The sequence below is a fragment of the Harpegnathos saltator genome, unplaced genomic scaffold (assembly GCF_003227715.2).
Source record: "Harpegnathos saltator strain DR-91 unplaced genomic scaffold, Hsal_v8.6 scaffold140, whole genome shotgun sequence".
NCBI lineage: Eukaryota > Metazoa > Arthropoda > Insecta > Hymenoptera > Formicidae > Harpegnathos > Harpegnathos saltator.
Window position 1 is genome coordinate 92,879 of NW_020229918.1, and position 264,595 is coordinate 357,473.

General features: G+C 47.2%; 10 protein-coding genes across 20 annotated transcripts; 8 read left to right on the forward strand and 2 right to left on the reverse strand.

The window, feature by feature from the left end:
* The first annotated feature begins 28,820 nt into the window (after positions 1-28,820).
* LOC105189135 (cyclic nucleotide-gated cation channel alpha-3) lies at positions 28,821-172,376 on the forward strand. Of its 9 annotated transcripts, none has more exons than XM_025308166.1 (15): positions 28,821-29,366; positions 30,644-31,058; positions 78,652-78,935; positions 80,308-80,546; positions 81,220-81,434; positions 82,586-82,841; positions 84,021-84,275; positions 86,172-86,302; positions 145,013-145,153; positions 150,806-150,958; positions 154,741-154,890; positions 159,828-159,995; positions 168,076-168,399; positions 171,528-171,888; positions 172,187-172,376. In XM_025308166.1, exons 2-14 carry the CDS (start codon positions 30,728-30,730, stop codon positions 171,806-171,808), a joined length of 2,928 nt encoding a protein of 975 aa, XP_025163951.1. In that variant the 5' UTR covers positions 28,821-29,366; positions 30,644-30,727; the 3' UTR covers positions 171,809-171,888; positions 172,187-172,376. The 9 variants fall into 9 exon arrangements, with proteins under 9 accessions (XP_025163951.1, XP_025163953.1, XP_025163954.1 ...); XM_025308168.1 differs by having other exon boundaries at positions 171,540-171,888; XM_025308169.1 differs by having other exon boundaries at positions 159,843-159,995.
* Positions 99,773-103,931, forward strand: LOC112590744 (uncharacterized). The gene is made up of 4 exons (XM_025308175.1): positions 99,773-102,111; positions 102,568-102,747; positions 103,574-103,684; positions 103,750-103,931. The coding sequence occupies exons 1-4, from the start codon at positions 101,848-101,850 to the stop codon at positions 103,777-103,779; spliced, it is 585 nt and encodes a 194-aa protein (XP_025163960.1). The 5' UTR covers positions 99,773-101,847; the 3' UTR covers positions 103,780-103,931.
* On the forward strand, positions 103,846-104,912 carry LOC112590745 (uncharacterized). Its single transcript, XM_025308176.1, has 2 exons — positions 103,846-104,017; positions 104,143-104,912. Exons 1-2 carry the CDS (start codon positions 103,927-103,929, stop codon positions 104,538-104,540), a joined length of 489 nt encoding a protein of 162 aa, XP_025163961.1. The 5' UTR covers positions 103,846-103,926; the 3' UTR covers positions 104,541-104,912.
* On the forward strand, positions 171,818-175,272 carry LOC105189134 (uncharacterized). The gene is made up of 5 exons (XM_025308211.1): positions 171,818-171,888; positions 172,187-172,677; positions 172,732-172,818; positions 173,332-173,778; positions 175,060-175,272. Exons 1-5 carry the CDS (start codon positions 171,818-171,820, stop codon positions 175,164-175,166), a joined length of 1,203 nt encoding a protein of 400 aa, XP_025163996.1. The 3' UTR covers positions 175,167-175,272.
* Positions 175,273-186,133: 10,861 nt separating this feature from the next.
* Positions 186,134-191,635, forward strand: EF1a-F2 (elongation factor 1-alpha F2). Its single transcript, XM_011151055.3, has 5 exons — positions 186,134-186,279; positions 188,360-188,533; positions 188,806-189,414; positions 189,603-189,878; positions 190,143-191,635. The coding sequence occupies exons 2-5, from the start codon at positions 188,390-188,392 to the stop codon at positions 190,497-190,499; spliced, it is 1,386 nt and encodes a 461-aa protein (XP_011149357.1). The 5' UTR covers positions 186,134-186,279; positions 188,360-188,389; the 3' UTR covers positions 190,500-191,635.
* Positions 191,636-192,828: 1,193 nt separating this feature from the next.
* mRpS14 (mitochondrial ribosomal protein S14) lies at positions 192,829-193,734 on the forward strand. The gene is made up of 3 exons (XM_011151056.3): positions 192,829-192,968; positions 193,166-193,303; positions 193,431-193,734. Exons 1-3 carry the CDS (start codon positions 192,894-192,896, stop codon positions 193,614-193,616), a joined length of 399 nt encoding a protein of 132 aa, XP_011149358.1. The 5' UTR covers positions 192,829-192,893; the 3' UTR covers positions 193,617-193,734.
* A 2,116-nt stretch (positions 193,735-195,850) lies between these two features.
* Positions 195,851-201,652, forward strand: LOC105189141 (gustatory receptor for sugar taste 64f). The gene is made up of 9 exons (XM_025308180.1): positions 195,851-196,186; positions 196,524-196,755; positions 198,505-198,640; positions 199,665-199,864; positions 200,126-200,217; positions 200,348-200,565; positions 200,981-201,149; positions 201,316-201,405; positions 201,571-201,652. Exons 1-9 carry the CDS (start codon positions 195,983-195,985, stop codon positions 201,634-201,636), a joined length of 1,407 nt encoding a protein of 468 aa, XP_025163965.1. The 5' UTR covers positions 195,851-195,982; the 3' UTR covers positions 201,637-201,652.
* A 1,064-nt stretch (positions 201,653-202,716) lies between these two features.
* LOC105189138 (gustatory receptor for sugar taste 64f) lies at positions 202,717-212,959 on the reverse strand. Of its 3 annotated transcripts, none has more exons than XM_025308177.1 (12): positions 212,214-212,959; positions 209,670-209,731; positions 209,444-209,591; positions 208,664-208,782; positions 208,390-208,584; positions 207,593-207,702; positions 206,464-206,634; positions 205,852-206,027; positions 205,191-205,353; positions 204,814-204,903; positions 204,372-204,464; positions 202,717-203,172 (listed from the first exon to the last, which is right to left on the reverse strand). In XM_025308177.1, exons 1-12 carry the CDS (start codon positions 212,300-212,302, stop codon positions 203,161-203,163), a joined length of 1,428 nt encoding a protein of 475 aa, XP_025163962.1. In that variant the 5' UTR covers positions 212,303-212,959; the 3' UTR covers positions 202,717-203,160. The 3 variants fall into 3 exon arrangements, with proteins under 3 accessions (XP_025163962.1, XP_025163963.1, XP_011149359.2); XM_025308178.1 differs by lacking the exon at positions 212,214-212,959 and adding an exon at positions 209,994-211,165 and having other exon boundaries at positions 202,719-203,172; XM_011151057.3 differs by lacking the exon at positions 202,717-203,172 and having other exon boundaries at positions 204,363-204,464; positions 205,873-206,027; positions 212,214-212,302.
* Positions 212,960-219,681: 6,722 nt separating this feature from the next.
* Positions 219,682-223,019, reverse strand: LOC105189140 (cAMP-dependent protein kinase inhibitor beta). The gene is made up of 3 exons (XM_011151059.3): positions 222,667-223,019; positions 220,878-221,141; positions 219,682-220,217 (listed from the first exon to the last, which is right to left on the reverse strand). The coding sequence occupies exons 1-3, from the start codon at positions 222,746-222,748 to the stop codon at positions 220,156-220,158; spliced, it is 408 nt and encodes a 135-aa protein (XP_011149361.1). The 5' UTR covers positions 222,749-223,019; the 3' UTR covers positions 219,682-220,155.
* Positions 223,020-245,219: 22,200 nt separating this feature from the next.
* On the forward strand, positions 245,220-263,310 carry LOC105180508 (O-acyltransferase like protein). Its single transcript, XM_011136599.3, has 12 exons — positions 245,220-245,484; positions 254,533-254,688; positions 255,679-255,899; positions 257,582-257,790; positions 259,290-259,545; positions 259,727-259,887; positions 259,975-260,143; positions 260,350-260,543; positions 260,837-260,966; positions 261,044-261,236; positions 261,326-261,471; positions 261,588-263,310. Exons 1-12 carry the CDS (start codon positions 245,220-245,222, stop codon positions 261,732-261,734), a joined length of 2,247 nt encoding a protein of 748 aa, XP_011134901.1. The 3' UTR covers positions 261,735-263,310.
* Positions 263,311-264,595: the final 1,285 nt, after the last annotated feature.

Sequence of the window (264,595 nt, forward strand, 5' to 3'; positions counted from 1 at the left end):
GCTACTCGCGAAGTAGTAATCGCGACTGTACTCGCGAATTCTGCGGGCTATGCCGCAATTCTTATGCATATTGTACACTGCACAAAACAATAAGACGCTCGTTCTTGAGCGAATAATTTCATTGAATTATTCTATAGCTCACGTCAAAATTGCGAGTAAATGACTAAAGCATTAAACTTGCAGAAATATGTATGTACTAAAGATTAAAATCAAATGTTCCCAAATTCTTTGATTGCTTTGAGCAGTGTATTTTGTTTAATGACACACACACACACACACACACAAAGATCTACTAACAAAGTAAGTCGCACAGATTCCAACGGAATTTTTTAAACGCCCATCACCACAGAGATATAATAAATCACTCACTTTTTCTCTTCGAATACCGCCAGGGCCGGCCACGTTCGGCTGATCAGATCTGAAAAAATATAATTTCGCCGGTTAAATTAAACAGCTACAGAACTCAATAGGGAATGTCTACATTCAACCGGATTAGCCCTTCGCGGTTGTAATCCGAGTCATTTTGACAGCTGCATCTTCCTGGCTCTCGTCCGCGAACCGCGAAGGACGGAGAAGTGCAATGAACACGCGAGCTTACCTTCGAGCCGACCCTGCTCGGCTTGAACCGGATCCTCCGGTGCTGCGTCCGCATCCGCCGGAACCGCGTCCGTCCTGCGGCACCGCAACTCTGCCAAATCTGGAACAACATGCAATTTTCTTAATTAGTTTTAACAATAGAGACCGTTATTAATCAATATTGACACGTTAAATATACAAAACTAGCGCGATCGTATTTCTTTTCTGAACGCAAGTCAAACATGGTGCAGTTACCTTTTAATCAAGTCACACATCGAACTCGACAAACGCAGCACGAATATCGCAAGTCCATATTTCACACAGCGTATAATACCAATTAATTTCGGAGAATAAAAATGTCGGACACGTGTCTACGATTCTCTTACGATTCTGCACGCCTCGAATAATCTTCGTCACAAAACAAGACCGCATTTTCGCACTTTAACACGAAATGTCCGAAAACTATCGTTCGACATTTCGAATCTCCCAATACAGAGATGCCAGGATTGATTTTGCAAAATTAGATTTCTTTGTTTTTCTTAAGTGGTGTGTATGTGCGATCAATTAATTGCTCATTTTGTTAAATGGAAGGATCAAATAATGTGCGCGTAACGATTAAAATGTATCACGGACAATCGACTTTGGTCGTAGTCAGCCGATCGCTGCAGCGTAGCGGCGTTTGCACATAAGAGAGTTTGCACGAAAGATCATTTTTACGGCTGAGCCGTAAAAATGAACAACAGTAGACAGGTACACCGGTATTCGGACTTAAGCGGGTGGAATCAACAATAATATCATTAACCAGCTCTGGCTAATCGCGCATAACTCGAGAAGTACAGCGAGCACGGCGCACTTTCGCACTGAAGAAATCTCAGGTAAAAAGAGTCCGTTGCCTAACCGCGCGCCGACACTGACGAATCAGTAGCGAAGGCAGCGAAACCGCCGCGGAAGCGGACGAGCGCCTTTGAAAAACGGAAATAATCTCGAGAGAAGGATCCGCGTACGGTGTATTTTATCTTCCCTCATTATCTAGGCGAGGCCGGATAAGCCGTTGCTGTTTTGCGGATAATACCGTTGTTTATTACTGGCCGAGTAAAAAGCAACGAAGGGAGGGAGGGAGGGAGGGAGGGAGGGAGCCCTATCTGCATTTCGCAGTGGCAGCGAGGAAGCGATAAACGATGCTGTAAATTATAAATCCGCCAGGTGGTAGGAGCAAGTGTTTACCGTAACGGCATGACGTACTAAATGTACCCGCCGCATTTATGGGGGATTCAGAGCGCATTCGGCGGCGATCGCTGATGCGGAGCACTCAGGCTGATTAAAAGGACGTATTCCGAACATTACATTCATAGTGAACTCGGTTCGATTCGAGCGATCTTCCGCGCGGACGTCGAAAACTGGACTCGCGCGATCAAAATTCACGAAATCCGATTCTGCCGCACGTGCGTGCGCGAACAAACGGTGGACCATCCTGCGACCGTTCGGTGGTTTCCATAATTTCCATAATTTATATATCTAGCATCATGCGAATAATATTCGTACTCTGTACGGTGAAACGTCATGAAAGGAGCGCATCGTTGCGACTCGCTGTGCTGCATGTAATGAAATGTTTACCGTGCAACGAAAATTTCGCTCGCAACAATCGTCCGATCGGGTCGAAACGGCGATGTGCGCGCATTGTTCGTCAAGCTCGACAAAACCGACGCGCAATTTTCAATCTCATAATTTTGGAGACTGTCGTGCGCGCGCGGACGACAAAATTCAACGCGCGAGCGAAGTGTAACGCAAATCAGATAATTCGCATTGTCATTAATGATATGAGTTTTATACGGCGCATGGAAGTGAATAATTTCGCGGTTATGAAAAATTGCCGAGGCAGGATATCCGTTAAATAATTAACGAGACTCGTGAAAAATGCATTGGCGACTTCTTCTCGCTCGCGGCTGAAAACACACCAACGAGAGATTGACTCCATTCAATTCGACCGTTCCCTGCGACTCGCTCGCGCGATCCGTTTTAATAATTTGCAACGCGCGTCCGTCTCTTCCTTCTTTCGCCAATTGAAACAGCCGTCGCGACAACTACTGTTTATCCGGGACATCCAATTAAAACGCCGTCCGGACGCCGTTCGAGACGCAGTTTGTTTGTTTGCGCATGCGACTCACGATATATACGGACAATCTTTTTTTTTTACAGTGATAATAGCGTAGAGTTGGAACAAAATGTCGAAAAGAGCGGAAACGCGGAGGCGCCGACGCGGGAGGAATTTAAGCAAACACTTTGCGGATTCTTCTAAAACGAGTCTCGCGTTTTCGCGAGAGCCGTCGAGCTCTCCTCCAGCCGCCTCTCTCGTCCCTCTTTTTGTTTCTCTATTAAACTTTAGCATCTTCTCCGTAAGTAAGGTTGCGAACAGAATATTCAGATATCGCTCTCTACCGCGAGTTCCTCGAGCCGTTAAAAATAATTCGAAATAAGGAGGGCATAGTTCCGTTCTCGCGAGCGAAGCTCGAACATTGAATCCGCCTTTCTTCCTTCTGCTACCATCGCGCTTATCCTTTTGATCAAACATCATTATATGGGACTTTGTTACTGAGAGTGATATTAGAGGACAGGTGTGGGAATAAAAAGTGCATTTCCAGAAACGCGTCATCTTCACGCAGCCTGATAGGCTCTCGCCTTCTCTCGTAAAGTTCTCGGGCGAAATAACGATACGCACTGTGCGCTGTGCAAGTATCGTTTTAGACGACATAATGGGAAATTTATAATGCAATTTTCTTTGTGATGAAGTATAAAAAAGCTTTCATGTTAATCACGTTTCACGGATAAAGTACAGTTGTGAGGATATGCTCGCGCGCGATCGCGCGTTCCGTAACGAATTACTTTAATATTTCCCCATCCGTGTGATGTACTTTTATCATTAAAGTAAATTGTCCATTAAACAATCGACTGCGAAGCAGATGGACTTTGATGCGATAGAGCCTCGTGCAGATATATCGCTTTGCGATAGTCGCGCGAATAGAATGAAAAAAGAAGAAAAAGAAGAAAACGCGGCAAGCGTATGTCATGTTTTTTTACCACGAACAGATATATTCCTCTCTCTCTCTGACGCACGCGTGCATATTCCCCCGAAATTATTCGCTGCGCGCTACTAAATTGTAAAACCTGGCGATTATTTCCAAATCTAGTTTACGCGCTGCGAAATCCGCTTCAATCTGCTGCGCGCACGCGCGAAACAGTCGATGCGTAAGACGCGCGAAATTATGCAGAATGTGGCATTGCACGCTCGTTAGAAGCGCACAACGAAGAACGCGAGGAATCCCTTTGGAAAATATCTCCCGGCCTGGAAATGCTAATTCGTTACGATCGTGTAGTCGACGGTAAATTCCGACTGATTTAACCCCGCTTTGACGGCTCGGCAGGTGGAAATTTCGCAAGTGTTTCTCGCAAACCGCAGAGAGCGCACTTTATCGACCCCCGCTTGATTGGTAAACATCCTCTTAGAATAAAGTGTACCGTCCTCTGTATCGTCGATGTATATATTGGACGAGTGCAAAAGTTCTGATGGGTTTCTCCGAGATGTCGTGACTGATCCATTCTTGCGGCAAAACTCGCAAACACGTGGGTGTAAGATACACATCGTCAGAAAGGTGATACTCTGAAGAATAATTAAAGAACGAATAAATCGATTCGCGATTGTTCGAAGTTCACCTTTCCACCACGAGATCTACCCGAACCCTTGCACACTCGCTCAATATAAATTTACCAATCCATAAAGATCCAAACTACCTATATGATACATACGCGAGACTCGTTCGGCGACATCGCCGAACGCCTCTCTGATTGGCCGTAGATCACACAATCCACAATCCGTCGTGTTATATTTAATTGACTCTCCTAATTGGCCGGCGTTTCGCGCGGTCGCGCTGAAAATGGACCTTCACGTTAACTCATGCTCCACGTGTCTCGGATCCTCGCTGCATGGAATTTTAGACCGGCGCGAGTCGACAGCCCGATTGGCTGGAATTTAAAGAGCTTAACCGGCTGCCTCGACCGAGGAGGACTCGCGCAGTTTAACCTTTCATGCACGACCTATGAAAAATCTGATATCTGCCCACATGATGGAATTTAAATAGCTGTCCCTTTAATAATCTCGCTTGTCGATTGATTGGAGGAGGAGGAGATTCATACGGTTCTCGCATCGCGTACGTTCTCTCGCGATTTAGCCGACCGACTGTCCTGCGCTAAAGATTCCTCATTACGCGCTCGTCGCGTGATTCGAGCGTGAAATCTCCGGGGCAATTGCGCGGGAAGTGGCAAACGGCGTCTTCCGCCGCTAAAACAAACCCGCGACGAGCGGCTTCTCATTCAACAGCGCAGGTCGACACAAGCATCGTCCTATCCCCCCCCCCATCACGCACCGGACACGCAGCGCGAAGACCGAGAGCGACGCTTGCGCCGACTTGCGCCACCGAACAAAAAACCCTCAATAAATCCCAAACATCCGCCGCAGTGGCGAGAGAATCAGGCGAAAGTAGCGAACGCGTCGCGCGATTATTACCAAGCGTACACACGCGAGTCTTCCCGCGGATCGCCCCGAGTCACGACGGCTCAAGTAGTAGCGATCGACGTCCCGCCACAAGTTGGAGCTGTCGAAGGGCTGTACTACGAGCTGTCGTTTCTCCTTCCGCCGTCGACCGTACTGAATGTCTTCGCCGTTCGAGCGCGGAGAGACACTTGCAAAGTGCAGCCACGTCAATCGCGATCGACGGCTGCGGAGGCGCGAAGATCGACTCGAATCGACTGCCAGCCCGCGGCGCCGCACGAACGCACCCCCGCAAGAGCACCCCGCAAGAGCACCCCGGCTGTTATGCAAATTCCGCGATAATTCCGGACATTTTTCGTCCTCTCTCGTCGCGTCTTCGCGCTCTCCTCCTCCTCCTCGTCCTCCTCCTCCTCCTCCTCCTCGCATTCTAGCTTCGACTTCGATTTACCCTCTCCACGTGAAACGACGTCCCGAGAAGAATGGAAGAGACTTCGGCAGTTTTCTCGATAATTTTCTCGAAAACTAACACGACGAGCAACGTGCTGCTCCGTGCCGCGTCGATTTTACGTGACCTCAAATTTGCGTTCCTTTAATTGTCAGATTTGAAGTTGCAACCTCTTCGTTTCACGTTACGCGTTTATGTTTGTGTATTATCTTGTCTCACCCCCTCCCCTCCCCCCCTCCGACTGGTGAGGGCTTTGTTTCTTTTGGCGCTTCTGAGTCCCTTGTTGTAAAATCAATCAACTGTGACCGTCACACAACTGAATTCGGTAATTCGTGGGTCGTCGGTAATCCAAGAGATGCACGGCGGGCGCGGTGTTTGTTAAACCAACGAGATTTTTCGTGTGTCCACACACGTTAATTACACTTCACATTAATTTCTTCCCCGTTAGCGTAGAGCGGACAAATCCAGCCCTGTCGTTCCACGCCTCGCCTGGTCCGTCCGGTAATATAACACGACACGACGAAATGTGAGCTTACACGCGACGCGATAGTAATGTATTCCTGTCTTATACAAGAAGCGACATCGAGAGACACGTCAAACTAGGAGCGAGAACTTTCAGCGAAAACGACGAGAGAACGGTGGCGGCGCATTGGCTCGGCTGAAGGGAGGTTAAAAAGGGCACGGACTCGCCGCTGCTGAGAGAGAGAGAGAGAGAGAGAGAGAGAGAGAGAGAGAGAGAGAGAGAGAGAGAGAGAGAGAGAGAGACGCCGAGAGAGCTCTCGAAATATATGAATATTTACCGGGACGAAGGAAAAATGTACTCGCTGCTTCCCTCGATTCGCTCTTCTCCTCTGTCCGTCCCCATCGCGCTTCGATCTCCTAATGTCGCGACGGTTCTCCATTTATGCGGTGACCTCGGCAAACGGAAAGAGGAACTGCGAGCGAGAGCGGGGTCCCACGACTGCGTAATGACAGTTTCACACGAGACGCGCTATCAGTCTGATGTCACCTCGCGATGTCAACTACTCGTTTGCGCCCGCCAAGAATCAGCCGGCTGATTCCTCGCCGCTTGAACAACGAGCGAGTCGCGAGGGGACCCGGAACACGAGGACGAGCTGAGGAGGAAGGAAAACTCGATCGAGGTCCCCGGGCTGTCGCTTCGAAACATTAATACGCGAATGTTGCCTCGTCACAACATGCAGAATTTCGGCTGCGCGGCGGTTACGTTAAATTAAAGTCCCAGAGTTAGGCCGGTCTGAGTGCTCCGCGCGCGAGCTAGGACGGGAATAACGAGAACTTGCAGCATATACGTTAGAGTTCCTCACGAGCTGCCGCTAACTTTAATTGGTTTTCTGAGAAACGAGATCCTCCTATTGCGACGTCCATTTAGAAGCAAAGAGCGCCTCAGTAGCGATTTGCCGGTCTCTCCTCCCAAACGGAGATAGATGGATAAACGGCGAGAGATCTTTCCGCGAGATCTCCTCTCTTCCTCGCTTATGTATCTTTCATGAAAAAAGAGAACAGAGAACGGGAAAAGGGGAGGAACTCGCAAGGAACTGTGATTCCCATCCAGTAACGGGAGTTCGTTCAGTCCGATAAACCGAAGAGCATTTTCGCGTGTCTGTAATAACGAAATTTCGTCCGAACAAAACGACGCCGTACGAATGTGAATTCGATTAGCCAAGAATGGGGGGGAGGAGTTGCGATAACACTCTTGCCTTTTATTCGTCAGATGTGGAAAGGGGGGAGAAATCGGTGGCAGGACGAACGACCGCACCTGTAAAGGGACTTTAGACTCGCCCCATTTTGGATTCGCATTGTCGATTGTGCGACGAATCAGCATCGCGTATATACGTAACGCACGCGATCGCCTAAGACCGCGTCCGGCTAAGACATCTCGACAGCGAGAGTTTCTTAGTCAGCAGGTATCGCGAATAATCGAGTTCGATCGACATGATGGATTGTCTTTCGATTAGACACGGACGTGTAGGAGATGCTCGCGAGACGAAGCAGCCCCGCTCGAGCATATTCGACGCATATATGAATAGGAATCGCTACTTATGAGGGGCCAACTTTCACAGACTCGAGAAGAGAGAACACTGCTTCTCACTCCTCCCGGGGGTGAAGAATAATCAATGCGCCGAGGCCGCGTCTCCCGTTGATATCTTTTCAGCTTATTATTGCTCGCGAGTATCGCGGCCGACAGCCGACTTCACTCGAACCAGACTCGAGATCTTAATTTCGCATTTCTGCTCCGCAGATTCTGCTCAGTTTGAAGGAGCAATGGAAACTCTTGTCGTCTTTCTTTTTTCCTAATCAATATATTACTCGTGAAAATTTAAGATTAATGGAGATTGAATATTGCTACCATAGATTATCAAGGAGATCGGATATTATACAGCACCTTCTTTATTACCTTCCTCAATGAAACGGCAGCAAGAAACTATTTCTAACATCAAAGAGCAATAGTCTGTTCAACGCTGTACAGTCTGTAAAGTAAGAGCGTGTACGGGTTAATGTGTAAAAGAATTTATTTTTAATGATTTTCAAGTACATGGATTTGTTGTACTCCATGAGAAGAAAAATGCTATACCATTAATAATGAGTCCAGTCACACCACCGGCATTGATAATTGCCTGGCATCTCCGAGGCATACTTTTCACTAAGTTGACTGCGTATTCGTTCGGTAAAGACCTCCAAATGAGACGGATTTGTCGTGTCAGCTGCTTCAAAGTGCACACTCTTTTTCCTCGAAGCTTGTGCTTGAGATATGCCCACCCATATTTTCAATGGGATTTGCATCTGGCGACTGCGATGGCCAATCAAGTGTGACGATGCCAGACTGCTCTTTCCACTCGGTGCAAAGCTTGCTCCGGTGTTTTGGGTCGTTGTCTTCCTGTAAGATCCAGTCCTCGTTTTTTTTTTATGAAGCATCGTTTCTCATAAATTTGAAGCATTAAGGTCGGGTTCCGCTTAAACAAATTCTCAATTTTTTTTTCCATATTCGGCTATTTTATAGGCACTTTGCCCACGTTCTGGCAAGTCATCGACATTTTTGATCTTCTTATATCGCTGAACCTACTTAGCGACGAACGATTTTGACTTTCCCATGTATTTAGCAGCCACTGCATATGACATTTTTGGTCCTTTGGGGTGAGAACAAAGGAACACAGCCTCGTAGCGCGATGCGTATGCGGCACTCATGGCGGTTAACGTGTTTCTCAGGTTAGAGTTCTACGCCAACTGAATCTTTTGTGTGACAAAGCATTCACGACAAAGATTTCATCTATCGGCTCACAAAAAAACTAGGACGATATTTGAAGCCAACTGCCATTTATGCCGTGCACGCTCTTACTTTACAGACTGTACCTCGGGATTCTTTGTTCAAGAATGACTTCAAGCTCTGTGGTATTCGCAGGATTAATGCAGGACTAACAATTTAGCCTCGACAATCGTATACAAATAAAAGTGGAGCCACTCGCGGGGAATGCACGCTGTTGCTTCGCAAACGCGGGGAATTCCGACGTGAGCTTTATTACATACGACTTGAATTAAGATTATAACGAGCCTCGCCCTTTTGCGTTTCGCACTCCACTTCATTCGATAAATAAACGTTGCGGCGTGCGGTGCGGTGTTTTTACTATTATCTTCGTTCATACATTTCCGCCGGAAGATGCACTTACGGCCGGCACTCTGTATGTAAATTTCGGCGTGATTTGTGCAACGATTCAGCGGTTACAATGTACACCAGGAAAAAGTGGCTCAGCGAAAATGTAAACGCGCACCCCCGTCAGCCGTTTTAACGTCGGTCTGTGTAACATGCCGCGCGTGCGTCGGCAGTCTCTATAATTCCTCGAATCTTTTTTACGTCCACATTGCGGGCTTTTCTTCCCGCGTGCACGTATATGTGTGTGTGTGTGCATGTCTACAGGATCGCGCCGAATATTAATATTCAGTAACGCGCGCTCACGTCGCACATAATCCGTCGCAAACGGAGCCTCATGCGCGCGCGCTCGTGCTTCGCGACTTCACGTCGCGCCGTGATTATAAAACACGATTGACGACGCGCGTCCCTCGCATTAGAATCATTGAATCCTGTCGCGACATCGCGTCGAAATCAAAGCCGCGCGCACGTGCGTCTTGTTGTGCCGTCGGAGCAAACGCGATTCGTCGCGATAGCGAATGCGACTCGCGACGGCGGCGAGCAGCCGAAGCCGAGATATCGCGCGGAAATCAGTGTAATAAAGTTTGCGCGCGTCGCGAGAAAGCAAGAAAGAGAGAGGGAGAGAGAGAGAAAGAGAGAGAGAGAGAGAGAAAACCTCCGCACTGAATACAATATCCTATCCGATAGCCCAAGTCGCGGATGCCTCGCGTCGACCGAGATCCTGACGCGACGCGACGCGCTTCGTATTTTCGAGCCTGCGACTTATCGCGATGCTGAGCTCGCGATCCGATCAAAAATATCCGACAGCGACGGCGACGACGAATGGAATTATGTCGAACATATCGTAACTAGGACAACCGCCCTAAACTGATATCGCATTTCGGATTTCGTATAAATAATTCGGCTTTTCTATATGTTCGCGATATTTCCCCTTTTTCCGCTCTGGACGAGAGAGAGAGAGAGAGAGAGAGAGAGAGAGAGAGAGAGAGAGAGAGAGAGAGAGAGAGGGCGCGGGAGAAAGAGGACCACGATTTGCGATCGAAATAAAATATTCTTTGAAAATCGTTAGCGATAAAAGCCGACTTATAAAGCTGACGAGGTACGACGAAGCGCATCTCTGCGTTATAAACGGCCGATCGATTTTCTGCTAAAACGGATCTCCAGGATCGGAAGGGAGATATTTCGGTGTTCTCCGGGCGGAATGGCGATTCTGCCAGGAGCGACGCGACGTCGCGCTAACGTTGATAGCAATTTAAAGTCATGGTGATCTTATAAAGTTCGATGGGGCGCGAGGAGCGATCTCACCGCGTCCGCGGTAATATCTCGCAACCTTTTGCGATAATTATAAATTTCAGCCCACAGTGAACCTCTTATTAACCCGCTCGCTATCTGCATACCGGTAATATTTTTCAAGCCGCAGCCACATTTTTATCGGGGGTTAATGAGCGACATAAAAAGAAAACATCAGACATTAAAGGTTGAATCGACGCGGGAAAAATGGAAATATCTCTCTCTTTCTCATTTTGTAGAACAGAAAGGATGTAAAAGGTCAACGAACGAACCCTTCGTCGGTGTAACAGCGGATATCACTGAGAAAGAAAGCAGGATATTACTAGAAAGAGAGGAAAAACGTGCTAATCAAGCGATAAAATACTCGAATGACAATACTCGTAAGAAATATAGGAATAAAATATTTAAACGACGATATCGATTGCCGACGTCGAATTTCCTACTGGCGAGGAATATCCGCTTTTTCACGCTTTTTTCTCGATTCTCACAGCGTGTCCGCCGAGAGCCGGTCCTACGCGAGGATACGTCATTCAACTTTCGTCTACGCGGCCCGCTTAATCCGATAAGGGAAATCAGACGGTGCGGAAGGTTGCGAACCAGCTCAGAAGCAACTCGAAACAACGTCGGACAGCATCGGTCCTACGTCGTCCCGAGAGACGCGGCGCGCGAAAGGCGAGAGAATTCAGAGTCGAGCCGCGCTGTTGCATCCTTCGGTTAGACGCGGTCTGCGCGCTCGCAGGCAACGGATACTCGCGGGTATCACATTAGACCCGGGAGCGCACCACCGTGGGTCGCATGTCTCCGCTACGTTGGGTGACCGGGCCGCGGTAATGACGTCGGCGAGTATTTCAGATACGGTATCGAGCCGGATACGGGGCCGCGATGCGGCGTTTCCAATAACGGTTTTATTATTGCGAGAGAGCGTTCGCGGTGTTCTACAATCGCCTCCGATCGTATTCGCGGCGAGTGAGCTCCTCTCGTGAATGAGAACGACGAGTCCCATCGCTCGAACGCAGTGAACTGCTCGCGCGAAATTGCCGTCGCCTCTAATTTTATTTCGTTCTTTGTTTCTCCGGGCGTTCCGCTTCTTTCTAATCCTGCTGGCACGGACAGACTGACTTAAGAGATCACACATGGAAGTAATTGTTTGATCTTAACACGTTAAGCGCGGAGCCGATTTTGTCTTCACTTTCCGTTTAGGCTATGGTAATGACGCCGCTAATACAGAAGTATAAACAAAAGTATAAACAAAAGATAATCGGGTAGAGAACGGTAAGAAAGCGAGCTTCAAAAGACGATCAGTTAGAAAAAGCCCACGGAAGTGTAAAGGCTCTTTGAGCAGAGAGAATTTTAGTTCGTTGTGTTTTATAAAGTAATTTTCACAGTCATTATTTTCAAGAGAATTTATTGCCCATAATACCGAAAATGTTGAGAGGAGGAGGTGGCGCGAGATTCATCGAGTGAGTTATTTTTAAGCTTGATACTGTCGGTCCCAGGGACCGACACCGCCCGAACGAAAAGTTCACTGTCAGTCCCCAGGGACCGACGCCACGCTTAACGTGTTAATCGCGTGATTGAGCGATTTTTCTCGAGCTGCAGGAAATTCCTCGCAAACTCGTGCGTTCTCTCATAGACTACGGTGAGTTTGTTTAAAATCTGCTCCTCCTCGCGCACACTCGGCCGTCGTAACGACGCTGTATCGCGCGACAGCGACCCACGATTTTATACACATGTACATAATGTATGTATGTATGTATCAATCCTTAATGAGATCGAGAATACATTTTCACACGTTTGCAAAGACGTACGAGTACATCCGCCCGTACGGCTACTGTCGCGTGTCAATGGAACGGCCCACGTTGCGCTTCAGCAGAAATTGAATTCTCGTATCGACAGTGGCGAAGAAAGCGAGCGAGCGTTCTTCTCTTCCACCTCAGGTGTCCACCTCATCCCGCCGTCCGATAACGATCCGTTCCCGATAGTTAAACACCTCGGCGACCTCCATTAACTTTTCTTACCCGTTTAATTCGCGTATGCACACGCAGTTGGCGCGTTCCGTTCCGTTCATTTGCGCGCTCGTTGCAAAACGAACTTTCGGTTTACTCATTGCAGCTAGTTTCCGCATGCGAATGAACCAATCGTATCGATCGTAGCCGAGTATATGTGTGCGTGCGCACGTGTGTGTGTACGTGCGTGTACGTGTACGCGAGCTCGCGTATAAAGTGATCAACGGTGTTGACGTATGCATCCTACCAAAGGCAGATTATAGCCGAGGTAGAGAGGAAAACCCCCGAGGCCCACGGACGTATTTTCCGAGTCGCTTTATTGAAATTATCTGAACAAAATCTGTTTCGCTCTTGTCTGTGAAAACATATCGAGTCCGAGTTGATTGAAAAGTCCGCGCTGCAAAGAAACGTCAGTGGGCGGCGAGTGCTTCGCGCTAACTCGACTCGGCACATCGCGAATCTTCGCGATCGATGTGCGACGGCTTGCGAAGAGCGAACGTCAATGTTGTCAGAAAGTTATACAAATTTCGATCCGTTGCAGCGTTGAACGTATGTTCGTTGTTAGATTCGGCCGCGTCTGATTGGATTGTTAACTCCCCTGTTATACCGTCAAAATTGTTAAGCTCATGAATGATGCGCGGCCGACGAGGCCCGGATAATCCCGATACGCTCGATGCGGCGCTTACATCTCAACGTCGCGGAAGTTTGTTAAACTGCCCGTCGAAAAAGCGCTTAAACCGATAACGCGAATCAAATTGAATTTATGATACCGATCAAACTCGATTTGCGATATTTACCGGGTGGATGGGGAGGGGGGTGGGGAACGGTCCCGTCTGAAAATAAATCTCCGGATACCCGCGCAAACATTAGCCGTTGGAAATTTTTCCCTTCGGCCGATAAAAAAGAGGAGAGGAAAAGAGGGAGAAAGATCGAGTTTGCGTTGCGTTTGCCGACTCGTAAAATACACATTTTTACTTCGCATCGATAATAACAAAGAAAAAGCATCGCGGATCGTAATAACGTGTTATTACTCGCAATTTAGTCATCGGGGACAAATATTAAGGGACAAGTTCAAACGCGAGAGCTATTTGTACGAACATTGGCGGGCGGGTGGGAAAAACGAAGGAAAAAAAAGCTAATTCGCTTTCAGCAGCTGCGGATCTGCAATTGCAGCCGGAACGCTCTCGGCCGGGGCTGCAATCGCGAAATGTTAAAAGCATGATTACCCTCGCATTTTAATTCGTCAAACTCGCGCGTCATATGCCGTGTGGCGAGAGAATTTTTGCACCGATCGATCGCACCTCACACGCTCACGTTAATGCGTGAGCATGATCAACGCGATCTCTCTCTCTTTCTCCTCCTCCCGTCTCTCTCTCTTTCTCCTCCTCCCGTCTCTCTCTCTTTCTCCTCCTCCCGTCTCTCTCTCTTTCTCCTCCTCCCGTCTCTCTCTCTCTCCCTCTCTCTCTCTCTTTCTCTCTCTCTCTCTCTCTCTCTCTCCCCCTCTCTCTCTCTCTCTCTCTCTCTCTCTCTCTCTCTCTCTCTCTCTCTCTCTCTCTCTCTCTCTCTCTCTCTCCTTTCATCTCTCTCTCTCTCTCTCTCTCTCTCTCTCTCTCTCTCTCTCTCTCTCTCCCTCCTTTCATCTCTCCTGCCTCTTCTCTTGCGGCGAGTGTCTCGTGACCCCGATGAAATTTCGTGATTTATCGCCCGCGCGACGAAATCTCCCTAGAAGAGTGTTCGCATTTTCATAATACTACATTGCGCGGATCGATACAGATATTCTATCTTTGGCACGGCTACGCTTCGCCTTCGGGGGTACGGTACATCGAATGCAAATGAGACGCCGACGAAAAATAATTTATCTCCGCGCGATATGTACTAGAAGCTCGACGAGCGACATCAAGCTTGGAAAATCGTTTCTAGCGGACGCGAGTGTTCCATTGAACGTTTCGCTCCGTCCGATCAATTGCTATTAATTCAAACAAGTTTTTTTTTTCAATCCTGCGCTACGTAATTGTTGCTCTAAATAACGTATCCGGCTTTTCGGGTCGGATGAATGATGAGTGGTGCAGACAGAGGAAGAATTATTTAAAATATAATATGCAAAAAAATGAAAACGCTTAAACGGATGATTTATTAGAACAATAAACGTTTACTTAAGCGAGAATATGGCGGCGAGATGTGCTGCGGCACGAGTACGCTGTGCGCCAGATAATAATTCACGATGAAGTTTAACGCGATTTGCTACGCATCAAGGAGCAACACGATTGAAATTTGAATCAATACAGGAGAGATGTAGAGACAAGAGGAAGAGAGGCAGATGTAAGAGGGGTGAGAACGTGCGTATAGAGAGCCGAGGTTATTAAATTAAAAACTAAATTTCCGTGCCGAAGACTCTCGTAAATCGTGTAAAAATGAGTCCACCGAGTGCACCCAGCAAAATTCAGATGGATGGCGGTTTGCGTAAGTACCTGCGAGATGCATTTTGAAACATGTTTCTTGCACTGCGCCGGCAATTTCGCACATTTGGCGCGAGCATGGTTATTGCCGTTCTTGCGAGCGCGATATTTCAAGCGAGCAACACGACCTTTCCTAACTTTTCTTGCCATTACGGAAAAATTACGTTACTGTTACAGCCGTGCACGTGTGTATATATATATATATATATATATATGATATATATATATATATATATTAGGTTGTTCGAAAAGTTCGTTTCAAATTTTTGAAATAAATTAAGAGCGCAATATTTTACACAAAGTGGAACTTTATTGAAGCAAATATGTACCGTTTTGTTCAACGACCTTGGCCCATCTTTCAGGAAGCTGCATGATGCCTTTGCTCCAAAATAAAGGTTTCTTATTGGCGAAGAATTTATCAAGATGACTTTGGAGGACTTTCAAAGACTCGAATTTCTTGTCCCAAAGAAAATTTTTTAAAGAAAGAAATAGACAGTAGTCAGATGGGGCAAGGTCGGGAGAATATGGAGGATGAGGAAGAACGTCTCATTCGAAGTTTAACAGCTTCCTACGGATAGACATTGCGACGTGAGGTCTGGCGTTATCATGATGGAAAACAATTCCACGCCTGTTGGCCAATTCAGGGCGCTTCCGTGCGATGGCAGTCTTCAGTTGATCCAGTTGAAGGCTGTACTTCACCGCGTTGATGGTTTCGTTTGATTGAAGAAGCTCATAATATACCACGCCCTTAAAATCCCACCAGATACTCAGAAGAACCTTTTTCGCGTGAAGCCCCGGCTTGGCCACTGTTTGCGTAGACGCGTCGCTGGTTCCCCACGACCTCTTGCGGCTAACATAATTGTATAGGATCCAACTTTCATCGCCTGTTATGATCCTCTTCAAGAACGGTTTTTTTTGGTGCCGTCTGCCGAAGCAGCATATCGCAGACGTTCACACGTTCCAGCAACTGCCGTTCATTCATTTCGTGTAGCACCCACACATCCAGTCGACTTGAGAATCCTAGCTTCTTCAGATGGTCATGCACGGTGGAAACAGACTTGTGCAGAGTGTCGGCGAGTTCTCTAACTGTCACTCGAGGATTTTCGTGCACGAGATCCAGAAGAAGCGAAGAATACATATATACGTCACGTCATTTCGGCAGCGAGAGGCCACATTTCCGCTCGTAAACTCGTCTCTGATTAAAATGTAGAGAAGCATCCTATAAAACGTGGAGTTATCGCGCCATCGTTATTTAATTTGGATTTACTGAAGCGTACACAAAGTGAAGATAACACGGGGCTCCGCATTGCCTATTTATGAGATGAAATATGAAACTTTTGATTCCAAGTCAAGAACCTTAGACGCGAAATTCGTTATTCCCATACGATTTTACTCCTTTTTATTTATTCCTTACACGCACGCGTACATATTTGCCTCTCTTGCGGAACTTGTTTCATGTAACCCAGTTTGAAATTCAATTTTCCTGAATCGCATAGATTCATTGCATAAACATATCGTATCCTACGTTTGCTTGTTTTCGTACAGTGGCAGATCATAATATTTCATCGAATTTGCTCTGTTTTACGGCGTCTCACAACAACACGACGCGGCGGCGGATGCTTCTTCCAATAAAGAGGAATTAGAAAACGCTATCTGCGCCGTCGTCAACGCCTCGCGCCTGTTAAGTACATACTTGCTGTGACTTTAATTCATTCCGTTGCCCGTTGCCAATAGTTAATGAGAGTGCCCTTAATAAGAGTGTTATAATGTAATTTATTTTCTTTTGCTCATGGTTCTCTCTGCGCCTCCGTCTCTACCGCACTGCTATTGGGATCAATGAAATATAGTGTTGCTCATCGATAAAAGATATTAGAAACTAGTGAAGACATACTGTTATCGTTATTATGGTATCGTTATTATATCGTTATTATATCGTTATTACTGAGCCAAAAACTTGACGCAAAATCCAAATCGTTGTAAATAGATTTTGTCTATAAATTCCGAATAAAAAGACAGTGATTTCCCCTTTCTCTCGTATCGTACAATTATATTTCACATTAACGAGGTTGGTAATATGTACACAACGTGAAGATGTGCGGTATCTGAATATCGCACAGCAAAATTCTGAGACGCTTGATATTTGCCTGAATTTTCGAGTTGAGATTCTTCCACTTTCGCGAAGAGTCGGCCGAATAATCCGACGAATATTGTCTGAAATTTCGGCGACGACCTTTATGCGGACGTCGATGATGTCTCTTGTGTCGCCATAGTAACTTCTGATTGCAAAGCGAGTCCCCTGCCGAAGCGGCATGAGCGTGATAACTGAACCTGGGTCGTTACTAAATATCTTCAGCAACGAGATCATTTTCTCGATCCACTCGCAAATTGCGAGCGAGAGAAAGAGACAGAGAGAGACAAAGAGAGAGAGGGGGGAGAGAGAGAGAGAGAGAGAGAGAGAGAGAGAGAGAGAGAGAGAGAGAGAGAGAGAGAGAGAGAGAGCAAGAAAGCTAAGGACATCGTTTCAATTTCAATCTAAGCGCGGAGAAACAGATCCACGCTAAGGAAATATAATTCTATTCGTGGTCGTCTAACGTTCTCCGCCGTCAACTTTGTGCGTCTGTTGTGCGATCAGAGGTATATTTACCAAGATAATATCCCTCCGCATTATTGAAAGTTACAAAGTTTTGACGATTATGAGTCTTATCATTCACATTTCGGTAATACCCGCTCGAGAAGTTTCCGCGTCAAAGACTGTATCGATCGCACGATTCATGCTGTTTAAACCACCACCTATTATTGACTCGTTAATTTCCAAAACTTGAGACTGAAAGTACACGAGAGAGAGAGAGAGAGAGAGAGAGAGAGAGAGAGAGAGAGAGAGAGAGAGAGAGAGAGAGAGAGAGAGAGAGAGAGAGAGAGAAGGAGAAGGGAGGGAGGAAGAGAGGATTGGTAACGGAATCAACGGAGCTTCGTCCGCAGGACACAGTTTCGGCGAGTTGCGAAGCATCTTGGAACAGTCCCTGAGGATTGCTAAATACTCTAAACTGCATAACTCGCTCACTACTATGGTATATACATCCGCGCTGACTTTGAATTGAAGCCACCTATTTCTCCACCGGCATTTCCAGAAATCACGTTAGTTTTTTTCGAAACATTTACGTTGATAAACGTTGATAGAACATATTGTCGAAACGAAAATACGTTCGACGTATTTTCGTTTCGACGTACATGTGGTGTTTGCTTCGCGACGACCTGCGAAAGCGACGTGGTACGACCGTCTGCGTCTAGTGCCGGTTGTGAAATCGTTATCAGTTCTGTCGGATTGCCCCGTGGAACGCGGGTGTCGCACAAACATTTTCCATCGGTCGCGTTATTAGCCGAGTTATCGAACACGACTCCCTCGCACACGTCCTTTCCTCGAGGGAAACCTCTACCCCTTCCTTTTTAGCATAAAGGACCGCTTTAAATGCGCGAAGTTATACGAGACAGATAGCCATCACTAATCCACCAGCTAACATAGTTACAGTGCCGAGTCGACTTAATACGCTAAACAGGCAATATAACTTGCGCGTGAATATACGTATGCCACCTTATATCCGCGCAATCTTCGCGGAATCGGGATATTATCGGCTAACTATTTATTTGTATTTGGCAATCGCGTTGGGATTGGCGGTTTATATGCAACCAAGACGCCACTGCACTTCCATGTTTGACTGAAGGTTTAATTGCTACCACTAGTAATGAGAGTTTGTTACACCTCGACATTTCAAAATTCCGGGATGAGAAAACGACATCCGGCGAAGGATGAACGACGACTTGTCTCTTTAATTCAGACTAATTTGTTGACCGAACTGTGTCACTAAAATGACGCCCGTCTTAAAAAACACCTAATAGATATGACAAACTTACATTGCTTATAAAATTGTTGTTTATAAAATTATTTACTAACTTTATAAAATATATTATTTATTAATTTATATTAAATTATTAATATTAAATAATATTGATTAACTAATATCAAATAAGAAAAATTATTTATTAATTTTATAAAATTAATTATTAACTGGGTACAAGAGTCTTAATGAGTTTCTCAAAGATGAAATTGATGCAGTTTTAAGTCAACGCTTACAAATATACATATATAATATACCGAAGATAATAAGAAACAATGGCAATTACTTGGCAGAAGGAAGAAATCGTTTTTAATAAAATTAATCATGGTTCTCTTTCTTTCTTTTTCCTACCACAAAATCCATCAAAAACTTTTACATTCACCTAATATTTTCACGACGCGATATGTAACTGGAAATTGCCTCGAAACGTAAATACATATACTCGGTCGCAAAACGGTTTAAACACCATGAACTTCACGATGCAGCAAATGATCCAATGAGAGAACTTATTTTTGACTAATTCGTTTTCTTATTGGACCATCGGTTGCATTCAAAAGTTCATTGTGTCTAAACCGTTTCGCAACCGAATGTGTCATAAAGAATACCTATATGGTACATTCAAGAAAAAGATACGAAAGTTTCAATAACCGCAATGTGTATACACCGATGTATATGTGGGTGTAGGTGTGTGCAGTGACCATAATAGCCTTAACATTTTATATAACTAGGTTATTATTGGAATGTAATTATTCAAACGCAATATTGATTCATTATTTATTGACTATTCAAAATATAGTAGGAATAAATATAATAGGAATAGGATCCTGTACCTTCATCGCACCGGTAGCTTCATATTAATGTCTAGAAAGGAATTCGCATGATTGGAAAATATTAATAACTTTGTATCGAGTGTTAGAGCCATATACTTTGCCGGTCTATGTATCGATAACAAAGTTACCGAGAGTTTGTGCCGCCGCTGTAGGGCACATTAACATTAACACACGAGAGCAGCGTATATTAATTAGACTCGTCGCTGGCGCAGAGTTGAAGGAGGACAACATCAAGGGTTTGCGTAACGACGACGAATCGCGTTTCCGTCCTGCTCATCAGTGTAAGTGAAAAAATGTGTAATTACGCGCCGACCAGCCGTCTCTCGGCACAACGTCGCGGCTCTTGCGCGTCAAAGGGCGTCCTCGCAAAATATACGAGCGCGCTCGGCCTCGCGCTTCACGCAATGTATTATCGTATTTCACTTACGGCGGCGCGCGAATTTATACCATCGCGAACAAAAGTGCGCGAAAATGTAGCGGTGACCCGCGCCGCGGCCGATGATTATCAGGTCGCCTGCAACGGAGGCAGTAAAATCCCGGCCATCGGCGCGCACTTTCCGCCGCGGCGGCCGGCGTCGCTCCGATGCGGTTTTGCGCTGCCATTGCGCTGCCATGGGCGAACGCGCGTGCGACACTTTATTTTCCCGTTTAACGACCGGAGCCACGTCGCGGAATTAACCGCCGACGCCAGACGGGGCGACAATTTGGAGCGCCAGCCGGGCGTCCGGAACGATCCTACTTTCGGATCGGATCGGCATCCGTTTTGTTCGAGCCCGCCTCGTGCGCCGCCGTCTGCGTACGTGCTCTGTTAGCCGTTTCCTCGCTTTTGCAGGTAGCTGCTCGCGGCTCGAAGTTCGATTCACGCTGCGATTTCGCGGGGCGCGTAACGAAGCTCGTCGTAGGTCGTAGCCCTTGACGAGCGCGGTTCGTAAGAGCTTCGATTGACTTGACTGCGGGAAACGCGGTCGTCGCCAAGCTCCGACTTGTTTCTCCGGCTTGTTCACTACGTGCACCCTGCGACATAGCGCTCGCTCCCTCTTTCTTTCCCCTACCCCGCCTCCCTCTCTTTCTCTCGTTTCCTCTCCTAAATTTTTTCTTTTTAATTTTTGTCCTCGCTATGAGAAAAAAGTGCTGACGCTAGATCGGAAACTTCGACCGCGATCCTTGAACGTGAAGATGAGAGCCGGAAACGGCTGGGAATGGAGGGTGGAGGAGAGTGAATCTCTGTTATCTCTGTGTAATTAGTACGCCCATTGTCTGCGGATCGTCTCGACTTTTACAGAACGAAGGGCTTGCGAGGGGCTCGCGGATACGTTGCTAACGCGTCTTTAAACGTCATAGCTTCATCTCAGTCGCATAAACTCAGCGCTCCGAAGCTTTACAGGCTAATCCGTTAAGCTGGCCAACGGTTGGCTACTTAGAACGCGACCCACATGACCAGTAATCTACTTGGAAAGCCTTCACGCAAATCTGAGTGCGAATATAAGGGCCTATGTATATGTGTGTGTATGTATATATTCACATGTATACATATAGCGTTAGGGCTGTGTGAGCATTATCGTTAGCACGCTCCCGTTGTCTTGAACCTAATCGCATTAGTTTATCTTTTCTCCTCGCTTCCTATCTCGAATAAACCAAATCGTTGCGGATTGTCAGCCCGTCCATCAGCGAGTTAATGTAATTGCGTTAATGGCGGTCTGAGACTCTCTGTATCTAATCTTAGGTGAAAAATACCGGCCGCCGAGACGTCGATCGGACGTACCGGTGTTTCATCCCATCAACAAGCGTCGTGCAAGTTTCATTAAGTATCCGCCGACGGAAATAAATATCGAAAAGCGACGAAGGGTTGGGAGAATGAAGACCGATCGTCCGATACACGAGACGAGATTAGATATTCACGTTTTCCTTCTCCTACTTTAATTCTGGATTCTCGAAGTCGGGCGAGGAAACGTACTCCACGATTTAGTCCCGAGAGCGCACAAGTCAAGGGAACGAAGAAGTGGAAACGCTAATTACGCTCAATAAGCGAAACCATTTCTTCGTCGAAGAAAAGCAACTTCGCTAACGTGGCAAGTTGAAGGCAGGCGCCTTCGATATTGGCGCGCGCGGTGCGGAAGGGGGAGGGGCACGAGGGCCAATAAAATAAATTAGAGGAACATACTTAACATTCTACGCAGCGCGCGCGCGAGCGGTGCGCTATTAATAATTACGCTTCTTCGTTCCGGCAGGACGAATTATGCGCCGCGCGAATTACGCTTCGCCGGCGCGGCGGGAAGTTTTCGCGAATAATTCGGTGAACCCCCCCGGCCTTCCTAGCCTTCGAAGTCGGCTGATAAGTTCGTCTCGAGTCTCGAGGTAGTTGGATGACGCCAACGTACGGCACGTAAGCAGCGATAATCCCATTACATCGTGTAAAGCCTCGCGTACTACGCCCGGGACGATCCATTGGACTTAGCGAATCTTCTAAATAATGCAACACGAGCCGAGCGCGCCCCGTTAGGTTGCTCCGTTTCCGACACCGGCCTCGGAATCCTTTCCCGCAAAATTTCACCCAGGAAGACGTGAATTATCGATGTTCGATCTCGCTTAATCCCCTCGCCCTCTCCTTCAGCCGGAATTTCGAGATTCGCCGTCCCTCTCGTCCTCGTGAAAGACGCGGAAAACGACTGCTCGGCAAAATCTCGGACGTATCGCTCTCGCTCGCGATAAGGATAATTATTTATACACCTCCGCCGGATATTCCGTGCGCCACGATCAGCTGCGATACTCTTCTTGTCTCGGCCGGCTCGACGCGCGAAACTGCCGGTCGAACTTTCGGCGGGCCATAAATCTCACGTGTCGTCGGGCTTGACTTGCATTTTGTCTACTTCGCGCCATGTAACGGCCCGGCCTATTCAAGCTCCGCCCGAGCGAAATCGATGTCGGGCGACATTAAGGGCGGCCCGCGGCGAACGAGTTTGACGGGGCGCGAGCGGATGTCGTACTTACATAATGCTTAAACCTTGTACACAGCGCGACACCGAAGTATACTTTTCTACATCATTAGACGCGTCGGTCGTGCGCGCTCCATCCAGTCGCCCCCTCGCGTTCTCCGGCTTCATTTAACGGGCCTCCGCCGCCGAGCCTCGGGTTAATCATTCTCCCGCGCTTTTCCTTACGAAAGCCTCGCGCTCACGAGCGAACGAGCGGGCGAAAAAGTCAGCTCAAGAGCTTTCGCTCTTTACCGAGATTTTCCTATCCCGCGCAATGCCTGACAAAGAGCCAACCAACAGGTATCAGCGGAGATCGTCGAATCTAGTTTCGCAAATATGTTTTTATTGAGGAGAGAGGAAAATAGCCGGAGAATAACCGTGGATGAACTTCAACTCTTTAGCGGCGGCGCGTCCCGTAACTCGCCGACAAAGAGAGAACGAATGAAGACACGATCGTGCGGTGAAATGAGCGTATCGTAACCGTGCAAATTACGACGACGTGTCCTCTCCCGCTCTCCTCCATTCCGTTTTTTAACCGGCCCCAGTGCGTGTTGCACTTTAAGGGATTATATTTTTTCCGATCCTCTTCTGGGTACACGGCGTTCGCGCGGCTAAAGGGTTAAAGTCCCTCTTTTGACCGACATTCAACGGAATTCTACATCGACGCTACGCGTCGCGCCGCGCCGGCGAGTAGTAGTCGACGCTCTCTTTTCACTCGGTCCATTGGCCGTTTCCATTTGATGTTCGCGGAATTCTATTCGCGCGGCTCCCTAGCTTTCCTCCCCTTGCCTCCCTCCCTTCCTCCCTCTCACTCTCTCTCTCTCGCGCGCGCGCGCGCGCGCGCGCTTTCGCTCTCCCTCTCTCCAACAGTCTACCCACCGTCCCTCCGTCCGCTCTTTTTCCGCTTTTTCTCACTCGTTTTGCAATCTGCGCCGTTGAAAAATGCGACTTTTGACATGAGAGCTACTGTTCGGTCGGATGCGTAAAAAACCGGCCCGCGTGAGAAGTTTCGACCAGAATATCGAGTTTAATTTAAACTCGATAAACCCGACAAACGAAGTGAGCATGCAGAATGTGTCGTTAACGTTTGTAATCCATATACGTGTTTTTGCGTTCTTTTCTCCTCATCCCTCCTCTCTCTCTCTCTCTCTCTCTCTCTCTCTCTCTCTCTCTCTCGCTCTCACCCCCTGTCTCTTTTTTTTTATAGGTATCATAGAAGCCATCAGTGCATGAAACATTCGCGATTTCATCGTCGCTTGTTTCCGATTGCCTAACGGGCATGTTGCTTTTTGCAGCTTCAAATTGCAGCGCGATTTTTAAAATAATATGGCTGGTGAACATAACGCACATACTCGAGTTCGACGAATAATGAGGGAGCGATCTTTCCGCGCGACCCGAATTATTTCTCGCACGGACCTTTTATTCGGTTTTCGGCGCCCTCGTCTTTCTTTCTCCGCCAAATAATGCAGAAATCCCGTGCATGACTTTCATCCGAGCCGCATTTTTATTACGGCGCTAGTGATTCAGCGCAGTTTATTTTCAGCCGAACGTGCGCGAATGTCGCCGCGGACTTGGGGAGATTAATTCGCGAGTTGTTTTCGTTTTAATCGAGTACGTTATCAGCCTTGAATAATCGAATGTGCGCGATTTTCGCGCGATATAACGCGCGCGACTCGCGCGGAAATATCATTTACATGATGACGCGCACGTCGCGGCCAGCGTCCCTTCGCGTATCGATGAATCCGCAAAGATTGGAGCTTCCATTAGCGGTGAAATCGATAGGTCGTAAAAAATTCGCTATGCCCCCCGCGCGCGCGCGCGCGCGCGCGAGTTCGTGCTCGCGCGTGTTCCCGGTTGTTCGCGATCCCGCCGCTTTCCGTCCACCGAGAGATTCGCTTTTAATTCGTCGACGCGCGCTCGCGTGCAGTTCTATCCGCCGGATAGAATCGCGTCGAGCCGAGTCGTTATTCTCGTCTATCCATCGCAACGCGCCCGTATTTCGTCGCAATCAAGCGACACCGCGCGGCGCAACGGGCGCGACATAACGCGCTAACGTCAACGCATCGACCGTAAAGTGAGAAACTGTAGTTGTCTGCATTTATTGCCGGCGACGAGACAGCACACGGGGCTGCTATTCGGAGTCGCCGACTGTGCACGTCGCGCACCCGTGGCGCAGAGTAATTCAGTCGATGCACCTTCGAGACGCGAGCTAAACTGCCGCTAAAACTTGCGGTAATCCGGCGCGACGCGGCGCTGCGCGGCGAAACTGCGAGGCTACGTTAAATTCGCGAAATGAAATTTCCGCGGCTTAATAGGTCGACGCGTTTGATCTGAGAAATTGACGAGGCGAGAGAACCTCGTCGCGTTCCCGTGACATTGACTTATGTCGCCGCGAAGCGCCGGGGCGAATTTTCGCCTTAATTCCCATCGCGCTTTTCCCGCGAAATTTCCAACACGGCCCGTGATCGTCGGTGAAATTCATCCGCGTCTTTGCAGTTTTACAACGCGACTAGTAGCAAACTTGCCTCAAGCGTTCTCCGACGTACACGCTCGCGCATCGATCACATCCATCGCGCCTCGCGCCGATCGCGTACACGTGAACGCAATTGAAAAAAAACACCAGGGATACGGCGGAACACAATCGCACTTTATGACGGTCGTTGTAAACAAATACCCTGCTTTTATTGTGGAATATTTTCAGCGGGAATATGCATCACGCGCTCACGCGTGCGCGCGTGATTTATCGCGCGGCGAATTTTCGGCCGAAAAGTCCGAACAGATTTTGGCCGGACGTTGCCGTGTTGCATCGATAAACAGACTAAATCCGCGAGAGTAAATTAAGCGACGTGATGCTACAATAAAATAATCTATTTGGATCGTTATTTTTAATTTACGTATAAATCATCCCTCGCTACAGCTACTGCGCGCTGTTGTAAGCCCTTTGTTTGTTTTTATTTATCGCCGGGACACAGCAACGCAACATTGTGCGACACGATTTAATAAGGGCTCCTGCGTCGACAATCCCCTTTCTGACGATATCCTTCGGGATATTCTGCAATTTGTACCGCGACGGGTGTGTCATATAAATTGCGCAGCATCGTCGCGCCTGTGACAGATGAGTCTCGTAAGCGTCGTTATGAAGCTACGTACACGAAAACGTTTCCGAGCGATACACCCTGCGATACGCACGCGCACTCTGATTAAGCAACGGCACGGCCCTACGCACCGCGCGCGCGAGACGTTGAAGTGATTTAAGATTAAGCGCTAATGAGATTGCTCCGCGAACGTCGCTGTGATATTTATGGCGAGTAAACGAGCGGCCCGAGCGCGCGTCTGTGTGTGTCTGTGTCTACATGTGTACGCTTTCTCTCTTGCGTATATATCTCAGATACATTTGTATATGTATGTATTCTTAACGGTTTCTAACCTGTTAAGTCGTGTCGCGTCGCGCGCTAATTTCGCCTGAAATTCTCTCAATTTTAGCGGACGGAAACATCCTTTTGCGTGTCTAACTTGACAATCGGATTTGCCGCTCGTTTTGTTCTGTGAAATGTAAAGTCAGCCGATTGAAAAACGTAGATCATGAAACGCTCGACGTTTAGACGGCTGATTCATGCGATTCCCATCGCGATCCTTAAGAAGCGAATTCTTCAGACGCGGAGATTCGTCGAGAATGTCGTGCGTCTTAACGTCGTAAACTTTCAGCGACGTTTCACCCTCTCTCTCTCTCTCTCTCTCTCTCTCTCCCTCCCCCTCTCTCGCCCGAGATAAATACATTTTTCGATTCACCTCGGGATTTTTATAAGCTAAAACAAACGGACTCTGGTAGCGTAGACCACCGGCGGATATTTTTTCCATATTATACTTTCAAGTTACGATTTCCATATGAGAGAGCCGCCGAGTTTACGCCCGGATTGCAGCGGCACGACGACCCCCCCCCTCCCCCCGCTGGCAATAAAACGAGACTCTCGTTGCCTACATAATTTATCCGATGCTGTGCAAGGGCTCCTAATATTCATTCCGTGTACGACAGCCATTGTTCTTCGTTATGCGGAATCAATTCGAACGCGTGCCGTTCCCGTAGATTCGCGTTCCGCTAATTACTTTCCCAATCGATCTTTCGGCCAGCGCGCGCAAAATATCCCGCGTGTATGCGCACGCGAAAAGCGCATATCGCCTTGATGCGACGATAATATAACACTCGACCTCATTGTTTATCGGGAAATCATCGAGAAATGGAATATTCCCCGATCAAGCGAGTCGATACTCGAATGAGCCACGAATGAACCGGGACGTGATAATCCACCGTCTGAAAAGTAACACGCAGTATCGGCGCAGTGTCCTTCCCTGGTCGAACTTTCCCCGCTTAATCCCGCGGGAAAAGAGCGCCCGTAGCGATATCGGCCCGGCAAAACCTATGATTGATAGAACAGAAAAGGGACGGCCGACGGGTCGGTTTTTTTCCGACGAGAACGGAGCCTTCTCCTTTCCGCATTGTTAACATGAAATATCGCGGGCGCATTCTCTCGCGTCGCAACGTCAAACGATCGAACGCCAACTGTCAATATGTCCTTTTTGCGCGCGTGCGAGAAAATAATACGGCAAAATAATACGTCAAACCGAGCAGACGCGACAGCACGGTGTCTCCGAATTACTCAGACTCGGCCCGAGGTCGTCTCTGCGCTTTGACCCCATCTTCTCTCTCTCTCTCTCTCTCTCTCCCCCTCTCTCTCTCTCTCTCTCTCTCTCTCCCTCTCTCTCTCTCTCTCTCTCTCTCTCTCTCGCCGAACACCTTCCACGTGTCCGCCCTTTATGTGTACTCCCTGTCTCGCGTTCGCGCGACACCCGTGCAGCTAATGCGACGACGCATCCATCATCCTCGCGACCGACAGCGCGCGGTGGACACGTGCATGTATCGATGAGGGAAGAAGGCTGTTTGAGAAGTGAATAAGAAAAACGGGGACAGGAGGAATTCCATTCTGCAGCCTTGTTGTTACTTGCTTTATCGCGCGAGACGGATAAATCCGCGCAGTCACTTCGCGATCACGCAGGCAGACACGCGCGTACATTTAAAGCGTACCTACTCTGCGAGGCTGTATGGATTTCGTCGGAATTCTCAGCGGAGGGTTGCGAAGCGTCCGATCGATCGATGGCGCTCTCGAGACGCTGATGAGTCTCATCGCGTCGACTATTGAGACAGCTTGTCAGCGATTATTCGGCATTCGCGCGGAGACGAGCCGCGTGTAGAAGGCATCGGCGAGCGCACGAGCGAGGGTGTCCGTTTGAGATATGTCGGGCCATTACGGCCCATTTGCTATTCTAATTCCCTTGAGATTAACCTGAGCGTAACGAACATATGAACCCGGCCGGCACACTTGAGGTTTGGCATAATCGATATTAGCAATTTCGACGGGCCGCGTCCTAATCTCCAACCCATTACTTCTCCATCAGCGTCGAGTGTTTCGCCTTGTTTAAAGAGGCGTCACCGAGCCCTCGCACGCGCTCGAACGCGACGGCCTTAAGCTCGCGGGAGAACGAGGGTGACGATCTCTCCCTCCCTCCCTCCCGTACCTTCTCATTGTCTCTCTGTCGCTCCCTGACTCTCCCTCGCTTTCTCGACGAGCGCGAGATCTGCCGGCCGCTTCTCGCCCAGCTCGAAAGCACCAAATAACCGACGTTTCTCTCTCTCTCTCTCTCTCTCTCTCTCTCTCTCTCTCTCTCTCTCTCTCTCTCTCTCTCTCTCTCTCTCTCTCTCTCTCTCTCTCTGTCTGTTCTCCCCCAGATACCGTCTCGCGTTGTACATCGTTCGAGGGCGAGTCTCCAGCCGTCGACTGATCGGACCAAGAATATCGAGAGTGTGTCGCCGAGTGGCTGAACGTGGAGTAGGCGAGAGAGCGCAGTAACACACACGTGAGACGAGTGCCGTCGCTCGAGACACTTGTTGCATGTCGGCCGTCCCTTAAAGAGGGTCTCCGGGCGCGTCAATCGGGCATCTCCTCCGGCCGCAAGGGCGACGAACGGACCCAAGCAACCCCGGCGGACGGTTTCAGCGGTGGCGACGGCGGCGGTGGCGACGGCGGCGGCGACGGCGGCGGCGGCGGCGGCGGCGGCGACGACGGCAGCGGCGGCAGCGGCAGCGGCGGCGGCGGCGGCAGCGGCGGCGGCGGCGGCGCACGTGGGAGCGCTGCTCCGCGCGGACGTCACAGCATGTCGCTCGACGGGACGGTCGCGGACGAGCGCGGGCCGAGCGACGAGTGTCTCGTACCGTGCCTGTCGAGCACATTTGTCCGCAAAAAGCGCGAGTCGCGCGCACTCGCAATCGCGACGTTCGCTCGTTAGCGCGTCGGACAGACGCGGCATGCCGTCGGTCGTCGCGCGATCGACCGCCCCCCCCTCGGTCGGTCTTGGTCGTCGTCCGAGTCGCTCTCCGCGCGGTTGGCGCGCGCGAACGCTCGGCCGGCTCGATTGACAATCACGCTAGCGGCTTCGGCGGCCGGCCGAAGCGCGAGTGCCGCGAGTGCGTGCCTGCGATCGGGGTGTCCTGCCGAGAGGAGCGATCAGGAGAGAGCGATCATGTGCTGCGACGCTCGGTGACACCGGTCGCGGTCGTGCTATGCGGCGCTACCGTTAGTGGTATACGTAGCCGAGGCAGAGAGCAGAGCCACCACCGCGGGCCGGCTATCACCACGTGGTAAGTGCGGCTGGTGTCCGTCGGACGGGTGTCGCCCTCCCCCAACCCCTTAGTATCGCCCAGTTACCGCTCTCCCTGCTCCCTTATTCCGGACATCCGATTTATCGTTTATTCTTGTTGGCGAGACGCGATCGCGATCACGTTAACGCGGAACACGTTAACATCGTTAACGTGTGCTTTTTAAACTTGTCGGGAGATTGCGTGAGAGTTTAAACCCTGGACGCTTAAAGGTCGTCGCGCTCTACCTCACCCCGCCGTCGCCGCCGCCCCGAGTACGTGCCGTGCGCACAGGGTGCAAAGTCAGTGATCTCTTCATGCGCGCTGGAATGCGCTCGGCGAGTTCCTTCCCGTGAATTTCGTCGCGAAACACGCCCGCGAGAAACGCCACGCGAATTTTCCTCTCGCCGGCTCGCCCGCGAGAACGTGACGTGCGTACGCGCGCGCGCGCGCAGGAACGGTCCGTCCATCATGCGTTATCAGACAGTATCATCCTTCGAAGCGCACCGCTTCGCGGTCGAAATCGATAAGGCGAAAGGGCGGACTAAAGGGAGATGCATGCGTCGGCCTGACTATTTATCACGTACGTCCGCCGGGAATAGCAACAGCCAAATTTTTATCTCGCGCCAGCCGAGTTATTACACAGCCCCGGGCGAGCGGCTTTCAATTTTACGGCTGATTCGTCCGTCAGAAGCGCCATTCGTGCCTTCCGCTCAGCCAAGTAGTTACGGATCGTGCATAGTCAGCCGCGCGGCCGTCGCGTCGGAACTGTCACAGCCGCCGCCGCTTTCCCCAGCTCTCATCGCCCGCGCGCATCCATCGAGCGCACGGTTATTTAGTTCGAGGCGCTCAGTCCGAGGCCAGAGCTCACCCCATTTTCGACCTCAACTTCGTCCAGCAACGTCCTATAGATCCCGGAAGATCGATGAAGATTTCACTCACGTAGGAACTCAAATCCTACTCGGCGCCTCCAAATGCGGCGGGGAAAACGCGCAATTTACCACTCGGCAGGTTCTTGAGATTATCTATCGGCGAGAAGCTAACTGAATAGAATAGAGAAAGATAGGCAGAGACACACAGACGCACAGGCGCATCTCAGAGCATGAAATCAGAGCGTTAAAGTCGAGCATTGAGGTCGAAAGTAGGATCCGGATTTCGACTCGGGACGTAGGCACTTGCTCATTTCTTTCCACTCGTCCTATCGTTCGCGAGTCGGCTCATACTTCAGCCAGAGCAACTGACGACTCGAGCAAATAAGGAAACGCGCGCGCAACTTACAGGTGGACATCCCCGAGCGTGTACTCGGGCGGTTTTGGCAAGAACAAGAGGAAACAAAGACCGGAAGGCTGGATCACCTCCGTGGAATGTCTTCGGGCGCCAAGCGACTGGTGCAGTCGCTTAGGGGCCGAACCGGCGGTAGAGGCGCCGGCGGCGGTCGATCCGATGCCGGGGACGACAGCGGCGTCGGCGGCGGCGGGGCCAGCACCAGTGCGACCCGGTTGTGCCACTACGACAGCGGACACGAACTCGACGAGATCTCGGTGATCGGGGCTGCCGTGAGGAACGAAGGCCTGACGACGCCCACCACCCCGTGCCACTGCAGGTCTCTCAAGTACGGCAGCGGACAGACGCTTTGCAGCATCACCGGATTGGTCCCGCCCGCACCCGCCGCACCCGCGCACAGGACACAGTCCGGTGAGTGTGCGATTATTGTCCTCTCTCTCTGCGAGCGCTACCAGGCGCTGATTATTTTATACGAGACCGACGGGGCGACCGCCCACGCCGTGCGGGGTGTCTGCGCGCCCTTCGCGCACACCTTCGCTCGACCGCGAATCTCGACTTGACTCTTTGGACTCTTCGGAAGGATAAAAGAACGGATAGATTCCGATCGATTACGGAGTCATGGAGTCGGGACTCGTTCGAGTGAAGAAGTCGAGTTGGCCTCGGTATCCGCTCCTGTCAGATCGAACGGTAAATGTATCTTTCATTCCGTTTCCTCCTTCCCCCTGCTTCTCCTCTTCGCCCCCGCTCCTCAGAGAAATCGGTTAAAAAATAAACCTAATAAAATCCGTCTTGTTTGTCTTTCTTGGAAATGCTGCGGAGATACACGCTGAGTTACAGAACGACCTCGTATTTCGCATGTATTCGATCGGGAGTATAGAGTCTGCAGTCATGCCTGCGGAATAATATCGCGAGCAGACTATAATATGACGCTGTCTATTTTCCATTCAGTGGCTTGGCCGATCCTTCGTCGCGAGTCAACGCTATGGTCGCCGACTGCGGCAATGCGGAATTATGTAATGGTACGCGCACAGCGAATGTAAGCGGCCAGGGGGAAAAAGAAAATGTGCAAATAAACCCGACCGCGAGAGTCATTAATTTTTATTATTGCGTGGACTTTCCTCTCTCTCTCTCTCTCTCTCTCTCTCTCTCTCTCTCTCTTTCGCTGCGACGATTGCAAACATGGTGACGGAGTCGCGCACAACACGGCCGTTTCGCGCAACTCTCGACAATCGGATGCACAATGCACGTTGTCGTGGCGTGCGCGTCATTTATTGTCGCTATCACTATTCGCGGTGCCTTCGTCAAACTCGCTCGAGCCGTAAAGCAAAACCGAAATGTATAGCCCAGCGCTTCCACGCACGCGTCCGTACTCTCTCTCTCTCTCTCTCTCTCTCTCTCTCTCTCTCTCTCTATCTCTCTCTCTCTCTCTCTATCTCTCTCTTTCTCTCTCCTTTCCAATCTCCGCACGTAACTTATTACACTCCATAAACAGCCGTAAATTCTCGTTCGCGTCTCTAAGAAGCGAGGTTTTCACTTAGAAAAGCGCCTCCGTACTGCTTTATACCTATCCTCGAGCGCGAGTGAGCGCTTTTTTAATCTCTCCGCTTTACGAAAAGCAGCGCGCCGCTCATCCGCGACCAGCCCGTGCTTCTTTCTCTCTCTCTCTCTCTCTCTCTCTCTCCTCCCTCCCCTCCTTTTTTTTTCGAGCTTCCCTCGACCGAGTACAATCTTTCGCCCCCGCTGTTCCCCGACCATCTTTATCGCGACCTCACGTCTATAATTCCAACGGCAGAATATCGTACTGGTGCGCTCGCACACGGACGCTGTCTGCTACGTCTATGAATATGCAGATATTCTTTTTGTCTCGTGACATCCATTGCACGAAGAAGGCCCGCGTTTCTGTGTCGCGCGGCGACCCTCCATCTCCCCTCTACGGCGAAATCACGTCTCTTGATCAGAAGGCGTACTAAAGTATTAAACGACAGATGTACGACTCTTTCGCTCTCGCTTTCACCCTCTCTCCTTCTATGGCTGTTCTACCGTCATGACGTCGCGGGGTCCCAGTTCAAGGCAAACGAGATATTTATCAAAGCGCGTCGCAGGTGCGATGATAAAACACGTCTCAGCGACTCCGTTTCAACTATATTCATCTTTTCCACTCGCTACGCGTCCTTAGCCTCAGCCCTAAAGCGCGCACCGTGTTAATAATTACCAGCTGATAATACCCAGCGAGTAATCAAGCTAAATATAGAGATGGGGGAGAGGGTAAAATTATCGATTGTTTATTTACCCTCCAACTTTACGTACAACACTTCGAAATCGAGCGGAAAAACTAAAGATGTGACGATCCAATAAGAGAATATGCGCCCTCGGAAGAGAGCGAGAGAATGAAGGAGAGAGAGAGAGAGAGAGAGAGAGAGAGAGAGAGAGAGAGGGGGGGGGAGAGATAGAGAGGGAGAGAAAAACGGGAGTTTCTCCGCGAGCGGGCGACAAGTTGAGAATTCTTAGTCGCGAAGCGACACTAAAAGTTACTCAGAGCAGAAATCAATTGAGAAAGAGAAGGGGGATGTACACGACGCTGTTTATTTCATCCGCCAACGGGTCATAAAAGGGAGAGAACATTCTTCGTTAATTATATCCTTAAAACCTTAAAGTTTTATAATAAGGTCCCGAGACCTAATAGGACGGAAAAGCAGTGTTCCAGGGCTTTACGACGCAGCCAGTGGGGAGGGGGGAAGGGCGAACTGCGAGCCCCTGGTGAACTTCGACGTCATTAGCGGGAATAGCGGCTAGTATCGTTCGGGGCAGCATAAAGCGCGCTTTGGCTCATCTTCGGGAGCAGCCAAGAACACGGAAAACGTAGTTTGGAATTTGTTAGCGGACTCTCGAGCCGTAAAATCAACGTTCAAATTTCATTACACCCTTGCTACCTGCAAGTAAGTGCACTTGCGCAAGTGTTAACGCGCTGCCGACTGTTCCGCTGCCATCCGGGAGATACCAATGATACATCGCGGAAGAAGGGAATACACCCGCGAGATATTGCGGGCGAGACCGACGTAAAATTAAGTTGATCGTTAAACGCTCGCGCGACGTAACCGTCGACAATGTTGGACGATCGTTGCGAACTTGAACGCAATATCTTCGGCCGTAAAGCGCGCGAGAAGCCTTACTTTTACCTCCGAGCTCCGCTACAGCGACCAACGGCGATGATGTAAGCGATCAACAGCCCGGCCGTCGCGGCACAGGCGGGGGCCCCAAGTGTCGATGGTATCGTTGGAAATTTACGAGCACCGGATTTCGATAATGGCCGAGCCGATTGGTAGGCATCCCCTCATTCTCTTGACCTAATTACAGGCGCGCAGTAGCAACGCAGTGGGAGGGGGGGAGGGGGATTGATAAAAACCTCCAACGAGAGCGAGAAGAGTGCTTCGCCGAGTCCTTTGCGCCCTTTATTAAGCGGAATACTCACGGGCGAATCGCACGCGATTCGCGGCTCGAGCTGACATAAACGTGTGATTTAAATAATGGCGGGAAAGACGTCGAGAGCGAAGACGCGTCTCCAGAGACTTTAAATATATCCACACGTCGATACTGTAATATTTTCACCCAGAGACTAGTCGCTGGGGAGAATAGGCGCTCAGGCAAGGTAGAAAGGAAAGCTAAGAAGCCCGCGAGGCGACGATTTCGAAATATCCATACGTTTCGGTCACGCGTGCATAAAAAGCGCGCCTCGCGCCAAAGCTTGCACGCTAATCGTGAAACTTGTGAATTTCGTCGAATGCGACTCAGATCGAGCAGTAATCTCGGAATCTCGCCGCTTCAGGATCGCGAACACCTCGCGCCGAGGTTTTAGCCGAGCTTCGCTTTATTCCGCCAACGGGCAGAAGTAACGTTATCTCGCGGAAAGACACGAGCCCGTGGCAGGCACATACAAGCGAAACGTCAGACATAATAGACAACTTAATGCGCCGACTGTAATCTTCCCCTCGCTATGAGACCGCTATGAGGAAGAGGGAGCTAACGCGGGGGGTTGATCAAGCTAAACCCTAAACAACCCGCGCAAGTACGTCCTCCAGCGCGACGGCTCTTTTTCCGGCCCCATCCGTCTGTCCGCCAAAACTTTCCCCGCTCCGAGAGTCTGCAGGATGACGTCGTTCGGAACAAACTGCACGTTCCGCGCGATACGCGCAACCTGCTCGTGCCCGGAAATTTCCGGCGCTCGGCAAGAAATTGCGAGCGCGCCGAGCAACTCTCCGCGATCGCGGAAGTTCGCGTGGACGAACGTCGTCTACGGGAAAAGACGTTCCTTCCGTTCGTCCCGTCCGTCTGCTCGCTCGCTCGCTCGCTCGCTCGTTCGCTCGAACTCCCGAATCGCATCGAGGTGCACATACGCTCGCGCGACGATCGCACACCGGTAACTCTCGGCGGAGCGGAGTTATGTGTTTGTTACGTGTCTACCGGCAAATAGGCAAGCGAGTTCGGACTCGCCGCTCCCGGCGCAGTTGGAGAAACACGAACGGTATTGTGTGTCGGCGACGTTAAGCCGACCCACCTACGGATAGCGTCTCTCGCTTGGTGGTTGGCCGCCTCGCTGCCCACCGCCGCGCCGGGACGGCGGGACGGCTGTCGTTTCGGCGGACGTGCTCACCCTCAGGAGAACGCTGAACTCGATCGAGTCATTTCCGCCGAGATAGCAGGGATTCCCGCGACTAGTAACGCGACCGCTCCCGCAACGCCTCGCGCAGGGTCTCCGTGGAACGGTTTAATCGCTCGCGGCGCGCACGCGCGCGCGCGCGCGATATCATATTCGCGAATGCCAGAGTGCGAGAGGTAGGATTTTTTATTCGGCTGCGCCGATTCGTGCACACCTTTTACTTACACCCGATAGAATGAATCCCGACGAAGCGAAAGCTAACCACGGTGAAGTATAACAACGCGCGACGGAACCGCTGTTATCATACATCGGACTCACTCTCCACGCCGGTGCTCTATCGGAGAAAAGGCGCAGTTTACGGACGCACGACGCGACGGTCTGAATGTGTATGCATAATACGAGCGGCGATGCGCCTCGCGAGAGTCACGGGTAACGAGCCTGATAAGAGCGAGAAGAGCACTTTTCTCTGCAATTTGCTCCCAGATGCCAGTCTCGCCTGTTTACTCAGCTACCCATTCGCCGAGGGAGTCGCGAGCTACGAGACTTTATTAATAATATACTCGCTAACAATGCAACGTTACATGCGTATTCATTATCAACACCATTAATATCGTGTGGGATGAAGTTAAATCAGCTTAGTTTGCGTGAGTGAACGGCATGACGCCTATGTGCATCGTCCTCTGATAAACCTCTCTCGTTGGGGTGCGTTACGCGCCATCTTGCCGCCTTCATGATATCTTTTTTACCGCGAAGCAGCAGAATGGGAATCGGTTTCGGGGAACGAAACGGACGAAAGGGTGTATTCGACCCTTGATATCTAACGCTACGTGCTTTACTCGAAACTCGTCATTCGAAGCGCACCGCGCAAGGCGCAATTCGCATTATTTGCACAAAGTACGACAAAATGACGAGATTCGGGAGAAATTACGCGCTACCGCGTATGCAAATACCCGCGTCCGATAACGTCGTGCCGCATTACGCGAGATCTATAATTGCACAGGGCCCGTAGCGTCGCGGGGGAGCCGGTGGGCGAGGCGCAAACTGGCGGAGGCGGATTAGGGCGCGCGTTCGAGCAACGAGGATAAGAGTGTCGAAGAAACTTACGACAACTTTCGTTCGCGGCACTTGCGTTGCTCTTTGCACAATACAGTCAACGTCGCTGTTTTTATTCGGCGGTGAAAAGTTCAGAGCGTGCGGGCGAGACGAAAGTTGCTCGAGGGATAGGCAGACAGAGATAAAGATAGAGGTAGAGCGAGAGAGGGAGAGAAAGAGAGAGAGAGAGACAGAGAGAGACAGAGAGAGAGAGAGAGAGAGAGAGAGAGAGAGAGAGAGAGAGAGAGAGAGAGAGAGATAGGATGAGAAAAGTTGTGAGAGAACGACCACCCCTTTGGCGCGAGAGTAAAATCGAAACGAGTGTACGATCGCACGGCGCGGCGTGCGGCAAAACTCAGCGGGACTTAGCGCTAAACGGAAAGTCTCGCGATACGACAAGTCGGCAGAAAGTTCGGTTCACCGCCATGGCGTTTCGTACATCGAGCGATACTCGAGTCTTTTCATCGAGACGATTTAATCTCCGACGCTGCCGGTGACGATTACAAAGACGATGCTACCTCAGGAAACGCGACCGAGGGTCTCGTTGCCTCCAGATTCGACCGAAAAGGAAAACCGCGTTATATAGAAAATCATTTCGTGTGTGGCTCATCGGATAAGAGAGTCAAGGAAATAAAGAGAGAGAGAGAGAGAGGAGCGTTGTCAATTTCAGACGAGAATGAACTGGCGAAGGTGTTCCCTACTTTCTTAAATAACGTTATTTTGTCGAATACGGACTCTGCGACATTTGCCGGATAACTCTGAGATTGCAACTATATCGCGGATAATCGCGCGTACTCGGCGAAAGGATTATCCGCGCGAGGATCAATTTGAGCACCGCTACATACGACGCTGCGTACGCGATTCTTTTCTTTTTCTTTTCTCCTTCTTTTTTTATCACCGCCACAAAGTCCGCCGCTCGAATCTTTCAACCGGTAGCTTACGGTAGTGGTGGTTTAATGCCGGTAATACCCCTAATTGAAGGTCGCGCCCAAACTTCGGATCACGAACTCCCAAACAAGTATTTAATGGCCAGTAAACTTTTGAAACGATTAAACGCGTCCGAAAACTAAAACGATTAACTTGTGACGATATTGCGGATTTAATCCGCGCTGCTGCACGATGCTCTTAGCGGAAAACTCGATCTTGTAACTTTATACGACTTTCCGCCTTGGCGGCCGTCGGTCGCGATGCGCTCCGTCGGCGGGAAATGGGAAAGTCGTGTATCTAGAAGATTACAGGGGACGATAACGTATTTGGAGAAAAAATAAGAGCCGGAGGCCTACCGGTCGGACCTGTGACTTCGACTTTCCTCGACGTAAATAACAGTCTCGGTTATCCTCCTTCCATCTTCTTCAATTCCCCCTCTCGCTCTCACCTCCCCCCCTCTCTCTCTCTCTCTCTCTCTCTCTCTCTCTTTATCTATCTATCTCGCATGCACTCCTTCGCTCCAAAATAGCTTTCTCACTCGATGCTATTGATATCGCGCCAGTGTTATACAGATCGGGGAGGGATCAATACTTCGGTACTGCCAATACCTTGGGAGGCTGAATGCAACCGTGAAGATTCCTTTGTAATAACGGCGCGAGACCTTTGATGGGGGCTGGCTCTGTTATCATCAAGCTCTACTTCCTTCGCTTCCACTGCCGGGAGGAGCGGATTGATTTCCTGCGGTGCGACGGCGTCTGCGATTGAGGCAATTACAGCGTGGAACGTTCTAAATGGGCTCGGACTTATTTTCGAGATATTACGTGCGCTTTTCGGGACTCGGTCGTGCGCCTCTTCGAGCTCTTCGTCATTAGTTTGTATACGTTGCGGAGCCGGCCGGCCGGCGTGACGGGCGCGTTCTCATTGTGCCGCGCCGGCGCGGGTGTAACGGCATTATCGGAATCGCTTGGAATCTGACTCGACGACCTTTTATCTATCGGCGTCTCTGGACCGGTTTTTAGAAGAGCTCGGCGAGTGTAACATACCGCGCCAGTGGCGGTATTCGGCGTGGTATCAGCGGGGTGTTAGTCGATAATTCAAATTATTGCGAAATATCACCCGCGCGAGAGTTCCGCAGCTCCGGCCGGCTTGATGTGTTCGATACGCGAATAATTGGAATGCATGACATAACGTGTGACATTAATATTTACTATTGTTGTCCCAAACAACGCGTTCCCTGCAACAATTTGAATATCGATCGGCATCGTTGACTACGAAATATCACTTCGCGTGTATTTCTCTCGTTTTCACCGAGATTCTCTTCCTCGTACACTTCCTCGTACACTTTAGCAGCGGCTTTTATTCTACAAAAACAAACCGTATCAAACTAATGATATAATTACTCTCGTGTTTCTCGCGCGGCGTATAAATGAGATCTCTGCAACACTTTTTATTTTAATAAACTCTGATGAAATACACGCGCCCCATGGAGCGTTAGCGTGGCATCGCTTCCTCCCTTCCTCCCATCCAACCGCTGTGACAATCCCGCATGCTACCAGCAGTTGAATTCGTGTCCCTGTGTCATGGCCAATGACATCAACAACGACCGACTGTGTGTCAACAGAGAAGGCGGACAACAAATCGACGTTAATTAGATAGGCGTACGCGGCAACAAGATGACGGTCCGTATACGCGCGAAAATTCCGGGTTTACGCTAGCCCGGAGAAGCCCGTTACGCGACATTTGATAGCGCTAACAGATACGATAGAGACACCGCGCTGTGATTGGCTTCCGGCCAAAATCCCCCTGCGGTTCATACGTGTTAGAGGTTTAGGGGCGCGCATTGTGCGCGCGACGGCCGTGTTCATAAATCGTCACACGTTAAGGTGCGCGCTGTTGGAGGATGCTGCGCAAAGATGGTTCCGCGCCATCGCCGCGGTGTAATCGGCGCAAGCGAAATCCGGAGTAATACAAATATTTCGAATATTTCTCGAACACGAGGAAGAGGGGAGGATAAATTGATACACATTGGTTGTCATTACGACTCACTCCCGTCGGTCGTGCTGAGCAGCTTATTTAAAAATCACCGATGGTCGCAACGAAACCCTCTCACAATATATGGATTTTTTGTTACATTGTTAGATCGGCTTTCTATCGATTTATCATATGCAATTAATTATGTTCGGTATACATATAAATGTAACGAGAGACGTGCCAGTGGCATGGTGCCGGTCTCATCTCGATGATCGCAGTGCTGCGTGTGTTAAAAATAATAATTTTTTGATTTCTCCCGATATACAAATATCGCCCTGCACGGAGAGAGAGAGAGAGAGAGAGAGAGAGGGGGAGAGAAAAGAAGAGAAAAAGAGAGAACCCCGAAACTATTTTTCATCGAAGCTTCTAAACACCGCGCGCGTGATCCGCCCGTTGCTATATAATTTCTTTTTTTCTTTTTTCTGTTTTTATTCCCATCGCGGTGCGTTGTACAGCGTAAATGCCGGGTATTACGAAAATTTACATTCGCAGTCTGCTTTCATATTAAATGTGTATAGAAAATTCCGCGCGACAAAAGAACGCGATGCGCTAATCTCTCCGGAGATTACAGAACCTGTATACGTGTATAAAGCAGTGGTTATTTTAGCCCTCCTCTGCCTCTTCCCTTATCCTCCGACCGACGAAGTGGTCAGACTTTTTCAAGTCTGACTATGTCAAGTCAAGACTAGACTAGTTCAGGTAGCGGACGAACCGGCGTTGAAATGTGAACGTTTCCGCTTATGTGACTCTTCTCGCGCGTGTCAAGTGCAAGAATGTAAAACCGCGAAGGACGAATGCATGCGGCTAGCGAGTCTCGTCGTGCGTTTCGCATTTGTGAAAGCCACACGCAGAGACGACCGTCTCTGCCTTCCGGTATTGACTGAGAAATGTTCAAGTCGAACGCATCGTGTTTACATATCCGTATACATCGTTAAACGCAGGTCTGCACCTGACAATCCCACGGTGGCGGATGTTCAAAGGCGCATGACAAGTCGGGTGATGTCAACTAGCAAAACGTCAAGTTAACATCGCCGAGGAAAAAAAATAGCCTTGGACTACTTTCGAGTAACAATGACGATTTATCGATTCCCGGGTGCGATGCGTTGGACTTGAGACTCCTTGAATCAAGATTGGAAGATACTACCGAGACGTCCTCCGTAACGTCTCACGAGAAGCAAAGAGTGATGTCGCATGTTCACTAGCGATTGTAGCGAATACAAATCTGTATTTCACCGCTGGAAAACTCGCAGAAGCTCGTCACGGCCGTCCGACACAAAAGCAATTCTTCATTCGGATTGACATTATTGCCCGCTGAAAGGACGACAATGCGGAATTCCGGAAACTCACGTGCCCGCCCGGCGCGGAGTTGTTCAGAGAGACAACGGGAGAGATCAAAGGGCGACATCAAAAAATTCGCGAGTTCTTTCATAAGCCGTTTTGTTAATTCTCATGTTACACACGGAGAGGGAGGGAGGGGGGCAGGTGGCGGAGCGTGCTCGGAAGCCCGTGTAATAGAATATTCGAAACGCGTTTTTGTAAGGTGTCCTTTGTGTCGGGGGTCTCTTGTGCGATTTCGATAACGTCGCGAAATTCCGAGGAGCGGCGATGCGAAACGCGATGCGTCGCACGCGCGCACGCTCCGAGCCGCGGATCGATGTGGCCGATAACTAAGCGCATTCCGAATGTTCCGACGCGTTGAAATTTTCAACACGGGGTGGCCCGACGCGGCGTCTCCGAGAGAAAACATACCTCGCGGCGGCGGCGGCGGTGGCGGCGGCGGCGGCGGCGCAATCGCGGTTAGTGAACGATAACACAACTGCACCGGTAACTTTGATGTTACTCCTCACATAATCCCGCCGCGGCTCCGAGACTTTTGTTGACGAGTTATCAACACCGTCGCACACAGCTTGATTTCCACCCTCCCCTGGCTTCCATCGCGCATAATGAACCTCCCCATTCTCTCCCGACGCGACCGTCATTTCCACAATTTCAGATATCGAGATTCCCCGGCGCGTATAACAGTTCAGGTGGAAATGATTTCGCCCGGATTCGCGAGCGTTAATTTATAACGGAGTGCCAGGGCAAACACTCGCGCGAGCGCATAATTGTTAGTCAGCGGCAGTGAAAGCAGCGGTTCAGGACTCGCCGCTCGCCGCGAGCGGTTATTTGTGACGCTTATTACACTTTGACGACGCGTGAGAAACAGGCGATATTGGTCTGTGCAGCTGGTCTTTTCTTGAAGGAAATTTCAAGCCGCGAAATCACTTAGGGATACAACGATTTCTCAAAATATGGATAACGATAATATCGATAATTTTGAAAAATATTGATATTTATATAAAAAAAGTATACATATAAAAAAGTATGCATATAAAGAGTGTGGACGAAAAATTTGAAAAGATCTTTTAAAAATTTTTATCCTTATATAATTTATTGTCGTATTCTTATTAGAAAATATATAATGAACCGCAATCATTCGCCGGAGATCGACATCACATACATAGAGCAGGAGATATATTACGGTTCAACGATTGAGGTGGAAATTATAAAAGTGAGCGAATTTACTAGACATCGAGCAATTACATAATATATATTCTAGTGAATTCACTCACTTTTGTCTCATTTTCATCTCGGTCGTAGAACCGTAATAGGCCCCCCCCCCAGAGCTGTAACTGAAAAATACGAAAATTAGTAAAATTCATATCGATATGTCGATTTTATCGGAGACAAAAAATATCGATAAATATTCGGTATTCGTCTCTCGTTATATCGAGAGATTTCGATATTATCGATTTATCGATTGCATCCCTAGAAATGACATCGGCTGCACCGACGTGAACGGAGAATCGATGCACTTGCATCGATATTTTTACATTCTCATGCTTAATTTGACGTTCACCCTCGCGCCCCATAGCGCCCCGCACACGCGTGCGATTCAAACGTCCTAAAAATATATCTCCTATAAAAGTTGTCCCGATAATCAAACATTAAATGTAGGGAGCGAGTTGTAATGAGCAAACACGATATATTAAGCAGAGGTGTCCCTTCGCATGTCCCACGCTACCCGATGAAGTCTCTATTCCCGCCCTACGCTGTATCGTTAGCATGACGCTAACGACCGGAAAGATTTGCATACAAAAGAGCCAAGATGCCTGAATCGTTATGGGGTCGGAGAAGAGGGCGGCTTGAATAATTCGAGTGTAGTCAATGTGCATAATTCCGAGGAGCGTCTTTATGCCTGGAATCTAAATCTTAAGTAAGAGAAACGCAATCGAGGACGAAGAGGAGGCGCGACCGCTCCTCCTTTCAGAAAACTCCAGCACCGTCTGGCCATAACACGAACCACGCTTGGTCGCGATGTGCCCGCTGAAGTAAACCGTCGTCGCGCTCGCTCATTTTCATATTTAATTGTGAGGAACGAGATTATCCCAATTTTTGCGCGATTCTGATTGCGCTCGACGATCGTTACGGCATCCGAGCATTTTTAATGTGCGCTAATAATAATGTTCTGCATGTTCTCCGGAAAATATGCCGTGAGAGAAAGAGAAAAAAAGGGGAGGTGGGGAAAGGGCAAAGGCAGACTCGCGTAATACGCCGCGGCGATCTCGCGCGGATTATAAAATAGTCGACGGAATCGCAGAGCGTCGGCGGACTTAAAATATCCCGGACGCATAAGCCGTTCTCGCGTATGGTGCTTGCGTAATGGTGAAAGACAGAAGAATATAAAGGAGAACGAGAGAGAGAGAGAGAGAGAGAGAGAGAGAGAGAGGAACGAAAATGCACGGGCCGACCGGATAATCCGTAACGAAAGCTCTCCAGAGGTCGTCCAGAGGCGACCCTCGCGTGAAATCCTCGAGAAAATGCGTGCACGGGGATGAAGGTGTTACGACGGTTGAGGCGAGACGAGACGCGCCGTTCTTGGTCGGCAAACGAGCTCCATGTTACTTTCCTTGTATCTTTTCTAGCCGGAGAAGCCGCGATCGCGCTGTGATTCGCTCGCAAGGATAACCGTCCTACGCTAAGCTGACCGACCGACTTTTCCAACACTTCCAGAAACGAAGTGGCGTGTCTCGTAAGCATCGCGAGTTACATCCTTTTCCCGCGCGATTACCGAAATCCACTTTTAAAGGGAGTAAAAGGGGATAAGCCTCACAAATAAATTTTCGACAAATTGAGTGAGATCTTTTCCGCAACGCGCGCAACGTCCGCTTCATTCCGCGCGCGCGCGCTTCGCGAAACGATGGCAAACGAATATCGCCCGCGTTCTTACACGTTGAATACCGGACGAATTTTACATGACCGGCCCAAGACGCCGGAATGAGTTTTTCGTTATACGATACGTACTAGTGCAAAATACGTATTGTTTACGGCAGATAATGTGAACTATATTATCATGCAGTATGCATTTATCTTACTGGGGGGGTCTTTATGTTGTTGTGATAACGATGGTAATATTGAATATCTTTTAAGTATTGTCATCTGCTCGAATTACGCGTTTTTATTAAGCTCGGCATCGCCGGCCACCGATGACCCTCACGGCGCCATTGGCAAATCGAGCGCCGGTCATCGGTGCCGGCTCCGCGGCATTCAACGTGTTAATATCTTAATAATATGCGCGACGCGCTGCGTTAATTCGCTGTTAATCTGTAGATTCAGCCGATCGATTGAGATAAAAGAAAAATGCGACCCCCCTCCCCTCCCCCGCAAAGGAAGCGACGCGTCGTTTTAGGTGATTAAATCGAATTCATCCGACAATGATCGCGACAGCGATCCGACACGGACGGCCGGGATATTTCAGCCGGACGGGCAGTTTTATCGAGATATACGAGTCACCTCTAACGGCATTGCCCTGCTGTGTCACGGTGAGCTGGCTGGCGAGGATCTCGGGTTAAACGTCACTGCGCCGTATCTCTTCGCGCTTTAAGTATCGCCTTACTGGTCAAACCGTTGCGTCGCGAGCGCGGATCCGCCGGCGCAGCCCTGTCTCGCGATTGTTTCGCGAGTCAGGAAGCCGAGTGTCGCGTTCCATCGGTTTACCCTTCCTGTGTTACGCGCGCGACCCGACGGCAGTTGCCGGTATTGCCGTTTACCGGCGATACGTTCGAGTAATACGCGCCATGACGGGGCTGCCCATGTCCGGAAGATCGATGTTATTCCCGACGACGCGAGAAGGATTTCCAATTACAAGGTGCGCGCACAGGGGGGGGGACACATACTTTCGGCCACGAGCAGGTGTTACACGGGCGAGCACGCGTAGGTTCTGCGCGTTCGCCCGCGAAATAACACCGCCGAGCGGTCTCGTTGGCTGAATAAACAGTACGACCGCTCGGACCCGCCGCCGTTGCCGTATCTTTCCTCACGCGCAAATCGATTGAAGACGATTGAGATTTCGCGAAGGAAGAAGGCTGCAGCGAAAGAGGGAGGGAGTGTGCTTTCGAATGTTGAAACCGCGTTGTTACGCTCGCGCGCGTTAACTCGGCCGCGGGGGGATAAACCGCGCTCAGATATTAATCCGCTACGTTTCTCTCCCAACTCTTCTCCCAGCGTCGCATTCCATTTCCACGGCTCGCGAAACTTTTAAGCGATTGCGAAAACGGAACGAGTCCCATGAGCTTTACGATTTAGCGGCCGATCGAAAGTAGCGTTTCGTAAAACGCGGCTTTTCGGACGCGCGCTCGAGGTTCATTCACGACGGAATCGTCGATTCCCCGACGTATTTTATATCCGAGTGATTTGGCCCTTTAAAGAAAAGAAGATAGGAAAGAGAGAAAGAGGAAGAAAGACGGAACTCGCTAATGTGCACTCGCAACATCACTTCGTTATCGTGATCGTGAAATCGAATCGACACGCTGCAGGTGTCTACTTGACGAAGCTCCGGGCAATTTTCTCTCCCAAATGGCCTAAGTAGCGCCTACAAAGTGCAGCCTAAAGTCTCCTCACGAATTCACGCCTATGTCTTCCGAAATGAGACAGCAGGCACGCGCATTCATTTACCTGCGCGATTCATTACGGCGAATATGTAAAGGGAGATGCGCGCGATTCATTCAGCAAGTAATCCCTGCCAACGAGATTCCGAAGATTCCGCGCTCCTGGCGCTATCTCTAAAATGAGCGACACAATCGCCGAGTTCAAGAACAAGTTGTTCGTCCTGCCTGTTCGTACTGCCTTTCCGAAAGGTTCGCGAAATTTCCGACGCGATACAAGCATACTGCTACTATCTCAGTATGCGGACAGCGCATTTATCATGGCGAGTTTCGACACACAGTCGACAGACTCGAGTTGTATCGTGAGCTTAAACGGGACAGGAGCGATCGCGTCAGCAGAACGAAGTGCAGCGCCTATATGTTGTGTAAGTAGCTTCGCGATAGACGTAGCCTCGGAGATTGACTCACAAAAGCTGAAGAAAATTGAGTGTCAATCACCGCTCTACAAAAGAGGCATTTTGTCACGCGTCAATCGCTCGAAGACGTCTATTTATGAGACGGAAGAAAATTATGTGCACCGGCGATCGAACGAACGCGCTTCCTCTCTCGTGCGTGGCACGCACACACATACACACATTTTCTCTCTCTCTCTCTCTCTCTCTCTCTCTCTCTGTCTGTTCCTCCCGAGCACCGCATTTGATCGTGTTTTATTGTCCTCCATTAAGATTTTCACGGTGTATTTTATACGTTGAAATAAAAAATTCCATCGGATGCGTGCGATCAAATGCTTTTGCGAATCGATGTTAACGCGCGCGTAGAATATGTTGCGTTTATTTTACATTTAACTAGATACGATTATACATGCAACCGGATCTCCCGAGAGAAACGTAATCAAATACGCCTGTGTTTCAATCAGCAAGGGTTTAATTATTGGTGCAATTAAAACGTCGGGTAATATTAGAAACAAAAGCTGCGTTCTACCCTCCTCCCCGCCCGTCCCCACCTGCCGATCGGTGTAATGACACGTATGCATTCTATAAATAGGACTGCGCGGACTTTAACTACGTCATTTCATTTTTCCATTATTTCCAGCCGGACCGCGTATACGTCTAATTTGAAACTAAATTAGTCCGGGATCCAGTCGCTCCGGTGTGTTTCATTATTCAAAGAACCCAAAAAGTTACATTAAGCGGGGACCGATTTAAATAATAACGAAGTTACCTCGACGACCGATTTTCGCCGCTACGCGCGCGCGCGCGCGTTGTGTAGCGCAACACGCCTGCACCATTAATCACAAATGCATACATACGGTACGCATTATTTTTTCCTCGCGCCTCTTAGACCGCCGGATATTCAATTTCCGACGATATTTTTACGAGCGTGCTTATAACGCGAACGACGATACAAATTGCAACGGTCGCCCAGCCACGTCGCCAAAGTGCCCAGTTATAGCGAGCCGGTCGGATCAGATGGATCTCTCTCGGTCTGAGCCGACTTTCCTCCAAGATATCGCGGGAGATACAGCCGGATTATACAAGTTTTCAACTCCACTCCCCCGCTCTCTTTACGACCGGGTACTTCGGCGGCGTCGGTGGCGTCGCTATACACGGATGGAAGCACTCTCAGATTTTAGAGCTTCCTTACCCGCGATCCCTGCATTCCGCGAACATCCGCCGATCGAGAGCGAAATAAAGCAGCGTATTAGTTACCTTCTCCCTCTCCCTCTCCCTCTCCCTCTCCCTCTCTCTCTCTCTCGTTCTACGACGTTATTATCTACTCTCTACGAGACGCGAGGGCAACTTGACTTCTGTTCAACAGCGAAGACGCGCGAGGATAAATTCCGCCGCGTGCTGGTGAGGGTGCTGCTCTTGATCGAAAGGGTAAATGTAATTTTACACAGCGCGAATCAAACTCTATTATAGGAACTGCTCGCGGGGCGGAGAACGCCGCGGCATACGAGCGAGCGAGCGAACTCTTGGCGAGGATGATTTTGACAGCGATTTAACCACGCCTAGTGATTAATGGATGCGGTTTAATCCTTTCGCGCGCGGACATTATTTCCGTCGAGGTGCTTATTCGCTCGCTCGCTCTCGAGGGAGCATTCGCAAACGAACGAACCGCAGTTGTGCCTTTGTATTTAAAACCGAGGGCTTCCCCTACCTCACCCCTTCTCTCTCTCTCTCTCTCTCTCTCTCAGATAGGCAAGACAGGTAAAAAGCAGTTCACGCACGATTAAGCGCTGCCCAGTAAGTGTTCGCCGGGCGTTCGCCGAGCGCGCAGCCGAGATCGCATTCCGCACTCGTATGATTAACGCGCGAGCGGCTGCCTCGCTTATCCCGTGCTAACAAATGCCCATATTTCTCCGTAACGTCACCGTCCTTCGTGATTAATGCGGGCTATTAATTGCGACCGCGCCTTGAAAGTCGGACGGATTTATATTTCGCGAGGGACATCTCTCTCTTCCCTCTTCTCTCTCTCTCTCTCTCTCTCTCTCTCTCTCTCTCTCTCTCTCTCTCTCTCTCTCTCTCCCTCTCTCTCTGTCTATCTCTCTCGCGGGCGAAACGCGCCCACGAGATACGGAAACAACATACCGAGCCTGGAGTTTACGCGCGCGTATGCGATCAGACGAATGACTGGAATGAATCTTCGTTAGGGACTAACGAATGAATGCCGGTCGAAATAGCGCGCGATGCCGTTTGCACAAAGTAATGCTGAACTTTCTGAATGATTTCCGAGGAATTGATAAAGATGAATGCAAAACTCTCGCAATTAATTCCACGTTAACGCGAAGTTGTCGGTTTTTCGGTCGGAATCGATGCAATAATATTTATAGTACATCGAGTATCGGAGATGGAAAATGAGGGTTGTTCTCCGCCGCGTACTCGTGGTGGAGTGTTAAAATTTTGCCTGTAAAATCGGGCAAAGTTACAACAAAATCGTGCGAACGTGTCGGAGACTAGCCATTTAAGTGTAAGAAGTTTTAGCCGACAGCTCTGGATGAATCTCATTTCGCCCAAGTACTCGTACCGCGCTTCTAACTTTCCTACGTAGGATGAAAAATTCGCGGCTCGTCGATGAATATCGACGAGCGAGAGACGTCATCAAGGCGCCTATCGAAGCTTTAGGCATGAAAAATGTACACGCGAATACGATCGCTAGAATATTTGTACGAAGATTCTCGAAGAATCTATAAAACGGTATGGATAATAAATCAATCGTGCTCGATAACGCGGACTCAATCTCACGCGTTACACGCGCGAGTTTACTCGGAACAAACAGGCGTGTGACGCGCGCGCATATCCATCGGTAATCACGACGGAAATTCCAATTCGCGGTTCGTTATTAATAAGAAAACACCGGCCAGTGATGAAATGTCAACCGCGATCATCTCGACGAAAATAACGCACTCGAGCGAAAATTACGCGAGAATGATAAAGCCGAGCCTACGGTTATCCGAGCCTCCTGCAACAGCCTCGCGCCTGTTCGAGCTCGACATTAACCGATATTATATTGTATATTCATCCAGTCGCGGTGAACCGCGAAGCCTGTTACCGTACTTTGCGCGCTGCACGTCAAATGCGGCGGATTTACAACTGCCGGGCTATTCAGCGGAGATAGTCCGAAGCGGGGACGGGCTAAGAGAGGACTCGAGGTCGCGATAGTTTGACGGAGGTTAGATTGCGGCATGTGGCACAAACAGGAATTAACCTCAACAATTATGCGGCCCTTTGTGGCCGGCAAGGTCAATATCAGTTCACCCCCTCCCCCGGGCTCTGCTCATCCATAAGCTAGCATTATCGTTCGGTTGATCCACCAAAGTACATGGACCGCAGAGTGTGTTAAGATGATCGATCCCGCATACCCTAGTAGTAACATAATCCCGTTTGCTCGCATATATTAGCATATATTTCCAGACGGCGCAGTCGGTTTCGGCGATCCCGGTTGCCGTTTAACGAGGAAAATAGACGATGATTTACACCGCACCGCGCGACGAGCACCAACTGATTCATTAGCATACACACATGGGAAACGGTCATTTAGCTCTCATGGTTAAATACGGCGTGTCTAACAGGTTTAGTTTGTGCTCTCGATAAATTGATAATAATTATGTGCACGATGACAGAGAGAGAGAGAGAGAGAGGAGAGAGAGAGAGAGAGAGAGAGAGAGAGAGAGAGAGAGAGAGAGAGAGAGAGAGAGAGAGAGAGAGAGAGAGAGAGAGAGAGAGAGAGAGAGAGAGAGAGAGAGAACGGTGAACGACAGCTTCGACATTAAACAAAATCGTATCCTCTCACGTCGGATGAGGACGTCGTCCTGCCGGTGTCTTGCAGCAATATACGCGCGATTAGTCGCGCTTTGAGGCAACGCTAATTTATCAAGTGTTACGTTTCACGAAGCGCCCCTACCTGGCGCTTCCGCGTCCGTCGCGATTGTCGAGAATTAACGCGCAGCGCTCTCGCTGCGCATTCCCTTTAATTTTACACTCGCTCGACGTAATGCGCAAAATAACATTATGCGCGTGCTGACGCTCGACTGGTGCGAGTGACGCGCGTAGCCGCGCTGAAGCAGACGCAACAGTGCGTCGCGACATTCTGCTTATTGTGCAGCGTATATTTCTTCCGACCCCTGGGTACCACAAATGTTTGTCTCCATCAGCCAAGCCAAGGATCGTTTATACAGCTGTGTACATGTTATGTCAGATAACGTCGTGGAAATAAATGTCAGCGGCGAATCTGCGTTGTGGTGTGAACATTTCAAGTGAACTCTGTTACCGCACTCGCATATGGCCTGTCGCGTCTGCCGCTCATTTATCTTTCATCTCGCGACATTAACAACTCTATCTCCCTCTCCTTCTCTGGCTCGGTCTCTGTCTGAGAAGTACGCATATTGCGTAGTCTAGCCCGATAGCCCTCTCGATTGCGTCTTGTGCTTCTCCCCTTTCCCTCCCCGTTCGCAGATTCTCCGGCAAATTCGAAGCCGACCTGCTTTCGACAAAGAGACTCGGCCGTTGGCCGCTATTCTTTTTCTTCCCGCAGTTTTCCCTACTCGATATTAAGTATCGCGCAATATCCGATATTGGGGCAGAGAGACGCGGTTTAATCTAGAATATAAAAGTTAGTTACGATCGATTTTGACGGGAAAGCGGGACGGAAGAGCCGCGTGTTGTTTCATCTCTCTCCCCGTTTCCATTTAACTAAGAACGTGGATTTTATTACAGCGTTAAGCACGTATCAGAAGTGGATCATCTTAAAGTTTATGCCTCATAAGATTTCGCGATAGCCCTCGAGGATCGCAGGATCTTACGAGCAATCGTACGCGATATGTGCTCCCGCAGATCTATCCCGCAACAATGTCACGGGATAGATTTATAGTTATCCTCGTGTGCACACACACACACACACACACACACACGTATACACCACATACACACATGCGTGCATGCATGCTCGCTTACTTGATATTTAATAATCATAGTATCATAGCAAGTTTATACCATTTTCTGTTTTCAAAGATGTAAATATATATAGCTTTCGCGAAAGGGTTAAACGGTGATATCCGTGTCGGAATTTGAAACATCATGCGCGACCAATTAACCCACCAAAGTTTTAGCTCACACGGGATGAAATTGAACCGACGCTTTAATCTCTAGCTAACCCCGTCGCTAACGCATTAATTGCTCGCCTCATAACATAAATATTCTCACGCTCATCGGTTTACATTCACAACATTCGTTACAGCTTAAATAAGAGATCGTAGCCTCGCGGCTACGGCGGCCGGCAGCCAACGGCGTGATTATTAAACGGTTCACGTTGCTCAAGATTAATTGCCGCAATCCGGCAGCGGCGATTAATCGTCACAATTTGCTTGAAATTTTCGAGAGCGCAGCGTCGAGGCGACTCGTGCAAACGACCGTAGCTCTCGAATACTGAGTATCGAATTGCCATCGTCGTTATTCATCCGCGATTCTGCCTTTCCTATTTGATTGGCAATCTATTATGCCGCGATTGCCTAACTGTTCGTGCCAGCGTCTGTGCGAACGAAAGTGCTGTAAATCTAAATTCACGAACTGCGACACGGATAGCTTGTATTTTCGTTCCGAGGTGAAACGGATTGAAATTAATTATTTTTTCTTTCTTCTTTCATTTTTGTAACACGGATAAACGGTATATATTCCTTGCCGCGCTTTAATTAACTGAAATCAATTAGTCAGGCAAATATCGGTCAGCGATATTTTCAGCAAACTCGTTTGAATTTGTGTCTTCTCTCGTGTATATACGAATATTTTCGGATTTATTATAAATCGTACAACGACCAACGCCACTTGGTCGTAAAGCGCTATGAGCTTTAACCACGTTATCTGTGATGATACTAAAGGGTTAATAATTACTCAGCGAACATGTGATGTGCCGTCCGTTAGAAACTGCAGGATAATTAAATTCGAACAGTATTGATCACCAGACGCGCCCTGTATTAATATCCCGTATTATAATATATAAAATTATATGTGTATATAATTCTGGAATTACGTAGCGAAATTACGTAACATGGAATTATGCTTTAGCGTGAGGAATTTTCGTTTCGTTCAGCTTTAGCGCATTGCAACGTGCTCGGCGGCGAGAGCACATTTAACAAAAAGAACGATATCCCTTCGTTTTCTCTCGCAATGTGACGTGACTGTGTTTTGCGTGAAAGAAGCTTCGATATCTCGCACAATCGTCGTGCGCGTTGTAACGGTTAACGTCTCTTTATTTCAGTCAACTTGACACTTTTACGATGTCATTCGATATATTCAGCAACGAAAAAAAAGAAAGAAAGAAAGAACGAAAATAAAAAACATCAAGCACACTAGCGCGCGAGAAATCTACCATCGGAGGCACACTAGCGCGCAAGTGCCTCGTGCCGGTTAATGTTGCTCTAAGATATCGGCAAAATTTCCTTGACAAGTTACTCAGGAGCTCGCGATCGGCCGACAACGAGAGGTTAAATAGATCGTCGAGGAGATACATCGAACACGATGTCGCGGATGTCGCAGAACGAGTCTACGGTTGAAACGAGCACGAAGAACCGTGCCTTCCGGCCGTTTTAATATTCTCTCGCGCTCGCGCATTCTCCGGCAATGCATATATTTTATGCTCGGGCACGGCACGAATCACGTTTCGTCTTTCAACGTTGAGCGTATCCATCTTACGATAACGTATTCCGGCGATATGGAGATTCTCATGTAAAACATCCCCCTCCCGAGCGTTCGTTACACGTTTTCACGCATTCGTCTTCGAGGGCGGCGTCGCGACGCCGGAGAGACGCAGAGGAACGCGGACAAGAAGCGACACGCAAATGAGATGAGCTACCGCGGGATGCAGCGCCGCTGATAATATGCGCTTTAGGAGTCATTCTCGCCCGCCTCGTACCCGCCGCGACATGAAAGATACGGTCAATTACATGCGCGTTACGAAATCGGGGTTAGCTGCTGGAGACGAAGGAGTCTCGCTCTGTGAAAACTCTCGGAGTAGTAAGGGGAAAAATGACGCGATATTATGTCGATATCCAGTGTCTCTGCGAGCGCATCGATGTCTTTACGGTAGCTTTTAAGTGTTCTATTACTGAGTACTTTGTCGAGAAAATTTTATCGATATCGCTTCGCGATGCTTGTGTTCTATTGACATACGATGTTCATCTCCTCGCGCTTCTATATACAACGACGAGTTATTATCGACTGTTACATTATATAATTTCAAAAATGTATTCTGATGTTGAATATGCGTGCTATATAATTATTTATATAATGACAATTATTTATACTAAATATATATATTTGCATGTTGATTTATATTGCAATTTATTTCTATTGAAAATATACGAAAACAACATCAATATATCACAACGTTATGAACATTTCGTGTCACACACAGTGCATGCGTCACGATTGTCAATAATTCATCGTTCCATCGAATGACTGCGTCGAGAAAGCGATTAACGTGGAATATTTTAAGACTCCTAGTCAATATTAATCGATATTTCTCGAGCGGATATACAGCAAACATAATCGGGGACTAATCGTGTGGAATAAATCATTTCTCGTCGAAACGACGAGAAATTTTACCATTCCGACATTTTGCATTGAAAACTACCAATTCTCCTTGGCGCACACACGACGCCGTGTCCGTCGGTACGGATTTTTCCGATCAAGCGAAATTTTATGATGCGCTCAAACCTCGAAAGCCGTATCTCCGCGCGTTGCATTCGTAATGCACGCTATACGTATCCGAAACGTCGCTCGAGGTGCAAGTCAGTAGTAAAAGCATTTATGCCGGCAATATCGCGGCAGTCGGGCGGACCAAACTCCGACCGATGTTCCTTGCCATTGAGTGACGACAGTTGCATCTCGTACGGCATCTCGATCATGTCTCGAGAGCATCGTGAGTTTCTTCATCCGGCAGGTCGGAAGTAGCTGTCGTACTATACGAACCGTCGAAGATAAAAAGCGACCGTGACTTAATTTTTGAAAACTTCCAAGTATACAGCGAGCTTTTACTTTTACTTTTCAATCCGCTTCAACATGGAATTAGGAGAATCTCGACACGACTTTAAGTCAACTTACGCAATAAGCTTCGCTAACGAAGGATTCGCGTTGCACATTATACGAAAAAAAAACGTATATTTCTCGAGAGATAAAAGGCTTGAGTTTTTACCTCCAGTGAGAGAGAGAGAGAGAGAGAGAGAGAGAGAGAGAGAGAGAAGCATAAAGCTGCGAATGAAACGGAGATATGTCGAACGCGTATCGTTGTTTCCGTAGTGCGCGCGTGCACGCACAAAAATCATAAAATGCGTTTATTAACAGAGGTCGGTTTCATGGGTTGAGCGAGTTGCGGCTTCGCTTCGTTACATAGACGGAATATGATGCGCGGGGTGGCGAGAGGGTTGAATGCAGCAGGATGGTGTAGTTTACTGCATGGGCGGAGGAATTCGAAACTACGTCATTGTTCGCGAGGGTTCTCAACTTGGTCACGCTTCACCGTAAAATTCTGGACCATCATACAGTTGCTCGTACGACTGATTATAATTTTGGGCGCACGATGCGCATAAAATGTCCGGCACGAGATACCGCGGCGAATGCGAAGGGTGTAATCTTGTGCAATCGGATCGAGCACGATTGACGTTCAACGCAACTGATGCATCCAACGGAAGCTGCTTCGTGTTTTCGCAAAAGGGCCACGCGATGCTTATTAATTGTGATTACATTTCCACGGCTATTGTGTTTCCGCGGGCTAATTAATAGGACGGCTTTTTATGTGGGAGCAATTAATTTATGTCGCTTATATTTGTATTATATTATTTCAAAATTTCATCCCAGAGCTAACTGATGAATCTGCTGCTTTGTCGTAAAAGCGCCGACAACGGCTGCAAATGTTTGACCGCCCGCACGCGGACTTCGTTTTGTCATACAATATCGGCGGACACTGCGATATTTTATTTTAAATGCGAGCGCGACGTTTTGAAGTCGGATTTATTTTTATATCCTAAATATCCAGCGTTGCATTTGTATATAAGATTTACACGCGACGGCCCGTCGAAAGGTGACTAATAATATTGAATAGTTGTGCGCGACAACGTCGGTTGTTGTGGCGTTATCGTTATCGATGTAGGCCACGCGCATGCCAACATACAATTTGATTGCAGTTTCGTGCTTCGTCTGCGAACTTTACGGTGAACATAGAAATGAAATTGTATACTCTGTCGATGTCCTAGTTACTTCATCGTCGCCTTGTTAAAATTTAGAAGTTAATAGAGCTGTTACATATCACGCAAAAGTGTTGAGAATTAAGTGTTGCTAATGATGGATTAAGTAAATAAGAAAGAAAAGTGCACTCCCGAGTTCGTTGCTCAAGTTTTCCTCTTCTTTACCCAGTTATCCTGCGACTTCTCGTAATTCAATTATACTTAATTACTGTTGTATTACTGATTCTTTGTGTATTGTGTACGTCCGCCTTTGTCTCCATCAAATCCCTTCCAACCCAATTCTGCCGCGGCTCTTTGGAGCTGCGCCATTATCCTCAGTGATTCTCAGTTCGCGTTACATCAGTAGCAGACGTCTCCTAGTTCCCGTATATTGTTATTTTAATGTCTTCGTACATTATGCCCGACTAAAGCACCGTCGTACGCCGCGCCGGCACGTGTGCTCCGTGATTTTAAGTGACTGCCTCTATACATATACGCTTTGCCATTTGTTACCAGGAGTAAAAAATTCCCTACTATTTGTCACTATCTGTCAAGCTACTCTCGGCAGAGAAAGGCTTTTAAATGTAATTAATCGCACCGCGAGATTCGCCGAGGATTATTGTCACAAGTAACTTTGACTCTTTCTGGAACACTTCGCGTTTCCACTTGGCGATTAATAATAGGCAGCTTACTGCATACACTCAATCATTCTTTCTACAAGTGTCTGGAAAAATTCAATATTCGCCTCCTTCGTCGTTATTTTCTGGCTCGACCCCGATATCTGATAAGCGACGAGGGAAAATTTGTCCTCTGTTCGCCGGTGTCGTCTGTCTAGCGAGGAGGAACTATCGCGGCGCACACGTACGTCCGTGAGCGCGCCACGTGGACGCGTGAGCGCGTACGTGTATAAATGGCGACCTGCGAAGGACACCTTCCTCGGAAATGCTGGGACGCAGCGGCTTAAAGCCATTATCGCGGCGCACCTCGTCGTTCGTACGGCGACCATAACCGTCAACGGCAAACCCGGCGTATAACGGATGCATGTACGCAGCGGGAGCGCATATATCTGCACATATTTGCAACTATTCGGGGCGATGTTACGCGAATTTCATTACGCAGACGCACGAATTGCTCAGGCAGGTGTCAGATTGAAATGCACTGGTTGACCGAGTTGACCGACCGGCGAATCGCAACGATGATTGCTCCGGTTGATCGTAATCCCGCTAGTGTAAGGCGAGTTCATTGCGCGATACCAACGACCCCCGTTTCTGAGACTGGGAAATTCGAGTTGGTCGAGTATGAGGAACATGTTTTTCAATTACCACTTTCCGCGTAATTGAAACTTTCCAATGATACTAAAATGAGATGAATTTGAGAAACGACAAGATCCGTCGTTGCTATTCGCAGGATTCGTCGGGGCTTTTGTATTCAAAATATTCATAGGTTCCTCTCGGCACAGAGTCCTACTTCCTATTACCCTAGCCTTAATTACGCAGTCCTGGCTCGCGGCGAGCGAGAGACAACTCCGTCGTCGTCGAAGGAACTGATTTCACCATCTCCCTAAAAATTGCATTCCACAGCCAAAGTCGCCGAGAATTTCTACTCGTGATCACGACGTCGCGTTCTCCAATTTATTTGTTCCGGTAGCGGATATTATTCCGACGTGACTCCGAATTCCCGAAACCTTCGAGGAGAGAGACAGACGGCGGAATCTCACGAATTTCCTTAACAGGAGGCAGCCGAAAAACGTGCGGCGCCATTATGAGAGTGTGCCAGACGCGTACGCGACAACTTCAGCGTTTCCCTCCTCTGTATCTCTCTCTCTCTCTCTCTCTCTCTCTCTCTCTTGTCAACATTCTTGGTCCTCTCTTGGACGCGGAAATTGAGTCGAGTTTGCAATGTCGCGTTGTTTCCAAAGACAACATGTCGTCATCTGGGTATTCGCATAAAAGTATTCGAATAAAAGTACAAACGGCTCGAATAGTAATACAAAGTTGGTAACTCAAAGTGTGTCCGCTACTTTCCAACCAAGTTCAACGTTATTACATCATGCGATTTGAGAGAAAGTAAGGATCTGTCAAAAGTTTCCAATCAGAGTTAAATCGTGCCAACAGTTAGGAGACTACCTACGTTAGTCGCGTTCTAAAGACCTATCTGAGGTCTTCACTGTTTCTAAAGACACTATTTTTAACACAACGTACGAGACAAAGGAAAAGTGGGCTGTTAATAGGCTGTATTCATGACACAAGACTAACAAAGAGCCTACCTTCGCGAAGTATTCACGGGCATATATCTACGACGTGGAAGGCGTGCAGGAGAAACAAGCCATGCGTAATGTGGTTGAACGGGGGACGCGCTTGCCCCGAAAAATCTGTTCGCTGAGCTTTAAGTGAAAGCTCAAGCGCGCGCTCTCTTTCTCCATTGCGACACTCGGCGAGAAATTTCAACGAGCCTCGACGGGCACGACGGTAAGGCGCCGTGAATAATCTAGCCTGGGTTCGCGCGCTGACTATTTTTCCTCTCTCCTATAAACGAGAGACACAGAGAGAGAGAGAGAGAGAGAGAGAGAGAGAGAGAGAGAGAGAGAGAGAGAGAGAGAGAGAGAGAGAGAGAGAGAGGGAGAGAGAGAGAGAGAGGGAGTGGAGATACCAGGCTTGGAATTTATTCAGCAGTGAAGGCCGGAAATGCCGCGTTCGAATGCCAAGAAAGCGGGACACGCTGATGGCGAGCATCATGAAACGCGCTCTGTCACCAGGGACGAGTCAGTGTGTATATGCACGTATATATTTACGTATGAAAACTAATGAAACTTAAGGTTCACGATCTCTTTTCCTGTCCACATGTCCCGGCTGAGTATCTCTATGAATACCTGTTAACTTTTTCATGTTATACATTACGTAGGAGGCGCGGACGCGTTCCTTTTAGCTTTTGTTTACTCACGCCTCTCGTGGGATGCCTCAAAAATGATTAGCTTCAACCCCAGGAAGTTATCTCTCGTCCCTGGATAACGCACGTCTGAGGAGGTTTAAAGCGCAGGGGAGAACGCGGGGAGAAAGAATCTCTCGTAACGGGATAAGTTGTTTCGTTCTTTCCCGGCGGAAGCAAGCGCGAAACCGGATATCGCGGTGGGCGTTGCATAATTCACGCATTGGCTTCGCTCCAACGAGTTGACTTGCCTAAGCCTCGAGAGCGGGTTATAGTAATGGAGAGCAAGGTGTGGTATACGTTGGCTGTTTAATATGCTGGATAGAATAAAAAGAAGCCGCGGTTTGAGCACAAGCGTAGGCGAGATTTTTCTCGAAGGCCTAAGATCCCGAACAGATTTATTGCATTATAAAATTTGCATTTGACGTTAACGCTCCTGATTGTAGAACGAGATTACGAAATTGCATCAATTTTTTCATGATACTTTGATCATGATCAAGTCGGTCAATAATTTGAACTGACAGCGCTGATTAAAGGATTTCGTACATTTATATAGTATAAGTATAGTATTCACAAGTATAAGAATAATAGATAAGACGATGACAAAAAATATTATTTGCTCTAATATTATAAGCAATAAGCAGATATTATAAGCGAATTACAGCGCCAAAATTATCGTGCTGCGTTTTCACTAATCTCCCAAGATTACAATGATAAATTATTTCATAACATTTTTCCCCCGGAATATTTAATTTAATCTTTTGAAAGCCCGATGAGTTGCTTTGTATTCTCCTTGAAGCACATCAAGGACGGTATATATACATATATGTATATATGTAAGGATCCCTCTTCTCAGCTTTTTATTAAATATTCAACGAGATATTGGTACGGTTTCATGGGCGATAAAAGTCGGAGGAATGAGGAAAAGAGATTTATTCATTTTAATTTCATAGCATTTTGCGAAAGACGGCTGACAGATGAGCTCCAGATATCATCATGATCAGTGATGTTGGGGCGCTCTTATTTGCTTAATCAATAGTCATTAGAATAACAATGCTGCTATTGTAATCCCCGGACAGGTTAGTTGAGCGCAATTTAAATATCATCTGCTCGTGAGCTCCGAAGCTCAAACTGCCTCCGATTCTCTCCCGAAAATTCCCCCAACAATCCAAGTCGAAACTTTGACTACTCGCATTTATGTTGTAAATGTCATCGATTTTAAAGAATTAGTCTCAAAATATGTGGCACTACACGGATTACTTTCGTAGCCTGATATTACGAGTGTTTATTTTTCTCCGTATTGAGATTTGAAAAAATACTGTTTCAAAAATTATATAACATTCGTTATTTCAATATTCGATCTATATTTAATATTTATCACATTCCGTCCATATATACGAGTTAACGTAGAACTAAAATTTTGATTCGAGGAGAAATTATCGTATTATATAAGCTCACGCCTCTTCTTATCAACGCTACCGCTCGATCAACTTAATCTTTTCAGCATCAAGACCTTCGGAATTATATTATCTGTATACTCTCTTTTAATATCGGTTTAAACGTCTATTTTGCGATTATGTCGGATTTCTTCGGTCGATGCCCCAAGCTGGTGGATAAAGAATTCAATCAAGATCTAATCTAGCCTCCAGCGCACCATGCCACTGAGCTAATGCATTCGCTAATTCGATAAAAGCTGTGACAATCAACGAGGAATACGCGGCAAGGTGAAAATCAAGCCTGCACTGTAGTAAGCTATCTAACCGCGCATCGTTGTCGATATCGATCGTGCTGATGGTTAATGCTGTTGATATGCAACGGCTCAAACCTCAAACGTGTTCTACGTGGGTCATATCGACGAAGAGTCCGCGTAACAACCGTTCGGAAAAAACAGAAACAGAAAAACGTAGATCTCATTCGCGCTAAGGCAAAACCGCTATCGAAAAATCGCTCTCGAAATCGGCAAAGCCGAAAAAGGTACGAGAACCAACGGTAATATCAAATAATATTTTTTTGCGTTGTTGTCGAGGGGAAAACGCTATGGAAATAAAAAAGAGAGGGAACCGTAAATCAAACTCGTTTACCAATTGATTTATACCTGTTATCGCCGACAGATACCTCCACCATAGGGAGGTTTTTGTTATTCATGTTGATCATGTATCGACTATAACAAATAACGCGCGGTTCCGTCGCTATCGACGATCCCGTGCGATTTGACGAAAGGCTAATAAATAGAAGAGCGATTATGTGTGACTGCACAGTCATTAGTCTACTACGCGAGTCCGATTAATGAAAATAATGAACATCCAAATGTTCGGGGCTTATTATCGGTACAACTCACTTTCATAATATCAAACGGTTATTTATTTTGAAATTGTCGATATATTAAAATTCTCGTATTATTTTTCAGAGAGCTTTTGTGAATGGTTAAGCGTAGCTTTTATGTGATCAAATTTATACTTATTTAATGTATAAGCGCGTAAATTACGCATGCATATGTGTATGTGTGTATATATTAAGTAATTTTTACGATGCCATTTTTTCCGCGCGTTTCATAAGTCGAAGTACAAGACAAATATGCGAGACACTTAATTACCCATTTTTTTTCGGGTACAAGTGCAGATGGCAATGTTATTATTTAGCCGATATAAAACTACAATATCACGTCAGAAGTTCGAGATTTCTCTGCAACTCGAGAGGAAATCGCGATATAATTCAAAAGAGAAAAATGACACCCCGCGGATAACTTTTATTCGAAACTTTTTCCGCTAACGCATGATTTAAAGATTACGGCGCCACGGCAAATACTTGAAAAAGTTTTAGGGCAAAAGAGAAGTTCATAAATGTATCAATGTCACTTAGCGTTTCGTACACCACCGTTCGCACGTTATTTTTCTACACGACGAAATATATCGCGAAGACACGAGAGATAAGTTACAAGTCGGAAAAGTCTGGAAAAATTACAACTTAAGAGATGTGTCCGCACGCGGGTTGTGTTCTGCATTCTGTTTTACACGGAAGTATCCTCATTCAGAGGAACACAGTTCCTCATGAGGGAATAAACAGCGGACGAGTAGGAATTAACGCGTCATTAAACGCGCAAATGGCGAAGCTACAGCTCACAACTCGAAAGTGTAGCTCGCGAAATTGACTTGGACGATTAACTGCAAACGCAATACCGGGAGATCAAAAGAGGCTCGAGTGTCATGGAGATGTCCATGGAAACATCTCTGAACAGAGATTGCCGCGATGCGAGACGAGCAAATATTTGTTTGCATTCGGATGCTACGAAGCTCGAATTTTCAGGGCGCGAATACATTTGTGGGGTCGACTTGGTTACGTATCTATCGGGCACGCGTCCGTGTTGTGTGCGCGTCAGCAGCTTACAGACTTTCAACGTGCCCGGTTGACAGGATGAACCGGTGGTGTGATATCGTCACTACATTCGTCTCTACCACCATTCCCAACCGACAAAAAGTATTTTTGTCCGCCGAGTCCGATCAATTTCGCCGCGAATTGATGTACGCGCTCGCGAGCGATACGATCGTTTCGCGATGGCGCGCCAACTATTTGCCGAGTCGAAGGATTCGCACACGCAAAACCGAATTAATTGCTCAAATACAAATTTAACCACGTCCATGAAAGGAAATATCCCGTAGAAAATATCCTCCAGAATGTCTGTCCATTAGTTTTATCACGTCATTTGTGCACATTTTACGTCACTTTCGCTTGCCACTCTAAGATATTTGCTATTATTGTGTGTAATATTTGATAATGCGGTGATCTAAGATAATAGTTTATATTGATGTAATCATCGAGTACACGGGTGATATGAGAAAGAGAGAAAAGTTCGATGAATTACAATTATGATGAAATGTAATTATCGATTTCGTGCTATTCATCTGCAGAAACTTATGAATAATTAACTAAGCCATGTGCAATTATCGATTTCGTGCTACTCATCTACGGAAACTTATGAATAATTACTGAGCCGTAGTATGCTAAATCGAAACTAACTAAAAGCAAAATTTTGGCATTAATCCAAATGAATCCTCTGTTTTATAGAAACTATTTCAGAAATTCATATAATCGGCTGTGCCGCGATGTAAAATTATTAGCTCGTACTAGTTATTGTTGCGGTTAAGGCATTAGCTAAATTGACTGTTAAACTTTCGGGAAAGTCTATTCATTTTTAACAACCGTCTCTGTCTTTGATAACGATATTTTAACAATATCACTGTTATATCAGTAGTGTTATCAGAACATTTGAATATTTTTGCATAAATTACGAGCTACGTGAAAACAAGTGATTCGCACAGAAAAATTTGGACAAAATAATTCTCCACTTTTTTTCCTTTTTTCTTCCATTATCGTTAACCGACGCAGGTGCGTTTATAAAGAAGTAATGTACTTTCCAGGATACACGAGCGGAAACAAAGTTCCGTGGAGTTTCAGCAGTCTCAAAGGCGACGCGCCAACATAACATGGCTGGAAGTTTCTACGGAAATTCAGTGGAAGCTTCCATCGCAAAATGTCTTACATTCGCTGTCAGCGATCTAAAAGCACGCGACATGGCAATTTATGAGTAATTTTTATTCGACATACTCTTCCGAACGAGAGCAGGGAAGAAGTAAAATAAGCTCCACTTAAAAAATAAGGGTAGATCCCTCAACAGTCGAATGCGATATGCTTGATCTTACGATATAAAAGGAGTGGTATGATTTAACGTTTTCAAGAAGGGAAAGCGCAGTAAGAAAGTACATCTGCGATATTGAACGGAATAATTTATGAATGTAATGCGCCAAGTGCGATTGTACAACGCCGACTCGCCGAACGATTCGGCGAACGCGCCGTTGGAACTAGTTCGCGATTTCCTCTTATTTTTGCGTTAGCTCGAATTTTGCAGATACGACCCGCCGACCCGATTTATACGTCGACGAATATTGTGGCGCATGGAAACTCATCTCTCTCCTTCTCTCTCTCCTTCTCTCTCTCTCTCTCTCTCTCTCTCTCTCCTCCTCCACTCCTCCCCCCTCTCTCTCTCTCTCTTTCTCGAATAAACGAATGGAATTGAAAATACGTCCGCGTTATTTGAGCGAGAAAGATCGAACGACTCGCGCGAGTACACTTCTGCTGCTTACGAGCGCTTTTAAGGAATTCGAAGGAAGTATAGCGCACAGATCCGCAGGCTATATTTACCCGACGCGGGAACATTTATTGACCATTTCTTCCTTCCGTTTGTATGCATGGGACGCCGCTGCTTAACAGGACGATCGCGTAAGCCACTGAAAAGATTTCAAAAGCAACTTCTCGTGCCATTCACGACTTGCCATAAGAAAACCACGTCAAATTCTCACGGGGGAACACTTCGACGCTAACTTTCAGAAACCCGAGATACCTTTGAAAGTGCATCATCTTTGGGGAAGATGCGCTTCCCCCACCCTCCTGAAACGAACTCTACCGCGACACGCCGTTAATAATATCCAAGTTCCAAAGATCGAATAGTTTTGCGTCACTTGCTTGGGTGCTAAAATTTGCTTGGTATGATAGCGAGTTTCCGCGCGATCGTCGAGTCTACAGATGACCTGGTAGAAATTGATATGTACATCTTTTTGCTCACCGTCGCGGAATTCGAACGCGTTACCGCTCAGTTGCTCCATCCACGTGCGTCAAGTACTGACCGCGGAATTTCGAGTAAATCACTGACGAAAATATAATTCACCGAGTTATCGGAGAGAGCGCAAATGACTGCTGCCTACCATATACGCATCGTCATGCGTTTAAGTGATGCGGTATTCAAATTAATGGCTTGTAAGTGCGAACGCGCGTAATGAAAACCAATGGCACGTGCCGGTCGCGATACAATTCTATTGTAATCCTGCGCGCCGCGTGCCGCGCGCGCCTCTACAAAGCTTCCTCGCACAGGTGGTATAGAAAACACTCGTCGGGGCTTTTGTTTTTCATAGTAATAGCGTATCCTACCTTCAACCGTTATAGAATTTTTTCCCATCCCGAAAACCGGCTAACGACGCGACTGCATATTTCTGCGTCGCGCAGTTTTCAAATAATACCGAGCGCGGTAACGATGATACAAACGGATGGGGTGGTTCATCGCGCGTCAAAATAAATTGAAATTGTGAAAAGAACTTTTTTCTCGAGCGCAGCTTCGTTTTCGGGAAGGTGAATTTGCGCTTTTTTAGCCCCCACCACTTTTTTTTTATTTCCCACCACCACGCATAAAGATACTTTACTTTGAATGTATTTTTCTCGAAAGGAATCGTTTTCGCCGCGCTTTCTCTACAATGTAATGAACGTCTTGCATTTTCGCGCAAAGTTTCCGATCAAATTTAACCGTTCTGCAGTAGTCGCGTGAATTTTACAATGTTTTATACATGAAGTTGCACATGAACGCACAAATTTTTTTCAAAGCCCGGACTGCCGAATGTCAGAATGTCAAGATTCAGAGAATATAACGGATTCATAGTATAAAAAGGTGGAACTTTTCGCTTCTCAATTCAGTACGAGTAATGTATCGCTTCGATTATTCGAAACAGACGCGCGCACACACATGTTTCGACAGATCGATTCTATCTTCTGTTTACGATGGGTTGCGAGTGATTGTCACGTTTCTACGGTGCCGGGAAGCAAGATCGGGTTTCAGCACGGTAATGACGTAATTAGTCCTGAGATAGTTCGCATTAATTATCGATAATAGTGTCATCGTTCAACAGAACGACATGTCTTTATTAGATGAATAATGTCCTTTTTCTAGGACACTGACTGTATATATTAGTACATTAACCAGCTTACGGTTAGACGGAGTCTGACTCGGGGTAAGATTTACTATACTACTTTCAGGTCCGCCATTTTGAATTTTGCAGCAACAACCTCAAATTCGAAATCAGCACGTTCGAAAACTATATTATAAAACATGAAAGTGAATATTTTCCTCTGTAGAAAAAATTTAACCGTTTTGATACTAATTTCTAACAATAAATAGAATCGCAAGAGGATTAAAAACAAGGAACTACTGACTTCCAAGAAATCGACTACTCTCGTATTTAAAATTATTTTTAACACGCCGGTAAATAATTGAAATTCTTGCTTTACAAATTTATCTCGACACGATAAAGTAACATACATACGTTTCCTCTGATATCATTTGAAGAAACAGAAATATAATGAAGACAAATATATTCCCGTGATACTTTACCGCTTTACTAATTACGCAAATACATATATTACAATAATTACATGAATTTCAATAGTTAAGAAGCAGCAGTTTTTCAAAAGTTTCTCAAGAGATAGTAACAGCTTTTTTTATGTTTCATTCCGTACTAAAGCTTTGTTATACGAAGTTAAAAACTCTCGAGTCTGGCGCTGATTTATCAAGAAGAGACTAATTGGAGCGGCTGCCGTTTGTACCGAGAGCAATACGGACAAATACTTTTCTGCAAGTCCATCGATATAGTCGAGACAAAAAGGATGAAATTTCATGGCGCAAGAACGCGGTTCGTTCTGCTGCCTCGGCGACGTCATTAAAGCCAGTGGCATTCCGTCGTTCTACGGAACGATTCGAGTGCATGTCTCGAAAAATCGTAACAAGAATACAGCAGATAAATGGAAATCCGCCTTTGCCTTCTGCGCGCGGATCCGAAATAAGAAACGCGATCGATGTTACGGTCCATCGTGGCTGCATAAATATTCCGAGAGCCACGCGAAGGATTGACTTTGGAATATCTACCGTCAGATTCGTTCGAGACCATCGTAAAATGCCAACCGGTCGAAAGTACGGTATTTCGCGATCGTTGCAGCGTGCAATCCTCGAACGCGACGGTAAGACTGTATGCAGGACGATTGCGAATTCGTGCTATGTGTAACGAGACCCTTTCACCGATTTGGGACCAACTTTTCTTTGACAATGTTAAAACGTTAATTATTTTTTAATCATAATCGACGGATTCATAATCGACGGATTTCCGTAAAACTTTTTGGAGTTGAGGTGTGTGAAAGTGTGAATGAGATATTGAAATGATGCGAATGAAATCTTATTTTCCCGTATTAATTTCTCGATTAACTTCACGTATGAATTTTTCTTAAATTACGTATATTTCAGTCTGATGTTTTACCAGCGAAATATATACTTAACGTGGAATCTTAAAAGTTACGACAGAAACGACGCGCGAGTAAAATATTGTTGAAAATCGTCCCCTCGAATTAATAAAAAGATTTCAGGAAAGTACATGCGCGAATTTACGGTCATCCTTTATATTCGTGGGAATCGAAGTGTATAAAGATTTCCGAGTGTGAATTGAAAAGTCGCCTAGAAGCACGAAACATACTTCGCAACTGCGAGTAGCGTGCGAACAGTATCGGATCCGTTTATGGACATATATGTATGGGTGAAATGCACTTCAGCGTCTTCGTGCATCTTCGACAACAACAGCGTAGAGAATTATATAAAGCGCGTGTCAGAGCTCGCAACGTCAAACGTATTGTCAAATCACCACGAATGAGATAAATGCGCGAGTAATCGCGCGATGATCGCGTGATAAATAAATGTACTCACCGGTCGATGCCGACGAATGGTTGTCCTCTCGCTGGCTTCGATCATCGTCCGGTCGTTCACGCAGGCACCAATAAGTGATCTGCTTGCTCGACGACGACGACGACGACGACGACGACTGGAAAATTACAAACAAATTTATTACAAGTAGATAATTACAAGTAGAAATTTATTATAAGTAGATACGAGAGCAGAGCATGTATGTCTCTGAAAAATAATCTCAGTTTCAACACTAGCCTCGACCAGATATATGGAAGCAGGCCGTATTTAAAAAATGATTACCCGATGCAGTCGCAAATCTAATTATCGACGAAAGCAAATGACAGAGATATACATGTAACGAGATCGTGATTCTATTCAACGGTCGACTGCGTCTCGTCACTCGGAATGCGTATTAACATCATATTATGATATGTAAAATAGCTAAATGTACTCACCAGTCGTGACACGTCGTCATCTCGTCGTTGGCTGCTGCGAATATCCTGGAAACTCACTCACGAGAGCACAAGGCGATCGCGAAAGTACGGCCGATCTGCGATCTGCGGGCGCTAATTAACGCGGCACGACGATCGCCCGTTACTTTGTACGGCACTCCCGGCGTTCACTGTGCGAGCCGCGCACTTGAAACAAGCAAAAAAACGCGCGCAAGTCACGACAATCGTTCCTTTGTACGGCATTCGCGACGCAATAATGGACGAATTTTATACACGGCAAATTCAAAGCTCACAGCGGCAACTTCAGGTCGAACGAGCGATCGCGCGGCGCGGCGCGGCGGAGCTCGCGGCTTGTATAATCGCAAGATTGAGAATAACGCGAAGGAATAGAAAACCACTGATCGAGGCGTCCGACTAATCAATTTGAGAAGCTTCCGCCGATACGCGATAACGCCCATCGTTCCAATTACGACACTCCCGATACACGCATTCGTGTACGAAACAAAGCGACTTCGGCAAAGACGCGTCCGCCCGGCATGGCGGTGAGGCGTGTTTTGACTCGCGCAATCACCTTCAATTTATCTCTCGACGTGTTTAGGCTGTTTTATTCAGTGGAGCGAGGTAAACATAAGGTGACCGATTCGGTGAAACCAAGACTCGCCGTCCCGCGCGCGTAGCGGGTATATTATTCCAACAGACAACAACACACTCCGTATACAGTACCGAATTTCACGACTGACTATCGCGAACCTCGATAATGGCCTCTCGCATTAATTAATCCGCCAATGCGTACCTGCTCGTTCACGCTGCGCCCGCCATTGATATGCGTGTGTTTCGCGACCACCACGCCACCGCGAACCCCATCGGCGTGAAGTTACCACTTACCACCGCTCTGAAACTGCCGTATCTCGAGTTCGTCACTCGTCTATTTCCGCGTCGGCGTCGGGAGGAGCGTCGTGAGAAGAAGTGTGATCGTCGTGTGTCGAGTTCTTTATTCGGAGTTTCACGCGCTTCTCAAGTGTGCTACAACCGGAGCACGGACCACCACCGATGAGAGGACGACGATGCGGCGGCTTTGATGAATATGCAATTATTTGTTTAGAGTGCTAACACTCGGAGAAATGAGGTAATCGACTTTCGTAGAGCGTTGATCTCTATGGCTTACATAACCTATATTGCTCCAGCGAACGTATTTAGCTTCACGTATGCCCGTATCTCTTGATACGCTTCACAAATGGAAATATCTACGATATTCACATCTACAAGCAATCACAGAGTCGTAATTGCGACTAACAGTTATTTCTGAAATAAGCTCCGCTTCTATGTTCATACGCGAAGTTCACTCGATTCAGTCTCTCAGTAATCATTAGCGAGTTGATTACATCATCCGTCTGACTCTACAGGTTGGCATCTAAAATATTTGAAAAGCATATTTATTTATATTAAAAATGCCATCTCTCTCTCCCTCTCTCTCTCTCTCTCTCTCTCTCTCTCTCTCTCTCTCTCTCTCTCTCTCTCGTTTCGGACATTATGATCTTGTGCGTCGAGTTGTCGCGTCGCCGACATCACCCACAGCCTGGAACTTGCCCTGACCGGAATTTAATCTCGTAAAAAGGGGGCTCCTGGGAAATGGAGCGACGCGAGACGAGCGATGAAATCTGCGGGATATGACGTTGATTATTTCTGCGAGTCGAAAGCGCCGTCAAAAGCGTCTCCGCTATCAGTCATATTCAATCCGTCGTCGTACATGACGCGTATTTAATTAGCAAATTTTAATACGGAAAGTCGTTCTCGAAAAAAAAAAGAGAGAGAGAGAAGAGAATGCTTTAGCGCCGTCTGTCATCTCGCATAACATCGATCATGTTTGATTTTTTCGCGAATAAATGCGAGGAGGCGACGACGCGATTGACGAAAACGACAAGTCGGAGCGCGGAAAAAATGTTTTCTCCTTTTAACAGAGCGAGATGCGGTATTTACTTAGTGGTAAAAGCTCCACTATTTATCATTTATCGTGCTTTACATCAGTTTAACAAATAAAATTGTTAGCTCAAAAGTTGCACGGATGTGCAAATTATTTTATCTACGATAAATAACGACAGCGATTGAAGTATGTGTCGACGGCGGTATTAATTCGATTGCATCCAGATGGTAAACTTCATAATGGGAATGTTCCGTCGACGTATGTAAATATGGGGACGTAAACATAAATGTGAATTATGAATTTATCGAGTAATAAAATATGATGTTATTGATATGTATTGAGGTCGTTTGTACCCGCTTATAGAGATTATCGTGAAAAAGATGAAATATCAAAAAATTCATTGTAACAGTATTTACGACACGTCAATTAATTGTGAAAAACACACATATTTTCTACTTCGATTCGTTGCTTTGTAGTTATTTTAACAAATTGTACGATTTTACGTCAACAAATCATACGTCGGAATCTTATAAAATAAAAAAAGGAGAAAATTAAAACTTTTGAGCTAACGCATATTCTGTCAGTTGCGTTCGTCGATATTTCTACCGCTTTATTAATCGCTTCATATTGAAATTTGACGAAACAAAGGACGAATGTCCTAGCTGCGTTGGAGCATTGCTAGAAAACTGGACGGGTTAACTTCGTGAAAATCTGTAACTTGAGACATAAACATGTCTAATTCGTAAATAGACGTATCAAGGGTATGACTTGAACATCTCAGTATTGCCGATAACCATATATATTCAGACTTGTGGATATTTTACGTGTATGAATATCGTTGTTGCCGTTGCGTTACTAACAGCTTTCTCGTTTTCATATCTCGATATATTAATTCGCAAATATCTAAACAGTGCCCCTCGAAAGAGAGAGGGAGAGAGGCATGCAAATAAGAGCGTAAAAAGACCTGTTTAGTTGTGTTTTGGAATTATATACAGTTTTACGAAAAAAGAGAAGAAGAGAGAGAGAGAGAGAGAGAGAGAGAGAGAGAGAGAGGGAGGGAGGAAGAGGCATCATCTTTTTGCGGTATTCCGGAATTGCGGGGAAGGATAATTGGACTAAAAGCAGGGCGCGTACCGCAACTAGCCTCTCTATATGCTAAAAAAGTCGTTACGATGACTGTGCGCAGTTCAATTATGAACAATTACAATGAAATTGCATTTAGTAATTATGCGCAATATGCGATTAACTTGTTTTCGATTAGCCCGCGCGAGTGGGCGCAAGTTCAAGTTACCAAACGATGCGTGGCGCGACCTCCCCATTTGAATTTCTAACGCGGAGTACGAGGAGCATCCTAAAAAAAGCATTCAGCTATATGAAAGAGGATAATATTCATGAATTCTCATGACTGCGGAGCGTCTGCATATTAACTAATTAAAGAGCGAGCGAGCGAGCTTCCATGTGACGTCACTTCATTATTATCAAAATTTGCACAACACGGAGCCCGATAGTACCGATAACTAGCTTAACTTAACGAGGTGCGCTGTTATCGTGTTTCTAAAGTTAATTTGCTGAAAAATTTCAAAGCTCATGCGTAAATTCATATATACGTAAATTTTGACGCCACACAGATTCCATCGAATCCTCTGTCCTTCCTATCTCAATGTAATTACAAAATACTGAAATGTCGAACGTCGAAATGTAATTCTTCAATTGCGACGAAACGTACGAAAGACGATCCCTCTCGATCGATTCGTCGGGAAAAAAGGTCCAGTCTTATACACGTATTTGTATTCCACTTTCGACGGAGCAAAGTGCCTTCGACTTTGATTTCATTTCGCGGACTTTCGCATAATGCAAAATCTCGCTGTAGAAATGTGGATATATATATATTTTTTTTCTTTTTCTTTTTTTTTTAAGGAAGAGCTTCGCCGTCTCTTACTCAAGTACTAATTCTACTCGCACACAACTCATCCTTATTAAATGTTACTTCAGACCTTTTCCGCGATATTTCCATACCACGTCTTGTCGTCTCCGTATACTTCTCTTCGTTGCGTTATTTGCTTGCAAAATAAAAAATAAAACGCTCGTACATTCAAAGCGAATTTACTACCGCTCTATCATACAGTCTGTAAAGTAAGAGCGTGCACGGGTTAATGTGTAGAAACATTTATTTTTAATGATTTTTAAGTACATGGATTTGTTGTACTCCATGGGAAGAAAAATGTTGTACCATTAATAATGAGTCCAGTCACCACCGGCATTGATAATTGCCTGGCATCTCCGAAGCATACTTTCCACTAAGTTGACTGCGTATTCGTTCGGTAAAGATCTCCAAATGAGACGAATTTGTCATGTCAGCTGCTTCAAAGTGCACACTCTTTTTCCTCGAAGCTTGTGCTTGAGATATGCCCACACATTTTCAATGGGATTTGCATCTGGCGACTGCGATGGCCAATCAAGTGTGACGGTGCCAGACTGCTCTTTCCACTCGGTGCAAAGCTTGCTCCGGTGTTTTGGGTCGTTGTCTTCCTGTAAGATCCAGTCCTCGTTTTTTTTTATGAAGCATCGTTTCTTATAAATTTTAAGCATTAATGTCGGGTTCTGCCTAAACAAATTCACAATTTTTTTTCCATATTCGGCTATTTTATAGGCACTTTGCCTATCGAGCCACGTTCTGGCAAGTCATCGACGACATTTTTTATCTTCTTATATTGCTGAACCCACTTAGCGACGAACGATTTTGACTTTCCCATGTATTTAGCAGCCACTGCATATGACATTTTTGGTTCTTTGGGGTGGGAACAAAGGAACACAGCCTCGTAGCGCGGCTGCGTATGCGGCACTCATGGCGGTTAACGTGTTTCTCAGGTTAGAGTTCGACGCCAATTGAATCTTTTGTGACAAAGCATTCACGACAAAGATTTCATCTATCGGCTCACAAAAAAACTAGGACGATATTTGAAGCCAACTGCCATTTATGCTGTGCACACTCTTACTTTACAGACTGTACTTCTCGAGCTATGTTCGTTACTGCGTGGTCGTAGCTTGTTTCGCAAGTCGATCCGATTGAGAGCGATTTGACGCAAAAATTCAAACTCAGTAAACTGTAAAATTTCCTCTCTCTCTCTCTCTCTCTCTCTCTCTCTCTCTCTCTATTTCTCTTGCGTGTGCGCATGTTATGTGCTAGCGTGTCGATAGATCGGCGCTGTGGAAATTTTGTATAACGCAGGTTCAACCATATACCACTACTACTACTACTACTACTACTACTACTGTATTATGTCGGGTCATGCGCTGGCCTGTACCACTACCTTTGGTGTGCAGATTCCGCTGCAAACGATTAGTAGAATGGCTCTTGTACGATGCGAACTGTTATCGGTGCGTAGCATATTGATTCTATCGCCGCTGCAAGGCACATTGTATTAATGTTAGTAGCGATAACAGTGCTACGTCGTCGAGTGCACGTTGCAAATTGCGACATTAATCTAAAGTACTAGGATTAACTTTAATCAGTAAGTTTTGATGGGGCTTTCTAATCCTCGGCTAATGGTTACGTGATTGATAACGCAACGGTGCACTTGCAAATTTCAATGGCGGTTGCGTGTATGTGTACTCGTAATCGGCGCAAGATACACGCGCGCTGTATCAGGTTTCGATCGTCGTAATTGAATTTCAAGGGATGTTGCTGCTAAGATTAACGGAAAAAATCCGTAAAAATTCTGTTGTCGCGAGAAAAAAGGAAAAGAACGAACATCCCGGCCCTTCCAGCGTTCCTCTTTTCACATTCCCGTCACGTTGCTTAATAAATTGGAATCATTCGCTCGGAAATGATTCGTTATTTTCCCAGTATTGTTTTTCGCCTCTCTCGCGCGTTTGCTCACGTTTGTCGCGTTTTACGCACGACTAATGCACCGACACTTTCGCTGGCGAAGTTTATGCGGTCGGACGGATACGTACGCGTCCCATATATACAATAACGGTATTTCAGACGGGAACGTCCCGTGCATCGTGTCGTTGGCGCAAATGCAACGTACCGCACTCGCTCTGCCTTCCAATTGGCCCGTCGCACACGGATTCATCTTTGCATATTCATATCGACTATCGACTATATGCGCGTTTCGCGCGCGGTCGCGGCGTTTCTTCTCATCGAATGTTCTCGGACGCGGAATCGCATGGTTTCCGAAAAAAGCCGATATTTTTTGAAGCAGCTCTGAAAGCTTGCCCGATTCTATATATCGGTAAGCTGGACGCATCGCCTATATACCTGCAATATTGTTGTTGTTCCGCTCGCCGGACTCCTTTTTTCGGCTTCCATTTGTGTCCGTCACGCAGTGTCAAAAACACGCCGGAATGAAATTTCTGCCGCACGTTCTTCGCCCCGTCGAGAGCGAACATCCGGTTTAATTTCATCTCGAGTCTTTGATTCCTCTTTTTTTCTCATTTCCTCGATCCCAATGTCGGAACGAAGCCGGGAGCGAAAACTGTTTGTTGCTCTTTCGACACACGTGCGGTCCTCTCGAAAAACGAGGGAGGGAGGGAGGGAGGGAAATAAGCGCGTGAATCATCGTCGCGAAGATAATCGGTCTCAAATTCGCAATCACGATGGAGCCATTCTCTCGAGCGTCGTCGCGATCGTTATGCGAAAATTTTCCAATTTTCGTCGCACAATGTGCGACGACAAGATCGTCGGCGGCTATTTAATGAAAATAGACAGTTGCACGCGCGGACACTGTACGCGTATTGTCCGGAAATGAGTGTTACCGCCGGATTTGCAGCGTATATCCGGCGCGACGCGATATGTAATTTCGTGACAATTTCTCATTTTCCCCTAGAACGAGCATCACGATCGATGTAACCTCCATGTCCTCTACGCCCCAGTGGTCGCGTCGTATACGAAATTGTCTCCACGACAATATATGGTATTAGGCCTTATCCGCTTCCGTGGCCTGACATTTTCGTTACGGGTCAGCAGTTCGATCGCGGTAGCGTTCGATGACGAGATCCTCTTGGAGGTATTTTTACGTGATCCGTCGTATTACGGCAAATCTTCAATTTTTTTCACGTGTCAGTAACAAAAGAGAAAGACAAAAATATTCTTCCCGCGTATATTCACACAGTTGACGATAAATCAAATGATATTCTTTATTTAAGAAAACGTTCATGATATTTTCCAATCTTGGTTGACGAGACATTTTCGAGTCAAAAATACCTCGTGCCTGAATATTCACGCGTCGCGTGCATCACACGAATGTTTACTATAAATAATTTGTAAAATCATTATTTTGTTAATTAATTTGATATACTCAACTCCTTTTGTACACTCTGAAATATTTGCTGCCGCCAAACACCGTCAGACACAGCTCAGTGTCAAACAATATGTTTGATCAGGAAATACGTAGGATGAAATTGAGAAACGACACCCTGGCGCACATTGTATAAAATATTTCAACGGGAAGGAACAAATGCTCGAGTTGGCGCGCGCTCAATTGTATGATATCATCGGGAGCAACGATGATCTCCACGCAAGGTCTCGCGCAATATTCTTTCAATTTCACTTATGTCACTGCTATATTTGTCGCCGGATCGTCACGGCGAAGGGCAATTAACTTTACCTCGCTTTTCGTCGACATTGCACTTTCTCGATTTCCCCGTCACGAAGATTTCTGCGTAACCGCTTGGCGCGGCGTCACCATTAAACTTACTCTTCTTCTGTGCAGAGCGCGACGTCGTCGGCTCTGCAACCGAGACGAGAGCAAACGGATATTGGAATCGCGATATTTTCGTTCGGAAAAGTTCGGAAAAGCGAATATATCTTTCACGGGGAAAAGTCGTCCGCCCGTGAGACTCCGGTTTCCGGAAATGACGTGGCTTGGTATTCTGACGAACTTGGAATTCTCGGATTAGCGAAATCGCGCGGCTAATATTCCGAAAAGACCTTCGCACACGTTCGAGGCAAGCTCAAATTCGAGTGCTCGCGAACGTGCGCATTCACATCGGTGCGTATGTTGCCGGATGCGCCGCCTCCTCTTTTGCCGTTTGTTTTAGTTTTCCTGTTTTTATTTACGCGAAAACGCAAACGTAGTGAGTAACGTGCGCGGCCATAAAACATTTTCACTACGCCAATGAAATCCGTGCTCGAAGTAAAAATTTCCGCGCTGCACAATTTCTATTTCGCGATAAATCACGATTAAGAGCGTGACGTATGTCGAAACGATCCCTTCCTCTGCAATACTGAGCGACGTACTGTGCCGTGCACAACGCCAAGAGATTCATAAAAGATTCGAAAGTTGAGAAGAAAGAATGAGAAAAAAAAAAGGGAGAGAGAAAGAGAGAACTGAAAGAGCTCGCGGAGCGGCGCATAATGGTCGTAAATTACGGTTTATGGGGTCGTCTCGGCGTTTTCCCTTTGTTTTTGATTAACGTTTTAAAATGCACAACGCGCAAATCGCCGCCAACGTCGGAAGGATCGAGTGCTACCTGGGAGGGCCAGCAGCGAAAGGGTCGCGGACATTCGCCGAATCGGATCGATGAAATGCGAAATAAAAAACGTGCGCAGCAGGACAATGTCTAAATTCGCTCGGGCGAGTGACGCGAACCCTCATTGTCGACACGGTCTTATCGCGTCGGCTGTACGTATGCCGTGTACGTATGTACGTTTACCCGAACACAATATTTGCGTTCCGTTGGTCTTTGAGAGAGAACGACACAATGGCCCTTGTCCAAAGCATCGGCCACGCGACCTCGTGCCCAGAGCGAATAAACCTCTCGCGACGCAGCTTCCGGCTAGAATTAATTCGTCCTTTGCTATAATGACCGCCAGGCGTGCTGCGCATAATTCATCGGAAACCTCCCACCCGGTCGATCTAAAATCATTTCAGTCGCATATATTTCGAGCGAGGCGAATCCCGTTGCGGGAGCTTGCGACTTTCAATGAGATCTCCGCGCGAGCGCGCGTCCAAGTTAAATTCAATTTTGATGACGATTTATCTTTGCCTCTCTCGATGAGAGAGAATTATCTGTCGGTGGGAAATTTTAGGAGCGTCTGGAAAAAGGAGCCGAGATCGTAGACGACGTGGCCACTACAAAGATGTTCGAGTAAATTGACGTTCAGCGTCGTTTTCCTAATTTTTTGCATTGCGCACCTTTCGCGTTACCAAGTAGTTAAATTTATCTTGGTTCTCTCACTTTGAAACTTATGCTATTAATTCTCCCGGGTGCCAGGAAGCAATTACTTTTATGTCCACTGTACTGTCGCTCGAGCGTGTGATCTTTTTAACAAGACTTGGAACGTAATTGGAATCGTCTGCCACTCATATTCACCAATTCTTATTATAGTGCATTGGCAAAATATTGTTTCTATATTCAAAATTAGCGCGACGAGATTACGGCACGGTCATTATGTCATAAAGCGAGATTCTGGAGTGTCCTTGAATCGGTCCGCCGAAGAAACGGTATATATGTATACAGTATAAGTAATCGGTTAAACATCGGTGTTATATATATAAAGTAGCAATAAATATGTTTCAATTAACAAAATTATCTCGCAACCACTTCTCACTCGAGAATAGACCAGAGCCAAATGTAGTAAGGGTAAATCCGTCGAAGCCATCTCAACCGTTATTGAGCGTAAATTTGCGAGTTCCTTCTCCTCGGGGTTCGTATTCAACCAAAATTCTCTTGTTGCTTGTTTTGCGCAGTGTCGTTTTACATCACATTAACGAGAGAATAACAGAGATGGAGAGAGGGAGGGAGGGAGGGAGGAAGGAAGGGAGGGAGGGAGAAGTAATGAAGAGAACGTCGGCGCAGATTTTCTTGCGATCGTTTTTCCCGACCGTTTTAATGGAGGACGTCGCAGCGGGTGAGATTATTTGTGAAACAGCTAGAGAAGAGCAGAAATCTCGTTATGACGCTTCTAGAGTAACACTTGGTTACTCTTACGTGGGCAGCTCTCGGTCACGTATTTTCATTCGTCTTTCATGTAATTATCCTTCTCTCTGTTCTCCTCGTTTCTACCACCCAGCTCTCTCTCTCTCTCTCTCTCTCTTTCTTTTCTCGGCGGTACACAAGTCCTTATCTCTCTCTTTCTTTCCCTCTCGTGCCTTCCTCCCTTTCTGTCTCTTTCTGTCGCAAAGTTATACACCTCCATCGTGCTGACGAATTTGCGAGATCATTATCTAAAACCAAGTCTGTAAATATAATGCGTAAACGGGCAATCTCGAAACTTGAGCGAAATTAATAAATTTTCGTACTCGCAGGGAGAAAGTATTTCGCGGTACGCGTCTCGTTCGCTCGCAACTTCCACGTTTCTGCGATCGTCGCAAGAATAAAAATACGAGAGACCACGTTCTATTTCGAACGGGAGAGTAATCCGTGATACGTACTAATACAGCGGATGGGCGATGATGACCTTCTCCAAAAACTTATTCCCGGTTAAGCAGATTCAAAACGGTAACGGAGACGATGAGCTTTCTCCTGTGCGAATTTTGCGTTCTTATTATGTCACACCTCGTTACTATCTAGCAAAAGTGGATGAGCCGTAATCTCGTGCTGCAAGAAAGCGAGACTCGCTCCGTTGCAGTCTCTTTGACATTGCAGGTGTCATCGCGCACGAAGATAATGTAAGGACGCTTCACCTTCGCAAAACTTGCTTATTCCTCTTCACATTTCCGCGCGCGCGCGTGCGACGCGATCCTCGCAGTACTTAGCCTCGGGTTTTCCGTGTGCGCCGAGTCGGCGTTACTTTTGACGTAAATTCACGCACATCATTCGTTTAACAAGGAATAAATAATATAATATAATAAATAGAAAGTATGCATTAAGAAACCCAAGAGGAGTTTCGCAAGAAATCTTTTTTCCTTTCCTTTAGATTTCCGACATTTTTCCTTTCATAAAAACTGTAATCTTCACCGAAGTTCACTCTAAGTTTTCCTTTTCTTCCTCTCTTCCTTTTTTCTTCTTTTCTTTTTTCTGCTGAAACCGAATCACCGGGACCGAGTCTTGAAAAAAAAGGAATTAATCACTTTCCACTTTTTATGTTTCGCGTCGGTCTCTACGCCATTCTTGTGCGCGTTGCGCTTTACTCCTCGTTACGCCTCGTTACGCAGGAAATTCTACACTCATGAGACGCGAAAAAGGGATCACCCGTCTCACGCCGGAGTCCCTCTCACGTTGTGGGCGTCATCACATCCACAGGTGGTACCGACGCGAAGCTTCATTACGCCATTTTTCAGGGTAGTCAGGAGTGTCACTTTGTATCCCAGTAGACAATCGCGACATTGGTGCCGGAGTATCTTGCCTTTTGTTAATCTTATTACGTTCCTCGTGGAGATATGAAATTGTCAAAGTCGGATGTAAAATGTAGAGTATGAAAGTTTGCGACTGTCTCGTGAAACGAGCGTCGTACATTGCATTAACCTCGGAAATGAATACTTTTCGAAACTCGCTACGTGATCAAGAAGAATTTGCATGGATAATGATACGAGATTAGGCACATGTGGTAATTAATATACTTAAAACTTTGCTACAAGAGATGCGCAAGAGATGACGCGTACGGAAAAGAGTAACGTGTCATGCGTAACGAAGGTAAAATCATTTCAAGATATCACACGCTAACGAGATGAGGAAAGAAACGTAACTACGAGCTGAAGCAGACACCAAATTCTGTACCAAGTGGAGGGAACTTGAAAGTGGAGATCGACTCAGAGAGAGAAAGAAAGGAAGAAAAAAGTAGGGGGAGAAAAAGAGATAGATAGAAGAGATAAAAGCAGAAGGTTTAAGAAGAAATCGCCATTTACAGTCATCTCCGTTTGATGTTGCAGGCGTCATCACATCGGCCGGCGGTGGCGGTGTGAGGCATCGTCTGAGCGGCGGCTCCGCGTCCGCCCTGAGCTGCGGGGGTGAGAAGCACCGGGACGGCAGGACCGGAAGGACCGGCGATGGCAGAACCGGTGGCGGTAGGGAAAAGGAGGATGACACCAAGAGCGCGGAGAACGTGTCCAGGGGGGTTATACCCTCGAGGCAGAGTCTCTTGGATCTCGTCAGCGGTAAATTCATGGGCCGACACACACCCACGCATCACTACTACCAGCAACATCAGCAGCAGGTTGGTCCCCACGCGAGCGAGCGTGCGCTAAAATATTCCTTTCACCGCCACTCGCCACTCGGAAAATATCCTGGCGAGGACACTCGGTGCCTGCGCGCGTGAGCGATCTCGCCACGCCATTGTCACTCGATACCTGATCCCCGAGCGTTTCCTCCCGCGAAAATCCTCTTTCCGGCGAGTAATTTCGCGCTTCTGCGGACGGAGAATCGCACGGTCCGATCGAGAGTGGGTGCGCGGAAAATATTAATGTTACGTCCGCTCTACCCGCTCCTCACCCATCATGTGTCGCGAGTCTCTCTTCTTCTCGAACAATGCAAGTACCCACATGCAAGCACATTTTAATTACTGGTTTTTCTTTTCATAAAACAGCGTCGTTGCGCTATTTAACGTATTTTTCAAGTATACACTCTCGCATCGCAAAGTCGATATTAAAAAGTAGCTTTGATTAAAACTGGAAAATGAAGGAGCAATAGAGAAAAGGCAGAGAAGAGCGAATGAGTTTCTGTAATTATGCCGCGTAAGTTAAATATTCCAGTCAGCGTTTATAAAAACGGGATAATAATCAAATTATATGTACCCTTATGAAAAACGTTCTACGCGTGCACGAGCACGCCGCGACAGACGCGCTTAATACCGAACTATCCGCGATGCGAAAAGAAAAACTGAAAAAAAAAAGAATTTGCAGCAACAGTCCCGCGAACGAAGCGGCTCCGATACCACATGGAAGCCATACTCCGGTGGCTCAGATATTGCACGAGGGAGTTGGAATAAACCAGCGCGAAAAATATATATGTAGGATTTGACGAATACCCGACAGGTTGGGAAGTAAGCGTGAACCTTTTGAAGCGATAGAATAGTATATTAGGATACAATCAAAGAATGAGGTTATACACGTTAGCTTCTTGTATATCTTAACTCGAGCGACGATTTCTCTTGCTCTTATTCTAGCCTCTAGCCCATGCCCCCACGCGCTAGCTTCCGCGGGGCCCTCTCTCGACTACACGACTACACTTCTCAGTGCGAGTCGAGGAGAAGCGCGAATCCTACACACATATATATATATATACGAGAAGGATTCCTGGGAAAATAAAAAAACAGCCGACTCGTGCGCGGCACAATTGGGCAAAATACGACGAATATATTAATTAATCGCGTCATTGTTATAAGCCGTGCCTGCGAACGTGCGCGCGCGTGCCCGAGAAACGGCTATTCGTGGCTGAACGGATTGCGGTAAGTGTGCGTATTAGCACGTATGAATAGCCGGAAGCAGGAGCAGAACGGGGTGAAAGGGACGGAAGAGAAGGGGCGAGGATGATTTTCGCGCAGTGTCAACGTCGCTCCGGGGAAACCTCATGCATCCTAATTGGTGCAGGTGTATTCTGTTTCGCAGCGTTACTTCAGCTCGTCGCGCGATTCGCTTCACGATACGTACGTGAATCGGAGAGCGAGCGAGCTTGATCTGTGCCGCAAGCCGAAGAGGAGGGATCACCTTAGGGGCAGATTCAAGCTGCCGTATGCAGTTGCGCTTACGCCGTCGCGCGAGCAGTCGCACCTGCACACACCGGCGTCGGTCAATCATCTCAGCAACAGCAGCTGCAACGGCACCGAGACGTGAGTACTCTCGATTGGCAATCGAGCGCGAAGTGTTTCAATTAGCGGCGAATATCAAAATGCTCCGACGGCCGACTTCGGTCTATCTCTCTCGAAATATCTCGATAACTCTCGTTATCGAGATATTTCGAGATCGAGGAAAAGACGGATATTCGTGGAAAAATTCAATTTGATGCTAATTTCGTTTTTCACGGCGGAGGAGGCGGAAAGGGAAGGGAATAAAATCCGCGGTGAAAATCCAGGAGGATGAATATAACGAAGAAATCCGCGTAGCGATGGGATCATAAATATTCAAGCGACTTCTTGGATGCTCTGAGTTAATGCCGCGCGGTACGACGTTTCTTGCGCTTCTAAAGACCGTTCAATCGCTGCCGCGCGGGCTCCGCTCAACCGGCGGTATCTTCGCGAGGGCATTGGTTCCCGTAGCGAAAGCAACGTGGGATTACGTGAAAACGAGCGCTTCCTAACTAAGCGACGGCAGCTTTATCTTGATCTCGGCGAAAACTCGGTGAGGCTGCGCGCGCGCGAATCCTTTCCACGGCCGCCTTCCGTGCGCTCGATACTTTGAAGGCCGTAGCGGGAGCAGTAACGAAAAATGATCGGCCACGTCGCGTAACCGCTGCTAGACACGGCAGCAATTAATCAACGCACGTTCGTTGAATTACTGTCTCAGGAGGTATACGGCGCAGCAGCAACAGCAGCAACGCGGTAGTAGAGGCTATCCCGGACAACCAGGATCGAGGGGTTTCCGCACGGGCGCGCCGAACTGGTCCTTCATCTTCGATCCTGCGGGACGTCTCTGTTACTATTGGTCAATGGTGGTTTCCCTTGCCTTTCTTTATAACTTCTGGGTGATCATCTATAGGTTTGCCTTCCAGGAGATCAACGGTAAGTTCGCGACGCGCTTATGACTTTTCCTCCTCGCCGAGGGCGCGATGGGGCCGTTTTATGTGCGGCTTTGAGGCCGAGATCCGCGGATCGGAAATTTATAAGAGCTCCAACTTCGCAAAATCCGTTAATCTGTTTTCCTAAAAAAAAAATTAATTAAATCGCTGAAGCAGAGGCCGGCGAATCTTTGGAGGTTGGGTCTTATATTGATTAATCCGTGAGCGTATTCTAGTAAATATCTTCGTTCTAAGATTGGGAAGATGTATATATATATATATATATATATATATATATATATATAGATATAATTAATTAATTAAAATATACTCTTTCCATCCGCGCAATTCGACTTATTTTCATGTGATTATTCTGTATTATTTTTAACGTTTTAAAATCCCGCGATTGTCATTTTTTCATTTGCAAACAGATGCTCGTATAACATAAAAAAAAGAATGTTTTTAATTAAAAGTATACTAAATATACGGATTTGAGCTCGAATTGTACAGAACGGAACGGCGGGGCAATATTTTATAAAGTAAATTAAAACTCTCCTAATATAAAATATGAGAGGACCGTTATATTGCGGCCCTGTTTACATTCTTTAGTTTATCGATGTGAAAGCATTCCAAAACTGTGAATTGCACTTGATGACATTCCATATCCAAGAGTTTCAAACGTTATTGAGTGAATTAAATTTTGGTTAAAACGCTCTACTTTAACATCTGCTTAACATCAGCTTTAATTAAATGTTAAAGCGAGCGCCGACATGGTGGACAATAATTTGCAAAATAATTCGTGAATTAAATAGGAAATAACGATATCAACAATATTATATATTTCGCGTCCGCGTCGAGTGTCGGAAAAATCGCTTTATCGCTCTTGCAACTCGCAAATACAAAAAATAGAACTAAATATAATGGCGATCGATAACCAAGCATCAATGACTTTCGAGTTACAATCGAATGGCAATGGGAAAAATGCTAACGAATCAAATCCCGAGAGTTCGTGCGATTTTCGCAAAAGTCAAAACGCGTTCCGCGGCATTTCTCTCTTTCGTAATAAATCGTTACAAAGATCGACTATGATCATACATTACGGTATACATTGAGATGAAAGTGCTTGAGATGAAATGTATCTGTTTTCAAACACAGGAGAGACCCGTTGGGTGTGGTTCTGCCTGGACTACTTCTCGGATTTTTTATACGTGCTCGACATAATATTTCACATTCGAACGGGATACTTGGAAGACGGCGTGCTGCAAACCGACGCCACAAAACTGAGAAATCATTACACAAACAGCACCACGTTTTACATAGACATCCTGTGCCTGCTGCCCCTCGACTTTTTATACTTATCTATAGGATTTAACAGTATGCTGCGAAGTTTTAGACTCGTAAAAATTTACCGGTAACTATCATTCAATATTTATATATTATTTCTCTTTGCGATTTCTCTGGCTTACGTGAAATCAACTGCACAGAGTTCTGCGCAGTCTTGAAATTTCACGAAAACTTGAGAAAACTTGAGTTTTTTTCACGTAGCATGAAAATTATTCGCTTACGATGCACGATGTACGCACTCGAGGAACATTGATTCCCCTCGCGCGGAATTGAGCGCGCGGAGCACAACGAACCGGAGCGCTTTTTACACTCGTTCAGCAAGAACACGCGCAGAAATTTTATTTCGATCTCAACAAGTCAAATACACGTTCGGAGTTCGGAGCGATCGAGATCGGGCGAATTTCTTCTCTTCTCGTCCCGGCTCGCCGCGCCATGATTGGTACCGGGAAATGTGCAAGTGCGAAAAGTTCGGATTTCTTTCCGTGGAGCACCACCGAGCGGGACTTGTTTGGGCTGAGCCGAGATTGAAAGGGATTGCAAAAGTTTGAGTGTAGAGCCACGGTAATGCGACGCTGATCTTTCACGCACGAACATTTACATTCCGCTGGATACATCGACAATCTGATAGTAGCGAATATGATTGTAGTGGAAAAGAAGCGAAACAAAAGACGAAAGAAACTAAAGAGAAACCACGTCGAACAGATAACCGCGCGCGCGATTCGTCTATGTTGTTGTTCCTCAATATTATTCTTTAACGGGAGCACATACAACACGGATCGCGCTTTCTCCTACGAACGTGAAGATGCGTGCCGCATCAACGATCGTCGTTTCGCATTACATCATCTCCACGGCCAATCGTGGGCGGAATCGGGGGGAACGGAGGGGGCACGACGTATCTATCGGAACGGAATTTCGGGGAAGAAGGGTGTATGCTCGTAAATAATAAATAAAACAAGAAGGCCGAACGGAAAGCGTATTTTAACCTGTTGAAGGCACGCGACCTGGATTCTTCTTCTTCATCGTCGTCGTCGTCGTCGTCGTCGTCGCCGTCGTCGCTGTCGCGCTCAATGTGCGCGTTCGCTCGCACGAAAATTAGAAGAAACGCTCGTCCCCAAAAACGTTCGTTGTACTTCGCGCGAAGCTTCCCGCTGCGATGTTCCGCGAGGAATTTCGAAATTTATCACCGCGACCGCCGGAATTTCCGCCAATTTTCTCAACCCGCCTTTTCTCTCCGCCTCTGACGTAGGTTTTGGGCGTTCATGGACAGGACCGAGCGACACACAAACTACCCGAATTTGTTTCGCTCCACCTCCTTGATACATTATTTACTGGTGATCTTTCACTGGAACGGGTGCCTCTATCACATTATTTATAAGAACAATGGCTTCGGCAGTAAGAACTGGGTGTTCAGCGACTCCGAGACGGCGGACGTGGTGAAGCAGTACCTGCAGAGCTACTACTGGTGTACTCTCGCTCTAACGACCATCGGTGATCTGCCCAGGTATTTCCTTCTCTCCCTTTAGCCTTCTACAAATTTCGTAAGGCGTTATCATTGCGGAAATTCGAGAGCGATCCCCAGATCCCAGATGCGTGCGCGATCATCGCTTGCTCCCTGCGTGTTTACGGTCCGAAGGACTGTAAAAAAGTAACAGCAACACAAAAGAGGGAGAAAGAGAGGATCGCTGCGCTCGCATGGGCGCAAATTCTGGCCGTTCGTTCAAACGTTTAAATCCCGCACGTGCCGCGTTCCGCTCGTTGAAATTTTCATGCCGCGCGGATTTTTTTCATTCATTTACGTGAATTACGCACAAGATAAAAACGTGTAACGCGCGTATTTGCGCGCGTTCGCTATTTAGTCGGACAGCGGTGGAAAATAAAAGAGAGAAGAAAATTTCGTAAACGCCAACCGCAATTATGCGGCAATTGGATATGATAGTGTCCCATCCGCGGTCGCGCGTAATTCCTTGGGTATTCTCCTATTTTTCTTTTTTCTTTTTTTTTTAACGTCGCGACAGCCCCTTCGAGAATAGCTTTTTACGCCGTTATAAAGCGCATTATTTTCGAATCGATATACATGCGGTGCGGTAAAAGCGTATCAAACGCACGCGTCGTCATCACGGGATTGTTAGAACGACGGTCCCTCCCACTCCCCACTGTTTTTCTTTCCTCCTCTCTTTTTAATTTCACATCCACGCTCCAACATCGCGATCCCCGCGGGATCTCGACATCATTAACCGCATATAACGTTCCGCGTGTAATTCTACGCATTCCCGCACGCGCGCGCGCGCGCACGTACACGTAATGACGTAATGACGTCCCAGAGCGATCAATTTTTAATAAAACATACCGGGGCATACATCGTCACCACCACTCGCGGTTGTGCAGCACGCGCGAAATGTAACTCTCGCGAAATGTAAAATCCGAGAGGGGGGGGACAGGGGACGCGTGCGAAATATGCGCTAATCGACAAAAAGCGCCTGTGGTGCGATTCTTTACTCGTTATTGGAGTTAACGACAGTTTCGTTGTCGTTGCGCAGCTTTTCTACGATATACAAAAGCTGCGCAACGATAACGAAAGTGTCGTTAACTCCAATAACGAGTTAAAGAATCGCACCACTGGACGGATGTGGTGGGGACGGTCGGAATCCGACGTCTCGGAATCGACGGTGAGATCTTTCTTTTCGCCGTTTTTTCGCCGTTTTTTTTTCGGTATTTTAATGCCGCGATACACGCTGCTCGCGAGGAATGCACTCGCGATTATAACGATCTTGCTCAATAGCGTTTATTTTAGCCGCACGTACACGCGCGTGCCGTACGCACCGAAATCCGTCGTGTTTTACGCTGGAAACTCGCGGATCATATCAATTACTCGCCGATATTTTGCCGAGCCAAACGAAAACTCGAAGTCATTATTTCGCGCACAGCCCACTCGACCGCCGCGCCGGCGGCCATGCAATCGGCTGGGCGAAAAAAGCATGAGTGAGTGGATCGGTATTTTCGTTGGCGCACCTAAAATAGAGAGAGATCCGCGCGAAAGGACGGTGGTGAGAAAACGTTTTCGCTTCGGCCGATTTACTCGTCGGACAGAGAATTTCCATTCGAGAGTGGTCTTTATGCTTCTTATTTAGTGTGAAAGAGAGCGCGACGCCCGCGGTGAATAATTACTTAATAAAGGAACGAGCGAAGGAGCTTTGTATCCCCGCTCTCTGTTCATTTGTGTTTTCATAGAAAGGCATTCGTGAATTGAATCCTCCCTCGCGTGAAAGCCGATCGATTTTCGCGATTAAAAATGTTGAGTGCGTTTTGAGACGAGCATACGTTGGCCGAAAGACGCGATTGCCGATGCACTCATTTTCTTCTCTGTTTTTCTACTTATTTCTCTTCCTTTCTGTCGCAGGCCGAGAAGCAAGGGCGAGTACCTCTTTGTGATTGGTCAGCTGTTCTTCGGTTTGCTGCTGTTCGCAACGGTGCTGGGGCATGTCGCGAACATCGTCACTTCCGTCAGCGCAGCGCGAAAGGAGTTTCAGGGTGAGTCAGATTCAAATTCCACGCATGCACGCATTTTTGCATCCGCACTTGCCGGCGGTACTTAAACTTCCCGCAGAACGGCGAGAGTGGAGAGCGGGATCCACCGGCGATTTCGTTTGTACGTCACGAGCAGCGCGAATTTCCATCGGCCAACGCCCGCGAATTCTAATCGCATATTTTGCGAAAGTTCATTTCGAGCCGCTCGTACCCGCGGCGGAAAAGCGCAGAAGCAAGCACACTCGGAAGAGGAGAGATTCACGAAGATATTCATCTCTTGGCTCGTGACTGTAAACGCAAACAATTCGACGCGCGTCATGCCTCACGGCGCGAAACGAAATTTACGATTTTCATCCGAAACACCCGTGAAACGAGTTACGCGGAAGTTCGCAAAGTTCGTACGAACGTTTAAAATGACGGCAATTGTTCATCTAAAGTGCTCGAATCAGGTGAATCAGAGCGCGAATTGTGGCTGGCATTATAACGCGAACGTCTTAATCCAGATTCAACTTCCGAAGTTTAAGAGCTAATTTGATGCAACACACACGACAAGGGGGGAATCTCGTAGATGCAGGGAGCGAATGAAAGAGCGAGAAAGAGAGAGAGAGAGAGAGAGAGAGAGAGAGAGAGGAGGCAACAATCGCGCCGCTGAGTGAGACAAAAGACACCTATATCAGGTGGATACAGAGAGACGAGTTCGCGACGCGACGTGGCGAAAGGGCAAAGCTCAAATTCACAGACATCATTTCCCTAATGTTCCATCACGAGAAAAAAAAGGAAAGAAAGGGATGGAAGAATACGCTTACGTACGTTACGAGCGAGCTGAAACTCGAATGATCGCGCGGCCGAATGAATTTTTACGACCAAACTTTTTCTACATCTGCCGAAAAACGCGCGAAAACGGACCTTATCCTTCCGCTGTGTCCTAAGTCAGTCGCTCGAGTAGCAGCTTGGCAGATCGCCATAAGGCAGTGTCCCTGAAGCCTCTCCGGCCCTCTCGAGCCGTTCCGTCGCGCCGAGGGGATGATACATAACTGCATTTTCAATTAACGCTGAGCAGGAAATGGACACTTCGTTTCGCGCCGGAGTCCCGTTTTAATTGCGCCGCGCGTCGCAGTTTCACCGCCATCCGCATTTCCACCCTTACACCTTCGGTATTTCACGACTCGTCGGGCTGTTACGCGGTTCTCTCTCTCTCTCTCTCTCTCTCTCTCTCTCTTTTTCCCCGCGAAATGATTCTCTCGCGATTCGGCGTCGAGACTCTGGCGTGAGAAGGAAGGAGCAAGATACGACACAACGGTCGTTTTAACACGACCTTCTCTTACGCCGAGCGCTACGCGCTCCATTACGACAATAACCGCCGATGAGTTTCCGGCCGCATTGTATCGCGCAATGCGCCAGAGAACCATGGAAGATATAACCGAGAGGTGGAAGACCTCGCCATTGTGCAAGTAAGCTTCTTGCGCGACGTCGTCCGATCACGATGGAGTCCCAAGATATATTTCGCAGCGGTCGGACTGCCAGCGAACGAACGTCTCTCTCCCTCATCTCGGAAGCAGAGTTCAGTGCAATCGAATTCGACATTAGCCACAGTCCAGCTGTGGCGCAATTAAGATAGGAAATGTGAAAACAGCATTTGTCCCAATTGCGATTTTCCAGCTCACCGATTAAGATCCTTTAAGAAGCTCTGTAAATCCCTCGATTCTCGTATAACAAGGAAAGCCGACACGATCAATGTTTAATGACGGTCTTTGGGGATCGTTGAAAAGCTGGAACGAGTTCTCTCGTTATCTCCATTATGTTGGTGAGAGATTTCTTTGACGTAACGACGCGAGAGCTGGACAAGGGAACTCGCGGCGCTTGCGGAGAAAATCGAAGACGCTCGCGTTTCACTCATTTCGCCCTTAACATCCGCGATCGATATGGTTATGCAACAAAAGAAGTGACCGCAGAGTTGCCAATTATAGCATGTAAACGAGCCTTTCATGCCGCATGGTTCTCCGTCTTTGAATTTTACCGAAGCTTAATCGAAATGTCAATCGTCAGTGTGCCAAGAACAAATTAATATTTCTCTTTATAATGACAAGAAGCTCAGTTGCACTTTGATTGCAACTTTGTGGAATCTCGGCGACGGCAAAGCGGACAAAATACCGCGAGGTAAGAAGAGAGACACTCGATAACTCGCACGCATGTCAAAGAAGAAATGCGCGTCCGATAATTACCTCCCTGGAATAAACCGCGATCGCGATGCGCAGGATACGTATTCTAATTTTTATTTAACGACGAATTTGCCTATTTCGATTTAATCCCGTACAGACTCGCAAGCTGTATATTAATTCGCCCATTCGGCTCATGTCCTCAGTTTTCCACCGACGCGAAATTATTACCTACCTCGCTCCTCCGATATACGTCTCGTTCTTTACGGATATCAAGCTGTCTTGGTGTTTCCGTCGGCTGCTTTGCCCAGACAACTTTTCGTCTGTGCAAGCGTCTCGTGCAAAGTTGCATACATAGTTTGTTGCGCAACGAAAAGCGGAGTGTTGACATTACGAAAGAGAGAAAAAGACAGAAAGAGAGAGAGAGAGAGAGAGAGAGAGAGAGAGAGAGAGAGAGGGAGGGAGGAAGAAAGAGCGGTGTGGACGTTGACACAACAAGAATTCAATATCGCGGAAATTTCAAATTTATTTACCGTGTGAAAGTCGAGTAGACTCAACGTCGCAGAATAAATTCTGCATAATCGACGTCGAGCTCGTCGGAGCTTCGTTAGTTCGTCGGTGAGTTCTTTCGCGATACGAAGCCGGTTAGTCCGAGGGGGAGGGGGAGCAAGCGATGGCTGTGCGATAAGAAATCACGAGAACAGGGCGCGTAGGAAAACACGTCACACAAAGAAATAACGGAATAACGGAAATATTACGATAACGGTTTAAGAAAGTTCACTTTCGTTCGCGCGGGATCGATCGGCCGTAGCACAAGTCTTCTTGAAGAAGACGAGCGCGATCGCGACTCTGTGGAGTAAGATGTGATACGGCGAATAAAATTCGCTGTGAAGAATCGCCGGGGATGCAAGCACAAATGCGCTATTTAACGTTATCAAATCTTCCGCGCGTTTACTCCCGCCTCGCGCCCTTCTTCCTGCCCTCTTCCTGCCTTTTGCCTCCGTCATGATAAACCGATTTAAATTCGATGCGGCCCCAGGGGCGGAATTTTATTTGCGACGCGGAACGGAGAATTGCGCCGAGATTAATACTATAAACGTAATTCCGCAGGATCCGCGGAAATATAAAATACTGCGCGACGGTGCGGTAATGACCGCGCGCGCTCTTTACTTTTGCAATTTTCCCCGGGGAATTAAACTGCTTCCGGCGGCACAGCGTCGGTGATTAAATATGGAACGCAATAGAATTTCTTCTAATTCCGTATTCGCCCGCCTTCAGCTACGCGAAATCTCGTTACGAGATCCGCCGCGCGGTATCGTTATTGCTCTAGCGCGCGCAGTTGCTACGTGACAATCGTGGATTTATTGGATTGCCGTGAATTATCCACCCCGCGCGGGACAAACAAACGTTCGCACGGAAGAATATAAAGAAGAGAAAAATGCGCACACGCGTGCGCGTGCGTGCGCGAAACGGGCGAAACAAAAGTCTTAATGCGTCCCTTTTAGCCAAATATGCTACAGTGTGCGGCGGAATTTGAATATATATTATATATATATATATATACCATATATATATATAGACGGAAGTAAAAGAAAATATTTGTACGGTGCGAAACGGAGGATCGAAATGGCGTCCGCAGTAGCACGCTGCAGGCGTGCGAATTTTCGTTCGAAAGGCGACGTGCCTGAAGTGCGGGAAGAAGATCGCACGCGAGAGTAATTCGTCAAACTCATAATTTTCTACGCTCCTCGTGTCGTCGCTCGCGTAACAATTTACGGCGCAAACGTCGTCATAGTCGCTCAAAAAGTTTTCCAATTTGCCATAATTACGACAGCGAGTGTTCGTTAGACTCCCTCCTTCCCTCCCTTCCTCCCTCGCACAATTGGCTATCATTAAACGGCTATAGCCGTTGACGAGTTCGCCGTGAGTTTACACGTCTGGTGTATCCGCTGACGATTTAGATACTGCTTCTCGCGCGGAATATTGTCCGCGATTGGTGCAAAACTCCCGTGATTTTGCCACCACGTCGCCGTCGCGTCCGCAAAGTTCACTTTTAATTGGCCGTCGTTAAATAGTTTATTGGCGCGTTACGCCCGCGGTAAAGGCTAATTGGAAATAACCATGCATGACGAACCCTCGTTAAATCGAGTGTGCCGCGGCCGAAAGGGACGTGTTTAAAACTTGCGCCGTGACCGTAGCTCGAACGACCTCTTGCGATCCTTCCGAAACGAGGCAGAGACGTCGAGGATGTGACAGGATACGAGGAGAGGATTGAACTTGCACCGCTCGAAACAAGGCGGTGAAAAGCAGCGTTATCTCGAACATACAGGTTGCGTGAAAAGTTCGCGGAGCGGCATCTATCTAGTAAACGGTACAATTATATATTGTAGTCGGTTATATAGAATCACTCTTCACATGAACCTAGGTTCGGTTTCATTTCCATCTGTCAATTCTTTCTGTGTTTACAAGCCAATTGAAGTTGACGTGTCAGTATATTTGTTTGCAATGGAAAATTTGAAACAGCGTGCAGTGATTGAGTTCTTTGTTAAAAAAGATTTAAAGGCAATGGAAATTCATTCCGAGATGGTAAATGTGTTAGGGGAATCTGCTCCTTCAAAAACAATGGTTTGTAAATGGGCACTTGAGTTTCAACGTGGTCGTACAAGCATTGAAGATGATCCACGCAGTGGACGTCCTAAAAGCGCATCAACACCAGAAATTGAGCAAATACATGTTATTGTTTCTGAGGATCCAAGTGTGACTACGCGTGAAATTGCTCATATCATAGGCATTTCAGATGAACGGCTACGGCATATTTTGCATAAAGAATTACAAATGAAAAAGGTGTTTGGAAAAGTGGTGCCGCATACGTTAACGATTCAACAAAAACTCGCTCGAAAGCAAATTTCTCAGCGTCATTTGGATCGTTTTAAGAAGAATAAAACCGATTTTGTGCGTCGTTTTATAACTATGGATGAGACTTGGATCTATCACCATGATCCTAAATTGAAACAGGAACGTTTACAGTGGACTGAAGCTGGATGTTCAGCAGCTCCAAAGCGAACAAAGCATGAAAGATCGACAAAAAAGGTTTCGGCATCAGTTTTTTGGGATGCTAAAGGGATTTTGTTAATTAACTATCTGGAAAAAGGTAAAACAATTAACTCTGAATATTATTGTAACCTTTTGGATCAATTGGACGCAAAAATTCGTGAGAAAAGACCTGGTTTGCAGCACAAACAAATCATTTTTCACCAAGACAACGCACCTGCTCACACAAGTGTTTTGTCAGTGTCTAAATTCAATGAATTGAAGTACAAATTGCTTGATCATCCACCGTATTCGCCAGATTTGGCACCCAGCGACTTCTATCTGTTCTGAAACCTGAAACAATTCCTCCTCGTGGAAAGCATTTTTTGTCGAATGAAGAAGCTATAGCAGCCGTAGAGGCATATTTCGCAGACCTTCCAGAAACACACTTCCGCGATGGAGTAAAATTATTTGAGAGCCATTGGGCCAAGTGTATTGAAGTTAATGGAGACTATATTGAAGAATAAAATCATTTTTAGAATTTGGTATTCTTTATTTCAGTTTCGCTCCGCGAACTTTTCACGCAACCTGTAGCAGTTGCAATTAACTCTCGCGTTTACCGTTTCTCCATTTATTTTCCTTCATACGTAGAAATATTTCACGACCTGGTCTGTCTGACCTGATCTAACATGTGTATTTTTTTATCAGTAATTTTTTATCGAGGACTGACTCGTCTTTTCCACAGACACACAACTTGTCCACTCCTGTATTGGAGCTGACATGTATACTGCGCGAGATACACGTTTGCTCACGTTAAGCCCTCCCTTCTGAGCTTGTTCTTCAGCGTCTGCATCTCAAAAGTGTCATTTACGCTTTGTCTGCTTGTTTGCGGATGACGTTGTATGCTCGACGTTGCGTTACTTCGAGTAGAAATCACGGCTAACCGTGGCCAGGATGTGTTACTTCTGTACACACGCGTACTCAATTCTCTTTGCAACTGCTGATCATCCGATTCCTTTTGCACGAAACTGCACATGCATCAGTAACGAGTTGTAACGATTGACTGCGCAAAACCAGAGCTTGCGCTTTAAACCGCGATGGAGAGGAGCAAAGGCCTGACTACGTTATAATTGCGCAAAGTATCGAGAAGGGAAAAGCTACGGGGATTTCGCTTTTACGTATATCAAGAAGCTCTCCTGGTCAAACATTCATCGCTAAGAATTGTTGATTTTATCGCACGCTGTGTCGCAGACGTTCGCAAAACCGCCGTGTTGGGATCAAATCCCGTGAAACGCGCACCCGTTCCGTCACATCACAGGTCGGTCCATAACTTCATGCATATTCATCGCGTATGTTTGTCGTGATCAATTTCCGGCGCGGACAGAATGAAAAACAAAAAGCACAAAAAGGAGGGAAAAGACCGCCTCCGGTAAGATAACGCGAAATGAAAATGAAGAGATATATATATATATATATTTTTCGTCGATTAAAAAAATAATCCGCGCTCTATCCAAGCAGCGTCGAGATCCCCAGAAAATACGCGCCAGCTCGTGGAGTGAACCGTGGAGCGTACCGGACGCGCGGCGACGTTCCGTCGAAATACGCGTCTCGTATTTTGAGCGTATTTCGCAGCAGCATACCAGCGACTCTCGCTAGTTGAAGGGAGGAACAGGAGAGGAGAAGCTCTCCGTTCCCTGAGCGTCCGGAAGCAGGTTCTGTTTCACAGATCGTCGCGTGCGTATCGCAGTAGGAGCGAAGTAGCATCATTGTAAATTACTCAGCCCTTCCCGAGATTAGTCAAGATAATTGGATGGTACGTACCGCTGCTACCCGAGAGCGAAGCTACACCCGCCTGCAGAATCTAAGCGGAAAACGAGGGGCGGACCCGCGTTGATTTTATGAAATTAGCCGGACAAGGTAAATCGAGAAGCGGTGAACCCACCGTTAACGCGGACTTTGACGGTACGTTGACCCACGCTCGTCCGCGCACGGCTGACCGCGAGGATGGGGTCAATATTAATTTTGCTAATTATATCTCATCCTATTACGGGCTAGTAATATTGACGTACCGAGAAATAGCTCTCATTTCTGCCGCGGACCGACGCACCTTGCGCGCTTTAATTGATTGAGCCACGGCCACGTTGGAACCTTTCCGTACGTTCACGTAGCGCTGTCGGCTCCGTAAGTAGTAATATCCCCTGTACGACACGGCGCGTGGGCGAGGCATCGCGCTCCTTCGATCAAACGCCGCTAACCGAGTGTACCGTTCTGCGAACATCCGAGCGAACTGTATACACGAGCCAAAGTTTGGGTTCTACATTAATCCTGCAGTCACCATCGAACTTGACGCGCCAATGAAGGATCTTGTGATACAACGCCGTACAAGCTATGAAATGCCTTTCGATGTTGGGGATAGTTACTGTCGTTTCGTCGAGGCTTCCATGAAGACGAATTTACTCGACGATTATTTTATATTTTATATTTTATATTTTATCTCTCTCTCTCTCTCTCTCTCCCTTTCTCTCTCTCTCTCTCTCTCTCTCCCTCTCTCTATAGTTCTCTATAGTACGCATTTAAGCTTTATTTTCAATTTCAAGAAGCGATGTACTTAAGAATTATATAACTCACTCGACTGAAGATCGAGTGCATATGCGATGGACGAATTTGGAATAATCTAACGAATCAATCTTCCGCCAGAGAAAATCTTAGACTTAAAAGAAAGACTCACGCCTGAAGGAATATATCGCACCGATCGAGTTCAGCGACTCGAGTCCAAGCAGACTCTGATCATTCGGAATGAAGACTATAATCGAGACGCGAGATATTAATGATCGAGATGCCCGAAGCCCGTTAGTCTGAGCGTGAAACTTAAAGTTGATCCGATGCGCCGTAGCTAGCGGCGTCATAATTTAGCCCATATATTTTGCAAGCCACTAAGGGCGGAGCAACATCAATTTCCTTAATTACGTCAGTCGTGTCCTGATATATTAGGATAGTAATTTTGACGTTGTAATTTCGGGAACGGTCGTTACTCAGTTTTATTGCCTAAGGACGGGCGCAGGCCGTTTAGGCCAAAATATAAGCTCCATAATATAGGCTAAATTCCGCGTGCTTCGAAGGGGGAACCGCCGCGTCGCGCACTCGTACACACCAGCGGGAGCGAAGAAAGCTTGCCATTCGAGCGAATCGAGTCTCGAATACTCGCCGCAAGCTCGGAACCGTAATTCCTCTCGATTACGGCACATTTGACGACAATAGATGAGATAGAGAACGTGCGGACTTGCCGCATTCGGCCTTATCACTTCAACACCGCTCCGCGACACTTTTCGCTCGAGAGCCACTTTGATCACAAACTGTGGCCTGCCATTCATTTTGTCAATTGCGCCGCAATATACGACGCAAAATTGGCAAGTGACTTTTTCTTGAATTTTCAACGGTAGACGCTGGAAATATATCCGATCGCCATTTCCCAAGTGCTTCGTCTATTTGACACTCCGCTCGTAAATTGCTGAAACGTCATTCTAAAAAACCCAAGTCCAAAGCGGAAAGTATATTCTCTGCTTCTTTCCTTTTCTTCTGCTTTTCAAACTCTATCGACAACTATCGTGAACGCAGCAGGATATGTTTCATGAAACGGCTACAAGCGTCGTGAACGTTATGGTATAAGCCACTTGCAGATTCGCCAGATTCACCATTGTATGATTTATCAAAGAAGCAACGCGGCTGAGAGAGCAGGTTGCACGACGTTCGTACGGCGGCGGCGGCGGCCGTCGCGCGAAAGATTTCGCGAGATTTTCAAGAAAAATATTCCGCGGCACAGCGAACATGCTTTCGCCGACCGCAAACGCTTTCGTCGCCGCCTTTGTCAACAACTCGTGCTCGCGTGGCGAATTGACGGCGCGACGCCGTCGCGATCGCGACGGCGATCGATTTATGCGTATTACGTCGCACGGACGTCGCGACTCGGAAATATGACGGTTACGGGCGCTTTACAGGCGAATGCCAAATTCGACACGCGCGCAATTATGGTTGCGGTTATTCGATATAGGTGAGCACACTGCGCGGAGTACTCTCTCTCTCTCTCTCTCTCTCTCTCTCTCTCTCTCTCTCTCTCTCTCTCTCTCTCTCTCTCTCTCTCTCTCTCTCTCTCTCTCTCTCTCTCTCTCTCTCTCTCTCTCTCTCTCTCTCTCTCTCTCCCCCTCTCTCTCCCCCTCTCTCTCTCTCTCTCTCTCTCTCTCTCTATCTCTCTCTCTCTCTCTCTCTCTCTGTTTCGTCGGGTATGAATACAGCTTGCGAATTTGCGCTATAAACTTTGAAACATTACACTTGCGGGCACTCGTGGATGCGCGTTGCGGAGGAAAACTCCGCGGCGATATGTTGGATTCGATTTCAAAGCTCTAGAGCAAAATGCAATTGCTGTTCGCGGAAACTACTCTGCCGGTATCGCGGCACGCGCGGACACTTTATACTCCCCGGCTGACATTGTAACGCGCCAGGATAATGGGTTGCGGTATCGCACGAATCAAGAATGAAACGGCGAGGACGTGCGCTCGGCGAAACGTAATTATATCGTTCATGTTCAAAGGAAGGAGGGATAAAGTGTGTGTATCTGTGTCCTACACATATATATATTCATACACATAATGGCATTTTTTCGCTTCTTTATAACAACTTGTATCACCAAAATCAAGCATGATTGCAACTCTGAAAATGTGAATTTTTCGATCTATATTTACCAAACATTTGTTTCGCAGTATAACGAGTACCATCTACCCTGCATGTCTGGAAGTCTTTTTTTGAACACCCTGTATATATATATATATATATATATGTATGTATATATATATATATATATATGTGTGTATATATATGTATGTATGTATGTATGTATGTATGTATGTATATATGTATATATATGTACACACACACACACACACACACACACACACACACTGTTGGTCGGAGCTTAAAATAACAGCTCCAATCGATTTTATTTCACTACCATTTTATCTTCCCGCGTAGAAAGCTCCTCTCGGTTCAACGAGCCGACGGCCGACATTCGCGACGTATATGTGAACGACGCAGATGACGTAGGATTTTTCTCGGGAGTGCGAGTCGAGCTCGGTTTCAGCGCGAAACGTCTTACACGGACGCGGAGAGCTGTAATTAACGCGTCGTTGAATGCCCGTTCCGCAAGGAGAGTAATTAATGGTGCTACAGTCCCTAACCCCTTTTAGGCCGAAGCGAGGCTACGGAAGCTCGGTAATTGTGCCGCCGGACCACCCTGCCGTGAGTAATTAATATGTATTGAACGGAAGACTGAGATCCCCGTCGCTTAACGGCACCCAAAGCTGACGTAAAAGTCCGAGCTTTAATGCAAGAACGTAAAGTTCTTGCGTGAAGCGCGCGAAAGCCTTGAAAGCTGGTCGCATGGGATGTAAGAGTTCTCGAACCAAGGACGCGAGAGATGTGAAAGAGGCCGGAATAAAGATTAAATGAGACCGTACGTGCGAAGCAAGGAAGAAAGAGAGAGAGAGAGAGAGAGAGAGAGAGAGAAAAGTGCGCGAAGAATTTCACCGTTCAACGCCAATGCTCGATTCCATTCATAATCAATTTGATATTTTATTTTATTTGAGGCAAATAATCAGTTTTTCTCTCTTTTTCTCCTTCCCCCTCCCCTCCTCTCTTTCTTTCTCTCATGACACATTCATGAAGAAACATCTCACACGAATGATTCGCCCGAATTTTTGGATTTTTTAATCATCCAGAACGATGCCTCGCAACGATACGCGACGAAACCGGCTTTTCGCCCAACGAGCGAGCGGCGAGTGCAACGCGAACGTTTCAAATTGCACCGCGTTTGCTAACCCATGATTCGGTGGCCCGCGAGCTTTTTCGAAAAAGAAAAATAAACGAACCGGAGAAACAAGCAAGGGCGGCGGGAAAGGGAGTTTTAGAAAGTATTACGCTTCCGCTGAAACTTTCATTCCGCTAAATTACATTTTCATCTCTCGCTGATAACAAGGTTCCCCGCTTTTTTCCCGCCTGAAAGAAACGAGTTACACACGTGTGCGCGCGCGCGCGTTACGGCGCACACGAAAAAAAAGAAAGAGAAATCAATTATACGGCGGCAGACGTCGGATGAAGACGTGACTCGGTTCGATCCGTCCCGGCTCTTGCTCGACTCCGCAGTCGCCCGGCTCGGAAGTCGCATCTCGCGACGTGTGTCTCCCCGGTCGCCGTATTTTCCCCTCGAGTTAAATCGCACCGCTGCCGACAATGGCCACTCGCGAAAACCCGGTTGGTACGTCGGCGGAGAAATCGGAAAATCGCGAGCGGTCTCTCTCTCTCTCTCTCTCTCTCTCTCTCTCTCTCTCTCTCTCGCGGTGCACACCGCTGAATAATACACGACTGGTCGCGCGGCGTGCGGGCGGCGCTCTGCGACACTCCGCGATGTCGCAGCGTCATTACACGGCGGCTTAGGAGCACGTAGCCGATACTTCGCAATCGTTAAGCCACCGATGCGACGGTCTACCTAGCCAGCAGCGGCGGCTTTATTGGATTCGCGGCGTACTTTAGCAGCGACCGTGCGCCGCTGTCGCTATTACTAAGCACGCTTGCGTTACCGCGTTAAGGTACCGGGCCGGTATGCCGCGGCCGCGGAATGAAAATGCCTCTCAAACCCCGAGGGAGGGCGGGGGAATCGTAATGGAAACTCTCTAATGAAACCGGCCAATGTGTTAGCGCGGTTAGGAAACAGCCTGCGGAGCCGAGCGCTCCGCTCGGACCGATCATCCGTCGAAAATTACACGCACGTGCATTGGCACTGAGTAGCTTCTCGCGCAGCCTCCTGACGCGCGTATCCTGACGGAACGACGCGCTCCATCAGTGTGCAAGGCTGCGAGCGGTGTCTGTGGTATACGCAAACGGCGAAATGTAAAAAGGCAAATATAGGGCGCGAGGCCCTGTTCCCGATGACGCTCGCGTCCGTTGCCGTTGTCGTTGCCGTTGCCGACGGTGAGTCGCGGTCGAGCGGTGGCATATGGAGAATTATGCGGGAGTTACCTCATCTACGTTAATGGAGGAGGAGAGGAGCCTTGAGATGCGGCAGCGGGACGTCATGTTACGAACGGCGTATCTCTCCGCATTTGTGGCACGTCCTAAACACCGCGCCGCGGACATAGAGAGAGAGAGAGAGAGAGAGAGAGAGGGGGAGAGAGAGAGAGAGAGAGAGAGAGAGAGAGGGGGGGAGAGAGAGAGAGAGAGAGAGAGAGAGAGAACTCTGGCCTCCCAGCCGACGTCACGTCGCTCGATAATTCAGCATTTATTACGCTATCGTGATACAACGTTCTGCTTATGAATATTCCTTTGTGCGGCAGCCACGGCTCTGTGTATGTTCTCATTAACTCCTTCGATGTGCGTACAGGTATACTACGTGGCCGCATCATACGTAGTGCCACGTTAGCTACTCCTCCCCGTCGGGAGTGTGATTATCATTTTTATTGTATCGGGCCGCGTCGCTCTCGCTCGTTCTTTTTTTCAAATTTGTTTTCGCATTGGACAGCTCCCACGGTGCAGCGTTTCTCAATCTAGTTCGTCATCGTTGATTCCTCGAATTTTGGCGTGCATAATGACCGGTGTGTGTAATTGGTGGCACTTGCGTGTCCATCGACCGATTTCACCGAGGAAATTATACGTCGCAGCTCACGCTTTTTGCACACAGTCTCGTGGGATTTTTGGGTGGTCTCTTGATCGCGTGAAGTTAAATCAAGTCTGCGATCAATAACGTCTGCGGAGATTAGTCATTCCGACGTAAGTCGTTAATAGTACAACACAGACAGACGCGAGATAAGAGACGTTTAGGGACTGCAGTTTAGATTTGCAACAGTCGGGAAAGATAACCGACAAGCGAAATTGCACCGAAAAGTACATTTCCGAGTAAACACTCAGCATTTAAGCGTCCCCGTACGGGGACGTTTGCCGCTCACGCGTAAAGGCGCACTGGAGCTACGGGCACTCGAAATATCGTCACCGGGAGACAAGTGCCGCTTAAATGAAGGAGCATCCCGTTCGTCGCACGTACAATCCGACTGCAGCAATTGAGCGTTAATTTCGTAAAATCGCGCAATCGTCGTCGAGAGAGGAATAGAGAGAGAAAGAGAGAGGGGGAGAGAGAGAGAGAGAGAGAGAGAGAGAGAGAGAGAGAGTAATAAAAAACGAGAGTAGAGTGAGGAAGAGCAACAAAAGAAGAAAGGGAGAAAGAGAGAGAGAGAGAGAGAGAGAGAGAGAGAGAGAAAGAGAGAGAGAGAGAGAGTGTATGTGTTCCGCGGGCGCATACTTAAGGATAATGCATCGCTCGAAATTGCGAGGTACGTTAATCGCGGCCGTTGACGCGGCCGGCTGGAAAACGATGTTAAAACTCGTGGCGCGCGCTCGTTAATTGTATCGAATTTTAGTTCTCGCCCGCTCCGGCGTTTCGTTTCACGGCGGGCGCACTTCGTGCTCGGACCACGAGAGTGATTATAAGCGCGGCGATGTTTCCTGTCGGGTCAAAAGCGCCGGGGCCGTTGACGATGAAATTTCGATCGACGTGACCGATATTGTTCTCGTTACGCGGCGCGGGAGGATCGCAAATAGACGTATGGAAAGCTCGGTCGAATTAACGGGTGAAAATTAGTCAAGCGTTCCCTTTGACCGACCTTTTTGTCCCTTTTGCTCCGTGACGACACACGTTTCCCGTAATTTCTCACGTTATCGTTTTGTGCATCCGTCGAGAGTGGTCCTTCGGGCGCAATTTTTTTGCATTTAATTTATATTTTCGCAGAGACCCGAGAGATTCGCCGATTATGTAAATTGAGTTTTGTAATGCAGTTACACCGGGATGTGGCCCGGACGTTGGTTATTTTATTTACTTTTTGCCAATAACGTTAACGAGCCCATAAAGTATCGGCAAAGCTTCTGACTAAGTGCATGGACATATTAAGTTTTTCTTTCTGACGCGGCATACAAACGAAAAAATGATGTGCATATTTCATTAAAAAAAAAAAAAAAAAAAAACAAAAACCGAGGCAGGAGAAGAAAGAGGAGTAAGCGAACAACACGGTATAATTACCACTACAGAATGATTTCCGAGAAGTAGATTTATAAATGAGATAGCGTGCACTAACTACTCTGCTTAATTAAAATTAAAATAAAAGATCGTATATAGCGTACAATTTCATCAACGGCAGTTAGGAATATTCTGTGTGACCTCTCCTTACGAGAACGATCATGCGACCCGCTGCCATTATCCCTGAAACAAGATATGATTTCTCCCGGGTGTAATTCACTAATTATGCCAGTAACGAAGCCAGTAATTATTAATATTTTGTTAAACGTAGCTTTCATAGTTCAGCGCGCACGCTCGCGCAGGCGAGTGACACCTGCCCGGCTTTCACCCAGAACGGTATTATTATGATTAGCGTCATTGATGTAAGTATATAAGTAAAATGAAACACATTAATTCCCGTGTACTCGCGTCAGCGAATCGTCCGTCGCGTCGTTGCGATATTCTCGTAATAATGGTCCGTCGCTTCGTTTTTCAAAGTTACGCACACACATACACATACACATACACAAACACCCATGTATATATATTATATTATTATCGAAACGCGAACCGCGCGTAACCACGATAAAAGTGTTCTCTTTGTCGAATCGACGTCGCCGGCAGCAATTGTAACGTTACATTCGAGCGGAAACTTGCTGATCGCCGCCGATCGAATCGTTCCGGGCGCAAAGCCGTGACGGTTATCTCGCGCATTATTCCGTCCGAGTGGCCGAAATGGTAATAGTTAATTAATTAACGATTAATCGGTTGCGGTCGCGCGACCGCGCCGCGTTAGAGTGTTTTACAACGAGACGGATAGTAGTTTCGATCACGCGATGAAACGTCCCGGCGTGCCGCCGCGAACGTTCCCGATTACATTCCGCCGCGCACAAAGCTGCAAATCGCTAACTTTGAACGGCCCGCGAAATCAAATTGCATTAATTAACGAATGTAATGAGATTACGGCGAACGCGCCTACCATTATACGACGCGAAAGCGGAAAGTAGCTCGCGGCTCGTTCATTATACGAACTGCAGCAATGTTATGCTTTCGATGGAACTTCCACTACGGTCTATGCCCGTGTCCGCGCAATTAGCGCTAAATGTCGCGGTCTAATTTCCATCTCATGTTTAAATTGGGCGTAACTGAGAGGTCGCCGGGTGAGGGACGAGCGGCGAGGCGGCTTGCGTACATTCATATTAGATTAATAATAAAATCCGAAATGGAGGAGAGAATTATAGTTCGCGCACGTGCGTCGCACTGCGTACGCGCACATGTGCGGCACAACGATGTCTCGAGTGAAATTCGCTCCAAATGAAAACAGAAAAAAGTTATCGGGCGACAGAAGAGCGGCGGCGGCGGCGGCGACGGCGGCGACGGCGGCAGCGAATCGTGTTACTCGCAATGTGAAGTCTCTGGGGTCTCGCGTCTCCAAATTTCCGGCCTTCTCCGGCCTGCGATTCCAAATTGTCCGGTTCGAAGAAGCAAAGATTATCGATCGTAATCACGCGGACTGCTCGATGAATAAAATTTCGGCTGTAAGTGAGTATGCAATCGTCGTACACGGACGTTCGCGCAAATGTTGACAGGAAGATCCCCCGTGTCTCGCCGTGTCCGCGGCAGTTGATGAAATTATCTGGAAAATTATCTCACGCATACAATGCTCTCAACGAACAATACGCGAATATCGCATGATGTGCAGCGCGCTTTCTCTCTCTCTCTCTCTCTCTCTCTCTCTCTCTCTCTCTCTCTCTCTCTCTCTCTCTCTCTCTCTCTCTCTCTCTCTCTCTCTCTCTCTCTCTCTCTCTCTCTCTCTCTCTCTCTCTCTCTCTCTCTCTCCCTCTCTCTCTCTCTCTCTCTCGGAATCTCTCCGGGATGCGTTTAGCGCCGAAGCGAACGAAACGTGAAATGCTCGCGATCCACGCACACTCGAAATTCCTCGATCGTTCCGCAAAAGAGGTCGCCGAGCCTGAAGGCACCGGAAACGCTTTCAGGACGAAACTCGCGCATTCGGAATGACGGAACGGAAAGAGGCGATCCGTGAAACGACCGGAGGACCCTCACCTGCGCCGGAACTCGTTCCGTCCGGAGTACACGCTAAGGGCGTACTCGAGAGTTTGGCTTGCCGTCCCGACTGCCGCGGTTCCGACTTGACTGAGGATCCGACATTAATCGTGCGTAACGACCGAAATTTTTCCCCGGCAGCGTCCCTTTGGCGAGAAAAAAAGGCGCGACAGATCTCCTCTCGCGTTTGACCGAAACCCCTGGAGAGACCTTGCTTCGACGAATCGAGTCGATGTTTTACGGGTTTGTTTCGTTGCGAGCGAGATCGTGGCTCGCTAAATCTTGACTCACAAATCGCCTCGGTTTTCTCAAAGCCTCGGGGATGTGACTCGTAATTGAGAGCGAGTGTTCGAGTGTACGTACACTCGAGTCGTCTAAATTCCGTCAACGTCAAAAGAGTACTTTCCATCAGTTTCGTGAGTCTCGGCTGTGTGTATCGTATAATCTTCGCGCGTTCACTGCAAACCCGAGTGTGTTATTTTGACACGTATAAGCTGAAGCTTTCTCCACGCGTTTTTTGTCGTCCGACGTCACGCCGTTTGATGCTGATTTCGATATCACTTAATGCATTTAAACGCATTAAACGACGTGATTTAAGACGACGAAGATACGCGTAAAGGAAGCTTCAGCTTATACGCGTCAAGATAACACACTCGGGTTTGCAGTGTTATAACGAATACGGAGAAGTTTCTCTATTGAATTTAGATGATATCGTATAATATTAACTAGCTAGACGTAAACTCGGAACAAAATGCAAGCAGCAAGTTTGACAAATCGGCTTTATCATCGGCGCGGATCACAAAGTTCCATTAATCTCTGTTGCCGTGAGCGCGGCTAAATCTCGAGTACGCGCGGCTTAACTTATGTATATATTTATCGAAGAGATACACACGACGGGAATACTTTACGACGCTCTTCCTTCTATCCTCGTGTTAGACGGTCGAGAAACGTCCGAAAGGTTGCCGTCGTCGCAAGTGTTGGACGAAGATTGACGAACCGGCAACGTTAGAAAAGACCGCGGACGAGAAGTGTTACAAAAGCACACAGGTTTAAAAATTGACCCTTTATCGGCCAACGTCTAACAGCGTCTAATCGACGTGAATTTTTCCCAGAAGCGCACGTCGCCGCAGAGCAAGCAGTAGCCGTTATCTTTCGTTCTTCAATGTTCTGAGTTGAGAAATTGCAGTTTCACGAAACAGCAAACGAAAATCCGGTGTCTCCCCTCGCACAGTCTCGCATCTCGACATCTCGATCCCCCGGACGCTTTTGTATACGCGATCAAATAAACGATGCCCATTATTGGATGCACCAAGGAGGACAACTGCAGGAGAGACGCATTTCTGAGATCTAGATTGGCGAATTCCGAACAACGCGCCGCAGGTCTGTCTGGTCGCGCGACTCAGCTTCGCGAAATTCGAGGCAGAGGCATTAATTTTACACGCCGGATATGTAAACGTGACAATGATCTAACAATTATTCCAATACGGGGGGTTGGGGGGAGTTAGGGAAACCACATGAAGAAGGGAGTAAGGGGAGTAATTCGAAAAAGCTCGAGAAGGAGAAGAAGATGAACGAGAAGGAAGAGGAGGTAGCGGCGGTTTTATCCGGCGTCCCCGTGAACCCGGATTCGCCTGGAAATCCCAACGCGCGTCACGCAACCGGAGGTAAACACCTGGGCGAGCGAGCAGCTGCTGCGGAGCCGTCCGCAGTTGCGCAGAAGGATCGCGTCGAGATCCCGCGAACGGCGACGAGCGTTCCCGAGACACTTGTCCAGGCTGGCGGACAAGCCGATGTCCCAGAACCGTCGGTCGGCGGTCGGGAAACGGGATTCGAGAATCAACGGGCACCTCGGGAAATCCCGGACAACGGAGCTCCGTGGGAGCCGAGAGACGATGCGGTCTGAAGGCAGCCCGCCGTCGAGCAGGGCAAAAAGCCGAAAGGAAAATTAACGCTTTAACGCTAACTCGGTATTCTCTCTGCCGCTTCGACGACCTCAGGCGAGCTGAGGCGAGCCGAGGCGAGCGGGACTCCTTAACTCGCCGGATGATCGAGGTTCCCACTTGAGTTTCAAATAACTTACCTTCCTTTTAACCCTTCTCTCCGTTTGCTTATTTGTTTCCCTTCTCTTGTAGCGAGCCACGGAATTACGAGGCGCTCGCGTAATACGGCAAATCCCAACGTAACGATTCGGTCCGCGGCCCCGTACATGCTAATCTCCTAATTAAAACGTGAAGTTAGATTAGACCCCCGGTCTCCTTGTTTTTACTTTTGCTACTCTCCCCCTCCCCCCTCCCCTCCCCACCCCCTCTCTCTCTCTCTCTCTCTCTCTCTCTGTGTGTGTGTGTGTCTGTCTCTCTGTCTCTCTGTCTCTGTTTACTTCGCCATCAGCTCGCGAAAGCCTCTCCTTCGTCTCGCATCAGTGTCGCCTTCGATACTTCCCGGAGGCTGCCGGGGCGTCGTTTTGCTTGCAGCGTGGCCCTAATTACATTCTCGTCGAAAGTCGATTTGATGTACGCAGAGTCGATCCCGGGCGGCCGAGCCCTCGCGAAAACAAGCAGATACGAAAGAAATACCCTCTCCACTTAACGGCGAATTAAAGAAGGAGAAGCGGCGAGTCGCTCGGGTAAATTTGCCAACTACTCGAGTAATTAAGGGCGTCCCAATTGGCGATTCTGGGTCGCTCTCCGTTCCGCTCGAAACGAGCAAGGAGCAGAAAGAAACGATGAGGAACGCATCGACCAAAGTCGCCCTCGCGCCAAAGTCGTCCCGAGTAAACTTCCTCCTCCTGTCTACCGTGCCATTATATCGCGATGAGGAGATCGGAAGCGAGATTCAGTCGAGAGGCGACACGAGACGCTTCGATCGATGCGAGCGTCGCCGGCGAACGGCCCTCGCCGGGAAAAAAGCGCTCGCGCTCTCGGGATGACATCGCGTCCCGCGATTGCCGTCATTGCCGACGACGACGAGGACGACAACGATGACGACGGAGGTAAATCCGAGGCGAGATAACGGCGACAGATCGAAATCTCTTCGTGCTTTTGCGGCTCGTGATCGCGGTCTGTCCGTCGATTGCCTGTCAGATGACTCTGGAAACGCTGCTCGCACAGGCTGCGATCAGGCGCCGAATTCCCAAGCGGGAAACGAGATTCTCCGTGAGGAGTGCCGGCGCGTATCGATCGAATAGATTGCGAAATTTCCCTTTCGAATTAAACACGGGACATATCCCGGGTCGATCGGTGGCAAATAACGAAACTTCGGGAACTGAATGGTGGTCGTGCGTCATCGAGCTACCGAGTCAACGAGAGGATCGACTCGAGGACCATCAGGCTCGGCAATCCGGCGTCGGCGACCGATGGAGTGTCGTCGTAAATTGTCGCGATAACTGGCGACTAGCTAGATTTACGCTGATATTAGAATTGGAGGCGGTAAGAGGGAACGTAGGGAAAGATTCGTCGCTCGAAACGTTCCGTACGTTTCTGCCGACTCGGTCGAGTATCCAGACTGTCGATTCCGAGACGATAAAATCAGAAGTGCCAGATGGCGCGGAAAACTACTCGTTACAAACTGGCGACCATCGAAGAAACTCGAAAGGACGGCACGGCGGAATCAGCCGTCGATGAGAGATCCGAGCGAAGAGACGAAAGTGCGATTCAATTCGCAAACGTCCATTTCGAGAGACTTTGCCGCGATTAAATGTTCTAACGAATCTGACCGTATTTTTCGTGCCCCCTCTTCCTTCCCCCCCTCTCTCTCTCTCTCTCTCTCTCTCTCTCTCTCTCTCTCTCTCTCTCTCTCTCTCTCTCTCTCTCTCTCTCTCTCTCTCTCTCTCTCTCACTCTCTCACTCTCTCTCACGCGGAGAGTGACATTCTCTTTTTTCCAGCGTATAACGCGGACGAAATGCAAACTCAACGTAAATTCTATATTTATAATGCCAAAAGACTCGTGTCGGATCGGTACGATTTACCTGTAAAGTTACATCGAAACGTTAAATACAGAGACCGCGATGCCACCCCTTTCGACGAGGGGTATTTTCTGTTCGCTCGCAGGATACCAAACGGCTGTACGAGTTTACATTGGGGCTACGTTCGCCGCAGTTTTCGCGCTCTACGTTTACACGGTATGCAGCTTGAACGGCCCGCTCGTCCATTTGTACCGTTGTTAACATGCGCTTAATTAACTAATACCGAAATTACGTGTTACATATCTTATGATTCATAGAATTACGTGAATCGAGCATCAAATTATTTAAACGATCTCGAAATGTATAAATTAAACGATGAATCACAAAAGTGGGTAATTAAGTATTATGTCAAAGATTAAATATTCATAATAACATACAAATAAAACTCAAAACGGAGCGCCTCCTTCCCCTCCCCTCCGTAAAATTTGAAATTTCGTTTCTCACGTCGTCGAAACGCCGTGTTTGCATGTACTCTCATCTCGACACTCGCGAAATTTTCATGGCCGCGTTTAGACGTTCGAGAGGTCTATCGTGCTCGAGTATGTAATGTTTGAAGCAGCACCGGCGTGTCTATCGATCTCTCTCGGCGCGTCCCTCCGCGAATCTCTGAATAAAAATGATTTAGTCGAATCGTCGGCCGACATGGCCCACTTCTCAGGAATTAATTAAATTTCTGGGATCCTTTGGCAGTGAGCAACGGCCCCTTAACTCACTCGCTGATATTGTACGCGTATAAAGCATTGAAAGATATTATGTCGCATAAATCTTGCCCGCGCGACATCTGAGCCCGTACGAAATTATGCGCTGGAACGCATCGTGAGCGTTTACGACGGACTTAATGATCGGAATAGTCGCAATGGACGTAATCGCGTTTCCTCGCGGCGAAGATTTATATAGTGCGACGAAATATTAACACAGCGTGTTTGAATAAGGCTGTCAACCTGTCGCTCGATATCATATTCGACATGGGCTGAGTCTCTTCCGCTTTGATGACAAGTGTTAAGATATCTTTACAACCTTTCGCGAAGAGCATCGCCGTAAAACCTGCGTGTAAAAAGCAAGAGGAAAAGGAAAGAGAGAGAGAGAGAGAGAGAGAGAGAGGGAGGAGGAGAGAGAGAGAAGGATCAGCTTCTCGAAGGGTCGTGGGATCGTCCTCTCGCAGATAAAGGATTACTTTACCCGTGTAATACGGAGTGAAGTGATGCGCAGACGTCGGCAGCTCTTTGATTAAAAAGAGCACTGACCTTGCGTCCTCCATTTGCATTTCCATTTGGCAAGATTGCCAGACGAGTACGAGAGAACTGGCGGTTGCCTCGTGTCCTCGCGGTATGTTTATTTTTTACTCACCATATATATATAATATATATAATATTACAGTATATTACGGAATAAAACGACGACGTTGCGAGAGCTTGGCGGAAGTGCGCGTTTTGGGACCCTCCGATCTCATGTCGACCCAATTCGCATTCCTCGCGCAATTTCTGTATGCGCAATATGCGTTTCACATATTGCGCGCCCATACGCCGATAGAAGATCGCAGATTCCTAACGCTTAGGCGAAAGCAAAGGGTGAAAAACAATCAAGAGGGCGGATATCACACGGGATAATTTTTCGCGCGTCGATCGCATAACAGGACAACGCGAACACGTTGCGTCGGATTTATTCCCGATTTTTCTATTTTAATTAGCGAAGGTATATAAAAATCGTGAATGCAGACCGGCTTGAATTCTCGTTCGCCGATATTCGATGCTTTTTTTTTTTTTTATTTTCCTGATCGAACGAATGTCGGGGGATTGAAAAACTATCGCGCTCCGTCGGCGTACGCGCGTTTCACCACGGCCTCGCGGCGAACTAGCGATGCGGCGAAATAGATGGCACATTTGGATTTGAAATTACCACTTAGGCTCTCGGCGGATTCGGTTAAATTGCAATTTCTGCCGGGACCTGCTTTCCTGAGTTATTAGATTACAGCGTCTACGACGTCGTATTCGTGTAAATATACGTTCGCCGGTTTCTCAATACCTGATCAAGTTCCTCGACTCGCGAGAAATAACGCAGGTTCGCTTGCTTCTCTCTTCTCTTGCACGTATCTCTTGCGTGAGTTGTTATTCGCTGCGAATAATCGAAACATTCCGCAAACTTTCGATCTTGATAATTGGCGAAGCGTTATTATTCTCTCGCGTATGTTTCTCTCTTGAATGAGGCAGAGTTGAAATCTCAGTAAATTTAGTCCAACTCGAAGGATCGAATGAAGAACTCGGAGATACAACACGATACAGGCTATTGTCTTTTAGCGTTACAGATTGTCACTTTTATCGCCGTTTTACTGAGACTTAAAGCAGAACTCGTTTAAGAATTATTTCATATTTTATCGTTCCAATAATCCAGGATTAACCTCTCTGCTTCTTTCTTCCTCTTTCTCCTTCTCTCTCTCTCTCTCTCTCTCTCTCTCTCTCTCTCTCTCTCTCTCTCTCTCTGAATCGTTTGAATTTTTAACCGTGTTTGCCGTGCTTTAGCGGCGAAATTCGTACACCCTTCGGCTACAATTAATTCAAATTGTGCGTAAGGTTATACCGAATTATTGCAAATAAAGGGCTTATCGGTTTGCCGGATAAACTGCACGTTCCACGTAATGACGCGCGGGCCGAACAATGAAAAGCATTCAGATGAAATTCGAACGGGGGACTTTTTACGAGCAGATAAACGCTTTACGTCCCGCCATAAGCAGAATTCAGGACGAAATGTGTGCGCTAAGCGCGCTGATATTTTATTACGCTGCATCGATCGATACTCGCATTACGCAGCCTCGATGTGATCCTATCTTTATGTCGCATCGGTTGTTTCGAACTAAATCGTTTCAAAGAGATACCTCCCGCCGTCGTAATCGAGCGCTTCCCGGATATAGTTCGCCGTCGACGTGCGACATCGTGCTTGAACAAGATCAATGCATAAACAATACGTACAGACGTGTGTATAGATCGCAGGAAATCTTGCGTCTCTAATTTTCCGTCTTTAATCGCGAGACTACATCCGTCGATGTATCCTCGCTCGAGGTGCATTTTGATCCGCTAATCCACCACGGCATCTGTCATTAAAACGGCAACATTTCAAATTCACTTTGGTCCAATATTTTTCGATTGTCCATGTAAATATTCATCACGACCACGCGCGCAGACGTGCGCGTAAAAATCTCTATTTACATTTCCACGTTCCTACACGTGTGTGTACTTGACTCGTGAGTAGGGTGACTATATCCCAGTCATAAAAAAAGAGTAAAAGGCGGGTAAAAAAAAAGAGAGTATAAAAGAGTACTAATTACGGTCCCAAAAGAGTACAGTAAGTAGAACACAAAATCATATAAAAGTCAAGGTAACGTCAAATAATATAAAAATTATATCATTTTGACGTCAAAATGATTTTATGTTTTATCTGGGACAGTGATTAATGGATTACTAGGTATAATATTTAAAATCAAAACATAGTGGGTACTAAATAAACCGAGAAATATTAGTCGAACACATATATTTTATTATATCTTATTAAGATATTTTATAATTATATTTTGCACTCCGTACATCGCCTGACAATTTCGGTTTTCACTGTGTCGTTATCAAAGAGCGGACATCAGCGCCGTTTTCCGCACTCACGACGCCAGAGCGCTACGCGCCAGTGTCGATTGTGCTGCACGATTTATACGAGGGCAGTCTGAAAAGTTCTCGGCCTAACAATGAAAGAAATTTTTTTGCCGTGAAATATGTTTTATTTTTCAATATAATCTCCTGAAACTTCAATACATTTATTCCAACGTTTTTCCAATAATTCAATATCATTAAAGTGTGATTCCGGAAGGTTTTTCTTCGCTCTGGTGTATAGTGATGGATCCAAGTTTCATCAACAGTTATGAAACGACGCTTGAAATCCATTTTATTATGCTTAAAACGATCCAAACACGTTTGAGAAATATGCATTCGAATTGCGTTTTTGGTCAATTGTTAGCAAATGCGGCACCCATCTTGCACAAAGCTTTCTCTACTGGTGCTACTACTCGAATGACTCGACAGATCGAATAAAATTTTACATGGGTTTATATCAGTTTATATCAGAGATGCCACTTTCCAATACAATTATAGTTTGGCAGTTTCTAATGCCATGTATGTGTCAGGTGGAGAACTTTTCAGACTACCCACGTAGTAACTAGCGGTGCACCGTTGCGCAGAATCTCTACGCATAATCGGTATTGGCGCTCGCGGCGCACAAATGCTGTGAGTGAGATGAAAACGTCACCGAAGTCTGCTCTTTGGTCATTATCGTCAAAGTATAATTAACAAAGTATAATTACGAGAAAAGAGTGCATACAAGAGTACGATACGTCAAAAGTAAAGAGTGCTCTTTTTACCACCTTAAAAAGAGTACATATACTCTTAAAAGAGTACATATGGTCACCCTACTCGTGAGTAAAGTACACGCGAAATCCGCTTACCCGCTCGTTGATTATACTCAGGGGGTATCTGTATTCAAACACAGCAGCGAGTTCGAGTTACTTCGATGCGCAAAGTGAACACTGCATCCGAGTGTTGCGCGCGCTGTGGCCGCGATAATATGTAAAACGTAATGCTGTCCCTTTATTCGGTTCTTCGAGCGCGTTCAGAACGCGATGTTCGGCGAGGCAGATGCATCCGGCGAGCATCGCGCTGTGCGCGATCGGGCACATTAAGAAGTATTCGCGTTTAATTCCATAAATACCGGGTGGCGGGTTGAAAACAATAACGCGGGCGAGAGCCGCGCTGTGAATCGCCGGCGAGCGGATCAGTCGGAAGAATGATGGGCGGATCAAGCGGTCGCAGCGCGCTGAAACGCGGCTCCTGCTCGGCACGCACGCGTATTTGTATATACAATATCTACTCGTGTGCGCAATGCGCCGCTATTTGTACATGACAAATCGGTGAGCCGGCAGTTCCGCCCGATGGAGATTTAGCGAGACGACTCGGACGGACCGGCGTGTCCAGCGCGAAAAGTAGGGGTTCTCTCGCGCATTGGTCAGACAGCGGTATGCATCAGCGCTGCATAGCGGCGGTCGATCGGGCTCGGGCTCGGGGTCGAGTATCCGCTCTCATGCAAATACTGCGCTGCGAATCCAGAATTTAGCGGCTTGCCATCTCGCGAAGCGCATATGCGGTCCTTTTAAATCGCGCCGCGGCGCGACGCGACGGAGCGTCGCGCGCACTCTCCGAATACGCGCGGCTCGATGAATTTTTTAACACACGACCTTTGCGTCGACGCGCGTCGCGCGGTTCCTTGGAGGATTCCACATTCGGTTCCGCGGGAACGACGAAATCCCGCTTACGTGAGCTCCTTGTCGAGACCATCGGACCATCAGCGGAATGAGAATTTCGTCGGCGCGGCGACGAAGCGACGTGACTACCGCCGCGGGAAGCCGGGTTGCTTGAGGATTTACCTCGATGCATCGTTTATCACGGCGCGCCGGCCGCGATTTACGGCCGAACGGCGACTCCAAGCGCAGCCCGATTCGGGGCGAGAAACTGACGAGGACGAGTAGACGCTTTTTACTTTCGCGTAAACGACGTGCGATCCTGGCCGTCAGTTCGGTAACCCCGCCGTGATGATCGCGAGCGATTTCTCCGTGAACGCCATTCGAGAACGCCTACCGAACGTCTCGAGACGCTTTTCTGAAGCTGCGTCGACGTAAATATGTGAGATCCATTATGCGACGTTTTCTTGCGACGTAACGCGCCGATTCTCAGCGCGTCTCGCGAATAATGAGCGTGGTCACGAGGGTGGTCACAATTTTCTGCTCCGACCGGTCAGAGGACGCCATGAAATTTCGCCCGTCGTCGCGCTCGCGTAAAAATGTCAAATTACGTCGAGGACGTCGCAACGTCCTCGTCGCGACCTTTTCGCCGCGCGACAGCTGCGATCTGGTGAAACGCGCGCTTCCGCGCCGTGTCGCGTGTGTCAAAAGTTACAAACGGACGAGTCTCCATTGAAAACAACTCGGAGGGTTACGCGGGCCCCGGGTAAGCAGACTCGATCGACAAGCGAATAACGCTGAGATATAGTTCTCTCCCCGGGGATCAAAGATCAGCTGCGATAATATCGTGACACGAGCTACCATGTCGGGATTTCCGGAAACTCCCGTCGCCTCCTTCCCCTTCCGTTCGCCGAACTCGAGAAGCGACGTTCGTGTCATGTTCGTGTCTGGTATACATGACAAAAATCGCGCGGTGAACGACTGTTGGATATTCCCGCGTAATAACTGTGTCATGCTGAATCGCGCGGAGTGCATCGTAATATCAGTGATATCCAAATTATATAGATTATATGAACAATAGCTTTTATATATATACATATATATACATATATATATATATATATGTATATATATATATATATATAAAATGTTATATATATATATATATATATATTGTGACGGTAGTCAATAGGAACATATCGGCCGTGCGAGTCGCACATATGCGCACACGTGAAACGGAATAGCTGATTATTAAAGCGACTGACTGAAAATCGTTGTAATCGCATTACACGACTGCGGCTCATTATGATTACACCCGCCTTCGATAACGGGACACGCAGCAATGCTCTGTTGTTTTTATCGCCGACATAATGGCCGTAATTACGGGCGATCCGCGATTTTATCCGCGAGACGAACGGACAAATCCTCGGATTACGATTATCCCGCGCTCGTGCGTCAAATGTAGGACAACGGCTCTCCGGCCGCACGCTCTGCCAAATCACGGAGTGGAGCGCGGACAGGCGGAGATTAAACGGATTTTTCGCCGAAATCTCGCTTAATTTGTGAACTTGTAAAATTCGCGAGCCCGCCCATTAGAGGCCGCCCACACCACCTGTGCGATGAATATTTTATTTGAAAATCTTTAAAAACGGAAGGATTATATTCAAGGTAACGAGTCGCGTCGAGCTTTTCAGCCCGGGAAAAAGCCCGGGCTCTGTTTAAACATTTCGAAAACTGCTGATTTGTCATAACAGGACTTGACGTTTGCTCATCTCGACGGTGCACACGGAGCGTTCCAATTCTTTGTCCCATTGCACCGACAATAATGTGTTCTCTCTCTCTCTCTCTCTCTCTCTCTCTCTCTCTCTCTCTCTCTCTCTCTCTCTCTCTCTCTCTCTCTCTCTCTCTCTCTCTCTCTCTCTCTCTCTCTCTCTCTCTCTCTCTCTCTCTCACTCTCACTATCTTTCTCTCTTTCTCTCTTTCTATCTTTTTCCCCTTTCTGCTATATATACAGTGTGTCAGGAAAGTTCCGGGCTTGACAACGTTACAATAAAACGTAAAAGTTTAAAAAAAGGAAAAAAAGAAAAGAGAAACCTCAAAGTATACTCTCCTATGAAACTTTGTGGTAACATTTTTGAGGGAAATACTGTGTGAAGAACGCCATTCCCGTATCCTCCCTCTCGCCGCAGAGTCATTTTTACAGTGTATTACGCTTCTCTCACTAACACAGACAATTGTCTTATGACTTGTGTGACCAAAGACGAGTCCTTCGATTCGATTAGTGTCGGTTTCGATCGATCGTTCGCTTGCAATCGCGCAGATCGTCTCTTATATTGTTTCACGCAACGACGCGTCCTTGTAATTTCGATAACGTCGTGAAATCGTGAAATCTTGAACGGGTGAGTGTCTTCGAGTGTCGACGTGATAATTTCGTACAAAGTTGCATACCTCTTCGAGAATGTTGGACGAGAAAATCCGTACGGCGAACAGTCCGACTATAACCATATAACCATAATAAATATAAGAGTGGTCGTCTGCAATTGGGGCAGGTCCGCCTCTACACTTGCGAAACAATTTCCATTTATGAGGGATAATTCACCGAGACGCTCGCGAAAGAACGTTCAGCATTCGGCCTCTCAGCGACGTTTTCCAAAAATTCGCGTCCGATACGAAACTGCCAACGAAGACGCGCGCGCGAGCTCGAATCTTCGCCGAGATTCCGAGTCTCGGGGACGTCGAAAGAGCGTTCCGCGATATATCTCCCCGTGGGCCGACCGTGAATTCCCGCCGATGCAGTCATCGGTGTGCAGATCTGGGAAGAATCCGCGGATCGCACATTTTCTCTTTTCCTCGCGACTTCGAAAAGCAAATGCTTGCGAGAATGCGGGCTCCACTTAAAGGAATGTTTATTCTCGCGAGTGTCTCTTGTATACGCTAGCTCTACGTCTCTCTCTTTCTCTCTCTCTCTCTCTCTCTCTCTCTCTCTCTCTCTCTCTCTCTCTCTCTCTCTCTCTCTCTCTCTCTCTCTCTCTCTCTCTCTCTCTCTCTCTCTCTCTCTCTTTCTCTCTCTCTCTCTCTCTGTTATTCACCTTTCGTACGCGTTAGCGTAATCTCGTTGCGCGTTGAAAAATAGCTCGGTCGATTTCGTTACGGTGTGTGAATCGTGACTTTCGCGTCCTATTACGCGCACACATACGTGGGATATAAAATTGTCGTCGAAGGATAATATTTCTCTCTCTCTCTCTCTCTCTCTCTCTCTCCCGTAATTTCTTTTCTTCTCTAAATCCCTCCCTCCTCTCCCACTCTCTCACCCTTCCTCGGAAGCCGAAATAATTGCAAGAGCCATGACTGACGCGACACCGCAATTCAAGCATCGATAATCGACGCCTCCGCGATTGTCTGCGTGTCCCGCCCCGGTATATGACGTGCATAAATCTCAGAAGCATATACTACGACTCGGTTCTCGATTTCCATGGATGCGGCGAAGGGACGCGCGTCACGTAGCGCGCCACTCGATCAAGCTCCGTTCCGCGATATTTCCTTTCAAAGAAATTGCTTTTGCATTATCCCTCCTCCGCGGCCGTATGGAAAAGTCGCAATATGGCTAGCCGGCTAGCCAATCGTGGCGAAGGACGCGCCGGTGAGGTCCTCTCTCCGACGCACATACTCGACCGCATTACTCTTCGTCTCGTGCCCCTTTTACCCTTTCCCTCGAGCCGCACATTTCCGCACGCAAAGGCGATGCGGAAAATCCCGAAAAATTTGTTTCAGGCGAGATCATCGCGGCCGATCGAATCGCGCGCACGCTCGGACGCTTTCCGATCCTCGCGTTTTTCCACGGCTTTGATCGCGCGCTATCCCGTCGCATCGTCGATGTGGGTCGATGTGGGAAATTCTACGTAATCCCACGGGAATTACACTTAAATGCGTCTGCATAAGTAAGACGGAAACAGGAGTCGCGCACCGTCCTCGTTTTCTCTATCACCGTGTCTCCTCTCCCTCTCTGTGTTCGTTCGTTCGATCTCTTGTTCCCTTTTGAGGCTCGATTAAGATTTCTGTGACCTTGCGGTTAACGAGGAGGAAATTGTCGACAGCGATGTTCCGCCCGTGCCAAAGTCGCGGTTAGTTCGATGCCGCCGGAAGGAGGCCGGGGACTCGTTCTACCAGCGATTAAACTTGCAGCGCAATATCGATTCTCGATTTTTCACTCGGCTCCTCCTATTCGCGTTCGCGAGAGTTCGCGCGCACTCACTGCGGCAAAATGCGAAGCGTCAGCGAGAGAGAGAGAGAAAGAGAGAGAGAGAGAGAGAGAGAGAACTTGGAAATTTCAGAGATCGTTGAGTCTGTCGAACTTATTTTCCGCCGAAAACGACACTCCCCGTCGTCCGTTCCACAAATCCGACCGACCACTGAGCGCGCGCTCGGTAACTTTGCGTTCCCGCGTTTTATCAATGCATACTTGCCCTGTAGCTACCGGGCCACTATCTCTCGGCCGGCGATAACTCGGTATTTAACGCGCCACCGAGAGGTCGACGAGCCACATACCGACGCGAAGCGGCGAGCAAGCGGCAAGTTCGAGGGAGTCGAACGGGCGAAAGCGACGTGGCGTGTCCGCAAAAAGCCGACTACGTTAACCTGTGCAAATGCGGACTCGATCGTTTACAGTGCGGTGCATTATGTACTGTGTCGTAACAGCGTCTGCTTCATACCCGCAACCGCTGCGATGCGGACTGATGGACCTATCGCGCGTTACAGGTCGGCTGCAACGGCCATGCTGATAGAATTGCTCTATTTTACGACCGCGTCATCTCGCGAGGAACTCGCCGCCGTCAAGTAGATGAATCAGCGAGGCCACAATACGCTCTCTCTCTCTCTCTCTCTCTCTCTCTTTCTCCCAGCAAGCGGCTGAACTATAACAACAAGCCGACGTTTACGTTTCCGTTCCGCCGGTTTCCTCGTCGAGTTTGAGTTCGAGTTCGCGTTTGCACGCTGCCATCCCGACCGCTTCCGCAGACACATGTGCGGATTTATCGAGGAGCGTCGCAAGTCGGGCTGAACATTAACGTTTCTCCCGGTCTCGGTCTTTCCTGCCCCGCCCGCCCCGACGCTGAGGTGCTTTAAAGCGACCTGACGTGACTCTGGGTCGCGCCACACACACGTTCGTTTAATTATTAATCTATATAGCGCGGCGAGGCGCGGCGGCGGGAAAGAAGGTTGCGTGATACAGCCTATGAATATTAATCGCGATGTGTCCGCAGGCATGTTTTCCCATTTTCGTAAATGCCTGCTTAGCGTACGTTCTTAGATGAGTGACGCGTTACCCCTGCGAGCCATCTCCCCGGCTGGGGTTGATCCAGTGCGCGGGTGTTATGTCGCTCGTCATTTAGCGCGAGGGCGCGATCTTCATCGCGTGGCAGAGAGCTAGCGCCGATCGCGTGCGGTAATTGAGTTGCGCGCGCGCGCACGGCAATTCCAATGAGAATTTATCATCCGCGCGATTGAATCGGTAAGCGCGGCGCCGTATGCGAATCCACCCCCGAGATATTGTGTTTCCAGACGTCGCGCCAGCCTTTCTCTCAAGCGCGCCGTTTGCCGTTTTCTAAATTATTGCTCGCAATCTCCTCGGCCATTCTCTTCATGAATGCGCGCCGCTTCAGCTTCTCCCTTCGCCCACTTCTTCTCCTCCCTCTCTCTCTCTCTCTCTCTCTCTCTCTCTCTCTCTCTCTCTCTCTCTCTCTCTCTCTCTCTCTCTCTCTCTCTCTCTCTCTCTCTCTCTCTCTCTCTCTCTCTCTCTCTCTCTCTCTCTCTCTCTCTCTCTCTCTCTGTCTCTGTCTCCGTCCACACCCTCGCCCCGTATTGAATCACAAACAATGATTTTCCTCACGTAGCTGCATCTCCGGGCATACAATGCGGGAAATTGCAATGATTGCCAGCTTTGTATTTTGAACGCTTTTCCGCCCGCCGTCGCTTAACGAGAAGGCCACCGGGAGAAGAAGAGAGATTTCTGCGGACACACGCGACGGTCCGCATTAAAGCGCCGCTACGCGACCGGAAAGAAGTATTCAACCTATCCTCAACGAAGCGCTCGCCATTTCGCTGGGATGATGGCCCACGTAGCTCGTAATTAAAGTGACGGTATACGTACTGATTTAATCAGTGAGGAGCTCTGCACCTTGCGGAAACTCTTAATATAACGGGACTTTTTCCCCTTCTTCTCCCCCTTGGCGAGAAACGCTTTTTATCCTGCTCATCCCCTCTTCTCATCCTTCTCCTCCGGTAGATATACATAGATATCGGAAATATTAAGTAATTCCCCGCTCTCTCTCTCTCTCTTTGTCAGGGATGTCAGGCATTCTCGTTTATATTTACACCCGATGCCCAATACCGATAATTCAATAATCAGATCGATAATTGAGTGAACAACAGCGCGGACGACGGTTTCCTCTTCCCGAGAGGAATTGCTGATTTCAACGTCTGCTTATTCGAATGAGCAGGGAATTACCGGGGCGGGTTGTTCTAATTAAAAAAAAAAAATAAAAACCCGCGCACGCAGGTTTTAATCTATTTTTTTTTCGATAAACGGATTATTTACCAGTTAGTTCGGTGAATAGTGGCTCGTCGATTGATATGCGAAAACCCGGAATACCCGGATAACGTACACAGTGGAAAAAAGTGGATTCGCCGGGGTACCAATTTTCGACCGCAGTAACCAATAATATTGAGTATATTGAGTATAGGATCAATAACTATGAGATCGTAGCGGAAACAAATGCGACGCATCTGCATAATTCGATCGTGTGTACCGCATAGAAAGTTGATCGAAGCCCTAAGGGGCTGTTCGTCGTGCAGTTCTCCGATTACGCGGTTATCCGGCAGCAATTACCAAACCTCGCTTGCTCGCTCGCTCCTCGCGTCCGCATCTTTAATTAGTGTGAACCTGAAAGGTCCACTTCTCTCTCTCTCTCTCTCTCTCTCTCTCTCTCTCTCTCTCTCTCTCTCTCTCCCCCCCTTTCTCTTTCGTCGTAGACGTCTGTAATCGCTGAAAGTCCTTTCCGCATGTCGAAACTTGGCGTGGATCGGGTAACGAGGAACAACGAGTCCGGGTCAAAGGCAGTCTCGAGCGGCGTCTGTTGGAAGTAGGACGTTAATAATCGACTCGCGACACCGTTCGATTTTTGCAAAGGCGCTTGATTGAACGCCACCGCGACTCGGCGCGATGATACGAAATTCATGTTCGACGTCGCAGCTGTTCGATCACGGAGAGACGGACCGGATAAAAATCATTTATGAGATATCGAAGGACGAGAGCGAGAGAGTGAGAGAGAGAGAGAGAAAGAGAGAGAGAGAGAGAGAGAGAGAGAAAGAGAAAGAGAGACGCTGTACGACCGGCGGCCAGCATCACACCTTGCTCCGGGTCCCGAGTGGGTGTTCTGGGAATTACATGACCGGTTCGTGGGCGGCTGTCATTGCTGGCGAGGTCACACACATCGCCGGTACGTCCATCAAGCAGAAGCGGTTGACCGCCGAAAGCAAACCATTTCGGACTATCCGGCGATCCGGGGGAGATCCGCGGTGTCACGGGCTTCGATCGGCCGTCAACATCGTTCAATTTTCCGTAATGGGTCCTCGCGTCAAACGCTCCCTTGCCGTTGCCCGATTACGTACCACTCGGGACTGCCCTTCGATTTTGCGCCTCCTCCTCGTCGATGGCGCTTTTCGACGACTCCCGGCGCGGCTGATCGCCCCGTCGCGCCGCGACCGCGAGCGACGTGGACGTTAGCGATTGACCGCCGATCGATCGCGCGTGGAATTTCAAGACAACTCGGACAGTCTGTCCGCAAATTAATGGGCGCGAAATAATTGCCGTGGCTGCTCGGTGAGGACTCGCGTCGGATGTTGCGACCGGTGTACGACAATTTTTCCTCTCTTTTTCTTTTCTTTTCTGTTGTTGCCCTCTCTTCCTCTTCGCTTCTCGCTCATACAGCGTCGCCGCGCTTCCGCGCTTTCGATCGCTACGACGGATACGCTACGTGTTTGACGGAGAGTTACACACGATAGGGAATGACGTTTCAATTCGAACGGGGTAATAGCGGTGCTTTGCGCGCAAGTATTCGAGATTGCCTGTCTCCTTGGCGTATAATGAACGGCTGCGATTAAAGTGCGGAATGCGATTGTGTGTGTGTTGATCGTATTTGTAGAGGTATGTGTAGAGGTGCGCGCGCTCGATAAAAACGGCTATCATGTTCCCTTCATGTAAGTTGGCCCGGACAAATGACAATATTCTTCTCCTTCGCGGGCTCGCGCGAGTCTACATTGTCGTAAGAAGTTCTATTACGGCAAAAAGCACGCTCGGTTTTGAAGCCGAGCTTCCGACCATTGTCTCGTGTACTTCTTACGTCTTGGAAGTATCATTAATTTGACCCACCCAATCCGTGCGCTTTCTCTCGCGCTATTGTCACACGATAATTGTACCGAACACGGCATGCACGTGTCGAATGGCTTTCCTCTTGAGCGAATTTAGCCTGACGCTGCAACAGTCAAGTTCAAAACGTGTCCACCGAAGCGTCGCCAGATGTATTCTAGGTAAAAATGGCCGTTGTTGTTGTTGTTGTTGTTATTATTATTATTATTATGCGCGGAGGAATAAATATGGTTCAATTAACGTGACAATCTCCACCAAGCGTCAAATGCTTCGCCAAGCTTCAGTCGAAGGAAATGAAGTTTCTGATTCTCAGGATTCATTCTATTTCATTCGTAAGAAGCAGAAACTCTGTTTCCTGCCTGCCGAAGATGCATTTCGGCTCGTTCATCATTACTTCAATTAGACCAAACTTTTCTCCGTGTATTGCTTCACTAGTATCAAAAACACTCGACACTTCATATTTATAATTTACTTTATTCCAACTTTCACTTTATTCCAACTTTATTTACTCTAATTACTTTACTTGATTTACTTTATTCCAACTTTATTCCGACCATTACTATATTTTCTACCACGATTAATCCGTCAACCACAGGATTGATAACTCGCTAAGCATGTCGTTAATCGCAACGGAGCGAGTCGTCACGCGACAAATCGCATCTAAACATCACATGCGACTTCGCGCGCGCGCGCGCGACCTTTCCTGAACTCGCATGGCACAGCGAAAACTACGGGTAGATTCCGCTTCATAGGCGTATCCGCCAGTCGGTCCATTTGGCAAAGTCTCCATAAAGCCATCCATCCTATCTCCCTGCCACGATTTCGGGATAAACGATCCGATTTCGGAGTCTGAAACGTAGCAGAACAAACAGGCCAGAACTTCCCTCGATTATCGCGGAATTTCAATAGCCAGTTTCCGCCGTCGCGGCGGCCGACACCTATCCCTATTCCAACACCGGAGACCACCCTAATGCATTTGATCGGCGAACAATCCCGGCGGAACGGCGCGTCACAGCCCGCGTTCCCCGCACCGCCGCGCGATTTATAGGATCGAGAATCGGCGGTGGCGGCTACGGCGGCGACGGCGGCGACGGCGACGTCGCCTGCACTCGACGCGCCGGCAACTTTTCCCTCGCGACTTCTCCCCCATCGACGAACGCGCGAAAGTCGCGACGCGCGTATCACGCCTTCCCTCCGCCCAACTCTTCGTCAAAGTGCTGGCGACGGCACCGGTAAGACGAATGTGTGCCAGGTGCGCGTCATCGGCATCCATCGCGAAATTCATCCCGTGATTTCCCGCGGGGCACTCCGCCAAATTATCGGGATTCCTTATCCGGCGGCCCGCTCGGGCCGAAAGTCTGCAGGAAATAATTCCGTCCGGACGAACGACCAGACGGCTATTGCTCGCCGTCGGCCGATTTCAGCGGCCAGCGAGGATCTATCGAATTCGCGTGGTCCGTCGCGCGAACGAATGCGGAGGTGAAGATCGCAGCGCTGATTCTCGCCGGCAGTCGGCTCCGTCTTGCCGCAGTCGAGTCGCGGAAACAGACATGGCGACGTCGTGCTTTCACGTTGGCCGAGACTGTGGAATCCTGCCACCGCCGCCGCTCATCAGGTCGTTCGTCGATGATCGTTTCGGCTCCCGCTCGAGAGGAGCCTCGCTGTCGCGCGTGGAACGCGAGCATACGTATTTTTATCTGCCGATAAAAGCGAAAGCCTTTGGAGGAAAACGGAGGAATTCTCGAGGTATGTCAGAAATCTTGCGTCTCCCTCCGCTAGCCCTTCCCGCTCTCGCTCCCGTGGATTCTCGTTTCACGGGAACGGCCGGGAACTTTCCTAGCGATTTATGGCAGCGCCTTCGCACATATCGCACGAAGCTGTGTTCCCTCATCGTTCCGCAACACCCATGGTATTTACTCGACGTACGATTTCGCCAGTCAACGACCTAAACCGTAATACAGTATCAATACCAATATCAATAACTCCCACCAGCGCGTCGCTAATCGCGGCCAGTCTATTTATAGCTATTCACCCTCTCGATAAATCGATCGCCCCGCGAGCAACCACACCTGCACCACCGCTTGCTCTCTTCTCTCCCTCTCTCTCTCTCTCGCTCTCTCGCGCTCACGCTCTTTCCTTCGTCGTTCCACCATCCGAGCTTCGCTCGGAGAAACCGAATTTCTCTGGAATCTAATGGTCCATCGGGCTTAAGTGCCGGCCAAGTCCACGTAGGCGTCCCTCCCGCCAACCCCTCGCCCACTCCGCCGTCGCGTACGGAGAGGGGTAACCTCCGCCGACTATCCTCTTCATTCTTTGGGTCAGGAGGATGAATGAGTCGAGCGGAGCACACTCCGAGGATGTCACCAGCTTTCTACCCCTCCGCTTACCGCCGCCCCATCCGTTCGCCCACCCCCGGCCGCGCAGACTGTTCGCGCCGCTCCTCCCTCGGCTAAAAATAGCCGGATCCGCTGACGTCATCGATCTGTCCTCGCCGGCGGACTAAACTATCCCCGGGAGTAACGGCGCCCGGCAGCGAGCCAGCGTGCCCGACGACCGGCCAAGTATTGACACGGCCGCGGGGCTGAGAATGCCTCGTTGCATTAATAACACGTGGTACGGCGAGCGAGCGTCTTCGCGGGCTGATTTTTGCCGGAGCCGAGCCGAGCCGAGCCGACGCCGCCGCACGGCGCGACGCGGCGGCGGCGCAAGCTGCGTTAAATGGACGGAAGCGCGTGGTCGTTCGTTGTTTCGAGCAGCGACAGTTCCGCGAGATCGTTGCGCGACAAACCGACGATTGCTCTCTTCCTCAACCCCGAGGATGGATGGCAGGCTGGGAGAGAGGGAGGGAAAGAGGGATCCGATGGAATTTTGATACATTCGTAAATTCAGCTGCGACCGTGGCGGCCAAGGCTCACTGCCGGCTCTCGCAAGGACACGATTTCGTTTGCTCGAGCTTATAAATGTGATCCCGAAACCCGTCGAATATTCCCTCACGAGCGGGGAATCCCGCGGCGAGCACTGCGCGTCGCGAATTACGGCCCGTGCGAAATAGCCTCGACGTCGCCCCGGGGTCTCGAGGTCCTCTCGTCGAGTGAAAGTTTCAGCGCGAACGACGCGAGAAACGTACCCGGAATTCATTTAGGGGTTTATCATTCCCCCCCCCCCCCGTGCGAGGGCCGTTCTTTACGAGCTGAGCATCGATCTCGATGGCGTCGTTTGGCACGCTGCTTCTCGCGCTTGTCTCTTTGCGTTGAGGGACGAGATTGCACGCCGCCCTGTTTTATGAATGACCGCGGCGGTGCCGGTTGTCGAGTTACTTCCGGGTTCTTCCTGCTGCTTTCGTTCGTCGCCATCGCGCCGCGACTAGCTCGTACGCGCATATAATTAAGTCTCTCGTTCATATTTTATACGAAGACTACTACCTTCGCGATCTCAATGTCTCGGCCGGATCGAGCTTTGTTTGTTTCTACGTATTTCCCGTTTTTGCCGTCGTTTTGCCTCCCTCCCTCCCTCTCTCTCCCTCACTGTCTCTCGCTTTTTTTCTTTACCGAGTCGCGTTGCGTTGCGCGTATTATTCATTAACCTCTTCCGTGGCAGAGCAAAATTCAGTAAAATGCATTGAAACCGCCCCAGAAAAATGACGGGGCGGATTTTTTCAATAATTTGTATACTTCAGTTTTTTTGGTCGCTGAAACCGAATTTGAGGTCAAAATATAGAAATTCAAAATGGCGGATCGAATATGGCGACTAAAATGTTTAGAAATGCTTAATATTGTAAATAAAAGTAATTGGTCATTTCTCAAGTCACTAAATTAACTTCTCAAGTCACTAATTGTTGCTCGCTCTTCGTCGTACATCCTCTGTTTTTTGGTGCTACCGAACACTCGGATTCCTTTAGGCGCTGCGGCCGAACGACGCCGATCCCTCCATCGGACGCCGCGGTCTCTCCTCAGTTTCTCCCTCTCACCCTTTCTCACTCTCACACATCCCGTGTGTGAAAAAAAATATTTACAATTCTCCGACATTTTAATTTGATTATAATTTTTTTTATTAACAAATTATAAAAAACTAAGTTGAAATTCGTAATCAGCGACCCAAGAAATACTTGATAAAAATTCTACAACAATAGTTATTACACTTAAAATTCAATACAACACGAAAATGATCTGGACGCACCGGTGCGTCCGTGCCACGGAAGGGGTTAAAAAGCAAGCCCACCGCAAATCGCGCGGATTTACCGCGCTCATGGTTAAACTCGCGCCAAGTGCGCCTCCGTAAATTCATCGAATAAATCGCGCCAGAGAGCGCGACGCGCGTACGAGCGCGCGCGCCCTCCTGGACAATCCAAATATGTAGAGTATGTTGAATAAACCAGGCGAGATTCCGCGCGCAGCCGCTTGAAAAGTGCGCGCGTATATAAGCGGAGAGATACAGCTAGCGCGCTCGCGCTTCGCCCGCCGCAGTCTCGGCTCTGATGAATCTTGCAAAATGTTCGGCTCGAGCAATTTTTCATCGGGCCTCGCTCGAAAGCCGAAACACGCGGATCGATATGCAGAGCGTCGCAGCGCGCCGAGCTGGCTGCTTTCTCGCGGGACGCGACCGCGACTGCGCGGCGACTCCATTGACCGCGGATTTCGCCGACTTCTCCGGCTGCCGATGTACAACTTGCTAAATAGCAGACGTGGCGCAAGTTCCACGCGCGATTAAAGGCCACCGTAAACGAGCGCGTGTCCGCGTCACGTGTCCGCGTTCTCTGTGGTTTGCGGATTGCACGCTTTGTTGAGCGCGTGTACGTGTGTGTGTGTGTGCGCGCGCGTGTGTATGTATGCGAGTAAGTGCATAGCACGCGCAAATCCGACTCGGCGATGGATCTCCGATTCGTCGTCTGAGCCCGGCAGTTTCGGCCGGACGGTCGATAACGAGGCGAGTACAACGCGATTCGGCGAGATTAAACAGAGTCGCGGCGAGTGCGCGCGACACTAATCGGCGGAGAGAGGCCCTAAACTATTCCCTATTGCGCGTAGCTGGAAATGTACGTATGTAATTGCCGGCGGTGTGTGCTCCTGCGATACCATCGACGGTGTTATCGGGATCCGGAGCAAACATCATGCACGGGCTGCTTGATTGCGAACTGCTTATTGCGCCCGAACGTGCGCGCGCGTAAAGTCAAGATACTCGCGCGCTTTCGTTTGCGCGATGTTTCTCGTGCCTCGAATGTGTACTCGGTATCCTCACGGTGGCCTTTCTCTCCCTCTCTCTCTCTCTCTTTCTCTCGCTCGCTCGCTCGCTCGCTTGAGTCACTGTAACATGGAATTGCATCAAGTTTCCAGACGCGAGTCCGACGAATTATCTCCTCCGACGCTGCAATCGCCCGCAACTATGCGCGCGCGCGATGCTCGAGAATTTCTCGGTGAATTTCTCGACCTTCGACGTTCTGATGAAGCAAATCTCTCTCAGGGTGAAAGAGAAGCTGTATTCTGTACCGTAAACGTTACCAACGGTCACATAGGAGGGAGGATATATTTACATGAAACGCGATAGCGCCGCTTTATCGCAAACGACGAGTCGCCGCGAAGATTCGAGATCTTTCGTCATTCATCGGCCGTGCGCCGAACTCAGGCGAAGGCTCGAAAAGATGGCAAGGAAGGCAACAAGCTGAGTGGAAATCGCGCGAACTCGCACGACAACGGACTCGTCGCGCAGCCAAATCAGAGGCAGTTGCCGTCGAAGTGGCGCGGAACAAAGTAGCGCCGTGTTTAAGCGAATCTGGCGCGTCCCCTTCGCCGCCCCGCCGCCGCGCTCTTTGCAGCCCTCGTGGCAAAAGTCAGTTCCTAACTCTTAGGACCCGCAGTTAATTCGCAACTGGAGAATCTTCCGGCAAATTGTACCTCCCCGACGCCGCCTCGCCGCAGCTCCCACCTTCCTACGACGATATTCGGCGTCAACTCGTCTCGCTCCGTGTCTCGTCCGCCGGCCGCTTTCTTCGTTCCAAAGTGCATCGCTGAATTATTCACGGCGCGTTTCCTGCCGCCACGTGCTGCCGTTGGTCATCGTCGAATGGCGCCCGTAAGGCAAGATTCCCGAGGAATGCGAGAATTCGACGCGATGTCCCGTCGATGTGCGTCAATTATGACAGCAAATACCGGCGTGACGGTTCCTCGTCTTCCTCGTCGGGCACAACGTCGCTGCGCGTCAACATCGAGACAAATAGCTGGGAAGGCTCCTCACGTGCTTCCCCCCCCCCTTCATTCGTCGTTACGTCCAGCTCAAACCGTGTGACACACATCGGTCGCGGCGATTCACGAGAAACAGAGCTCGCGACCGCGAGACGACTGAAAGGCGAAAATGATTCTGACGGATTTCTCCACAAATTTCGGCACAGCGCGCCGAACATATCTCGGTGGATTCGGAAGGGTAAAGGGGAAGGGGCGCGCTAATGACCATTCTGACCGCAGCCAGACATATTTTTTCGATCACGACTAAGTAAACCCTCACATCTCTGCACGAAGTTCACGCCATCGCGCGTGAGTCTCCGTCCTCTTTTTCTATCCGATAATCAAAGGCTTTCCACCCCCGCGGTTCCGTGGACAAAGCAAGCACGTACTCTGCAGGGGCGCCCTCTTCCTCTTCCAGACTCCTTCCGCGAGCTCCTTTTACGATTTCTCCGGCCTAGGATCGAATCTGGAAGTAAGGAGGAAAGACGCGGCGAAAGAAAGCTGGGGGAAATTCCAAAAAATTTATTGGCCTGACGCGCTGGCGAACATATCAATGGAACGACCGAGATGTGTGAAAAATGTATGACGTGCGTTCGCGGATGCTGAAAACATTGAACTCGTGGATAATCGCGTCTAGAAGTTACTCGTCGCAAAATTTCGTTCGCTCGCGCGCGCGCGCGCGCGCCTGCTTCATTGATTGAAACAATTATCTGATGAAATATAAACGACATGGACATTCCGCTTGGAGTTGTCAGAATTCAGTCTAAATGACCAAGATTTCTGGTCGACTGAAACGTTAACATTTCATACACAATATCAATGTGTATATGTGTAATATCATGTATTATTCGCCGATCATTTAACGCAAAAGATACAATCCTGTCAAAATAGTATTTTCGTGTCGCAACGGTAGCTTGCTGTTAAACATTCGGGAAAGAATCCGTACGATTGGAAAATATCAACAACCTTGTACTAAATGTCACGGCTATCACGTCGCTGAATGTACAAGTGGAATAAACGACAACAAGCCCGACGAGTTTCGCGCCCGGAGCGAGCGCGGCTGAGATTCATGCTAGTTCGGTTGACAAGAGTGAAATTGAAAATTCATACAGTTTCACTGAAAGAATCGGATTAAGGTACGAATCGCGCTCGATGCGATCGTACTTACGATGCACCTGCCACGTAGATTATTTCACAGGAGCGCACGTAACTCCCGGATCTACGCCGGAAATGAGTCAACGAGCCCGCGAATTCTTGGCCCGTCGCGAGAAATCCCCGCGAAGAAGATTTATACGCGCGGATTCCGCGACCAGCAGCCGGATAACGCGGAGCGCGCGCGCGCGCTCGCGGCAATTAACGAGCGCACATGTATCTCGCGAAATGTCTATTAAGGTCCGTATCGGCGAATAGGATCAGGCGCGTAATAGCGCGTGATACAACGGTGCGCAAACGAGATTGCGCGAAACGGTCATTTTTCATCCTTTCAACGTCTGCGGGGCGAAGAATTACCGAGGGATGCATCAGTCGCGGTATTTCGCAGGATATCTCGAGCGCGGAATTGATCAGCTGTTATAACGCGTGCCGCTCTGCGGTTTCACCTGCGCTCGTGTTTAATTAATTCCCGTCATTTCCGGCGTGATCCCCGAGATCATGGAGCAGTGCGAGCGTAATATTTGCGCTCGAAGACCCGTAGAAATCAGCCGATGCATAATTGAAGTTGATCGTCGAAATTGTAAGGCCCGTGTGAGAGCGTTGCGGGGACATGTCGGGAGCTAATAATTTCACATGAATGATTAATCATGAGAGATTAATATAATGTCGACAATGTGAGATATTTTCTCAGTCTTAAACGTACATGGAGCATCGGCTGTTTTTCCATCACCACGAACCACGATATCCCGCTACGTTCTGCTTATATTATATTTTTTTAATTACTCCCATCTCTCTCTCTCTCTCTCTCTCTCTCTCTCCCTCCCAATCTGTACGTACATTGTTAGCCAGCCGCAGAAAAATCGTTCGTTAAAGCTATTGCGTACTGCTCTCAGAAGCCTTGTAATAAATTTACAGACGATTGAATATCACGCGAGCTGCGGTACAGCTTCGCATGAACGATAATAAAATTCAGTGAATCCTAAAAGATTTTTCGAAAACGTATCGCGTAATGTGAGACTAGTATTCTTTTTCCTCTTTCTCTTTGCTTGTTCGTCCCTTTTCCCTTTTCTCCTCCCCTCCCCTCCCCCCATTTTTCTAAAGAGTGCCATCGATCTGTTGTTGTGAATAGCTTGAGAGCATATAATTGTAATAAAAATATTGAATCGGTTCTTGCTTTTAATACCTGACCTAACCATTCACATCGTACGAGGTGTGAGTGTTGCGTATGAAAATCCGAAATGGACGTTCGGAGCGTTGAAAAAAAAAATAACGATCACAGTGAGGTCAATGATGGGGAGAACGATGTGTTTACGTTTGGAAGATAGAGACGCGGTTTATAAAAACGATGTCGCGGTAGAGTTGGTTAGTCAGTCGTTGTTGGACGCCCGAGGTAGACGTGCCATCACCACTCGTGCAGAAGGTTGGTGAGAATTAATCGAATCATTATTTTCTAATATTCCACCGTGGGTAACCGGGATCGAGCATTGTTCCCTTATACAGTCCCTTATATCAGTTGATTTCTCTTAATTCCGAATACCGGTGTCGTCGTGCGTTTCCCCTTCGACACCGGTCCGATTCAGATGTTTTCTTGATCGCTAGATCGGGCTCGCCATGCGCTTTCCCGGGGGGGCCCGGCATGACCTGAGTGATCTGAGTCAGCAGCTGAGAGGGACATCTCGTGCGCCTTCCCTTGATGTCTGTTGTACCTCTTGGTGCCTGGATGGTGAGCTTTAGGTTGGGATACGCTACCGGTGTCTTCGTGCGCTTTCCCGTTGGAGATCTCCGACCAACCCGCCAGCGGTTCGAATGTGCGCATTCCTACTCGAACCGCCGTTTTTGATCAATTGTTGCGTGAGGTAATTGCGCGAGAGCCTGACTCGCGAAGGTGCTCTAGCCTTCGGTGCGTCTCCGTATCCCCCTCAACCTCCGCCGACAGGCGTCTGAATTATATTATCGTTGCGCTATCTATTGTTTTTTTTGTGTTTACTATCTCGAGCTGCTCGACTATTCATTCGGCTCTACGTATAAAGTAAATAAACAAAAGAAGAAAGATCATATCTCTAGGGACCATAGACATAGGAAATAGGAATATAGGGACAGAGCATAAGCCCGTAAGATAGGCGAGAGAAGTTGTGCTGAAATGCGGGGGGCGACTGTGCCTAAGTTTCATTGGCTACAATAGTGCGCATATTCAAATACGTGCGCTATTTGGAATATGTGATGGAAGATTTTAAATATCGGTCCACAAATTGTGGCTGGTATTATTTTTTGGAACGCTAAACATAAATATTTATATTATATTAAAAAACTTTTTTAAAAATTGAATACTATTATTTTACAGTACAGTATGCAATTTTATACCTGTGAAATGTAATTTTTCAATTTTTGTCCGCATTGCTGGTTTTTTTTTCCAATTTTGGCTATCGGACCTGTTCTTGCACTTTGGAACACAACACCATTCTATTATTTATATTTATATCTTTTCTTACACGACACCGACAGTTACACTGACAGTATTATTTTGCAGAGGTTATGCATGTCTCTTTTTTTTCATAATTTCACTCACACACAACTTCATACACATCTATGTACATATCAAATACTTACACACGGCACAACCAATTAGATTTAGGCACAGTTTACCTCGTCGCACCGTTCCGCAATGATTATCCCCCCCCAACTCTATGCTCTGTCCCTATATTCCTATGCCTATGTCAGGGACTCGCTCTCATGTTGTTGATACATCCTATACCTTACTCTTAGGCCTGGTCTACAATATGTGTTGTAAGCTGTAAGCCGTAAGAACTGACCAATTATAACCGATTATTTTTGTAATAATCGACTGTGATTCGCCACCAATTCTTACGGCTTACAACTTACGACGTCCAGTATCGTAGACCAGGCCTTACAGTAATGTAAGCGATCTTGCGATCCCCGAGTCGCAGCAGTGCGTGCGGCAATTGAAGCTATTAGCGTGTTGCTTGGATAGCGGCGCAAAGGGACGGCAATTACGGCTTTCTCGAGCGATCGCAACCGCTCAGTCCATCGACATTGTTATCGCCGAACGCCAGAGGAGGCAAAGGGCTCTCCCGCTAATCCCACCGCGATTCGGTATACCTTGCTGCTGACTGCTTTAATGCCTGATTACGTATGCGTGCGCCCATGCACGGCGCATACTGGTCCGACGGGATTAGATTTTGTTCAGGCAAATCGCGCCACTCCGGCCCGAACTGCTACGGCACTGATCCGCTAATCTATACGTTATAACCCCCCCTTATCGGCGCGCCCGCATCCGATCGGGCCACACGAAAATTCACGGTGGCCAATTCATTACGGATTATTCCGCGAGACGTGCATGCTCGTACCTAACACGCGCGGCCGCGCCTGCGCGCGTCCGGCTACACTCGACTGTAACCACTGCGACGGCGGCGGCGGCCGAGGTCGCGCGTACACGAGCAACTTTCAACTGGCACGCCGGCAACGAGAGAGAAGCTGCCCTTCCTGAATATACGTATATAATAAGCGAGCGCACAAATTCCGGTGTGTGTGTGTGTATGTGTGGATTTGATGGATGGACCGAGTGATTTTTTCTTGGAAACGATTTGCTCGTTCTGCCGAGTAAAATCGCCCTTGTTCTCTGTCATCATCGATACATTATGTATCGTCTACGCGTTTGCGATGATGTTACCCGATCGAATCGAATCGGTCACGACATTTTTAAGAGGCCCGTCGAAACGTTTGCACTGGCCCCAGTATGTAAAGTTTCGAAAAAAACGAAAGTTCTTCTCTCCCTCTCTTAATCTCTCTCGGGATTAAGAGAGAAGAATCTTCTCAGCGAAACTTGCCGACGTCCGACTTTGCACATATATAATCGTCGAACGAGAATCCCGGCCCGACAGGAAAGCCGGCTCGAGACGATACGCGAACGGGACGAGGCTTTAATGAATCCTTGAAAATCCACCGGCGGACTTCCGGCGGAGCTATCCGGCGTCTCGCGCGCGCGCGCGCGAGAGAGAGAGAGAGAGAGAGGGACTTTTGTTGAGGAAATCAATTTTATTTAAATCGACCGAGCACACAGGTGTGCCGAGCAAGGGGCGGCTGCTAGAGATGTAGGGGGACGCAGATGTAGACGCAGGGAACTATGGCGGGTCTCGCGTGAGGGTCTCGAAGAAATCCAATTCCGTCGTGCGGGGCGTGCGAAGGTGCAGCGTAGTTTCAGGTTAAAGGCCACCTGGCGCTGCTATAATTGGCTCGTCGCGCGGATCAAACGATTTAAATAATTACCGGTTCGTTAGCTTGACCATGGTTAATTGGCACGGTAGTTACGTAGATTGTCAAGCCGTTTAGACAGCTGAGCGATCAAATAATTGCCTTGGCTATTTGCACTCGCGCGGCGAGACTCTCCCGTTATTTTGCCGCGCGGCTAACGTTCGGTCGGCGGACAGGGAGAGAGGAAATAATGGCAAACGGAGAGGCGGGGAGGGGCAGGTCGTTACGAATCAATTTTCCGAAACCGATCCCGCCGCCGCCGCCGCCGAGGCTTCCGCGCTTTCTCGTTTAAAGCGCGCCCCGCGATATTTCTTTTTCTTTTCGTTAAAAAACACACGTTGCCGGGCGGAGTCGCAAATAACCGCCGATCAAGACGAACTGCTGCTTCCTTTCGGCGATTTACGGGATCGATAAGCCGCACACCAGGCGAGAGAGAACGCGATTCGTCGCGTTGTTGATTTAAGAACGCGCACTCGCGCGAAATATCCAACGCGTGACGATAGACTTAAGTGCGGTCTACAATGACAGCAAGAGTAATGGGTGAAAAGAGTGGTCTTTAGACACAGGCTGTAGAATTAAGTTAAGGTAACATCTGAGTGAACGCCTAAAAACACAGAGTAAGTTTGGGAATTTTTTGTAGTTAAATAACAACATGGATGGAAAATTGATTTGAAGGCCTCTAACGTGCATACCTTAAACTACACAAAACAATTTTTTCTTATTATTTTGCCTCAAGGCATGGCGGCGCTGAAGCTCTCCAAGTAAAATCACGGTTTTTGAATTGGCTTGCAGCAGAACTTTAACAAATTTCATCCGATCCACTCGAAATTTTTACAGTAGCTGCTAAACTAAATTCTCTAGAGAAGTACACATAATTTTTACAATCGGTTTAAAACTTTTGTTATTATAAATATTTTTTCACTGAATTTCATGGATAAAACTAAAACTTTTTTCCTGATGTTCAGCATTTCTACAAAAATCAATATTTTAACATATACGTATGTACTTCTCTAGCAAATTTATTGTAGATTAATAAAAATTTTGCCTTTTTGTCCTTTTTGAAAGTGTACGGCATTTCTCCGCTGCAAGCCGCGGGGACCCATGAGAAAAATACGGTTTTACTTGGAGAGCTTCAGCGCCGCCATCCTGAGGCAAAATAATAAGAAAACATTGTTTTGTGCAGTTTAAGGTATGCATGTTAGAGGCCTTCAAACCAATTTTCCATCTATGTTGTTAACTACAAAAAATTCCCAAACTTACTCTGTATTTTCAGGCGTTCACTCAGATGTTACCGTCCTTAAGACCCCCTTACGCTCGAATGTCTATAATGCCGTGTAGTAAAAATCACAATAAGCCAATCAGCGTACTTCCTATCGCGTATGTTTACGTGTTGCTGCTGAACTCTCATTGGCTGAGAGCAAGGGAGCAGACCGTAGGAAATGGAATTGAACCATTTCGCATACGGTTTTACTCTACGCCCGGAAATCCCCGGAAAAACAGCCTGCTCCAACGTCTTACAGCCTTAATCTATTACTTCTGCTGCCATTGTAGACGACGCTTTACAGAACAAGAGGGCTAAGGGCTAAGTCACTCACGAGCCGACGCGTGACATGCGTCCGTCAGCCGCGATATTCGGAGTGACGGAGCCCGCGTTAGCCTAGACATAATGACGGAGGGCGGCACGCAGGAGGAGGTGGGTGGGGGGGGGACACGCTCGAGGGCTCGTGAAATGGAGAATATCCAGTCGATCGCGCTGCTCGACGAGCGAAATCCCTTCGATTCCGACGTCAATCATCGACGCAGCCTCTCGGACGCGGGCCGCGAGGCTGCGTTTAACGCGGTCGCGGTGCTTTTTCGTTTTAACGTGTGCACGCGGCGGCTGCGAACGAAAAACGACGACGGTTTCACCGTGATGCACAGCGCCAGCGAAATTTTCAAACGAGCCCCATCCTCCGCTGCTCCTCCACCCTTCCTCCTTCTCCACAGCCTTCGCTGAACGTCACATTCTCCGGCCGACGCGCCGGAATGTGCCGATGCAGATGCGTGAAACATCGCGGGATCCGATATCCGGCCTTTCTTTCGGCTTTCGCGCCTCTACCGATCCATGCGTCTGCATAAATGAGAGAACGGCTGTTACGGAACATCGAGCGGGCGCGCGCGCGCGCGCGCGCGTTAAAGTAAGTTAAGGTAAGCGACGTGGCGCGCCGCTGAATCACCTCACGTCGCTCTCCAATTCGTCGTATTCATAAATAAAGCCGCAGTATCGCGCCGCGCCGACTCGCTTTTGACATGCTCTGCGCGAGAAAGGAGGGAGAAAGGATCGAGGCCATTCGCTCGCATGGCCCTCGAGAGACATCCGTCGGATGTCTGTCATCCCGGACAGCGGCTCTGCGCGAATCGTGCATGCGTAATTCGATTACATCGTTGTGTGCGCACGAGGACACTGTCGGCGTTTCCTGAAAAGAGAAAAAGGAAGCGGAGACAGCCTGCGCCGACGACTTGTGTTGCGCGAGACGCGCAGACGGGACTTCGACCTGGAGAGAACTCGCTCGCGTTAAAATTTAACATCGACTAGTCCAGCCCCCGCTGGAAGGAAGCTGCGGAGCTTCGTTAGAGCGAGCGAGGCGTCTGACTGTCGTCGGCCCGGGGCGACGAGGCGAGTTACCAGCGGAATCAATGGAGCTTCTGAAATATCGACGAGTATTTAGCATGCGCACGCGGCTAACTAAAAAGCGCACTCGCGAAAGCCCCGGAAGAGCTTCTGAAGTCATAGGGGTTTCCCTATGTGTTGTTGAATCCGCCTTGTCGTGCGTCGCTGCGACTCCTTCTCCTCCCCCTCGTCGTCATCATCATCGTCATGCACCCAGCCAGCTAGCTCGACGCTCGAGCAATCACGATGCAAAGGGAGAAAGTGATGCGACCTCGAAAGCAAGAGAGAGCGAGCGACGCCGCTAACGAAGCGAGGTGATTTAAATACTAATTTCCGCGACGGAGCTCGCGTCTCAACGTTAGACCGGGTTAATAAAAAGGCCGTTCCATCCGGGCGCGGCAGGAATCGCGGGAAGTTTCGGCGAAACTTGAAATTACGAGCCTGCGGATCCGAACAAATACAAGCCGCCACTCTCAATGAGGAGCGCCGTGTAACAGAGCGAGAACAGCAAGAACAGGGCGGCCACCCCCGTGTGCTTACGCACACATGACCAGCGGGGGTGGGAGTGAAGTTTGCGCAAAGGAATAAGCCATTTAATCCCGCTCGATGGATCCGGCGGATTATCCCTGGACGAAACGCGGAGGAACACACAGCGTGAGCGATCTCCTTTTTTCCCCCGCACGCGCGCGTGCTCGCCGACCGCTCTGCTTTCGCCCTTCTCGAGCTCGAGGACGCGTCTCACCCCCGACACGCCCGGCCGCGCGCCCTACGCGCGCCCTTCCCACCTCCCTCGCTCCCGACGGTATAGGAAACTCGCGGTGGAGTCGTCACGGGGAACAAATGGCGGTGGCAATCCGCGAGATCCAAATCGCGAAAGAATCGTTCGCACGTGCCGTGAGTAAGCTCGCCGCGAATGTAGTCCATCGAAGCGCGGGATATCGCATTTCTCCGATAACAATGAATACCGAGTTTACTAATGGGGTAACGCTCGCTCGCGGGACACGTCGGCGCGGCGTTTAGAATTCCGGATAATTAACGGGGCTGCGTTTCCCGATTAATTGGCCCGGGAGACTTTCACGTTAGCATTAGCCCGCTCCGGGGCGCGTGAGCCTGCCGGCGCGGCGCGCGATGAATTATCCGAAGCGAGAGAGCGTTCGTTCGGCGCGAGGCTATCGCCGCGTGTCATCGGTGGTGACCACCGCGAGTGATCGCTCCGAGCAGTCCAGGCGTGCTGTCGAAGTAAAGCCGAAGCGGAATGGGACAGCAGAGTGGACGGACCGCCGCACAGTCCCAGGGCCAGATAACATTCTTTGCTTCGAAATTCTCTAGAGACCTGAATTTCCAAGCGATCATCGACACCAATGGATGAGGTTGATCCTGAATAAATTTCAGAGAGATCTGTCTAGCCGAAATTTTGAAAAAATTATCGGTTCAGGGCTCATGGGTTTTTAGGGTTTGTCTTAAAAGACAAGTTTCGAAGCTCGAACTTCATGTTTTATAGCTGAATATTGAACGTCGAGTGTTATTAGGTTCTCGATGGCTATGGCTAGATTGGGTTCTTGGACTATTTGGGGCTCTTAATATACACGGCATTCATGCGGCATGCATGAGCTAAAAAGTTCTCGGATTGATAGATTCCTAGGTTGATGGGCTTAAGACTCAAAATCCCTCGGTTTTGTGCTTACCGCGGGTCTATATCTGATGTTTTTGTATTTTGGGCATATGAGTTTTGGGTTAATGGGTTTCTGGCTCAAGATCGATAAATCTCGAGGTGTCTGTTGATTGGTTTCATAGTTTCAATCCGCCGAATATCCGTTATTAGATAGAAATAAGTGTTGAATAATGAGTATTTCACAAGTTTCTTGCGTTTAACGATAACTTTTTCTCTTTTGGGGCTGGTAATTGGAGAGAAAGAAAATGTTCTTTTTTTTATTTTGGCAAGACAGATCTCTTCGGAATTTATTCAGGATCAACCTCATCCACTGGTGTCAATGATCGGTTGGAAATTCAGGTCTCTAGAGAACCAAAGAATGTCATCCGGCCCCACTGTGCCGCCGTCGCTCGTTCGCACGCGTCGCGAGGACACGAGCTGAAATTTGCGAGCAAAGGACTCGCGTTTCCGCAGCACGCGGTCAGCGTCCGTCGCCGTGCCGAACGGAACGAAGCAGAAGCGCTGTCGCGCGAGCGTAACAGCTGAATAGAATTTTGTTGCTCCGCGCGAAAGCGCGTCGCGGATATTTTTCCAACGTCGCCGTCGCCGTCGCCGTCGTCGTCGTCGTCATCGTCGGGCGATGATTTATAGCCCGCAGCGCGGGCAGCCTGACGGTGTATCTACTTTTATTACGCGCAAACCATTTACAGACGCCGTTCATTAGAACGTGCGCCTTGATCGAGTGGACTGAAAGGAAAGTAATGACGTTCCGGCAGAGGCTATCGGTAACGTGGAACAAGGTCGTTAAGACCGCGTCTCGGCGATCCATCGATCTTCTGGAGCTCGTCCCTGACTGTCAGTTTCAGCTTGCGTTCTCCGACAACGGGGGAGGCTACCGCGGCGGCCGCCGCGGTTGTCCGCCGCTCAGGAATCAACCGGGCGCCCACGAGGAGAAAAACAGTCATTTTTCAGGTTAAAAACCCCGCGAATCGCTCGGAGACGGCGAGCAGAGAGAATCGCTCTCACGTGTCGGTCCCGTAGGCAGGCACCTAGGCGAGTTCCCGTCATGCGAAGTCGTTCACGGCGAGCGCGCTTCTGCATGGCTCGGTACTCGGGCATTTTCACTTCAGCGGAGAGATCGGAATCCGATTTCTCAGGGACGACCCGGCGATCGCGAGTCGATGAGGCGACTCGGGTGATCACGCGCGGCCTGACGACGCGGTGTATCCTCTCTTGGTGTATACCTTTTGTCCTCTCTTCTTCGTCGGTAGAATTCGACAGATGGAGAAAATAGTCGCCGCGCTCGTGGTGAAAAGATGCGCGTCGGGGACTAGCCTCTCCGCAGCGAACGTGACTTAGCTGCCGTCGGCGGGCCGTTTGGAAACGAGCCAGAAATGATCGGCGACGCTTTGATCTCGCGTCGGCACGGAGTCGCGCGCGAGTGCTCCGTTAACTTTTAACACATTCGAAAGTTCCATCGTCCAAGCGGACGGCGAAAGAGTTTCACGTTCGTTGCCCGGCCTTCACGCACGTACGTCTCGTTTTCCGTGTTTCTGTCTCCCTCCCTTCCGGGGACCTCCCCTCCGGGGAAACACGACTACTGTACTGGACGCGCTTGGGCTCGTAAACGTTCAACTTCTCTCTTTAATACTCGTGGTCCTCCCGGTAGCCGAAAACGGACGGCCGCGCTGCTAAAGCTGGGCAGTGTGGAGTGCGCATTTGCGGCGCTCCTCCAAACGTACACGACTCGCACGAACGAAAGCGTCAATTATCAATTCCCAGCGTGGAATTTATATCGTCTGCTCCCAATTCCTCCCGAAGCAACGAGCGGCGCGAGAACAACGAGGGGGAATTCCGCGGGGAAATTTCCTTCGCATCTGTTTTTCTTTCACAACTTTCGTCGCCGCGAATCATCTCGGCGGACAGGTGTATTCTCCGCACTCGCAACATCGCCGACGGTCCACGTGTCCGCATCCCCGAAGAACACACAACATCCCCCCCCCCGACATCGCTGCACGCGCGGAAACGCCGCCGCGAAGGAGAACATCGTCCTCGTACGTAACTTTACCCCCGCCGCTCCTCGCAATCCTGACATCCGCATTCGGGCATAGTTCGACGAACTCACTGGGAAAGCGAGCCAGGGGTTTACCCGGGGTAAGCAGGGGTGAGCGCACCCCGGCTGGATCGCGGCCAAGAGTCTCTTCGCTCCTTTGATCGCTCCATCGGTCGAATCGGGCCGCTGTATATATATTATCAATACCGGTCCGGCTGATTCTCTCCAGGTTACCGTTCGACGGCGAATCCCGTCAACGAGTACCGTCGACGAGGCCAACGGCGAGAGGGGGAGAGGGAGGGAGGGAAATGGGGAGAGGCGCGTGAGAGCGTGAAGAGCGGGAGTAAGTTAAATTGCGAGCGCGCGTCCTGGACCCACGACTGTCGCTTACTCGGTCGGTCGGCTGGAAGCCCATTTCCGATAGAAACCAACCCTTCTTCCTTGTCAGTCAGCCGAGGCGGAGTCCCTATATCCCGCTCCCGATACCCCATTTTCGGCCAATTCCGGATTGCGCCTGGCGATCCGCTTTCGCGGATCCTGGATCGCCGCCCGGCCGTACCCGAGGAATACTTGGGATTGATTACTCGCGCAGGTACACACACACACACACACACACGCACACGCACAAACACACACCGAAGACAGTCGAGCTACCCTCACCGCGGCCGCCGGTGCATCCGTACCAAAAAATTAGATCGCTGCAACGGCAGTCGCACTGCGGACCGGCCGGATGTGCGCATCGCGCGTGAACATCCGCGCGGCCAAGACGGCTGCGGCTGCGAATAAACGAGGCGGTCTCTCTCGGCCGGACGCGAGGGAGAGAGAATATCTTCTATCTTGCTGAAAGTTTTTTATATACCGTCGAGGATACACACACACACACACACACACAGACACACGGTGGCGTCGACGCGCGGCGTGTCGGTAAATCGTCGGCGCATTTAAAATGCAAAGCTGCCGATGTACGTTACGGGGAAGTATATAGCGCGGCTTTAAAATGAGATTACCCGATAATCTGATTGACGGAATACACGGGGGAAAAATAACTCTCGTTCTTTCTCTCTTCCCCCTCCCCCGCCCCTCCCTCATCCTCTCGCTCTCTAAAATATCATCTGTAGGGTCAAGTGGGGTAAAAATGATCAGTGTAAAAAAGTGGGGTAAAAATGATCGATGGAAAAATAAAATATACATACTAACATATTTTTATCACTTGAACTGGACTCTTTTCTTTGATAAATAATAGTTATTTAACTTAACTTATGCTTATGTTAGTAATAATTTTTAATTTTTGTTACCTCTTGCATAACATGTTTGATTAAAATTGATTGCGCATTGTTATAATTTTCTTTAAAACTCTTAACAAGAAATAAAATCGTAAGAACTATTAAAAATATGGAAAATACAGTAAAAAGAATACTGTATGCTGAATGTATAACAGAATATTTTTTTATTGCGTCATATTTTGTAAATTACGTGTTAAAATTGTGGGGTAAAAATGATCACCAGTAAAGCGTCGAGTATTCAGATTGTGAGGTTAATTAAATTCATCAAACGTTTAGCGTCGTTAGGCGAGAAAAGATGTAAACAGTGGGATTGCACTTTTTGGGGTAAGAAAAATATTTGTTAATATGTATAATTAGTTTTATTAAATATTTTATATCATAATTAATTTATTTTTAAATGTTTTACTAAAAATTATCCAAATATACAGCATATAGCAGAAACTGAGTGAATTAACGTATGTTTTTTATAGATTGTATTTCAATCAATTGCATAAGTAAATATCATCAAAAATTCGAAAATGGGCAGAATATATATAAAAAAAACCTCAAAAGTACGATGACGATGCATTATCAAATGCATTAAAAAGTATTAGAGAAAAAAGACTGAGTATTTCTAAAGCTGCTAAAGAATATAACATTGACAGAAGTCTGTTGAGTCGACGTTTGCATGAAAAAGGAATCAAAAAACGAGAAAAAAAGACTGAATTTCAATCACACGAAGAAGAAAAGTTAGCAACGTGTTTACGAAAGCTCGGTCGATGGGGTTTTGGACTAATGAAAGAAGAAGTATTAAATATTGTCCAAGAATATATTAAGAAAAACGATATAAAGACTAAATTCCATAATGGGCGACCTGGAAAAGATTGGTTGAACAATTTTATGAAGCGACAAAATTTATCTCTCAAAAAGCCTGAACAGTTACAGAGTATTCGACGAAATGCTACAAGTGATCCTTTCATTATCTACGACTTTTATGATGTGTTGGAAGCTACGCTAAAACAACTCGTTTTATTCGATAAGCCTACACATATTTTTAATTTGGATGAAACATCAGTTTCCTATGACCCCAATAGACTCAAAGTCGTCGGAGAAAGAGGCAAAAGTGTGCACCGTACAATTCAGAGCAGTGGCAAGTAAAATACTAGTGTACTGGCTTGCGTGAAGCAAGCTGCAGGGAGATTACTTCCTCCTTTGATCACTCATCAAGGTAATAATACTAATTAGTAATATTTAAGTGATATTTTATATTTTTAATGTTTAACATTTTTTAATGGATAATATCGTTTATTGATTTGTAGGTAAACATCTGTGGACAACGTGGAAAGGTCAGAACGATATTCAAGGAACTTTTTATGCAACATCGGAAAAAGGATGGATGACCGCCGAGATATTTTTCAATTATTTCGAATCATTTTGTCATTTTGTAAAAGAACGTCCTCTTGTTCTTATCTTAGATGGACATCTATCCCATTTAAGTTATGCAACAGTCGATCTTGCAATTAAAGAAAACGTGGTAATTATTAAATTGCCACCTGATACAACCGATTTATTACAACCACTTGACAAAACCTGCTTTCGACCTTTAAAGTTGGCCTGAGATAACCAGTTTATTCAGTGGCAGCGGCAGAATCAGAGGCCGTTGACTAAAAAGTGGACTTTTGCGATCTTTTGGCTTCTATTTGGCATAAAGGCATCCGATGTAAATCAATTGCGTCTGGATTTTTATTACCACCGGTATATATCCGGTTAACCGATCTAAATATCCGATTGCAAGATTGAATTCTCAAAAACTTGAATTATATCGCCAATTCAAGGAAAGTGATAGAGTAACGACTACTGTTGAAATGACTGACCCATCACCAAAGATTTTAGCTTCAGCTAATAATAACGAAACTGTTGAGGCGGGATCAACGCTCGAGGCACTGCGTGCCTCGAGCGTTGACACCTCTTTTGAAAGTCTTTTACTTGCAAAAATCGGCAAAACTACTACTACTGCAAAGCCACGCCGCAAAGTTGACTCGAAGGGTAAGATTGTTACAACTGAAGAATTTTTAAAGTCTATTGAAAATATTGAAACTAAGAAAGTTGTCAAAAAAAATAAAACAAGAACCAGAAAAAAATTTATGAAAAAATGAATATAGTACAATAACGGATATGATACGCGAGATTATAAAATTGTATAGTAAAAAATTCTATTTTATTGTATTTTATATATTTCGTTTTAATCTATTTAAATATATCAAGTTATTCTCACACTTATTATTAATATTGTGCAGTGCTCATTTTTCCCCGCAACATGCTTATTATTTTTACCCCAACTCGTGGATAAAAGTGATAAAAGTATAAAATTTATTATAACAGAACAATAAAGTTTATTTTTTAGTTTTAATGAGTGAAATATTATTCATTACATCTCTTTTTATAATTATGATACAAAAACGCTTGAATTTAATTATCAATTTTATTATATATTTATGGAAGTTTAAAAAAACTGATCATTTTTACCCCGCTTGACCCTACGAAAAAAGAGAACTAAATGTATTCATGAACGCGCAGTCACTGCCATTCACGTAATTCAACAAAGAAACGCGTCACCCTTTATCGCTGCCATTGCTCCTTGTCGTTGCTCGATTGCGAATATCGAGTGTTGAATATTTAACGCGAACGGCAATTTGCGTTGCGGAGACGGAGGCAGTTTGACGTTTCATTTCTTGATGCGCGATTTCGCGCATTTCGCTCACCGCGCGATCCCCGTGATCCGCATTTATAGAGTCTCGAAATGAGGTTTGGGAGAAGAGGAGGGGGGACAGAGAGAGAGAGAGAGAGAGAGAGAGAGAGAGAGAGAGAGAGAGAGAGAGAGAGAGAGAGAGAGAAGAACGTCTCACGAGTGCAATAAAAATATCCCTTCGTCGCAGCTTCGACTGATCTCGAGTCCTTATCAGCGAGCCGCAATTATTCCGCCTCCGTTTTGCATACGTATTTACGAACGTCCGTATTACGCGTCGCCGTCGATGTCGAATCTCCACGCAATATCCAGGACACGGGCGCATCACCGGCGTGTCTTTCTTCTCGCGCGTTCGGCGAGATTGTCAAAACTTTGGAATAGACACGCTCGCGATGGCGCTCGCTGTATCGGCAGAGTTTAACCGAGGCCGGCGATTGTATACAGGCGCTGCGCGTTTGCGAAACTGCGTCCTATCACCGCAACCGCTCAGCAGGACGCGGGCACGTATCGGTCGTTACTTTCTGAATTGCGCGAATTTTTATTTCGCACGCGCGCTCGCGTCGGGACGCGCATATCGCGCGCGTGGCGAATGACGGTGTAATTCAGATTGCAGCCGTGCGCTCCAATTATGATTCCTAAGTGATGCGCCTTATAAATCGGTTCACAGATTTTGGAATATCTCGCACGCTTGCGCGCACGCGCGCGTGTGTGTGTGTGTGTGTGTGTGTATGTGTATCTGCATGATCGGTGGCGTCGAGCAAAATCCTCAGGCGAATCGCAACGGCCGTTAATGGAACAATTTGCAAATCGAAGGTTATCCATCATTCTTTCAGTTTTCGAGATTTCGGATATACGCGCGGATACACTGCGATTGCATTCGACGAGCGGTATTAGCTTCAACGACTGTATCCAGCTCTGTCTCCGCGATTGAAACGTCCCGCTCGCGCGCGAACGTGTGAGAGCAAAAGGCAGAAAATACCGTCTCCCGACTCGTGTCATTTCTCGCCACTTCGTTTGTACTGACTTATACTTGTACCGTGCAATGATGCACACTTGTACACTTTTGATGTACGAGTTGATGCATACGAGCTACGTTAATGTATACTCGAACATTATTTGTCAACTTCGCGCTTAGACAACGGTCCCAACAGAAAGAACGAAACTATTCTTCAACATGGCCGCCCTCTCTGTCGGGGCACTTGTCCAAGCGAGAAATCCATGAATCAGAAGCCCCTCGGCGAAAGGTGCGAGCCTGTTCATTGCAAACCCGAGTGTGTTATTTTGACACGTATAAGCTGAAGCTTCCTTTACGCGTATCTTCGTTGTCTTAAATCACGTCGTTTAACGCGTTTAAACGCGTCAAGTGATATCGAAATCAGCATCAAATGACGCGATTTCAGACGACACGAAACGCGTGAAGAAAGCTTCAGCTTATACGTGTCAAAATAACACACTCGGGTTTGCAGTGTTCACGCGGCCACTTTTGCACCTCGACGTCATCATCCTGTGATTGAAATCGCCTGCCAGGAAGGTGCTTTCTTCATTCTTGGCAAGCAAGCGATCCCGATCAGACGACAGACATAAAGTGCAAAAGTAATTGCGTGAACAGGTTCTGCCGACGGGGTTTTGACTCCGATTTCCCCTCGTAGATATATATATATATATATATAACGCACGCAGCGCCAGGAATATACGTTCCCATAAAATCGCGACCGTATCTTAGTTTTCCGCTTCACCGCACTACTATTGATCCACGACCCGTGCAACGATTGCACGCCTGATACACCGGAATAACGCTGTATTAACAGATCCCATCGGCGTTCTCGTCGCCCGCCGGCGACAGACGGAGCGAGGACGGCGATCGGGGATTTCCCGTTGTCTCCGTTCTTTTTAATTAACTGATAATGGCAAAACGTCTCGGTTCACTCGGGAAATCGCCCGGCAGGGAGACGTGACGAATAACGTTTGCCTCTCCTCTGCTCCTCGGTTTCTTTTTTTCTCTTGCGATGAAAAACTCGTTAATTCACGCAAAGTTGCATCAACTAGGCTAGGGATAATGAGCGAAGTAATTGAGGGATTCGTTAGCGAGAGCAGAAAAGGACCAGGAGATTCGTCGGGCGATTTATGACGGGCTGCCCCGCGGTAGCACGCAATCGATGATAAAGCGATATCCTCGAGTCGCGAAGTTATGTAATTCAATAGTGAAATATTCGATTCCTCAATTTTGTCAAGCTCCACGTCAGTGTAGCGCATTTATTCTCGAATTTATCGGTCAGAGAGAGAGAGAGGAAGAGAGAGAGAGAGAGAGAGAGAGAGAGAGAGGAGGGAGAGAGAGAGAGAGAGCCGCTGTGTGCGCGACCGGCCGGCGTGTTTGATTTTATCAACTTTAATCGCCGAAATATCGTCCGCGAAGATTAATGCCTGTTCGAGCATTTCGGCGATACACCACGACGTGTCAGGCCACGAATTGGAAAACGATGTGATAGGTCCCGCGAGAGAGAGGCTTCCGATGCTTAAATGATAATTAGTTGTTATCGGAAACATTATACGGCATCATATAATGCTTGATTAGCCGATGGACAATTAATAACTTCCTCGGGGCAGCGCGAGAGCGACAGACGTTACGCGCGATGACGCGCTTGAAAACGCACCGACAATCAATCGCGCAGGCAATGTCGAGCATCATCCGTGTGACTAACGAAAACGATCATATGTTGGTTGCAGCGAAGCTGGATGGCGTGAAGACGTACATGAGGATGAGGAGAGTGCCGACGCATCTGCAGGTGAAGGTCATCAAGTGGTTCGACTACCTGTGGTTGACGCAGAAGTGCTCCGACGAGGAGAAGGCAGTGAGTTGTCTTCCAGGTGAGGACCTCTCTCTCATTCTCTCTCTCTTTCTCTCTCTCTCTCTCTCTCTCTCTCTCTCTTTCTCTCTCTCTCTCTGTCTGTTTCCCTATCTCCATTTTTCCTGACTCTCAACTTATTTATTTCATATCTTCCGACTTGTAATATGTAACACTGATAACTGACGGAGGGCGATTAATTTTATCGCGGCGCGACGAAAAGAAACACGAAATACGCGAGAGTGAGAAATTAACGGTAACGTCCGCGTGAGAAATCGCCTCACGCAAGTGTCACGGCAAGATTCCGCCGGAAAAAAAGAGGAACAAGGAGGAAAAAAGCATGACCGGCTTATCGTTGGCGCGCGCGCACGAGAGAGAGAGAGAGAGAGAGAGAGAGAGAGAGAGAGAGAGAGAAAGGGAGAAGAAGAGAACGAGAAGAGTTCGTGAAATTACCGCGGTGCGATTAAAATGGCGTGCAATTCTTTATCTTCATATTAATTATTTATTAACTCTTCAGCGTCTAGTTATCGTGTATAGTCTAGTTAATGCGTAACGCCGGATGGATGTCGGAACGCGGATTTATACTCCTGTTAAACAGCACGAGAGATGTATGAAAATGCGGCGACACGGCGAGAGGTCGTAACTTTATAATATTTATATAAGTCTGAAACGCGTCCTCTCTCCCCCTCTCCCGTGCGCGCAACCAGCGGCTGAGCAAATCGCGTTAAGCTTCGTGCTGTTTTATAAGCACGCAACTTAACGAACGTGTAATTAACACAATCTCGTTCCCATCACGGGCTCCCTCTTCCACTTTCTCTCTCTCTCTCTCTCTCTCTCTCTCTCTCTCTCTCTCTCTCTCTCTCTCTCTCTCTCTCTCTCTCTCTCTCTCTCTCACCTCGAGTGCGAGGTTCTCCATTTTTAACAGCAATTTATTAGTCAAATAACGGCAATTTCTCGGTTACGCGGAACGAGGTGTTTACGAGAGTTACGAGAGACGATACCGTCGCCTTTCGCCGGGGCCTTAGCGTATATAATTTCACGGAAAACATTTGATCTTGTAGCTGTTGGCAGGATCTGCAAACTAAAATGCGAGCAAACCAAGACGCGTAAGCAGACTGTATGTACGGCTGCCAACATCTCGTCGCCCTTTAATGCAAACGCGTCGGGAACCAACGGTTGCACGTGTGTTTACGTGTCGGTGTATGCATACGTGTGTCTATCGCGCGAATTTTCGCCAGAGTGTCGCGAGAAACCGAGATGAAAATGCACGCTGCGTGCATTTTGCAGCGTGTGCAATTCGCGAATTGAAGTTTATTAATTTTCCGCGCCCGCTAAATCGCTTTGTAACTCAATCGGGAATAAATAAACGAGCGTAAACACGCGACGACGATGACGCTTGGCGAACCGCGCCAATATGAATACATCGCGAAGGAAAGGAGCACACGCGGCGATGATTCACTGGCGCGTATCGTCCGATAATTAATCTCGCGTGGCAATTCTCCCCGACAGCACTCGCCGGTGCTCGACTTTATAGACTTGTAGACTTGCGCCCGCGAGAGAAATAAGAAACACATATCTGAGACGTTTGTTAAAGGGAGCCGGCGTCGATCGCTGAGAGCGGGACAGCATCGCCGCCGCCACTACGAATTCGCCAGTAAAACGCCAGTAAAGCCACGCAATAATGATTCTATTGCTCACGGTGCGCTATAAAACAGACTGCATGTAACATAAAATACACCGTATACACGTGCAGAATCCGGCGGCGGGCACAGCCGAGGGAACGGCGAGCGGCGAGCGGCGAGCCGCAACGTAGTCGGTCTACGTCGGGCTACGTTACGGGGGTCTTACCGCTGGAATTTATTGCGGCAGACACGCAAGAGTGCTTAACACGAAGTCAAGCTCCCGCTAAGAAGAAAATTGTCAACCCTTCTCTGTAAGCCTTCTCTCCTCGGCGCGTCGCGCCGCTCAACGCCGGGAAACATTTCCGGCGTCGTTCGCATCCGCCGCGAAAAACATCGGCTAATCTCACACGCGTTTTTCCGAGGTGCGAAATTCCCGCGGCTCCTTTCTTCGCGATTGTTCCGCCCGCGCGGCGCGACGCAAAGGGCCAAAGGAGCGTCATGACAAAGTGACTGGCTTGTACTCGCAGCGTTTTCGCGCGCGCGCGGATTCCTTTGTCTTGCGGAACGGAAAATGTATACCTTCCATCCGCTCTCTTTTTCAGCGATTACGCGACTGTAATCGCGCAGCGGCCTCGCCGTGCAAAATTTCACGCTCTTTCCCTCGACTCGACTGACTTCACTTCCGGCTGGTTGCCGGATTCTCGTTATCGGTCGAATACCGCCAACTAATACCGACTCGACTCGACGTCGAATCACAATTGGATGATATACGACTCCTCGGTCCCAAACAACGCGGTCTGATAGTTCTCGGCCGAGCCTTTGGGGACGTCACAGCCGAGATGGAATTCTTCGCGCCCTCACATCGGCATAACGTCGAGAAATCGTTTATACGATGTGGAAAAGAGGGATTTGATCAAACGGAAGACATAGCGCGAAATTTTTCGAAGTGCGCGCGAAACTTCATGCTTTGCGCGATAACAAGTTACGACACTTTGTCTCCTGGTCCGAATAGATTCTCGCGTCTCTACATAACGATGTATCGCGCACACCGCGTGTCGTAATCGCGCACATGGATGGGCGTGTCATGACAAGAGCGCATGTAGCGCTTGCACGAACGTGCGCGGTGCGAAATGCCGAGGAGAACGGCGTTCGTCTCGCCTTCGTACGTCGATTTTTGCCCGAGCTACGGCCGCTCGCAACTTCAAAGTCCCGTGAGAGCGGCGCGCGGCCCTTTGCCGCCGCGCCGGCATGCGCGGTCGCGCGTCGAACTTCGCACCTCGCGCGGCGGCGCGCGGCGGCCTCGGTCCCCGTCAGACGATTTCGCCGCTCGTCGTCGATATCTCCATGCAGAAAAGTCGCAGCGACCTGGGACAAATTGCATTCAGGAGCTGAAGTCGCGCCCTGCTTCCGACGAGAGAGCAAACGTTTCTCCACGTTAGTAATTGTTGACAGTTATTGATTAATTTGGTAATTTTCGGGAATACGAAAGAATCTATCGAGCCGCTTTCTCTCTCGAGACATAACTGGAAGGAATTATCGTATTTAATTCGTTTGTTATTAAATCTAAGAGCATGATTCTTATGATGAGTTTTATTCGAGAGTGAAAAGGCGTAAGGAGTAAGGTCGCATAGCGCGTGAAACGAGTTAAAATTTAATACTTTTTTTTAATAAAACTTTCGAATTTTAAAATTAAAATTTTTAATAAAATTTAATCATTTCCACAAGATATATCCGGTTCCTGGATCCGCGCATTTTCGTCACATTTTGCACAAGGTGCAAGGAAGGACCTTTTGCGACTCGGACTCTTGATACTCCCGGAAAAAATGCATCCGATTTACTCGATCGTCGCGCTACGCTGCAGCTGTGTATCACAATTATCGAGTGTAGCAGATTGCGCGGCACAACAGACGATGCATCGAATTTTGCGGCGATCGTAACCGGATTACACCGACGTAGGATTACATGAGCCTAATTAGACTGCATTACGCGCTAAAATTTTGACGCGTGCGCGTGTGCGCGCGACTGCCGATAAAGTTACGCTTTGTAGAAAATATTACGTAACGGCGACGCGTCGATGTTCACTTATGCAGGGCGCACGCACGCACTCGTAATATTCGGTAATATAATAGTAAATTCGCGGAGCATAGTGCTAATTACGCGGCGATATTATACCGCGATAATAATAGAAACGTCGGGAGGCGATTGCGGGTCAACTGCCAATTTTGAGTCACGCGCGTTTCCTACAATTATGAAGGCGACAATAGCAACGATATTACGCTTCATCTTGTTATAATGAAGGTTTTATGCGCGAAATAATATCGCCGGCTGCCGGCGACCAATACACCTTATTTCACGGCGCTGTCATCAGTGCGAATGAATAATTGTTAATTATGCGATATTTACTACAATAGGCAATTAATTACGCGTATTACCTTATTAATGGCGTTTCCAGCCGGGACAACATTTGCGAACGAGCGCCGGACAATCACGACCGGCTGATTCATCAGCGCTGATTTCATTTAGCCATAAAAATAATCAAGCTCGTATGATGGACAATCAACGGACGCAATTTATGCTAATCGAACCTTTTGCGCGGGGAACGCTCTAAAGAGAAAAGAGAATCGCGTTGAAATCGGGAAAAATCTCCCAGGCCAGGATTGTTCCACGTTGTTGTAATTCTCCATGCTGAGATAAGTAACGATAATAAGAAAAGTAAGACCTCTCTCTCTCTCTCTCTCTCTCTCTCTCTCTCTCTCTCTCTCTCTCTCTCTCTCTCTCTCTCTCTCTCTCTCTCTCTCTCTCTCTCTCTCTCTCTCTCTCTCTCTCTCTCTCTCTCTCTCTATCTCTCTCTCTATCTATCGACCTATCTATCTTTATCTATTTATCTATCTCTCTCTCGGTCTGACGTGACGATCGAAAGCAATGCAAGTGTACATCGACCAGCCGCGAAAGAGCATTCCCTTCAACGAACGTTCCGCGATTTCGCAAACCCGTTCACGCGAACCCATCAAGTGTCCTTTCAAAGGGTCACTCGTCGGATTAGAGCCTCGGCGATGCTATCGATGTGCGAATCGAAGCCGGTACTTTCCGAGCGACCCGTGATCTCGCGCCGCAAACGATTTACGGTGCGGATAATCGCGATTCTCTCTCTTATCTTTATCGGCCGCCCTTTTGCCGGCGATATCGCTTAAAAACATCTTCGCGCATGCCCGTTTTTCCCGTAACACGTGCACGCGGCCGTGGAAATGTACATGTAGCCGCTCCTAATTACCTGGGTAGCCTCTTCGAGCGCTTAACCCGCGCGACGAATTCAGCCAGACGTTTCCGGCTAATGAGACGTCGCTTTTAGAAAAACAGAGCGCGGAGAATCTCCTCGCGGAACGGCTCGAAAGTTGAAGTCGCTCAAGTTGTAGTAGCGTGCAACAAAAACAGTCCTTCGCAACTCGCGCCGATGTCGCGCGACCGTGTAAATTGCCGCGTGCGAAAATTGCCGCGAAGCCGCCGCGCCACAAAAGAAGTTCCAAGTGCCGCAAAAATATCTAGTAATGGCGGACGAAAGTTATGTAATGTTGCGAGGTTTGAAGAGTATAAATATGCTGATTGAATACGCAAATATCGAGCGTCGCTCGCAGATTTTGAGGAACTCGTCGATTCGAACGTCGCGACACTACAAATCCGAGTGCGCCATTTTCCCACGTATAAGCGTGTAATTTTGACTAAAGCTTTCTTCACGTGCTCTTCTCAAAGTATCGCCTTCAACCGCGTCATTTGATTCGTTTAGGTATTGCCTAACACGTTCAAATGTATTAAGAAATGACTTGCTTGACGTGCTTGAAGGTGACAAGAAACGCGCAAAGAAAGCTTCAGCCATAATTTCACGCTTATGCGTGTCAAGATAACGCACTCGAATTCGCGGTGCAAGTTGGCAGCTTGCAAGCTTTTGCACGTTAACTTCGTATCTCTTCGGGATTCCTAACTAGCGATTATCCGGTCGCCCGACACCACCTTCCCATGCCGCGTGTTAATCCTCATTTCTTCTCTGCGCGTTGCAGATAAGCTGAAGGCGGAGATCGCGATAAACGTGCACCTGGACACGCTGAAGAGGGTCGAGATCTTCCAGAACACGGAGGCCGGCTTCCTGTGCGAACTGGTGCTGCGACTACGGCCCGTTCTTTTCTCACCTGGCGACTACATCTGTCGCAAAGGTAAGGCGCCGGCTCATTTCTGCTCGCCCGCGGAGGCGATCCTATGCGCTCCACGCGCCGAAAGTGTGTGCGCTCGAAAGAACTCCCGCCGAGCTTCCTCGTTTCCTATGGCGGCCGGGAGAGAACGGTAAGAAAAATTGACGCTATAAGCGCTCCGTGGAATTTGGTTGAGAAATGCTCGGCGCGCCGCACGCGCCTCATTGCCGGCGATATCGATTTTTCGCCCGTCTCCCATTGTCACTTACGGGCCACTCTTTCTCTCTCTTTCTCTCTCTCTCTCTCTCTCCCCCTTCCTCCCTCTCTCCCTCCCCCCTCCCCTCTCTCTCTCTCTCTCTCTCTCTCACACTCACTCGTCCGAGCCTCGCCTAGACACTTGCCTTCTTCTCCTGCGCGCGATTTTTCCCCTGGATTCAGCGTGTCCCGCTTACGGGAACGTGGCTGTTGGAAGTCGGCCAAACGATGTACCGCGGCTGTGAAAAATGATTGTCCGTTCTCTCTCTCTCTCTCTCCTTCTCTGCGCCAGTCCCCGTCACCAGTAGCGTAAGCGGAAACCAGCGGGCGGCAGGCGAATATTTTTGCTTTATGGCCGAAAAAAGGGGCAAAACGGGAGAGCTCGTCGCGCGCGTTCGTTATCAGCGCGAAGGAAAGAAGCGCGCGAACCTGTGTAACTGCTTCGAAGTCCGCACTCGCGCAGGAGACGAGCGGCTCATAAATCGTCACGCGGCCCCCGCGACGCTCCGCGCTGTACGCTCGGCGATGGGCATCGAAATTCCGTTCGCATTACAGACTCGCAGCGAGATCGAGTGTCGTTACATGGCGAATCGGCCATCCGCCGCTCATTTGCCTCGTCTTACACGTGTTTGCGTAAAACAAGTGAACGCCGCGATATGCGCGTAGAATTCTTTCTCCCAACTGCAAGAACGAGACCCTCTTCGTGCAGCTTCGCTCGAGTATCAACGATCTCCTATGCGAGCGGCGCATAGGGAAATTCACTCGAAAGGATTCCTCTTCGTCGGGGAGTAGATGGAGCCTATTCCTTCCTCGCTATTGTCTATGACGTCTGAATCATAGGCTTATGTGCATAGACTGAGCGCTCTGCAAGACACTGCGAAGACGAAGAAGGAAGTCTGAGAAAGATGGCGCGTGCCACAGAAGTGTTCGATCTTTGTCCGGCTTGACTCTCATTGCACTTGGAAAAATGTATTGTTGCGTGAACCAAAATTTTGTTGTGACAACAAAATAATTTGGTTAAAATATGCCCAACAAAACAGTTTAGTTCCTGTAAACAAATATCTTGTTTGATTACGGTTTGTTCGTATAACGTAATATTTTTGTTATAGCAACCAAAAAGCTTTAACTATATGAATTTTGTTAAAAATACTATAATTTTTTCTTAATATACAGGTTAGGTTAATATACAGGGTGTCCAAACCCACCCCTTCTAAACTCTAGAAAATTCTTTAATCTTTTTGGGGATCTGAAAAATTTTTATAACTATGTCGGGTACCCTCTTTTGATTGGTGATATTATCAACTTCCGCCTCTGACCAGAAGTGGGTTCTCCAGACCGGAAAATCGTTTTTTTTAAATGGAACATGCATATTTTTATTGCAGACTCCAATTCTACGCGTCGAGAAAATAACACGACAACGATGAATGTTGACAAACAGCAAAGATAGTACTGTTATTTTCTCGACAATTCAGTCCCTGAAGTTTGAAAGGGGTTTCGTGCGGACCGGACCCAAGCTCAAATGTAAAGGTCATTTAGAGGTCAAAAATGACGTTTTCGAAAAAAATTTTTCAAACCAAAATTACGTTTTTTTATGCGTAGAATTGGAATCCACAATAAAAATATGCATGTTCCATTTAAAAAAACGATATTCCGGTCTGGATAACCCATTTCCAGTCGGAGCTGGAAGTTGATAATATCACCAATCGAAAGAGCGCACCCGACATAGTTATAAAAACTTTTCAGATCCCCAAAAAAATTAATTTTCTAGATTTTAGAAGGGGCGGGCGGGTGGTTTTGTATAAAATCTAAATTTTAGTGCACAGAAAAACAAAATAGTATCCATTGGGCATTATTTTAGTTTATGTAAAATAATATTTCGTTATTATGTAATTTTTATGGATAAAATAACTAAAATCCTTAATTTTTATATATGAAGTCTAAGAACAAAATCATTTGGTCCAGAGAACAAAGCAGAAAAATATATTTAGTTGAGGCAACTAAACATTTTGTTATATAAAACAAGATATTTGGTTGCTATTAAAAAATGCCTCAACTAAACAGTTCTGTTAGAGATACTAAATTTTTTTTCCTAGTGTGAAGAAAGCTGAATGAAGACGGTCATGTCCGTGGGCAGCTGGAAGCTGCGAATAAAGTTGTCCCTCATATCGTTTTCAAAGCTCTCATAGGTCGTCCCTCCTATCGTTTTCAAAGCTCTTATAAGAAGGCGCAGTCTATGTGTGATAAGTCCAGAAAAAAGTTCGTGTGCGCGCGCGCGCGCGCACTGGATTACCTCGCGTAAGCGAAGCTCCAGCTTACGCCATTGCCGAGGTGGCATTTGCCGGGCGTGTTGTGCTCGCGTCCGATATCTGTTCCCGAACAAATAGTAAGCAACCGGGTGAATAATTCCGGCTCGCCGGGTAGCCGAAGGCCATGAAGCCGAGCGCGTCGGCCGCCCGTTCCGCCCTGCCGCCGGTGGTTTCTTTTCATTAACGGCGGAACGAGCGCAAAAATGAGTACAGGAATGCGGGGACGCGGTCGTTTCGGGGCCGCCATGGACCGCGTGACGCCTGGCTTTTGACGGGCGAGAGCATTTCCTCGCGCGATTACGGCCGCAATTATGACTTGGCCTTACTACTTGCACGCGACAAACGATGTCGCGCTGCTCGCGCGTCCGATACTCGACGCGCCTGCGTCTTTTATTAAGGCCGCTTTAGACGGCCTATAATTCACGACGGGACTCGAGACGGAATTCTGCCTGTAAGAATTACGTTTATGGGCGCTCTGTTTGCTAGTGTATGTATCGCAGACGACGCATAAAATCACGACGGAAATCTCGCGCCGAATCGTTCGCGGTTTATTATACATCGCCTAAAGTGGATGTTACGGTCGATTTCTCCGAGCTTGATTAACATGATCTGCGGTTTATTTATATCTCGCTTTTCTCTCCCCGTAACCGAGGGAGGAGACCGAAAAGGACCGGCGGATTATGGTTAGAGTTAATCAGCTTTCACCCCTATTCCATTTTTCCTCCCTTCCTCCGTGCGCGCCGCGTAGATGCGTCATGGTTAATAACGCCGGGAGTCACGTCGGCGGGATGATACGAGACACCGTTAGTACGTAACACAGAGAGAGACACCAGCTCAGGTTGTATACCACCAAGTGCGACGACTTGCATTCCGACCGTGGCGCCGACGGCTGATTATTTTTATAGACTCGTAAACGGATACTGCGAGAGATAGAGAAAGAGAGAGAGAGAGACAGAGAGAGAGAGAGAGAGAGAGAGAGAGGGGGGGGGAGGGAAGAGGGAAAAAGCTGCATTTTTACATTAAGCGCACTGGCGAGACTCTCTGCGGACCAGAGAAATACAGCTTCGCGTGTTACGGCTTTATTACCGAGAATATTAGTACGACTTTATTATGCGAAGCGCCGAGATATGAAATATCTTAGCGAGACTGGGAAGCAACGGCTAGGAGAAAAAATTAGAGAGAGAGAGAGAGAGAGAGAGAGAGAGAGAGAGAGAGAATTTAGACGCGACTTTGGTGTGATTGCAGGTGAGGTGGGAAAGGAGATGTACATAGTGAATAGGGGCCGACTGCAAGTGGTGGCCGACAACGGGAAGACGGTGCTCGCCACCCTAAAGGCGGGTTCCTACTTCGGGGAGATCAGCATTCTCAATATGGGGACCGCAGGTAAAGAGTGCGGTAAATATTCCAAACGGACCAGGGGCCCGTGAGCTGTCCCCCTCGTTTTTCACGATCACGTTTTCACGTTTCACGTTCTTACCACTCTGTGAGAGGGCGAGCCGTCGAGCCGGTATGAGCCGATCTGAAAACGATCTCTCTAGCAATTTTTCCACTATTCTCTCTCCTTTTCTCGCAGACATCCCACTTGTCGATCTTCACCCTTCAATTGTGCAGCCGACGTTCGCACAACGACACACGTGCACGTCTCGTAACCGCAAACGAGAAACGACCGAGGCGCGAGAGACAGAGAAAGAGAGAGAGAGAGAGAGAGAGAGAGAGAGAGAGAGAGAGAGAGAGAGAGAGAGAGAGTAAGAGAGAAAAACAAGGCGAAAGAGAGAAAGACAGAGAAAGAGACGTCCGCGGTCATCGATCTGCTTGTCGTCGGGGATCAGCCCTAGTTATCAGCCTCGTTTCGTTAATTAATCGATCCACGCTGTCAGTTGTGCCTCTTCGGCGAGCTTCCCGACGAGGGCATGAAATGTGCACGGATCGCCGATGCAAAGTATCGCGCCAATTTCTCCGCTTCGACAGCCCTATTGGTGGTTCCGTATATCGAAACGACGTCCACGCGTATCGTCGCGGGATCGATAGCGAGCTCTCGTTCTTGTTTTCGAACATCGTCTCTCTTTCAGTTATCGGCGAAACGAGGAAAAAAATACGCGCATTCAAAGGCCGACGCGTATAAAGAGACGGGCGCGACTTTACTATTCCCCCCTGTTCTCTCTCTCTCTCTCTCTCTCTCTCTCTCGCTCTTTCTCTCTTCCTTTTCTCACTTTCTCTATATCTCTCTACCTCTCATTTCCTCTCTGACTCCTCGTCGAACTCTTTTCCAAGAGAACGTCGTCGCGGAAACTTCAGGCTCACAACGTTTCTGTGGCCATCCGAATGATTTTAATCCCGTTTAAATTGAATTTTCCTCGCGAGTATTTTCATAGCGATCGCACGATCTCGCCGCGCGCGATCTCTTATTAAATTAGAAGAAAATTTAATCCCCCCTGATATTACTTCTTTTCTCTTCTGTCAGCCGGCTAATAAAGAATTCCCCCTTACTTATCGCTCGATGAGAGAGATATGGCGGCCATGCGAGCTTATTTTCTCGGTATAAACTCGCTGAACTCTATTACCTCCTCCGCATATCATACCCGTCCGTGTCCGTGGAAACCAGACGAAATTAACCAACGTGGAAGGCGCGAAAAGTTTTGTTTTGTTTCATTTTATTTTTTATTTTCCATTTTTTGTTTTTCTTTTTTTTTTTGTTTTTTTTTTCGTAGCATCGCGCCGCTCGTAGAAAACTAGTCCACCCGGCTCCCCTCTCCATCGCCCCCCCCAATATATCGGAGGCGCGAATTACGAGACCGTACGAACAAACGAGCGAACAAGCGAATTAATCGCGTTCCAATTCCGCGTTATGGTCGCATCGCGCCGAAGATTTTATAATATTCTCTGTTTTCCGGCGGTAAACAACGACAATTATTTCGATTCCGGCAGGCACACGCGACAGCGTCGTTGCGCGATCGTCGAAGCACCTCGAATAAGACCCGTGACATATATTGCCCTTTAGTTTCCGCTCTTTTCCGATTCGTTTTGTCCTTTTTTACTCTCTCTCTCTCTCTCTCTCTCTCTCTCTCTCTCTCTCTCTCTCTCTCTCTCTCTCTTTCTCTCTCTCTCTCTCTCTTTGTTCTCTTTCACGGCTACTGTATACTGTTTTTGTGTTTTACGATCGACCGGGACGACCGACCGGACGATGACGCACGCCGTAAAAATATTAAATCGCGTTTTCTTCCTCTTTTCTTTATTTCTGTTTTCTTTTCCTCTCTCTCTCTCTCTCTCTCTCTTTTTCTCTGTTTCTCTATCTTTCTCTCTCTCTCTCTCTCTCTCTCTTCTTTTTTAACTTACGACGCGCCAGGGTCATCGCCGGCTTCCGGCCCGTGACCCGTGCGTTCCCCGTGAGAAAAGTAATAAAGAGATCGTCGACGTTACACGTCGATGTACGTATCGACATTTGACACTTTGGCGACGCGTCCGAGTGTTATTTTCGTTAGTATGTTTTCTTTATCGCTAAACACGCATGCGGAGCTTCCTCGATCGCAACACGAGAGAACGATACAGCGAACGACGCGAGTCTGCTTCTCGCGAGACGTGCCGGTCAATGAGATCGGGAAGGAAACACTTTTGGCCACTCGCGCTGAATTTCTCTATCTCGCTTTCGTAGCACTGTTAGAAGGGATGGCTTAAAACTGGACCGACTCAGGTGTTAGTCGTGCCCGTTTCGCATTTGTATGATTTTTCCCATCTTGATTCTCATAACGAGATTGGTGCTGTCACGTCACGCTAAGGGACTGTTTACATCTCTTTTCTTTCGTTCTTTGTCACACCGTCCTCTTGCATACCTATATTGATTGTTACGTATTTATTATCGTCGGACGGTGGCATTTGTAAAACTTGCACTCTCGCGTCCGATCGATATAGCGGCTGCCGCCTTCACCGCCACCACCTCCACCGCCACCGCCGCTACCGCCGCCGCCGCCGCCGCCGCCGCCGCCGCCGCCGCCGCCTCGAGACATCGATCGCATCCGCGCCGGTTATTTATAGCGCTAAGACGAATAATTCGATTGTCGATCGGAATTATCGTCCTGCCCGATCGCCCGCTTACAAATGCCACCGTGCGCGATAGCATCTCCATTTTCATGCGATATTATCATATTATTATTCATTGCACTATTCATGTACCTTTCTCACGATCTGCCACTATCACTATCCCTGGTACTTACGCTCTTATTGATTATTGATTGAATTGTAATTTACTGCTTACTATGATGCGTGCTGATTTCGTACGGATGTATTGACCTGCATTCGAATCTGCCAATTATATATTACCCCATTTATATTTATACATATATATGTATATATATACATATATATATATATATGTATATATATACACATAAATTGATTACATGGTAGTTTCTAGCATCCTTTGTCTTTTAGCTAACTCTTGAAATATCTAATTTAACTCTGGTTACGTTAATTTACCCGCGAAGGCAGGCAGTCGATTTGGCCGTCTTTATCTTTACCGATAGGATACGTACAAAGTCACCGGCACAGAGAACTGGAGAGAGAGAGAGAGAGAGAGAGAGAGAGAGAGAGAGAGAGAGAGAGAGAGAGAAAGAGAAAGAGAAAGAGAGACGACGCAAAATGGACTGTCTTCCTTCGGAAGTACGTATCCACTATCGACACGTATTGTCCGCTGCAACTTATTAACACTATATGACACTGTATAATCACGTAATTCGAGCCTCGACGCGCGAACAATGGCGAAAGTCTCGCTCTGCCGAAAGAAACTACAGCAAACGTCTCGGTGCACATTATTACGAGGATGCACCGTGGCGAAGAGGGTGCGAAACTCGCACGTCACCGTCCGTTCACGCGCGTTCTCGCGCGTGGGAAACTACTTTCGTACCTCGATCTGGCCGAGAACGACAATATCGAGATCTTGCGTTCAAAAACGCACAGCGAGGGCCGATTCATTGCGCGAGATTGCGAAGCTCCATTATCTCGGTATCCGTTTTGAAAAGACCGGTTTAGGGGTCGAGAAGGGCGCGTAAGTCCAAGAAGAGTCGCGCGATTTCGTCCGAGCGCGACGATTCTCAGACGCGAGAGCAAACCGCTGCAAAGTTGTCATAAGCGTTCGCCCGTAATGAGCTGCGCGGGGAAACGTCGCCGGCGATTATTCGACTTCCTCGGCGGCGATATATATAACGCGAGTTTCGCGCGATGGGGCGAGAGAGAGAGAGAGAGAGAGAGAGAGAGAAAGAGAAAGAAAGAGTGTAGCGTGTAGCAATTACAGTAAAGTAACGCAGACGCGGCGGGCGGCGGGAGCAGTATAATTTTCAATCCGGTACAAAGAGTTTCTGTGTCGCTCTCAACTTAATTATTACAATTTGTATTACGACTCACGCGCATTCACGGCATACTAATGAAGCAAAACTTCCGAACGTGGTATTTATCTTACGGCTCCCGGAAACACCCTTGGAAATACATAAAGTCCTCGCGTGCGCGCTCGACAGCCACATCGCCGACTCCTCGGACTGCGCACGCGCGTCTGAAACAATTATACGCTACTCGTTAGCTCGTTAATTACGCGGACCCGTTTACGACGACGTGTGAAATCGTCGCGGGCGCCAATTCAAGTCGCGGGACAATGGCTGGCACTCGCGTCATCGCCGCATCAGGCACAAGCCACTTTATTAGTGCCGGATTTATCAAGTACCGGGTGCGTTTAATTGTTTCGCTTTCTTTTTTTTTTTTACATCGAAGATGTAAAAAACGCGGCCGCGCCACCGGCTTTCCTATCCTGAAAGATCGAAACCAAACGGGAAGAAACAAAAATCGCGCTCCCTCGCCGCGCAAACAAACACGCGTAAATGAGAGTCGCAGCGGCGGCGGCGGCGGCTATTAATTGGCGCTCGCGCCATTATCGTCCATCAATTCATTAACGAACGCAAACGCCGGCCGGCCGAAGAAAAACGAGTCCGGTGTGCGACTTGGAGCGAACAATTAACATCGAATCACCGAGTCGTGAACGGAGGCGATTAATCAAAATTACACTCTGCTCTTAATTAATCAACATTAGTCTCGCACTGCCCCGCGACGAAATTACGCGCTCTCGCGAGTGCGAGGGGTCGTGAGGGGGGAGGGGGGAGAGCGATCGCGCGCGTAAACGCGACGGTCGAGCTTCCGTACCGGAACCACAGGTGCATCTGAATGGGCGAGCGGCACGAGACGTAAGGCGAGGCTGTCGTATGTAGTACGATCGACCGTTGGATCGATCGCGTGCGGTTACATAAGAAAGCTTGATGCATCCCGATAACCAATAAATGGCTACATCGACGCAGGTAACCGGCGAACAGCCAGCGTGCGCTCGGTCGGCTACTCGGACCTCTTCGTGCTCAGCAAGAAGGACATGTGGGACGTGCTCAAGGAGTATCCGGCTGCCAGAGTACGCCTGGAAGCCATCGCGGTCAAGAGGCTGGAGAAGTACAAGAGAACTCCTCTGGAGAAAGGTGGGTCGCGCCTGCTGTTCTGCCTTCGCTCGCTCGCTCGCTCGCTCGCTCGCTCGCTTGCTTTGCGCGCGTCGAACATATACAAACAGTATTTATGCTATGTTTCTGTGTCCGCCGGCGCCGGATCGGGGGCGAACCATTCTCCGGCACGGGGGTGACCTTTGCCCCGAGGTCGGTGTGTGTGTGAGGAACGCTGCCGGGAATGCGAAGTCGCGCGAGTCTCGACGAAGTTATTTTACTCGTACGAAGTAATTTCGTAATTCTCACGAATATTCGTCTTCAATCATTGGTTCGAAAGCGCACGGTTGAGAGCGGTTAGAGTGAAATCTTTCCGTGGATTTTATGCACGTGCGAAAGATCGTCCCGCGGCGATGAAACCAGGCAGGTTCACTGTTCGTTAGCTCAACTCACCGAGTCTGCGGAAACAACGGATTAGCATAAAAAGTAGATTGCGAGATGTCTGAATTTTTGAAATTTTCGTTTCTCGCACAATCCCTTGAATTAGTTGACTGCAACGATATTTCGCCTTATATTTTAATGAATGACGTAACGAGAACGGACAGGAAGATTAAGCGAGGATAAGCTGTTGCTCTTGACATATCAACGCGTCCGTGAGACTGCTGCAACGTCGTTTTACAATCCCCCCGGCTGCTTTTCTCGCGCTTTTCTCAGACGTGTTTGACGCGACTGACTCGAGGCTCATCGGTGCGGATTACGACGCATCCGTCAGAGACATATCAGAGTGGAAGCGCGCCCTCGGAACCCCTTTTCAATCCACTTTTCCGCGAGCGCGCGCAAAGAAGAAGGAGAGCGAGAGAGACAGACTCGAATTCGACTGTAAACGGGTCGCGTCTCGCGGTCGCTTTGGCGCGCAGCCGACGCGCCGCGAATACCTGGAACTTTCCTCGTTACCCGTTGTTAAAATAGCTAAACGCGGAAGTTTACGCGCCCTCAGCGAGGTAAGTTCTTCGGGACACGCGGATGCCATCCCGGGCAACTTCTAGCCGGCACCAAGGACGCGATTCCATCGAGATATGCTGCTGGCAGTCCCGCGGCGCATTAACGAATTAACCGGTACAGAAAGGCTCGAGTGGAGTTTCGATGAGCATAATGATACTTAAGACATCGCCGAAGCGGACACGCGGTGTCGCATACTCGCGTGATGCCTCTTGCTGAGACGAGCTACAAATTTTACACCTGCAGGCCCGTAAACGTCACTTCGTCCCGGCCGCATTAGCGGGAAGGAGGGCGTATTTATTGCAAAAATTTCATCTTTCAAATAACGAAACATTTCCGACCTTTCAGTAAGGATGAAACTTTAATTTGACAAACTCGAGCGAGCTTCCTGTCCTTCCATTAATTTTTACTAGATTTCCTCGATACTCTCCGCCAATATCGTCCGTTATCGTGTTCGCTCGACATTAATTTTCCCATTTCTCGGGATTCTCCTGATTTTATTATGTGACTGAAAATATGTATAACGTCCTGCACGTACATATATCCGAACGTATAAAGATTAATGAAACGACAGCTTTCCTTCCTCTCTCTCTCTCTCTCTCTCTCTCTTTCTCTCTCTCTCTCTCTCTCTCTCTCTCTCTCTCTCTCTCTCTCTCTCTCTCTCTCTCTCTCTCTCTCTCTCTCTCTTTAATATTTCTGCGGTTGTGCGACTACTGCGGCAAAATACGCGCACGCGCTTAAAAAAGAACGCGTCGTATATGGCGAATCGACTGCCTGGAGAGCCGTACGCTATCAAAATCTTTTTCCCTCGCTCTTCGCGTTCGCGCGCGCGCGTCTTTTATTTCCGAAAAACCGTGACTCAAAACATTCTTTCCGACCTTAATTTTTGCTGCAGAGTAAAAAAAAACGAAACAGTCGCGCTGCTCTCGCTTTCCCGTCCGCGTAATCCTCTCTCTCGTCTATTCCGCGAGCGTAACGAAAGAGCGTGTAATGCAAGTGGGTTGTCGCGCATAGAAAGGTCGTATCTGGAAAATTCTCGCAAGACGTCTCCGTAATGCCAACGATGCACCACATATATATTAAAAAAAAATTAGGAAAGAAAAAGTAAGAAAAAGAAAAAGAGATAAGACCGTATTAACGGAAGGAAGCATAGGTATCGTCGCGCGACGTTCGCGGACGCCGCGCCGATGCGAAAACGATCCCTCATCGGCCGCAGCCGCTGAATTTCTCTTATCGGAGCCGACATTTGTCCGTAATCGCCGACTAGCGAGAGACCGAAGCGACGCGATGAAAGCGACTCGAAAATCAAATACGCCTCGTTTCTTTCCTCCGGCGCCGCTCGGCGCGGATCCCGCGTGCGAAATCGACCTGACGAATACGGTAACTCGGACGAGGCCATCGCGAGCTGCCATTTGCGGCTCTTCCACGCGATCGCACGATGGGGAACGATTTCAATTTTTCTTACGCGGCCGGAAATTCCAGGCTGCCAGGGATAAGCGACTATATTATGTTTGCCGCGGTTTCATGACGATACCGTGTTCTTGGGAAGTTTCGTGCGTAACACGGCGAACTTTGCCACCTCGCACCGCAGGGGCAGAGTGAGAGAGAGAGGGCTGGCTGCTTTGCCCGCGCGCCGTAGTTCCGGATTAATTAATTAAACTCCTCGACTATCTCGCCCCCCCTCTCGTCCCTCTCTCCTCCTCTGGTTCGTTCACTCGCTTGCTCGCTCGCTCGCTCGCTCCTGCTATTAGAAGCGCGAGCTGGAGAATCACTTTGGAGGCAGGCGCGGCAACGAAACCGCGTCTTCACCTTGTCGAGTTCTTTCAGTTACCGTGGCTACGCTATGCACGGAAGATCGTCAATATTCCCACGTTAATACCTCCGAAGATATTCGGTCGTTGAACTTCGGCCACTCGCTGACGAGAGACGTGTCCGCGTGCAGACCCACCAAACGCAAAATGTGACCTCCGGCAAGAGCGGGCCCGAACGCCGTAAAGCGGCGGATTTTAGTACGATAGTAAAAAGACGCCGCGCGCGGTGGAATATCGCGCTTTATTATCGCTCGTAATAAGTTGCGGTGGAGAGGCCGTGATAACGCGATGCGCCCCGATCGGATTTATTTTAAACGTTACGACTCTTGTACTTTCACGGCGGCTGCGGATGAATACCCATCACGAGCTTTCAAGACACATCGGGTTGTCTGCCTGCAGGGCACCGGGGCGTTGTGTGGATGTTTCAGTTTTTCAGCTGGTAAAGGCCGCTGAAAGCGCCGACCTCTGCGTCTGCGTGCGATCGGAATCGCTTGCAAGATGTGGCACGGGAAAGCAACCGTTTCCGTTTTCGTTTTCTCGGACACTCCCGTTTCTTCATAAGAAATTGATCGGATACGAGCCCTCTACGTGCGCCGAAATGGAATTTGTAATGGAAAATTCGTAAGGTATTCATCCTGCACATATATATTTCCGCGTGTCCTCCGAAACTCCTCGGACGAAGGCCGTAAGTGGAGCGTCTTCGTCGCGGTCTTCTCACCCTCACGTAGACTCCATTCGCCGAAATGCGGAGGGTGCGCGCATACTAACAAGTAACACTACCCAACTGTCACTCACCGATTCGAATGAAATTTCGCATGCACGTAGAACATTGAAAAATATTGAACACGTGTTTTTTTTTTATCGGCTGACAACGCATTTTAAGGGTGGAAATCACCGCTTGATCCCTGAACATGAAAGCACTATTTCAACCCTTTGTATATGTTACATGTGATTTTCGTCAAACTTGTCTTCCATTGAACTAGTTGATAAGGAGTTTTAGGGTCGCTGATTACGCTGAATCTGGAGATAAAATTACAAAATTCAAGATGGCAGACCCAATATGGCGGACCGAAATTATAAAAAGGTGGCTGATTCAAACCAACTTTGGTATCTGGAGGTTTCCGGGGCCACTAATTACGAATCTGGAGATAAAATTACAAAATTCAAGATGGCGGAATATGACAGATGGCGGAATATGACGCGATATGACAGATCGAAATTGTACCAGTGAAGGAGGATATTGCTTCAGGCAATTACATTTACTGAATTTAACAATGAATCGGTATTCAAAATTGACCTCTCGCGTCAGTTTTTTTCAGATTAGGAAGTTGGTCTTCCAAAAGATTATTATCCGTCAGTATTCGAGCGGAATATGTAATGATATTCTAACATATCTTGATAAGATATAGATATATATATGATCTTGATCTCTTATGCCTTATATTTATTCATTTATTTATATTCTATTTATTTATATATTTATTCATATTCATTCATATTATTTATTTAAATTCTAGGCTTGTACAGCAAAAAATCTATTAATGTTCAAAACATTAATCTTAACGTTCAGAAAATTTATATAATTAATATCCTTGAAAGTTTACAATAATAAAACCGTTATTAAGTTAGAAAGTTTACAAAAATAAACCTTATTAAAAATCTTACAAGTAAAACGCATTACAATAATAATAATAATAATAATAATAATAATAATAATAATAATAATAATAATAAAGTACTACAAACGAATTATATTTTGACTTCCAACTTCAGATTCGTAATTAGAGACCCCAAAAACCTTCAAATACCAAAATTGGTTTGAATCAGCCACCTTTTTACAATTTCGATCCGCTATATTGGGTCCACCGTCTTGAATTTTGTAATTTTATCTCCAGATTCGTAATCAGCGACCCTAAAACTCTTTACCAACTAGTTCAATGGAAGACAAGTTTGACGAAAATCACATGTAACATGTGCAAAGGGTTGAAATAGTGCTTTCATGTTCAGGGATCAAAGGGTGATTTCCACCCTTAAAATGCGTTGTCAGCCGATATAAAAGAACACGTGTTCAATATTTTTCAATGTTCTACATGCATGCCAAATTTCATTGGAATCGGTGAGCGACAGTGTTACTTGTAAGTGGACGGCCCACAAAACGAGAGTCCGACGACCGGCACGTTTGACGGTTTCCGCGACGGATCGCGAACGACGTCGTCTTGAGATTTGCCGGCTCGCGCGCGGAGTGTTTTCGCGACCCAATTCCTCGCGCGGTTACGTAAAAGCGCGAGGAATGAAACCGCGCGCGCGAGTCGCGGCGGCGGTGTTTTTCAAGCAGCGGGAATCCGACACCGCGTTGATGGAGATGAATGGCCGCGGGAGTTCCCGGCGATTCTCCGCTTGCCGAGCCGTCCTATTGAGGTCTGAAACAGGCGGAAACGATAGCCGGAGCACTGGCGATATAGGGCGGATCTCGACTTTGGCCCTGTTGGGTCAGCGGTGCCCGAGGGTCGACGAGGAACTCTCCTCGCTCGCTTCCCGACGAAAAACACCCCGTGCGAATACATACGAGGTGTCCCGGCACCGCTAAATGTGCGTCTTTTCGCGCACAAATACCGGAGGACAAACCAAGAAAAATGTAAGAAAATATCCAACCGGGCATGCTCAACGAGAAGTTAGAGGAAAAGAAGTCAAGAAAAAGAGACCATATATATATATATATATCTGTCCTTACGATGCGCGGTGGGAGAAGCACGGGAGTGTAGAAGAGGATTAGACGAGAAAGAGAGAGAGAGAGAGAGAGAAAGAGAGAGAGAGAGAGAGAGAAAGAGAGAGAGAGAGAGAGAGAGAGGGAGAGAGAAGAAGCGAGAGAATCGGGAAAAAAGTGATTGATACGTTAAAGCGTTAAAATGATTTGTCAGGAAGCTGGAAGATCGATGATTTTAAACAGTTATTTCTCGTACGTGCACGCGCGCGAAAGAATTTTCCCTTCGTTTATCCGCTCTCGCTCGCTCTCCTCTTTCTCCTTCTCTCCTTTCTTCACTCGTTTCCTTTTACCTCTTTTAAATTGATTCAACGGAGAGAAAGAGAGAGAGAAAGAGAGAGAGAGAGAGAGAGAGAGAGAGAAAGAGAAAGAGAGAGAGAGAGAGGCTTCCGATATATAATCTCGACGCGCTGGATCTTAGGAAGCTATAAGGACGCCGCTGAATAGAACACCGTATTATTCGACGGCGCGTATATTTCCTCGAGGGAGCTTCTCTCCTCGCGAGAAGCACGCGAACGAGCCTCCACTCGCGAATGGCCTGCCCGCGCGCGCGCCTTCCCTTCCCCCTTCCTCCTGCCCCGATAATCCGCTTACGCCGTGCCGGAACTTATTTCGTTTGTACACTTCTCGAGTCGTTCATCTCCATCGGAACGATAGACGGTCATTTTCTCGCGAAGCTCGTCACCCGCTCGCTCACGCTTGCGCTCGCGCTCGGCCAACATACTTTCGCGTCGCCGACCGCCGACCGGGACACGACGGGATACAAAATTAGGTCGCCGCGGTAATAAGTGTAATGCGTAACGCGCGCGTGAGCTCCGCGACGTTGAGTTATGGAGTAGTAAATCGCGCGTACGCGCGATGCCAAGTATCGATCCTTGTCGACGCTGTATCAAAGGGCACGGGGCAACGGATGAGGGGGAGGAGGGCGGTTGTCATTTTAACTCGAAATGCCTAATTAATTCGAAAATGAAGGAAAAAGGGCAAGAGGGTGTCTATCGTGCGGCGCGTTTGCGACTTTGAGATGGGATAGGCGGCGCGATCTCTCTCGCATCGGATGAACGCACAAAGCATCGACTCACTGCAGGTGGAGGCTGTCGGCAAAAAATCACGACGCGTCGGGTGTAACTTATACTCGGATTTCTAATTTAAGTGACAAGAGACGAAGAATTGCGGGGAGGCGGCGCGTTGTGAAAATAACGTCTCGTCCCTCGTTCTTTTGGCTTCCACGTTGCCGCCGCCGCCGCGTTTGGATCCGCGCGCTGTCTTGCGTAACGTCGTGGTATTTAAAGGTCACTTTAATTACGAAGATGATTTTAACTGACCCGAGCCTACACGTCCTACATGACGATCTCTCGGATAGAATCTCGTTCTCGCTCGTTACCCTAGCCGCTCGGCATTGTTAACGCGCGCATCAATCGCGCATCAGTCGTCGCATTATTAGATCCCAATTGACTAGAAATAAATATATTATATATATATATATATACTGTTGATTCATGTTTAAATCAGCGTGTTGATTCTAAACAACGCGCGCATACACACTGCAGGCTTCGTCATTAATTCATCGTTCACGAGCGATTTATCACTGTGCGCTTCGCGCAATCTCCGCCGCTGCGCTTTCGACTCCGCTTTCGGATCAGCGAGCGGGTCAGAACGTGACTTCGGTTTTACCCGAAGTTCCTTTAGTTCCGCTGAACATGGTTGAGCACGCGCGTTCATGCGGCGCAAAGCGACGCGAGGCGAGACGAAGAGCGCGTAACGAGCCGAAGGATCAAACATTTCGCACGAAGGCGATCGAGAGATCCGCGTCAAAGCGAAACGGCATACTATTGATGCCGGCGAATACTATCGACGTCGGTTAAATGTCAGCGCGTACCAAAAGCGGAAATTCGAGAGCACGTATACGGGTCGTTTCAAGCGCGCGCGGGGCGCGTAAACAGGACACCGATGCATGGCGATAACTCGCATCGCGAATGAGCGATACTCTAAATAAATGACCGACCCGAGCCTTGTCTCGTGTGTCCCGTGAAAATTCCGGTACGACTGTGGTTGAGCTTTTCGTACGGGTTTCCGGTTTCGTTTTCGAGCGGGATGAAAAGCGACGGCGATACCGAGAGAGAGAGAGAGAGAGAGAGAGAGAGAGAGAGAGAGAGAGAGAGAGAGAGAGAGGGAAAGAGCCCGCCTCTACTCTGTGCCTCTCTCTCTCTCTCTCTCTCTCCCCCCCTCTCCCTCTTTCCTTCTCTCCCATTCTCTCTGCGAGCTATCTCGCCGACGGGGCTTTTTTTCAAATAAACGACCACGCGCGAAACGACGTTAATAACTTTTAGCCTGGAAGTACCTTCGGAAAGAACTCCGGAGCAAAGTCGTGCGTCACGATTTGCGACGTTACGGAGATGACGATCATTCTTAGCGCCCTCGGTGTGCTTTTCTTTCTTATTATTTTGCAACGGTCGTGCTCCGCTATCTCCCGTATCGGCCGCTCTTCGGCCGTATCGGCGAATACCGAACTGCCGTACAGTCTGAAGCGCTTGAAAGGTCGTTCTGTTTTCAGTGATGAGCAGGTGTCAGAGCACCCCCGGCCTGGTGGAGTCGCAGGGTCGCGTGCCGCTGGAGGAGATGTGGGTATCGCCGATCGACCTCAAGTCCACCCAGGTATATTCGACGGCCCACTCGTTGTTCTCGCCGAGCCCGAGCCCCATAACGTCGCGCGGCCTGACGGGCGCCGGGGCCGTGACCGACGGGAACAACGTGCCCAGGGGTGCGGAGAGCCCGATCAGCGCGACCAGTAGCGGACCCAGCAGCGAGGATCAGACGGCCAGGGCGCCGCAGTCGGCCGCTACGCAACCATCCACCGGCAGGCAGTCCACCCACTCTGGTAAGCCCGTTTTGCTCGTTTCTCCTCGTTTGTGCCATCTCTCCTTTCCCCTCTCCTCCTCCCTGCCCCCGCTTGTATCATTGCCAAAAACGATCATGACCAGGCGCGCGCACGAACGTCGGGCGCGATGATATCGCGCGGAAATGCGCTTTCGTCCGAATTAACGGCTGATCAATCAATCTTCCGGCAGTCGGGTGCCAAGGTGTCAAGTGAAATTCGCGCACGCTCGAGTAGGGAGGCTTTCACATTGTATATCTGTCACGCTGTATATTAGTACCGTGGAAAAGGCCATTTCGCAAAGAAATGATGATGTAACCGAATGAAGAGTGAGATAAAAATCGCATGTTCGTCTTGATCCTTTCGGGGCTGACGCGAAATTTTACGAGCGATAGAGGAAACACGCGAAAAAGAGAGGCGGCTTTTTTTTCTTTTTTCTTTTTTCTTATCGAACCTTTTATCGCGCGAAAATTTATCAGACGAAGGCACATTGTTGCTCCTCTCGATGCTCCGTGGTAGTTCTCGTGGAGCGTCGAGAAGTTAATGCTCGGTGAATTATTCGACTCTAGGCGCGGATCATTATCCGCGTGGCGTATCCTACACGGGATTTTTATACGTCTACGGCTCACGGTGGTCTTTAGACACACCGTAACCTAGGCGCTATCCTAGATCACACTTAATATATCGTGGATCTATTTTCGGCCCGTGTAAGACGCGTCTCATGGTTGGATTTATTTTCGAAGTAACGTCGCTACACGCTCCCGTGTCTTTCTTATGTGACAGTATGTGATAATATTGCACGAGAGAAAGAGAGAGAGAGAGAGAGAGAGAGAGAGAGAGAGAGAGAGAGAGAGAGAGAGTGTATATAAATTATTGCTGATAGCGGCTGATGCTATTCGCGCAAACTGCTGACGCACAACCATAGTTTCTTATAGACTATGAGACTTCGCGATTAAGTGAAGCGCGAGTACGAAGAGAATAGGAAGACCTTTGTAGCCTCTCGCTTTCTAGTCATCAATATTTCACGTTCATCAATATCACACGTAAAAGCTTTTTAGAAAGGCCATGTAATGTTTGAACCATAAACCAGCAATGTCATCACATTCGATTGAACGTTTCGTAATAACCACTATCCCCGCGGGTATTTTCGGAACAAAAGCCTCCACGCGGGGGAGGGGCAGAGGATGGAGTCGTCGATTGCTTGCGACGCTTTGCAAAAATTACTGCAACCGCTCGTAATGTCCCTCGCGTGTTTTGCCGTACTTACTCGCGGCGTACTTACTCATTATTCTTCCGCTATCGATTGCGTCGCCCGCGCGTCACGCTCGTTTATTCCGACAGATTTAATCACCCCGTATTTGAATAGCGAGCCTCTCTCGATAGCGCGAGTCGTCCTCTCCCTCCCACGCCCCCCCCTCCCACCTCCGCTCCCTCCGTTAATGAAGCGACAGACCGACGAACCGTAATAGCTACGTGTGTGTATTTCCGGAGGAAATTTCATCGCGCTTTTCCGTGAACGGGAACAAAACTCGACGAAACTCACTCTACACGCGACCGCGGCCGGTCGCATCGGAATGGCGCCGGATAAAAGGAAAAAAGAGGAACATATGAAAAGGGATACGATCTCTCTCTCTCTCCCTCTCTCTCTCTCTCTCTCTCTCTCTCTCTCTCTCTCTCTCTCTCTCTCTCTCTCTCTCTTTCTCTCTCTCTCTCTCTCTCTCTCTCTCTCTCTCATTGCAAATCAAATTTAACCGGAACGCGAATAAACGCAAACGGTCGCGTTTATCGGCGCTATAAAACGGCAAACGGGTAAATTCAGAAATATCGCGCGGATAATGAATGACGAGAGCGACGCTCGGCGCCACTCGTAAAATAGCGCACCGGCCATTAACCCCGATAGATACGTTAAGTAGTAACGATTTAACGCTGTTCCCAGCGACGTTTATACGTCGCCTGGGAAATAAAATCCCGCCTTCGTGCGCAGGAAACGCCATGGTAATCGTGCGCTTCCGTTTCGAGCGCGAGTATTCCGGGAGTCCCGGCTCAGTCTCTCCCGCTGCCGATTAAACCGACAGATTTTGCCGGCCGCGCGATAACAAAACCGGAAACGAATCGATTTGGTCGAATGGTGTGATTTAAGTGACAAATATAGCGCGACGCCTGATTCATGGCTGCAAAAGCGTATATATTCTCTTAAATAGCTCGCCCAAACATCGCGTCTCGCGATTCTCTCCCTTCCCCACCCCCCTTCTCTCTCTCTCTCTCTCTCTCTCTCTCTCTCTCTCTCTCTCTCTCTCTCTCTCTCTCTCTCTCTCTCTCTCTCTCTCTCTTTCTCTCTCTCTCTCTCTCTCTCTCACTCACTCACTCACTCACTCACTCACTCACTTTTTCTCTCTTCTTCTCTCTCTCTCTCGGCTTCCCCCGTGTTCTCTCTCCGTCTCTCCGTCGGACGTTGGAGTGTTAACACGAGATGTGACGCGATCCAGACGAGTCCCCAGACAATACCGGGCGCCTGAATAGCCGGGATATAGGACACACCCGGTAATTCGTAAATTAGTTAGCAGTTTGCTAATGCTAATTCATGCGTTGTACGTATCAGCACTCGAAGCTACGTGGGCAGAGGGCGGGGCTCTTATATGCGAATTCTATCACATGCGAATGCGCCTGTTGGTAGAAAGAGAAATAGTAATCGTGCTCCATTAATCAGCGCATCAACGAATCACAAAGGCTCGGGAGATTCTCATTCGAGAGTATCTCTCTCTCTCGTCTCATATTCGCCGGCATTCGCTGCTACTCGCGAAACTCGTTTGTTGCTTTACGCGCCTCTCATCCTACTTTCAGCACTCGATAATTGTGCGCACTTACCTACCCGACTTCGTGCTGAAACGCAAAGATTCATATTCGCGTCTGTCGCTGGAACGTGATCTCTTCTTCGTGTGAGAAGGCGAGGGGGCTGAACAGGAGGGACGGGGGGGGATGAATAAAGACCCGTGACCATCTCGCGAACTCACGCACTCGCACGTCTCTCCTCGTTCTCACCTCTTCACTGCCCTTTTAGATAGATTTGTATCGACTAAACATACAACAATGGAGAATTGAAAGAACACGTTGAAAAGAGCGTCGCAATGAAGACTTCTTTCCAGGCATGACCTGCAACAGCATGACGCAGCTGGTGAGCGAAGGCACGACGCCCCTGTTCAGCACGCACGAGGCACTGCTCGCGGAGATCCAGCGTCTTCGGGAGCGGCTGAAATGCCTGGAAACCGAGAACGCGGCGATGAGCGTCAAACTGAACCAGCAGCAGTGGGAAGTCGAGCACCGGCTGGCCGAAATCGAGATGCAGATCTGCGGGGCGAGCTCGACCTCCAGCGTCGAGGACAACAATGAGAGGAATCGGGAGAGCATTATTTAACGAGAAACAATGCCGCGAGAGCGCGGCAAGACCAAGATCGAGCGGATACGTCGCTACCTTGTCGAAGCCGCTGATACTAGGTAAGTTGATGAGAGACGTTTATATTTCCGTCTTTCGAATACTTTCGAGAGGTTACTTCACTCGGTACTGGATAGTGATCGTTCAATCGAGACGAGATCAATCCGTTGCCTATTAAGACAATGGAAAATACACTTTGTAGTCTGGTCACTCAATGTCAAGCGCTACTAAACAGCGCTTCTTTTAGCGTGTGATTGTATTAGCGTGCAATTTTCGCGTTTATCGCTGTTATAAGACGCGACATTGACAGTGTCCACAAGGTTTACCGTGTATTCATTAACGAACCGGCCCCGTTTGCAGGTACAACGTCGACGATCAAGAGGAACCGGACGATGCGAGGATCTTCAGCGACACAAAGTCGATCGGTAGCTTGAGCCAGCACCTCTTCGAGAGCGACGAGGACGAGCGTTACTACGGTACCTGCAACGGCTACGTCTCGCAGCCCGGCAGCAAGTCGAACCTGCTGCTGTGCAGCGAGTGCGATCAGAAGACGCGTACCTGCACCTACCGACCGCAAACACCTGGCTCCTACGGCGGCAGATACGTGGAGGAGCGGATGGACGACCGACTGCAGGAGCCAGGAACCTCTCGTGCCTACAGAAGCCCGGTGAAGCTGTCCTCTCCACGCTCCTACCACGCGGATCAGGATCGTGCAGCTCAGACGTCATCATCGCCTCGGTCGTACCACGATGTGGAACAGCCGGCTGCGCCGGTCATCACGTCACCTCGATCTTACCGAGGCCAAGAGCAGCAACGGCGCGGGTGGACCGCGAGGGACACGGACGATCGAGGTGACGTCGACAGAGGCGAGTACCTCGACCAGTTCTGGTCGGAGGATTAAGCAGATCCGTTCGCTTTGCTTAACCTGTGTTTGGATGGCTTCAGTGTTCCCGGATGGCTGACTCTCCTCGCGACTCCATCGCGTGATTCCGGTATACAAAACACCTTCGCAATCCCTCCGCACTCTTCGTCCCCTCGAATTCTATCCCGAGGAAAATTTTGTCCAGATTGGTTGAATTTTTGAGTGTCGTTGATGCAAAATGAATCTACCAAATCACGTCGTCCGATGTAGCATTTTTTTTTACTGAGCGATGCTTGCGAAAAAGAAAGGAAACAGCTTCTTCTCATTTGGTAACACCGCAAATTTGATTGCAAAGATCACACTTTTCTGTCTACCCCTGCTTCATACATCCAAAACACGTGTTCTATAGTCCTCGTCCCGCCGACGCACACACACCTTCGCTTACCACAGCATAAACTGCATCACCCTTCACCCAGCAGCGACTCCGGCCGCAGCTTGTATCTCCCCGCTGCGACGCTTCGCGCGACCTCCGCGGCGGCGGCGGTGACGGCTCGCCGTCGGGGGTCGTACTCAGAGGAAGACGACGATCATAGTGAGCCCCGCGAGGGCCAACCACCATGCTAACCCGTCGATCTGCTCACAGACCGCGACGAGAGCCCGATCTGCGAGCTCTGCCGTGGTAACGGCTACGTCGTGCACTGCGAGCACTGCGACTTCTCCAGCGAGGGCGACCTGATCTGCTTCCGGTGCCAGAGCGACGAGGGCTCGTCCAACGGTCAGATCTGCCCCCGTTGCGAGCGAGAGAGGGCCAGGGTCGCAGGGGCGGCCGCCTCCGCGGCAGGCAGGTCCGGCTCGGTAACGGGCGCCACATCCTCCAGCGACGAGGGCAAGTACCCGGTGGACGCGGTGGTGAAGATCCAGGTGAACGACCGGTCGATCGACGTCGACTCCGATGAGACCCCCGAGAGTGAAAGCTCGAGCAACCATCATCCCCAGAGGGGCGCGATGGAGAGGCTCGACACCATCGTCGAGGCGAAGGGCGACACTGCCAGCGAGAACGACGAGGAGAACGGCGGCACGAAGCTCAACGGTACCACTAGCGCCAGATATCTCAATTACATGATCGTGCTGTTCCTGTAAATAGACAACGTTAAGGTAGATGCGGCCGGGCCGCGGCTCGCGGATTGTTGTCAGGCACCGAGGCTGGAATTGAATTATCGGACGACATGGTGCTCGTGAATTCTATCGAATTGTCGTTACACGCTGGGGAATGACGCGCGAGATTGTTAGACCGATTCTCCATATAATTTCCACGGCAATCGTTCACCGTGCAGCGACATGACGTGCAGCTACGGTGCTCGTTATTCTCGGTAAAATTACCGCGTCCCTCCATATTACGAATTGTCTGATATTTAATGTCGCGTGGCCATCAACGACGTCGGGTCGTTGTTTATGAATCGATGGACACAAACACATCCGCGGCCGCGGCGCGAGCCGCACTGTAAATAAACTGCCACAGGATATAATTGATCCGTACGTTATAGGACCGTATAGGTTAATTATTAGGTAGCTCGTAATAGTTAAGACGCGAAATCGAGTGTGAGAGAAACAGAGAGAGGGAGAAAGAGAGAGAGAGAGAGAGAGAGAGAGAGAGAGAGAGAGAGACAGAGAGAGAGAGAGAGAAAGAAAGAGTATATTATGTTCGACGCGCGCAAGTGTTACCATGAGCTGAGATCCGTGACGCAACGGTCGACACGTTTCAATACGCGACTCTTGGAGTGGACTTGTGCAACGATTATAATTACTCTATCGCGCAGATTGGTGTATTAATTAAAGTCCGCTTCGTTACCGATAACGATGGCGCCAATTGTTCGCAATAAGATCGCCCGCGCACTATCGCCGACACCATTCGAGAGAACCGCGTTCCCGGATATCGAAATTGAAAATTGCGCACATTGGCAGAGAAATCCATTTTTAATAGAATCGGATACCTCGGGAAAAAAGCGCGATTGTTCGAAATTTATCAGCCGACGATCACTCGACGTTGTTCGTTAACGTTGTTCGTTAAACAATAAGTTTGACGTTTTCTTCTCAGGCTATCGGGAATTTAACGCGCAATTTGACTCGTAAAAGCCGTTACGATCATTTCGGCTGCGCAGTGATTTTTTCTTTTTTTTTTTTTTAAGCCAGACGACAACGAGCCTTGAGATCGCGAGTAATTACGATTCTTGCACAATTCCCCACTAACTCATGTTCGGGACCAACTAAAGCCATCACTTACATCACTGTTTCCGACTTCCGCTTCCACCCGTGGTCATCGTTTGTTCGTTTGGTCGTTTGGTCAACGACGATGGGTTGTAAGGCACTGCAGAACCGCAAGTAACCTACCAATTCCCGACGAAAATCGACAGCGTCGTCACCTTCGTAGACAGCGTTCCGAGACAGTCGAACCGAAGACTTCGTTCCCGCGCAATATAGTGAAGCGGAGAAAAAAAGAAAAAAGAAGGAAGGGAAGAAAAACGATGCGTTTAGAGACTATGCATGAGCGCGAGCAACAGTAGACGTCGTTGAAGGAAAACAAAAAGAGAAAGAGAGAGAGAGAGAGAGAAAAGGAAAAAGAAGATGGAAGGCGATTTCGTTCTCCTCGCACGTTTGTAACACGCGGCAGCGGTTTTTTTAATATTTATAAATCATCGAATAGCCTTTATACTAGACGTGTACATTTTTTTAACGTTCATCCCGTCTCGTTATACGCGGAACTTCCGGCTCGTCGAAAAACGAATCGAATTTGCGAGATTGACAGTGACAGGGAGGAGGAAAGCAAACGAAGAAGACTAAATTCAATTATATTGTCCACAAGAGTGACGAGTGAAGATTGAGACCGGTGTGATGTCAAGAAAAAATATATACACGATTATCGCGCTTTTCCAATTTCGCAGATAAATATACAAATTATTTTAGTGTATTCCTAGCATCGAATTTGAACTTGTGATGAAACAAACGTAGCGAATCAAGAAGTACTTAGAAGTCTTTGGGTCAAATCTTACCAAAAGTTAAATATCTTGAACAATCTTAAAAAAAATCATTGACCAGAATAATTTGGTAATTGAGAAAGTAAAAGATATACAAAATCAAAATTTTCTGACTTAAAATGTCCCAGGATAAGGGGAGGGGAGGAGGGCATTCGACCGGGATCGCATTCGAAATGACACCGGTGTCAATCTTCGGAGTCCATAGCGTTGTCAACTCGAGGAGCGAGGAGTGAAGTAACGTCATTTCGCGGGGCTAGACTCATGCCATCTGTATGATATTCACGCTGAATAATGTCTACCATGTAAGGGATTATCCTTAAGAAGTATCAGTACCCGGTAAACCGATCCCGCCGTGTCGCGAGGTCGCGGTGACTCGAGGAGCGAGAGTGAAAAGGGGCGAGTGGGACGGGGGGAGGAAAAGAGGGAAACATCGCGATGGGTAGTTCAGTTCGGAATACATGTAGTGACTAAGTGCTCTTACTACGAAAATTACAAGCCACGGAGGATCTGCTCGCAAAGACGGGGATCAAGCGTGTACGATTCGCGCGGTCTCTCGTTCGCTCGAATTACAGCGCACCTCAGCGATCGAGGGGCGACGGGGGAGGAGGGACATCGTTCTACTGCCACGTTGATTTAGAACACTTCTGTAAATTCGTTAGGATTTGTAACGTTAAGTCGATAACGTTGAGAAACACGTCTATTCCCGCGTACGCGCGATCCCGAAATGGACGACATTTGAGAGAATGCGAGTCGAGTCTCTTAGTCTCCGTCCCTCCGAAGAGATCCGACCGAGATCGTCCTTTGGACAATCACCTTCACAGAAGTTGCTCGGTGTCAAAATGAAATATATTCTATGGGCAAAAGTATGTCGCGGTAAATTAAGGATAAATTTCAAAATCTGCGGCAAAAAGAGAGAGAGAGAGAGAGAATGAGAGAAAGAAAGGGTTGCTCTCGAGTGGTTCTCAAAGCACCTGCTTGTAGTTACCGGGTGATACAGTGATAGTCACTGTCTGTTCCAAGTTTGTTCCAAGACAAGAGTTCTGTCGGCACAGCTGCTCTCGAAGACTAATATGTTCTCGAGTTTATCTAAAGTCTAGCATTCACACATGTGTGTGAACTAAGGACGGTGATACCGTAAGGGCGGAACGAGAAAGATATTCCTCAGGTTTCTCAGGTCAAACGTCTGAAATCTTCGAAACATGCCGTTTCTCTAGACACCGTGTATCTTGTGCGAAGTGAATCTCACGTGTTGGAATTTGCAACAACGATCGATCGGTCGGTGAACGATAGTCACGTGAGAGAAGATGAGAAAACGAGAGACGGAGAAGGAGAGAAAAGGTTCGCATTGTTCGTTACTGAGGGAAGAGAGTGCGTTTAATCAGCCTTACTTAGACAATTATTATATATATTAATTATTGTACTATATATAAATTTATACGCATATGGGTAGCGTGAGCGATTAGCATACGTGTGTGTGTGTGTGTGTGTGTGTGTGTGTGCGTGCGTGCGTGCGTGCGTGCATGCGTGCGTGCGTGCGTGCGTGCGTGCGTGCGTGCGTGCGTGCGTGCGTGCGTGCGTGCGTGCGTGCGTGCGTGCGTGCGTGCGTGTGTGTGTGTGTGTGTGTGTGTGTGTGTGTGTGTGTGTGTGTGTGTGTGCGCGCGCGTGTGTGCGCGCGCACGTGTGTGTGTGTGTGTGTGTATCCGGCGTATTTCAATCACGATCACCGGTATGTGCTGTGGGCAACGACTATCTACGAGCAACGTGTGATTACGCGCATATGTTGCACGCGCAATTATGCGCTCGGCAGCCAGCGTCATCTTGCGTTTAGCATCTCTCGTCTCTTATATCCTTCTAATTGTCTGAGCTTTTAACAATTTAACAATATGATAATCGGAACTCGTTATTTTGCTGGGCGCCAAGCTAGCTTTAAATATTACGTTGGTGCAAAAATAATTGCGCTTTTTACGTAGCAAATATAAAGACGCATATATCAGTTAAAAATTATATTTATTAATCAAAATAAAGATGCATTGGTCTGCACACATTTCTCGCAACGAGAAACAAGTTTATTTATTCCTACAAGATAGAATTCTGGAAAAGATAACGGTAACTAGAAAAATCGGCGCCAAACTTAAAATGATAAAAACCGCAATTATTTTTGCATCAACCTAATATGAGCCAATCTATCCCACTCGCTCATGCTATCGATTTAAATCATTCTCTTGTTAAAAAATGCTTTTATCTCGCGAAATAATCCGTCTTGCAGCTGCAACAGAGAATTACATTTAACTGAGAATGTATCGCTTCAGTTTATTCGGGCACAATGGAGAGTATCAGTGCGAAATTTTGAGACACTCGAGTAGCTGCTCGATCGCTCTTGAGTCGGTTAAGCGCGAATACCGATAACATGACGAATTTATCAAACTAATCGACACGATTTTGACATGATCATTAAGTTCCACAATTCGGAAGACATTGAATCAAGTGAGCTCCTCAGCCGGCAATAATCGCACGTTGCTCCAAGTCGTTCGTCCTAGCAAAGAGTTCGGCCAAGTGAGAACTCGGCGAATCATTAAGTTTCGTCAACATTCGAAGGCTGGACTTACTCATCACGTATACCGGAGCTCACGTGACCGATGTCGGATATATATCAACGCTCGATCACCTCCAGCGCGTAATAACATCCCCCCGCGTGGCTGTTTGCGGGACATTAATTTTATCGCGAAATTTCACGTGAGAATATCTCTCGCAATTATCGCATCCGCAGTAAGCGCACGAGACTCGTCAAGCAACGGGAAAAACAGCCAGCTTGATGATGATCGACCATGCAACATCCACCGAGTCAGTTGACCCTTCCTTTCCCTCTTCCCCTCCCCCCCTTCAAGCGTACGTCCCATCGCCTAACTGCATTCAACGATGACGCGACCTCGAATTCTGGCCATCGATTTCGACCCCGGGCTTCTAACGACGAGCCTCGCGGACGGATTAAAAGTCGATCTTCCTCTAAGGAGCGGGGTTGGATTCATATCGATCGTAAGGGAGAAAACAAATTTCGCGCGACGTTCCCGACCATTACGCGCACAGTCGCGACGCGTGTGCCGTTCGCGGAGTTTTTATAAAGCCGACTTTACAAATTTTCGCGGGAATACACGGGCGCATCACGTGCGCGGCCCGGCGATCGGATTTTCGCGTGAATCACCGCACGGGGGGAGGCGTCGGATACACAAGAGGGGAGGCTTCCGATCGTTTTGCGGATCCCGCTTGAGAAACGTACGTTTAGACACAGTGCCAAGCGCGTCTCACCTCACGGTCTTCCCCGCGTTGCGCGCGATGTGATATCAAGCGTGGCTGTATCGCTGAGCGAGAGCAAGAAATGCGTTATATAGGGAGAGAGATAAGAAGAAGGAGACGCGTCAAGACGCTTCGCGCGTTACGTGTGCCAAGAATGCATCGTGCGCGTGTCATCTCGATTTCGCGCGCGCACGCGTTCGAAGACTTCCTCGCGCACGACCCTCGCGCTATATTCGAAAACGAGCGCGATCGGTATCGCGCTCGCGTAATGTACATCGCGTTCTTCCATTTTCGACGATTTATTATATCGCATTCGCGCGCGAACTCCACGGAACGATCGGCGGGGGGAGGGGGCGGGGGAAGGCGACGCTCTTTTGCGCCAGATGTGAAACGCTGCGTCGCGACTATCGCTCTATCGTAGATTACCCAGATCATCGGCCAGGTCCATCACACGCGTGTCATCGATATCCGAGCCGCGTTTTCTACGCAAACGTTCCTCCGTTCCTCTTCCCCGCACACCACCTCTCTCCGATCGATCCTGCTGTCGTCTCTCCGCCGACAGAAGCGAGCCGCCGCGCGGAGGCTTTCGCTTTCGCTGCTCCGTTTTTGCACATGAATTAGCGCACACCGTCCTGTCCCCGAATTCGACATCCGCGTGGCACGGAGAACGCAAAACCGTACCGTACCGATGACGATTTCTACCGACCGCAAGTCGCAGTCGACAGTGGGATGCGCCATTTGCCGCGTTTGTCATTTCGCTACCTCGATCCACCTCGTCGCACGGCGCTTAGTGTTTAAACGATTTATCCGATACTATGTAAAGCGAAGCAGGGCAGGGGGAGGGCAAGAGGGAGACGAGTCTCTCGGTAAGGCTCTTAATGAATGGTTACTCAGGAATAAAGTTACAATGTAATAATAGTTGCGATATTGAATATTAACGTTTAACGAAAACGACCTTTTGTAAATATGGATATAATATAAATATAGATACGCGATTATATATATATATATATATATATAAATACACATTATGTATATGTAGATATATACGATAATACTATACATAAATATATGTATCGAGAAACTTGCGCAGGGCGATTTGCGCGGGTCGCTAGCGTGTCTCGGCATTGCCGCGCGGTGATCTCGTCGCGGCAGACAACGCGACGTGCGACAGAGAGAGAGAGAGAGAGAGAGAGAGAGAGAGAGAGAGAGAGAGAGAGAGAGAGAGAGTCACGTCGGAGATGTGCATACCCTCCGACGTAGTCTCGCTCGAGAGTATCTTCAGAAGTAGCGACGTTTGACTACGTAGATATTCCGCCGACGCATGCCGTGCGACCAGCCCGACACGCCGTGTACAATTTTACGATCGCCCCAATAAGAGATGACAAGCCTGATAGAAACGCGTGAACGAGACGAAAGGTGTGCGTGTGCGCGAGAGAAAGAGAGAGAAAGGAAAATGTGGAAGACGAGTATGCGTGTGTGTGCGCGCGCGCGTGTATATATGCATGTATGCGAACTGTATGAAGGGGACAATTATGTAAATCTGCGTATATGTGCGAGAATTCCACTTCCATTAAAGCGAACAACTGACCAAAATATCGACGACGATGGGGTGATTACGTGTCGAAGATGATTCATGTCGAAAGGTAGACAACACCAAAAAGTAAAACACACGAGAGAGAAGTAAGTAAGACGGAAAGAGGACGGAAGGGGACTGGACACTTTGACCGCTTGATTTTTGCGAGTCGAGCGCACTTTCGCAGAGCGCAATTTCTCGCGTATTTTTTATCGCGGCAGATTGACGCAGGTAGTGTAAGCTGCGTAAGCGCGAAACGGAACGGGAGGGAAGAGAAGAGATACGAATAAATGCGAAAAACCGACGGCCAGTGGTCAAAGTGTCGAGGAATCGCGGATCGCGAGATCGCTGCGAATCTCGACGGAGTCGACGGAGCCCTCGCGGTCGCGAGCGAACATGTGCGAAAACGCGGTGTTTCGCGTCGCGACCGCGACGTCGAGCGTCGCATTCGCCGTCGATATGCCAACGATCTCGGCCTCGATCTGCTTGAAACGAGGCGCCGGACGAACGGACGGACGTACCATAGACTTGCGTATGTATAGACTGCGCCTTCTTTTAGGAGTACTTTGAACACGAGATATAAAGAAGCAGTTGTGCAATTCCTGTTCGCAGACATGCTGTCTTCGTCCAGCTTTCTCCGATAAAAGTTAAGCTTCGGGACAAAGGTCAGATGCCTGCGGCGCAAGCCATCAAGTCTTTCTCGGACGTAGTCTGTCTCGCAGTTTCTCGCGGAGCGCAGCGCTCGGTTTACGACGTATGTGAATCTATGGGACGAGCGAACGTATGAACGAACGAACGAACGAACGAACGAACAAACAAACGAACGAACGAAAGGACGGACGGACGGGGGAGAATCGTCGCACGCGTTCGATCCTCTCGAACGCGAAAGAGACGCACGGCCGCGTGTGCGTATCCCGACGCGTCGCGTACGTGCGTGAACTGTACACACGCGCAGTTTTTGTCCATTTCTACACGTCTATCTGTTCTCTCCTCGACGATAGAAGGTTATTTTTAAATTCTCGAAACTTAGCTGTGCCGCGCCCGCGTGCGAGTGTCTGTACGATCGGATGTCACGTAGGAATCCTGAAATATAAATAGACGATTGAAGAGGGCCACGGACTTTTCTTCCCTGCGACCGAGAAGGTCCCTTGTCTCTCACCCTCTTTCCTGTCCAAACGTGTTTTCTCTTTTCCTCTTTCTCCCCACTCCCCCCCTCTCCCTCTCTGTCTCTCTCTCTCTCTCTCTCTCTCTCTCCTCTCTCTCTCTCTCTCTCTCTCCCTCTCTCTCTCTCTCTCTCTCTCTCTCTCTCTCTCTCTCTCTCTCTCTCTCTCTCTCTCTCTCTCTCTCTCTCTCTCTCTCTCTCTCTCTCTCTCTCTCTTTCTTTCTCTCTCTGTCTCTCTTTCTCTCTCTGTCTCTCTCTCTCTCTCTCTCTCTCTCTCTCTCTCTCTCTCTCTCTCTCTCTCTCTCTCTCTCTCTCTCTCTCTCTCTCTCTCTCTCTCTTCTATCTTTCTCTCTCTTCTATCTCTTTTTCTACTGCGCGAATCTCTTCATCGTTAATAATACACGTAACGAAAAACGATGACGTGGCTGGAAATGACTAAACGCGCGCTATTTGCGCGCGCGAGAACGTTTTCTATCTGCAGACGCGAGACGGACGACGAACAAGTCGTCCCATTGATGTCGATTTGTTCCCCGCGAAACCCGCCGGATGCGATTCTCTCGTCGGGAAATTTCGTCCGCCAAGCTTGATGAGAAGTAAACTTGATGATAAAAATATGAAAGAAATGATGACATTATACATCATGAATAAGAGAGCAACACCGGCGATTGACTCGTGAAGTTCGTTAACACAGTTGCGTGACTTTTTTGAATCGCAGCTCCGCGTTACAACTAACCGGGCAGAGCAAGTTTCTTCCGGTGGACGAACAAAAGACCCGCCAGCGGCTCCCTTTCTTTGCCTCGCGACGCCGGCAACCCCGAAGATACGCCGATAAAAAGTGAGTTGCAGTCGGATCGATACGAACTTCCGAGACGGGGCAGAACGTAACTTCATTACGTGCCCTGGCTGCGCATTCATCAAAACGCATCGTTCGCAAAGTCAGGGAGGGTCGGACGCACGCAAAATCCGACGCATGCCGAGCGCAACGTATCGCTGCAGTTGGCAAATTGGAGCGGCGCTTCCGCTTAGGAAGCATTAAAGGGTATCGCGTAGATGCCGGCTAAGCGTGCACGTCTTGCTAATAGGAGCGCGCATCGTTCATTCATGATTCCAATGAGTCATGCAATTCCGTGTAAGAAACGCGATTGCACAACGTGCAACGCACGTTACGTGGCTGCTCAGTCACAGAAGTATATCGAGTTGCCTGTTGACAGGCGTACGAGGACGAGGGCCATTCTTTTTCGTCGATCGTACCAGGAGCGTAGCTACCGAATAGAAGAAACGGGCTAATCGAAACTTCCATCCATCGAAATTCTTCTTCCCTGAGAAAAAATAAAATTAGGTAAAAAGAAGACAGACGGAGAAAGAGGAAATCTTTCAACCGAGCCTTTGCTTTAATGTTGATGCATAACAATCTGATAAATGGAAGTTTCCGAGAGAATTATTTCTTTGCAAAACCGAGGCAAGAATCTGATTACATGTTATTTTTTACAAAATTACGGCTGGCTTACTCAATTTCTTTAGTGGAATGAGTAAGCCAGCCAAGCCGTGAGTTTGGACTTTAATGAACTAAAATCAGGTAGCGGAAGAATACATTTGCATCTTGGAGACATTCCACGAAAAAAATTGAAAACAATAAACTGTGTGAGTAAAACAATCAAAGGAGATGCACCGCGTTTCTTGTGCTGAAACGTGCACAAGCGGCAGTTGGAAACGGAAGTTCACAGGAAAAGAATGTCATTGTTAGTGGTCAAGTATAATTCACTTTGTCACAGCGGTGAATACAGGGCTGTAACGGATACCGTTAATGCCTCAAGCGTAGTTAATTTCTTTTCTTTACCTTTCACTGTTTATTTTAATAGCTGTATTGCAGCTTTCATCAATATTTTATCAGTATCGAATGGATTAAGTGACAATATATCGGGAATGTATTCTTTCCTCATTTATCTGGGAATTTTATCAATATAGATTATTGATAGATTTATTAATAAATTCCGAAAGAAAAATCACAAATTCAAGGGACCTTCTATCTGTGGGTAAACATTTCTAAGACATTTCTAAGAATCCGGAGTGGAATTTATTAAGGAAGCTATCCTTAATAGAGCGTCACATTAACGTTCATTGTCAAATTTTATATTTAGGGAACCTTCCGCATTGACTACCTCATAGTAATTCGATAATATGGATACAGAACGAAAATGGTTACCGTCCCGCATACGTGACGCTGAACGACACTCGAACGTGTCAACGATCGTTCGAGACAAACTGTGCCTCGCAGACTGTTTCCGTTTCGTTCGACAATCTGTAATGCTAAGTTCTCGGGTGTGACAAAAGAACTCGATGCAATCGGCTCGCCTGACAAGATACAACCTACGACTTGAGGCCTTCGTGACATAAATACAACCGAGGAACTTCAAAAAATTCTTGGCTAATGTCTCGTTCGGCGTGGCATCTCTCCGTCGTTCTCGACAATGGACGGATCGAACGGGGAATCTTCGGGGCCTCTTTAGACGTTTCCTCGCAGGTAGAATTCTGACCCCGGACGCTATAGCGAATTGCAAATGACCCATACCGTTGCAGTCGGCGCGCCGTCTCTGAGGCACGAATACCCGGCGAAACGATAGTGCGATATTAATTTACACCGATAATTGTCGGCGATATGGCGAGATGCATGTGGAATGTTGCACGCGCGAAACGTTGCGACTGGACGTTTGGAGTCACCGGGACATCGTATTCTGGACGTATAGCGAACGCCAACAACGAACAACGTTATACCGCAAGCAACGTGCACGGTGTTCAAAACCCAAGTGTCTTAGAAACAACTCAAAGACGTTTGGGATACTCTTCAGACGACTCTTAAACGTTAAATGCACATAATATGTAACTACTGCTGTACATTATTAATTTTGATCGTACTTGAGAGAGAAAGAGAGAGAAAGAGAGAGAGATTTCCTTCTCTATAACTGCACAATATAATTGCCTTTGTTATATTACTCCGCTATTAAATGATTATATCGATATAACAGCAATATATGTTGCATTAACATATATAATAACGGTCATCATGATGCAGCAAAATTTGGATCGTGAAGCATGCTCTCATAATGAAGCAGCATATTTTTTTTCGATTAGTGATAATTACTTTTACGAGCAACAATCGCGCCCCCATCGAAATATTATTCGTGGCAATGAGGGTGAATAAATTTTAATAGCTGATCAATCTAAAACAACGGGATACTTTTGTGTTATTACGTCTACTGGGCATTATTTTTATGATTTTTATATTATCTATGGTGATATAATGGAGGGGGGGAGGGGAGAGGGGAGGAAATATCGGACAATTTATATTCCTATTATACAACATTTCAAATATCGACATACATATATATATATGTAACTGTTACATAATTCTTTGGTTACTGGCGTATTATATTTCTGCTATATAGATGTAATATAATTCGAGCAGAAAATTAGAACCAACATGCGTTACATGTCGTTATATTACGTCATGTAACAGTAACATTACTATCTGCTGAATGCACGAGACGGAAGACGAAAGATACGATTAATCGCATCCGGATAATATTTTCATGCTTATCGCCGCGATGCAGAAGTGAAAAGGTGCACAGACATCGTAGCTTTTCACGAAGTACTCGAGACGTCGAGTGTTTCACGGCTGTCTACTCAACCCAGGATCGCAGCATCGAGCCAGATGTTGCTTGAGCGTACGAATGTATGTTCGGCTTGCAACGTGTCGTCTCGCTCGCTCCCGCGCCACATTCGTCTCTCATTCTTCCACACCCTCCCTCGCTCTCTCACGCTCCTAACCACCTCCTCCACCGCCATGCTGGCTAACATATACATACACGCGCATCCTAGGACCGCGTGTATGTACACGCATGAGGCGCGCACGGACGTGGTAAGAAATCTCGAACCCAGACGGCCGGGCGATCGCGGCGCCCGCAAAAGTTCCAGCGATTGGCCGCAACCGGCGAAACAACGAAGGAAAATCGCAGACTCCACCGGCAGGAATCGTCACCGTAAACTCGTGGCAACATGCGAGCCATCGTGCATGTGGGAGAATTCACACCTCGGCAGAAAAGCAAAAAGCAGAGAAGCAGCAAGTCCAGTCAAGAAGTCGCGCTGATAGTCTGCTCTCTTAAGAGAGAGGGAGAGAAGAAAGAAACGGACTATCAACGCAACTTCTGACTGGATGCCGCCTCTCTGCTTCCTATATTTCCGCCAAGGTGTGAATCCTTCCTCGCATGTTGCGATTCGCGTGATTATTTTCTCACGGATGAATGAAATCTCGAAATTACATTTGAATATGGCGGGATCAGAGATGTCGCTAAGGGTGCCGCCGACGAGGCAACGCTGGCTACGAGGCTCTGCCGGGGAGCTGTGTGCGCATGGCATTAGCTCGACACGGCCTTTTCTGTCGTGGAGTCTGAAGGTGAGTGGTCGCTCGTGCTGTGTTGAGCGCGGTTGCTAATCCGACGAATCTTGTACTGAGGATAGGACATCGAACGACAGGTATGGAATAGAACGACGCTCGAGGTATCGGCGTGCTGTGTAGTGCGAGCAGTTTTCCCATCGCGCCGCGATTTTCCCCGCGATTCGCAATCGACGACATCGCCGCCGAGAAAGTGCCGCATGGCCGGTCGCGGTCGATGTGCTTTCCTCTCTCTCTCTCTCTCTTTCTCTTTTTCGCTCTCTCGCTCGTTCATTCGTTCGCTCGTTGCTTCGACCTGTCGACGGTAATCTCGACGACGAGCGTCGCAACGCCGGGAAAATAATTTTGTCGGCGACGCGTCGGGAGAACGAACCGGCCGGTCGGGTCGTCGACGAGATCCAGGACGCGACCGGATGCGCTAATGGCGGCCACCGCCGCTTGTCAGAGCGCTGGAGCGGCGGTCACGAGTTCACTCGGCCGCGTCGTCGGAGGGAATTCTCAGCACGCTGTTTGCTCCGCGGCGGAAAAGTCGCGGTAATCGCAGCGAAAAGAACGAATGATCGCGCGTATGTCCGTCTGGACGCACGAGCAACGGCGATGCCGAGAACCGGAAACGCGAGGTTAAAGTTCTCTCTCTCTCTCTCTCTCTCTCTCTCTCTCTCGATGAGTCGCGGGTCCGCTTCTGGAGGCCGTGTGCAACGATGATGACCTTGTGCATGAAGCTTTCAAAACGTCCGGACTCCGACGACTCGCCGCATCGTCGTCTCCGGTAATATGCCGTTCCATCGAAATCGCCGACCGAATCTGATCGTGTTTGAATTCGCTCTTTGTTCGCGGAATGTACAGTCGAAAGCCAGCGGAGAGGGACGAGCGTCGCCAAGTCAGTTCGTTAACCGTGAAGCGATGATTGGGCCTGGCTGGGCAAGGGGAGCCGCGATCCGCGCGTAAAAACTGGGCGGTATCTGCTGTCCGGGTTCGCGTTTGTGAGCGCTTGAACGATTTCCGACGAGTGGATTTCTTGCGTGAAATTAACGACCGACTCGCCGCTCGCGCGAAACAAAAGGAGAACGCGACTGTTGCGCGATAATGATCAATCTGTTGTGTGTATGTGTGTATGAGAAAGTCGTGCAACGACCGTAAAATTCCGATTCGATTTCTTCCCGTTGGTACTCAGAGAGAGAGAGAGAGAGAGAGAGAGAGAGAGAGAGAGAGAGAGAGAGAGATGCACGGCTGTGATTAAGGCTCGATCGTATTCGTAATTTTCCATGTACGTGACGAGCTGCGAAGGACGTAGCATATTAGCACTCGCCGATAATACGCGCAAAGTTGCTCGGGAATAAGCGTCGCCACGCTCAGGCCGTGATTTCCTGGTCGAGTTGCGAAATTCCACACGTATTTCGCTTTGAACGATGAGAACACCGCAAAAAGGATCGGCAATAACGTGGCATCGTATGCTGCCGAGCGTCGCGAAGATCGTGGCAACAGCGCGCCGCTCCTCCTCGCCATCTACAAAATGGCTGCCGGCTGCCGTTCTGGAATGTTCACATTCGGCCACGTGGATGGCGGACAAAGACACCGCCGACCGATGGAGCATATCTCGATCGGGATCGTGCTGCGTCCGACTCCATGTTGCGCAAGAAGCCGCAATATGGAGTCGACTGGTGTTCGTTGCAAATCAGGACGGAATATTCGATGGTGCTGCGATATAAAAAGCGCGAGTCCTGATACTGAATTTTACCGAGCATCGCGACCGGCTCCATATTGTATTATCAATTTATATTTTGCAACAGATTGTTTGTCATATGATCTATAATACTTTGATATAATACTATAATAATATAATATTTTATGACTTTTACAATTTAGAAATGTACTTTAGTACTTTGCACCCTAATATGATTGATAATTGCGATTTATAATGGTACAGTGATGATAAAATATACCTTACATTCGCGGTTTTCACTGGAGGATTCTCTTTGAGTTTGATGATAGTCGAGAACGTCTGAGTACCATTCTAGTCTTAATATCTTCACTGATAGAACTTACATTTCGCAAAGAGATTATTTTGCTTGCACATTATCAGCATATTGTAAAGCCGTCAAAGTATATAGTTTTAATTTTTAGGCTCTTAATTAGTCGCATTTAATTTTTCTTTTACAGTTTTAACGAGACTATCATCAAAAATACAACATGGGTAAGGAGAAGACTCATATTAATATTGTCGTCATCGGACACGTAGATTCTGGCAAATCTACCACCACAGGACACTTGATCTACAAATGTGGTGGTATCGACAAGCGTACCATCGAGAAGTTCGAGAAGGAAGCCCAGGAGGTAATATTTTGTAACTTTTATGACAATTTAGAAATATGCTTAAGTATTTTGCACCCTAATATGATTGATAATTGCGATTTATAATGGTACAGTGATGATAAAATAAACCTCACATTCGCGGTTTCCACTGGAGGATTCTCTTTGAGTCTGATGAGAGTTAAGAACGTCTGAGTACTGTTCTAGTCTTAATATCTTCATCGATAGAACTTACATCTAACAAAAAAGCAATGCCTAGTGCAACACAAAATTTAATCTAAACGATTGCTTTCCAGATGGGCAAGGGCTCGTTCAAATACGCTTGGGTGTTGGACAAGTTGAAGGCGGAACGCGAGCGCGGTATCACTATCGATATCGCTTTGTGGAAGTTTGAGACTGCGAAATATTATGTTACCATTATTGATGCTCCCGGACATCGGGACTTCATCAAAAACATGATCACTGGTACTTCGCAAGCTGATTGCGCTGTACTAATTGTTGCTGCTGGTACCGGCGAGTTTGAAGCTGGTATATCAAAGAACGGACAGACTCGCGAACACGCTCTCCTCGCCTTCACACTCGGTGTAAAACAACTGATCGTTGGCGTCAATAAGATGGATTCGACAGAGCCTCCTTACTCTGAGTCCAGATTTGAGGAAATTAAGAAAGAAGTGTCATCCTACATCAAAAAGATCGGTTATAATCCGGCTGCAGTGGCATTCGTGCCCATCTCTGGCTGGCACGGAGATAACATGTTGGAGGTGTCCGCGAAAATGCCCTGGTTCAAGGGATGGACGGTAGAGCGAAAGGACAGCAAGGCTGAAGGTAAATGCCTCATCGAAGCGTTGGACGCGATATTGCCGCCTACCAGACCGACCGACAAGGCTCTTCGTCTTCCCCTTCAGGTAACGCGGATTTTTCATTTTGAATCGATTTGTAATTGTAATTGAACGTGAAAACACTTGCTGCTTCATTTAATAATTTAGTTCAGAATACTTGGTCAAATTTATTGAAAGTATTCGATATCCGTTAGATATAAAATGTACAACTAATCTCATTGGAATCGGAATAAGCGTACTTCATTTTATTACAGGACGTGTACAAGATTGGTGGTATCGGAACCGTACCTGTTGGTCGTGTCGAGACTGGTGTGTTGAAACCTGGCATGGTGGTTACCTTCGCACCTGCTGGACTGACCACTGAGGTTAAGTCCGTGGAAATGCACCACGAAGCTCTCCAGGAGGCTGTGCCCGGCGACAACGTTGGTTTCAACGTTAAAAACGTGTCTGTTAAGGAGTTGCGTCGTGGTTACGTTGCCGGTGACTCTAAGAACAACCCACCTAAGGGTGCTGCTGATTTCACCGCTCAGGTGAATAATGCGCTTGATTACACTCCTGTCTTCCATTATTTATACAATAGTTACAATTTACTAATGCACTATGATGATGATAACAATTATATTTCATTCGTGGTTTTCACCAGAGGACTCGGTCTAGTGATGGTTGTATACGTCTGAGTGCTTTAGTATATCCCACAAATTTGTCAATTTGTGCAAATTGTAAAATATGTACAGATAACTATATAAAAAAATTGTTTGTGAAACGTATAATTAATAAAATTCACTTTCGTATAGGTCATCGTGCTGAACCACCCTGGTCAAATCAGCAACGGATACACGCCTGTGTTGGATTGTCACACTGCCCACATCGCGTGTAAGTTCGCCGAGATCAAAGAAAAGTGTGATCGGCGTACCGGCAAGACTACTGAGGAGAACCCGAAGGCAATCAAATCGGGCGATGCGGCGATTGTTACTCTTGTGCCCAGCAAGCCCATGTGCGTGGAGGCCTTCCAAGAGTTCCCACCTCTGGGACGTTTTGCCGTCCGTGATATGCGTCAGACAGTTGCTGTCGGCGTTATCAAGGCCGTGACTTTCAAGGACGCAACTGGAAAAGTCACCAAGGCCGCTGAGAAAGCCCAGAAGAAGAAATAACTATTACAATAGTTGTTTCCGTGCATGTACCGATAGTTTCCGTGCGAATATGTCGCCGGATGAACGCTGGCATACAACAGCCAACGTAGCTCGCTCTCTCTCGTCACGCAATTCGCGCATGCTGGACATCGTAACGTCGACATTGTCATTGTCGCTGACCACGGAACTCGCACAACCACAAGTCGTTAAAAAGAAGGAAATTACAATTCAGTTACGAAGATTGGTTATTCGAGCGCACGGGAAAGTGATATATACGTTGCGTTTCCTCGACGCGAGAGTATTTCGTTTGTCGAAGTGGCTGCTTCGTCATTTCTCTCACCGTAAAGAATTCCGCAGGAAAGGAAAATCTCACCATCTAGACGACGGTGACGATCGATTGGCGAAATACAAACGGACGACGCGCACGCGTGAAAAGAGAAAGCGAACTTCGCGCGAACTATCCAATAACTTCATAACATCGTAAATTTAGCGCGGCTTAATTATATTTTCTAATTATTCGGAAATAAATTCTGTATCTGCTCGATACTCGAAAAAAAAAAAGGAGAAAACATTTCATTGCAATTACTCATTCTAATTTTGTTTCGATGTTCGACTGCAAATTGGTAACGTATTCATGTTTTTGTTACTTGTACCTTTTGAAGGAATTCCTCATTTATCCGCTCTCATTTTACAGTAATTATACGATTCGAAAGTAAACTAATCACGATGAAACTCAGTAATTTTTCATCTTTCTCGATAGCTTTTCATATTAATCGTTCAGACTGCTATATCGATTCACAGAAAACTAGATAGAGGAGACAGTGGTGGTAGGCTTCGGCAAAAGTAGATTTCGTTGGGAGATGGGACCTGTTTAATAATTATCTAATAATCATCGTTTAATTATTTGATTAGATGAGAAGTGAGTCGTCTTGTAAACTTTCTACAAGGTACTTTTATCATAAACTTTTTTTCTGCCACGTGTGATTCGCATGAAATCGCGAGACATGTTCAAGAAGAATGACGATTTTTATGATAACTCTGCATCTTTTATCCCGCGATTCTTCTACAATTACATTGGTTAAAGGTTTTCTGTACATACATATAAGTAACAGAGATGACAAATAAAAGAAGTGAATAAAGAAGCTACGGAAACGAGAGATAACCGATGAATTTATTATCGTTCTAAACTCAACCCGATCTTTCACCTCACAGCATGCCTGAACGTTGTATAACATTTATATGAAAATCACTAGAAAATATTAAGCAACATGTGACTGCCCTAAAACACATGAAATAATACAATTGATTGGCTATGAGTGAAAATTGTTAAAGATAAAATTTATTATGGTTTATTCGGTTTGTCAGTAGAGACTGTTGGTAGCGACAAGTCGAGGTTTGACACAGGTATATCAAAACGGCATATTGAATGTAAAAAAAATGTAAATAAACACGCCATCCTTAAGCTCCAACTCATCTATACTTCCATGAACATTTTCCGAACGCGTCTTTACTCCCACATTACACGTGATAAGCAGCTCGTTGTCGATCCTAGATCTATCAAGTAAAAATGTTCGCTGGATCCAATATTGTACGTGCTTGCATTCTTATTATGTATTTAGGGACTCGTGCTTCTGTATTTTTCGCTCAAATCGCTTTAGTGTAGCTACAGACGAGACACTAATAAAGGTCTTGCGGGATTTCGAGTACCGGAGAAATTTCTCCGAGTGCTAACGCCCTCTTGGGAATATCATGGCTGAAATATGAAGCTGTAGCTCGAAATAAGCGTAAATGGTAACAGATATAGAATAATGGAAAAAAAATATCAAAAGTATCGGAAAGTATCAAAAAGGTAACTAGTACTAGGTTTTATTCAAATTAGGTTAGGAGGGAGCAAGGTAGACATTCAGGCTCTCGTATTCTCTATACGTTGACGTCGCATGATTCTCTTGTTGCTTCAAGCATTGACGAGGTAATACTAAAGACTGTCAACCCTGGGTAAATTTTCGAATTGGCAAAGGGGCCCCGAGGGCCTAGAGGTAATTCAAGAGTGATGATAATATCAATTGTTTCAGCTACACCGAAGATAACACGACATTTGTATCTTTGTCTTGTTTCTATCGCCTGTAGAATTTACTTTTCAACTCTCTGAAACAGAGAGAAAAGGGGAGAGGTAGTTCCTGAAGATTTATACAGGACTGACAGTTTTTAATATTATCTCGTCGGTGACGTTACTTCGTCAGTAATAATACCTCTTCGGTAGTATAGTTATTATTAATTTTTGAAGTTGGACTGTTAAATGTAATTGATGTGTTTTATACCCATTTTTTCAGAGGGCGCTTCGATGAAGGTGATCCAAGAAACATTTATGACATGACAGCTCTCAAATTCTGATATAAAACATCTGATTCGGTAAACATGGCGGCGTTGAGAAAATGTGTCTCAGGCGTTTGCAATATTCTATCAAACAGCGTAAATTTGTTGGGATGCAATGTAAGCAGCTCGTCATCACTCTTTTGTTACATATTTTTCCTTATGTCGAAATAATTGTAAACACGGCTTTATGCGATAATTAGAATTATTTAGTTTCATCCTAACCTTGTATCTCTCACACATAATTTAATGTATTCTTCTTGAAGCATAAGCGTATTTAATTACAATAGTAATTGCTCCATATCTGCTTTATACAGTTTCAACAGACACGAAATCACATCAACGCTAGAATGAAGCGAGATATGAAGCGTAGAAGTTGGGCCAAGCAGTATGCAGAGGAACGTCTGCGATTGGTTGTCATGAAGCGAAATGATATTTTACCGGCTGAAATAAGAGTAAGTATTGATCCTGGCTTTATCAATACGTTCGTAATTATAATTGTTTCTTAGTTCAAATTTCATATTCCATAACATTGCAAGCCTTCTATATAATATATTTTCTATATAATAATTATTCTTCTAGGAACTTGTAGGTAAACAAATAACAGAAACAATTCCCAAGCAGACCGCTCTGAGACAACTGACACCGAGATGTGTAGTGACTTCTCGAGGTTATGGTACTGTACAAAGATGGAGAATATCAAGGTTCATCTTCCGCGAATTAGTTGATTACAATAAAATGGCTGGAATGCAACGTGCCATATGGTAAAGCGGTATATATTAGTATACATAAAATTGTACACTATTTCAATATATACATATGTTAATGAGATACTTATGAGTGGATATAGATACATTCACAAAGAATAAATTTAATTCTTATTGTATTCTCATTCCTGTCTTGTTCTAATCTGTCAGAAGAAGGTCTAACTTGGCATTTGTACATAATACATTTTTCCAATGTCATTCTCATCGAAAAATTGCTATATCTTTAAAAAGTAAGATTTATATATTTTAAGAAATACTTCTAAAATTCCCGGAAACATGCAATAATTTATATAAGTACTAGTAATTGATTAAAAATGAATGTCGGAATCAGCCAGTCGTTCGAGAGAAACTTCTGTTCCAAGAATAATGCGACATATATCGAAAAGCTCCGATTGCACCGGCTGTGTGTTTCATAAAGAGATCGATTCGAGAACGTGCATCAAACAGGTACAAACAGGTGCGTTTCTCATAACTGTTCGCGGACAAATCGCGTGCTTGAATATTTTATCAATCCTAACACCTAATACATCCCTTTTGTCATCGCACCGCCGCTTATCTCCAATTGGAGAGTACAAACGAAGCTTATTGATCGGAAAATCGTAAAATACTCTCCGAGAAAAATCTGGAGTAGCGATTGAAGCATCGCGGAATACAATACAACGACACGAAAGTGGCTCTTACGAATATAAATTGGAACGCGATGTCCGAATTTGTACAGAAGCTTCTATCCTCTCTATTGATGCTTTGTGATATAGACACTTGGTAAGTTTTTCGAAGCGAATAAATTTCCTCCGCCTTACCGTCGATCAATTATTAATATATTTATCCGTCTTATACCGAGAAATTGTATCGCTTGTAATTTGTTTTCCAAACAAATTACAAGCGATACTCGCGGAAAGTTCTAAGTGAAGAAGCTAGCGGAGAAGACAAAGTTTACAGTTCGAAAGGACGAGCTTGAGAGGGAAATCTTCAAGCGAAGAGGAAAGTTGGAAAATTATCAGGAAGCCAACTCCTGTTTCTGCGTATTCGTAGTTCCTTAATTAACCCCGGAACTTACAATCTCTCGTTGTGGTGAAGTCGACCCTGCTGCGGCAAATTGACCCCCGCGACCTCCGCGACCGGCGTTCGTAAAAGACGCTCGAGACAGATGGATGCTCGTAATTTACGCGTTGAAAAAAAAATAGGTAAATGACTCAATCAATACAACCGAGTGTTGTACATGTGTATTTTATTCTCGATCAGCCACGCGCTCGCGAATAAGTGGTGTAGCCGACTATCTGATCGGACATGCGTCGCATAGCTTCGTGTAATCGCTCTCGATTCAAGTCGACTCTTCGCTCGCTAGTACACGTTGACGCACCACGTGCAACGGGTTGACGACGATCATCACCGAAAGCATCTGTGCGTTTTTTCGGCTATCGACGCTTTATTCATCTGCGAATGAGCGCGGCTACGAGAAGCGCGAGGAGGACGTTATGCGCGTACGTTGCGATTTCCATCATATTCGAGAAAAACGGGACAAAAACGCGGGTTGATTCTTGGAAATTCTAAATGTATCGTACGACGATCGAAGAATTAAGAAGAAAAGTAATGAAGAGTAATGAGTATTAAGGATAGCTTAGGAAGGTTTTTACACGCGCGGTGAAGTCTTTGATCATCGTCATTATTAATCGAAATTGTTCCGAGTAGTTGAAAGTAAAAAACTACGATATACGCGTTGCGAAGTTTTCTTTTTAGATTTTTCTCGACATTGTAGAAAAAGGTCGCGGACACAAATTTTTCATGTTGAAACATAACGAGCTATTTATTAATTTAATAAAAATTATTAACGTTAATTAAAAAAAAAAAACATAGAGCCGAGATCGTATTCCGAGATAACAGTCAATTACTTTATTAAGCTAGCACACTGGGCAAATGACCAACCCTTTTCCCGCAGCTCAGCTCACATTCGATATAATTAATTGCGGCGATAATTAATTGCTCGAACACATATCGCGCTTCGTCCACAAGTCGGAAACATTTGATGCCGCGCGTCGAAACCGCGCTATCTCTCTCTCTCTCTCTCTCTCTCTCTCTCTCTCTCTCTCTCTCTCTCTCTCTCTCTCTCTCTCTCTCTCTCTCTCTCTCTCTCTCTCTCTCTCTCTCTCTCTCTCTCTCTCTCTCTCTCTCTCTCTCTCTCTCTCTCTCTCTCACTCTCTTAAAACTACTCGATAAGAAGGCAAATCATATATTTTCCTCGATCGAAGCGAAAGTTTCGCACTCAAGATTTTTTATATCCAGCGCGCGTTATTCTTTGCCGAAAGGAACGCTTTGTGTTTCTCACGACATTCCCGTCGTGAAACCGCCACTTCCCCAAACGCGAATGGTATGATGTTGAAAACGAAGAAGATACTCAGCTCTGGTTCTAAGAGAAGTACGACTTGCCAGAAAATCTGGCCGCTCTTGGTGCGCAGGAAGAAGAAGCTCATGGAGCCCCGACTTACTGAATTGCATCCTGTGGACTCGCAGGGGGAACGACCAGTTCTTCGCAACGGCTTCCTCAGCGAGCACTCTTTGTCCACGAGCAACAATGTGAGAGCCCGTCGTGTTTATCTCTCGTGCATCGTAAAACGTGTTCATGTTTCTAATGAAAGGAGAGAAGAGGTGAAGGGAGGGAAGAAAGCATTTGTAAAGTGTATATAGGAAGAGGAATGGATTTTTTCAGCAACGTTCGAGTGTCTGAAACGTGTGAAAAATATTCAAAAGGAATCCGGAAAATCGCGGTCGAACATTTATCTCTTCGAGTCCTTGTAACGAAAGATACTCTGCATTCAATCGACTGTGTTAAGTTTGATTTAAAAATCCAAACTTTGAGAAATCTAAATGGAATTTCGTCGATTGCGACTTTAATCGACGCTTCCCGTTGCAGGATCCAGAGAGCTTCCATTGCGCGATAGCGCCTGTTTTAGTGCTGGCCCAATTGTTCGGGATCCTACCGGTGTCGGGATTGCTCCAGCTGACTCCTTCCAAGCTGAGATTCGCGAAATTCTCACCTCGCACCGCTTACACCACCTTCATAACGACGATGGTGCTCGTAATGGCGATACTGTCGAATATTCACATGATAAGAACGCTAAACTCCACAACGTTCGAAGTGCAAGGTAAACAGATAAGTCTTTCATGTTCCGCCAAGCTTATCCCAACTTGACTGACACGTGAAGCTCGTTATGGGACTGCAGCGACGACAGCGACGCATGAGAATTCGTTCGCGCGAAGTTTCACTCGCTGTGCGAATTATTCGTTTCTGTAAACATCCATTAAAGTCGATCGGAATTCGGTGAGTTTCTCCGCCGCCTCTCTTTGGAGAAATAATCGCGAAAAGACAGGAAGATCAGACGGATCGGAGCAATTTTTATGTTCTTTTACATATAGGGTGCTAAATATCAAACGTAACAGGTAAAAAATCTCGAAAACTATGAAAGATATTGAAAAAAGCTAAAACACGTATTCCATGATTTCGAAAGGGAAAGAGAATGGCATTATCAGTTTTTTATTTGGAAGGCATTTTCAAGGTTAGTTAAAAGTCAACTTAATTTTTTAAAATAGAAAGCCCAATTTTTTATTATATCTTCTTTTTCTATCAATTAATTTGAACGTTGTTCAAATTAATTGATAGCCTGAAACATTTTTTTATTTGCCTAATATTTTTTGAAATATTTCAGGGAAACTTCAGGGTAATTTTTTCAACATTTAACTTACGACATCTCGCTTAATTTAATAATTTTGAAATTTCCAAAGGTCGATAAGTTAACAAAAGTTAGAGCACTATTATAGTAATATATTCTTGATAGTAAATAAAGTAAAAAAGTCTAATACTATTTTTTCTTTCGACGAATAGTTAGCGAAATATCGTAAGTTAAATGTTGAAAAAGTTACCAAGTTTTCCTGAAATATTCCAAAAAATAGTAGGCAAATAAAAAAATGTTTCAGACAAAAGTTGTTCAAATTAATTGATAGAAAAAGAAGATATAATAAAAAATTGGGCTTTCTATTTTAAAAAATTAAGTTGACTTTTAACTGACCTTGAAAATGCCCTCTAAATAAAAAACCGATAATGCCATTCTCTTTCTCCTACGAAATCATGGAACACATGTTTTAGCTTTTTTCAATATCTTTCATAGTTTTCGAGATTTTTTACCTGTTACGTTTGAAATTTAGCACCCTGTATATATCGAATCTGTTATGTATATGTCGGATCTGTTATATTCTTATATTATTTATTATATTGTTACATCATTTATCACATTATCACATTTCTTTTCATCGATATTTGCAGAAACAATCTTGTATAATCTCTTTTAAGCTTGGCATGTTCTTTATTACCTTTTCATTTTTTATAGTATAGTAATTTTTTATAGTATAATATATTATAGTAATAATATTTTGCGTATAAAATTTAATTTGTTTACAAATGACATTATAGTGAAAAATTATCGCTGTCCCACTGTGACTTTGATTTTTCGTGAAGATCAGCGCATCGCATGTGTTTCGTGTGCGACAGCGAACGTGTCCAAGTGAGACTTACGATACAAAATATAAATAACAAAGGGACAAGTTTTCTTATTTTTATACGAATATATTGATACGATTTATATTGATTTATTTGTGATGTTATAGGCTGACTTGACATATTATATTAATTTATATTGATGAAAAAAAGAGAGAGAGAGAGAGAGAGAGAGGAGAGAGAGAGAGAGAGAGATATTTATTTACTTATTTTTTTATTTGTCATATTTTTTTACGGTGTTTTAGACCATACATCGTTCTTTCGAACGACGTGCTCTTCCCTCCTCGTGTTTTCGGAGTTATTCCCTCGCGCCTACGATTTGACTCGCGCGATCTGATTTCAGGGGGAATCGCCGCTGCGACGGCGGGCGCGGTATTTTACAGCAACAGCATGATAGGCTTGATCATATTTTTCTGGCTGTCGCCGCGTTGGGTGATTCTTCAACGCGACTGGAGGGTCATGGAACAATTCATAGACAGGTCGGTGTCGGCGCGCGTTTGTCGCGCTGGATACGAAAATCGCAGCGCGGCTCATGCTGTCGTACGATCGCGTTTACACTGCTTATGTGCATACATTTAGCCGTATATATATAATGAACGAGCGCACGTGGAGATACCTCTTTAAAAGATATCGAGTAGATTACGATCGCGTCACTTCTACGCGCGTTCTACGCGATGACAGCTGACATTACGAAAGCACTCGCAATAGAAAAAATGTCACGCCGTCTAATCTCGCCTTATCGATCGCGGGAACGCTATCGCGGGGGATCGCTTTAACACGAGGATTGCAAATATTCATCATATTATTATTATCGTAATAAAGCGCAGCGAGAACATGCCGTAGGTCAACTCGTGAATAATTAATGTCAGGCAGCAAGTTTGTTCCTCTGCAAACACTCGCGGGGAAGGTTACGAGTCGCTTGCTAATTTTGGACACGGAATATTAGCGACAAAGACAGATACACGCGTTCGATTAGGTCCCTCGAGACATCTTGTGGGAAATAAATTTATAAAGAAGAAGAAAAATCGCGGAAGTTACTTGCGATTTATCCGTTCGCGCTGTTTTATATATTTTCTTCTATTTTATACATCACATTCGAATATATATTATGTATTTTATATATCACTAAGAGGTTAAATATATTACATGATATATTATTCTATAGTTTATTTATACGTAAAATTCAAACGATCGTCGATATCCATTACGTCATAATTACGCGATCGCTATCTCGGTGCGATTGAAAGACGGGACCGAATGTAATTTCCTTCGCCATTAGAGGTGAGAAAAATACACCATTGTGCAGCCAATAGCAACGAGATATCGTGGCTTTAAATATTTGTTTGGAGAAGAGCCTTAATATTGAATAAATAGGACTTTCTACTTCCCGAAAAGCGACCGTCGGAGTAAATCGCCTAATAAGAATTTGCGGGAGTGTCGCGCAATCACTCAGACTCGATGAACTTCGCATCGCATCTCGCAGTCTCTTTTCCTTCTTTGCAGCAATAAAGCGACACGGCCGAAACTTCGCTGGAAGCTCTACGCGATGAGCGTGACCATCCTGCTCCTGGCCGTCATCGAGCACGTCCTGAGCATAGCGGTGAACTCTGAGAAGTACGATTGGAGCGGTACAGCGAATTCGACGTTTCAGAATTTTCTCAACGTCTACTGCAACTCGTCCCACGCGTTTATTCTAGAAACACGTGAGTCGTGCGCACACTGATTTCTCGACGGTCGTCGTCGGTTGAGAAAAGCGAAGATCCGACGATAAGAATGTAGAAAACGTTTCTTCGAATCTAGAAATTTTTCTCGATTCTTGCGCGGAACGTATGAGCGATAAATTAATTAATTAATTAATTATCGTCGAAACGAGGGCGTTTTTGGAAGGGCGTCGTTTTGAATGGGCTCGAGATTATCTCAGGTATACTTTGGAAACTCTTTCGAGGTGCTTTTCTCATTTTCAGTGAGATACAACTTGGCGCTTGGTATCTTCATCTTTATCGTCAGCAAACTGTCGACTTTCACGTGGAACTTCATCGATCTCTTTATTATGATGGTAATGAAAAGAAGCAATGACGCCTCGCGAATTATTGCTCCGCATCATTCTATTTTTTGGCCATCATCGCCGCTGAAAGCTGTCGATCTCTGGTTAATTGATCCCGATGCTCATTCGGTCGGAGTTTCAGGTATCCACCGGCCTGGCCGAGAGGTATAAAACGTTGAACAAGCAAGTCACGACTTCCGTGTCGAAGCATCGAGCGATAGACTGGAGTAGAGTTCGCGAGGATTACGCCGCTCTCACTTGCATGGTGAAAAAAGTGGACGCCGACATCGCACCCATAATCCTCCTGTCCTTCGCCAACAACCTTTACTTCATCTGCTTGCAGCTGCTCAACGGCTTGTCGTAAGTATCTCCAATGGTCATCGGAGGAAAAAAGTATGTTGATTATTGTTCATTGATAGCGAGACGTCAATTAACGCGAACGCGAACCCGCAATTATCAACGAGCAACTACGCTGCTGCTCTGCGAATGTGATTTAATATTGAAGAGAATAGAAGAAATAAAAGAAAATTTACCAAGAGGAACAGAGTTTTTGTTGAACAAGCCGTCGATTTCGTCTTTATATTTTTATCAAATTTCTATATCGTTACAGTTTTCAATTCTTGATCAAATTTCATTCGCACAGCGTTATCGTTATTATTTTTACATCGGATCATCGTCTGTGATGACAATTGTGTACATGTGTGATTTTCGGATACTTTTTATTCAAAGACGAATATATAAAAACGTCGGTCTTAATCTCGCTCATTGTTTGCAGTCAGCCGGACGACAGTAGCCTCCTCAGCAATATCTACTTCTTCGGGTCCTTCGCATTCTTGATCGGCAGGACAATTCTTGTCACTCTATTCGCCTCCAGGGTCAACGATCAAAGCAGAGTGGTGTTGCCGGCACTGTATACCTGCTCAGCGTCCGCCTACAATATAGAGGTAACGATTTAAAATTTGATGCGGAAGAGAAGATTCGTACGAAGGTCATATTCTAAAAGTCACTCTTCTTCTTCTTCCTCTTCATTTTTTTTCTTGCCGTCGTAAAGAATTACTCACGCTGCTGCGTTACGCTTTACGAGGAAATCCGCGCGATAATTGTTTGCAGACTGAGAGGCTGATGATGCAAATCACCACCGACGACGTCGCGCTCACGGGAATGCGCTTCTTCTCCGTCACGCGGAATTTCATGTTAGCGGTAAGGACGATCGCCGATTGTGCAAGTGCTTCCCGAGGCTACCGGCGTATGACGTATACAAGCGCACGATCGTGACAAGCCTCGCCGTCTCGTAGTTTGTGTCGCGCAACACATATTTGCGCGAAAGCAGCTGAACACTTAAACTAACAATAAGTTTACTCGCAGGTGGCGGGTGCGATTGTAACGTACGAAGTCGTATTGCTGCAGTTCAACGTCTCGATGAAGAAGTGAACACACATCGAAAACAACATCGAGAAACGCAACATCGTCGAAACGAAATATCTGTGTGTAAGCTGGAACATAAAAGACGAAGTGTTTGTACATTTGTTAATTTATTAAGGAAACGGAAATAAAACAGAGCGAAACAATTCACAGATATAAGTGAGAAAAGAAAGACGTATAGAAATATACACGTGTATTGATAAAAATTTGAGACGTCAATGAGTGTATAATGTACGAGTGAAATAAAAATATTCGTTGAATATTCATTAAAATTTGGCGGTCACGCGCGACATGTTTCGCACGTGTAACGCACCTCTCGTCGGCTACCAGCTACACTTTGCAAATCAGATAGACATCATTAATTTGCAAAGATCACTTTGGTTGAATCGATTATGTCTTTTATTGAGAAATAACACGCTTCCGACCACTTCAGCAGACCTTAATGAACATAAAACGGGTTAGTCCATGTATTTTTATTCAGGTACATATTCGCGTATAAATCTCTCGCATCTCTCGAGTTTTATAACAGCATCTCGCCGCCCGTGATTATTTCTGCGTAAATATGCTTTTTATTCGTACTTCGTACAGAGGGATTCTTTTTTATTTGAACAAATAACATTGTCGAGTACGCAGTTTTACACTGAAATGCTGAACCTCGCAAAATCATCGGAACGTAATGTAAATCATGAGAAAATGAATTTAATTACGTCTAATTTAAGTTGTGCCGCTTTCTCACCACTTTATGAGACGCATTGGGACAACTTACAAAAGTACGATTCATTCCTACCAGAATTGGGTAAGTTCATTCTTTTTATACCAAATTAATTTTAAAGTTAATGACTCGTGAGTTAGCTAATTTTACGTTAAAAGTTGATTAATGTTAAGTTAAGTTAAAAAATTAAATTAGTTTATTAAAGTTGAGAATTAATTAATGCTAGTAATGTTAAGTTAGGTGCGCTAAGTTATATGTTTTTCTACATAATAACCTTTTAATTGTACCTTAAATTGAAATGAAGTAAAATCAAAAGGTAATATATTTGATAAAAGAGATAACTTTTGTATTTCTCTTGTATTTTTCATTTATCTGTATTTATCGTATATTTTTTTTAATATGCATTATTTAAAAGGTACATTAGTGTAATTGTAACAGAAAGATTAGAGTGTTTAAAAACAAAACGCTCTCAATTTAGAGCCATTTTCACACGACTTTGAAATGGATTAATTATCTTAACTCGTGACTCGGAACAAGTTAGTGAGTTAACGTTAATCCATTCAGAGACAACCAGAGTTCAGGTTAAGAATTACCCCGTTCAAAATTAACCAAGTCACGTTAAAAGTAATCAGCTTTTAACTTTTTAACTCAACTTTCAACTGATTAATCAGTTACCCAACCCTGGTTCCTACGACGAAGAACGACGTGTCCTCCGCGTTTACGCCGAAGCGCGCGTTATCGCTTTGTGACACGATCATTAAATGCCCGGTGAGACACCTCCCTCTCGCTCTTTTCGCCCGGAACGTATCCTTCGGTTACTCTTATCGGAAGGACTACAACAAAAAGTACATCAGAAGAGATGAGACGAAGTCATGTGCGGAGGTGAGAGCCCGAATGCGAGGAGTGCGGTGCGGTCTCACGGACAATACAGATAGAGATTATGTGTATTTGTGTGCGCGAGACGGTGATTTTATACGTGTACAACGGCGACAGTTCACATACTTATCTCGAGTAAGATTACCGAAAGATCGGTGGAGAAAGCGTGACAATAGAAACTAATGATTTGCGCAATCTAGCGGAAAGTTTGATCATAGACGAATGCATCGTGAGCGCGGAGAATGCGGAAGTTTGTGAGGTCACTCACGGTGGACCTTCTCGACTCAGGTAGGTCGATAGAGTGCATTAGGCAGACCAATGATCCTAAAAACGCGTGAGATAGAGTGGAGAGGGCATATTGTCGTGAATGTCCGGGTGCGAGAATCGCGCGAATTTCATATTTCATGAAGTGTGAAACTTGACTTGTGTGACTTCAGTCGCAGCGGAGGCTGGTCGGGAAGTCATAAACGCGCTGAAACGTGGCGCGTTCGGAGATTTATTTGCGATACGGAGCAATATCTGTCACGTAGTAGATCACCATTTCCGCTAGAGATTTACACGCAGTCGCCGCTTACATAAACTCGCTCGAGTGTGCGGCGTGTGAAACAACAAACCAGGCGGATCGGCAAATTCGAAAGTAGATATTCTGGAGTTGTGTTACAACGCAAACTCGCAAACGAAACAAAAGTGTCGTGTATATACAGAGAACGTAAAATGTCATCAAAACCTGGAGTCGTTCGCGATGCACGCAGGGACACGTGACACGGTCGAATTAATTAATCCAAGCGCGGCTTGAATCGACGCTTCGAACGTGAAATTGTAATCGAGTGCGCAAAAATAAACAAATAAATCAATCACTCGACGAACAAGTGAATAAATAAGTACAATAATACAAAACTGCGAAGAGTGTACGGGTATATAAAGTAGCACAGTGGTGGTTGTACTGTATTTACAAGGTACCATAAAACACGATACATATTGCGTGGCATTCTTCAAGACTCGTGATTTGCAGATGCAGGAACAGGGATATAAGACGGTCCAAGTCCTTTCTAAAGCCTTTTCGCAAGTTTTCTCACTCTCTCTCTCTCTCTCTCTCTCTCTCTCTCTCTCTCTCTCTCTCTCTCTCTCTCTCTCTCTCTCTTTCTCTCTACCTCACCTCGCAAGCGTTCGTAATGTTCGACTGGTCCACTTGCTGGACGGAGTTGAACTGTACCAGTACCAGTTCGTAAGTCACGATGGTTCCAGCGACCTAGATTGTCATCGATAATCGCAAAGCGTTAAACGATATTTCACACAATCGTCGCGAAAGATCAATCCGAGTCATTTTAATAACGGGCGATATTCTTTGCGTGTTTCTTTCATTCTTGCATTCTTCGATCGATAACGAATCGTATCGAACGGTAAGCATGTTCCGAAAATTTCTCTCTCTCTCTCTCTCTCTCTCTCTCTCTCTCTTCCTCTCGAGAATGAGAGATGAATGAAAATCACAATGCGAGAGAACAAGAAGCTTTTCTCAACGAGGAAAAGTATCGAGTAAGTCAGGTCAGATTTCCCGCGCGAGTTCATTTAACTTTGTCGAGACGTATTTCTCTACTTACGGTTAACACGAGGCTCCTCGTCACGGAGAAAAACTTCATCCCCGTTAAGCTTATATTGTCCGTCGTTACTTGCGACAAGAATCTCGAGACCTGCGCAACGTTGTACATGCTTACGTGAGAGCGAAGGTGCGATCGGGGTTAATCCTTAAGTAACATGCTGTTATCTTCTACCATAGCCGACATCCCCCCTCCCATAATCTTTTTAATTAGAATAAAGAAACCTACTCGTCATGGTAAGAGATTACAGTTCCGCTTCGTTGAGAAGAAACTCCGACGAAGAGGAGGTCTTCGACGGAGGATATCGCTGAAGAGTGACGCACGTTGGCTATGGTTTCGAGAGATCGGAAATACGATAAGTAATGTTGAAAACAACGCACCTCGTTTCCGTAACTAGAACTGGAGACGTTGTACAAGATCGGTGCCGGTAAGAGTGACTCGTCGTGAACGGAAGCCGCATACAAGGACACCGCCGTTGTCCTTGCCAGCAGGAAGCCGAAGGAGAAGCAAAAGTAGATCTTCCGCACGATACCGCGTATTGGACTGTTTAAAAAACAATCACACGCACATCTTTATACGCGAGTCTCTCCCGAGAGACTCTCTCTCGAATCGAGCGTCGCGTTCTCGAAGCTGCCTCACGAATTTAGGCGAATTTAACAAAAGGGTTCGAAGATATAAATAAAAAAAAGAAAAAAACACATACAAATGAAAAACTTCTCGTTTCCAGGGTAATTTCTACGAGACGACGCATGCTTGAAGAAATCGCGCTTTTACGTGAGATAAATGAAAAGCAGGAACAAGGCTGCTCTTTCGAGGAGACTATAACAATCTCGCGCGGAACAATTTATTAGTAATTTTTAAACATTCGAGTGTCTTTGCGCTCAAATGTTTCCGCTCAAATGGACAGCCGGACGTACGACGTGAGAAAATGTTCTTGGCGCGAGGAAGCTAAGCTAAGTTAAAGATGAAGTCGCGACGATGCGAGAAGCGTGAGATCGTGAATTAAATCAAACGAGAGCAGAAAACGCGCTTTTATGGTACCGCCACGTGCGTGAATTGTACTTGAAGGAGAACAGCAGCTGAATGCAGATGAAATATAGGTTGGTGGCGAAGGACAGAAGGACGATGCTCGAAATGTGAGAGTCCACTTTGCGTGTTAGGGTCGCCAGGTGATTGTAGTCGTTCCTGGCCTCGGCCCACCACCACTCCGGCATCGCCTTAACAACGAAATGGTATTAACAGCGATTTGTTGATGTAAAAGCAAGGATTACAAGTCGCCATGAGGAGCTCGGTTCGCAGGACCCGATATAGCCACAGGATATCCTAAGCGACATCGCCTTCCAATCGCCTCGACATTTCAATGTCTTTTGGGTATTCTTTGTCTCTCTCCCCCGCGCCTCTCTCTCTCTCTCTCTTTGTCTTTCTTTTTTCTCTAGGCCAAATAACGATTTGCGAACGAGCGAAAGGTAGCTTCGGGACGTCCTGCCGCAGAACGGATATCTGCGTCGGCGAATCTACATGTTTCCTTTCGAATAAATATACTATAGATTGATCATTCAAATATACGGGGTCTCGAACGTGGACAAGTATCGATGACTGCGGGTCGGAAAGAACGAGACGGCGCTTTCAGCGGATCGGATATGTGTGTCTTACCTTTTCCCTAATCGAATTGAGGCGGCTGTTCAGTTGCCTAAACTGATCCGCCAGAGCGATGCTGATGAGAATGAGGAACAGATCGACAAAGTTCCAGGAGAAGGTGCTGAGGATATTTATGGTGTCCACCAGGATTCCCTTCCAGAGGCTGTACGACATCTTCGAGAATACCTGCGCGACGGAAGGAACGTGCGATTAATCACTCATTTCGTTTAAGGGGAAAATTATATATGGAAGGCCGTTTTCGAGGCTATTTTTACGAATTTTTTTAACAGAAAGAGTAAGATCAATAGACTTGAAATTTTCACAGTGTGTTCATTAATGCTCAAAATATAAAATAAATTTTATTCAATTTGAATCACGAGAACCAATTTGAAATTATAGATAAAAATGCAGTCATCCGTTTGCGAGCTCTATGTTTGCTGTCGACATAATTCCAAGCCTCTCACTACTCTGAAATCAAAAACTGAGAGAGTTTTAAAATAAACGGTTGCCATTATAGTCCGTACCAAAATGAAGGCAGTGAAGTCAAGTTTGGAGAAATAATGACTGTACAAGAAAAAGATATCGAAAATGAAACTTTTTTCAACTTGTAATCATGTTTAAAGAAACGAATAAAATAAAATATAACTGTACTCGAGGTAAGGGCACTGTATATACATATATATATATATATATATATATTGTGTAAAAATTCCAAGTTATTCAGTTCAATAATTTTTGCGTTATCGTGTCGACAATTTAAGAAAATGATGTCTCGAGATAAATGCGTTTAAAGTTTCATGTGCACTTTCCGTATAGATAGTAATAAATTTATTTTATACTTTGAGCATTAATGAATACACTGTGAAAATTTAAAGTCCATTGATTTTACCGTTTCTATTAAAAAAATTCATAAAAATGGCCTTGAGAACAGCCTGCTCCACGTGTAATCCTCCTCCCCTCCTCCTAATTTTCACAGACGATTAATCAATTTGAAAGAGTCTGAAGCTTCTTGAGGCTTAGCGGAAGATTGTATTAGCGTATACCTTATAAATTAAGCATATGTACTAAAGATTTAAAAAATGGATATGTTAGGTTGAGAGGAGATAAAATGGGCAGATTCTATATGGCCCCCGAGATGCGTTACCTGCGGGAATTGCGACTGGAAGTAAGTGCCGATAATGTCCATGTCCCCGCGGTGCGTCGCGCACTCCATCGCGCTGATGTACGCGGAAAGCACGGCGGCGCCGTGCTCCACTGCGCGGAGATGATGGAAAAGAGAAACAAAGACGCGATAATGAATATTACAGCTCCATAATCCCGTCGTGACCGTAATCTTATCTTACTTAGGCGATATCACAAAAGTGGCTTTGTCCGGGGACCAGACAAACGTCCGCTATACAGGGTGCTAAATTTCAAACAGATAAAAAATCTTGAAAACTATGAAAGATATTAAGAAAAAGGCTAAAACACATGTTCCACCTTATAGAAATTTCAAAATTATTAAATTAACAAAAGTTAGGGCGCTATTATAGTAATATATTCTTGATAATAAATAAAGTAAAAAAGTCTAATACTATTTTTTCTTTCGACGAATAGTTAGCGAGATATCGTAAGTTAGATATTGAAAAAGTTACCAAGTTTTCCTGAAATATTTAAAAAAAAATTAGGCAAATAAAAAAATGTTTCAGACAAAATTAAAATTGATTGGTAGAGAAAGAAGATATAATAAAAAATTGGGCTTTCTATTTTAAAAAATTAAGTTGACCCTCAACTGACTTTGAAAATGCCCTCCAAATAAAAAACTGATAACGCCATTCTCTTTCCCCTTCGAAATCATGGAACACGTGTTTTAACTTTTTTTAATATCTTTCATAGTTTTCGAGAATTTTCACCTGTTACGTTTGAAATAATTCGCCCTCTCGTTAGTGAAACGGCACCCACCTAACGCGAGCAACATGACAACGGCGGTGACGATCTTGAAGCGAGCCGCGAGGGTGGTCCTCGAGACCCTCCGGTGCCTGGAGGTGAATTCACGTTCCAGTTTCTCCCAGGTTAAAGCCAGGCAGGGCCATTGTCTCGCCAGCCGTACGAACAACACGGCGGTCACCAGGGTGGTGGCATAGAAGACAAAAGTCGCTGCGAAGTGGAATAGGTGATCGCTGGCTCTACGCAGCAACTTTAGAAACGAAACGAGCCTGCCTCTCGAGCGACTTACTCATTTTAGTGGAGTTCACTCCGGTGGCGAACATTCGCAGCACGTTGAAGACCGTCATGGTGAACACACCCAGAAACACGACCGCCGCGTATAGAATCTTCAGGCTGCGCCACGTGAACCTGCGGAACACATTTAGCGCACATGAGATCTGTCAAATTCCGATCGAAAACCGGAATCATTCGAGCATTCTTCTGTCCTGACTCGTTTTCGAGATGGAATTGAATTTTAGATGTCACGTGAACCTGCGGAATATATTTAGGATTCATGAGATCTGCCAAGTTCCGATCGAAGACCGGAATCTTTCAAGCATTCTTCTGTCCCGACTCGTTTTCGAGATGGAATTCAACTTTAGACGCCACGTAGACCTGCGGAACACATTTAGCGCTCATGAGATCTGTCAAGTTCCGATCGAAGACCGGAATCTTTCGAGCATTCCTCTGTCCCGACTCGTTTTCGAGGTCGAGTTGAACTTTAAACCGATCGCCGCAGGCATTCATTTATTTTAACACGACGGTCGCAGTGGTCTCCACCGATTATGCCAATTCGACTTTGAATGGATAGATACGATTCGGCGAAAGAAATTTAATTTACATAATTTACGTAAAATTGTCAGCTGCCGGCGACCGATTACACCGTGATCTAACCACGCTTCGCGAGTAGTCCGATGAGTTTTTTTTTCACAAGATATACTTGGGGAGCAAATATCATTTCAGCGGTCTGAAGGGGTTGCTTGCGCAACCACCGTCCAGGTGGACTCTACATGAACGAAGCTCACGCTACCGGAGGTACGAAGCGTCCGGCTTGTTGACACCACACACAGGAAGCATGGAGAAGCATTGGGCCAGCATGATGATCGGCCTCATGGACGAGTGCAGGCTATCGGTGGAGGGGTCGAAGGTCTCCGAAGGAGGGACAACGGGCACCGACACTGAAAATCGTCGTGATTTTTCAGACAAACATCCGCGGACATGGGCCGGTGATCTCGTTGAAACGGCGGGAGACTTACTCTCCGGTACCACCAGGTCGGTCTTCATGGGATCGAGCCTGCGCAAGTTGCTCCTGGGTGACCTGCGAAAAGGACGGTACTTTCTTACTTTCATGCTTCTCACGTCGGAGCTCCCTCTTATCGCGACCCGCGACGTTCGACCTTCGCGCCGCGCGAGATTCAACTACGATCGACACTCTCGAGGAAGACCGCGGCCGAGCGCGTTAGCGATTCCCTCTGCGAAATTAAAATTTCCGCCGAGCCACGGTGTGTCCCTCGCGCTTGCTATCGAGAAACTCGAGCTTCTGTTTCTAAACACACTCGGTGTACGGAGGAATCACGCACCTTGCGAGAGGCGCGCTGCGGCTGACGGTGTGCACGCTGCACGATCGCATGACGGACAGAAGATAGAGGTTGTAGTCGCAGAGTTTTATCGCGCGACGAGGTGACGAGGGCGGCAAGGGCGCTTTATAAACATCGGGGATTCAATAAACGTCCACTTCGGACGGCCAGTGGAAACTCCTGGCCGCTGCCGCAAGCCTCGTCCTCGTCGAGCACGAGGAGCTGCCGGCCGCGGAGAGGGAGAAACGCGCGCCAGCCGCGAGAGGAGAACCTGACGTCAACGAGCGCGATCCACGGTGGTGGAAAAAGTTGATGATCGTTGAGACGGCGACGGGAGTGTGCGATTCTAGCGAATTCGGCGGAAATTCGCTTCACGCGTTCGCGCCGTCTTGCGAGTCGCGAACAATAGCGTGACGAACGGTGACGACTGTCTCTCCTTGATACTCTGTGAAATTTCGCAGGCTTGCTTTCCGGAGAATCGCGGGCCTCATCTTCTGAAAGCACTTTTAGCTTCGAGGACTGCACAACCACGCACGTTGACAGTTTCGGTAATCGCGAGAAGTCACGCGAGGCGCGCAGCTTGAGAGTTCTCGCGCGAGCGTGTCGCGAATTAGCGCTTTCGGAAACTTTCGCCTGTCGCTTGCACTCACGTCACTCGAATATTACGCTCGGGTGTTGCGAGGCGATAAAAAACAGCCCCCACGCTCTAAATCACCCCCGAAAGATATTGCATTGTCGCGACACGACGGGCGAAGCAAGTCGCGCTGGCCGACGCGGTGTTTATCTATCTTTCACAAAGCGATGTAGCGATGAAAAACAATGCAGGCGGAAACGGATCGCATGCATCGTACGATAGGATCGTTCGAATTAATTAAGCTGACGTGACACTTTGCCGATCGACCAGCTCGATCTTTGGGATCAAAGTCGGCCGACTGCTGAGAAGAAAACGAGAAAGAGAGAATGAAGATCTCGACGAGGGGAAAGTCGCAACGGCTTGAGATAATTGCCGTCATTTAGTCGCTTTCAACAACAGGACGAATATTTATGCATCCATCTTATGTTTGTGCCATTTTATTCTATGTTTATTGAGCGCTCTCTTGTATCGACCCGGTTTTGCCAATCGGTTGTAAACTCATCGAGTCGACGATTTAACAAATTTATATTCACCTCCGCAAGATATCTCAAGAAGAAAAGAGCTCGTATAATGACGCTGAGATTAAAAGAGACGCGGAAGTATATGCATTCATCCGCGTAGTCGACGTTAATATGTCCGCGATAATAACAAGAAGATATTGGTCATTGCTGATTCCAGCGCGAATCCCACGAATTGCCATTATTATCGGAGAACATTCCGTCATTAAATTAAAGTGTTTACACACTCGGCCGTCCTTGTTGGAAAAAGCGTTTATTTGAGGAGACTATTGATAAATCGATTTGTATTATGCGCAGTGCTCGTTAGGGAAACGAGTTCGACCCGTCCGTTCTTAATTAACTTTGAACAAAAGCACGTGGATTAAATACTGCGCCCAATTATCGCCTAAAACACGATGTGTCTAAAACACAATACATATCTGTTGTTAAATACAAAATTTGAAAGACTTTCTCAATCATGCGCGAACGAGAGATATTAATATAATGATGTTGATATAACGTATATAATAATTATTATTATTTATCAATCCTTTTTGTTGTTACAAAATTATAGAAAAAATATGCAAGAAGAAATATACAGAAGAATGCCGCAAGGACAAAAATCTAAGTGTAACAATTACGAAATTAAAGAGAGAGAGAGAGAGAGAGAGAGAGAGAGAGAGAAAGAGACAAAAGGAGAGTGAGCGAAAACAAAATGCTAAGAATATAATAAAATGTATGTGTGTGCAGAATGAATGCATGGATAAGAAAATAGGCAGACGGTAAAATGAAGGAAAGTTGTAAATAAATAAATAGGGAAAAATAAGGAGAAGGAATAAGTAAAGATAATGTAAATAAATAAATGAATAATAATACAAAGAAATATATAATAAAAAATAAATAAATAAGCAAAAACAAAGAGAGGAGGTAAGTAAAGAATGAGATGAAAAGTTAAATAGGTCATGACTGAAAAGGAAACGTCAAATTTGTTGCGACCACTTGTTGTCGTGAAAAATTGTCAAATTGTTGTCAATTGGTTATCAATAATGGATATAAAGGGACGATATTCAGAGCGAGGGACAATCCACCTACTGAACGTTAATCATGACAGATTGCCAAGATTTCGCGGCGGTCCATCGTGGATACGGCATGTTGACGGTGCATCGCCTGTTCTCGCCCATCTTTCGCTACGTCATCGCTTCCTCAACGGTGAACGCGCACGTCGGATTTCCTCCGCATCTCACGCGAACTTTTACCAAGCGGCGCCGAGGTAATCGCGTCACGACCGTCGTGTCTCGAATTTACTAATTAATACTTCGCGACGCGCATTCTTGCCGAGCGCTTCGGTGCTCGTGCGAGACAAGGGCGACGAACAATGCAACGAGTCGCGAAACAATGCGGCCTATCGCGACGTGCGTTTCGACGAGCACTGACAGTTAGACAGAGAGAGGGCCCTTATAACTTATGCGCTTATTGTTTCTATCCCCGCGTCTAATCTTTGCTTGTAAAGGCCGGAGAAATAACAGCCACCGGCGACGCGCGCGCTTGTCGCAGCGATTCGCATCTGTGTGCGGCGGCGATTTGACACACCTGACACGAGCCGTATTCATTGTCGCTCATAACAAAAGGGTACTCAACTCGCGTTCGCAACCGCAACTCACGTATCCACTGGCTCTCTCCTGTCCAGAAATGCGACACGCATTCAGAGCGGGCGCGTTTATTTGCCGCTTATCGCACGGAACTCGAGGGGAGGAAAGCTCTTCTCGTTGGAAAAGGGGAGAAAGAATTAAAAAATATCGCGAATAACGGCGAATATCCGTATCGATTATATCGATGCTCAGTCCAGTCCGGATTTTCCACGAGACTCTTCTAATGGCAGACGTTACAAATGCGATTGCCATCTGCGATCGACACCTTCTTCTCGAGGGGAGAAAAAAAAAAGATAAATAAATGGAGGTTGCGTGAGATGACGAGAGTGCGCGAGGGAAAGTCACGCGGCGGAAAGACGGGAGCTCTCCGTCCTCGATAAAGCAGCCGCAGGCGAACGATGATAACCTCTTCGTGGGGCATCACCTGACACAGCTCTCAGAATTAGACGTACGTGTGTAGCGCGAGTTTTTCTGCTGTTTGCTCAACGTCTAACGAGCTGTTATGCATACATATACGCACGCTCGCAAGCAAGTATGTGTACATCCATCACACCTTTCGCCCCCATCCATCAAGAATGCTACGGTGCAGTTTGCGAAGGGGCCGATAAGCCCCTCGATGTCGTTGCAAATGAGACCGGTAATCCCGATACGCGAGATCTCTCGGTAAACAGCCGGTATCCTTGTGAATCTGGAATCGAATATGGAAATGTACTGCGCCTCCAACGACGCTCGCGACGTTCGCGGATCTCGTTTGCGCCAGTTCCCTCAAACTCGACTCGAGCGAGCGACTCGCGCGACTCGCGCGACGGACAGCTAATGAGGTAATCGTTGAATTGATGAGTGACGAGGCGCACGATTGCAGCATCAAAAGACGCCGAGCCACGCGAATTTAAATCGCGGTACTTCGATTCGGCGGAATCTCGGCAGGAACGGATCGTCGCTCCTCGGGAACCGCGCGAAGTCGTAATTCCCAGCCGGGGTGCGAGTCGCCGATTAACCGAGCGTTTATTCGCCACGCGCTCCTGCGCATATTTAACCACCCGCAAGTTCCAGGAGTTACGGCGACGCGACGAAGCGACACCGTCCCTCGTTCGCTCTCCCTCTGCTTTTCGCGCGAGCAGCGACCAACCCTCGTCCCCGGTGAAATGGGTCACCCGTCGTCGTCGTCCCGTTCTCCGCCGCCGTCGCCGCCGCCGCCGCCGCCGCCGCCGCCGCCGCCGTCGACGCCGCGTCCCGTCTTCGTCTCATCGCGCGGGCATTTTCCAGACGACGCGACGCACGTGTGGCCGCTCGTCTTCCTGACAAGCTGTGCAAACGGAATTTTTCCATTGTCATGCCACACCTGCCATCGCGTCCCCGGCGACGTGTGCGAGCGAGCGCGCACTTTCGCACATGCAAATGCGTACACGCGGCTTGTTCCGCGGCCTACTTTAATATCCTCCCTTTTATTATGCACGAGGCGGGCGAGCGAGCGAGCGAGCGAGCGAGAGACCAGGAGAATGACAGAGCCGATAGATCCTGTTTACCGCGAGACCGCCGCGCCAATGATTACGTGGTTTAACGGTCGTCGGTTGAAAGGCCGGCGAAACGGCGATAACGTCGATTGTCTCGTGCGGCATATTAAAGCGACATGTCGTATCGCCGTGAGGGCGATTTTTATCGCGCGTTAATCACGCGAGCCTGCTGGATGAGGTGGGTAGATGGGATTATTAGACTTACACCGAACTCCCGCAGACCACTTCTTCCTGAAGGACTATTTCGGGCCTCAATTCTCGCTGCGCTCGACGAGGAGTCGCCCTTCTTCGTCTTGCTCTCTCTCTCTCTCTCTCTCTCTCTCTCTCTCTCTCTCTTTCTCTTTCCTTCTCTCTCTCTCTCTCTCTCTCTCTCTCTCTCTCTCTCTCTCTCTCTCTTTCCTTCTGCCTCTCATACACAATGTGAATCTTTCTGATTTACTTTTTATAGAAACGTCAAAAAAGATTTCCACCTGAAAGAATCATTCGTTGTGGCGTAAAATGTAAAATTAGAGCAACTACACTGCAAACCCGAGTGTGTTATTTTGACGCGTATAAGCTGAAGCTTCTTTTACGCGTATCTTCGTCGTCTTAAATCACGTCGTTTAACGCGTTTAAACGCGTCAAGTGATATCGAAATCAGCATCAAATGACGTGATTTCAGACGACAAGGAACGCGTGAAGAAATTCAGCTTCAGCTTATACGTGTCAAAATAACACACTCGGGTTTGCAGCGTATGCGAGGATGAATAAATATGAGTCGAAGGAAAGACGCAGCGGAAGGAAACAAGCTGTTGCTACATTCGACAACCGCTTTATCCCGACGGGCAGCCAAGAGTTCGAATTCTCGTACCTGCGCAGCAAAGAGCTCTGAATGGTATCGTTCGGTATTTTTGCGACAGCATCGAGGGCAGCTTCGGGAATGCAAAGCCGGAGAAACGTCGAGCGTCCGTCGAAGAAGCGTCCCTGAAGCGGCTCCGATGTCGGCCACGTCATAAAAGAACACAACCGACGATGGCGACCGGCGGGGGAGAAGGCAACGTAACGAATTCTCTCACGTACGAATCGAGATTGTATTGTGTACTCACAAGTAGAAGTAACATACATCGTTTCACAATTCCTGTCGGTTATCATTATCATATTCCTGTGCACGCGCGGATCCTTAAGAGTTACTGCTACGCAAACGAAGGCCATGGGGATGCGCGCTTTGCGGCACTTTCGCATCGATCGCATCCCATTATGCTTCCCATACGATAATCGCGTCGTGTCATCATAGACCGTTTATCGGCGTTTATCGAGCGCGTGCATCCGCGCTCTCGCGGGCGGGGGGTGAGAGCGTGGTAAACGTACGAGTACTTCTCACTCTCTTTTTTCGCTTCCCTTCCCTTCCCTCCCTTCTTCCGTCTTGGTGACGTGCGTCAAGTGTGTATGTGTGTGTGTAGGTGTACGTTGTACTTGAAGATATCCGCGTGAAATCGCCACAATTGCTCACCCCGATGACGAATGTCGCGTGCGGACAAAGGTCGAATCTAGACCCTTCTCGGGTCGCCCAGAGGCAACCCTTCTACAACTGCTCGTTCGCCGGAAGCGTCGCCTCCGGCGTTATTGGCTATGAAAAACAGGTACGCGGGTGTGAAGAAACATATCGCCGACGCTCGGATCCCCTGCCGCGAGAGGCCGCGAAGAAGCGACGCGACGTCGACGTCTTAGGCTAGACGTTTGATCAGGCAATAGCGCAGCGCAAACTTCAAACTGGAGATCATCATCAGTCGTTGCTTATCACACTTGCTTAATCTCCTACTCTCGCACTGCTTTGCTCGAAATCGCGACGAGCGGCGAAACCCGCCCTCCTCCTTGACGAGACACGCTAGATCTCAATTTACATCGCTTTATCGCTGGCTTCTCTGCGCTCGAGCATTCCTCCTCCTCGGCGGGGAGTGGAGCGATTTGTTTGCTGCAATTTATTCGTCGAGTGTGAGAAGTCGAGCGGATTATTCACGATACACCACCTGGACCTAATTGTCCGATGGACCGTGCGCGATCGGGAATGACTCGGCGGGGATTTCTCAAGAGTTCGACGCGACATATAACATGTCGCGTCAGAAAATCACTGCCGTACAAACCTGCGTATTTATCGGCGAGAAATGTCCACGTTCAGCAGAGAAAGCTGCTTTGCAACTATTATAAAACTCGTGAATCTGATTGGTGCATGCTCTTGGACTCAGCTAAATTTAAGAGCATACGCCAATTAGATTCACGAATTTTACAACAAAGTTGTAAAGCAGCTGTTTCTGCTCAACGCAAGCAATGAGAAGAAATGATGAGACGTGGGAAACAAAATACCATCGTGCGCGTTCAAGACTCAAGGTAGCACGCATTTTTCTTTGGCGTCGCCAAAGTCGAGCGACTCGTCGACTTTGGCGACGCTAGGTATCGCCAGCTGAAAAGCCGCTATTTAGCGCTTTTTAACTGTCCGCGAAACTAGATGATAGCGTTAACAAAGTAGCGGCAGCGTTGTATGCACATAATTACGCGCTATCAACGCCATCCCTCCCGAGTTAGCGTGCACTGGTTAACGCTCGCGAGCTACGTGAGCGCTCAAAACACTGCGAGTCAAAGTATGTCACTGCATTTGAATGGCAGCTACATCGTACTCGTTATTTTGCTATTTACGTACGTAATGAACAGTTCCGTGGGAGCAAAGCCTCGAGATGTTGCAACTGGGGAGGAGTTTGAATTGCGGCCCTCATCATGTTTTAGAACACAATTAGGGAAGTTCTGGTCGTTAAACAATACAATGGTGTGACGCGATAATGCCAACGCTACGCTATTGCTGCTCGTGGAGTTCGCTATTATTATCGCGTTATCGCGCTCAATTTTGGTAACGTTCGCGTTGACAAAAAAGCATGAGTGGTATCTCTCCAAGCACAGCCACGATCGCTCGGCCACGTCACGGTTGTCTGAACTCTGAAGGTCGTTTGAAAAAGTTTCGGCGCCTTCAGGGCGATTTTCTCACTCGGGAGATATCTCGGCGACAGCGAGCAACCCGCTCGCTCCGCTCGGCGACGACGTAGGCGTCGTTCCCGACGCATCGATCGTGGGACGAAGGGATGACGAAGGGTAACCGCACGGTCACAACGCTCACTTTTTCAAAGAATCGAGACGATTCAGACTGCAAAAGGTATAAGGGTAAACGTCCTCGTATTAAAATATATAAGCGCGGCGCGTTGTGCCGAAGTGTCGGTTACATTCGATCTCGAAAAACGTGTCATTCCTCGTGGATGTTAAACACGCTCTCCCGCGACCGGGTTTGCTACGACGCGTTTACCGTAACGCGTCGGACGTCATTTGCGAATCAACCTCGGCTTCGGATACCCGACGCGAGGAGGACGAGTCTGGGTGACGTTTGCCACCTAAACTGCGGAACACGGAGATCGCGACGCATTGCGATGTATACGTGGACTTGATCGCTAAACGCGCTGTCTTATCCGTTAACTTAATTATCTAGTCGCGCTCGCGAAGATCCAGGACGACGCCGAGGCCGACCAGAGCGACGAGTTCGCGGTCGTGAACGCGTCGCTCACGAGTCCCTCTCTCTCTCTCTCTCTCCCACTCTCTTTCTCTCTATGTACACGTCAGTAGTGTTACGCGAGTAACACTCGCTCTCAATTTCATCTCTGTGCAAAGATCTAATCGCATCTCGGCCGCCGGAAACGGCAAGTTGGCGCGTCGCCATGTCGCATTAACGTTCTCATGAGGAGGGACGTTGTTCCGAGGCGGTAACGAATATTCGAGGCAATTGCGCGGCGCTAATAGAATTATTACGGCGCAACGCTGCAGCTCGTAATTTAATGTAACAGGTGATCGCGCGGCGAACACCGTGGCGGAACGCAGGATGGGAGGAGATGAATTAATTTCTCCGAGAATTCATTTCGCTCGAGATGCGCGTCGCGAGATGTTGCTATTGTAGTTGTCGTTGTCGCCGTCGTCGTATAGCGCACGTCGCGAAACCGCGTGTCGAAAAGGGGAAGAGATCGCCCCGTCCGTCCTCGAATACCGTTGTTGGCCGCTCACGAGGAGGTTCTCCGCTATCAATTAAGTCTCTACCAGCGGAATTCGTCAAGGAAGAGGCGCGAGCATCCGTCGGAAGCATCCGCTCGCACACAGGGTGTCCGGCAGCCGGACACGTCGGAATGCGTTTTGGGGATAATTCCCGAGAGCCGATTTAGCACCTCACACACACACGAGGCCGTCGGGTCGTTGAAAGATTATCGAACAAGAGCCACCGGCAGCGGCGGGACACCCCGGGTACGTCGGAGAGTTGCGTCTTCAAAGTGCGCACGGACCTCCGGGCGGGACACGGTAGAGTTCTACGATATTACCATGTACTTTAATTAATACTCGCAATATCACGAATACATTGTATTAATAATACCGATATCAATGCTGTTCTTCGTTATTAAGAGCGTACAATTAATTCTCTCTCGCTACGCTAACCGTAGTAGGGCGGAACTTGCGGAGTCGGTTACAACAGCACAGAGTCCAAGCTGACTCGACGAGAGCTTCTTGATGGCACGTTTTCCGTTCCTGCGGATCCTTCGCTACGCAACACTCGTCGATCGAGACGATCGATAAACGCATAATGTAAAACAATTGATGCCGCGTGCAACAATCACGAGGCGCTCGCGCATGATTATGTCCGAAAGGACGGCGGCGATTCGCGTAAAACGTCCCGATAATAACGTCCCGTAATTATCGGGACATTAATTATCGAGCGTGTTCCACGCGAAGAAGAGTAAATAAAATGCGACGAAAGTATATTGAAAATACAGCCGGTACGCACCAATATCGATGGTTATTCGATCTCACGCGGAATCTGAAACCTCTGGAATATTCATGACATGTGCTTTTGTTTAAATAAAAAAAAAAAAAAAAGAAAAAGAAAAAAAGAGACAAATATCTATAAAAAATTCTCTCTCTTTTTCATCGATGCAAAAAAGCCTCTTTCGTAATAACTATATATTACACGTTAAAAATACGATACGTATAATACAAAACGCACATCTAAAAAACACTGAGAAACCTCATTTCACTTAGTCGTCGTAATTCAATAAGAAAGAAAAGAAGAGAAGGAAATCGCCGCGACATAATAAAGAGCTAAACTTAGATTTATCTATTTGCGCGAGCGCAAACTTACCGGGTCGAGCCGCGTCTCAACGGTAACGCGAGAAGTTAGAACGTTATCCGTTCTAACGTTCCGCGTGAGCTAGCAGACTTTTCATCAAGCGGGAAACTAATCTCGCTCGGTAATATCTCGCTCGTATCGATCTTACCTAAGCAAAAGCGGCTGCTTCTCTCTCTTCTCTCGAGCGCGCGCGCGCGCGCGCGTGTGTGTGTGTGTGTGTGTGTGTGTGTGTGTGTGTGTGTGTGTGTGTGTGTGTGTGTGTGATACTGAAGGCAAGGTTTATTACAAGAATGATGAATGAATCCGCAATTTACAACGTCTTCTTCGGGTACGAGATCGCGTCTGAGACGAGATCTCCGACGTACGAATCCACGCCCGAGGTGAACCTTATAAATTACAGACTCGTCACGCTCCTACGATCGAGTCCCCAGCCGTACTCTTCGATCATGCGACCCTCTTCGAGTTCTAGCTCTGATCTCTTCGTCAAATTCTAGCGTTCAATAGCGGTTGACGCGGCGACATGTTCGCCATGTCGTCCGCCTGGTCGTCGAGTCAAGGAACGTTCGAGTCGAGAACTTCGTTCACAGAAACGGCAAATGTTTCCCCCTCGCTGTCGACATCCATGTCGACGATGGGGAAGAGGCCAAGTGTCGCAACAGCGACATTCGCTACGAAGTCTCACGACCATGTCAGCCATGCTGTTTCGATGTCCCCGGTACATCCGGGTCTTGTCCGCTGTTGTTGGACCGATCTGTAACAAACAACTCGAGTGTTTCTTGTTCTCCCGGGACACACATACAGGCGTGTACAGGCGTGGAACGTCCGGAGGTACCGGACGTATACACTCGTCAAAGCAATTCACGGGCATCCCGAGCTCGACGCGTTAATCATGAAACAAGGAGACCAATCGCGAGAAGGAGGAATTTCGAGGCGAAATACAAAGGATCCGAATGTTGCAAAGAACCGAAAGGAAACTCTGCTTCACACACGCGTGAGTCATCGAGAACCGACCAAGGTCAAGGTGGTCAAGGTGGACGGTCGATATCCGATCGCGCAAGAATCAATCGAGAATCTCGACGCGATGAAGAGATAAACGTGAGAGATGCAGGCCGACACGCGCGGATGAAGGAGCAAGAAGCAAATTTCCCGCATCGGATACGCGGCGAGATGATCCGATAGAAGATACTTCGAGTATCTTCGAAATACTGTCGAGAGCCGCCAGCTTCCTCGCTTCGACCGTGAAAATCAAATTAGCACGTCGCGAAAGAGCAGCGGTGAACAACAAGCGCGTTGCAAATTCGGAAAGAATCACATGACGAAAACTCTCTCTCAAGGACCCCCGCCGCGGGAGCGAGACCGAGCGGTGAGCGGCGACGAGCGCCGCGTTACGTGTAACACCTAGATCGAGCACCTGAGTGAGTGGACAACGCGCCAAACCGATCTGGAAGGTCGGACAGACCGGTTTTGGCGTGTCGGCCAAGGATATTCGGTAGCGCGTTCCTCCTGCCGGTCCTTCCGCTTGACAGGAACTCCTTCGAGCCGTCGGTGTTCTCGTACGAGCCGTCGGGGGTGACCGAGCCGCTCGCCACGTTGCTCGCACCCTTGTCGTCGGGCCCGTCGCCGATCTCTTCGGGGCCCACCGGCCCCGCGCGTCTCGGCGTCAGCATCCTCAGCACTGCGAACAGACGACAACCGTTTTGTCCTCGGCTCTCGGCAAGTGTCCCGCCTCGCTTCTCCCCCTCCCCCCCACCCCCTCTTCTCACTCGATCCTCTGACACGCATCGCGAGTCGAGTGTTAATAACCTTCGTCATGTGTCCACTCGAGCTCGCGCGATGACTCGAGATGACGCGTGCAGGTGAACAAAAATGTGGATGTTAGTCGACGAGCGGCGGAAACAGCGCGAGGAGGAGAAGCATACAGAGAGGCCGTAGCGTGTGTATCAAAGACGAACAACGAATTCGGCTGCGCCTCGGGCCGAATTCGGGCATCGAAAAAAAAGTCCGGACGGAATAAGTAGATCACGGCTGCTGAATGGAGCGACAAGAGCACGCGGCACCGGCACGTTCGTGGACACGCGGAAGCAAGAATATCAGGAGCAAAGCGCTTGGGTGCGCTAATTAAAGATGTCGAACGCGTGAGTTGGCAGCGGGATTGCTCAATCGCGCAGTTATCGCTTCCGACGAGCCGCGAGCTGGTTGCACGCTGAAGAGTCCTCAGTCCTCAGCTCCGTACCGAGTGGGATTCTACTTATAATTTCATTATATTCGCCGATCAATAACGCTGGGAAATTCATCTTATTAGACAGGATTGGAACCAGGATTGGAGGGGGGAGGGGGAGAAAAAGAGAGAGAGAGAGAGAGAGAGAGATTACATGCTGCGATGACATCAACAACTTCCTCTGAGGCGTGACACACACCGAATTGCTGCGAAAGGGAATGCTCCCGTGTGCAAATTATAAAACAGCGCCATTCTATAATACATTCACACTAGCGAACCCGCGATGCGAGCACGCATGCCGGGCGCGGTTATCACGCGCTTAATTCAATGTCGCTTTCTGGTCCTGCGTATCTATCCACATCGTAACACGACAGCTTAACCTGTTAATTACATTGTAGCACTTTAATTACATTTCGCGCGTTACGGCACGAGGCACGCGAGATCGATCGCCACGAAAACATCGCCCGTTGCACGCCCGGGTGGACGGTGAAGTCTGCAGCACTCGACGCGTGTCATGAACGGCGCAATCGACAGCTGTATCCCGGACAAATTGAGGAACAGAAGGAGGAAAAAGAGAGAAACGCGAAATGGCATTTTCTTTCTTTTACAACGATGTGCAATTCGGGTTGATATCGAAACACGAGTTTGCTGTTCTCCGACTTCCGTGACTTCCAAATCGCCGAATAAAATTTATCATATGTTTCCCCGCGCCTCCAAAGGAAGGACCACCGATGTTGTTAACCGCGTTTTCGCAAATCCCTTTCTTTCACAAGTCGACGTAAGTTTGCACCGCAACGAAAAGAGAAAGAGCGATGAGTGCTCGATGTCAAGATTCGAAACGATGGGAATTTCATCGAAAACACCGTCGATGATCGATCCGCAACGCGATTCCGTCACTTGCCTAAGTTGCTCCGTCGAGGCCGTCGCGCGAACGAGCGAAGCGCAGGTGAGACGAAAGACTAATCTAATAATAAGGCGTTACCCTCTTCGTGAATCGCCAGGTGTCCGTCGTCGAGAACTTTATCTGCCTCTTCGCGAGGTCCGTATATCGAAACGTGACCCATATCTGACGCGATTCAGCGTCTCGCGATAAGCGGCCGAAATGATTGTGATCGCAGCGTCCGCCACGTGAGACTGCAGAACGGAGGAGGAAGAGTCCGAAACGCTCCTCCCGTCGTCTCTTCGATCACTAATGACAACGCGTGTGTACACAGCTGAGAGAGACCCGGAATGGACACGAGGAATGTGAACTGCCGTCTCTCATATCTTTCGTCTCGCGGGGAATCACAATTCCACCTGGAATGAACGTTACGTCGACGAAAGCAACCGCGGCCGTGCGCGTCTGAGAGACGCTCAATGACACAATCGCGGATTCATCGAGCATAATTAAGTCGCGAGATATCGACATACCATATCCGTGGATTTGGGGAAGACCAAGACCAAGCAAGGGGGAAGGGACGAGAGGGACGCGCCAAGAACGTTCCAGCTACGTTTCTCCAGCGCAAACATAACGCCGCCTGAGCTGTTATTAAGAAGTGTTATTAAGAAAATGTTATGATTCAAATCCGCGCGTGATGATTAATCGTGACAATTAATTTTACAGGCTGATTAACGATATTACGAGTAGTCGTTCGCTCAAACGCAAAGCGCTCGAGTGGAATTAGTTGAAGCTGCAGGTGAGACAGAGATCGGGCGGCAGCGGTGCGAAATAGCCGCGAAGTGGGCATTTCTCTTCGAGCGCGATTTCGCGAGGAACTGTGACATAATTGCTCCGAGAAAAAAAAAAAAAAAAAACATAATAAAATACGTCGCTGGCGAATTGGCCGTGACTACTTGCTGCAATCGTAGCGACGTGTGATGCGACTGGCGATTGACGAACGGCGCATGACATAACAGGGATTTCGCGCGGCACATACGCAGATAGCGTTCGCATGAAAATCGATAACTCATCGTCGGAGGAGACTTTCTCGTTTTACCGCGCGAGTCTCGCCTTATCTCTCGCGCGTTCGTGGCTCTATTTGAATATCAGATAACTATAAATACACACATGCACGTGTTTACACACACACACACACACGCACACACACACACACATACAAACACAAAAACAATGTTATCGGGAAAGTATTTAACTGTGACGCGTAATTTACAGAGCAAAGCGGAACTCAAACAACATGAGAGTCGGGTATTTTCAACTACAATTACCAGATTATTACAGATGTGCTATGTGTTCGAGGAAGAAACAAGTGGAAAAACGAGCTAAAAACTTCTTCCGAGTAGTCGGAGTGCACAAGCCGTTACAATAAGTTAACTTTGATATTTTGCGCAACTCGCTTGTATCAAGACTTTTTATTATGTCTTGGTTGCCAGGATTTTTCAATCTACGCTACAATGATTTATTATTTATTGATTGCTCAAAATACACGGGAGATGATCCTATCAAAGCGGCGCATTTATCACAGTGGTGGATTTGTGTCAACGTCTAGTAAGTTTTAACACGTGCCTCGCACATGTTAAAAAATACTAGTAGTGACCTAGTATCGAATATCGAATATTAAGTATCGAATGTTAAGGCTATTATGTCGATTTATTTTATAGATGGTGATTTAGTGATCAGAATTTTCACGATAAGCTTTCGAGCGAATTGATAAACAACTAATTGATAATCAACGGGAAACATATTGCGTCATTATTTTCAATCTAAGGATATATCTGGCTCGTGGAATGATTCACCGCTATTCACTGGGGAGAATTGCGTCGTCGCGAGGATGACTCGCGAAAGTCACCCTCGGGGGGAGGAAAATCAGTCGAGTCGCGCTGGTTAGTTGCGCGGGCGGTTAGTTAAAGAGAGGCATTAGCAGCGAGAAGAAATGAAGAGAGCACGATGTTGAGCAAAACGATACCTTCCACGCGTACGAGTCGCTTCCTGCGAGATCCTTTGAGCGAGCCATAGCCGGAAGCGACGAGGCGATCTCCCGTCTGTCTTGTCGAAGAGCCGCCCTCATCGGCCGGCACTTTGCGCAGCTTCACCTGATCGGGGGGCATTTTCGTCGGACTATTACAAGTCGGTCTCGCAATAAGAATAAAAATCCGAACAATCGCTAGGAATTCGCGCGACGGAGAAGCCCCCTTGTCCCCTCCTGGGAAAAGACTAATTGCTTCCCAGAAGGTACAACGGACTGCGGTGACTCATTTGCCGCACGATTTCTATGTGTTTACACGCGAGCGCGATATCGTCGCTGATACATCTCGATCGTATCTCGCGGAGGTAATACACGAAAGAAATACATCAATGATGTCGAAAGGCAAATATTTTTTCAGGACGTATTATCGCGCTCGACTCGAGCAAAGACTAGATTTATGACGTGAGTATTTTATTTGTATTTGAGGAGAAACGAAACTCCGTCTCGTCGATGCCGACAACTGAAAACATTATTCGGGCCGATTATCGCATTGATATGCAAATGATGTGCTTGTGATGTAAATGCTTTACATCAGGCCCGATAGGGAAAAACGTAAACGCGAACGGCAGGAAGAGGGCAGAGTATTTTGGGCTTTGCTTGAATTTTGGACGTTGCTTGAAATATTCGAGTTTCCCAGAATAATGTGCAAAAAGATAGGCATCACGTTGATTCTATCGCGTACATTCGACATTCTGACATTTTTCATGTTTTTTCTTCGACGCCGAATCGGCGTCGAAGATAAAATCATAATTACTTTCACGAGACACCGAAGAGATGATGCATCTCCACGGGCTAAATGTCAAATCGAGGAAAGAGAATCGAGTCTCTAGAAACCGCGATGTTGAAATTCGTCTCTGGAAATCGGCGAATTCTCCAAGTTCACCGTGCCCCGCCCCTTTAATCCACCGAAGGTATGCGCGAAGTACGTTTCCGCGGGCTGTACAACCGTCGTCCAACCTTGGAAAATAATACCCGGCCATAGCGGCGCATGTCGAGCGAATACATATACCGAAGTTGCTTTATATTCATTCATGATTCACGCACCCACACGTAGCGGCCGATGCGCATGATAAAGCTGTTTACATTGTCGGAGCGAGCGAGCACTGTGGAGTCGCCTGGACAAAGGAGGAAAAGAACTGAAGGTGCTGAAGAAACGAAGAACCGATGATGAAAAACGATAAATAGCGTTTTTATCGACGCGAGAGGCAACGGACGATAAGTCCGCGCGATGATAATTCCAGCGATGACCATTCCGAGGCGCGAATCTCCCTGCGGCGCAGCGGCGGTGATGTCTCCGCGAGGCTGCAGATTTCCCGAAAGCGTAAGGTTTCTCTTTCCCGCGAAGACGGCAACGGGAAATTCACGCAGTTACGTAAAAGAAGATTGCCTGGAGAGCCTTGACGCACTGCTGCGTGCCGGGTAAGAGAAGTCCGATACTTCGGAGGAGAGGATTTTCAATCGAACAGCTGACAGCTGTGTGCTATCTCGCTGGAAATTTCATCCGCGAGGATTTCGCTATTTGCACAGGATAGTCTTAACTGCGAACTTCCTCGTGGAAGCGGAGAGATCTATTTGTCAAATCCGTCGCGGAGTTCGTGAGAAGCGTCCTCTCGTCGCGGAAAAGCACGTACGACGAACGGCGAGAAATTGACATTTCGTGCGAAAACGCGCGGACCTATTCACACGCGCGTTAATATGTTAAATGCCGTTGCTGTGCTAACGGAAAGAGAACACGAATATACCAGATGTTTATACATCGCATCAAATGTATCCTAAGAAAAGAGGAAGATGCACACCGCGAGAAAAAACGTCTGACGCAACCGACCACTCGCTTGGGAGTCGCGACGGGTGTTCATTTACGTAATCCAGCTGCGATATTTCCGGTATCTAAAGTTATTACGGCGCAACGAGAAAGACTCGTCCGCTTCGTTGCAGGCTAATTATCCGCGATTGTACGTACATACGTTTTCAATTAAACATTTACATTTATAAGGGACACGAATACAACATCCCTACCCGCTCGCGTGTCAGAACGTCGGAGACGGCCACACGCGTTAATTTGCCTGAAGTTCCTGCAACGAGAAAATCGAGGCGCCGCGCATTTCGACGTGAGCCGAAGGGATCGCGCTGAGAGTCGCGCGGGAGAAAAGGACGTCTTTTCTTTTCTTTCTTTCCACGTCAGCGGAACGTAAACAACGCGAGAACGCGGATACCTTTTTATTTTTACGCAAGAGAAGCAGCTTCGAAATATCTGCAAATATCCCCGAATTTAGAGACGATTTTATGCTCGGGAGAACTTCGGGCAGGGATTTCGTGAGGAACTTACGTCGCCTTACTATGTAAATCCGTCTAAATACAGCGTCGATGACACAAGAGACACCCCAAAAAAAAATCAGTGGCGAAATAAGATGTACGTGCCGTGGGAGCTTATCGGGGCGAAGTGATCTGTTGCTCCGTTGGAATAATAAAAGAAGAAAAAACAAATCGCACGTCGACGTGCCGCGCATCGGCGATGCACGTCGCTTAACCCGTCGATATTACGCGCGTAACCAAATTGAGAGACACTTCCTCGAACGGGGACAACGAAGACATCTTTTAGAGACATTAAAAGGCAGCCGGGACATATCAGTCGCAGCCATATCGGATCGATGACGTCAAAGAGGTGAATCGAACGCGATATTTTTTCTCTCACAGTCGGTTGGGCCGAACAAGGCGTTGCATCCGCAAAATTGAGCACGCGAGTCTCTTCTTCATTCCGCTCGGTTCGAAACGACCGCGATTCAATCGCGGCAGAACGAAGCGCGGCCGGCGTGTGTGGCTTCGTAGACGACCTGACTCGTTTCGTCGCGGTTGAAATATTAAGCGGATGATTCTTCACGGGCAGAAAAACGAAATTGCCGGTGTTTTGAGAGTCTACATCATCGAGCGCGCACGATGACACGCGGAAAAAATGTCCTCATTTGCATTTCGGCGGGTAATTCAACCCGGTGATTCCCTGTGGGTGCCTCGGGCTCCGACGATTTATCGCGACTGTAACGAATCGACGAAGCTCCGGCCAATAATGCGGGAATGTGACAGCGACATCTTATTTTTCTATTAGTTCCGATCGGTCATAGGTCCACGCCGGTCATCTCGGCGTAAAGTAAAAGCCTCGTCCAACCTTAATAATTCACCGACTTTTTCGAAACGGCGCCTACCGTTCGAGCGAACGAGCGAGAGAAGTCGAACAAACACAGTCGTTATTTTTAGCAGGTCAGGTGGGTGCTTCGTGTAATGTATATATCTTCGTCGTAGCGGGTGGGAAGGGGGGTACGGGAGGCGAAGTAATCGTAAAAAAATGCCGCCGCTCAGGGAGCAGAGCGTTCTATCCGGTAATTGGCAAATCAGTCCTTTGTTTTCGCGAATCGCACGCGACGCGAGGTCATGGTTCAGAAGGAGGCACTCCTTCGCGCTAATTGGGGCGTCGCGCGGCGAGCGAAGTCACGTTCTTCGTTAGTTGATAATTCAACGAAAACTACGGCCCTGGCTTGCGCCAGCAACAACAAGATACACCGGCCGCAACGTTTATTGCGCAGCTAATATTCTACGAATATGCACGTGCAATTCGATCGCGAGCGACAAGCGAATCGCGAGTCGCCGTCGCCGAATCGATATTATCCGTCGGCGCGTCGCGACGTCAATCTCCCCGGTGCTCTCCGCCTTCCGAGCGCAAGGTGATATCCTCCACGCGCGTCGCGCTCTTTTCTCATTTTCTCCATTCGCACGATCCGCGCCAACAGCGCGGCGAATTCATTCCGGACCTCGTCGCTTTCCTCCCGCCCTTCGAGAGATAAATTCCCATCGCACGCACCCGATATCCATCCGACTGCCGTCGCGCGCGCGCGCGGCCGCGGACGATTTATTTACGTATTTATCCGCGGGAGATCCAGCGCCGTCTGACAGTCTGCGGCGAGCGAGTAATCGCGATCGCGCGGAATAATAATCGAGATTCCCGCCTCCTCTCGATTTCGCCGCTGCGAAGTATCCGCGCGAAGTAATACAGCGCGCGCGACACGTTTAGCCGCGTTTTTCGTTGGCCGATCGATAGCCCGAGAAAGGGAGATAGTGCGCGGAAACTTTCGCGAGATAATAAGCTCCAATCTCGGAAGAGTGGTGAGCGTGAAGGACGCGAGGAATACTATCGATCGCCGACACGTCGCCGTGTTTTTGCCCGCGAGCGGACCTCTTCGGCGCGACGTGTTGGGTCACCGCGGTCGCAGTGATTCGCAAGATCGAGGGATCGCGGTCAATTCGCCGAAGACCCGCCGCCCAAGTGAATAACTTTACAGGCTCGCGCGACGCAGTCCTCGCAAGGCGCTTGGAGCCGGATCGGAAGTTTCAAGCGATGGTACACGAAGTTCGACCAGTTCGAACGGTTGTTGACTTCGGACAGCCGCTTCTCGCCGATCGTTCAATTCTCGAAAGCTGTCGAGTTTTCGCTGAGAGCGTCTGTGACTCGCGAGTTAATTACACGGGACGAGAAATCTCATCTCGGCGATCCCCCTCGACATTTTTTGTCAAGGGAAACGCGACTACAGATTGATCAAAGCACTCGCGAATGAAAGGTGGCTCTCGCTAGGTCAGGGACATGATGCGCCCACCACGAGGTGCTCCTTCAAGCAGTGGTTCTTAACACACACTTCGGCGGCTGGCGGTCTCTCGACATGCGCTCCTCGAGGCGTTCTTCTCGCGCCTCACTGGTGAACAATGCCTCAGAGAAACGTCGACACATCGACCGGAATCGCGCAAGACTCGCCACGAGAGTAAGAAGAATGTTGAGAACTGCGGAACAAACGGCTCGGCGAGAAGGTTCATCTAGCGTCGCTCTGGCGGAACGTGTCCGTCATCAGTGTGGAATGCGCGCATTCCCAGCCAAGAACCACTGCCGAGGCGCGGCGAATCTCAGGCGTCGTCGTCCGAGGGAAGGCTCCCCGGCGACGTTCTCGAAATGAATCCATCTTGCGCGTGATAACACGAGCAGGAAGCATCGACCGTGTTTAATAGCGCTCGCACTGGCGTTTCGTTTTTCCCTCCCTCTCCCCCTTCGTCCATCTCGCTACCCTCCCCACTCAACCCCCAGCTCGTGCTCACCCCCGCACGAGTAGCTGTACAGCGGTGCGTCGCAAATATTACCGGAGATTGCACCATCGCCGCGATGAATCATCGGCGAATTACCGGCCAATTTTGACATCCAGCTCGCTCCCTTGTTGAGACGGCGGTCTCGAAGGAATTCGGATATCCGTGCCCATCGGAAAGCGATAAATCGTAGACCACAAGCGCGGAATGCATCGATCCTTGTTAGAAGATTTCACGGCGGGATAAAGCCGTCCTCGGCGTATTGCGCCGTTTGCACTCGTGTCACGATTTTCGCTTTCCGTCGCGCTCTCGCCTCCACCCACGCGGTCTCACGCGAGCGTGAAAAGGACGGGAGATAATGCGGGGGAGCAGGAATGAGCTCGGGGACTCGCGTGCGAGACGGCGTGACGGGATGGGACGGGCAGTGGAAAGGAAAGGAAAGGAAAGTAAACGTAAACGGAACGAACGAGTCACGTATGTGTGTGTGTGTGTGTGTGTGTGTAAAACAGGAGGGGGGGGGGAGAGGGACAACAATTCGGTAAATTTGGAAATCGATGCGGTTTCAAAACAATGCAGACGCGAGATTGATTTTTCTTCTCGCTCTCGTCGCGGAAGCGAGAGAGAGCCGTCGCGCGTCGTTCGGTCTCTCGGCCGCGATGGAGCGCGAGCGCGAGCGAGCGAGAGCGAGGCTCCGACTAGCAAGAGTAAAAGTGAGAGTGAGAGTGACAGTGACAGTGAGAGTGAGAGTGCGAGCGAGCTGGTGGAGCGAGCGCGTACTCGCCGTGACGCGCGTGTGACGTCGACGCTGATTCACAGACTCACCATTGAGATGACGTTGCCCACAACGTGTGCGTCCCTTCCTTGTGCGTTATCGCCGCGGCGTGTCGTGCCTCTCCGAGACGCGCGTCGACGCTCCGACGAGAATGAGAGAGCGGCAGAGAGGGAGAGAGTGGGAGAGAGAGAGAAGGCCGCGCTGCTGTGTGCGCGTCGCCGTCCGTAGCAGTGAGCGCGGCGTGATCCCGCCAGCGTTCGCGAATACGTGCCGCCGGAGCGTCGCGCGACGCTCCACGACGCGCGACGTGACGCGACGCGACGCGACGCGGTGCGACGCCGCGCAGAGCGGCGCTTTCGCACGCCGCTTTTACGAGTCTGACGCGTGAATGCTCTCTCCCCCTCCCTCTCTCTCTCTCTCTCTCTCTCTCTCTCTCTCTGTCTCTCTCTCTCTCTGTCTCTCTCTCTCTCTGTCTCTCCCGTGGCCGGCGACTGGAGCGAATCGATACTTCCGCGAATATACACGCACTCCCGTGACTCGCGCCGCGCGTTAGCGACGGCGACACGCGGCGAGAGGTGGACGCCGCACGGCGATCGTCGCGGCACCCAGTCGCGGTCGAATGGATTACAAGGACGGCAGCCGCGTCGTCGTCGAGACGCGACGGACGGAGTAGCTGGGCCGCGTGTCGACTGCGGGCCTGCGGTTCAAGGAGGTGGTGGCCGGCGATGCGCGCGACGAAGACGACGACATAGTTTTCCGATCGTCTCTCGGCGGCTGACTTTGTTCTGCTTTAGGTCCACTGCGCCGCCGACGGGTCACGGCGCTGGCGGCCAGCCGCATGTTGCGCGCGCTCGCCGACCGCGCCCGAGCGTCGTCGGAAGCGGCCGAACGACCGGCTTGGCGCGAACGCCGTTTCCGTCGAATTTGGCCGATTGCGACTTTTATCTCGCGACGTAGCACGCGCAAACTCGACGACTTACGCTCGGCAGACGTGCCAATTGGCAGATTACGGCGACGGCTGTCGCGAGGATGATCTTTGTGCCTCAGGGAGTCCCGGACTGAGGCACAAAGTCCGCGGCAGGTCCGGCAGGTTGAAAAAAGCGACGCGCGGCTCGAACACCGGCCCCGGCAATTTGGTAGCGAACGGTCACGTGGCAAAAAATTATGCGCACAATTATGCATTCGAGAGAGATTCATTAACGTTCGGAGTATTTTATTTGTGGACGATTTAAACGTGACCAGAGGATTCTTCAGATTCCTTCGTGACAAAGAAAGACAGGGTCCCTCGCGAGTCTCGGCGGAAGACACGAGACTTGTGAAACTAGTTTTTTTCTACTTTACATACGACTCGTTTTTCAGCTGGGCAAAACTCGCGAACTGACCGTGTAGGATGCCGGAACGTTCAACAAAGAAGCGAAGACGGCGGGGGGAAAAGCGCGCGTCGATCGCGCTCAAATATTGACTCGTGGGAACCCGCGAGCGGAAGTAAAGGCGAAGCAAGATCAGCCGGCTCCGTTAAACAAACGCTCGCTCGCCGCTCGCACTTTTGGCACGCGATTTCGTGCCGCTCGTCCGAAACTTTGTGACGCACACGTCGTCAACGGGTTCGTTAACCCGCGTCAATTGCACAACAGTCCTTGTTGTGACGCGACTGTAAAGGAGGGGAAAAGGGACCTCGGGATGAAATCTATCTTGCGAATTTATGCGAGATGCTGATAACGTAACTCGCTCGTGCAAGATTCGCCGTCATGTTTGCGCACGGCAGCCGCAACCGTCGACCTGCCTGGCTCGGCGCGAAAAGGGAAATTGCAAGAATCGTCCGGGCGAACGTCAGTTCGCAGCATTCCGTCGTCGACCTCTCGCGTGACACGTGTCTGAGAAGACCCGTATCGATCAGCATTAAACAATCTCAGCGTGTCGCCGAGATTCAACATACGTACGCGCGCGCGTCCCATTTACGCGCGACACAAAGCGCGACAGAAGCAGGTTTCATTTAAATAAGCGACGCAACACGTGCGCGGTGCGAGGTAGGTTACGCGCGAGCTACGAGCTGACGTTGCGCGAATCGCCCGATTAATTATTCTTTTCTTCTTTTCTATTCCTTTTCCTTTTTTTTTTTTTTTACTGTCCATTGTCATAGGAGATTGACTGGATTCGGCTGGCAAATCGACTCGGCACGCATACACCGCGGACATGGACGAATGGACATTTCTGCTTGAATCCTGCCCTTCAAATAACGGTGATCGGTGACGGGATAAGTGGTTTCCGATAGTTCTGTACTATTGATTCTTCGGATCAACGAACTCTGTTAAGGCATTGAAGTCGAATGACGTAATGCGTAAAAATAGCAGTCTATGAATCTTGTATGTATGATAAACGTATCGGCCTTCATTTGTATAATGGAAAACGCTAGGTTAAGAAATTTTGGGCAAAAATTGAAAATTGGACTATTTTTAAGCGCGGCAGTCAATTAATTGGATATCAGTTTTCCCAAAATAATTTCCATCGAAAGCGAAGAGAGCTCTAAAAAAGACATATGAGAAACGCGCGCGTGAGCGTAAACCCTACAAATCTCATATTAAGATAATATTCTACGTGTGTTATTAAAAATACCGTAACTTCTCTCAAGTCTTCCTAATTTATCAGAAAATCCTTCGTTTGTTCTATTGTTATCGCGGGAATAATAGAACAACTAATCCGGTTGCGTTTGCCTGAGAAAGATTTACGAGCGACGCGACGCGACGCGACGCGATACGATCGTCGCGTGCAAAATTACGCGCGTAATCCGCGTGATTTTCATGCAAAATTAGTAACATCTTTATTCCCACTCGCTACAAAAATCTCATTATGCCGTAAGCGTGCCGACTAATCTTTGTCTTGCCGCTGTCTGTAATTCCCCGCGATTTTTCCAACGGATTAATCGCGTGATTGCTACGCGGTTTTGCCATTGCGTTGATGCCTTCGCCTCCAACAAGCGGATCTGACGTAATGAGGAACGCGATGGGAGCCAATCATCGGCGGGCATGATATAAGGCGCGGCACGAGCCTCGATCGTGTCGGTTAAAGATTAAAACGCATCCACTTACGGTGGAAATAGCGCCTGATTTAACGAGTACTATTCCAGTCGTCGCGATCACGCGGGAACTTCATTAGCGTCGGGCTCTTTTGCATTGCCTCAAGATTGACGCAAGCGGCTAATAAAATTATTTTGGTACTGCACGCCTGATAATTTCTGATTGTCGTGCGCGGACGTGTCCTCGCTGTCTGCCGCAGCAACTTGTCTACCAAACTTGAGTCTACCGAACGAAATCGCTCAATTTTATGATATAACACACTATATATGTGCATAATGTACGACAGCTATTCCGTATTATTCGTAAGGATCACAAGTTCGCACAGGGCTTTGGATTGAGGTTATTACGAGTTGATAAGCGCATAATCATTAGTATAATTGCAACAAGTTATACAAACATATCTTGCCTCACTGTGAGGCAGGAAACGAAAGAATCGCATCACAGAGAACAATGTCGGAAAGAGACGGCAGCGAAGGAAACGGAGATTCTTTGCGAGAAGCCTTGTTGGATTTCATTGTTACAACAACCAGACGTATAAATAAAGGTCGTACGTGAGTCGAAGATTCCTCGCGAAATTCGCTCGTCCAAATATTCGCCAAATCGATGCAACAGTCGCACCGCGCAGAATGAGGTAATTGCACGACGAAGTGGTTGCGCGTTTGTGTATGACAATAACGTGGTCATACGGATTCAACGTGTTGTACGTGCTCCTGCCAGAGAAATGACGTTTTAAAAATTAGAATACCCTGGCAAATGGCTAGTAAGCAACGCGTGGCGCCGCGCGTTAACGGTGTCGCAACGGCAATATATGTAGCTTTGTTGAAGAATGCACATGCGATCGAGAATCCCCTCCCCCGACCTAGTATAATTATTACTAATTACCCGTCTGTCATTAGGAGAGCTCTCCGAGTACAATTGAACGAGCGAAAGTCCGTTTCGAAAATATTTTCTGTTCCTTTTCTTTTTCTTTCTTTTTTTTTTCTTACGTAGGAAGCGCGTCGAGCGACGGCAATGTGTATCCGTCAAAGTTAATTAACGGCAAGTTCTAACGTAGGTCAGTCTACTTGATTTGTCTGAACGTCCGAACGCTACAAGCGAATACTTTTTTTCTTCTATTGCTCTTAATTCTTTTGAGCGTTTTTCTTTATTTGCAAAATGTTGTAGCAATGTTGCAATGGAAATATATGTTTCTTTGTAACCACTTGGTATTTATCTTTCAGTCTTTTTTACTTGCAAGTAAAATTATAATCACTAATTAGGATATAGCATTGATTAGTAGCATCTGTATGTACTAGTATATTTATATGTATTATCAGTTTTACCGTTTGTTTCTGTATGATGTACCGTTTATTTTTTATAGAGCCGACGAAAATATTCGTAGAACTTTATCCCAGGATATTGAGAATATGCGAATTTTAAACTTTAAAATGTGATTTTGTATCTCAGAAAGTCTTTTTTCTTTTTCGTCATCATTTACAGAGATATATCTAAATAATAATATTAATATTTGCACTCGTAATATTTGGCTCGATGCAACAATTTCCGGCATAAACTCATTGTTATTATATGATAGCGGCACAAAAGGTTGTTACATCGGCAAAAGACAAGGACACGTGACTCGTTGATGTGAGAGCTGATCACAAACGCGTGAGTGAACGTGTGTTAAAGCACGAGATTGATTTTAGCTTTTTGAAGGACGGAAATAAATGTAACGGGCGAAAATAAAGATAAATCGATCTTTTTATTCTTCTTTCCTGTTCCCCCTTTCTCTCTCTCTCTCTCTCTCTCTCTCTGTTTTTGTGTTTTTTTTTATTGCTGATATATGTAAACTAAGAGAATAATGCTATAGCAAAAGTACATGTCCTTTTCAACCACCTGGTTTTTATCTTTTATTCTTTTTTATAAGCAAGTAAAATTATAATCGCAAATTAGCATATATAATTTATTAATAGCATCTGTATGAATATTTATCATTAATTTTATCATTCATCATTGTTCATTTTTATATCATGTATCGTTTATTTTTTATAGAATTGACAAATAATATACGTAGAATTTTATCCCAGGATCTTGAAAAATACGCGAATTTTAAACTTTAAAACGTAATTTTTAATTTTTAAATGTTTTAAATTTTTTAATATTTTAGATTTTAAAACATTTAAAATTTTTAAATATTCTAAATTTTAAAATATTTAAAATTTTAAAACATGTTTTTCGTCGTGAATGGTAAATTTGAGATAACTATATCGAACTATACAAATGTTGCATTATCGAATCAATCGATAATGCAACATTTGTAACTGCACTGACGAAACGATTGCATACGATAATCGTGTTTCTGCATATTGAATTCAAATGTAACATTTTCGTCAGAGAATGCGTATGCAAACATGCGTATGTATGCATGCACGCACGTCGTGCATATTGCAAAGACATACGTCTATAGGCTGTTTGACTTTCAGATCGGCCGAAAATTCAAAGAATTGTAAAAGTAGAAAAAAAAGAAAAAGAAGAAGAAGAAGGAGAAGAAGAAGAAGGAGAAGAAGAAAAAGAAAGAGATAAACAAGATCATTAAACTACAATTCTTATAAATAAGATACGATTATATAAGATATAAGGTGTATAATGTAAAGCACGTAATCATATGCAGATTATTATACAAGATCCTAATCGGTCTCGAGTCTTTATGACCAACTCGATTTAAATTACGGCCGGAAATTACGTTATTCTCGCCGCTTGACCTTGCTGGACGATGAGCAACCGATATTAATCGACTCTTCGATATAAGCATCTATTAAAAACGTCGAGAGGTTCCCAGCGACTATCAGAATCAGTTTTAGGTTTTCAGGCAGATAGAAAGTTCTCTAACAACATATTAATTAGGCAGGGGCTTAGGGCGTTCGGCACTGATTGATGTTCAAGGCCACAGTCGATTGCCTTCGAGTTGTATTTTACTCATTTGTCGGTACTTCGTTTTTACAAGGACGAGGTACAGTCTATAAAGTAAGAGCGTGTACGGCATAAATGGCAGTTGGCTTCAAATATCGTCCTAGTTTTTTTGTGAGCCGATAGATGAAATCTTTGTCGTGAATGCTTTGTCACAAAAGATTCAGTTGGCGTCGAACTCTAACCTGAGAAACACGTTAACCGCCATGAGTGCCGCATACGCATCGCGCTACGAGGCTGTGTTCCTTTGTTCCCATCCCAAAGGACCAAAAATGTCATATGCAGTGGCTGCTAAATACATGGGAAAGTCAAAATCACTCGTCGCTAAGTGGATTCAGCAATATAAGAAGATAAAAAATGTAGATGACTTGCCAGAACGTGGCTTGATAGGCAAAGTGCCTATAAAATAGCCGAATATGGAAAAAAAATTGTGAATTTGTTTAAGCGGAACCCGACATTAATGCTTAAAATTTATGAGAAGTATTTGTTGCCGACTGCTGAACGATGCTTCATAAAAAAAAACAAGGACTGTATCTTACAGGAAGACAACGACCCAAAATACCGGAGCAAGCTTTGCACCGAGTAGAAAGAGCAGTCTGGCATCGTCACACTTGATTGGCCATCGCAGTCGCCAGATGCAAATCCCATTGAAAATATGTGGGCATATCTCAAGCACAAGCTTCGAGGAAAAAGAGTGTGCACTTTGAAGCAGCTGACATGACAAATTTGTCTCATTTGAAGGTCTTTACCGAACGAATACGCAGTCAACTTACAAGTAACACTACCCAACTGATACTTACCGATTTGAATGAAACTTATCATACTTATTAAACACCGAAAAATATTAAATACGTGTTTTTCTGTTTCTGATAAATACGCTTTCTAGGGGTAGAAAGCACCCCTCAATCCCTGGAGGTGAAAACAGTTATGGCTAATTATTTCTGAAACGATACATTTTCTGAAAAAAGTGCTTAGGACCAAAGTTGTAAAGTTCAAAGTGATGCACTTGATGGCGACCTTGAAATCGACCTCGAGGTCGATTTTCAAGATCAATTAAATTTGGAAATAATTAGCCGTTGCCGGATTTTGACCACATCCTGTATCTATAATCAGTAATTTCATGCGTTGACTATATCTGTCTTCAGAATTGATTTGTTGCGTTATTTTCCTAAAAAAAGAAAAAACCTGACGTAATGGGAAAATACGCGCAAATTTATAGAAAAAATAAGAAGGAGAAAAAAGTTTTGTAAATATTGCGACTCGTTATTGAGCCGCCCGAGTAAAAAAACGGCTGCAGAAATTCGCTTGATTTTGTTCTTCTCGGTCAGCAAATGGGGCACCCATATATCGAGCTTCAAATCGAATCCCATCTTTTTTAAACGCCGAAAAGCGGTTGATCGGTCAACGTTTAGTGCTGTAGCAACTTCTTCTGTTGAAATTCGCGGATTATTGAGCACTAAAGTACGCAAAACATCTTCATCAATGTCAGAAGGTCGACCAGAGCGTGGCTCGTCTTCAAGGTTAAATTCTCCGCGCCGAAATTTAGCAAACCATTTTTCCACAGTTCGTTTAGCTGGTGCTTCATCCTGATAAACATCCTGAGCCGTTTTCTACGGCTGCGGCAACGTTTATTCCCTTCCGAAACTCGTAAAGCATAACATGCCGTAAATGCACCTTATCGATACTCATTTTTAAAGTGATATTTCTCGAAGCAGTTTGTATGAAAACAAATGATTTTTTTTTTAATAACAGCTGAAGACGTCACCTTTCCAACGTTATATGATATGTAGATGGAAGTATTAATGACAACACTTTACGATGCTTATAACTCCATCTATTGAAACTCCGCACGAACTTTTGCACTCACCCAATAACTTCAGAATAGAAGTAAAGATAAGAAAACATAAAATGTCACTCTAATTGTAAGTTAAACATTACCTTCATGCTATATTAGAAATTTTGGAGTTATCCACAATACCTTTTACTCTTTATTTTGTATTAGGATTTCATTCGGACATGATCAATTATTATTTTCCCGACTGTCGTTGAGCAAGCGTTTTCCAAAATTACTTCTTGATCACTTATTTGCTATGAGCTATCTTGCTCGTGAATTTCGTTCGAATATACCATCAACCATCATTTTCACATCTATACTTGGACGAGTGTTCATTGTTTATAGTTTTACGTCAATTGTTCTTACGATTGCTGTTTCTTGTGAATGTTTTCAAAATTCTTTCGGAAAGTATTTACTGCAAGTACTTTTCCATCATTTGTTCCTACGACTATTTTTTGTGTTAATTTCATTTAGGCTTATACAATCATAAACTCTGCTTTCTATGAATTTACTTTGAATTTCTGTTATAATGTTATTAAAGCATTGTTAATCTGCAAAATTTCATAATGTCATTAAACCCAAAAAATATTTTAAAGTTATTATGCCTCACTTTCGAGGACCTAGTGTACAATATAGAATCTAGAATAACAAATGAAGAAAGATCAATCGCTTCTCAACTTGCAGATCTGATAAAAGACGCTATCAATTTTGATATATTTAAAGAGACTTATGATACTTTGAACTGTATGATACTTTGTACTGATGCTAGTGTGATTCCTGATGCTGTTTTAGTTGAAGACAATTCAAAAGATGTTTCGGAAGTGTATTCGCAAGACGATACAAAATTCAAAGAAATTGTAGACATTGATTGTAAGAAGAGAGTAATTATTTTCAAATTTAATTGACCTTGAAAATCGACCTCGAGGTCGATTTCAAGGTCGCCATCAAGTGCATCACTTTGAACTCTACAACTTTGGTCCTAAGCACTTTTTTTCAGAAAATGTATCGTTTCAGAAATAATTAGCCATAACTGTTTCCACCTCCAGGGGTTGAGGGGTGCTTTCTACCCCTAGAAAGCGTATTTATCCGAAACAAAAAAACACGTATTTAATATTTTTCGGTATTTAATGAGTATGTTAAGTTTCATTCAAATCGGTAAGTATCAGTTGGGTAGTGTTACTTGTTAGTGGAAAGTATGCCTCGGAGATGCCAGGCAATTATCAACGCCGGTGGTGACTGGACTCATTATTAATGGTATAGCATTTTTCTTCTCATGGAGTACAACAAATCCATTTATTTAAAAATCATTAAAAATAAATTTTTCTACATATTAACCCGTGCACGCTCTTACTTTACAGACTGTACATTGCATACGATAATCATGTTTCTGCACATTGAATTCAAATGTAACATTTTCATCGGAGAATGTGTATGCAAACATGCGTATGTACGCATGCACGCACGTCGTGCATATTGCAACGGCACACGTCTCTAGGCTGTTTGACTTTCAAATCGGCCGAAATGTATATGCGTGTATCTCTTGCGCAATGAAAAAAGAACGCGCTTTCACGAGCGATGATTATCTTTGCGTTTGCTCGTGCTCGCGCGCGTATGATCTAATCTGAATCGTCGACGTGTAACATTTTTAACGTCTCTCGGCTGAAACAATGTCTAAGCTGTATAACGTTTCGAAGTCCCGTTAACGCGACAAGAGGTTCCGCGAGAGATTTTTCAACGGACAACGATTAGACTGTCAATTAAATATCAATTCCGGAACGCTTCCTACTGCTTCGTACTGTTTGTCACAGCTACATCAACACCGTGCAGATTAAGATCGATCCCTTTTCTCGCAGAGGACAAGAAAAACATCTCCGTGCCGAAAGGAACGTTCGCACCATGTTTACATTCATTAAATGTCTTCTATTGAATTTCCAAACGCGCGATTATTCTTCTCATTCTCGCATACCTGACCCGCTTGTTATTTGCCTCACATTCTATGTATTTTGTCGTGAAATTTTCTCGAAATCGTCGATCGCTCTATAGAAGCGCAAAGTTCCTGGACGGCTGGACTCGTCCTTGAATTTGTAAAAAACATCGAAATTCCTATCTGATGATATGTCCCAATCTTTGGAGCTCGGTCACTGATTCCAGAAACATAGCGGATGATTCGATGGATCAAAATCTGCATACGATTAATCTCGTATGGATATTAATTCTCCGAACACGAAGGAATTCCCCGGTTAAAGATGACTGGCAGATATTACGAGCCGACGATATCGGGAATTCACTGTTTAACTAATTAGAGCTTCATTAATATATTATTATTAAAGAAAATTAAACTATCTCCCTCCCTCCCTCTCTCTCTCTCTCTCTCTCTCTCTCTCTCTCTCTCTCTCTATGAATATTAATTTTAAATTTTGACTCGGTATCTTCTCATGCGCGATTAGTTCGTTAAATATTCGTTAAATTCGGGGGACGTACCTATATAATAAATAATTTGACCTATTTGGGATATATAATGGAATATATAATGTGTCGTCGTTCGCGGTCTGACGTCTTGCGCTTTTTATATTCCGCCCTGACTTGACGGTTTAATATTCCGACTCTCGGCTGCTCCGTCATGACACTCTGGATACATCCTGTAACCGCTGACACTCGCGTAGACCCTATTCGACTAGAAAGAGATACGGGTTAATTAACGTGATACCAATGAAAGTTCAATCAGTACTATTTTATGAGTCTGCGAGGAACTGGATATGTACGTACTCACCGTCGCGGTATGTATGTTGCTTTCATTCACTGGACATAAGCCTGTTACTCAAAGGAAAGGGAAAGTTCACTTTACAATTTTCATCGAGTTGCACGTTAGGAGCTTTTCCACTCCGTCCGCCCTTTCCTCCGCTGCGCATCGTTTAACGAAATGATTAGCATCCAACGATGCGTTCACGGTGTCTCAAGGCCCCGCTGGTAGCGATTGCGATCGTTTAACAAAACCGACGACAGAATGCTACGTGGATAACCTTAATCGTAAATAGATCTCTCTCGAGTCGCCGGCATTCCGCCTCGCTTATGAATGACCACGCTAAACCGCCGTAGAATCTTAATTAATGACCACTGCGTAGAACAGTATTGAGACGCAGCGCGTTCGCAACTGATCTTAACAATGTCCGACAAAGAGCAAGAGAGCAAGAGACGGATGGATATGTTAATGTTGTTCTACAGAACTATTGTTACACTAATGCTCGTCGACAATTTTCGAAATCTCGGATTTCTTTCTGCGGCAGATCAGGTTTGTCCTCGCGACCGCCTGTTTTATATCCGAAGCAACGTTTTGCGACTCGCTTTCCCGCTTCGATGTCTCCGATCCCCTCGTCGACCCGTTAACACTCTTGCACGCGTACACTTTCTAGCGCGTAAGAGGTGAGTGAGCAATTTCGTGTTCGAAACACGAGAAACTCGTAATTTTTTCGACCCACGAACCGTGACAAGCGCGCAAGTTAAATGTTTGGAAATACTGCTGTACCAAATATCGCAGTCTTTCTTGCGATGATCGACAAGCTATAAAAAAATACATATACAAGTTATCTAGGGCGTGCTTAAAGATTTTGTAGAAAAGGACTCGAAAATATTAAATAATCTTAACCAAGCTAACCAAGCTAACGAAACTACCTCTGGATAAAAAATGTGTACGCTTCAAACGAATTGTAAAAAATTACTTTTATATATAACGTTTTCAAAACAAAGAGACTTTTCAGTAGTTGAAAGTGATAAGAAAAAATTCAGAAACGGTGACAAAATTTTATTTTTCAAACTTTCAAAAGCTTTAAGTTCCTCAAAAATTTATATACAGGGTGATCCGGAACAATTTCTTGCTCTTAGTATACCATATTCTTGAACTTGATTCTATGACTATTATCCTCCTGCAAAATGTTATCCGATGCTTAGTTACTTAATTACTTAGTTATTAAGATAAATAGTTCGACTATCACAGGCCGGGTGCAGATTGCGGAAGACAAGGCAAAACAAGGCAGACAAGGACAAAACAATTGACCGTTCGCGCGCGCGCGCCGCGTAGGCGCTGACATTGAGCGCTTGGTGCGATGTGCAGTTCGACGCATGATAACATTCATATACTAGGTGCGCAACTAAGTTTCCGGGTTCTTTTGATCAATGAAAAATGGAAAATTTCAAGAGAAATACACAAAATGGTTTATTCAAAGTATCGTCCCTCGCTAGCTACACATTTTTGCCATCTCTCTGGCGATACATGAATACCGCGACGATAAAACGACGCGTCTTTGGACCGAAACCATTCATCCAACCAATTTTGCACTTGTTCGAAATTGGCCAAGTGTTGCCCAGCCAAGCCATGCGCCATCGACCGGAACAAGTGATAATCGGAAGGGGCCAGGTCTGGCGAATACGGCGGGTGCGGTAGCAGACCCCATTTCAGCGTTTTGATGGTGTCCTGGACGATGGAAGTGCGATGGCACGGAGCGTTGTCGTGCTGCGATATCACTCGTTCCATTCTGGTCGTTTTTCGAACAATCCATGGTTCAAATTGATCAGTTGTTGTCGGTAGCGATGCCCATTGCACAGTTTCGCCCGGCTTCTTTTCAGCAGCTCATAGTACACGATTCCTTTCTGGTCCCACCAAACGCAGAGCCTTGTCTTCTTTCCGAAGCGATTTGGCCGTGCCGTCGATGTTGATGCTTCGCCAAGTGAAAGCCACGATTTTTTGCGTTTGGGATTCTCGAAATATATCCACTTCTCATCGCCAGTAACAATTCGATGCAGGAAACTCTTTCTTTCATGCCGCAAAAGCAAAATTTCGGAAATGGCTCTTCGATTTTCCATCTGTCTCTCAGTCAACTCATGCGGCACCCATTTTTCTTCCTTTTGAATTTTTCCCATGGTATGTAAACGTTTGGAAATACCTTGGCGAGTCATGTTTAATGCCTCCGCAAGTTGGTCTTGTGTTTGCGTATCATCTTCATCCAATAACGCATGCAGGTCGGCGCCCTCAATTGTTTTTGGTTTTCCTGAGCTTTCCTTGTCCTCAGTGTCGAAATCGTCACTTCTGTGTTTAAACCAATCTTCACAGGTAGTTTTCGATGGTGCATGTTCGCCGTAGGCCTCCTCAAGCAAACGACATGCTTCAGCTGCACTTTTTTTCAAGTTAAAGCAGAAAAGCAAAGCTTCCCTCAAATGCTATTCATTTGGCACAAAACTCGACATCTTCGTTGTTAGAAAAAATATTTTTGCGTTGCGATATGCGTTGCGATATTACGACTGGTTATTGTTAACAGATGTCCAAGCTATAAAAAAAACACAACTTCAGACATGTATGCCGACTACATGTGTCGTTAGCGCTATGCATGTGTGAAACCCGGAAACTTAGTTGCGCACCTAGTACATTATGTTTAAAACTTAAAAATTTTAATAATCGCAGGTGCAATAGCAAATAGAGTATTATAAATTAGTATAAATTAGTAGGATACGATATCATAACGTAACGTTTGAGAATAAAATATTCGATATTTCACTAGCGAAACCGATTGGAAAATTGTAAGGCTACGAATCACCTGACTTGTAAGACGCGAATAATCATCACATTTTTAATCTCTGTTCTCTTTAATTTTACCTGAAGAAGCCACGAGGAGAAAGGAATGTCCATAATTCGCGTGGCGCGCGCGTAAACGGTTAATTTTCCGTCCCTGTTTGCTTTCTGCACCTGGTCTGTAATAAACAAACTGTTTATCTTAATAACTCAGTAATTAAGCATCGGTGGTAATTAACATTTTGCAAGAGGAAAAATAGTCTTATAATTTGCTCAAGAATATGGTATACTAAGACCAAGAAATTGTTCCGGATCATTCTGTATATACATATACGTATATACAAATTTTATAGTTTGTCTTTAATTACTTGTTAATTACTACGAAAAAGACCGCGGTTCTCGGTTCTCGGTAAATTTACTGCGCGCGATTGTAGACCGAGTTGACGGACGCGAACCGCTTGACGTGCAGAAAATAACTTTCAGACAGAAAATTTCTCCCTTGGCTTTTCATCTTTGCGAAACAGGGAGGTATTGAAGTGTACAGGAAAAAAAGAAGAGGAAAAATTAATGAAACGTCGATCCGTCTTTCCTTCAAAGTAAAACGATATCGTCATATCGCCCACTCGGATCACCGAGTGATCCGGGTGACCCGGGCCGCGATGTTTCCCGTCGTTCGCACACATCTCTTCACTCATTTCGTTGAACACAAGGTCCTCTTGAACGTGGAGGAGTGGGAGAGGACAAGCGGCCACAGTATTCACCCCTCTTCGCGGCGCCCTGTTCGTAAGGTGGCCGCAGGTGACTTCGTCGTTACGCGATAGTGCCGCGATCATTCGTAAAGCTCACCTTCGAACGGGCGGACAATGCTGGGACCGCGAGACGTTCGGTAACACTCACGATTACGATTCCCCGATCGGATCTTTGCGCCTGATCGCGATCGATCCTCCGCTCGGGATCCCGAGAAACATCCCCCCCCCTCCCCGGCGACTCGAACGAACACCGAATTGCCTGACGAAGCCGCGACGAGGATCCCTCATGAGTCCTTCTCGCATTACCTGAGGACAGATTGCGCGAGTGCGAACGTTAGACCACGCTCTGATCGTCGTGCTAGCTGCGCTGTCGATCTTCCGGGGAACGACTGCCGCTGGGAATCGCGCAAGACGGAAGGAAAGAGAATCCTTCTGACCGCGCGAACGACAAGCCGGTGTGGAAGTTCGAGTAGGGAGAATTTTCGGCTTTCTGACGCGGATCTCGCCGATCACGGGAGGAGAATGAGGACGTTCCTGAGAACTTGGGCGATTCTTGGTCTAATCGGTTTGTCGCGCGCCAGCGAGGTAAGCGTCCTAACGCCCGGGAATTTCGGCACCTTCGAAGAGGAAGAGATACTACGTATGCTTGCGCGCAACAAAACCGACACGACTAAGAACTATACCTTCGTCGAGCTGATCAGCAGCCTCGGCAATTACACGCTCGACACCGACAAGGATATATGGAGCATCGGCAGACCGGAAGTGCATCACACCAACCCGCATTACGGTGAGTCCTTCGGAGTCCTCCTTCGGCGTGCACTTTCGTGAAGTCGGGACTAGCGCGGTTTTTCACGCGCCATGTTGTCGTGGTTTTACAACAGTATCGTTAAACTCAACTAACCATTATCGTCGTCAAAATGTTTCTATAATGTAACTGATCTCTTTTTCTCTCTTCTTGGCTTCCTCTCTTTCTCTTTTTCTCTGTTTCTCGTTTCCCGTTTAAATAAATAAGTACAAAAAAAATGTATTCATTTGTAATACTTTGTATGTATTTATTGTTTATATTTTGTATATATTTATTTATTCATTTCACCGATTTACGCATTATGCGTCTATGCATTATGTATAATATGGTAATGCTGAAAAACACCTCGTGCAAAAGAAAAAATTCTACAAAAATGGGACAAATAGCGCGAAAAGTTTTAATTATGCATACGCTCCGCGTCCGGTGAATGCGCTAAAAATTCTCGGCTCTTTTAGTTATTGACAATTAGTACTGATACACGCCGGCAAGATGTTGCTTACGTAGCCGTATCTTAAAAATGAATCACGCTCGCGGTTTTCTATTCTATCTAAAAGACGCAGTCGAACTAAGTGAATAAGTGAAGCGTTCCTCGGTGTGCGCGACATATTCTCAGCGTCGGACAGTTCGCGTCACGAGCAAACGCGTAAATAAACGTTGTTATTAACAGACGCGCCATTGACAGGCACGTTAACAAATCCCTGTGATTTACGCAACAGAAAGCAACGTTGAGCACCATTTTCGTGCTTCACCGATTTCATACTTGAAACGTTGGCGATTAATTAAAAAATGCACACAATACTCGACACTTTCGTAATGAACAAGGCGCTATTAGCTCTTCATTAATCACGTAGCTCGCGTTTCGGGTGAGCGCTTTGTCAGCGGCCGCCTCGTCGGCCGTATTCATCTTGTCAAACATCGACGTCCACAAAAGGAGCGATCGCGAGTGTTCACGACGTCCCGTCAGCGTAGCGCAGTCGCGAATTTCATTTGCGAATCCGACGGGAGAGAATAGAAGAAAACCACGGCTAGCACATAAAGGTCGAAGACTGTCCGTTTACTCAAGCTGCGCGTCGAATGCATGTCACGTTGACCCGCGGGTGCGTAACAGAGATTCGAGGTAACGATTTTCTTTTCTCCATTCTGGTAAGTGTCCCGAAGAAATCGACTGGTAATAAAGCTCGAAGGCCAAAAGGCAAAAAGCGGTAAATTAAAAAAATTAATAGACCAAGAATAAATAAATAATAAGTAAAGATTTCCTAATCGAAACTCTGATTCACACAAGACACTGTCTCGTCAAGATAGTGAATTCAACGTGAACTGGAAAAAATATATAAATCCCTACGGCTTTCACGGAAAGAAAAGGAAAGAGAGAGATAATGTCAGGCTTGCGAAATGTCATTCTGTCGATCCAATGGCTCCGTTATCGAATAACTGTTACAATCGACGGCGCTTTGACAAAGTGTGTTAACGTTCGTTCAACGAGGCCGGCTACGAAAAATGCGTCGCGTTAGCAGAAAATGCGTCGGCCTTAATTGCTCCGCCGATTAGAGATACTCGCGATATTCCACGGATTACAGTCGCAGACGGATTATTTGCCCGGCGCATTGACGTCCAAAAATCTGACATACCGCGGGCTAATGAGGGCTGCATCAGCATGCCTCGCCTAACGGACGGCAGAAGGCAAAACTACTTTCGTTATTTCGACATGCGTAATATTCGTGTCGAAAGTGATTTTAGTCGTCGTATCGTATGCATTATGCACCGACATATCGGCGAACGTGACTGCAAACTGCTATAGCGCGGGACGCAACAAAAGCGGCCGAATCTTACGAATTTCAATATGGGAGCTTGCTCCGATTGTTTTCAGCTCACGAATGTCCTTCAATATCGAGCGCCCACGATATTAACATTTCCTTTTTCCATTCACCGTGTGTGTGTTTGTGCGTGCATGCGTGTATGCGTGTGTGTTCTTCCATTCAAAATTCACCGATAAAGCAGTTGATTTCTCTGTATAAATCTACATATAAATACGAATATAAAATATAAATACGATTCGAAAAAAAAAATAATTTATCATATTTGAAATGTTACGATTATGCTCCACATAACATTTCGACACATTGTGCAATTCAAATGTATATTAATTTATTTTATTTATCTTTTTAAATGTGTCGTTATGTAAGGATGATCCTCTCGAAACAGTTTCCAATGTGTGACTTGCAACAGTTCGCCGTAATCCGAAATGTATGGTCGCGCCGGTACGATTTCGCCGGACATCGGGTCGTATCGATATCCAGTTCGATCGACTAATACGCTCGTATCGTTATTCCAGCCTACACGTGTCAATGATTTTATTCGCGCTCATAAACAACGGAACTCAATATTTTTTTTCGGCCGTGCGCCTCAGTTTCAGGAGGGCGCTGTAAAAATGTATCTACTTTATGCGCGGATCTATTCGATTTATCATCCGGAAACCGGTACGGTTCATTTCTGCGAACCGGTTCGCTTCGCAAATTATTGCGCGACAGTCTTTCCACCGCGATGAGGCCCGGCGGCAGTTCAGATTTTCAGATACCTTGTAAATGTCTTTCGTTCTAACAGATTTCCACGGACAAGCTGGACTTTTTTCTTTTTTCCACGGAGAAAGTAGTCTCGATTGATCATGAATTTCAACATCTGATTTTTATGATAATATAGACCGAACGTCGGTAACAAGACTTTCCGGGAAGTTTTGCAATCCATCAGTATGTGCGCGAGTTTCAAATGTCATATCATTACAAACTTCGTACAGAAAGGGATATATACCTCATTGTTGTTGCTGCAATTTCGTCTGTGCGGCAAAATCGTAAATTCTCGGAACTTTGCTTTATTTTGCCACATTTATTCGCTCCATGCGACGTTACAAACCAGAACACGTTTCACATATTAAATGAAGAAAAAAGAATAAAAAGTAAAATTTAACGCTATTGAAGTGTAAAAACGCTCTGAGCGGGAGATTTTACCGACGCGGTGACATACAATTTTCTTCTCTTCTTCTATTTCGGACGTTTTACCAACGAGAAACAGCTGCGAGAATATTAACGCCGAATCACTCGCGAGAACGTCTTTCAGTGGAACGCAGAAATCGTTTCGCTGTTTCTTGTTGAAGGTTTCTTCGATGGCGTAGTAACGAACCTAGTAGCAAGTTTAACACTTTTTAACACGGTGATAAAGATAATGAGAGTACTCAATTTTCCAATCAATTGGAGTTTTCTTCACTTAACAATCCGTCTTTGTAATATAATTAATTGCGCATAATGGATAACAATCCGAACGTTTCGTTGAATCAAGAGGATGACTCATGATGCTTGTGCAAGAAAACGCTGATTCGCGTAATAACGAGTCCGGAACTTGATAGACCTGAGGATGCAATCACACTACCGCGTCGAAAATGCCGAAGAACTACTTATCGAGTCAGATGTAAATAGTGAAAAAATCGATTCAGCCGTATTTTCTCTTGGTCCACGCTATATCTCAATGCCGACGATTAATACGAGCGGTACTCGATGCCGGATAGCGGTTCATACGCCGCGGAGTTGCTCCAATCTTGTTCACTCTTCGAGCATTATGGTTCGTGCGCGTTTATCGCAAGATAACGCTAATGTTACACAACATGATTTCTGCGTCCGGCAAATTTTGTCTTGACGGTAGATATCGCGAAAAAGATAGATGCGCGCAAGCAGTACAACAATATCGAGATACTTGAGGACACGTTTGACGCGTAATTCAACGAATTAGCTGAACTTGTGATTTCAAGAAGAGTCATCGATATATGTAGCGCAAGAAAAAAGGATGAGAAAAGTATCGATTCGGGAGGACTTCTTTGACAGAAGGAATTTTCGAGCTGAAACTCTTGAACGAAGAAGACGAGTTGACTCACTCATAATTGCAGTGAGTCTACCTTCTTACAGACAGTTTTTTAATAGCCTCACGTCTGCTATTTCACGTCCTTATAAATCATTTTGGGCATCATAAATATTAATCGGCGAATTCCGAATCTATCGCGGAACTGAGAATGACTGGTTCGTTCGATTTGAGTTGTTACCGCAAGCGGGTTGCAAAATCCGATTTTCGTTCGGATTAACGATTACAATTTTTTGCAGTATTACCGCAGCTGCAGGCATTGATCAAAAATTATTGATGTAGGAGAAACCAGTTTTAACGTTGCACCATCTTAATGACGTAGCACCTTGACATTTCGGTCTCCAATTTTTTTTGTTATTTAATGCGATTTTATCACCGAGAAAACATGTTACCTCGGTCCAAACAAATCTGCTCGTACGGCTCAGAATTACAACAATTGTACAATTCTACAAAAAACAAACCGAATACTGCCACATTAAATGATAGTCATATACTCGGGCACGTTTTTCCTTTTCTGCGCAAGCAGCTACGCGAGAATAGCCCGATAACACGTTGAGTCCCAACACGTCGAGAATTATCGTAGAATAAAGCAAGTACAGGCAATTTCTATAAAGACGTTACGAATACCCGGGTCCCGGGAAATTATCGGATGCTCCATCGAGGGACCTAATTAGCAATCGATCTCAAACGAAAATTTCGATAACACATCCAGAGGGAAAGTGAAGCGCTTTTTCACAACTTTTAACGCCGAGATACGCGCTCGCGAAATAATTCACCGATTACTTCGCATTGTGCGTTATATGTTACATATTAGATAACCACTTAAAACGAGACTCAACGAGAGTCGTTCGTTTTTGCTCAGTCCCACCTATTATTAGGTTAAACAATTTCTTCTGCCAATGGCGTTACCAAGATTACTGTTTCTCACACGTCACAGCGTCCATGCGAGCGTCCGTAACGCGATCGCACACGCACGTTGAAATCCGCCATCCTCCCTATGATTAGCACGGGTCGATTTTTGCAGAGGTGCGAGCGGATTAATTAGGCATTAGTTCGCGCGCAATATCGTATATTGTCGAGTCCGTTCGCGTCGCGCGATCCTCGCTCATTGCCATATGCAAAACGCGGTAAAAGCCCGCCATTGATCGACGCCATGAATTTTTCGTCTCACGGGCTGACGCCACCGTCTGCTAAGCATTTTTCCTTTCTCTCGGCTTTTTGTGTTTTTTCTGTGTATGTGTTAACGAATGGGTTCGCGAGATGAACGTTGACCACGTTACACAACGGGCGACGCGTCAAATACGCGAGACGCGGTATCGCCAGATGCAGAGGGGAGCCAGGAATGCGGCAGATCAATAGCTTAGGGTCATCATCATCGGAATATTTACGACATGATGATATTTCGAAAATAACAAAAAGAAAGCAAAAATATCAAAAAAGAAAGCTGATTAAACTGCCCAAATAGACATAAAGATATCTTTTAGACTTCTAAAAGATATTTTGCTATGTCTCCAGATGTCTTGTATTTCTGAAAAAGATATTTTTTAGAGATTTAAAAGATACCTTATGCTTATTAATAAACATAATTATACAAATCCCTTCATAGCTCGCCTCCTGTCTAGACGTGCGAATTCATATCCGAGGATATTAACATACGAACGGCCGAGTCTGGCTGAAAGTGTGAGATATGCCTTCACGACCCTAGTAGGCTCTCTGGGTCGTCGTTAATGGATCGGCCGTTCAGAAGCAATTGTAAATATGTCAACGGTAATTACAGTTCATCGCTACTCTAACCCCTCGGGAATCCGTTTTGCGGCAGGAAGCACGCGATCGCGCGTGTCCGGAGGATCTTTCGAGAAGGATCAGTGATCAGCGAGCGATACTTCTCATTCGAGAGTTCAAGGGACGAGGCGGCACGCCTAGACCTTTGTCTAAAGGTGTCTAAAGGTTACCTCAGCTTCGTGATTACATTTGCGTCGCACCAAGGTGTAACGTGTGAAAGCGCGGTCGCGTGTACGGCAAGGACGCAATTTGCGGTGCGGTGCGCTCGCACGATACGATTAACGCGAAGAGCGCGAAGTCGTGCGCTCGTCGAGTACCGATGAAAGGACATTCCACGGAGTATGAGTATTTTCAAACTTGCTACATTCCGTGCAGACATGTGTAGAAACACACCTTTTCCGAAGATAATGGACACAAGCGTTTGTTCAGAAATTAGCCGTCGCGCAGAGCTTTCGCAAATAAGAGGAAACCGCTGCTAGCCAACAGCAACGAGCCAGCAACGAGCATGCATGACGGCAGGATAATAAAAGCACACGTATCCTCAGGTATGCGGTGGGGTCCTTACGGTCCGGCCGCGTGCACGCGCACGATAGTCATTTGCACAACGAGGCATCATCGACGACCAGATGGCAAGGCGTAACGCCGCCGTGTTTGCACGGGGAATTAACGCCGACGATTATCGTCGCGGCTTTCCGCCGTTTTGCGACTTTCTGATGCGCTTCGACCCACACATACACACACTTGCAACTCGATGTTTTTCTCTGAGAATATTCCAATACCTGTAATTACCACGCGCACCATCGTGTACGGTGCCAATCGAGAGAGTGAGACTATTCATTCTCGTCCGATCGTATCGTATCAGAAAAACGAGCGATTCGGCGGCAAAATAAACCCACTCTCACCGCGAGTCGCTTTCGCGCAACCACGCGCGAGCGTGCCGACATATCCGTGTCGTGTCATTGCGCACCCTAAAATCGCCGTCGCGGCGCGACCGCGGGATCATGAGTACGCGTCCATGATTTCCCGTCATTTCTGATTATGTTGATGCAAAGCAAATCGTGTCACCTGCGGGTTTTACCGCGAGCCGAAACTGACGAGTGGTTATTGTATACGTGCGCTGAACGGCCATTACGCATGATTACACGCACGGTAACGCGCGTGTAAATGCAGATGGGTGGTAACATTATTCCGCATGTCCCGCATGTGCTGCTCGATTAAAATGTTGCTCATTAAAATGTTGCCCGCCGAATATCCCGCGGCCGACGCGCGTGCGAAGAGGATCCCGCGCGAGGCAGCTGACGTTGCGACGTTGACTCTCGCAGGTTTTTCATAAATATTCATCGGGACTCTTGCCGAGTAATAAATACGAGTAATTAGCATATTAAAGTAACACGAGCTGAGGGATTTCAAAGTTTCTTAACACGGCACTGTGGCAATCTAAGCGTTAGCGGTCACCCGTCGATGCACCATCGAACATTGCTTCAAACGTCGCCTAGCGGGATGGAAAAAAAAGTAAGATGTCAACGGAGGTTCTCCTGCGCGACATAAAGCGGCGAGTACGAGCCGCCTCATCCGCCGTAAGTACATACATTCGTGTCGCGCTTTATGCAGTTACGCAGCCAGCCGATCGGGCAAACAAACCGCGGACGTTAAGTGATTCCGTTCGCTCGGATACCACCGGCACAGTTTCGACACCGCGGCGCTTGGACGTCCCGCTGGACGTCCGGCTCGGTTTTCAGTCCGATTGCCACACATGGAGCACCGCGAGCGAGCGTATCGATGAAACAGCAATGGGAACCAGGTCGATTATCCGTTTGCCGTGGAAAAGGCGGGTCAACGAGGAGGCGCGATATCGCGAACCGCGGCCGCGTTTCGCCGCGGTGATAGCAGCCAACGAGCTGCATTGTCGTGAAACGAAGCGGCGAGGGCCCGTCTCGCGAAGACGACAATCGAACGATGGAAGCGGCAGGAACCTTTCGCGCGCGAGGAGCCTTTCGAGGAGTCGCGTTGGCAGCGCGACGGAGCGCGCGTTGCGCGGCTTTAATCGATGCAGAATTTAAGCGCTCGTGACGCAACGGCAAGATAATCGAAGTGCGCCGCGTTGCACTTTCTACGACGGCGTCGTCACGCGTGTCCGCGCTTTTAAAATCCGTTTGCATCGAATTCGCACGGCAACCGCCGGGTTGTTGGCGACACGACAGCCGGGTCACGTTCGCCGCGCGAGCATTATACGCGCGAGGTTGCGAGCCGGCGCAACCGCGGGCCGGACATTAAACCGCCTCTTCTAACATCGAAAGAATAGAAGAAAAAACAGAAGTAAAAGAAAACAGGTAGTGGCGTTTCCCGTCTTCCTGCGAGACTATAAACGATGAATGAGCTGTCTATAACATCGGACGTGTGCCGGCGGTGTGACGCAACACGTTGCGTAAAATTAACTCGGACGTCTCGACCGACGCGATTATCCGACATCAATCGGATTTTTACCGTGTCGTAAAATACTTTGCACTGACAACTGGTGTTCTTCTTTTTTCTCTCACTGAATACGTTCTCGGTGATTAATGCTGATGCCGGTTCGATGACTATCGGGGAGAATTCTCCGAAATGAACTACGAGATGTCTATTGACCTTTCCTTTAATCCCGTAACAAATTATAAACGTCCTTCAGCGGATCGATGATCTTACGCAACTTTCGGCTCAATCTTGCCGTCTCGTCTGTGAAATGATGTATAATTTCCCCGATCTCGTTTTTTTTTCTCTCGAAATCACGCTCGCGGCTATAAATCGTATTGGCTGCGTATGTACGAGAAAGAGAGACAGAGAGAGAGAGAGAGAGAGAGAGAGAGAGAGAGAGAGAGACCGGAGAAGAGGAAGACTTGGAAGAAAAAAAACGACGCAATTTATTCCACAAATGAGCTTTGCGTAACGGTGAGGCTTATGAAACGGGCGTTGATCCTAGTCGAAGATGTTATGGATCCGTCAGTTCGTAAATTTCATCGCCGTTCGCAACGGGACGTCTTTCTCTCTCCTTCTCGATAATTTTCTTGCGTTAGCGTGTCAATGTCAACGACAGAGCGAGGCTTGTAAAACGTTGATAAAATTCCACGTTTCTCGCGTTCGTATACAGGCCATGTAGCCGCAGATTTACATAAATTCCCGACGATGTATCAATTCGAGGGGACGACGGTGTGAAAGTCCTTCCCCGTCGCGCGCAGACGAGCGAACGCGACCTGCCGATTCAGGGGGGGGGGACAATGGGGGAAAATCCTTTCCTCACCTTTCGGTAGGCGAACACTTGCGACGTCGAAGACGTCCGAGGCAACTCCTCGTTTTCTTTTCCTTTTTCAGAGGTCTTCTCCGAGAAGATCGACTTCGAGGCGCGCAGATTATTGCAGATTCTCCCCGCGTACGATCCTGGCGCCGGGCGCGTCAGCGCGGAATGCAAGCGGCACTCCGACATCTTCCACCAGGAGCTCGCGAAATTCACGCTGTGGGCTCTCAAAAGTGAGTCGAGGCATTAAAGTTGGCAGCCAACGGCAATCGCGGAGGTCTCATTTCATGCGCACGGAGAGAGAGAGAGAGAGAGAGAGAGAGAGAGAAAGAGAGAGAGAGAGAGAGAGCGAGAGAGAGGGAGAGAGAGAGAGAGAGCGAGAGAGAGAAAAGAATGATTGAGTAGATAAATTTTCTGGCGAAACCGACCGACGATTTAGAAATCTCGACTGAGAATATTAGATTTCCGCAACCAGAAATTTCGATCAGTCAAACTAGACGGAAAAAATTGAGCGAAATGATCTGAGCCGGAAAATTTGACCGCTTGGAAAACCGACGGAACTCATTCAAGTTCGAGCTGGAGCGAAAAGTCTTGAAGATTTAGACCGAATCCCGACAACTTCCATCGGAATTTCGGTACCATTTGTGCTTCGCCATGAAATTCTTTCACTCGACCGTGCATTGTTCTCCGTGCGAGACCCAGCTCGTCCACGTGACCGTCAAATCAGGCACGTCCCAAAAACCAAAAAGAGCCTTTGTACTCGACGGTCACTCGCGACCGGTACAGGCGACAACACAAAATGTTGCACCAGAGAACCGGGGAACATTAGAAGCCAAGGTTCTATTCCGTACACGCCGGATTTGGCAACGATCGCGCCGCACGATTTCTTTCTGTCCTTTTCGTAGCCCGCGGAAAAGACGTCGCGTTCGTCCGACCCCATTGCAATCGGCTGTACATCTCAAGGTTTGTCCTTCTTCGAGGGACTTGTTGCACCAATGTGCACTCAGAAAGCCTTCCGAAGAAGAACAGACCGCTAAAGTTCGCATCAACTCCGCACGCGTGCGGAATCGCGCGGGGAAAATCGAAGAACGTTGAGAAGAAGAAGCAAGAAATCGCGCGACGGCCGCGATTACACGCTAAACGAGCCGAATTGAACGAAATCGCTCTTCGTATTCCGTCCACTCGACTCAGTCTTGAAGCAGTTGTTCTCGCTGCATTTTCAGTGTACGACGCGACCGCGAAGGTGCCGTCCGGCCTGCTGAGCGGCAACGTGAATCAGTTCGGCGACTTCGACGAGTGCGTCGGTGTTGAGGGCAAGGATGGCATCCGAGGCCAGTATTGTCTGGCGTACTTGAAGCTCGACGTCGACCAGTCCCGACCCGATCTCAAGTACCTACACCGCCTGTTGCATTCGCACTACGCGTTCCGCAGCAATCTCACCGACGTGAGTACAATTACGTATTCGGCGAGAACGCGGCCGTCTCTCGCAATCGCGACGCGACACACACACCACAGAGTGAGACGGCTCGTCATGTGGCGGACATCGCGTTGTAAATCACGCACATTCCGATATCTTATCCGTAGCGTACGGTCGTCGCCGCCGTCCACGTGGACTCCGCGAGAGACGAGGATTGTTCGCTTCACTGCGCCATCGCGTCCCGCGACGATATTTCGCGATGCGCGCGGACGGACGTCCCGCGTTACGCAATGTCGTTTTATTTCGGCGAAACAATGTGTCGCCGGGATGAGAGTCATTAATACGCTCGCGCACATGTGTACCGCGGCCGTGCGTGCGGTGAGCGCACGCGTGTGTGCGTATTTGATATTTCACATCTCGTAGCGGGACAGGACGACGCTGCGCGTTCCTTCCGGCGGAACTCATGAATATGATATAGGTCAATTTGGAGAATTAGATATTCTCCAGCCGTTTTATCGGCGAAATACAGTTCATCTCCGAATGGACCTCCGATTGTCCGGTTGGATTTCGCGATGAAACGGTACCCGCGTTGATGAGATTCACGGATCATAAATTACGCAACGTCTCGGGCTGATTACGAGAACTGAATAACTGAACGCGCATCGCCTGTAATCAACGGGATATTAGTGAGGGAGATGTTAGTTCCTAGAAGTCAGTTCTAACGATCGTAATGTCCATGGCATTCTAATGACCCGAGAGTAGTGTCGTTGATACAAACGTTTAATCTGCGATGAATATGTAGTGGACGTATTGATACGCGCAGAATTTATGTAAATTGAAAGGCAGCCGTAAACGAGACATCGGCGAATAAAAGGCGAGAAGAAGAAAAGGAGGGGAAGGAAGAGAGGAGGCGCTCGTGATCGGCAAAGAAGCGATCGTGACGCGCGATGAATTTTAACGGGCATTCGAAAACGGCATTCGAGGGGGAAAAAAATTGGCTCACCGAAGCTCGAAAAAGATGCCGGAGCTGACTAAAGTCCGATCTGGACGAGAGAGAAGATTGTTTATTCCGATATTCCGCCGATAGGTCGCGATCGTGCGAATCCCACGGCGTACTTGAATCGCGATGGAGGCTCTTGATTAATTTATTAATAAACAGCAGCAGAAATACCGCGAGGCGGCCGTATGATCATATCGTCGATGCAGGAAGTTACGCGACTACTTTTGCGCGACACCGTTGCGATCTGCGAGATCTGAATCGCAACAATGATCACAACCGGTTATCACGTAACGCAGCGGAACGCAACGACTTGCTGCACAATGTTGGACTTTGCATAATGTCTCAATGCTAATGCCGATTGCCCGTCATTATTAATGTCGTCAGGCAAGATCAAGCGCATAAATTATTGCTGCCTAAAGGTGATCAATTATCTATCGCACACATCGTTCGTTCCGCGCGCCTTCAACTCAGGAGTCTCAGAGGAGCGAGCATGATTTATGGAATGTCTTCTTTCGCGTCGCTCGTCCCTCAATCGAACGCTCTGATGAATTTCCGCAAGGTGCATCCTCGAGAGCACGTTAGCGCGATTAGCGCACTGATCGTCGCGCGAGGCGATTGTAAAACCGTCGAAGACGCTGTCTCGCGTGTAATTCGCGCGAAATTACGCGAAACCTTATGCATAAAGAGTTGCTTGATCCTCGTATTTCAGGAAGGCCACAGAGTGCCGCGTTTTAACACCATCAACTGGGCCGTGTGCACGCCTGCGTCGTGCACAGCTGAGGACGTGAAGAACTCTCTTCAGCATGCTATTGCCAAGTATACGGCTCAGACGGGCTTCAAGATTACGCTGCAAGTGGAGGAGAGCATGTGCCAGGTGAAGGAGGAGTTCGTCCTGCCGAAAGCAGGCATCGTCATCAGGTAAGAGACTGGCGCACAGTGAGGCAAAACTGACATTTGTGTTCAAAATGGTACAGAGACCTCAAAACTTAACGAAATGAAACAAATTTTTTTTTTAATCACTCGTTGAAAGATAACGAAGAAGACTGTCTGAGCCGATTTTTTGAAAAAATTCAATCCTAAAAACCTATAAACCCATAATCCCATTAGAAAAATACACAACCTAATAATGAAAAACCACAACACACAAATCGGTAACTTTAACTCTAAAACCCCTTCACTCACAATAGCTCAGTCACATCAAAACTACTAAAACACACAACATAACAACCCTATAACTTAATAACCCCATAACTCAAAGACTTATAACGGAATAACTACAAATCGATTACTACAAGTGACGATAAAATCATAACCCAATAACACTATAAACAATATCCCCATAACCCAACAACCTCACACTTCAATAACCTCAGAACCCAAACCATAACTTGACCACCGTATATCGCAATAACCCATAATTGAATATCCCTATAATCCAACAACCTCGTAATATCATGTCTTAATAAGTTGCAATAACCATATAGAATAGTTATTTTGTTACCCAATAATCCTATAACTTAATAACCAAGCTTTTATATACTGTATTTAGAATGTATAACAATATATTCATACTACATATGAATGTATTGTTGCAATAACTTAAGATTCAGTAAAATCGGACTTGAAGCCTCCTCGTGGCACATCCTGAATACACTTTTTCATCTGAAAAGTGTAGCTAATTCGGTTTGTACTAGACTATGAGCAAAGTTACTATAGTTAGTTATTATAGTTTTCAGTTTGATTATATGGAGTCATGGAGTTATTGTTTGTGGTGTTATTGAGTTATGATTTTATCAGCACTTGTAGTAATTGATTTTGTAGTTATTCCGTTATAAGTTTTTGGGTTATGGGGTTGTTATGTTGTATGTTTTAATAGTTTTGGTGTTACTGAGCTATTGGATGAAGGAGTTCTAGAGTTAAAGTTACCGATTTGTGTGTTGTGGTTTTTCGTTATTGGATTGTGTATTTTTCTAATGGGATTATAGGGTTGTAGGTCCTCAGGGTTGAATTTTTTTCAAAAATCGGCTTAGACAGTCTTCTTCGTTATCTTTCAACGAGTAATTAAAAAAAATATTTGTTTCATTTTGTTAAGTTTTGAGGTCTCTAGACCATTTTGAACAAAAAATGTCAGTTTTGCCCCACTGTGCGGCGATCGAGAGTGTTTGCTTGAATCACGTCGAGCGCACGTTGCTTGCGCGTCTCAGCGACGTACGTCTCGTGAAAAGTGTGTAAATTAAAGTACAAACTGACGGGAGCTCGTCTGCGAGAACACAAATGCTCCTTACCTCTGCTTGTCTTCATTCAGATTCGTCTACGAGACGAATGTGCCTGACCATCCAGGAAATAATCTCACTTTTTTTCACGGCGAGAGGAGAGATCTCGCCTCGGTTCCTCTAGATCGAATTTTCGCTTTTCAGCCTTCTCATCGCCACCGTGTTCGTTCTGACTCTCGTAGGCGCCTATTACGATCATCACAGGATACCGGCCAGCGAGTTGCTCCTGTCGTTCTCTTTGAAGCGCAACCTCCAGAAATTGATGTCGCTGAAGAGACCGCAGGGCGACATCGCGTCGCTGCACGGTATCCGATTTCTGAATAGCATTATGCTGATTGTGTCCCACAAGAGCATGGCAGTGTTCTACGATCCCTACATAAATCGAACCTACATGACCGAGGTACGTTGTTACGCCATCATCGAGTGCGCAATGTCGAAGTTACATCTTGCGCGGGCACTCGCAAGCGTGAGTGTACTCGCAAGCAGGCATAAACAAAAATAACTGTACTCCGCGCCTCACCGGAGGACGCGGAGAGTTACCATTACCATTTCGACGATAAGTAACCAGAGTTTGGACGTAGCTCTCAGGCAAACCATGGACCGTGATCGCGCGAGCGGCCAGTCTATACACCGACCCGTTTATCATGATGTCCGGCCTCTTAACGGCCTACTCGTTCATCGGTCGACTCCAGAGAAGCGGGTCTTTGAACATCAGGAATGAATATTTCTCGCGCTTGATGAGGTAACGATATCAAGTTCAAGTTCAAGACACGCGAGAGCGACTTTCCCACTGGTGAGCACGCGTCCTGTTTTTTTTTTTTCTTCTCAGGCTGGTGCCGACTCTGGGAGCGTTGGTGTTGTTCTGCACCCACGTGTTGCCGTACGTGAGTTCCGGCCCGCAATGGAACCTGGTGGTGAGCCATCACGCGAACATTTGCAAGAAGACATGGTGGCGGAATTTCTTGTTTATCCACAATTACTTCGGATTCGAGAATATGGTGGGTAATACAGCGGGATAAAAGGGAGGTTTAACGTGCGCGCGCGCACGAAGCGATCAGAGAAAGACATCCGATCCGAGGATGGCCCGAAGATTATGCGAACGTCGCTCGGAGATATTCGCGAGAGCGCAAGGCGTAACGTTCGGAAATGTCGAGCTCTTCAGCGTGTATAGCAATCGCTCATCGTCTTTCTCTTGTACTTGCAGTGTCTCACACACACGCATCACGTGGGCATAGACATGCAGCTGTTCGCGGTTTCACCTCTGATGGTATTGCTGCTGTACAAGAGGCCGAAGATCGGCGCGCTGGTACTCGTGATAGTAGCCTCGATATCCACGATAATGAGGTTCTACGCCATGTACACCAGACACCTCAACAATTACATATACTTCGGCACGTCGTAAGTACACCTTGCAAACCCGGAGGATCACCTTGACACGCATAAACACGTGGTCTATGGTCGCCTTGAATCACGTCATTGGATTCGTTTGAACTTCACTTAACACACGCCCAAACGAATTAAACGATGTGATTCAAGACGAGCAGAAACGTGTGGAGAAAACTTCAGCCACAATTACACGCTCATGCGTGTCAAAATAATACGGATAATAATTCGGATTTGCAGGGCATACGAACTTGCACGTCTCTCCGTAGGAAAGATAAACGTGTACACCTTTATTTATCGCTTTCTAGGATCAGGGAACTCTTTGACACCGCCAATTACTCCTACACGTTACCGTCGCACAGGCTGACCGTGTACATCATCGGCATTTTCATGGGCTATCTGTTGAGGAACTTACCGAAGGACTTCAAGATGAGCTCAGTGAGTAGGCGACTGTCGTCGCATCGAGCCTGTTTCGATTCACTCTTCTCACGAGTTCTGATCTCCGACGGTTTCAGACAACTCTTTACGCAGGCTGGACCGTGTCCACCGTGTTGGTCGTGATGATTTTTGCCTGGGCCTCGAAAATGGGATTGATAGATTACGTGTACAATCCGATCGACGCGGCTATCTACAACGCGTTCGCTCCTATCGGCTGGTGCACCTTCTTCCTGTGGGTGATCGTAACACAGCACACCGGCAACTCGAACGGTAAAGCCCCGCACGGAGGCGCGATAATTATGTAGAATTGATAATTCGTGGCAATTACCCGAGTAACGCGACGACGCGACCACTCGCAGGTTTCCTGAGTAGATTCTTCTCTTGGCGAGGATTCCTCATTACCACGAGGCTCAGTTACGCGGTCTACCTGACGCAGTTCCCGATATTCTTCTTCAACGTTGGGCGGACGCGCGCTGCGATGGAATACGACATCATCGGGTATATAGTGAGTCGTCTTGCGCTACACGACGTCTGTTAAACTGAACGTATATTCGATTAAACATCATCGAATAAATTCAACGTTTTCATCTGATCAGTGCGTTGGCGTGCGATCTCTTTCAGGTGAACTTCAAAGAAATATTATGGATCGTTATCATGTCTATGATCCTCACACTGCTGTTCGACACGCCATTCCAAAACATAAAGAACCATCTGCTGAGGAAACCGGTGCAAAAGAACGTAGAAACAAAGTCATCCAAAGTGGAGTGATACTACTTCAAGTCGAAACTTACGACCTGAGTGTCTCTGACCAAATATCTTAATTCGACTGCAATGATTTAGAGCAGTGCCTGGGATTGTAGTTGCACGTTACAAGAGACTTCTCGATTCTTTCTCTCTCTCTCTCTCTCTCTCTCTCTCTCTCTCTCTCTCTCTCTCTCTCTCTCTCTCTCGCTGTCTCTTTCTTGCCACTCGTGATTCAACAATGGTACGTTTCATACTCGTAACATTAGAATCGATGCAAGTCGCATTGCGATTAATAATGACATGTTACGTTATTTCACTCTATCGGCTCTTGAATATTTTTCCAAGTTGGGCTCCACGTGTTTACTGAACACACAAGCGCGACTGAAATTGTAACGGCCCGTCTACCTAAGTCGCAACTTGCAAAATGCAGATCGCAGGACGCAGAAATTGACCAATTATAGTCGATTTTCCTCACATACGACTGTAATTGATCAATTTCTGCATGTTGCGATCTGCGTTTTGCTTGTTGCGACCCATGTAGACGGGCCGTCATACAAATTCGCTTCGAAAGTACCAAGCAATTCTGTGCACTGGTCTAAAGCCTTGTACATAGTGTTTTTATCTAGTTTTTAATTTCGTTAGTAGAAATTAATGTACAATACATGTTAGAGTGAGATGTGAATAGTCACTTACAGGGGGAGGACAGCGGAAATCATCATCCTGCAAAAATTAAATCACAAACTCCTTGGTATATTTTACTCGGCTAAGAAAAAAAAGTGATCGATACATATTACAAACGCTATAGGTTAATTTTAAGATAAAGTTGCTTATTTTAAGATTCCCATTTATTCCTGCTTAACGAAAAGACATATCTCAATTATATATATCTCTCCTATTTCTCCACATATGGCCATACACACGGATAATTGTAAATATTGGTTTCTGATAAGCAAACAATTGGTAAAATAAGACTAATAAATTTATAAAAGCATTTTATGTATTATCAATGTATCAAAGAACTATACACATACACACACACATACACACACAGTGCCGTATAGTTGATATAGATGAAATAATTTGTATAGAGAAATTAAAATGCGCAATGCCGATTTGTATTGTCGTTGCATATTTTAATTTCTGTTCTTGCGAAAACAGCGATATAAAATGTAATTATTAATAATTTAAATTAATATTTAAAATGGTTAATGACGCGATAGATAGTTAACAATTTTTTTATCTATGAATCAGAAACAAAAATGTGGTTAGTGAAAAGTGCAAGTAATAAATTGAGCAATTGATTATGTAATTTATATGTTCACTACGATAAGAAAGCATATTGTATAGTTTACTTTATTACATGACCATTGACACGTGTGAGGAGAGACATAGTGCTACATAACTATATCTAGGAATGCATATCGCTCAGGTAATTTTGGACTGTGTTGTATTGTAATTGTTGTTATTAATATTAAACGAGCGTTTTATATAACTTTATTTATTTTGTTTACTTTTATGTATTACACGTATCGTTCAAGAAATGCGGCTCACGTATAATGTCTCTTCGGTACAATCCTCAGTTATCACGCAAAGCGCAGTACATAAAGGAAATGCTTAGTCAGTACCATAAAAATATATATACAGGGATATACATAGAACTTAGATATATTGAATTTTTTATCGTACGTTTTGCCAAGCTGCAAGAACATGTCCCACACAGCAGAAATGCTCGAAATATATGACAGGGATATTCTAAGAATATCACAATATCTTCAGAATATCCCTTTGATATATTTTGAATATTTCTGCTGTGTGAGATTAATCTTGCCATATACGCAATATTCCTCATGTATATAGTGACATACAGTTGTTGCAACGTTTCTTTTTCCAAATAAATGAAGTAATATTAAACTAGATTATATACGAAGTTGCTCTATATAATGGCCCATAATAACTATTATAATTCAGATGTATTTACACATTTATATCTCCACAATAGCAGAATATATCTACACGTACATTTCAATTTTAAGTAAATGGATCAATAAGAAAAAGGTTAACCTGGGTGTTAACGAAAAAAACAAAAATAGTCAACTAAACAGATATTTCGAAAGATTTCTTTGCACAAAATGAGAGAGAACAGAGAATAGAGAGAATAAAAAGAAAGCGCATATAAAATAAAAAAAAAAGTCATAAATGACATGTGACTATTAATATATTAATATTATATACTCCTTCCTCTTTGTGGTATTCAGATATAAGACATTAGTCGGTATTAATTTTAACATCAATTCTAATTAATCTCTTTTACAGCCGTACTTACAGACACTTTGCAATAGGCGGTTGATGATATTACAAGAAAGCTCTAAACTCAGGTTGTTTTTGCTGAAAATAAAAACATAAAACAATACAACCAAACAAGAAAGGAGAAAAATAATTAATATATTAATAAATGATGAATCATCTTCTCTCGTTCTAACATCATCTAAATGAATAGCTTCTAAATATCATAATCTTTCATAATCAGCACCGCTGTAATGTTAATGAATTATATTATATTGCATATGAACGGGATAAAACTTGATAAGAATACATATGCAATTAATATTAATATTTATCGCAACAACGCAGACAATTTTGCGTTAGTTTTTTGTTACCTTATAAGCTAGTTATAAATGCACCGGTGGTACATAGCAATATTACTCGAGTACATGCAACATTGTGCATAGTACAAAAGTCGAATATATGCTGGAACAGTTTCGTTTAAATAATCATAAATTATATTTTTCACATTAGAGATATAAATACGTACTCTTTTTTGTATCATACTCTTTACCGTAGTTTTTCACGTATATATAATTACACGAAGCGTTAATAGAGCTGGC

Coding starts and splice junctions, on each gene's coding strand:
- LOC105189135 (XM_025308166.1), top strand. CDS start 30,728: ATGTCTTCGGGCGCCAAGCGACTGGTGCAGTCGCTTAGGGGCCGAACC. Junction 78,936..80,307: donor ACCAGCAACATCAGCAGCAG/GTTGGTCCCCAC, acceptor TAATTGGTGCAG/GTGTATTCTGTTTCGCAGCG. Junction 159,996..168,075: donor GAGAACTCCTCTGGAGAAAG/GTGGGTCGCGCC, acceptor TTCTGTTTTCAG/TGATGAGCAGGTGTCAGAGC.
- LOC112590744 (XM_025308175.1), top strand. CDS start 101,848: ATGTGCGGCACAACGATGTCTCGAGTGAAATTCGCTCCAAATGAAAAC. Junction 102,112..102,567: donor CGATGAATAAAATTTCGGCT/GTAAGTGAGTAT, acceptor AAACGCTTTCAG/GACGAAACTCGCGCATTCGG. Junction 102,748..103,573: donor CTGAGGATCCGACATTAATC/GTGCGTAACGAC, acceptor TCCTCGTGTTAG/ACGGTCGAGAAACGTCCGAA.
- LOC112590745 (XM_025308176.1), top strand. CDS start 103,927: ATGCCCATTATTGGATGCACCAAGGAGGACAACTGCAGGAGAGACGCA. Junction 104,018..104,142: donor TTCCGAACAACGCGCCGCAG/GTCTGTCTGGTC, acceptor GGGGGGAGTTAG/GGAAACCACATGAAGAAGGG.
- LOC105189134 (XM_025308211.1), top strand. CDS start 171,818: ATGCCGCGAGAGCGCGGCAAGACCAAGATCGAGCGGATACGTCGCTAC. Junction 171,889..172,186: donor GTCGAAGCCGCTGATACTAG/GTAAGTTGATGA, acceptor CCCCGTTTGCAG/GTACAACGTCGACGATCAAG. Junction 173,779..175,059: donor CGGCGGCACGAAGCTCAACG/GTACCACTAGCG, acceptor AAGGCACTGCAG/AACCGCAAGTAACCTACCAA.
- EF1a-F2 (XM_011151055.3), top strand. CDS start 188,390: ATGGGTAAGGAGAAGACTCATATTAATATTGTCGTCATCGGACACGTA. Junction 188,534..188,805: donor TCGAGAAGGAAGCCCAGGAG/GTAATATTTTGT, acceptor ATTGCTTTCCAG/ATGGGCAAGGGCTCGTTCAA. Junction 189,879..190,142: donor CTGCTGATTTCACCGCTCAG/GTGAATAATGCG, acceptor ACTTTCGTATAG/GTCATCGTGCTGAACCACCC.
- mRpS14 (XM_011151056.3), top strand. CDS start 192,894: ATGGCGGCGTTGAGAAAATGTGTCTCAGGCGTTTGCAATATTCTATCA. Junction 192,969..193,165: donor TAAATTTGTTGGGATGCAAT/GTAAGCAGCTCG, acceptor TGCTTTATACAG/TTTCAACAGACACGAAATCA. Junction 193,304..193,430: donor TTTTACCGGCTGAAATAAGA/GTAAGTATTGAT, acceptor TTATTCTTCTAG/GAACTTGTAGGTAAACAAAT.
- LOC105189141 (XM_025308180.1), top strand. CDS start 195,983: ATGATGTTGAAAACGAAGAAGATACTCAGCTCTGGTTCTAAGAGAAGT. Junction 196,187..196,523: donor CTTTGTCCACGAGCAACAAT/GTGAGAGCCCGT, acceptor TTCCCGTTGCAG/GATCCAGAGAGCTTCCATTG. Junction 200,218..200,347: donor TCGATCTCTTTATTATGATG/GTAATGAAAAGA, acceptor TCGGAGTTTCAG/GTATCCACCGGCCTGGCCGA.
- LOC105189138 (XM_025308177.1), bottom strand. CDS start 212,302: ATGGGCGAGAACAGGCGATGCACCGTCAACATGCCGTATCCACGATGG. Junction 207,703..208,389: donor TGTCATGTTGCTCGCGTTAG/GTGGGTGCCGTT, acceptor ATCTCCGCGCAG/TGGAGCACGGCGCCGCCGTG. Junction 204,904..205,190: donor GTTCTAGTTACGGAAACGAG/GTGCGTTGTTTT, acceptor AACGTTGCGCAG/GTCTCGAGATTCTTGTCGCA.
- LOC105189140 (XM_011151059.3), bottom strand. CDS start 222,748: ATGGGTCACGTTTCGATATACGGACCTCGCGAAGAGGCAGATAAAGTT. Junction 221,142..222,666: donor CCTGGCGATTCACGAAGAGG/GTAACGCCTTAT, acceptor GTCTGTTCGCAG/TGCTGAGGATGCTGACGCCG. Junction 220,218..220,877: donor CGCGTTGTCCACTCACTCAG/GTGCTCGATCTA, acceptor TGTTTGTTACAG/ATCGGTCCAACAACAGCGGA.
- LOC105180508 (XM_011136599.3), top strand. CDS start 245,220: ATGAGGACGTTCCTGAGAACTTGGGCGATTCTTGGTCTAATCGGTTTG. Junction 257,791..259,289: donor AAAGCAGGCATCGTCATCAG/GTAAGAGACTGG, acceptor TTCGCTTTTCAG/CCTTCTCATCGCCACCGTGT. Junction 260,144..260,349: donor ACTTCGGATTCGAGAATATG/GTGGGTAATACA, acceptor TTGTACTTGCAG/TGTCTCACACACACGCATCA.